This window comes from Lemur catta, chromosome X, assembly GCF_020740605.2.
Source record: "Lemur catta isolate mLemCat1 chromosome X, mLemCat1.pri, whole genome shotgun sequence".
Lineage (NCBI taxonomy): Eukaryota > Metazoa > Chordata > Mammalia > Primates > Lemuridae > Lemur > Lemur catta.
The window spans coordinates 60,054,301-60,328,072 of record NC_059155.1 but is presented as its reverse complement, the minus strand read 5'-3'; the positions used below and the strand labels follow the sequence as shown (position 1 = coordinate 60,328,072).

At 41.0% G+C, this 273,772-nt stretch overlaps 3 protein-coding genes, 1 long non-coding RNA gene and 1 pseudogene across 6 annotated transcripts; 2 read left to right on the top strand and 3 right to left on the bottom strand.

The window, feature by feature from the left end:
• Nucleotides 1-28,981: 28,981 nt before the first annotated feature.
• Nucleotides 28,982-43,182, bottom strand: LOC123628660. Of its 3 annotated transcripts, none has more exons than XR_006731718.1 (5): nt 43,140-43,182; nt 42,787-42,866; nt 41,314-41,358; nt 35,725-35,787; nt 28,982-29,076 (listed from the first exon to the last, which is right to left on the bottom strand). It is a non-coding gene; the product is annotated as an uncharacterized LOC123628660 (long non-coding RNA). The 3 variants fall into 3 exon arrangements; XR_006731716.1 differs by having other exon boundaries at nt 42,787-43,037; nt 43,140-43,163; XR_006731717.1 differs by having other exon boundaries at nt 42,787-42,898; nt 43,140-43,163.
• LOC123628659 (ferritin heavy chain-like) lies at nt 29,072-30,367 on the bottom strand. Its single transcript, XM_045538537.1, has one exon. It carries the CDS (start codon nt 30,232-30,234, stop codon nt 29,677-29,679), a length of 558 nt encoding a protein of 185 aa, XP_045394493.1. The 5' UTR covers nt 30,235-30,367; the 3' UTR covers nt 29,072-29,676.
• Nucleotides 43,183-61,736: 18,554 nt separating the features above from the next.
• Nucleotides 61,737-85,391, top strand: CHST7 (carbohydrate sulfotransferase 7). Its single transcript, XM_045538535.1, has 2 exons — nt 61,737-63,590; nt 85,308-85,391. Exon 1 carries the CDS (start codon nt 62,094-62,096, stop codon nt 63,552-63,554), a length of 1,461 nt encoding a protein of 486 aa, XP_045394491.1. The 5' UTR covers nt 61,737-62,093; the 3' UTR covers nt 63,555-63,590; nt 85,308-85,391.
• A 1,559-nt stretch (nt 85,392-86,950) lies between these two features.
• Nucleotides 86,951-243,658, bottom strand: SLC9A7 (solute carrier family 9 member A7). Its single transcript, XM_045538534.1, has 17 exons — nt 243,203-243,658; nt 161,032-161,231; nt 157,968-158,045; nt 150,053-150,129; nt 147,438-147,550; nt 137,825-137,930; nt 137,346-137,487; nt 135,603-135,708; nt 133,752-133,840; nt 133,545-133,658; nt 131,191-131,302; nt 127,621-127,774; nt 120,144-120,203; nt 113,050-113,113; nt 103,883-103,965; nt 97,988-98,093; nt 86,951-93,259 (listed from the first exon to the last, which is right to left on the bottom strand). The coding sequence occupies exons 1-17, from the start codon at nt 243,528-243,530 to the stop codon at nt 93,005-93,007; spliced, it is 2,187 nt and encodes a 728-aa protein (XP_045394490.1). The 5' UTR covers nt 243,531-243,658; the 3' UTR covers nt 86,951-93,004.
• Nucleotides 205,770-206,476, top strand: LOC123628658 (annotated as a pseudogene).
• Nucleotides 243,659-273,772: the final 30,114 nt, after the last annotated feature.

The following is a 273,772-nucleotide window of genomic DNA, read 5'->3' as shown; positions in this document are numbered from 1 at the left end:
CTGGATCTCATTCCCTCCCTGAGCATTAAGCTGTCCTTGTCCTCTGCAAGATCTAGGCCAGGGCCTGCAATAGGAATAGTGGCATATCTTCCCTGACCGGAAAACTAGTCAATCTACTGTAAAAGAAAATAAAGTTTCTGGACCCTCCAAATTTCTTATGCCAAGGGGGAAGTTAAGCCCTGGAAACTGAGTCATGTAGCATGTATACAACTTCTGCTTCTTAGATTATAGATTGACTCTCTTCTTCGTTCTTTGTAAATGACTAGGAGAGAGCAGAGACTAGACCTGTCCCTCTTCCAATCACTAATCTTTGTTATAAATTATCTGCCTCTATTGTCCTGTACGTAACTCAGACAAGATGGTGCCCAAGACCTCATGACTATTACATCTTCAGTGTTGAATGCTAAATATACTTTTCCTGAAAGAAAAAGGCCACCTCGACTAATCAGATCATTGTAACTATGTATTAAGCCTTATGTAGAAAGATGTTAAAATTCTGTTAAGATTCCCTGAACTTTGTCTGTATAAATGATCCCAAACTTCTACACTTTGAAACATTGACTTCCATTCTTTGGAATCTGTGCTTCCTGTGCAGCTTGTCCTCAATCTTTGTGTTTGAATAAACTAACTTTAAACTAGATTCTGATCCTTTTGTTGATTTTAGGTTGGCACTACAAGTATTCATTTAGAGCCTATTGTGTGCTCCAGGCTAAGGATTCAACATAATAGGACATTGTCTCAGTTATTAAAGAGATACTCCATTTTCTTCCCCCTATACTTGAGGAATAAACACCCCTTGAAATTGAAATTGTAGTTCTGTAATTGAAGAGTTTAGTGTGTGATTGGTGGATTATCTGTCTCTTGTGCCTCTTTGACTATTTCCTGGAAGAGAAACCATTTATTGAATAGATCATTGGGGGAGGTGTTTACAGATCTTCTACCACCTTAAAACTTGTTAGAACAACCAAAATAGTGGTTAAGAGCTGAAGAATAGAAGAAACATCTTCTCCCTTTTATGAAACACCATCCTCAAACTGCAGAATTTCATGTTTTGTTGATAACAGTTCTTTCCCTTCTAACCACATCTTTCCATAAGCTGACCACATTTTGACTGAAGCAACATTTTGAGTGTAAGGAACAATCTAGATGGTGTCAAATAAGAACCAACCCAATGTGAAATAAAATCCTGGGGTTTTCTTACATTTACAATTCAGGGAACTGGCAACTTTCCCTTACCTCTCAATCATTGCCATGCTGATTATTGTAGGACCCTTAACACAGAATGCCTAGAGCACACTGAGAACCCTTATCTGCAACTTCCAATGGGTTTCTTGGCTTCCTAACTGGAAAGAGGTCCAAGTGCTTCCGCTTGAAAACGGTTCCTTACTGAACACTGAAAAATTTAGAGTCCAGGATGATTAATAGGGGTGACCAGGCTCGTGATATTTTTCTTTTACCTGGACTTATGGTTGTGGGTAAAAACATTTACATTTGAAAGTAATCTTCTAAGAAAATTTCTTGACTATGCTCTCAAAGTTATAAAGAAGTCATTTTTTCCCTCCAAGTTCTATTACCTTTCCTTTAATAAGTTCCTTCTTTGGACAGCCAATATTTATCTTTGTTCCCTCTAGTTCAGGCTTATCTTCCCTTAACCCGCTGTCTCGTCTCTTACTTGTTTTACTTCCTTTTTCTGGCTTGTTATCAGCCGTTTGTTTACTTCATATTTCTTTGTACTACCTACAAAACTGTCCCTGTGCTGTCTCCAAAATTAGAAAAATAAATCATTTGTTAAACAATAAAGAAGCCATATTCTCTTAATATACCCAATTTCTCTAATAGTCGTTTCTAGAATTTGTACAACATAATACAGTTCTACCACCCTTAATCCTCAATTTCAAAATGGAAAAAGCTTTCAAAACAAATGTATGTTTTACTTTTTGTAATTTTGTGAGAAAACCTATTTCAAATTGATAAGAGACTATTTATGCTTTTGATTTATCCCACTTGGTGTGACTATACTCACAGCCACAAATCCTGTTCGATGTTGTATACTTTATAGTACATGCACATAGTATCCTTCAAAAATCTGAAAAATTCTAAATTCCTCAACACAGCCATTCCTAAAAGTTTTATATAAGGGATAGTGGAGGACCTCTATTTACCCTAAAAATGGAAAAAGTGGGGGGAGGGATTTCAATGATTAGCAAATATCAAATGAAAACTTAAAAAAAAAAAGGTACCAGAGGTGACAAGTGAGATATATCAGGAAGAAACCAAGATGAAATAGACCAGGATCTGATAACTGAAATGAGCCTTCTTTGAACTGTGAAGAAAAGTCTTGTCCCTAGTCAGGGAGAATTGACTCGAGATCCCTTAGAGGGGATGGCTCTGTTGGCCCTGCACTATCAGGCCATACAAAGGGCCTGAACCTAGCCAGGCCCACCGTATCACCATGTCCTGGACCTCAGGGGGCCAAGGCTATCAGTTAGGGTACCTAACTCTGTCCCATGATATAGGAACTCCATGAAAATTGGATGCATGAGTTGTGTAGTCAGGGAAAGGCAGGAAGGAGTCACTCTCTGGGCCCTGAAGAGGTCAGCCCCGAGCTTGAATCAGTGAGGCCAGAAAAACGGGTCAGCAATGTGAGTGGTGAGGTCAGATGGAAGAGATGAGGAAGTCCATCGGTGAAGTGGAAGGTGTTACAGCTGGAGGTGGAGGGTGTGCAAGAGATGGGGCTGGGGGCGTGTTCCAGACTTTGAACTGGTCTCAAGAGAGTAAAGATGAGTTAAAGTCATGCTGTCAGCTCGTAGCCTGTCTGCAAGGGCACTGTGTCTGTGTTTGCTCAGCAGTTAAAGTGTGCAACCACTACGGTTCAGTCCTGTGTGACTCTCGTTAACAACCATGTATCTTGTACATTTCAAAATTGCTAGAACTGAGGACTTGAAAGGTTGTCAGTACATAGAAATGGTAAATACTTGGGGTGACATATATCTTGAATATCCTCACTGGATCATTACATATTCTATGCATGTAACAAAATATCACATGTACCCCATAAATATGTACAGATATAATACAAGAAAAAATCAAACAACCCCATCAATAAATGTGCAAAGGACATGAACAGAAACTTTTCAAAAGAAGACAGAATAATGGGCAGCAAACATATAAAAAAATGCTCAACATCTTTAATCATTAGGGAAATTCAAATCAAAAGCACAATGAGATATCACCTTACTCCAGTAAGATTGGCCTTTATCAAAAAATCCCAGAGCAACAAATGCTGGTGGGGATGCGGAGAGATAGGAACACTCTTACACTGCTGGTGGGACTGCAAATTAGTGCAACTTGCGTGGAAAAGTATTTGGAGATACCTCAAAGAGCTACAAGTAGAACTACCATTTGATCCAGCAATAGCACTATTAGGCATTACCCAAAGGAACAAGGGTCACTCTACAATAAAGGCATCTGCACTCGAATATTTATGACAGCACAATTCACTATAGCAAGGCTGTGGAAACAACCCAAGTGCCCGTCAACCCCTGAGTGGATTAGTAAAATATGGTATATGTATACAATGGAATACTACTCAATCATAAAAAACGACGGTGATCTAGCACCTGTTATATTTCTTGGAGAGAGCTTGAGCCCATCCTCCGAAGTGAGGTGTCACAAGAATGGAAGAATAGGCTCCATGTGTACTTGCCATCAAATTGGCACTAACTGATCCACACTATGGTGCTCACACAGTAGTAATATTCTCTAGTGATTAGGGGGGTGGGGGAGGGTAAACTCACAACTAATGGATGCCGTGAATGTTGTAGAGGGGAAAAGGCACACCCCAAATCCATCATGATTTGGGTGTGGCAAAGTCATAACATGTAACCAAAATGTTCATACTCCCATAATATCTTGAAATAAATAAATAAATAAATAAATAAATAAATAATAAAACACATGAGATCATGTGTTTTTTCCTATCATTCTATTAATGCAGTATACTACCTTCAGTGAGTTTTATGTGTTGAAATAACCTTGCATTTTTGGTCATGATGTATAATCATTTTGATATGCCGCTGGGTTCAGTTTACTAGTACTTGGTAGGGTTTTTTTACATCTATATTCACAGGGATATTGTTCTGTAGATTTCTTTTCTTGTGATGTTTTTCTCAGGCTTTGATATCAGGTAATACTGGCCTCAAAGAATGAGTTAGGAAGTGTTTCCACCTCTTCTAAATTTTGAAAGAAAAGAAGAAGGATCAATGTTAATTATTCTTTAAATATTTGCTGTAATTCATCAATGAAGCCATCTCATTATGGCTTTTCTTCTTGGGAGGTTTTCTATTACTGATTCCATCACTTTTCTTGTTAAAACTCTGTTTAGATTATCTGTTTGTTTTTGATTAACTGAGGTAGTTTGTGTGATGCTAGCAATTTGTCTATTTCATCTAAATTATAAACTTTGTTGGTGTACAAATGGTAATTAAATTCTTTTAAAATCCTTTATATTTCTCTAATGTCAGTAGTAATGTTCCCATGTCATGTCAGATTTTTGTTATTTGTTTATCTCTTTTTTTCTTAGTCTAGCTTGAGGTCTGCTAATTTTGTTGATCTTTCTTTTGGTTTCGTTGATTTTTCACTATTATTTCCTACTGTTTATTTTATTTTTTCCACTCTGTCTTTTTTTTATTTCTTTCCTGATGCTATGTTTGGGTTTTATGTACTTTTCTTCTACTGGTTGATTAAGGTGTAAAATAAGATTAGTGGCTTGAGATCTTTGTTGTTTCAAATCAGAGGCATTTACAGCTGTAAATTTTCATCTAAGTACTGCTTTACCTTCATTCCATACATTTAAAGTAATTCAGGATAAGAAAGGACTTACTTCTGCTATTTTGATATTTGTTTTTATATGTCCTTGATATTTTTTATTTCTCAATTTTTGCCCTCTATTATATTTTTTGTGGTTTCAAAGTCATATTTTTGTGAGGTATGATTGACAAATGTAAAAATTGTATATCTTTAAGGTGTGCAACATGGTATTTTGATATAACTACACATCATGTAATTATTCCCACAATCAAGGTAATTAACATATCTTTCACCTGACATACTTGTCAATTTTCATATTTTTTATTGTTATATAATAGCTGTACTTATTTGTGGAGTTCATGTAATATTTGATAGCTGTATATAATGTGTAATGATCAAATCAGGGTAATTGGGATATCTATCACCTCAGAACCTTACCTTTGTGTTGGGAACATGACAAATCTTCTCTTTTAGCTATTTTGAAATATACAATAAATTATTTTTAACTATGATTTCTCTACTGTGCTATTGAATAATAGAATGTATTATTTCTATCTAAGTGTCTTTTTATACCCCTTAACCAACTTCTCTTCATCTTCTCCTACCCTTTCTTTCCCAGCCTCTGGTAGCTACCATTCTACTCACAACTTCCATGAGATCCATTTTTATAGCTCCCACATATGAGTGGGAACATGCAATATTTGTCTTTCTGTGCCTCGCATATTTCACTTAATATAATGACCTCCAGTTTCATCCATGTTGCTGCAAATGTCAGGATTTTGTTCTTTTTATGCCTGAATAAAATTCCGTTGTCTACATATACCGTCTTGTCTTTATAAATTCATCTGCTGATGGATACTTAGGTTGATTTCATGCCTTGGTTATTGTGAATAGTGCTTCAATAAACATTGGCGTGCAGATAGATACCTCTTCAAATGACTGATTTCCAGCAAACCCACCAGTGGTATTGCTGGGTCATATGATATTTCTATTTTTAGTTTTTTGAGAAATGTCCATGCAGTTTTCCATAATAGCTGTACTACTTTACATTCCCACCAACATCATCTTTCTATTTCTGGCTTATTTCACTTAGCATAATGTCCTCCAAGGTCATCTATGTCATTGAAATTACCAGGATTTCTTTCTTATTTAGCGCTGAATAATAATAATAATAATTGTATATGTATACACCATAATTTATTTATCCCTTCATCAATTGACAGACACGTAAGTTGTCTCCATAGTGCAGGTATTGTATCATGTCCTTGCAGAATATTCTTTTCATTGAAAAATGATTTCTTTTTATCAATAGCCAGGAAGACAAGGTAAAAGCCTAACTCTTCTCCATATCTTGAAAGGAGTAACCAGAGGCCACATTGAGCCTGTCAGGAACAGGGTAATTTTGAAATAAACGTGGGGAAGACACTGGGAGCCACATCTTCAAATACGGTAATAACCAAGATGGGACCAGCCACCCTGTGGGTGTTCAGACACCTCAACCATGCCCTAAACTGTTAGCTGCTCTGTGCTGGGAGCTGGATTTATCACACTCTCTCTTACACTCTCTTTCTGGTGAGCTCATCCAATCATAAGACTTGAAGACCATGTATAAAATGATATATCCCATATGTGTATTTCCACACCCGACATTCATTTTTCCCAGCTACTTGACTGATGTTTCCACTTGGATGTCTAACGAAAATCCCAGATTTTACATGACATGCATTCCCCAATACTCTACGCCAGGTGTCCCCCCTGAAAATATCCCCAGGTTAGTACAAGCACCACCATGAAACCAGGTGCTAAGTCCAAACCCCAGAACCCAGATCATTTTCCCCATCTCACATTACTCACCTCCTGACCATGAACGAATCTTGCTGACTTGTCCAAAAGCCATCTGGAACTTGTCTACCTCTCCTCATTTCCTCAGGTACCATCCAAATTCAAACCACACTAGTCTCTCACATGGCCCAGCTACACTGGCTCTAGCTGGTCTCCACTTTTGAATCTCCCCCACCCCCCCACATTCTTCAAAGCAGTCACAGTGACTGGCTTCACATTCAGGAGGATTTATTCTATTTTATATTCAATATCACAAATTTGACCTTCAGCCTTTACCTTCTATATTTCAGCACTACTATTGACTTTATTTAGGTTTTGTTGGCACCCTGTCACTTTAATGGAAGATATGGTACAATTGAAGGAAAAAAAACACATAAGTAGAGGTACTGTGAGGGTACTACCTATGCCTGGCACCGGTGACCACTGGAAGTCACATCCATGTCTGCAAGGAAGCCAGCGTAAGGCTCAATTCCTGTTATCACTGTGGCCCACTGTGAGCTTGTCAAAGAGGGATTCTGCCATGCCATCTTCCAGGGCCCCCCTGCTACTTAGAATCAACGAACAATAACATTTGCAAATTTTAAAACAAATATTTGATGTAAAGTTGAAGTCCCCATTATTTTAATCCCTACCCAATACGATTCCTGTCATTTGTTCTGCAGAGGCAGTCACTATAAGCAATTCTAGACCATGTCTGATACTGTACCATGCACACACACCCACATATATGGGCCCCAGACCACTCACCCCCACCTCACCCCACCACTCCTCACTTTACCCCAACCCACATGACCACAAGTTTGTACAGGGGAGACTAATTTCTTGTTTTCCAGGGGCCAATGCAGTACCTTCCCCCTCCATCCGTGGAGATCCTGAACTGCACGTGCATGGGTTATGTATGGGTGGGTGGAGAGCCCCCCTGGATACCCGTTTTAAACCCGCATGCAGGGATTTGCCCTTATTCCTCAAATGTGAGAGGTCTGCACACACAAATCAACTGGACAACTTTATTGCTTGAAGAACCAGATAACTTTATTGGAAACAACAGTAAAAGTGAAAGGAAAAAACTTAAGTGAACGTTCTGAACGGGGAATGTGCATGCCTGGCTGGTGGCCTGACCTGGAAAGGCACCCATAGCTGTGGGGAGAGTCCGAGATCAGTTCTCCTTGTGGTCGCCGCCGACGCCCAGGGTCAGCTCGTCAAAGAGGTACTCTGCCAGGCCGGCGTCCGGGGCCCCCATCTTGCGCAGGTTGGTGAGGTAGCCACCCAGCTCCTCGATGGTCTTGACGGGCTCCGGCAGGCAGTGGCTCTCCAGGAAGCGGCAGAGCTGCACGTCGCCCCTGTCGGTGGCCAGCTCGTGCAGCTCCAGGAGGCTCTGGCTGATGATCTTCTCCAGGTGGAAGGCGCACGTCATGGCCTGCAGGGCGTCCTCCCAGTCATCCTCGTGGGGCTTCCTGATGTCGCCAAGGCAGATGCGGCCACCGCGCCGGTTCTGCAGGCCCATCAGCTCCTCCGCGTGCTCCCTCTCCTGGTGCGACCGGCGCAGGAAGTAGCGGGAGAAGTGCTTCACGGCCACGTCGTCGCGGTCGAAGTAGAAGGCCACGGAGAGGTGCGCGTAGGAGGCGCGGAGCTCCAGGCTGATGTGGCTGTTGACGGCGGCCTCACAGTCGGGGTGGTAGTTGTGGCGCACCTGCGAGATGGCGGCCATGATGGGTAGCGCAGGCGCGGCGAGCAGGAAAAACGCGAAGACGCCTGGGGAGCGCAGGCTGCGGAGCGGGCAGTGGCGGCGTCGGCGGCCGCGGGGCCCTCGGGGTAAACCCAGGGTGGGTGAGGGCGGTGGCCGGCGGAGGGCAGACTCCTGGCCGGGTGGTGGATAAATGGCGGCGGGTGTGCCCGGGACCGGAAGTGGGCCTGGGGGCCGTTATGGTCCGGCCCAGGAAGGGTGGGTGTGAGCGCAGAGTTCCGTGGGCAATTCCGGGTGACTCTGGACTGACCTTTTGACCCATATAATATTTTTTCAAGTTATTTTCCATTCCTGAGATACTTCCCTTAGGATAATGGACTCCAATTCAATCCACATTGCTGAAAAAGACGTTACCTTATTCCTCTTTGTGGCTGAGTAGTACTCTATGATATATATATATATATCATATATATATATGTATACATATATAAACATTCCATGTTTTCGTCACCCACTGATGATTTCTTGGGCACTTAGGTTGATTTCAGTAATGGAAAAACAAACACTATGTGTACTCTCTAATAATTCGGAGCTAACTGATGGGCACACAGGGACTCAAAGAAATGTAAAGGTCATTGGAAATCAAGAAGGGGGAAGGGGGGAGGGGTAAAACTTTACCTATTGTGAGCACTGTTTGGGTGATTGGCACACTAAAAGCCCTGACTTAAGCATTATAAAAAGTATCCATATAACAAAAACATTTGTATCCCCTTAATAGTTTGAAATAAATAAATTTATTAATATAAATGCAACCATTTTGAGATAATCACCTGGATGATTTCTTATAGCAACCTGTTTGCATATTGTCCAAATGCGATTGTTACCTAATATGTTTTTGTGATGTCTTTAGTTATATTTAGTATCACAAAGCTTTATTTGTATGGCAGCACTCCTCAGTGACTTCAGCAGCTGTACCAGTGCCACTTTGGATAACCTTTTCAATTAGTTCCTAAACGTTATTAAATCATCAACCTCCACTTTTCTCCTTGTACGCATAATAAAGTCCCTTCTTCTCCAACAGCTGAGTACCACCTCCAAAATCTCAGTGGATCTTTCCACTTTTTCATCCTTCTCACACTTTTTAACGTATTCTTCACTCTTTTTATTCTCTCTACTGTCTCAATCTTGCCCCACACTCCTAGAAACACAGCTTGTTGAGAACTGAATATTTTTCCTTGCAAGCAGTGGTCCAAAGCCTGGAAGAAGTGGTAGTCAGTTGGTGCATGGTCTGGTCAATACAGTGGATGACAGAGTTTCCAAGTCCAGCTTCTGTAGTTTGAGCAGCGTTGTTTTTTTGTGACATGGGGTCCCGCAAGGCGATTGGCCTGTCTCTATTAACCAATCTCAGCCGCTTCATCACAAGCATCCTCATCATTTTACACAATTGGTTGCAGTAGACATCCACTGTCATCGACTGACCAGGTTTCATGAAGATATAGTGGATAACACCAGGCCTGGACCACCAAACAGACACCATTAACTTTTTTTGATGAATATTCAGTGCTGTACTGTGTTTCCACCCTTCATGTTTATCCAGCCATTGTGCCGAACACTCGCGATTGTCAAATGACTCCATTTCTCATCACATACAACAATACGGTGTAGAAATGCCTCACCTTTATGGCGTGACAGCAAAGAAAGGCAAGCTTTGAGATGATTTCTTTTCTGATGCTCATTTAATTCATACGGTACCCATCTATCCAGCTTCTTCACCTTGCCCATTTGTTTCAAATGGTCCAGTACTGTTGCAACAGTAACATCAATCCTTCCTGTTAATTCACACATAGGTCGAGATGAATTCACTTCCCCTACAGCTTTCAGCTTATCATTATCTACCTGGTCTCATGCCATCTTCAGGTTTCTTTTATGCTACAGACTATTTTTCTATCTAGAAGAAATATTGCCTACATTTCTCTACACAGGCAGGGCAAAATATAAGCATAAAAATATTATAAACCCCTTTGCAAAAAGGGAAACAATCATCAAATTCCCCTATTATTCCCTGGCTACAATGAGGATAAGACCAAAAAGACTACACAAGAGTTCTCAAAATAGAAAATATGAGTCACTGTTTCTTTTCCCCTCAAACTGAAATTAGCATGTTTTATATAATAAACTATATATTTCCAGAGGCCAATACATATTGCTTAAAAAAGTACAAATACATTCTGAAAGTTTTCTTTATCCATATTTTGATGTGGAAAAATTTAAGCCTTTTAGTCTGTATCACATGACACATTTATCCAGAAACTGAGGAAAAACTAAACCAGACTACCAATAGTTCTCAGCACAGTGATGACTGTTCTTATAAGAAGTAGGTATCACTGGTTTAATGTCTTCCTAGTGCATCTGTGGATGCCATTCATATTACTGTACATAAATGTGTACTCATTTGATTATTTCTTTGTAAGTGCTCTTAGGTTACGTGTGTGTTTGTGTGTGTGTGTGTGTGTGTGTGTGTGTGTTGTATTTCCCTGACTAAATCCCAAGTTTCTTCTCTCCCATCCCTATGAGGCTTCTTGTATTGTTTTGTTTTTTAGAAATTAAAACATAATTTACGTACAACAAAATTCACATTTTTTGATGGCTAGTTCCAAGAGTTTTGACAAGAACATACAGCTGTGTAACTACCACCACAATTAAAACATTGAAAGGCTGGTCTTGGTGGCTCATACCTGTAATCCCAGAACTTTGGGAGGCTAGAGTGAGGGGATCGCTTGAGCCCAGCCTGGGCAACATAGTGAGACCCTGTCTCTACAAAACATGAAAAAACTAGCCAGGCATGGTGGCATGCAACTGTAGTTCCAGCTGAGGTGGAAGGATAGCTTGAACCCAGGAGTTTGAGGCTGCAGTGAACTATGATTGAGCCACTGCACACAAGCCTGAGTGACAGAGTGAGACCTTGTCTCCCAAAGAAAAAAAAATTAAAAAGAAATTAAAAAAAATATATATTTTCTGCATTATTCATAGTTTAAAAAGAAAAAAAAACTAACACCAATGTAAATAGACATGGAACACTTCCATTCCTCCCAGAAATCCCTCATCTTGTGTCCTGTTGTAGTGAACCCCTCCTTCACCTGCTGTGGTTTTTACTGTTATGATTTCTTTTCAATTTGGTCTTGAGGTCTCTCTTCAGAGTGGTGATAGTCTAGGAGCACCCTAGCCAGGAGGGAAGTGAGGTTCAGGTGTGTCAGTCAGGTGAGAAACAGATGAGTCAGCACAACCAAATACAGAACATAATAGAAGCGTTTTACTACGCACAGATCTATGAGAGAAGAGGGGTGGCCACAGGGCTGACAGGTAGTCTGGAGACAGTAGGGAGCTCAACCAGTGGGTGGGGAGCAAGAGAGGATCTGTGGGAATATGCTTTTCTTAAGGTCCATGGGCATACTCCCTTAGGCTTTCTCTTGCAGACTGGCTGAAGAAAACATGCAGGAAGGGGAAAACTTATTTACATGACTGTTGTTAAAAATTAGTTTTTTAACCGTGGTTAGCACTGTAGGGTGTGTTGAGTTTTGGGTCAGTAAGATGAGGAACAAGCAGGCTGTATCACAAACAACCACACACAGAAGGAAAGTTATGTTTATTTTTACATTTTATGGTTATTTTTACATGTTATTTTTACATGGTTATTTTTACATGTCAACTTGACTAGGCTAAGGGATGCCCAGAGAGCAGGTAAAACAGTATTTCTGGATGTGTCTGTAAGGATGCTTCCGGCAGAGGTCAGCATTTGAATCAGCAGACTGAGTAAAGAAGGTCTACCCACATTGACATCCTCCAGTCGGTTGAGGGCCTAAATAGAACAAAAAGGTGGAGGAAGGGTGAATTACCTCTTTCACTCCTTGAGCTGTAATATCCACCTTCTCCTGCCCTTGGCCATTGTAGCTCCTCCTAAGCCAGGCCTTAGGACTCAGACTGAATTACACCACCTGCTTTCCTGGGTCTCCAGTTTGCAGACAGCTCATGGTGAGACTTCTAGTTTTCATACTTGCATGAGACAATTCTCATAATAAATCTACTTTTATGTATCTCTATATATCCTATTGGTTCTGTTCCTCTGGAAAACCCTGACTAGCACAGGATGGAATGCATATATTTTTCATACACGATTTGGGGGGGCTAGTGGCAGAATGCTATCAACTAAATGTTTATGTGCCCCCAAAGTTGACATGTTGAAGCCCTATCCTCCAGTGTGATGCTATATGAAGAGGGGCCCTTTGGGATGTAATTAGGTTTAGGTGAGGTCATGAGGGTGGGGACTTGGTCTGATGGTCCTTACAAGAAGAGACACCAGAAAGCTTGCTCACTCGCTCTCTCTCTCAGTCTCCACCCCATCTGCCATGTGAGCCCACAGAGAGAAAGTGGCCATCTGCGAGTCAAGAAGACAGCCCTCACCAGAAAACGACCGTGCTGTCACCCTGGTCTCAGACTTCCAATCTCCAGAACTGTGAGAAATAAATTTCTGTTGTTTAAGCCACTCAGTATGGTATTTTGTTAAGGCAGCTCAGGCAGACTAAGACACCTGGGGAACTGGAAAATAATACTGATCCCTCTATTTAAACTCACTAAATCATATCCTCATATAAGTATGGAATAAAACACGATAAAAATTACTGTAATTTCAACGTGATTGAATTAGCAAATATCCAAAGGGACTTGGAAACCCCTCATTTCCACTGATGTTGTGCACAGATACACACACACAATTTTGTCCATGTTGTTTTAGCACAAACTGGTCTGTCTTATACCATAGATTATCACCTATGGCCTACAAGCCAAATTTAGACAACCATATTTTTCTAATAAAGTTTTATTGGAACAGAACCATGCCCATTTATCTACATATTGCTTGTTGCTGGGTTTGCACTGCAAAGTGATGAGACGGAGACCATATGACCCTCAAAGCCTAAAATATTTACTATGTAATTTCTTACAGAAATGTTTGCTGACACCTATTCATATTAACAGATCCTAAATTTACCTAAAAATAGTCACCAAATATTTTTAACATTTCAGCTGTCTTTCTGCATCCAACATGCTCATTGCAGCTTTATCATGGATTTCCTATTACCACCACCCTTTGGCACAAAGCAATTGCCTGAGTTAATTTAATCTAAGATGCTAATGATTTAATCAATTATCTCCACAAAGATGTGATGGCAGACACTGTCGATCATTGATCTAAAAGCCATTCTACTCCTTCTTCCCTACTAAGAGAACACTAAACTTTTAGGAGTGACAATGTGGAAAGCTCCTTGGGATAAATCATAATTAGTCAAATCAATCATGAAAAATTTTTTTCCATTTCTAGATGCCTGCTTTCTAAGTATCTCCTGCTGCTAGGGTTTGCCACATGACAGTTCTGACCTAAGATGTCAATGGAAATAACCTGTATTTCTGATAAAATTTTACTTGCCTGATAAAAGTGATAGAAATTTGTGAAAAGAAATCATTTGACCCCATAGTTGTCATCCTGATTGGATGCTGGTGTGAGGACGTGATGCCAGGTGCAGGGGCAGCCATTTTGTAACCATGAAGATAAGGCCAAGTGAATTGCAGAACCTAGCGTAGTGCCCTGTCATAATTGAGCCAGAGGTATATTCTGGCATTTCCTACCCCCCAGACTTCCTGATTAATGAACACAATTAACCTTACTGCTTATGCTACTTTGTGGGTATTCTAATAGTTATGATTCATCTAACACATACAAGAAGATTATAAGGAAAAGGCATCTTTTTCTGGTCAAAATGTACAGACTTGCAGTTATAAGAGATATAAATTCTGAGGACCTAATATACAGCATAGCAACTGTAGTTAATAATAAGGTACTGTATACTTGAGGTAATGGATGTGTTAATTAGATTGATGGTGGTAATCATTTAACAGTGTATATGTAAATCAAAGCATCACACTGTGCCCCTTGACTATATACAAGTTTTGTCATTTGTATCTCAATAAAGCTGAAGAAAAGAAAAAAATTAAACCCATCTTCCCCTTGCTTTTAAATAGCAAGTATTTGTCTCGTGCATGCTATTTATGAGGTACAATTTTAGGTACTTTCCAGACATTTCCCATGTTGTCACACAACAAGCCTGTGAGATATGGATCCTCCCTATTTCAAATGGGAGAACATGGCATCAGAGTAGTATCGCTATCTGAAGCCTCACAGCTAGTCAGTGATGGAGTCAGAATCACCAGGCTTTGGAAGGAGGTAATGTCCTTGCATCATTTCTCCTCTTCTGTTATCTCATTTTTGAGAAGCTATGTGATCCACATTACATAGGTGACTTTATTTAAGCACCAGGCATATGGAATGAGTCTCTTCATTTCTTTTTTATATACATGATTGGCAGTTAGGTTTGTGGGTGGTGTGTGAATGTCCCTTGTAGTGTTCAGACCCAGAGTCCATGCTCTCCCTGTGGAATCCAGCCTGTAATGACCTATTTCACCCTTAATGACCCATGTCCACTGAACACACAGGTCTCTAAACCTTGCCTGCATCTCATACTGGCTGCTATTTCAACCTGTAATACATAGCCAGGATTCTAGAAAGGGTTACCTGTACCTGTTGACTTCTCTGAAAGAATGAGTTTCTTTGTTTGAAGTTTTGGAAAAAAGTAACGTATCCATAATGTTCAGGAATAAAATATATCAATTGATTTATGATGAAGCCTTCCTCTTGTCTCTGTCCCCAGTCTCTCAAATGTCTTCCTTTCCAGCCCCAACCAAAAGGTAAACTTTCTTGGAGTTTACTATATATCCTTCTGGTTTAACTGTTTTCTGTTACTGTAACAGAATTCCTGAGACTAAGTAATTTATAAAGAAAATAGGTTCATTTATCTCACAGTTCCGCAGGCTGGGAAATTCAAGGGGCTTGGTGCTGAGGGCTTTTGTTCTGTATCATAACATGGCACAGAAGATCAAAGTGGAAGCAAACACATGTGAAAAGAGACCAAACATGAGGAGGAACCTCCCTTTATAACAACGCGTTCCCTTGGGAACTAATCCATTCCTATGAGAACTAATCCAGTCTCTGAAGAGCAAGAACTCACTCATTACAGCAGGAAGGGCACCAAGCCATTCATGAAGGGTCTGCTCTGACAACCCAAATACCTCCCAGCAGGCCCTACCTCTCAACACTGCTGCACTGACAATTAAAGTTCAACATGAATTTTAGCAAGAACAAACCACATGCAAACCATGGCACTTACATACCTTTGTTTAATGCAGGTGGCAGACCTGGATATATACCCTTCCCCCCGTACCCAAGTAGTAACATAATTCACAATATCTTGCACCTTGCTTTTGTTCCTCCTTAACGATATGAACGAATGAAATTTTTTCACACAGAGTCTCATTCTGTCACCCAGCTGGAGTACAGTGATGTCATCATAGCTCACTGCAACCTCCAATTCCTGGGCTCAATGGATCCTCCTGCCTCAGCCTCTCGAGTAGCTGGAACTACAGGTGCTCGTCACCACACCCAGCTAATTTTTCTATTTTTGTGGAGGTGGGGTCTTGTTCTCAGTCAGGCTGGTCTTGAACTCCTCACAGCAAGCAACCCTCCTACCTAGGCCTCCCAGAGTGCTAGGATTACAGGCGTGAACCACTGCACCCGGCCTGAAAGAATGAATTTTTAACAGTCAATTTTACATACTAGTCAGTGGTGACATTTGGGGACTTGAGATTCCTCCTTATGCTTCTCGCACCAGGACCAGCTACCAATTCCCCCACTTCACTGGTTCCATTCAGGCATCCTGAATCCAAACCTTAGCAGTTTCCAAACAATTTCATATAAATTATGAGGGTTTACTTTATGTAAACTATGTGCCACCTTGCAAAAACTAGTCCCCATAATTCCTTTAAACAAGATGCCACCAACCTTGGCTCTTCATCCCCCGGCTATATCATCTTCGACTAGAAGTAAAAGAAATTCAATCGGTGCTTATCATGCCCAGCAGAAATACTGTTTCCCAGGGCCAGCAACTTTTCTGCCCTCTAGTGGCAGTTTTCAAGATAATGCCTTACTTTTTGTTTCAGTTTACAAAGGATCTCTCTTTCTGTGTTCTCAGAAGCTGGATACGCCTTTTACTTCCTTGTAGACAAATAACACCAAAATAAGTGCCTGTGTGTAAGTCTAGCCATTTTCCCTAGAGTATCTCTCTTGATAAGGAATCTTAAAAATCTTGGACAACCTCTTTGCTTGAATTTCCCAACTTGGGAGTATTCCTACCTTCTGCTCTCAACAAGGCGGTTTTGGGAGTTAGGATTGGTTTTCAGTCCCTGGTCTCCCACCGTCTTTCCTTCCCTGTCCTGTCATTCTCCTTCAAGGAAAGGGAGAAGCCAGGTGAGTGCTGTATATCAAGTGCTGCTGGGCCCTCCTCAGCAAGAAACTAACCGGGAAAATCACCCATTTCCCAACGTTCTGAGGTAGCTTCTGAGCTGAGTGATCAAAGATCGTAAAACGTGCCCAGCTCTGTTCTCTCCAATTATGAGTAGTGACCTTCAGGCCTTGAGTCACTCAGATTCTATGCATAAATGGAAGTGTGAAAATTTGAACCAGAAAAGCACACATTTTATAAAAGGGAAACAAACATTCTTTGAAAGTGTCTTGCACCTACTGAATTTTGTTCTCAAAGTCCCCTGACATGATGAAACATCTACCTCTTGGGGCTCCTTTCTCTGAAGTGCTTGTCAGACCACACTGGCAGCTCCAGAATGTGCTTGTCATTTGTATAATATAACTTTAGCCCGATCTAAAACTATGGATACCCTCTAAGGTTTCTTCTCTTCATTAAACGAATCTTTTACATTGTGCTTCAGATTGCTGTAAAAGCATGATTTAATTATTGTAGAAGTTCTTATTTAGGCACACAGAAATTTGTGCCACTGTAGGCATAGTTGCCAACTGCTAATGTTCATTCCCTCTAAAGCACCTCTCTACCAAGTCTTGAAATCATTTGCTCTCTCTCAATATCTTTTGGCTGTTTTCATAAGAAAAAGAATTACATAAGTAGTTTACAGAAATCTAAACCCAGTTATTTGTTTGACTGACAATTATTAGGTATGATTTCAAGTGAACTGTCATCTTATACTCTGGCCTCAAGGACAGAATAAAGTCCATTTCCCAATAAATAAATGTCATTGCCTTTTCATTCAGATCATTGTTACCTTAATTGAAAATATTTAGTCTGTAAAATTAACCAGCTCACTTTTGACTGCACAATCAAAATGATGGGAGATGGAATTTTCTAGGGAAGTAGCCAAACTGGTTCAAAATTACTTATACGTCAAGGCAGATTGCTTGTTGGTTTGCTCTGATGCCAGGACTCTTTGGTTGAAATCCCAGCTCCAATGTTTACGTGTTCAATGACCTTGAGTCTATTATTATATAACCTCTTTGAGACTACATATGTTCATCAAAGAGTGGGGGTGATAATTGTGGGGAGTAATACCAACATTTTGGGGCATGGATTGAGTTAATTGAGATTAATTGCACTACTATAGGTAAGATAAAAATCGGGTTTTAGGATTTCACTTTTTGCCTAAGCTCTGTTTTTAATCCCTCAAAATAAAAATCTTATTGTTTTTGGTTTGCAAAAAAAAGAGTATTATTTGATAGACTTCTGATTTCCTAGCATGCCATAGAATAGAAAGAAAAGAAATTGAATTGTATAAGCCGAGCATGCAAAAAAAGTAAACATTTTCATGTGTGTTATTGATGTTTTGGAATTCCAAAGTGATGTGGTACTATATGAAATCTCCTTATTATGTGTTTATCCATGGTTAACATTCATTCTATATCTCTTTTGAAATAATATCTATTGGATATCATAGATGAGTTAGAAAATGGGGAAAGGGGTCATAATCTGAGAGAATGGGAAGAGAGAGGGAGAAGTGTTATTCAAAGATTTTTAAAAATTGACTATGGATGAGATACTGGGTAGGTCATCCATTAAATATGTGACTAAAAATTTCATTCTGAGCTTCATACAGGTTACATGCAAATATGTAACATGTCTGTGTGTGTAAGGATGCAACTGGTAGATGGTATAAGCATGGGAGAAAGAATAGAGGTCAAACATTTAAAAGATGATGTGAACCAAAATGTTAGTAGTGATTATACCTTTTTAGTGGAATTGCAAGTGATTTGTTTTCTTTTTGTATGCTTTGGCATTAGAATTTTACATAATTAATATGTATTACTTTATAATTAGAAGAAATTAGAGTTGATAATCCTAAAAGTGACAATTCTGCAAAATGTCCATCATACACATTTAGAAGAACATTTATTGTTTTACTTGTTGTTGTTGTTGTTGTTGTGGAGACAAAGTCTCACTTTGTTGCCCGGGCTGGAGTGAGTGCCATGGCGTCAGCCTAGCTCACAGCAACCTCAAACTCTTGGGCTTAAGCAATCCTACTGCCTCAGCCTCCCGAGTAGCTGGGACTTCAGGCATGCACCACCATGCCCGGCTAATCTTTTCTATATATATTTTTAGTTGGCCAGATAATTTCTTTCTATTTTGATTTTTTTTTTAGTAGAGACGGGGTCTCGCTCTTTCTCAGGCTGGTCTCGAACTCCTGACCTCGAGCGATCAACCTGCCTCGGCCTCCGAGAGGGCTGGGATTACAGGCGTGAGCCATCGCGCCCAGCCCTGTTTTTTTAAAAAGCTTCATACATCTGTATTTCCTGAGTTTTCACCTGTGATTAAATTTTTAATAATGGAAAAGGAAATGTGTCATTTGAGAGGTTTCTGTTTTTTGGGATTGTCCTGAAATCAGTGCTGTATCTGGGACATACTTTTTCTACTTTTGACTTATTCAATATTAAAATATATTGAACTTTGCATATATTCATTTTTAGTGCAATTCACTGCAAATATGTAAATAGTCTTTAGTAAATCATATAATATTCCTTATAACATGTCCAAATTAATCTTAGAATCACAGAATATTGGAATAATAATGTACCTTAGAGAAGATCTATTCCAGGGATAGAACACTGATGATTTTCGGCCATTTTTAGGTACACAGAGCACACATAGAGTACTTTAAAATACTATGTGACTAAAGTAAATAAAATATTTTATTTTAAAACAAGCAGCATTAATTCTCAAAGTCTTATGTTCAGCCAGATTTATAGATTTATGTAAATTCCAAGACTTCTTGGGGCAACTGAGTTTGCAACTCCCATTTATGGAGTTACCTAACTCCACTTTTCCTAATTTGGATTCCAAGCACAGGCATTTCAAATATCATCAGTGACCTGTGGTGCTTGCAAATAAATATGATTGTGAGACTTATTGACTAAATTTAAGCATTAAAAATAGAGTCAGGCTGGGAGCAGTGGTTCACACCTGTATTCCCAGTACTTTGGGAGGCCGAGGCAGAAGGATTGTGTGAGTCCACGAGTTTGAGACCAGCCTGGGCAACATAGTGAGATCCTGTCTCTAAAAAAAATTTGAAAAATTATCTGGGTGTGGTGGTGCACAGCCAGCTGCTCTGTGTAGTCCCAGCTACTCAGGAGGCTGAGGCAAGGGGATCACTTAAGCCCAGGAATTTGAGGCTGCAGTGAACTATGATTGTGCCACTGCACTCCAGCCTGGGCAACAGAGCAAAATTCTGTCTCTAAAAAAAGTAAATAAAAGAGGCCATAGCATTGGTATTTAGGGTGGTCTTTGTACTATGGGATAGATTAATCTGTCACTTTGAGCAGAGAATTGAGTATCATATATAAAAATTAGTAATAATCACTGCTACTTATTTACTATTTCTATGCCAGGAACTAAACTAGACATTTTATACACATCATCTTCTTGAACGCTCGGACGGCCTATAAGGTAGGTTTCTATTATCCCGTTTTACGGGTGAAGAAACTGAGGCTTAAAGGAATAACTTGTTCAGGTCACATAGCTACTAATTGGGTAGGTTTCCTTTTTATCTTTTAAACATTTTCCACCCCTCATACAAATATTAAAGGCTTGAGCTACTAGACCACATGTCTTTTGGGATTATATTCTAGCTTTGGAAATAACCCAACATAGTTTCTTCACTAGCCTGAGGTCCCTATTAGCAGCAATATGTAATTATGACATTCAGCTGCTATCTGTGTTCTAAACTTTGGAGATGGAGAGGAAGTAGAGAGGAATGTCTGGTGGAAGGGGGCCCCAAACAGATCCATTAAAAATCAAGGTGTTCATCTTATAAAGCGAGTACTGAACGACTACAACATCTTCTTGGAGCTGTTATTGTAGCTGCTTAATAGCACATACTATTGATGATGGGGATCATGTGATGAGAATCTCATAGTTGAACAGGCACAGTGATGATATTGAACTTATATTTCTAAGGGGAAATTATTTGGTGCAATCAGAGGTAAGGAAAACCCTCATTCCATTTTTTCCCTGTAAAATGTCAGAGCTGGAAATGTAAATAACTATAAATTTTGAAAAATATTAATGGGTTCTGACTGACCATATTAGAGAGAATCCAGAGTGAGCACCAAGATTTATTTATAATTTCTTGTCATGGAAAATATAGGCTGCAAGTTATTTAAACTAACAAATCTGATTTGCAGTCTTGTTTATTATGTTCATTGAACCCAGACATTTGTTTATCTGATATTTCCCATATTTTGATCATACTTTTCAATTTATCTGGTCTTGTATCTTCAGAAGTTTTGGAGCACCTACCCAAAAGCAAATCAGAGAGAGGGTAATTAGCAGAGGAAGATTGCAAAGTCTGTCTTGTGCCAGGTGCATACTAAATCTAGTTATAGCTCCACATAAATCTCATTACCATGGTATTTCATTTTCGTATTCTCTTCAGATTTTTGTACCTGCAGGGTTTTGCTGTTCTCTTGGAGTGGAAGAAACAGGTTGTGATGGAACTAGCTGTATAAGTTGGTTCCGAAAAAGAAACATCTTGTTTCATATGAGGTTGTGGACAGTACAGAGCAGAAAGGAAAGCAGAGTAAGGAGAGTTTTGCCCATCCCACTTCCCCCGTCTTCTTCCTCTGCCCAGCCCTCTCCTGTCTCTGCACGGGGTCCGGCAGGCTGCGATTTTCACAGCCAGGGCCTGAGCACCCAGCAGTCACCTGAGAACCAGGCCCGGCTGCACCCTGGGGAAGCATGCCTGCGCGCCTGGTGCTAGGGAAGGAGACAGAGGCAGCTGTTTGGTAAGGGCTCCCCTGTGCCATGCACAGTGTGAGGCAGCAGTGTGCAGGCACAAGGGACTTAATCTTTGGGGAAGCCAAACATAGAGGGACTCTTATTATCCCCGTTTTTCACTTGAGGAAACCTGCTCAGAGGGAGCAAATGAAGGTCCGAGATCACATGGCCAAAAAGAGGTGAACTGAGATCTGGAACCAGACCCCTGGATTCCATCACTGTCGTCGGCTGGGCAGCCTCTGACCCGCCCCCTCTGAAAGGGCAGCGGACTGCACAGTGTGGCCCTCGAGAATCCTATGAATGGTGAAAACCTCAAATGTGGGCACTCACAGGCAGGGGCACAGATTGCTGCAACACTTGATGTGACACCTGTTGTAAAATAATACAGATCATGAAGAGCATTGGAGTATCATATGTGCTTTTTAGTCCATCACTCAGGGCAGAATTACACAGGTTATTTGTATCCCTCTCAAAGCATATATTAATATTTGGCTACTGATAATTGTTTGTTGCTCTATCAGATGTGTAATCATTCAAATGAATAGGTGTTTAATCTGAAAATAGGCTTGATAATTGTGTTTTGAATAAAATACACTTATAAGTAATCCCGCTCATTAATAATTAAAAACCATTAAAAGTTCCTTGATTTGCCTCTGTTAGGCCAGATCACAGGTTTTACATATTATTATGATTTAATTTACCAATGTCCACAACATAGGACAGAAAGATGTATTCACAGCACTGGCTACTACTCCTTATCTCTAGTCTTCTTTTGGAATCAGTGAGAGTATAAATAAATAAAAAACGATTAATATATCAACCTGACCATCACTCCTTTTTTTGTATTTTTTGTTATGGTTTCCCATGACTCCTAAATCCCCATGTAAGAGCCCCTGCCCCATTAAGCTCATGCCAGCCAGTGTGTCCCCTCTGCCCCATCCCTGTTGCCATCACTGTCCTCTGACCTTAGACCTTCCCTGCCGTGAATAAAGCCACCGGCACCTCAGTCAGGGTCTTCAGCCCCAGCATAGTTCCTGGCTTCCTGCTGGGAATTCAACAGGCCTAGGAGGCCCCAGCCAACTCCCTGGCCTCCCAGGGCCTTCCCCGCTCAGAGTCAATGAGGACGTCTCTCCCCGTCTCCCTCAGCCAGCTGCTCCCACCAGGGCCACTGCCCACACCCCTCACCATTGGAAACTGCTCCTCTGAAATCACTGATTCAAACGCCCCCCACTGACCATGCCTTCCACCCCCCAACTCTCTATGGGATAGCTCCCCTTGGATGTCTCACAGACGCCTCCTACCCAAGGCGACAGAAACTGAGAGGAGTCAGGAGCACTGTCACAGATTTAAACACTTTAATATAATGGGCTGATGGTGGCAGCCTGGGCTCCCTCTCTATGGCAGTTTTGGGGGCTGGATGGGGCTGTTGATGAGGTCCTGCCCGGCTCTGAGACCCAGGAACCTCTACTTCTTCCTGGGTTGGGGCGTCTCATCAACCTGAGAGTGGGTGTCGTCCCCAGAGAGGCGGCTGAGCTGCTGGTTCTGGCTCACTGGAGTCTCCACGTGTTCAGGGCTGACGCGCACCCTGCGGTTGTTGTCGGCTTCCTTGACCACCAGCTCCAGGATGTTCGAGATCAGGTACTCCAGGATGCCCGTGAGGAAACCGGGAGTGACCGAGCTCAGGCTCTGGGCATAGCGACCCTCTCGCAGGAGGCGGCCCGCGCGGCTAACCGGGCACTGCAGCTCTGCCCTCGCGGAGCGGGAGACGGCCTGCCTCCTACGCCTACGGGAGTCTGGACTGTGTTCGTTCCCAGACATCATGTCTGCTGGGCTTTTCCCCAATTAGCACAGCTTGACTTCCTGCTGGCCTGGGCCTCTCAGGATACCAGTGCTTATCCCTGCCCCTTGTATCCCTGTGCTCCAGCCCCGCATTGCTCAGGGAGCTGCCTTTGTGACAACCTAGACTTTGTGATGCCATTGGTGTCCACTGGGCTCTGGTCAGGCCTCAGCCTAGAAATGCCCATGAGAGGAACCTTGTCACCCCAATGACTTGACTGGTTTTTTTGTTTGTTTGTTTGCTTTTTGTTTTTTAAGAAACTCTAACTTTCTACTTGACTTTAACATTTTAGCAAAACAAAACAAAACAAAACAAAACAAAAAAAACCATGTCAATGGAACCATTGCTCTGTCTTTAGGATACCCTTTCAGTTTCTCTGATTCTAGCCTTGTGTTGCTTGTGAGCTCATTTACAACCCTCTGTAAGTTATATATCACTGATAGACATGCTGAATGCCTTGCCCTGTAGAAGTCCATCTGTTTCTCCTCTTAGGTTATAATAAAACCCATTTGCCTCCATTTATTTAAATATACATGATCAATATTTCTGTCTGTTCTTTAGATCTGCTTTTTAACTACTTATATTTATCTGCCAATTTCCTCATGAGTTAAATTCTTTCAACACATTTCCATTTCGTAGATGTATGAATGTCATTTTACTCTCACAATATATTTTAACTATTTTGGAGTTCACATCGATATGCCCAGTGCATTCACCTATCAGAGCCAGATAAACTGTGACAGAGATGTGCACCTTATGCTCAGACTCTAAGAATATCTTTTCTTGTTTCTTCTAGGTGAATCCAAAGCAAAATAGGACTTTGTTGATTCTCTGTTTTTCTCATTTTAATTTCAATATTTAATTTCTATTTTGATTTTTCTCTCTACTAATTTTATCTTTGTTTTGTTTTTGTTCATTTACATTAGATAAGTTATCCTTATTGTTGATAAAATGGTTGGGAATTTGGTTTTAGGATATGACCATCTGGAGATCTCTGAAAATGGGTTAATGTTTTATAGAAACCTGGTCTCTATTGTGTGAGAAACAACAGAAAATCTTGTTTGTCAGTCTTTTTATTTGTTTGTATACTTGTCTATTTTTAACTCATCTCAATTAAGAAATTTTTATCCCCTTGGAGGAAAACAGTTTTTTGACATCTGAATCAGGGAAGTTTACTATTTCTGCTTATACTTGACCCATGGGTGAAATTGTAGAATGGAAGCTATATTCTCTGTGTCTATATTTCTGTGTGTCTGTAATTCTGAAATACCTTCACCTCTGATTGTGTGAGTATGTAAAGCTTTCCTGTCTTTGGATGGTACTGATAGATTATAAAGTCTCTTTGGGTTATATAAATTAAATATTCCTAAAATTCCTTGAGAATGAGGAAATTGAAGTATAATATTTTAAATACGCTAGATTTAAACAATATATATTCTCCCAGAAACCAACTCACAACCATTTTAAGAATTCAGATTTACATAACTTATGTAAATCTTTGGTGAACAAGACTAGTTTAATAGTTCAGGGTTCATGAAAATAACTATGTTTTCCATTATTTATCAGTATTAGCTACAACGCAAGTATACATTTTTATGCTACTTAGGTTTGTTATTTTAAAACTTACAAATTTTTATTGATCACATGAACTAGCATTACATCTATTTAATGTTTAAGATTATGAAAAATATAAACTTATATTTAAGCAACTGAATCGTTGTTCTCAAAACTTGTATTTCTTCAATCATAATGTTTTGTATTATGTCAGCTTGAAGATAATTTCCAAGATTTTTAGATATGCAAGACATTGGACAGATATTATATTGAGTTATTTAATGGACATTCAATGGATGCCTAGATATTTTATAGGATAGAATATTAAAATATTCACAATGAAGCATAATTTCACTTTATATAATTTTGCTTCTTATTTGTACATGCTATAAAAGGGGTATAATTTTGGGTCTGTCAAGGAACATGTTCATGTCTGCCACATTGAGAAGTTGTATAAGTGGAAGTGTGCGGCTTGATAAAGCTGGGTTAGGTATATTCCTGAGATCTGCTAGGCTGCTAAAATAAAAAAAAAAATTCACAGTTATTCACCGCAGCTTTGCATATGGAATAAAAGTGATTGTGTTTAAAAGTCATAATTAATATACATGAATGAAAGTCTACTAGGAGTCTCAAGAAAATGACACATTAATTATTGTGTGTTTATTTTGATTAAGAGCCAAAACAAGAATATTTCTGTCTTGGAGTAAAATAACTTGTTGTTCCAGAATGTAAGAGAGGATGTTGAAAGACAAAATCTGAATGAATATAGAAAGCTACAGAAGATTCATAAAAAAGAAAATCTGAATGTGAACATAAACTTGTTTAATTTTTTTTCCATATCTGGTTCAAAAAAAATCTGGTTTACATTTGCTGGGTTTGTTCATAAGATTTTCAAAAAGAGCTGGTGGGTCCTTTAGAATCGAATGCTATATTGAAGCAAACCCAGAATTTAGTTTGTTCTTTGTGAAAAGGACTAAATTTTGTTGGCATATTGGTCTGCTCTTAAAATTAGATTGTAAACGATTATTATTCTTCTGTATTAGTTTCCTATGGTGGCTGTAATAAATTACCATGAAATTGGTGGCTTAAACCAACGAACATTTATTTTCTTACAAGTCAGAAATCTGCAATCAATTTCACTGAGCTAAAATCAGGGTGTCAACAGGGCTGCATTAATTTTGGAAGCTCCAGGGTAAAATCTGTTTCCTTGCCTTTTGTAGTTTATAGAGCTATGTATTTGTGGCTCGTAACTCCTTCCTGAATCTTCAAAGCCAACAGTGTAGAATTTTGCTTCAGTTGTCACATTGCCTTTTGCTTTTGTAGTCAAATTTCCCTCTTCATCCCTATTATAAGGGCACTTTGAATATATTTTGGGCCAACCCAGATTATTCATAGTAATCTCCTCATCTCAATATCCTTAGCTTAACCACACTTGTAAAGTCCCACTTGCAAACTATAAAGTAACATTCATAGATTTCTAGGGATTAGGACCTGAATATCTTAGGAGGCCACGTGCAGTCTACCACATCACCTTATACGTATTCTGCCCAAATAGCAGAGATTCTCTCTCACCTGAATATCCCTTTGTCTTAACGTCATCATGCCATTTATTATTCTCTTAAAGAACAAACAAGTTCTGCATTTCTAAAGTCTTAAAGACTTTACTATATTTACTTAAACATTGTCCTCCCACTGAATTAATAGATAGCTAAGCTACAACCAATAATGTTCCTGGGCTCAGGATTCTATGTTAAGTGATCACACATCCAGGCAACTTTTAATTTTAGCATTCCCAAAATTGAATCCTAAATAAAAATGGAAATAAAATAATGACTCGTCGTAGCTTTTGCAATTAAAACTACCTTTCAGATTTCTCACAAGGCCCTTGGCAAGCCATAAACATTTATTCTTTCATTTTAGTAAAAAAAGAGGCACTAGAAATCATTTAATTTTTCTGACATGTTACATATATTGCCTGTACCCCACCCGAGTCAGAGCTTTAAGCATGTACCAGGAAATTCTTTCTACACACAGCAATGAAGATAAGGTCAAAGGTTAACTCCCCACATCCTGAAAGGTAGAGCCAAAGTCCACATTGAAATCAGAAATAGGCTGATTTTGTCATGCACTCGGAGCAGATACTGAAGGCCACAGTCTGGAACAAGATAATGGTCAAAATGGGACCAGCACCCTTCTGGGTGTTAAAATACCTCAACCATCCTCTATCCATTAGCTGGCTGGCTGTGCCATAGTCTCTCCTCCCCCCTTCAGGTGAGCTTACACAGTCAAATGACTTCAATATCAACTATAGGATGATGTCTTCCATATGTATCTTCAAAACCTGACATCATCCCATTAGCTCCTGTTGGGGGAGGCATTCATTTCTCCAGCTATCTGCATGCCATTTGGGCATGCATCTCTAATAGGAATCCCAGATTTCATAAGACCTGCATTCCCCACCCCTCCACCCCAGGGGCCCTACCTCAGACATCCCCAGGTTGATAATAGTACCACCATCAACCCAGGTGCTCACATCCAAACCCCAGAACCTGAATTATTTTTTCAATCTCCCATTCCTCACCTCTTGTCCATGACCAAATCTCGTTGACTTGTCCAAAAAGATTTGGTACTTGTCTTCCTCTCCTAGTTTCCTCAGCCACCAAGGCACTTCAAGCCACACTAGTTTTTCCACCTAGACCAGCCACAATGGATGGAAGGGTCTCCACCTTCAACTCTCCCCCTACATTCTTCAAAGCAGCCACAGTCACTGGCTTAACATTCAGAGGGATCTAGTCTACTTTATATTCAGTATCACAAATTTCACCTTCAGCCTTGACCTTGTATTTTTCGGCATTCTTATTCAGGATTTTTTTTTTTTTTTTTTTTTGAGACAGAGTCTCACTTTGTTGCCCGGGCTAGAGTGAGTGCCGTGGCATCAGCCTAGCTCACAGCAACCTCAAACTCCTGGGCTTAAGCGATCCTCCTGCCTCAGCCTCCCGAGTAGCTGGGACTACAGGCATGTGCCACCATGCTCGGCTAATTTTTTCTATATATATTTTTAGTTGTCCAGATAATTTGTGTTTCTATTTTTAGTAGAGACGGGGTCTCGCTCAGGCTGGTGTCTAACTCCTGACCTCGAGTGATCCACCTGCCTTGGCCTCCCAGAGTGCTAGGATTACAGGCGTCAGTGACCACGCCCGGCCCAGGTATTTTTTTTTTACTGTGTTACTTTATTGGAATAAATGATACAACTGAAGGAAAAAAAAAACATGAGTGGAGGTTTCATAAGGACAGTATGTAGAAAATCACCCCCTCCCCCTGTTCTGTAGGGAAGCCAGCCTAAGGCTCAGTCCCAATATCACTGTCGCGCAGGGTGAACATGTCAAAGAAGGACTCTGCCATCCCATCACACAGAGACCCCATCTTGCTGCCTAGAATCAATAAAAGTTAACATTTCCATATCTAAAAATCAAAAGTGTTCATGTAAACTTGAACACCCCTTTATTTTAAGCCCTCCCTAATCAATCCCATTCCCTTCACTTCTTCCCCAGAGGTAACCACTATGATGAATTCCAGACCATGTTTTGTACTGTCCCATGCACTTGGATGCACAGACATCAGGGCCCCAGACAGCCCACCCCACATCACTCCACCCCACTCCACCGGACATGCTTGCAGAGTTTTTAAGGGGAAGACTATGTGTTTTCCAGGGGCCTGTGGAGTACCTATTGCCCTCCATCCATGGAGTTGCTGAGCTGCATGGGGATGGGGTATGTTTGGGTGGGTGGAGAGACCCCTGGGTACCCACTTTAATCCTGTGCAGGGATTTGCCCTAATTCCTCAACGGTGAGAGTTTTGCACATAAAAATCAACTGGACGACTTTACTGCTTTAAGAACCAGATAACTTTATTGGAAGGAATGGTAAAACTGAAAGGAACAAACTTCAGTGAACGTTCTGAAAGGGCAATGTGCACACCTGGCTGGTGGCCTGACGTGGGAAGGTACACATAGCTGGGGGGGACAGTCCCAGATCAGTTCTTCCTGTCGCAGCCACCCAGGGTGAGCTTGTCAAAGAGGGATTCTGCCATGCCATCTTCCAGGGCCCCCCTCTTGCTACCTAGAATCAATGAACAATAATATTTGCAAATTTTAAAACACAAGTTTGATGTAAAGTTGAAGACCCCTTTATTTTAATCCCTACCCAATACGAGTCCTGTCATTTGTTCTGCAGAGGCAGTCACTATAAGCAATTCTAGACCATGTTTGACACTGTACCATGCACACACACCCACATATACGGGCCCCAGACCGCTCACCCCACCACTCCTCACTTTACCCCAACCCACATGTCCACAAGTTTGTACAGGGGAGACTAATTTCTTGTTTACCAGGGGCCAATGCAGTACCTTCCCCCTCCATCCGTGGAGATCTTGAGCTGCAGTGCATGGGTTATGTATGCGTGGGTGGAGAGCCCCCCTGGATACCCGTTTTAAACCCGCACGCAGGGATTTGCCCTTATTCCTCAAACGTGAGAGGTCTGCACACACAAATCAACTAGACAACTTTATTGCTCGAAGAACCAGATAACTTTATTGGACACAACGGTAAAACTGAAAGGAAAAAACTTAAGTCAACTTCTGAAGGGGAAATATGCTCGCCCGACTACTTTGTGGCCTGAGTCGGGGAAGGGACCCGTGGCTGTGGGGACTGTCCCAGCTCAGTTCTCCTTGCCATCGCCGCTGCCGCCACCGCCCAGGGTGAGCTTGTCAAAGAGGCGCTCCGCCAGGCCGGCGTCTGGGGCCCCCATGTTGCGCAGGTTGGTGAGGTAGCCACCCAGCTCCTCCATGGTCTTGACGGGCTCCGGCAGGCAGTGGCTCTCCAGGAAGCGGCAGAGCTGCACGTCGCCCCTGTGGCTGGCCAGCTCGTGCAGCTCCAGGAGGCTCTGGTTGATGATCTTCTCCAGGTGGAAGGCGCACGTCATGGCCTGCAGGGCGCCCTCCCAGTCATCCTCGTGGGGCTTCCTGATGTCGCCAAGGCAGATGCGGCCACCGCGCCGGTTCTGCAGGCCCATCAGCTTCTCGGCGTGCTCCCTCTTCTTGTGCGACAGGTGCAGGAAGTAGCGGGAGAAGTGCTTCACGGCCACGTCGTCGCGGTCGAAGTAGAAGGCCACGGAGAGGTGGGCGTAGGAGGCGCGGAGCTCCAGGTTGATGTGGCTGTTGACGGCGGCCTCACAGTCGGGGTGGTAGTTGTGGCGCACCTGAGAGATGGCGGCCATGATGGGTAGCGCAGGCGCGGCGAGCAGGAAAAACGCGAAGACGCCTCGGGAGCGCAGGCTGCGGAGCGGGCAGTGGCGGCGTTGGCGGCCGCGGGGCCCTCGGGGTAAACCCAGCGTGGGTGAGGGCGGTGGCCGGCGGAGGGCAGACTCCTGGCCGGGTGGTGGAAAAATGGCGGCGGGTGTGCCCGGGACCGGAAGTGGGCCTGGGGGCCGTTATGGTCCGGCCCAGGAAGGGTGGGTGTGAGCGCAGAGTTCCGTGGGCAATTCCGGGTGACTCTGGACTGACCTTTTGACCCATATAATATTTTTTCAAGTTATTTTCCATTCCTGAGATACTTCCCTTAGGATAACGGTCTCCAATTCCATCCACGTTGCTGCAAAAGACATTATCTTATTCCTCTTTATGGCTGAGTAGTACTCTATGAGATATATATGCCCTGTTTTCTTAATGCACTCATGATTTGTTGAGCACTTAGGTTGATTTCAGGAATGGAAAAACAAACACTATGTGTACTCTCTAATAATTTGGAGCTAACTGATGGGCACACAGGGTCTCAAAGAGATGTAAAAGTCATAGGAAATCAAGAAGGGGGAAGAGGGGAGGGGTAAAACCTTACCTATTGTGAGCACTGTTTGTGTGATTGGCACACTTAAAGCCCTGACTTAAGCATTATAAAAAATATCCATATAACAAAAACATTTGTAGCCCCTTCATAGTTTGAAATAAATAAATTTATTAATATAAATGCAACCATTTTGAGATAATCACCTGGATGATTTCTTATAGCAACCTATTTGAATATTGTCCCAATGTGATTGTTACCTAAATATCTTTCTGTGATGTCTTTAGTTATATTTAGTATCACAAACCTTTATTTGAATGGCAGCACTCCTCAGTGACTTCAGCATCCGTACCAGTGCCACTTTGAATAACCTTTTCACTTAGTTCCTAGATGTTATTAACTCATCAACCTCCACTTTTCTCCTTGTACTCATAATAAAGTTCCCACTTCTCCAACAGCTGAGCACCACCACCATCCTCCAAAAGTGGATCTTTCCACTTTTTCATCCTCACACTTTTTCAACATATTCTTCACCCTTTTTATTGTCTCTAGTTTCTCAGTCTTGCCCCACAATCCTAGAAACACAGCTTGTTGAAAATTGAATATTTTTCCTTGCAAGAAGTGGTCCAAAGCCAGGAAGAAGTGGTAGTCAGTTGGTACAAGGTCTGGCCAATACAGTGGATGACAGAGAGTTTCCAAGTCCAGCTTCTGTAGCGTGAGCAGCATTGGTTTTTTGTGACATGGGGTCTTGCAAGGCGATTGGCCTGTCTCTATTAACCAATCTCAGCCGCTTCATCACAAGCATCCTCATCATTTTACACAGTTGGTTGCAGTAGACATCCACTGTCATCGACTGACCAGGTTTCATGAAGATATAGTGGATAACACCAGGCCTGGACCACCAAACAGACACCATTAACTTTTTTTTGATGAATATTCAGTTCTGTACTGTGTTTCCACCCTTCATGTTTATCCAGCCATTTTGCCGAACACTTGCGATTGTCAAAAAGACTCCATTTCTCATCACATGTAACAATACAGTGTAGAAATGCCTCACCTTTATGGCGTGACAGCAAAGAAAGGCAAGCTTTGAGATGATTTCTTTTCTGATGCTCATTTAACATACGGTACCCATCTATCCAGCTTCTTCGCCTTGCCCATTTGTTTCAAATGGTCTAATACTGTTGCAATAGTAACATCAAACCTTGCTGCAAATTCACACATAGGTCAAGATGAATTCACTTCCGCTACAGCTTTCAGCTTATCATTATCTACCTTGGTCTCATGCCATCTTCAGGTTTTCTTTTATGCTACAGACTATTTTTCTATCTAGAAGAAATATTGCCTAGTTTTCTCTACACAGTGAGGGCAAAATATAAGTGTAAAAATATTATAAACTCCTTTGCCAAAAGGGAAACAATCATCAAATTCCCCTATCATTCCCTGGCTACAATGAGGATAAAGCCAAAAAGACTACACAAGAGTTATCAAAATAGAAAATATTAGTCACTATTTCCTTTTTCCCCTCAAACTGAAATTAGCATGTTTTATATAATAAACTACACATTTCACGAGGCCAATACATATTGCTTAAAAAAGTACACATACATTCTGAAAGTTTTCTTTATAGATATTTTGATGTGCAAAAACTGAAGCCTTTCAGTCTGTATCACATGACACATTTATGCAGAAACTGGGGAAAAACTAAACCAGACTACCAATAGTTCTCAGCACAGTTATGACTTTTGTTATAAGAAGTAGGTATCACTGGTTTGATGTCTTCCTAGGACATCTGTGGATGCTATTCATACTACTGTACATAAATGTGTATTCATTTGAGTATTTCTCTATAAGTGTCCTTAGGTTATGTTTGTGTGTGTGTGTGTGTCTGTGTGTGTTGTATTTCCCTGACTAAATCCCAAGTTTCTTCTCTTCCATCCCTATGAGGCTTCTTGTTTTGTTTTGTTTTTTAGAAATTAATGCATAATTTACATACAACAAAATTCACATTTTTTGACGTTCAGTTCCAAGAGTTTTGCCACGAACATACAGCTGTGTAACTACCACCACAGTTAAAACACTGAAAGGCTGGACTTGGTCGCTAACACCCATAATCTCAGAATTTTGGAGGCTGGGGTGAGAGGATCGCTTGAGCACAGGAGTTTGAGACCAGCCTGGGCAACATAGTGAGACTCTGTCTCTACAAAAAATGAAAAAACTACCCAGACATGGTGGCATGCAAGTATAGTTCCAGCTGAGGTGGAAGGATAGCTTGAACCCAGGAGTTTGAGGCTGCAGTCAGCTATGATTACACCACTGCACACAAGACTGAGTGACAGAGTGAGACCCTGTCTCCCAAAGAAAAAAAAATTTAAAAAAACTGAAAAAAATATATATTTTCTGCATTATTCATAGTTCAAAAAGAAAAAAAAAACCAACACCAATAAAAAAACACATGAAAAAGTTCCATTACTCCCAGAAATCCCCCATCTTGTGTCATGTTGTAGTGAACCCCTCCTTCACCTGCTATGGTTTTTACTGTTATGATTTCTTTTCAATTTGGTCTTGAGGTCTCTCTTCAGAGTGGTGATAGTCTAGGAGCACCCTAGCCAGGAGGGAAGTGAGGTTCGGGAGTGTCAGTCAGGTGAGAAACAGATGAGTCAGCACAACCAAATACATAACATAATAGAAGCGTTTTACTACTCACAGATCCATGAGAGAAGAGGGGTGGCCACAGGGCTGACAGGTAGTCTGGAGACAGTAGGGAGCTCAACCAGTGGGTGGGGAGCAAGAGAGGATCTGTGGGAATATGCTTTTCTTAAGGTCCATGGGAGTAATCCCTTAGGCTTTCTCTTGTGGACTGGCTAAAGAAAACATGCAGGAAGGGGGAAACTTATTTACATGACTGTTGTTAAAAATTAGTTTTTTAACTGTGGTTAGCACTGTAGGGTGTGTTGAGTTTTGGGTCAGTAAGATGAGGAACAAGCAGGCTATATCATAAACAACCACACAAAGAGGGAAAGTTTTACCTAGGCCAAAGGTGCTGACGTACAACTGGGTTTCACACAGCTTATGTCAAGCCTAAAATGGATGCTGAGGCAGCAGCTGTGTTAAGCAAATTTATGGCACTATCTCCAGGAAACTGATCTGTGTCCTCTATCTATAACTTTGCCTTTTCCAGAGTGTTATGTAAATGAAAGAATGTAACATGTAGGCTTTTGCATCTGCCTAATTTCAATTACCAAAATGCAGTAGAGATTCATGTACAGTGTTGTATGGATCACTAATTCATTGATTTTTACCACTGTGCAGAATTGTGTTGTGTAGATTTGTCACAATTTGTTTATCCATTTATCAATTGAAGCATATTTGTTTTTTACAAGTTTTAGCAATTGCAAAAAAACCTGGTATAACCCCCCACAGAGAGGTTTTAGTGTGAACATACATTTTCTTTTTTTTTTTTTTTCTTTATTTTTGAGACAGAGTCTCACTCTGTTGCCCGGGCTAGAGTGCTGTGGCCTCAGCCTCGCTCACAGCAACCTCGAACTCCTGGGCTCAAGCAATCCTTCTGCCTAAGCCTCCCGAGTACCTGGGAATACAGGCATGTGCCAACATGCCCAGCTAATTTTTTCTATATATTTTTAGTTGTCCAGCTAATTTCTTTCTATTTTGTTTTGGTAGAGACAGAGTCTCACTCTTGCTCATACATTTTTATTTCACTTGAATAAATAGCTAGCAATAAGACTGCTAAACTGACAATCTACATTCCAATGTGGCTATCTCATGTTTCCCTCTTACCCATAGTATATGAGAGTTCCGTGTGCTCTGTAACAGCCAATAACAAAGCTGTACAAGGAAATACCATTTTGGGTGTAGAGATATGCAGAGAGGTCTTGGTGTTCCACTTGAGATGATGGCCATTAGATTCCCTAGAGACTTAAGGGAGGTAAGTCCAATGGTATGCTGGTAAATATTTAACAATCAGCTCTCTGGGGGAAAAAGTGCCTTAATTTGTAGCATTTGCCACTTTCCTTCTCGTAAATACTCCCAGCAATGGCCAGTTCAAGGTACCAGTGCAGCATCAGTGAATGCAGAGTTGAGAAGAGACGGCCCATAGCATGCCATCATAAGGGATTTACACCATATAGATAAAAAAGATATAAATAACTTTAAAAACATCGATAATAGTAAATGTAGTAAAACAATCAATAAATTATAAGTATTCATTACTTTTGCCTAATTGTAAGTTTATATAATTCAATATTGAATGATGCCTGTGTTTAACAACTTCCTTGCAAACTTCCTAAAAACTCAACTATCAGCTCTCATGAGCAGGTGTGAGCCAGTGGCATAGCACTATAGGTAACCCTATCCCTGGGCTACCTGGGGACTCAGAAGCAGCCTAAATAGGCAGAGGTATACCCAGCTGAGATAAGGATTGCTGGTCCACCGTAGCGGTCGTATGATCAAGAGGATCCAGGCCTGCCAGGTGATTTCATAGTTCCCAGGGGAGAAACTATACTTGGTAGCTCCAAATACTAGAAAGCTCCATAACAGAATGCCTCTGATTCCTTATAGAGGCCTTCCTTATTGCTGAAAATTTTCTTCATAATTGGGATTGAGTTAGTGAGCAAAACAATTTGTTCTCTTAAGAGCATCCACTGAATATCCTTAGACTGAGATGGTGTTTATAGAGCTATGTTGAGAGCCATGCACTCTGAAATTTGTGCAGTCAACACTTTGGCCTTCGTTCTAAAGTGTCCTGTTTACAAAATCCTCCTCTTTGCTCAAATAGAGGAAATGGACACTGGTTCAGATGTTATGCATGCAAGAAAAAGGTGGTGCCAATTATAGTCTGCCAGAAAAGTCTCACTTTTGCAGTGAGACTTTGTCTTTGTGATGTGTTGGGCATATTAGTGGTTCTTACTTCAATATTATATTTTTGGTCTTCCTTAATCTTGGGTTCCACCTTCACAGGACATTGTCAGTACTGAAAAGAACAAACAGAAAATACAGCTCAACACCTGGTATTGTAATTATAAAAGCACCTATTACATGCTTAGACCAATGTTATACATCGTCTTATTTAATTCTCAGAAAAACCTTGACAAGTGAAAGCTATTATTTCCCCATCTTACAAATGAGGAAATTGCAAATCAGGAAGGCTAAGAACTTTGCCCGAGGTCACATGGCTCATGAGAGCAGAGCCGGGATTTGAAGCCAGGTGCGCCTGATGCCCAAGTCTTACAGGCTTCTGCACTACACCGTGCTGCCTGAAGAGCCGTCTCTGCATTTGGGGAGTTAGTCTGGAAGAGTGGGTGGTCTGTGCACGGTGACAAAGGATGAGTAGAAAGACATGTGTCTTTCAGGAGAGTCACATGGGAATTCTGAACTCAGGTCCATAAAGTTTAAAAGCACAACTCAGTGCTCCGGCTCCTTATATCAAACATATAGCCAATCTTAAGAGAACTTTCAAAAATTATTTCTTTAGGCCGGGCGCAGTGGCTCACGCCCATAATCCCAGCACTCTGGGAGGCCGGGGCGGGTGGATTGCTCGAGGTCAGGAGTTCGAGACCAGCCTGAGCAAGAGTGAGACCCCGTGTCTACTAAAAAATAGAAAGAAATGATCTGGCCAACTAAAAATATATAGAGAGAAAATTAGCTAGGCATGGTGGCGCATGCCTGTAGTCCCAGCTACTCGGGAGGCTGAGGCAGAAGGATCGCTTGAGCCCAGGAGTTTGAGGTTGCCGTGAGCTTGGCTGACGCCACAGCACTCTAATCCAGGCAACAGAGTGGACTCTGTCTCAAAAAAAAAAAAAGAAAAAAAAAAGACCACAACCCAATATATAACTGAAAGAATGTGAAATAAGTGTATAATAGTATACCACATATGACCCTTCATAGTCTCTTTTTTTTAATGTGCACTCATCATTTTATTTATTTTTTTGGGGGGGAGACAGGATTTTGCTTTTTTGCCCGGGCATGAATGTAGTGCCATCGTCATAGCTTACTGCAACCTCAAATTCCTGGGCTCAAATGATCCTACTGCCTCAGCCTCTGGAGTAGCTGGGACCACAGGCACGTGCCACCACACCTGGCTAATTTTTTTGTAGAGATGGGGTCTCGGTCTTACTCAAGCTGGTCTTGAACTCCTGACCTCAAGCAATCCTCCCGCCCTGGCCTCCCAGAGTGCTAGGATTACAGGCGTGAGCCTGTATCGCTCACGCTCAGCATGAAATATTGATATGTACACAAGGATGTCCAAGGCAGTATTATTTGTATTAGCAAAAAGTAGAAGAAAGCCTTAGATGTTCCGTGTTCCTGGGAACGCATAATGGTAGAACAACAGCTGCACTATCAGGTGACATTGCTTACGATAAAAATGATCCCTGAAAAAAAAAAAAAGAAAAACTGCGTCTCGACTGGGAGAACTAGGGTAGTTAAATAAATTGCTAATTCTATACTCTAGAACTGCCATGAAAACAACAGACTGACATGTAAGGATGTTTGGGATACTTTTGTCTAAATGAAAAAAGCATATTTCAGAATATGCATAGTAGGAACATATTTTCATTAAAAACCCAGGCAAAATTTTGTAGGTTTTCTACATATATACAAAAAACAAAAAATTGCCTGGAAGGCAAACAATTAGCACAAGGGCTGAGACTAGTTTCATTTGTTAGAACACAACAGAAAAGGAGGAATGAAAACGAGCCGTGATTTCCTGGCTTGAAAACTGAGGAAGGTAAACATCTTTCATACAGCATTACACCTTTTTTCTTATAAATTGTCCTATCTTTTTGACTATTTCTCTACCACTTTTTTGTCTCTTGTAATCATCATTTTGCATTTTCCATGTATAAATCCTCTGTGTATCATATGTACTGCACGTATTTTTCTCTCAGTCTCAAATATGTCTTTTGACTGTATAGGTTTTAACATTTTAATGCAGTCTAATCTGACAATCTTTCTCTTTATGGTTTCTGGGTTTCCTATCTTCATCAAAATGCAAGGTTATACAAATATCCTCCTGAATTTTTATCTAATTTTTCAAATATATATTTAGTTCTCTAATCAATCTGGAATTTACCTTTACAGGATATAGAAGAGTCTAACTTTGTTTCCATCCAGATGGAGACTCAATTGTGCCACCATCATTCATTAACCACGTTTCCCACACAACTGAAATGCCGTTTTTATAATATTGGCTCACACAAGCCTATTTAAGAATATAAGAAATCTAGAAGCCACAAAAGATTGTGAAATTAGACATTAAAAAAATTTAAGCGTCTACTGCCTGAGATGTATGATAAGCCAAGTCAAAACAAATGACAAACTATGAAAAAATATTTATAACATATATGACAGAGACCTTATTTACTTAAGTTAACATAAAGAGCTGGCATCCAGCACTCAAACTAATTCCATAGCAAAGAGAAAAAGGGACAAATGACTATAGTAAATATTTTAAAGAAAAAAGTACAAATGGCATTTAAAAATATGAAAAGACATTCAATTCAAGAAATATAAACTAGGCCGGGTGCGGTGGCTCACGCCTGTAATCCCAGCACTCTGGGAGGCCGGGGCGGGTGGATCGCTCGAGGTCAGGAGTTCGAGACCAGCCTGAGCAAGAGCGAGACCCCCGTCTCTACTAAAAATGGAAAGAAATTATCTGGCCAACTAAAATATATATAGAAAAAATTAGCCGGGCAAGCTACTCGGGAGGCTGAGGCAGTAGGATCGCTTAAGCCCAGGAGTTTGAGGTTGCTGTGAGCTAGGCTGACGCCACAGCACTCACTCTAGCCAGGGCAACAAAGCGACACTCTGTCTCAAAAAAAAAAAAAAAAAGAAATATAAACTAAAATGCACCCCTCTTTTCTCCCTCACAATGGCAAAAATCAAAGCATTGGATACTACACCATAGTATTTATGCAAAAAGGCATTATACTCTTGCTAGGAGTGCAAATCAGTACATCCTATTTGGAGGGAAATTTGACAGTTCTGAATCAAACTTCAAAGATGCACATAACTTTGAACTAGAAATCTCACTTCTAGAAAGTTATCCTATGGATGCATTCACATGCATACAATGGGAAAGTACTGTACACTGCTATCTTGTCCATGGTAGCAAAAGACTGGAAATATCCTAAATGTCTATCACTAGGGAAAACGTAAATAAATAATGGTATTTCCATCCAATGGACTGTCAAGCAGCCATTTTTGTAAACGGGGTAGACCACTTGTTTTAAACATTGGATAATTTTGTCCCCCAGGGGATATTTGGCAATGTTTGGAGACATTTTGGTTGTGAAACTGGAGGAGGAGGTTCTACTGGCATGTATTAGATAGAGGCCAGCGATGCTGCTACACATATGATGCACAGGAAAGCGGTCTCCAACAAATAATGATCTGAACCCAAATGTCCATAGTGCTGCACTGAGAAACCCCGGGGTAGACTAAACAAAAGCAAAATGGAATGATCATTAAGAAAAGGGCCAGGTCGGACGAGGTGGCTCACGCCTGTAATCCTAGGACTCTGGGAGGCCGAGGCAGGAGGATCACTCAAGGTCAGGAGTTCGAGACCAGCCTGAGCAAGCACGAGACCCCGTCTCTACTAAAACTAGAAAGAAATTATCTGGACAGCTAAAAATATATATGGAAAAAAATTAGCTGGGCATGGTGGCGCATGCCTGTAATCCCATCTCCTCGGGAGGCTGAGGCAGGAGGATCACTTAAGCCCAGGAGTTTGAGGTTGCTGTGAGCTAGGATGAAGCCATGGCACTCTAGCCCAGGCAACAGAGCAAGACTGTGTCTCAAAAAACAAAAAAAGAAAAGAAAAGAAAAGGGCCAGAAGGACCAGAATGTACCCTAATTTGTTAAAGGGAGGGGGACGGAAGACGAGAAAGAAATTCATATATCAAGACAGATATGCATACATGATCTCTGGAAGAATGTACAAAAAAATAAAGAAGTCTTAGGGATGGGAAAATTATTTTTCACCTTTTGTTTGAAATTTTATCATGTGCATGCACTACTTTTAGAAATGTTCAATTCATTAACGTTCTATTAAGAATATTTTTAGAATTTTGGCAGCCATATTCTTAAGTGAAGCTGCTCTATAATTTTCTTTTTTGTAGCATCTTCATTAAATTTAAAGTTAATTGGCTTCAAAGATGAATTGGTACCTTTTTCATCTTTAATAGCCTGGGAAATTGGAACACTGAAATTATCTGATCTTCAAATTTGGTGAAAGGAGTAATTAAGGAGGATTTGGGAGTGCAAGTTTAAAGTTTGAATACCTTTTAGTCAAAGACTCCAACTTCCAACAATAACCTTCATAAATACTTGTACTACTGAGCAGATACATAGAAAGTTGTTCACGAGGCACTGTTTACAATAGCAAAAAGGAAAAATTAAAAACCTAATGATATGGTTCGGATGTTTGGCCCCTCCAAATCTCATGTTGAAATTTGATCCCCAGTGTTGAATGTGGGGCCTGGTGTGAGGTGTTTGGGTCATGGGGGCAGATCCTTCATGAAGAGCTTGGTGCCCTCCCCATAATAATGTGAGTTCTCACTTTATTAGTTCTCAGAGAACTGGTCCTTTAAAAGAGCCTGGCACCGTCTCCTCCCTCTCTTGTTCCTGCTCTCGCCATGTGACACGTCTGCTCCCCCTTCACCTTCTGCCTTGATTGAAAGCTCCCTGAAGCCCTCATCTGAAGCAGATATTGGCACCATGCTCCTTGTACAGTCTGTAGGACCATGAGTCAAATAAACCTCTTTCCTTTATAAATTACCAAGCCTCAGGTATTTCTTTTATAAGAACGCAAAAGGGATTAACACACCAAAATATCCATGAATAGAGAAAGAGTTAAATGATACATCCACACTATGAAATAGGAATTGAAATAATCTTTATATATTGACAAGAAACACCACCCAGAATATAACCAGGTGGAAAAAGCAAGGTGGGTATGGAAGTATGATGCCATTTGTGTAAAAACATATAAAACAATACATCTGTATATATTTTTAGTTCATTAAATTGACATAAATGCATCTACACTACAGCTTCACCAAATTGTTAACAGTGGGCATCTCTGAGGAGAAACATGGTACTGGGGGAAGAAGAAAGAGAAGCTTTTTGACTACTAATTTTTGTATGCAAATTAAAACATTATGCATGAATTTATTATCTTACACCTAATAAAGGACAAGAAGTGAAAAGGGGAGAAAAAATCAAGATCAGTTGGTGTATTTAAAAAATCTTCTCTAAAAAGGAAAAGAAGAAAAGATGAGATGCAGTTGCCAGAGGAACAAGTAGAGAAGTATCTCTGTTGTTGTTTTTATTCTCTCCTGGTGAGGGAATGGATGAGAGAAACCAGATGTGGGTAACAGGTTGAATAGAAAACAGCTAGAGAAGAGGTGATAATTGGGTTTTTTGATTTTACTATACAGATTCCTAAAAGTTGCTTCAATTTCACTGGAAACAGAGTAGGGGTAAATTAGAAACTCACCTGGGACATGGCCATCTTGTTCTGGTCTGGACGAAAAATACAGATCTACAAAGGCAGAATTAGGAGAGTACGTGAGGTAGATATAGTCATTACATCATCATCAACACCTTATAATAATCACCCTTGCACACTAGGGGGAATGATCTAGAAACATGGCCTGGTAGCTCCTGCTTGTTCCCATGGGACTCTACTGAGCTGATGTGAGTTTTGCACATCAAATTTTCTTTCCCTTACGGGACAGCTATATGTATGACTTGCGTTTAAAGGCACCTCCTTCAAAAATCATTAAAAACTTGACAGCTCCTCTATCTCCAGCATTCTACTCCTGGAAATTTAACACAATGAAACAATCATAAATGTACACAAAGCTGCACAGACATTAACAGTAGTCATTCTCATCATTCAAAAATTTGGAACCAACTAAATGTCCAGGAACGGGAACTCAAAAAAATATGATACATGCAAAAACAGGCATAATACACAGTCTTAAAAACTGCTGTGGAACTCTGTTTTCAGTTCTTAATATTTTTAAAAGCAGGTTACAAAAAGTGCAGTGTGATCTCTTTAAAGTAACATGTCCATGTATAAAGTCTCAAAGAACACTTATTGAAATGCTAACACTGGTTACCTTTGAGTGGTGCTTTTATTTTTCTTCTTTTGTTTATCTGCATTTTCTCATAAAGAAGATTAAGCACTAGTGAAATGAAAGTTAAAAATTATTAAAAACTACCTATTATGAAACCGAGCTCTAGTGGTGAAAACACCCTCAGTGAAGTGTCTATTAGAATAATCTCTTGATGTAGTTTGGTGGAAGGAGACCTTAGAGAGCTGCAGAGAAGGAGGAATGAGGATGGGTGGGTAACAGCCCAGCACTGTGAGTTCTATGCAGAGCTTAAAATCACTGTGCCTGCGCCAGCCCCCCCCATGTCCTTTACTCTTACTGGCCACTTACCCTGCCCCCCCACTCATCACTTCCTCCTTTCTCACAATTCACATTTTGAATGCCATGCTATCCCTTGTTTGGCAGTTCTTCAAAAGAGAGTTTCAGCAAGGTGCTTCTGGGCAGAGTAACCATCACATGCTGCAGCAATCACTGCGACAGCATCAGGACAAGAGTTCAGATCTGTGTAGCTTAACAAGTCATGTTCTCAGGCCCAGCTTCATTAAGCATCAAAATGAGGCAGCAAAACTGGATGAGAGCATACCTGTAGACTACTCTGAAATTCTATAAACTAAAAATATATTTTCTGCACCTTGGTCAGGAGGGAGATTCAGCATTTCCCCTTGAGCAGGTGCAAGGTTGATGCCATGGCACTGACTCAAATCCAACAATAGCCAGTGACAAGAGAAGGAGCACTAAGTTGCATAAGTGGGTGTGTTAGGAGAGGATGAAGACCTCTGTGGCTGGTCATGATCCTTCCCAGCCTCATCCTGCCTACAGCAGGGGACCAGCCCTAACGGGGAAATCCATACCTTGATCCACCTGTGACTTTCATCTCCCTCTCCTCCAACAGGGATCCAACTGCCCACTGTCACATGGTCCTTGATGACACCTGGAAGTTGAGCCAGCATTGCCCTCTCTCAGCTGACCATGAAAGACAAAGGCCACTGCAGGTCCAGCTCTCCTAGGACCACTGTCCTGTGAGCCTCTTCCCTCTGCCCTGAGGATGTGGGTCTGGGCTCTGTGCTGAGGGTTCTCCTCCAACTTGCCTCAGAGCACCTCTCTTGTTCCCAAGGAGACAGGACCAAGAAATTCAGACACAAACACACGTCAGCTGGGACCTCACTGCAGCACCAGTTGTCTGCCTGTGACCCGGGGAACTCACCTCTTCCTGGGGCCTTAGAATGGGTCTTCTTAGACTAAGTGAGGAAGCCTGGGCGCAGATAAGCTGGAGTCTGCAGTTGGCGAGCAGTGGTCTCGGTTACACACTCTGACCCTGGACACACAATGACCACAGGAGAGTCCATTAGCAACCCCTTTGCTACCTTCCATGGAGTGAAGTTCGGCAAAATCCAAAGGTTTTCAGTCAACAGAAGGAGGTACAATGCCTCATTCTACTTTTAAGAGTTAACATTCATACAGAGTTCCACAATCCCTGCCTCACAACTGATAGCCTGCTGTGCCACTTTTATTCATTTAAGAAATGAGTGCTCTCTTTGTGCCTGTTCTCCGTGTTGGAGAAACATCAGTTAACAAAATCTCAGAGTTCCCCTCTCCTGTGCAGCTTGTATTCTAGCAGGGAAGGCAGGAAACAATAAACATGATAAATATAGGAAAAGACAAAGGATCCCTCGGGTTCGCTACCTATGTGATTTTGGACAGGCTGCCAAGCCACTAAGCCACGCTGTGCTGTTTTCTCTATCAAATGAATATAATCACAGTACCACCACACAGGGCTCCTGAAAGACGAATGTGAAACACTTGCAACGGTGCTTGGCATTTATTGAGCACTCAGGACACGGTCCCTGAATAACTCAATCAATGCATCACTGGCTGGCCCCGAACCGCGCCCCCAACGCTCACGCCCACGGCCCGTGTCACTCAACCTGCACAAGGGCGCTCACCCACAACCCTGCCAACAACCCCAGCCCATCAAACCCATCACCATCTCCGCCTCCCCCTTACTTCACCGCCAAGAGCCCGAAATTTCAGGGGTGGATGACAACCGCCAGCATGAGCTACAAGCCGCGCAGGTCAGCCGCGCACTTGCTTCCGCTTCCCGTCACCCCCGGGGAACGCGAGGTCGCGGCACTGCGCACGCGCATGGGAGGACGGGGGTCGGGGGGCACCGTCGCCGATGGCCAACATGGCGCCTTTCAGGGAGTGTGGTTGTGACGGTGCTCGCTCAGAGGCAAGAGGGACGGACAAGAGCGTGCGACCATTTCCCCTGGGGGCTCATACGAAAGCCCCGCGGAGGCGTCCCTGGGTGGCGAGAGGCCAGCGGGCAATGCCCTGATGATGTTCTATTCTTTGGACTTTGTGAGTGCCCGTAGGGAAGGGAAGGCCGGTTGGAAGCGCTCATCTCCTGGCTGCATGATGGCACTGCTCTCTTTGTGGCTGCCCCTGTGGATTTCCACAGGCAGGAGAGCATGAGTTGAGTAGGCCTCATGTTGTCAGAAATGAAGTCCATTTGCTCATTCTGTGCCGTTCTCCTCAGTCCTTTTTGCCCTGGTAGTAGTCTTCTATTGAAGTCACTGTCTCATGTGATTTTAACAGTTGTTTTTACCAGATATCTTTTCACAAGGTAACTTTTGGCATAATACTGGTTAATGTAAAGAAATATTGCCCGTATCCAAATATATATAAGATATATATGTATATATCTTAGAGACAGGGTCTTACTGTGTTGCCCAGGCTGGAGTGCAGTGACTCTTCACAGTTGCGATTATAGCACACTGTGGCCTCAAACTCGTGGGCTCAAGCGATCCTCCTGCCTCAGCCTTCCAAGTAGCTGGGACTACAGATATGTGCCACCACACCCAGCTTAGCCAAATATGTCTTTACACTTCTTCCTGCTTGAATTATCTCTATATGAATTTCCTGTTCATTAATAATGTGTGAACCATAAAACAAAATTCTTTTTTTTTTTTTTTGAGACAGAGTGTCACCTTGTTGCCCTGCCTAGAGTGAGTGCCGTGGCATCAGCCTAGCTCACAGCAACCTCAAACTCCTGGGCTTAAGCAATCCTACTGCCTCAGCCTCCCGAGTAGCTGGGACTACAGGCATGCGCCACCATGGCCGGCTAATTTTTTCTATATATATTTTTAGTTGGCCAGATAATTTCTTTCTATTTTTAGTAGAGACGGGGTCTCACTCTTGCTCAGGCTGGTCTCGAACTCCTGACCTCGAGCGATCCACCCGCCTCGGCCCCCCAGAGGGCTAGGATTACAGGCGTGAGCCACCGAGCCCCGCCAACAAAATTCTTAATGTTTGTCTCCAATGTGAATTATCACATGCTAAGCTAGGGATGATGTATGAATTACAATTATTTAAACTTTATTGTCTATAATTTATCTGAAGGTGAGTGTAGTTCAAAGAACATACATTGGATTCAAATTATTTCTCTTTGATAAGAATTCACTGATGTTGAGTAAGAAACGAACACATTCCTCTCTATTCATATCCACTACATTCAGAGGGTTTTTCTCCAGTATGAAGTATCTCTTACTTGACAATAGTGCACCCATGTCTAAAGGATTTCCCAAATTTAAGACATTTTTCAGATTCTCTCCAGCATGAATTATACTGGCAAGGTGGATTCATGTCTAAAGGCCTTTCCTTATTCATTTTATGTATAGGGTTTCACTTCAATGTGAATACTATGATGTTGAATAAGATATGAGAATTAGCTAATTCAACATGTGTTCCTTACTTTAATAAGATTTACATTCAATATGAATTTTCTAATGCTGAATAAGTTCTGATCCAGAACTAAATATATTGGCAAACTGGTTTAAATTGTAGGTGTTCTCTGCACTGTGTATTCTCTGATGTTGAGTAAAGTCTGACCATTAACTAAAACTTTTTGCCTTTTCTTAAATTTGCAGGATTTTCCTCAAAATAAAATCTCTGTTTTTGAGCACAATAGTAAAATTCTTTGCATATTCATTATATTTCAAGGGTTTTTATTGTTCATAAGCAACTTTGTTTTATTATGACTAAATTTATTTGGGAATTTTTATCATATATATAATTCCTTCTGTGAAAATGCTCTTGTTTAAAAACCACTATGTTCAAATGGACTCATTCAACCAGGTTAGTTATATTTACTTCCTCTCTTTCCAGTGTTTTTCTTTTTTTACATATGTGTCTTTATTTTTTATATGTAAAACAATGGATTTTTAAGCTTTCATATATGTATAAATTGTGAAATGATTATGACAAATTAAGTAACACATCCATCACCACTAATGCTGCACCTTAGATCTCTAGAACTTGTTCATCTCAGAACCTTTGTGCCTGTTGACCACCATCTCCCCATTTCCCCCACCCCCAGTCCCTGGTAACCACTGTTCTACTCTCTGCTTCTATGAGTTCAAATTTTTAGAGTCCACATATAAGCAGGATTTGTCTTACCGTGTCTGGCTTATTTCACTTAGCATGATGTCCTCTGGTTCCCTTTTTCCTTCTATATCTCGAGTCAACGTTTGCATTTTCACTTTTTTTCTGAAATGGAAATGGTATTGTGGTTAGTACGCATGCATATACTAGCTAGATAGCAACTATGGACTTTATAGGATCTGGCTTGGCTGTAATGTACATGTCAATGATAACTGGTAAAATATATATAGTAGGAAAAATGGTGTACTTCAAAAAGCAGGAATACAACTATAAATAAACCCAAGAAGGTGGCACATTATCTATACAAAGGAAAATAAATACACTGTATCCCTTAATGCAGACTCAATACTATAAAACTCAATATTTCCCTAAACCCAATCCATGAATTTAAGGCAATTTTGTTATTTTATTTTATTATTATTTTTTTAATTTTATTATTTTATTTTAATTTTATTTTTAGAGACAAGGTCTCACTCTGTTGCCCAGCCCGAAGTGCAAGGGTGTGATCATAGCTCACTGCAACTTCTAACTCCTAGGCTCAAGCAATCCTCCTGCCTCAGCCTTGAGTAGCTGAGACTACAGGCACGTACCACCACACCCAGATAATTTTTTTATTAATATGTTTTGTAGAGATGACATCTCACCATTTTGCCCAGGCTGGTCTCGAACTCCTGGCCTCAAGCAATCCTCCCACCTCGGCCTCCCAAAGTGCTGAGATTACAGGCATGGGCCAGCACGCAAGGCCAATTTAAGTCAATTTTAATCAATATATTAAATGGGATCAGGGGCCTATAGTACAATTATTCTTCTTTTTAATTGGCAGAACAACCAATAGTATTTGGAGAATAGAGGTAACATGGGAAGACTGTTCTTACAAGATAATACAGTGCATTATAAACTACTGCAAATAAAACAGTGTGGCATAAAGAGATCTTGAAACAATAAGAAATCCAGAATTAGAATCAAGTACGTGGAAGACTAAATGAAGTTTAGATAAGAAAAGTATGAGAAAATAAGAAATTTAAAGGGGAACTGGCCTTACTATATATAAAATTATTATAAATCTACTTAATGCTAGGTTATGATGGTTAACAAAAATGTCAGTAGAAAGCAAAGTTCCGATGTATTTCTATGTGTATATGGAAAATATTACAATACATGACAAAGGTGTTGTTTGAAGTTTGTGGAAACTGATAGGGCTGATATGATGTAAATCTATGTGTAAGGAAAAAAAAACCTGGATGCCTACATCATATCATATACAATGACAAACTCTAGATGGATTAAAATTAAGTATGAAAAATAAAATATAAGAGAATATTGCCCGGGCATGGTGGTTCACGCCTGTAATCCTAGCACTCTGGGAGGCCGAGGCGGGTGGATCGCTCGAGGTCAGGAGTTCGAGACCAGCCTGAGCAAGAGTGAGACCCCGTCTCTACCAAAAATAGAAAGAAATGATTTGGACAGCTAAAAATCTATATAGAAAAAATTAGCTGGGCATGGTGGCACATGCCTGTAGTCCCAGCTACTCGGAAGGCTGAGGCAGTAGGATCACTTAAGCCCAGGAGTTTGAGGTTGCTGTGAGCTAGGGTGACGCCACGGCAGTCACTCTAGCCCAGGCAACAGAGCGAGACTCTGTCTGGGAAAAAAAAAAGAGAATATTATATAGCATTATGGTGGAGTATAAACAGGAAGGAAACCCTGAAGACATAAAGTAAATCCTAGACCTTATTAAATTTTTTTCAATCCACAAGATAATATATGCCGTAAAAAATCAAAAGACAAGGTATAGAATGGGAAAAATATTTGCAACATTTAAGACAGAGAGTTAATATCCCTAATAAAAAATATCCCTACAAACTACTATGTAACAGTGAACGTACAAATAGAAAAATGGACAAGGAATGTAAAGGCAAATTACAAAACAAGCAAAAAGGTGTAAATATTTTTAAACTAGTTTTGTTTTTTGTGTGAATGGTACACCATGAGGATATAGTTTCCAAACAGTAAAAACAAATCCATTTTTAAGAGGGAGAAGTATGATGAATCCATATCTCCAACTTTCACTTCTTTATAAGCTCTAATCTGACATTCCTAATTGCCTGCTGCACTTTAATGCTTGGAAATCTAATTCACACTTCAAATCTTTGTTTAAGAATCAGACAAATTCATCATATTTTTAATCACATAGTAACACAATCATTGCATTAAAATTAGTGACAAGATCCTGGAACCCTTCTACTTTGCTGATGGGCATATAAAATTGTACAGCTGTTTAGGGAAACAGTTTGGAAGTTCCTCAAAGAATTCAATATAGAGTTACCATATGGCCCAGAAATTCCACTCCTAGGTAAATAACTATGATATTGTGAAATATATATTTGTTCTTCTTCATCCCTCCCCACCTTTTATCCTGGCCAAAAAAAAAAAAAAAAAAAAACCCCAAAACAAAAAACCTCCTAACACCCTTGGAATCTCCTCTGTCACAAGGAGTGTCTTTTGCACGCTAATGAGATGACTGGTGGCTGGGATCTCCTCGGTAGCTTCAGGAGGAGGCTGATCACTGCAAAGACCAAGGCTTGATCAGAGGGTTGGGACTTTGAGCCCCACTCACCAACCTACAGGGAAGGTAAAGGGGATAAAGGTTGAGTCGAATACCAGTGGCCAATAGTTTAATCAATCATGCCTACGTAATGAACTCCATAAAGACCCCAAGGACAGAGTTCAGTGTGCTTCTGGGTAGCTAAACACTTGGAGGCACCCACAGAAGTCATGGAAGCTCCATGCCCCTTCTCCCATACCTTGCCTGTATTCAACTCCTCTGTCTGGCTGTTCATCTGTCTTCTTTGTAATAGCCATTACAATAAGTGGGTAAACTTAAGTAAAGTGCTTCCCTGAGTTCTATGAGCTGCTCTGGCAAATTAATTGAACCTGAGGAGGTGAGGAGGGGGTTGTGGGAACACCTGACTTATAGCTGGTAGGTCAGAAGCACAGGTCACAACCTGTGCTTGCAACTGGTGTCTGAAGTGGGGGGTAGTCTTGAGGACTGAGGCTTCAACCTGTGGGCTCTGATGCTGTCTCCAAGTAGGTAGTGTCAGAATGGAATTGAATTAGAGGACACCCGGCTGGTGACTGCTGTGGTATCTGCTAAATAATTGATCGCTTTATATGTGGGGAGAAACCCCCACACATCTGGTGTCAGAAATATTGTATGGAATGATTGTGTAAAAGAGAGAAGAAAAAAACACCTTGGTTTTTCCTTTCTCAGAATAACCAAGAAAATTGAAAAGATATGTTCACACAAAAACTTATGCATAATTGTTCATAGTAGCATTATTCCTAATAGCCAAAAAGTAGAAAAAAAACCAAATATGCACCAACTGATGAATGAATAAACAAAATGTGGAATATCCATACAATGAATATTATTGAACCATAAAAAGAAATAAAATGATGCACGCTACAACATGGATGAAACTTGAAAACATGAGAAGTGAAAGAAGTATTATGTGTGGATTAATGTATCTCATCAAATTTGGGATGTTTTTGGCCATTATTTCTGAAATGTTTTTTCTGCGCCTTTCTCTCTTTCCTCTCCTTCTGGTCAATTTCCAGAGTCCTGACTGTGGTTGTTTTTTGCAATCTTGTCAGCTTTATCACTGCTTTTTGAGGAAGGGATTTGTTGAGCTTCTCCCTAAGCCATTCTGTTCTTCCCACTAAGCCAGTCCCACCTCTGCAGCAGCCAGTTTTAATACCTAATACTTCCACATTAAGTGCTAATTGCAAAGAGCTGAAAACAGAGGATGAACAGTCCTGAGAAACAGCTGCTTGTTGAAACATGTTAAAGGATACTTGATGTGAATTGCTCGTTGGAGAAAGCATATCCTCAAACAAAGCAGAGTGTTGAGTAATATTTGCCTATGTGATCTGGTAATTTTTTCACTAGCTGAACTAGTGTAATCATCCTGCTAAAATAAAACGTCTGTAATTCTAAGTAATCATACTGATTTCAAATAGCTCTTCACACAACCAAGTTGAATTGTACATTTTTTTCTTTCCCCAGTAGATGGTGACATTTTATAAAATATGGATAAATTGTCCAAATGGACATGTGAAACTAAGTATGAAAATAGAATTGTCTCTATTTCATTTCTCTTTTATCTACATCTTGAATTCATTTACAAAAAGGCATTTATCAAGAAGTAACATTTATAAAAGGAGACTAAGAACAATAAAAATTCATAGCTAATATAGAAAGTAAAATTTTTCAACATCTTCAGTACCTAGTTTGTACATTGTTTTCCCCAGATACTTTCTCACTGGGTCACATCAGCCTATGTATTTACAAAAATAGAACAGCAAGGATGAAATGCTAAAGTGGGCAAATTTGTCTGTAAATGATGTTCACTTCTGGTTCCTCTTCACTCCTTTCTTCCACGCAGGCCCCCTCGCTCCTCTTTGTTTCTCGAATTAGTTCTTTAAAATTACTTCTTCCCTCCTTTAGGCTCCACACATTAATCTCTGCTTTCCTACTTTCTAACCTAGAGTACAGCATATAATTAAAATTCATTCTGAGATACATGTAATTAGTATTCCCAGCTTAATGTGCCAACCACACCAGGGGTATTAAATTTACTAGTTCAAACCAAACATCAATTGAACATCTATTATATTTCAGATTTTCTTGCCAAGCTCACAGTCCATCCAATAAGGGAAACAAACTCATAACAGTATGTAAGAGGTGTTTTAATGCAGGTGTGCACAAGTTTCCATGGATACCCAGAAAAGGAATCATTCATTCTGTTGAAGGAACTTTATATGTGAGCTTGAAATCTGAGTGGGATATCACAAACTCAAGTGTGAACAAAAGGTATTTCAGGCAGAGGAAACAACCTGAGCTCAGATTTAGAAGCATCAAACTGTTCAGCACTTTCGTGGAACCCAGAACAGCCTGGCTAGAACACACAGTATTAAACATACAGTGTGCCAACAGAGCTAGAATAAAGGATGGAGGAGGAAGAGGAAGGAAGTGGCGAGAAGTGACACTGTAGAGATAAATTGGGGCCAGACTGTGAAAACCCTTAGAAGGCATGCCAAGGATAGGACAGCACTGTAAAACCCCTTATGAGGTGTGCTGAGGAGCATGGACCTGATCCTGTTGGCCTCAGAGAGCCATCTTATAAAGGTGTGGGGGCAGCAGAGAATGAAAGCAGAAAGACCAATTAAGAGATGAGGGATCTCACAAAGCTAGAGTGGAAAAGCAGAGTGTGCATTGATGAATGGTGGCATCTTGTTGCAGGGCAGAATTAATGATGGGGGCATATTTAAGAGACTTTCACATGGTAGATTTTATGAGCTAGGGCCAATGATTGGATGTGGTGCCTAACAAAGGGGAAGGCACACACAAAGATGACTGTGAGGTTTTTTGGTGTGTAATGACAGGATTACTCAAAACAGAAAATCCATGAGGAACAGCATATTTGTAGAGGATTGTAGAGGATTTGGTTTAGGACAAGGTGAATTTGAGGTGTGGGGGTTGGGGGGGAGTCCAGGTGGAGGTGCTGAGACAGATTTGGAAATATGAGACTAACTGGAGTTCAGGAGGTAAATCTGGAGATGATATTTAAGAATGAACCATGTAAACTTGTTGGGAGAAGCCATGGGAATTGAAAGTCTCGGGTGGTTGAGTACAACAGGAAGAGGGGCCCCAGGATGGAACCTTGGATTACCGATATTTTAGGTTAGGTGAAAGCTATGAAGGAGATTAAGAAGGAGCAGTTTGAGAGGTAGGCAGGGAACCACGGGGCATGAAGTCATGTTTAAGGAGGAAAGATGGTGAGTAACTCCTCCTCTCACAGTGCAACCTCTATATTCATGGGAGATGGAGTGGTCTACAGTGATATCCTAACAGTCTTTCTAGAATAATCCTTGCCCCACTTTGGCCACAGTTTAGAATTCTGTCCAGTCCTCACCATGCTAGAAGGCAACATCTTAAGAATGTGAAAAAGTGCAAGTATTATGAAAGATGCCCAACCCACAACATGTAATTAATTTTTCTTTTCTGTTAGGAAAGTTGAAATTAACAAACTTAACTAAATTCCATTGCAATTTATGTTTGCTTGCTCATAAGATACATATACACGTTACAAGGAAGAAAAATGTGTAAAACTGGAAAAAATTCCTGTGAGAAATCACTCTTTGCCCGGAAAATATGTTTACCGATTTATGTTTTTATTAGAAATTTTAAAGGGACCTGTAAGTGTGTTGCCATTCGATCTCAACAGGAAATCACCATTTCTGACCTCTGCAAGGTAGTAAAGAAGGTTGGAATACCTCCTCCTTTGAAGAGGTCAGGAAGTGTGGTGGATGCTGTCCATATCCTCCTTCGGGAATAAAGGAAATGTTCCCTGGCTGCTGGGAGTGGTGGCTGCAGAAAACCCTTAGCTGTCAGCAACTTCAGGGATGGCCTTGGCTGAGAGAGCTGCCTCGCCCAAAGTCACATCCTTGTAGGATTCAGCCTCCAATAGCTGAATGACATGGGGCCTGGCCCTCTCCACTCAACATGAAACAACTCTGAATAGCCATTCCGTCTTCAAAGATCACCATGTGGTAGACCAAGAGAATTGCTGGCCTTGTCTTGCAACCCAACTTCTCCCTCTGCCAAATCCTACATCTTTCCTTTCCCTTCAACAGGCATTGATCCCAAGGGCCCTCTCTAATAAATTTCCTGCATGCTAATCTTCATCTCGGATTCTGCTTCCCAAAGAACTCAACCTATAATGGGAGTGAACTCATAGAGCTTGGATATGGGTTGCAGGCAAATCCTATATCCACTTTTTTATTCACTTGAGCTCAGAAGCTGAAGACAGCTTGTTCATTGGAAGAAAGTAGAGCCAGGAATATCCGGGTTTTTTAAATTTTATTTTTTAATTTGCCTATAGTAAAATTCACTCTTTTTGGTATACAGTTCTATGAGTTTTGACAAATGCACAGAGTCATGTAACTGCTACCAGTCAAGATAAACAGAATAATTCTAGTTATCCCCCCCCAAAAAAATACCCTCATATTGTCCCTTTATAGTAGTTAATTACTCTGTTCTTAATCCCTGGCAACCACTAATTTGTTCTCTGTTAATATACTTATCCATATTCCAGAATGTCATATATATGGAATCATACACAAGGTAGACTTTTGAGCTGGCTTCTTGCACACAGAATAATGCTTTTGAGGTTCATTCGTGTGGTTGCGTGAATGAGTAGTTTACTCCTTTTATTGCTGAGTAGTGTTCCATTGTATTGGTCGCCAGAGTTTTTCTTTCCGTTCACCAGTTGAATTACATTAAAATTGCTTCCAATTTTTAGCAATTATGACTAAAGCAGCTATAAACATTCACATATAGGATTCTGTGTAAACATAATTTTTTATTTCTTTTGGGGAAATATGTAGGCATGGAATTGATGGGACATGTGGTAAGTGTATTTTTAACTTTATAAAAAAACTGCCAAACTGTTTTTCCAAAGTGGCTGAACCATTTTTGCATTCCCACCAGCAATGTATGAATGTTCCAGTTGCTCTACAACCTTGCCTGCAGTTGGTGCTGTCAGGTTTTTGAAGCCATTGTAAAAGGTGTATCAGTGGTATTTCATTGCGGCTTTAATTTGCTATTGATGTTGAGCATGAGTTCTTGTCCTTACAGGCATCTGAATATCTTTTTTGGTGCAGTGTCTGTTCAAATCTTTTGCTCATTTTTATATTGAGTTGTTTGTTTCCTCATTGTCTCAGAGATCTTTGTATATTCTGGAAGCAAGTCCCTTTGTCAGATACGTTACTGATAAATATTTTCTCCTAGTACAGCTTATATTTTCATCCTCTCAACAACATCTTTTGCAGAGCCAGCAAAGGTTTTTAATTTTCATGAAGTCCAACTTATAGTGCTTTTGGTGTCATATCTAAGAATTATTTGCCTAACCCCAGGGCACAAAGATTTTCTTCTATGTTTTCTTCTAAAGTTATACATCTTACATTTAGGTCTAGGATTGATTTTGAGTGAATTTTTATAAACAGTGTGGGTCATTTTCTGGACTCTCTATTCTATCACATTGACCTATGTGTCTGTCCTCTCACCAGTACCACAGTCTTGATTACTGTAGCTTTATAGTAAATCTCAAAATCAAATGACTCTTACAATTCTGTTTTTATTTTTAAAACTTGGTTTGAAATTATCATTGCTTTGCCTTTCCATGTAAATTTTAGAATCACCTTGCTGATATCTACAAAGAGTCCTGCTGGGATTTGGATTCAGATTGTGCTGAATCTATAGATAAATTTGCAGAGTATTGACATCTTAACAATATTGAATCTTCCAATCCATGAACACACTATATCTTGCCATACATTTAGCTCTCTTTGATTTCTTTCATCATTGTTTTATAGTTTTCAATGCACAGATCTAGGACATATTTGTTAAATTTACTCCTAAGTATTGCATTTTTTGGTGTTATTATAAATAGTACTTGTGGTAGGCAGAATAATGGCCCCTAAAGATATCCATGTCCTACCTAATTAAAAAAAAAGATATCCATGTCCTGACCTCTGCAACTTGTGGCTATGTTACCTTACATGATGTAGTGGGCTGAATGGTGGCCCTCATAGATGGGACAAGTCAACATCATAAAGATGCCAATTCTTCCTCCCTGTTATTTTATAAATTTGCCTCACTCTCAATTTAAAATACCAATAAGCTTTTATTCTGGACCTAAACAAGTTGATACTAAAGTTCATATGGAAAAATGAATATGCAAGAATAGCTAAACAGTCTCTCTAACTTTCTTTTTTTACTTTTGTTTTTATTTATTTATTTTTTTTGAGACAGAGTCTCGCTCTGTTGCCTGGGCTAGAGTGCCGTGGCGTCAGCCCAGCTCACAGCAACCTCAAACTCCTGGGCTCAGGCAATCCTTCTGCCTCAGCCTCCCGAGTAGCTGGGACTACAGGCATGTGCCACCATGCCCGGCTAATTTTTTTTCTATATATATTTTTAGCTGTCCAAATCATTTCTTTCTATTTTTTAGTAGAGATGGGGTCTCGCTCTTGCTCAGGCTGGTCTCAAACTCCTGACCTCGAGCCATCCTCCCGCCTCAGCCTCCCAGAGTGCTAGGATTACAGGTGTGAGCCACCGTGCCTGGCCTCTCTAACTTTCTTAAACTGGTCATATTCCCTCTTGCCACCCCATTCCCACCTCGCTTAATCAAATCCTTCCTCCACCTTCGGATCTCTCCTCAAGCATCCCTTCTGGGAAGACTTTACTACACACACACACACAGACACACACACACACACACAGTAAGAGAGAGAGAGAGAGAGAGAGAGAGAGAGAATATCAGTGCATATCAGTCTAGGGAAGACCTTTTTGTTGTACACGCTCACAGAACCATGTTCCTCTCCTTCACAGCACTCAGCTCAATTTGGAGCTTGGAGGTTTATTTGGTTAAACCGGTTTCCTCCTTTAGGCTGAAAAGGAAAACAGGGACAGGGACTGTTTTATGCACTGAGTAACTCCTCTGTCCAGCACAACCCCAGGTACATGACTGGCACTTGATAATTATTTTTGAATAAATAAATGTCAAGATATGAAAAAAATACAAATCAAATGGCCAGCTGTTTTTAAGGAAATTTGGTCTCTAGGTCCAGTGAGGTTTTGGGGGTTTTTTATTCTTTTTAGTTCCATAGATTTGGGGGGTACAAATGGCTTTTTGATACATAGATGAATTGTACAGTGGTAGAATCAGGGCTTTTAGTGTACCCAAATAGCATACATTGTACCTGACAGGCAATAGGTCTAGTGTTTTGAAAGTAGTAAAGATGTGATCTTAGCATCCCTGTTTATAATGTTGGAAACCTTACCAAAAAAGAGAAAATGTAGCAGAATAAATGAATCCAAAGGAATAATTTTTCTTTTTCCTAGCCCCAAATCCTGGTCTTATTTTTTTGTCAGGCAATTCTGCAGATTCTGCCTTCCCAACCTCTATCTATCCCTTCCTTTCCAACTGCCATCTACTTCAGATTCTCTACTCTTTCTGTCCCTACCTCAATCCCAATCCACTGGACCCCAGCAAGACTATTTCTGGAAAGTCATTTCTGCTAATATTACTTAGTCTCTCAATGAAAATTGTCAGTGGTTTGCTTTCAAAGATCAAATGTAAAAGTGCTGCCTGCCAGCAGTCAATCAGACAGCAAACGCTTATTGAACACCTCCTGTGTGCTTGATACCATGATAAGCTCTGGCATTCAATACCCTAAACAACATAATTTACAAGTCTTAATGATTTGTGTCTTTATCCAAAGACGAATTGGAAGCCAGGACAAATTCTGAGCAGAGGAATGACGTAATTGAAGTATATCACTGATTCAAAATCAGAGGAGGGCAAAATGGAAACAGAGACTGGCTAGGCAGTTTTTATAGAGCTCCTGGGGACAGTTCGTGGTCACGTGAGAGAGGGTAGTAGCAGTGGCAATGAAGAGAAGTGAATGGATTGAAAGGATAGGGAGAAGGTAAAACCAACCTTAGTGATAGATTGGATTGCGGAAGGCGGCTGAGGAAGAAGGAGATGTCAAGAATGATTACTAAGTTTCTGACTGTATAATAGAATAGATGGTTTTGCAATTCACGTATTAGAATTGAGATGACCTTGAGGCAACCAAGAGGAAATGTCAAGTGGGCAACTGGATTTCAGGGTATGGAGCCCCAAGGAGAGGCCTGGGCTGGAAATATCGATTTGGGGACACTGAAGAGACCATACAGTGAAAAAAGATGTCCTGGGGCTGAGCCTTGAGGAATTCTAACATTCTAACACTGAACGAGCATCCCACAACAGCAACGACAATGGTAGTAACTCATAATACTTGAAGCTTACTCCATGGTATGCACTATTCTGAGATTTCATATATATAATCACCTAGATATACACTTGTGCACGTTTGTGTGTGTCGTTCATTGCTGGGGATATGTTCTGAGAAATGTATTGTTAGGTGATTTCAGCATTGTGTGTGAACATCCTGGAGCGTACCTACACAAACCTAGATGGTATAGCCTACTGCACACCTAGGCTATATGGTGTAGCCTATTACTCCTAGGCTACAAACCTGTACAGTGTGTTACTGTACTGAATACTATAGGTAATTGTAATACAATAATAAGTATTTGTTTATCTATACATATTTAAACACAGAAAAGATACAGTAAAAATATGGTATTATACTCTTATGGGACTATTGTTGTATATGTGGCTCTTTGTTGACCAAAATGTCATGCAGCACATGACTGTATATACATGAAATTTAATTCTTACAGCAGCCCCACAGGCCAGCTACTATTAGAATCACTATTTTACAGATGAGGCACAAAGAGGTTAAGCAACTTGCCCAAGGCCACAGAGCTGTAAGTGGTGGAGCTGGCCTGTGAATTTGTGTCGTCTCACTCCAAAGCCCAATCTTCCAGATGCTGTGCTCTGAAGGTGCAGCTATGAAAGCGGACGAGATCCAGGCAAGTGTGATGTCACAGAAAAAGAAAGAAGAGAAGGTTTGAAGGTGGGAGCTGTCAACGGTGTTAAATGTTATTGATACATATGTACAATTATAATGTGTCAATTACAAATGTTAAAGGTCAAATAAGGTGAGACATGAAAATGTCCTCTGGATTCAATAACATGAAAGATTAAACAAAGCTGATTAGGTAGCACTATGGGGGCAGAACACAGATTGGAGCGTGGTGAAGAATAAATAGGAGATCATAGCATGGAGAGAGCAAGTACAGGTAAGTTGACCAAGAAGTTGGGCTGTGAGGAGTGAGCAAAGAAACCAGTGGCAGCAGGACAACGGTAGGACAAGAGTGGGACAAGGGTGCCAGGCAGAAAGATGCAAGAGCAGACTGTAATCCAGCCAGGTTCTGCTTTCAAGCTGTAAGCCTTGGCCTGGTGCAGTGGCCTGAAGGAAGGGGTACCTACGTCAATGTGGTCAGCCCCCTATTAGAATCCATCTATGTGGAAGGGGCACCTTCTGATTCCCACAAAGGTGCTGTATGTGTTAGCAGTAGCTATGCTAAATGAGGATGCAAATCAATGGAACTTGAGAGAGAGAGAGACTTAACTGTGTTTAATTTTCACATCAGTGGGAATAATCTGGCTGAGAGGGTGTAGTTGAGTAAACAAGAGGGAGACATGGTGATTGTGGTGACTGATAGGAGAGGCTGCGGCCTACTCTATTGTACTACTTTATTTTAAAAAAGGAATAGCAGGTCCACTGACTTAGGTGTGATAGAAATCACTTTATAGAAAACAACTTTATTTCTGATTGAGTTCCTTCTGCCAGGATTAAGACAATTTATCTAGGGTTAATTACCTCTTGTTAATTCCTAGGGTTTTCTCTACTCCCAGGGTTGTACTATTGATCTGGGGTCTTAGGATCATTGTGTTTTTGTCCATGTAGTTGACCCAAGATGTCACCATCACTGTCCCTGTGACCCTTCTGCTGCTCCCATGCTGTGTCTGGGAAGTGCCCTGGATCATCTGTCAAGATGAACCATGCACCCATTCCTCCTTGACTCCTGCTCTGCCCTGACTCACTGCCAGGAAGAAGAACTCAGGCACTCTCTGCTGGGGTATCCATAGACTTCTCTTTCTCCCTTCACCCACTCCAAGCCTAGGGGAAATCTCTTAGTGGAGGGGCCACTGGAGTGCTGTTCTTTCCTCTGCTTCCCCAGGACATTTCATCTACGCCCTCACACCTTCTGTATATCAGCTAGTTTTTGCTGCATAGCAAACCTCCAAAACTCACAACACACATCTATTATTTCTCACAATTGGGTGAGTCATCTCATTTGGGGCTGGAGGGTGTAGCATTTTTCTACTCAAAGTGTGGTCCTCAGACCAGGAGCATCAGCAACACCTGGGAGTTTATTAGAAATGTAGACTCTCTGGCTCTACCCCAGGCATAATGAATCAGTTTCTGCATTTTTTTTTTTGAGACAGGGTCTTGCTCTGTTGCCCAGAGCTTACTGCAGCCTTGAACTCCTGGGCTCAAGTGATCTTCCCACCTCAGCCTCCCAGAGTAGCTGGGACTACAGATGCATGCCTCCATGCCCGGCTAATTTTTTTATTTTTATTTTTTGTAGAGATGGGGTCTCACTTTGTGGTTCAGGCTGGTCTCGAACTCCTGGCTTCAAGCAATCCTCCTGCCTCAGCCTCCCAAAGTGCTGGGATCATAGGCATGAGCTGCTGCGCCTGGCTTAGTTTCTGTATTTTGACAAGATCCCTCAAACATTAAAGTTTGAGAAGCACTGGTCTAGGATATCCTCTCTTACCTGTCTGGCAGTTGGCAAGCTGATTGGCCTGGGGTGGAGAGGGGTCTGCTGGGAAGGCTTATTCTCTGATCCATGGGGCTAGCCCAGGCTTCTTCATGTGGTGATCTCAGGGTTCCAAAGAGCAGCAAGAGTGCAATCCCCACAGCAGGAGCATTTTTCAAACCTCTGCTGTGTCATGTTTGCTACTGTCCCACTGGCCAATGCAAGTCACAAGGTCACCCCAGAGTCAGTGTGGGAAGGCATTGCCAAAGGGCATGGAGAAAGGAAAGGAATACCTTGCAGTTATTTTTAAAAAGCCTACCACACTCTCCACTATTGGAGTTGAGGCTTTTGGAAAGAAGCACCAGCACCCATTTGCATTCTGCCCAGCCACATCCCTCCCCTCGGGTGAGCACAAAGCCACCTACTTGCTTAACAGAGGAGAGGAGGGAAAAGTGAAAACATAAGGAAAGAGAAAGTTATAGATCAATATTGGAAAATCATATCCTTGGTACAAAGCAGCAGATGTGTACAGAGGTAAGTGGATATATGGGTCTGGTGGTGGAAAAGTGAGAGATTGTCCACCATGGTTTCTTTTCTGTATGAAGTAGGAAGTAAGGTCATCTGTTGAGAAGAGGTAGGGCAGGGAAAGAGGGGTATCAGAGGTCTGAGGAAAGCAGAGAAGGTTTGAAATAGTCATATGGAACTTAAGACTGGGAATTGACATGGGGAGAGTAGGATTTCAGTGAACATTTGAGGTTGATGATCATGAAGTTATCTTTATGCCAATCTGTCCTGTGGGGAAACTTTTTTGCAATAGTATTTGCAGGCACAGAGAAAGCTAAAAGCAGCATTTGAGGGATTTTGCTAGATGAGTAATGAAAAGACAGAGGGCAAAGGAGTTTAGCTCACTGGTGGGAGTGTTATTAAAATAACGGTATGGCATCTCTTAGCTGAATATGAAAAACTGAGAAGAAAGTGGGGGTAGTGGCCAATGAGGTTGGAAAGTACAGAGGATCTGAACATGTGGCTGGAAGGAGAGGGAATTGTGGACAGAAACCAAAATGCTTGAGCCAGTAGTTGCAGAGGTGGAGTAGCTGTGATGAAAAAGACCAGAGGAAATCTCTGGAGATGTTCTCACTCTTCCTAGCTGAACACCTTCCCCTGGTGGAAATGAGTAGATTTGCTTTCTATATTTTGTTAACCTTACAACACCTTCCCCAGGGGGTGAGAAGCTCTCCTTTCCTTGTTCATTACCCTGCTGAAACAGAGCAAAAATTATCCTTTTTTATTCTCTTTTGAGTTTTCGTAACTCTAAGCTTCATCTGCCTCTTGGACTTCCTGTCACTTTTTCATCTATCCTTGGGTACATGTCCCTCCTTATGGGTCCTTTTAAACACCAAGCTTCTGAGAAAGTTCACCATCCTACCATTCTGCTTCTGCAAATGTCTTTTGCTCACATGTGTCAGAATAGACTGGGTTATACTGTGGTAACTGATAACTCCAATTTCACAACCCCAGGAGGTATGTGGGCACTAAAAATTATTCACATTTTACAAATGAGTAAACTGAGCCTCGGGGTGTCTGTAAAATGTGCAGGGCCCTCAGCTGGCAAAACCCTAAGGACCACAACAGTTAGAATCTCACAATGGCTAGCTCTTAATAAAGCGCACTGCACGAATGCAGTAGTACCTTCAAAACCCCTGACCTCCATGCAACGTGCAATTGTGTATCTTTATCTTAGTTGAGAAGTTCTCCGTCCAGAACTCAGTAACCCCGACTCCAGGGCTGATGGGGGCGCTGGATGTAGGCAGCGGCGAGTGGTTATCTGCCTAGGACAGAGGCAGCGGCGAGTGGTTATCTGCCTAGGACAGAGATGGCCAGGCAGGGGACATAAAACAGAAGAGGCAGTGGCAGTCTCTGGGTGGAGCCCGTGGCCTGTTACTGGGTACATTCTGTACACACAAGTCCCTCCCTTGCCTGAAGTCATTGATGAAGACTTGACTTCATTACGGAGGGACTGGGGAAAGGTGGGGCCTGGCTCGGTGAGCCGGCGTCCCCACCCTGGCAGCACCGCCCAGATCTGGCAGAGCGGAGGCCGAACCCGGGCGGGTGGAAAGGCGGGGAGAAGCTGCGGGGCTGAAGGCGGGGCGGGCGGATGCCAAGACGGCCAATAGGCGGCTCTCCAGCGGCTGAACCGAGAGGGCAGGGGCGCCGCCACTAGCACCACCGCCTTGCAAGTTTCCCTTGTGGATGCACGGCCCCGCGGCACCGCTCCTCCCGGCGCAGAGGGGCCGGGACAGGCCGGAGGAGCGGACTCGGGACGGGATTTCTGAGGAAGGGGAGAGGACGGACGCCCAACCTGCTCTGGTGGGCCAGTGAACGATGAAGGGCCGGCGGCGGCGGCGCCGAGAGTACTGCAAGTTCGCACTGCTGTTGGTGCTGTACACACTGGTGCTGCTGCTCGTCCCCTCCGTCCTGGACGGCGGCCGCGATAGGAACAAGGGCGCCGGGCATTGCCCTGGCCTGCAGCGCAGCCTGGGTGTGTGGAGCCTGGAGGCGGCGGCGGCCGGTGAACGCGAGCAGGGCGCGGAGGCGCGGCTCGCCACTGAAGGGGGAGCGGGCCAGTCCCCCAGTTCCCCGGGCAACCTCAGCGGCTCCATCCCGGAGGCGGTGTCTCGAGAGAAGCAGCACATCTATGTACATGCCACCTGGCGCACCGGCTCATCCTTCCTGGGAGAGCTCTTTAATCAGCACCCGGACGTTTTCTACTTGTACGAGCCCATGTGGCATCTATGGCAGGCGCTGTATCCGGGCGACGCCGAGAGCCTGCAGGGCGCGCTGCGAGACATGCTGCGCTCGCTCTTCCGTTGTGACTTCTCGGTGTTGCGGCTGTACGCGCCGCCGGGGGACCCTGCAGCGCGCGCCCTGGACTCAGCCAATCTCACCACGGCCGCCCTCTTCCGCTGGCGGACCAACAAGGTCATCTGCTCGCCGCCGTTGTGCCCTGGCGCGCCTCGAGCCCGCACCGAGGTGGGCCTGGTTGAGGACACCGCCTGCGAGCGCAGCTGCCCACCCGTAGCGCTACGTGCCCTGGAGGCCGAGTGCCGCAAGTACCCGGTGGTGGTCATCAAGGACGTGCGTCTGCTTGACCTGGGCGTGCTGGTGCCGCTGCTCCGTGACCCGGGCCTCAACCTGAAGGTGGTGCAGCTTTTCCGCGACCCGCGGGCTGTGCATAACTCGCGCCTCAAGTCTAGGCAGGGGCTGCTGCGCGAGAGCATTCAGGTGCTGCGCACCCGCCAGAGGGGCGACCGCTTCCACCGCGTGCTGCTAGCGCATGGCGTGGGCGCTCGCCCCGGGGGCCAGTCCCGCGCGCTTCCCGCTGCGCCGCGCGCCGATTTCTTCCTGACGGGCGCGCTGGAGGTGATCTGCGAGGCCTGGCTGCGCGACCTGCTTTTCGCGCGCGGTGCGCCTGCGTGGCTGCGGCGCCGCTACCTGAGGCTGCGTTACGAGGACCTGGTGCGGCAGCCGCGCACGCAGCTGCGCCGCCTGCTGCGCTTCTCTGGGCTGCGCGCGCTCACCGCGCTCGACGCTTTTGCGCTCAACATGACCCGCGGCGCAGCCTATGGCGCTGACCGGCCTTTTCACCTGTCAGCGCGCGATGCCCGGGAGGCCGTGCACGCCTGGCGCGAGCGCCTGAGCCGAGAACAGGTGCGCCAGGTGGAGGCCGCCTGCGCTCCAGCCATGCGCCTGCTCGCCTACCCTCGCAGCGGAGAGGAGGGCGACGCGGAGCCGCCCAGGGATGGGGAGACGCCGCTGGAGACGGAGGCCGACGGCGACACGTAGCCCTCCACTCCTGCCCCCAGGGCGGATCCGAGTAAGGTGGCCCAGGGCAGGGCAGGGGCAGGAAAGGGTCTTGGGGAGCCCTCAATGGCGGGAGGGGTAGCAGTGGGAGAGGAGAGGGGCCCATTCTGTATCCCATCCCATCGTAAGGGGTCCAAGAGGATGGTAAAGTCCTGCTCATAGAATTTGGGAGATTCATTGGGATCTCCAGCTTAGCCACCTGCCTCCTCAGACGGGGACCCTGAGACAAGAGAGGATGTTTAAGTGCGACTGAGGCTGAACTCAGGTCTCTGCACTCCCAGTCCCCTCTATGAAGTAGGAGATATCAGAGGTCCGAGGAGAGTTGAGAAGGTTTGAAATAGTCATAATGGACCTTGGGACTAGGAATTGACATGAGGACTATAGGATTTCGGGAACCACTTAAGCCTGATGGTTATGGAGTTATCTTGATGCCGATTTGTCATGCGAGGAAACTTTGCAATGGTGTTTGCAGGCACAGAGAAAGCCAAAAGCAGGGTTTGGTGAAAAGGTAGTGACTCAAACCCTGCCTATCCCTAATCTTTCTGTTTTCATATTTCTTCATTGTCTCTCCTGTGCGGAGCCCCCAAGCTTTCCTCCTGAGCTCCCAAGGGTACAGGCACGGTCAGGCGGCTCTTGCAACAGTTTTTGCACATTTGTCTGTCTCTGGTGCTGGTATAATGGAGTGGAATGGACTTTGCTTTCCCCTGGCTCATGTATGTGCCTCTCCCTCTCCTTCTCGGGCTCTTCCTTCCCCTCCCCCGCTCTCCCTCTCCCTGTGGCTGGCGTTTGCAGGATATTTGACCATATCCCTTCACATCAGGTCACAAAAGCTGCCTGGTCAGCTTCCTCTAGTGCAGACAAGACTTCAGGGCTGGGCTTCCCCCTCTCCACCCCATCCGTTTGCGAAATAGAGCCTTAGATTGGCAGTAGCAGTTTGACTGTGACTGCAGAAGGAGCTTTGTGAAAAGAAACACCCTTTTTTGTTATTTCTCTACAAAGTGTATATATGAAGATGCTAAAGTGAGGCTTAAATGATCTCAAAATGTGTTCAGTGTCTGGGTCAGTGTATGGCCTGTAACACTGTGCTGAGGGAAGAGTTTGTTCTGCATGATGCTGACCATGGGAGTCTAGTTAGTGGCATGAGAAGGCCTTTCCCCACACTTTGTTCAAGTTGGAAGGGTGCCACCTTCTGCACTGTGCAGTCAGTCCAGAGGAGGAGGAGAAGCAGTGAGTGCTGGGGGGGCGGAAGTGACTTAAGTTTCCATTCATTATTTTATAGTGTAATTCAGCATTCCCCTGGGATGAAGCTCTGAGGACAAAGGTTGAAGATATTAATGAAGACGGATTTTGTTGTTAACAGAGCCAGGGATTCAGAGTGATTTCGGAAGCTGGCTAACTGATTTTTCTCCCAGTCATCAAGTGGTTTTCTTGGTCACTTTCTGTAATTGCTAGGAAGTCTGTGTTCTTTCCTGATTTTCAGAGTAAGGCTTCGTAAGGTACAGGGCAACTTGTCAAGTCTCAACAAAAACATCCTTTCATCTGCTAATCCTGTATTTACAGATGTAACATAATGGTCCCTAACTCTCCTTCACAGGCCTGAGGGAACTCCTCCCCTGGGCGAATACTGTAGCATTTTATGGCTTTAAGACATGACAATCCCCCAGAAACGTTTGCTTTTTCTTGTTTTCATTTTTACTAACATTTATTGAGTGCTGGCTGGGGTGAGGTCATAAAGAGAATAGAGAAGAGTACAGAGGATGATCTTTGCCCTCTAGGAAGTTAGAATCTCTGCGGGTGACAGTGACTGTGGGGGAAGACACTGGTCCTGCTGTTTGGAAGGCTGATGAGGCTTCCTTTGCAGGGTTGCAGGGACATCTGGGCACAAGCTTTAGGCTCTTCCAGACTTTGGTGTCTGAGCCCTTTCTGTCCCATTGGGCACTCACAACAAACTAGTGGACTTATCAAAATGCTTGTATTCCTGGTTCCTAGGAAGATAACGTTACTGACCCACTGGTGGGTTTTCCAAAAGTTTGTCACACTCTGGAGAAGGAAAGGGAAGAGAAGGGGATGGATCCTTATTGAAGGGCTCTGTGCCATGTGTTGAGTTAGGCATTGTATGTATATCATTATTTATACCAGTTTTTCAGATGCGGAATCTGAGACTCAGAGAAGTAACTTGTTCATGGCCACACCTGGGCTGGCGAGGGTGGAACAGTGCTTGGTGTTAGACTCCAGAGCTCAAAATCTCTCCATTATAACACACCTTACCTGGCCCCCCTTAGCATCCTCTGGTAGCACCCCTGACACTCCAGCCAGGCTAGTCTGGGGTGGGAAATACACTTGGCTTTATTACTATTAACAATATGTTCCAACCAACAAACATATAAAATATCCCTGAGCTGGCTGGGCATGGTGGCACTCGCCTGTAATCCCAGCACTTTGGGAGGCTGAGGCAGGAGGATCACTTGAGGCCAGGAGTTCAAGACCAGCCTGGGCAACATAGCAAGTCCCCATCTCTACAAAAAAAAATTGAAATGTAAGTAGGGTGTAGTGGTGCACACCTGTAGTCCCAGCTACTCAGGAGGCTGCGGGAAGAGGATCGCTTGAGCCTGGGAGTTTGAGGTTACAGTGAGCTATTATGACACCACTGCAATCTAGTCTGGGTGACAGAGTGAAACCCTGTCTAGAAAAAAAAAACCCTGAAAGCTGATGACTCTACAGCCATCCTCCCCACAGGACATCTGAGCATGCCCTCAGCCCAGCAATGGAGAGAGGCTACGTGTGACTTAACCTGAGTAACTTCTGGATGGTCCATACCTGATAACCAGGATTTGGCAGAGAGAGAGTCAATCAATGAGCTTTTCTCAGGGTTGGGTGAGGATTGCAGTACCCTGAGCCAAGTCACTGAGGACTTAGGTTCTTTCTATCTTTTTACCTCTTCTTAGCTTTCATTCACCAGCTTATCTTCCCAGTATCACAAGATGGTAGCCACAGCTCTAAGCATCACATCTTCACACAACTACACAGGTTTGTTAAAATGCAGAAAGGAAGGAAGCTGGTTAGCCGGTCAGAGGTGCAATGGTTTTCGCTCATGCCATGCTCTTGCCTTTAATGCAGTTATAAAACCTTTCCCAGAACCCCCTACCACATCGGACTTCTCTTTCTGTCCCATTGGCTAGAACTGGGCTACATGGCCTGCCCTAGCCCAATAATTGCTGAAAGGGAATGGGAATGTCATGATTGGCTTAGCCCAGCGCTTCTCGGCTGTGGCTGAATGTTATGGTCACCTGAGGAACTTTTAAATAAAAATGCCAGTGCCTGAGCTCCACCCCTAAGATTCTGATTTAATTAGTCCTGAGTGGAGTCTCCAGACCCAGCCACTGAGATGTCTGAAAAGCTCTCCAGGTGATTGTACTGGCAGCCAAGGGGAAGAACCGCTGGCTTGGAGCAGTCATGATTCATCCCCTGGGCCAGGCGGCTGCCACCAGAGCAAGATGAGGTTGGAGAATAAAGGAGTGTTGATGGGCCGTGAACTGCATGACACAGTGATTTATGGGAAAGAACTTGGCGCTCTGAAGTGCCAAGCAGATGTAGGGTATTAATATGGAAAGGGGAAAATGTCTTAAATTATACATGGGTTCACTTATTAATATCGCCCTCTCGCACGCCTTCAGATGCTGTGTTGACTGTAGCTCCTTCTCTACTAATCCATCATTGTACACTACCCACTACCATTTTAAGCAGCCTGAGGTGCTGTCCTGTCCTTTTCAGTATATCTTCCTTTAACCTTTGCCCTTGGTAGGTCCCAAGATTTCATCCCTGTAGACATTTAAGGCACCTTTGGTCTTTGTTCTTCACAAGATATATACATCCTTTGAAAGAAATTGGGAAAGGAGACCAATGCCCTGTGATTTAAGCCTTAACAACCAGGAAGCTACCTTTTTAAGGAAATCATCCAAACAGAAAAAGAAATGACCAGCCACCACCAAGTCATTTTCAAAGTCATTCCATTTTAATCAGGAGACTGAGCCCCCGATTTTTTATATAGGTTTATATATAAATGTCACTGAAAACAGAACCTGTTGCTTAAACACAGACTGCTAAAAATGGGCATTTTAAGACACATCTGTGTCCAAATCATTATTGCCCCTTGTGAGGTTAATGCTACCTGTGATCAAAACATTCTTAGAGAGCTCTCGCTTGGGCCTGCCTTCCCTGGCAGGACCCCTCAGTTGATGGTGGATTTGGTGTTTAGGAAAAGTCAGGACTCATCAACTCTGGTGAGTGAGGTAGAAGAGGGAGGCTGGTTCTGCAAAGTGAGGTGTGGGCATAAAGTAGTAACAGTCGTTCCTTGGTTCTTATGAAGTCAGTTTTTATATTAGGACATAGGAACCTAGGCTTCAGGGCCATGCTCTCCTTGTTACTACTTGAGTGACCTTGGGCAAGTTCCTAAACCTTTTTGGCTTTAGCGTTCTTACCAATAAGAGGAGGTGGTTGAATTAAGAGGATTTCCAGGTTTCTTGGTGCTAAGGGAAGGTGACATTTACCGAGTGCCTGTTTTGTGCAGTTACTTGCTTATTGCATATTGCGTCAGTCCTCAGCTCTGTGAGGTAGGTAGTATCCCCATTTTATGGATGGTGAAACAAGGCTAGAGAGGTTAGGTAATTGTCTTGGATAACACAGCCAGATGATTCAAATCAGGTTCTTTTTGTTTTTAAACTAGCATCTTTAAAATTTATAGAAATAATATAACCACATGGTGAAAATAGAGTTTAGCAGTATAGAAGGGTATGAAATACCTGCCAGTCTCACTTTCTAAAACAACCACAACATTTCTTGCGGTATATGTCTAGAAACGTTTTATGCAAATTCAACAGAAAAAACATAGCCTTTCTATACACAAAGGGGATTGAACTATATTTATTATCGTTCTGCACTTTTTCACTTAATGTTGTGAAAATCTTCCCATATCATCTTCTTTTTAATGGCTATATTGTATTTCATTGTAGGAATGTATTATAACATATTTAATGAGTTCCTTGTTCCATACTGTAGGACATCTAGGTTGTTCTATTTTATTACTATATTTCATTGTCTTTTAGTAGCATATTTCTATTATCTTTGCATACATGGGAGAATATCTGTCAGAAAATTCCTATAGTAGAGTGACCTTATGTAGCAAAAGGTTTATGCTTTTTACATTTTGAGAAGTACAGTTCTTCAGAGTCATATCAACTTTCACTCCCACCAGCGGTTTCTTGGAGAATCTGTTTCCCAGATTTTCAATAACACGGATTTTACTTAATTTTTTCATTCTGTCCAGTCTGATGGGTGGAAAACCCTTTCTCCTAGCACCTGGGTTCTCTCTGACCCTACAGTTCATCTCTGACAATGAATGTTGCCTCACACCTCAGGTTGTGGTAACTAGAATGCCGAGATGAAATCACCTTCTTAGGCCTTCTGCAGTCTACATGTATTTGGAAAGTGTCACCTTTTGTGATTATTTTGAAGGACTGGATAAATTTCGACTTAAAAATTGTTATCCCTTTATAAAACCACACTTCCACTGGACATCAGGTTTTGACAAAGTTCTTGTTCAGGTGGCCTTCTTCTGGTACTGTTGCAGTGGATTGTACTTGTTGACTTGAACATCAGTGATTTGGGGACACTATCACTGTGGAGATTAGGTTGATTTTAAATAAGGTTTAACCCTTCGTACATTTTCTTTTTTTTTCTTTTAAAACATGGAAACTCTATTGTAGATTTAGTTCTATGCACAGCTAGTTGTTCCTAAAAGTAGTGAACTGTTAGGGATAGTGTCCCATATGTAAGGAGTCCCCTTCATACATTTTCTCTATGCTCCTGAGAGCCCTCTTTGTGGTCTCAGGTGGGGAAGGGCAAAAGTGCTTATTTGCAGTTTTTAAGGCAGGATTCAGGGGGTTTTCTAAGAGGTTTTTTTCTTTAGATTTGGCAGAGATTTTCTTCCCATTAATACAAATGTAATATAAACGGCTGGGAATGATGCTTTTAAAAAATCATTTACCAACAGCTGATTTAAAATTTTTCACTATGTCTCATCTCAGCCTGCTTCTCAGCATAAGCAGCCCAGACAGGAATGAAACTAATAAAGCTAAACTAGCCTTGATTTTTTTGTGTCTGACATTCCAGTTGAACAAGGTGACTAATAAACAACCCTCTCTCTTGTGTGGTCTCCTGGCTGCCTCCTCTTACATTTTAGTGGAACTAAAAGGAACTTGCTCCATTGAAAGAAACATTTCTGCTGAGGTGCAGTATAGAATAAGAACAGTAGGGACTAAGAAACGGTTCTGGCCCAAGTTCAAGAACACAGGGGAAGTGGAAAACTGTTTGGGAGCTGAACAGGAAGCAGTTTCAATTGGAGAAAAGTTGCAGAGCTCAGTGATGCCTTCATGAGATTTGGAATCCTTCAGCTTCGCTCCCCACCCGCCCTCAGTACCCAGGCACCAAGCCAGAGTCTGACATTTTCTGCAGCTGACCTTGCTCATGTTTAAGACCATCCTGCTGGATGCTGAGAATAAATTAGAGCATCAGCTGATGGGGTAAATATTTTTAAATTAGGAGGTAAAGAGGCTGTGAAAGAGGACCGCCATGCTTGACTTCAGTGATGACTATATTCTTTTTTCTTTTTTTTTTGAGACAAAGTCTTGCTTTGTTGCCTGGGCTAAAGTGCCGTGGCATCAGCCTAGCTCACAGCAACCTCAAACTCCTGGGCTTAAGCGATCCTACTGCCTCAGCCTCCCGAGTAGCTGGGACTACAGGCATGCACCACCATGCCCGGCTAATTTTTTCTACATATATTTTTACTTGGCCAGATAATTTCTTTCTATTTTTAGTAGAGACGGGGTCTCACTCTTGCTCAGGCTGGTCTCGAACTCCTGACCTCGAGTGATCCACCCGCCTTGGCCTCCCAGAGTGCTAGGATTACAGGCGTGAGCCACCACGCCCGGCCACGATGACTATATTCTAAGCCAGCAGTCTCCCCTCCCCTGAAATGGACAGAAGCAGCAAGGACTTTGCTGTAGGGTCACATTCCGAAGATGGCCATTGAAGTAGGCATGTTTTTGCTTATGGAAGTGAATCCCTTTCTGTGAAGCATTACCTTAAGGCAGGAGTGTTAAACGGTGCCCCAAGAGGCAGGGTAGTCTCTGGGGCTGCCAGTAAGAAGCCTGAAGTGTCTAGTCTGAAATCCAAATGCTTGGAGGGAGCTACGTGCTGTTTAATATCGTTGGGTCATGGTATCCAGCAGGCTGGAAGCAGAGAAACCAGCTTTAACTGCAGGTGCGGAGTGCATGATTCTGCTCTGTAATAGAACAGCACAGAAACGTTTGTAAAGTATGGGGAGTGGATCCAGGTTCAAGACTGTGAGTTCTTTAGTAAAGATGACGAAGTGGGGAAAGTTATGAGCAGCTCCAGGAGGGAACTGAGAGGCTCATAGAAGGAGTCATTCCATACAGACAGATAAGGTAGACATGAAGAAACAATGTGCCAGAGCTTTGAGGTCACTTTTCCCATGTCTGAGACCAGACTTTATCAAAAAGAGCTCTTTACTGCTTCAGAGAGATTATGGGAACAGTAGGCCAAAAATACTAAAATCAACATAATATTTTAAAAATAAGACTTCCTTGTGACCAGCCAAGAGTTGGCATATGTTAAGTATACAATTTTAGAAGCAACAAAAGTAGATGCTGTCTCTTGCTCTAATAAAGGATATCACCAACATGGATGTAATAAAGGGAAACAATGCATTTTTCAGGTTCTGCAAACAATAAGAATGTTACACTTTGTTGTCTTTCTGCAACCTCAGCCTTCCCAGATGCTAGGAATTGCAAAGAGGACAATTTTTCAAAAAAGGAGATGGTTGGCTGAAAATAAACACACATGCAACCCCCCCAAAGAATAACAAAATTCCTAGCATTATTGAATGTCTTTAAAATTTATTTTTCTTTATTTTTATTTCTCAACTGTCAAAGGGGAAGAGAAATTGTTTTGAGCTCTTGAGAAATCCTTGTCTTGATCCCAGGTGTGGCAATCTCCAGCAATTCTACAGGCCAGGGGGAGGACTGACTGACACGATCCAATGTCCTGTGCCAACGAGAACCTGCTCCAGGCCATGGAGCCATTTTACTCCCGCCAGACTGTGGACAGGAAAGGCAAGGAAAGCAGGGAACAGACAAATTGCCTCACTCTGCAGGGAAATACCTGAAGTCATTGGCAAGACTTTGGCTGGTCCACAGACTCTGTACACTGACTAGGCATCTTAACTGGAATCCTAGAGTTGATCGAGGGCAGCAGAAGAGCCCTCGTGGGCAGTCCCAGTGTGGGGGTGAGGTGGGGCACACCTTCAGCCACTCATTTGACCCTTAATCCCTGTGCCTGAATTGCGGGTCTAAGCTCCAGGTCACTTCCCACCTCCGTGCCCTTTTGAACCCTTCTCACCTGCACTTGGTGGATAGCAAACATCTGCAGGTGGCCCGTCTAAATATATATTCTAGAATACTGAGTCAGTTCCTTTACTGGAGTTGGGAGCAACTTTACTCACAAAAGCAATTATGTACGCCAACTGAAATCATATCTCAGAGCAACTCAATGAAAGGAAAAACAAAAGTCAACTAGGCAAACTCAGCTGTTTCCAAGTCTTATTAATACTGGTTTGGTGCATGTCCATTTGTTCTCAAGTGAGCTCAAAAGCTTGGGAAATTTTTAGTTGGGGTGGGTATCATAAAAATGGAGACATGCTATTATCTTATGCTATTGGGGAAATATAATGGCCATTTAATTTTCGCACTGGCTCACTCTGGGCTTGAATGACTCACGTAGATTGAGGTTTTACTCTCAATTCCTCCCATGGTGGGTGGGGACGGCAGGAGTATGGGGCTTCTCAGCTCTCCACTGGGGCTGCTCGGGTCCAGGCAAGTGCCTTCTCCTTCAATTCCTCCTCCCACAACTCCAGCCCAAAGTTTTGTCTGTTTTTGTTTTGTTTTGATTCAGCCCATTTTTACCTGAGTCAAGAGTTGTTTCAAGTTGAACACGACTGAGACTTATTGACTAGTGCAAGTATAACTGGCACCCCCTGCCACCGCCACCTCAGTTTTCAGATTGAAAGTATGAAAATTGTTTACAACATTTATGCTGTTTAAAGTACATTTCTAGACTACTTGGGGGGTGCGGTTATATTAGCAAACTAAATGTTTCCTATTACATTTTGCTTTGGCGACACAGTGAGGGAATGCTTGTACTTCGAAGTTTCTGGTATTTCAAGTATTATTTTAACATTACCCCTAGGCAGCTCCCTTTAAAAAAATGTAATGGCTCTATTGTCATACACATTTTCAGTCATTTCCGTTTTCCTTGGCACTGTATTTCACTGATTTGAGGTGAAAACAGGAAGGTTAAGAAAGCTTAACCTGAGTTAACAGATAAGCTTAGATGGTAACATCATCCTCAGAGTGTGATTCCAGTTTAGGATGCTGGGAGAAGACCCCAAAAGAACACATCACCATTGAAAAGGAGGCCAGAGCCCCTCCTCAGCCCATTTGCTCTGGAGTTGATCCAGGAGGAAGGCTGTTACAATAGGCTGGAAAGTAATACAGCCGGTGATAACGGAACATGCTGAATACCCGGAAATCTCAGCTCTCTCGGCCAAAGTGCTAAGTGCCAGCACTAACTTTTAGCATTTGTGAAGTAGCTTTTGGTGGTCAACCCAGGGCGCCTTACCTGGCACAAGTGTGGGGGCAGGGACAGGATACCTTGGAGTTGAGTCACAGGCACATACCTTCTGGAGGCAAGACCAAGAAAAACTTGAAGGTAAAAATTTACAAGTGCAATTCAGGGAGTAGAAGTGAGGTGTAAATTCCCAGATCCACTTGGAAGGCCCAGGGCTCCTTACCTGACCTGAAATGGGGGACAGGAAGGCCACTGATAGAGGCAGAGCTGCACTGTTCAGTTCATTTGGTTGAATCTTCTGTTCTCTAAAGCAGGAAGTTCATTCTTCCCCCTCCCCCATCCCCGCTTCAAAGGTTGAAAAAAGTATGATTAAAATGCTAAGAGTGTGTCTTCCTGAGTTATACCGCTGTAGCCAGGGGAGCCTCAGCTGAGCCAACTGCATGCAATCCAGGCTGCATAGACCCAGAATGAACTGGAAATGAAGTTTTCCTTTGATGGCAATGGGGCTGTTAGGTCAACCAGCTGCATTTAGGGCCTGGCTTGTAATTTAAACACTTGGGAATTGTAGCAAAGGAGATAAAATACCCAACCCATTGGAGTATGATTCTGAATCTTTAAATAAACAATATGTTTTTTTTTTAAAGCGAAAGCCAATTTGTGAATTATTTGAAGTTTGAGAAATGACCTCACAGTTCAGTGCCACATATTTTTTTAAAAAACCTTTTATACGTGCTTTTCAAAACAATGACATACAGAAATCTCTATAATTCTTGAAATTAATTACACTAAGAGTTTTTATTATCAGTTTTCTATTATACAGGATAGGTCTTTAAATAGTTCTGACTTATGAATAGACAGAAGGGTCTATGTTTGTTTCAGGCAATAGCACACATTTCATTCTCCCCAAACTCTGAGTAAGTGGAAATAGTTTTAACCAAGAAGTGTAGCAGTTTAAAATTTAATTCTTCGTTGTCAAACATTTTAGCAGCTGGATAAAAGGACAAAGCTAGCTACTTGGTAACTGTAGCTAGCTGATAAACTGAGGATTTAAGTTTTAAATGTACACTAAAAGTTGAAGATTTTATTGTTCCATATGAACAAGGGCCCATTAAAAGAAGAGTTGGGATCTGGAGTGAATTAAATTCTTAACCTTCTATCTAATATACTGGGGACTTAAGAGTTTTAGGGAATATCACACTAAGAATCCATGGACATGTTTATGTTTTAAACACAACCAAAAATATTGAGAAATGGTAGGAAATTAGCTGATAGTTCATTTAGGGTCTGCTTGGTGACTACAGGCCTCATGAAGGCATACGTCAGAACTGGAAGATTATAAGTATCCCTGACCTGGTGCAGTGACATTCAGGAACTAGAGGCCGACAGAGGAGGATGTGAACCCATTCGAAGTGTGCAGAGAGAAAGGGCCTTGTGAGGTTGCTGCCTCCAGCATGGATTAGCAGAACTTCATTTAAATTCTTCAAATACCCCAGAGGTGGTAATAGCTCTTTCAGAGCTCCTCTACTCCCACCTTGTACTACCAATGATTTGATAGAGAATTTGAACTTGAATGAAAAGCAGCTTTTCAGGTAGATAAACAATTTTTAAAGAAGACTCTTTTTTTTTCTTTCAGAATATTACAGGGGTACAAAAGTTTTGGTTACATAAATTGCTTTTGTACTATTTAAGTCAAAGTTATAAGTGTGCCCATGCCCCAGATAGTGTGCATTGTACCCGTTAGGTATGAATTTACCCATCCCCTCCTACCCACTCCCACCTGCTTGATTTCTGATGAATGTAATTTCCATATGTGCACATAAGTGTTGATCGATTAGTTCCAATTTGATGGTGAGTACATTTGGTGTTTGTTTTTCCATTCTTGTGATACTTCACTTAGTAGAATGGGTTCCAGCTCTATCCAGGATAATGCAAAAGGTGCTAGATCACCATTGTTTTTTGTGGCTGAGTAGAACTCCATAGTATGCATATACCACATTTTATTAATCCACTCATGTATTGATGGGCCCTTGGATTGTTTCCACATCTTTGCAATTGTGAATTGTGCTGCGATAAAAATTCAAGTGCAGTTGTCTTTTCAATAGAATGGCTTTTTTTCCTTTGGGTAAATACCCAGTAATGGAATTGCTGGATCAAATGGTAGTTCTACTTTAGTTCTTTGAGGAATCTCCATATTACTTTCCATGGAGGTTGTACTAGTTTGCAGTCTCACCAGCAGTGTATGAGTGTTCCTATCTCTCCACCTCCATGCCAGCATTTGTTGTTTTGGCACTTTTTGATAAAAGCCATTCTTACTGGAATTAAGTGACATCTCATTGTGGTTTTGATTTGCATTTCCCTGATGATTAGATATGTTGAACATTTTCTCACATGTTTGCTGTCCATTAGTCTATCTTCTTTTGAAAAGTTTCTGTTCATGTCTTTTGCCTACTTTTTAATGGGGTTGTTTTTTGTTTTGTTTTGTTTTTTTGCTGATTTGCTCAAGTTCTTTATAGATTCTAGTTACCAATCCTTTATCAGATGTGTAGCATGCAAATATTTTCTCCCATTCTGTAGGCTGTCTGTTCGCTCTAATGATTGTTTCCTTGGCTGTGCAGAGCTTTTTAATTTGATCAGGTCCCATGTATTTATTTTTGTTGTTGCTGTGATTGTTTTGGGGGTCTTCTTCATAAATTCTTCACCTAGGCCAATATCTATAAGAATTTTTCCAACATTTTCTTCTAGAATTCTTATGTTTCATGCCTTAGGTTTAAGTCTGTTATCCATTGTGAGTTGATTTTTGTTGAGTGGTGAGAGGTGCAAATCTTGTTTCAGTCTTCTACATGTGGCTATCCAATTTTCCCAGTACCATTTATTGAATAAAGATTCTTTTCCTCAGTGTATGTTTTTGTCTACTTTGTCAAAGATTAGATGTCAATATGAGGATGGTTTTATATCTGGGTTCTCTGTTCTGATCCATTGGTTTACATCTCTGTTCTTGTGCCAGTACCATGCTGTTTTGGTCACTCTAGCCTTGTAGTATAGCTTGAAGTCTGGTAAATTGATGCCTCCAATTTGTTCTTTTTGATTAAGGTTGCTTTGGCTTACAGGGTCTTCTCTGGTTCCATATGAAATGTAGAATTATTGTTTCTAGATCTGCAAAAAATGATGTTGATATTTTAATAGGGATTGCTTTAAATCTATAGATCACTTTGGGTAATATAGACATTTTAACAATGTTGATACTGCCAATCCATGATCCTGGTATATTTTTCCACCTGTTTACATCCTCTGCTATTTCCTTCCTCAATGTTTCATGGTTCTCACTATAGAGGTCTTTCACCTCCTTAGTTAAATGTATTCCTAGATATTTTATTTTCTTTGTTGTTACTGTGAAAGGTATTGAGTCTTTGATTAGGTTCTCAGCTTGACTCTTGTTGGCATATATGAATGCTACTTATTTGTGTAACCTGAGACTTTTCTGAATTTATTTATCAATTTCAGTAGTCTCTTGGAAGAATCTTTAGGGCTTTCTAGATATAAGATCATACAGAAGACTCTTAATAAAAGAATACAAAATAGTGCCTATGGGTCCAAAGTTTGGGCTGGTAGTACTCTCCATAAACAATTGTTGGGAAATGGGATCTGACCCGGCAACATTTAGCACTTTGTTAATCATTGACAAAACCACCCTGAGTTACTGATAAGTTTGTTTCTGGGGCTTTAAATCAACCCAAGTGAAGAGCTGAATACATTGCACAAAGAAACAATGACAGAATATATTTTTTTTACTTTTTATTTTAAAATAATTATATACTCACAGGAAGTTGCAAAAAACAGTACAGAGAGGTTCAGTGTACATTTCACCTAGCTTCCCCCAGAGGAACATCTTATGTGTAGATCAAGATCAACACCACAAAATTGACATTAGTAAAATCTAATAATAGACCTTATTCAGTTTTCAGCAGTTTTTACATGCACTCATTTTGTATATATGTGTGTGTGTGCATAGATCTGTCCAACTTTATCACATATAGATTTGTGTAAATACCACTACAGTGAAGATACGGAACTATTCCATCAGCACAAAGAAATTCTCTAGTGCTACCCCGTTACAGTTACACACCCTATCCCATCCCACCCGTTTCGCTGGCAAAAGCTCCATCTCTATAATAATTATTTCAAGAAGGTTGTATCATACAATATGTAACCTTTTGAGATTTGCTTTTTTCTCTCAGTGTAATTCTCCTGAGAGTCATCCAGATTGTCTTGTTTAATAACAATGATTTTTCATTGCCGAGTAGTATTTCATGGTATGGATATACCCAAGTTTGTTTAACCATTCACTCATTGAAGGACATTTGGATTGTTTTCAGTTTTTGGCTATTACAAATAAAGCTGCTATAATTCATGTACAGGTTTTTGTATAGACATAAATTTCCATTTCTCTGGGATGAATACTCAGGAATGCAATTACTGGATCATGTGGTAAGTGTTTATTTAGTTAAGAAACTACCAAACTGTTTTCAAGAATGGCTGTACCCTTTATTTACATCCCCACCAGCAATGTATGAGAGATCAAATTTCCATACATCCTCACCAACATTTGGTATTGTCACTATATTTTATTTTAGCTGTTCTAATAGGTATATAGTGATATCTCATTGCAGTTTTAATTTGCATTTTCCAAATGGCTGGTGATCTTTTCATGTGCTTATTTGCCATCCATATCTCCTGCTTGGTGAAATGTTGGTTCAGACGGTTTGCCCATTTTCCAACTGGGTTTTTTTTTTTTTTTTTTTTTTACTTTTTACATTGAAGAGTTATTTATATATTCTAGACACAAGTCCTTTGTCAGATGTGTGGTTGCAAATATTTTCTCTCCTTCTGTATCTTGTGTTTTCAGTCTCTTAACAAGGTCTTTTGAAAAATAAAAGTTTTTAAATTTTGATGAAGTCCAATTTATCAGTTTTTTCCCTTTTGTGGATTGTGCATTTGATGTCATATCTAAGAACTCCTTGCTTAACCCTAGGGTCCCATAGATTTTTTTCCTATGTTTTCTTGTAAGAGTTTCATATTTTTTATTTTGCTTTTTCTTACAAATTTTAGGATAAGCTTATCCATGTCCATGTTTAATTCTATGATTTATTTTGAGTTAATTTTTGTATAAAGTGTGAAGTTTAGGTAAAGGATTATTTTTTGCCTCTGGATTTCTAACTGCTCTAGCACCATTAATTGGAAAGACTATCCTTCCTCCAGTGAATTGCTTTTGCACCTCTGTCAAAAATCCATTGGCCATACATATGTAGGTCAGTTTCTGTGTTCACTTTCTGCTCCATTGATCAAGGAGTCTGTCTCTCCACCAATACCACACTGTTTTGATTAATGTAGTTAAACAGTATCTTAACACTGGGCAGAGTGATACTTCCTACTTTATTCTTTTCCAAAAAAGGTTTTAGCCATTCTGGTTTCTTTGTATTTCCATATAAATTTTAAAATAAGCTTGTCTACATCTATTAAAAGCATTGATGGAATTTGATAGGAATTTTGTTAAACCTATAGATCAGTTTGGGAGAAACTGACATCTTTATTATATTGAGTCTTCCAGTCCATGAACACAATATGTCTCTCTTAATTTAGATTCTGTTTGACTTCTTTCATTGTTTTTTAGTTTTCAGCATACAAGTCCTTTACCTTTTTTGTTATATTTATACCTAATTATTTCATTCATTTCGAGTAATTGTAAGTAGTATGAATTTTAAAATTTGGTTTCAATGTGTTTGTTTCTAGTGTTAATATGTATACAAAAACCTGCTTTTTTATATTGATCTTATATCCTGAAAACTTGCTGATTTTACTTATTATTGATAGTTATAGGAGTTTTTGGTACATTCTCTGGATTTTCTACATACACAGTCTTGCATAACTTAACAATGGGTAAATTTTCTGAGAAATGCTTTCAGGCAATTTCATCATTGTGTGAACTTTATAAATTATATGTAGATAAACCCAGATGGTACAGCTTACTACACACATAAGATTATGGTACTCCCCATTGTATATGTGGTCTGTCATTGACTGAAATGTTATGTTGTTCATGGCTATATAATCATATCACTGGCAAATGGGGACCCTTTTATTTCTTCCTTTCCCATCAGTATGGTTTTTATTTCCTTTTCTAGCCTTATCACATTGGCTAGGACTTCCAGTACTGTGTTGAATGAGAGTGGTGAGTACAGACATATTTGCCTTGCCAGACATCCTGATCTTAGGGGGAAAGCATTCATTCTTTCACCATAAAGAATGAGGCTAGATGTAGGTTTATGTAGATGTTCTTTATCAAGTTGAGGAACTTCTCCCTTTATTTCTAGTATGTTGAGAATTTTTATCAAGAATGGGTGTTAAATTTTGTCAAATGCCTTTTCTGCATCAACTGATATGACCATGTGATTTTTTTTTTCTTAGCCTGTTAATATGGTGGGTTACATGGATTGATTATCCAATATTGAACCAACCTTGCATCCTGGAATAAACCCTATTTGGCCATGATATATAAATCTTTTTTATATATTGTTGAACTTGATTTTCTAATATTTTGTTAAGGATTTTTACATGTAAGTACATGAGAGATACTAGAGAGATGCTGGTCAGTAGTTTTCTTTTTTTTTTTTTTTTTGAATTTGTCTGGCTTTGATATCAGGGTAAGACTGGTCTCCTAATTTTATAGAAGAGATGTGTAGAATTGACATTAATTCTACATTATTTGGTAGAATTATCCATCGAAACTAGGCCTAGAGATATTCTTTTAACTATTAAGTTCACTTTTTAGTATTTATAGGGCTTTCAAATTATCTATTTCATATAGGAGGTGAGTTATAGTAGTTTGTGCTTTTTGAGGAATTAGTCCATTTCATCTAAGTTGTCAAATTAATGGATGTAGAGTTGTTCTTAGTATTTTTTAATCCTTTTAACATCTGTGGGTCTGTAGTTAGATCCCCTATTTCATTGCCAATATTGGTAATGTGTCTTCTTTTTTATTGTCAGTCTTGATAGAGGTTTATTAGTTTTTTGATCTTTTCAAAGTACCCTCTTTTTGTTTCATTGTATTTTCTCTATTGTTTTTATTTTCTTTTTTTTTTTTTTTTTTTTTTTTTTTTTTTTTTTGAGACAGAGTCTCACTTTGTTACCCGGGCTAGAGTGAGTGCCGTGGCATCAGCCTAGCTCACAGCAACCTCAAACTCCTGGGCTTAAGCGATCCTACTGCCTCAGCCTCCCGAGTAGCTGGGACTACAGGCATGAGCCACCATGCCCGGCTAATTTTTTTGTATATATATTTTTAGTTGGCCAGATAATTTCTTTCTATTTTTAGTAGAGACGAGGTCTCACTCTTGCTCAGGCTGGTCTCGAACTCCTGACCTAGAGCGATCCACCCGCCTCGGCCTCCCAGAGCTAGGATTACAGGCGTGAGCCACCGCGCCCGGCCTTATTGTTTTTATTTTCAATTGTACTGATTTCTGCTCTTATTTCCTTACTTATGCTTGCTTCAGGTTTTTTATCTTCTAGTTTCTTGAGGTAGGTTCTTAGATTATTGGTTTGAGACCTTTCCTTTTTTCTAATGTAAGCATCTGGTGCTATAAATTTCCCTCTCAGCCTTACAAATTTTGGTATGTTGCATTTTCATTCAATATATTGTTTAATTTTCCATGGATTATTTGTGAGTTCTTTAATTTCTAAGTGCCTGGAGCATTTCCTGCTATCTGTTATTGATTTCTAGTTTGAATCCATTATGGTTAGAGAACACGCTCTATTATTATTTCAGTTCTTTTAAACTTGATCAGTTTTGTTTTGTGAACCAGGATATGGTCTACATTGTGACTATTCCACGTATGCTTAAGAAGAATGTGTATTCTACTATTATTTGGTAGAGTGTTCTATAAATGTCAATTCATTTCTATTGGTTGATGTATTGTTCAGTTCTTCTATATCCTTGTTGATTTTCTGTCTAGTGATTCTATCATTTGTTGAAGAAGTTTCCAACTATAAATGTGGACTGACTTGTCTATTTCTCCTTTCTGTTCTTTCAGTTTTTGCTTCAGGAAATTTGAAGCTCTTTTTTTTTTTGCTGTGTACATATTTAGGATTGCTATGCCTTGTTGGTGGATTGACCCTTTTACCCTAATATAATGTCCTTGTTTATCCCTGGTAATTTTCTTCACTCCAAAGTCTATTTTATTGATGGATTGATTGATTATTATTTATTTATTTATTACAGTGTCTTGGCTCTGTTGCCCAGGCTAGAGTGCAGTGGTGTCACCGTAACTCACTGCAACCTCAAACTCCTGGGCTCAAGCAATCCTCCTGCCTCAGCCTCCTAAGTAGCTGAGACTACAGGCATGTGCCACTGTGCCTGGCTCATTTTTCTATTTTTTGTAGAAATGGGGTCTTGCTCTTGCCTAGGCTGGTCTTAACCTTCTGGCCTCAAGTGATCCTCCTGCCTTGGCCTCCCAAAGTATTAGGATTACAGGCATGAGCCACCACGACTCGCCAGTCCATTTTATGTAATATTGCTATAACCACTCTTTCTTTATTTTGATTAATGTTTGCATTGGTGTATCTTTTTCAGCCTTTTACTTTCAACCTACCTATATCATTATATTTGAAATGAATTTTTTTAAATGAATTTCTTATAGAGAGCATATACTTAGGTTATGTTTTAAAATCCATTCTGCTAATCTCTTAATTTGTATATTTAAACCACATATATTTAACATACTTATTGATATTTTAGGACTTAAGTATGCCATTTTTAAAAATAAACTTGTTTTCTGTTTGTTCTTTCTGTTTTTTTGTCCTTGTTTCCTTCTTCCTACCTTCCTGTGAGTTTCCTGGACATTTTTTAGAATTTATCTGCAATGTTTTTGAGTGTACGTCTTCGTATGCTTATTTTGGTGGTTTCTTTGGATTATACGTATGGAACTTATCACAGCCTCCTGGTATCAACATTTTACTACCTCCAGGGAAATGTAGAGAACTAATCTTCATTTAGGTTCCTTTATCCTGCCCTCTTAAATATTTTCTCTACATATATTGAGAACCACATCATATAATCTTATACCTTTTGCTTCAATCAGCAAAATTAATTTTAAAAACTCAAGAGAATAATCTATTAAATTTACTAATATTTTACCCTTTCTGTTTTTCTTTCTCCATTTCTGATATTTCAAGCCTCCTTCTTTTATTATTTCCTTTCTGTTGCAAGAACTTTCTTTAGCAAGTTCTTTTAAGGCAGTTCTATTGGCAATAAATTCTGTTTTCTTTCATCTGAGAATGTCTTTATTTCACCTTCATTCCTGAAGGATGTTATCATGGGATATAGAAGTATGCATCAACAGTTATTTTCTTTCAGCACTTGATGAATGTTGTGCCACTTTTCTTCTGCCTTCTGCGCTTTCAGATATGAAATCCATTGATATTCAAATCATTGTTCCTATAAGTAATGTGTCATTTCTCTCTAATTCCTTTCAAGATTTTTTCTTTGTCTTTACTTTTCTGAAGTTTGATTATACTGTATTTTGGTGCAAATTTCTTTGGGTTTTTCTTGTTTGGGGTTCCCTCAGCTTCTTGAATCTGTAGGCTTATGTCTTTTGCCAAATTTGGGGAATTTTCAGCCATATTTCTTCAAGTACTTTTCAGCCCCACTCTTTTTCTGGAACCCTGATGACATGTACGGTAGGTCATTTATTATGGTACCACAGGTCCCTGAGGCTCTGTTCATTTTTTTTAATTGTATTTCCTATTGTTAAGATGAGTAATTTCTATTGTTCCCTTTTCAGATTCACTAATTTTTTACTCTGTCATCTCATTTATGCTGTTGAGCCCATTCAGTGAGTTTTTCAAATTTTGGTTATTATATTTTACAGTTCTAAAATTTCCACTTGGTTCTTTGTAGAGTTATAGTTCTTTGCTGAGAATTTGTTTTTTCATTTGTTTCATATGTGTTTGTAATGGCTAACTCAAACATTTCTATGATAGCTGCTTAAAATCTGTCTCAGCTAATTTAAATATCTGTGTCATCTCAGTGTTAGTATCTGTCAGTTGTCTTCTCATTCAAGGTCAAATCCTCCTGGTTCTTGGTTTGACAAGTGCTCCTTTCATTGTCTTGGACACTTGGGGTATCATGTTATGAATCTCTGAATCTTATTTAAATCTTCTATTTTACTGGTAGACACTTAGGTTGATTAAATAAAAAAGAAATAAATCTTGTATTTTAGCAGGCCTCCACTGACACCATACCAGTGGAGGAAGGGGTGCACCACCTGGTTACTGCCAGGCCAGGGTGGCAGTGCAGAAGTCCTGGCTTTCCACTAGGCCTCTGCTAACAGGAAGGGGGATTTTTTTTTTCTGTGGTGCTTGAGTTCTGTCTTTGTAGGCTGAACCTTTCCCTGTCCCTTGGCTGGAGATAACAGGCTTCTCTCAGGGTTGGTTTTTTTTTTTTTTTGTTTTGTTTTGTTTTGTTTTTCTTGTGACCATTGGCATTTCTGAAGCCTGCTGACTTCTTCAGCATCCAATTCCAGGATGTAGAGGAGGCAAAAAGAAAACCCAGGGCCACAGTGTTCCTCAGTTGCCAAGGTTCCTAGTCAGTCTACCTTCTTCTTTCCAGCATTCAGAGTCTTCTTACCATTGTTTTATATATCATATTTGGGGTTTTTAGTTCCACTTTGTAGGAGAAATAAGGAGAAATGCATCTACTCCATCTTGTCAACCAGAAGTCAGCCCGTCTGAAAATTGGTTTTTATTAAACTAAATCAAACTAAAATTTGACAGGGGGGCTCACGCTTTAGGTAAATAAACTATACTAGCAGAATACTACAGATTTATAGATAGGTCTCAAAGCATTTATGAAATTAGCTTTTCCTTAATGCTTAGTGTGAATCTTTTTTTTTTTTTTTTTTGAGACAGAGTCTCACTGTCTCTCGTTTGGGCTAGAGTGCCGTGGCGTCAGCCTGGCTCACAGCAACCTCAAACTCCTGGGCTCAAGCAATCCTCCTGCCTCAGCCTCCAGAGTAGCTGGGACTACAGGCATGCGCCACCATGCCCGGCTAATTTTTTTTTCTATATATATTTTTAGCTGTCCAAATCATTTCTTTCTATTTTTTAGTAGAGACAGGGTCTCGCTCTTGCTCAGGCTGGTCTCAAACTCCTGACCTCGAGCGATCCACCTGCCTCGGCCTCCCAGAGTGCTAGGATTACAGGCGTGAGCCACCGCGCCTGGCCTTTAGTGTGAATCTTTATTACACATTTTTAATCATTTCAAAGTGCTTCTTTCCCAGACTCTGCATAAGTAGTTCTGTTAGGCTGATGGACATTTCTCATTAGAAAATGCCAAATTTGGTACACATCCAGGATGAGGGGAAGGATCACAAGAAAGAAACTAGTGATAAAACTAGCACAGACATACTCAGAGTCAGCCCACCCTCCACTGCTCACATACAGTGACACAAATAATGTGTTTAAATGAAAGAGAAAACTTCAGGTGCCACAAAGGCAGAAAGCTGAACTCATTGCCTATATACAGCCTCAGTTTTACAGAACAGCCAATTTTTGTTGGCTTGATTTTACGACCTGGTACACAAGTGAATGAAAGGTTACATGGTTGATGCCTAAATGTACAACTCCAACCCCAGCTACTCCCCCGACTGTATCCAGCAGGTCCCCAAAAGCTCTGTTCTCCTCAATAGGCACTCCACAGCAGCAGCTGAGAAAGCACAGCCACACTGACAGAGGTGCCCCCATAGTTTTCCTGTCTTTACCCTCACCAAACCCCTCTGGGGTCATTTTCTCCTGATCTGTTTTCACAAACCGGAAGTGATGGAAACCAATTCAGTATGGGTTTTCAGAATTAGATAATACAGCTTGGATAAGGAAGATTATAGATTTCATATTTAAGAGGCTTTACATCGTCAGGCTTCAACAGACTTTCTGTCTGTGGATTTCCGTGTTCTGAAGTTCAAATGTCCTTTGTTCCTTCCCTTCCAGGTCAGTCACCATGAACCAGGGCACTCAGCATGCTGCCCCAGCACTAGAGAAGCAGCACCGTGGAGGCAATCTGTCACACTGTCAGAGACTGGGACTTGACTTGGTACCAACTGCTGTGCAATTCTGCTGAGCAGGAATATCATGAGCTGTTCAATAATGACGGACACATTGGTTGAGATGAAGTTTCCAGTAAGGAAGTGACAGTGCAATGTGGATATTTATGGCCATAAAAGAGAAAGAGCTGAGTTCCCAGGCTGAACCTGCCTCTGCTGGAGCCATTTCAACAAGGCGTCCTCCCAACAAAGAAGAGATGTGATTTGGGACCATTTCACATCAGCAGGTGTCTGGACAAAAACATCAATGTGAATAAGGGCCAAGTGCTGTCCTGTCTATCTTGATTAAATTACTTAATATTAAATAGTAGGTCTGGGTGATATTGTTTTTAACCTGACTCATCTGGCTCACCTTCAAACAGCTCCCCCTCCACCCAGAACTGATTTTTAAAAAGTAATTTTGCCCCCTGGGATGGGAGAAACCTAATGAACTGAAGCAAGTTTTTACTTTTAAATTGTTCTAGCTGGTGTTTTTGTAATTATACTATTAAATGACTCGAGTCATGCTCATGACAGGATTTATTTTGTTTTGTTTTGCTAGGAAACAGATTTTATGATGTAGTTCAATCGCATGGCTCAGGTAAAAGCTAGTCTATGTATGAAGGAATGCAACAACTATGAAGGAAACTATATTGGGTTCAAGAATTTTAGCAATTATCCATTAAGAACCTAAACATTAAGCTGCAATGTCAAATCCACTTGCCTCAATCTTACTACTTGATATTGCCAGCACTTGGCGATAACCTTTTTCAGCATTCTACACTCAAAAAAACTCCTGTTGCAGGCCAGGAGTCATCACAGGCAGAGATCAGGTTTAAAGTATTTCTTTTAACCCTTAGGCATATTGTTTAAAAAAATCTCAAAAATCTGTTGCCATGATTTGTACACCCTATTTTAAAACTGAATTTCTTCAAGCATCCAAATCAAGGGCCGGCAAAAACTTTTTCTGTAAAGGGCAAGATTGTATATAGTTAAGGCTTTACGGGACATATAATCTCTGTCACAGCTCCTCAGCTCTGCCATTGTAGCACAAAAGTAGCCACAGGCAATATGCAAATTAATGAGCATAGTGTATGCAAATAAAACTTTATTTACAAAAACAGGCAGTGGGCTGGATTTGGTTCAGGGGCAGGCTGGAGTTTGCCAACCCCTGGTCTAAAGGAAGCTGGAGAAGAAGAGCTTCCACCCAGAAAAGAACCTCTCAGTGACGGAAAGAAACAGAATAGGAATATATCATACTTCAGCCTTCTACTAACAGAAGATAATTTAAAATATGAAACAAGATTAGCTCAGCCAATTGTTTTATTTTGAGTTTTGTAAAAAAAAAAAAAAAAGAGCTTTCAGAAAATGTGTTAAATATCAGTAAAGGGCAGGAAAACACGTGGCTAGCTTTACAATAGCAATCTAAACATATACACAAAGGCAAACATTGAGTAAAATGCTAGGGGGCCTACTGCAGTTTCCTTATTGCACATAAAGGTTGCAGATAACTCCAAGTCTTTAATTTTTCACAGTTATAACATACTTGAATGTTATTTTATATAACATGTTTATTTATATAACATACTACAATGTTAATTTTATAAAACCACCAGTTTACTACTATGAAGACAAAATTCTCCCCAATTACAGTATGTAAGCTCTCTATAAAAAGTTCCCCAGAAGGTTACATCATTCTATGTTAAAGTCATCCTATTCTATTTAAAAAACTGGTTTTCAGCTATTAAATGAATCTTGGTGGCATTCCCATCTAAACATTTTAATGGACACAGTAAAACTTCCCAAGTAAGAAGTACCAGATGTATTTTATGTAAAAAATAAAGACAACCTAGGAGGAGCTGGCCCTACTATGAAGTCACACTTTGAATGAGTGATTTTCAGTGGTAAATTCTAGATCCACAGACTTAACATCCACATAACTGAAAATCATTCCCCTGCTTTTCCAAAGCCCACAACTGGAATAATCACAACAAAAGTCAGCCCCTAAATGTCCATGCAATTAGTCATCCAGTAACACCTGATTGTAACTTTAAGTGCTTTGGATAGCAGATGTCAAGTTCTTCATGCTGTTTACAAGTCCTTTTCTATTTATCTGAGTTTCTCTAACATATATACATAGGCCCAGACAATTTTCCACTGGCCAAGAGTCAAGAGTTGACCATGACATTTGGCAATTCTGTTAAGCCTTTTAAAAGGCCCTCAGAATGAGAAGGTGACCTCTCCCTTTGCTCTCATTTCTGCTTTAGGCCTTTTCAAAAGATGGCACAGCAGGCAGACCTTCCTTCTCATCTTCTCCAAGGCTCAGATAGCAGAAAACTGGCTGCCCATGTGTTCCATATGGGCCGTGGTTATAGTATACCCTGCTTACGAAAATAAAAGTAACATCAAAAACTTTGGTTTTGCTCTTTACAATTTTTACTAGCACTGGGTGACACGATGTTTGTTAATTTTAAGAAAAGTCTATGAAAATTGAAACCAGAAAAAATGGTTTATTTCTAAGTCTTGTTTTGAAAGGATTGTCAACGAGTCTACTTGTTTTTCCTGGTTAGATACTAGCACTGGTTTCTACAGTATTTCTCTACATGTTATCAGGTTTTGGTAAGGGAGAAGGTCTTTCCAGGTTATCAAAGTAGTGCAAGCAGCATTCAGATGGGTTGTTTCTAAACTACAACTCTTGGACAGTAGAGTCCTTCAATTTACTGTATCAGAATGTCGCCACTGACAGTGGCAAGCCAGATTCTCACTTAAAGAACAAAAGAAGGATCAGAACTCAATGATACTAATCTAATGTACATGACAAACTTGTTCCCACACTAAGTAATCAACATAATCAACATCAAAAGGCAGGCATGAAGCTTGCCAAGTTCCTCACTTCTGAAGTGGAATAAGTCATGTACTTACGAGATCAGCAGGCTGACTTGCCAGCACCCTCATTCCAGACTACCTTCTGTAGCAGATGGTAAACTCAGGCTTTCTCATACATCTCTTAGAACTCACAATATGTACAAGGTAGGTTTCCAAGTGGATGACTTTCACCTCTGATGAGTTGCTCAGTTTCCCTGCTGCCAATGTTCCCTAAGTGCATTGGTGGCTTTTCTACATTTGGAAATCACTTGTTCACATTAAATATCTGACACGATCAATTTCCACTGTAGACAAAGACAGGGAGATATGAGTTGGGGACAGGGGTAACGTGAAACAGACCTTCATTTTTAGAAGGAACTGTTAATTCTTTGCCCTACACTGAAATGTTCACGGACAGCTGAGATACTGTTTTGCATGTTTTCTAAAAAGATTTCATTTGTCAATCAAACCATAGAGAACATTTTCGGGTCTAGAGAACACAACCTAAAGAGCTCCTAGCTGTTTGCTTGATGAAACATGTGATGTCACACTGTGATTTTTAGCTCCAAGGCATCAATGCTTATTTGTCTGGTCACTCCAGTAACTACCCGGGATGGTCAGAGTCCATATGCCCTTCCTGTGCTTGTTTCCTAGGAAGAAATGCAGCCTTATTTAAATTTCAAATTTCCTTCTCTAAGAGAGAAAGTTTAGGTTTCCTGGTAGTTTCCAAAAAGAGTACTAAAAGGAATGGCAGGAGTGTTAAATCTTTACTCTGTCAGGGCTATATAAAAGTGTGCATCTCTTTAATTACCTGCTACTGACACTACCACCACCATATGGTAGCAAAATGACCACAACCTTCCACTCTGCTCTGGCAATAAATGGGCCCACCCTTACTCTGAGGAATCCAACGTGGATTCATGCATGGGGACAGGAGAAGAGAAAAAGTTTGACTGCAGAGGGGACTGTTAATTTAATTCCAGGTTAAATTTAAAAGACAGCTTCTCAGAAACCTTCGTGTTTGATCAGTCAGCAGCTCAGTTAAGACAAAAACCCCCTTCCCCCCCCCACAAATGGGAACAAAGATGACAGGTTTTAAATTCCCCCCATACATACCCTTAAGTCACCCTTCTCTCTCCTTGAGGGCTCTAAGGTTTTCAAACATGATCTTTAAAATTGCACTTTCTGGAGCACATCCTTGAGTTGTGCAAAGAATAGCATGAAACTCTCACAGCTGCCGAGTCTGTATTTATTGATTAATAACTCAGTTTGTGCCACGTGACTAACAATTTAAAAAGAAAAAAAAAACCACACCTTAACTTGCTAGGCCATTCTTTTAAATAAGTTTCCAAATAGGGTCCACTATAAGCTCTAGACTAAAAGCTATCAACCCTGGCTGCATATTAGGAATTCCTGAGGTTCCAAAACAAAACATGGACACCAAGGCCCCACCTGAAGCTACTGAATCTGAATCTCTGAGGGGAGAGCTCTTGCACCAATTTTTTAAAGTAAACCTGGCCACGTGATCCTAACATGCCACAGGGTTAAGAAGCTCTGCTCTAGAACATCTGACTCTGCTAAACTCATCCCCTTGACCTGAAACAAGTATGTGTTTAAGATGACTTGGGTTTGCTCTCTCAGAAGATCTTTGAATTGGATGTACCATTACTTAGCAGTTTTAATCTGGTTTTATGCCAGCTTGGAAGCAGACAGATGGCCTTGTGTTGAATGGTGTCTGGGCTTTGTGGCACCCTGCTTTTTTCCACGCAGCGTAGGCATTATGTTTCCAGATGTGAAACCATTTTGACGAATGGATTCACCTTCCCAGGACCCCTGGTAAGGTGAGGGTTATTCTCCACATCTTGCAAATAAAAATTAGGACCACCGGTCAAAGTGACTTACTTTGATCCATGGAATATTTGTAATCAAATAAGGACTTAGAACACCAGAAAGCACTTCTGATTTGAAATGTCTGACAGCTTGGGGTTAGTGACAAAAAGAAGAAATAAAGAATAGCCTGGATTTCCAGCTTCCTAACCCACAAAGAAAGGCTGCAGTAGGTCACTGGGCAAATGCTGCAAATAGGTTTCGGGTACTCTCTTCTCTGGGTAGGCCTTCTAGGTGGGACTCTTTCTTGCCCTACACAAACCATCCCAAACCCATCTTGTTTACATTTGAACTACCCTTCGTCCTAGTCAGCAATTGAGGGGAAGAGGCCACACCATAATTGGATTTCCTCCCTGTTTCCCCTCTCACGTCCCCACAGGAAAACCCTGATGGGAAGCCCTCTCCTCTAGTTTTGGTCTTGACAAATCTCCATTTATTTATATTTAAGTAGGTCAGAATAAAATGTTTGCAACAAAGACTACAAGACCCCTTGGGGGAAAACACAATAATCTATGGATTGACCTAAGACTAGGAAGGGAAATTCAGTGGTTATTTTTCCTCCCTAAGAGAGTAATTTCATATAATCTGCTGAAAGCTTCCTAGAAAACCAAAGCCTTGAGGTTAATGGAGACAGGGTGTATCCCACCTGGTTGGCTCTTTTTAAGAGCCATTATCAGGGTGTTTTCTCTTAGCTTTTCCACTCTAAAATTAGGTAAGCAACATGAGAGATAAGCAAGGCTTTATAAAGCCCCAACAAACAGCCAACCAGCCTATCCCTCCATCTCTGCAAAACACAAACACATCTCACCTTTTAAGTGTATATGGCATGACTGGTCATTACTGAGATAACTCTACTAAATAAAAACTCCTGTGCTAGTTCTGGGTCTGAGCTCACACACATCTCCAGGCTTCTGCCAAGCCTGGCCGCTGCTGTCTACAACCTGACCCCATGACATAAGAACCTCCCTTCCAGGGGCTAAGGAAGCTCTTTCTCTGGCTGTGGGGTGTAGGTCTTCTTAAGTCCTTTACTAGCCTAGGTAACCCTGGGCCTCACGGTTAGTTACATCCTTTAGCTATTTGAAAACTTATTATGGCCATGGATGACCATAAAATCAAAATGGACTTTATTGTACACAGAAAGGAAAGAGGCAAATAAAAATTATTCAATTATATTAAAACCACATGAAATTGCCATTCCCGTTTTGAAAAAATGGTTCAATAGCAGCAATTTCACCTGGCTCAACCTAATTAAATGATTTTTTTTCCAGGTTTGTACAAATGATCAACTCAAACACAAAGCTGTGAAGCAATATCTTATTTAAAATGAACCATTAAAAATCTGAGTTAAGAAGATTAAGTGGCTGATTTCACCACAGGTGCACTAGACAGGGACACTATTTTGTCTGCCATGATAAGAAAAACGCATACGTTATGAAAGCATTTCTTAGAAACTGGGTTGCCAAAAAAAAAATGCTAGCACTGAAGCTTAGAGACATGGGGTGAAACTCAAACTTTTTCCAAGAGTTCTTTCAGTATTTCAGTACTATAGGCATGAGCAGATAAAAGAGCTCATCCAGAAAGAACCCAAACTAAAAACCTAAATTTCAAACCACACCCACACATTAAGCTGGTGCAACAGCCTTCCCAGACACTAAGAAAATGACCCTTCTCTGCATGGCACTCGGCAATGTAAAGACACCTGGAATTTGCAACTTACAACAGAAGACAGAACCTTCCACTAGGTTGAATAATGCTTACTATTCCACTGACTTGCCTCTGATTCCTCATGTGGCCACTGAAATCTCATGCGTTCATCAGCCCAAAGTTTGGAATTCTACCCAGTCTCAAGACTACTATCTTATGTTTTCTTCACAGTTAAATTTTTTGCACCGGGGATTGTTTCCCTCTGAATTCTAGCCTACTGCCTCTTAGGCTTCTTGCTGCCTTCTCTTTCCCAAATAAAAGCATCCTACAAATTCTGGTGTTATTTCTAAGCCTACTACTTAGTAGATGCTTCAGTTCTAGTAATCATTTCCCAGGCAGTCAGTTCATACGGTAGCCCTCAGAAGTTGAGTACTTTTTGCAGTAATATCATCATCAGTTGCTAAATACTTCCTTTCCTCAGATTAATTTAAAAACAACAGTATAACACTATTTGCCTTTGGTTTTAAACATTTCAGTAACTTCTTTATGGAGATTTCCAGAGAAGGAACTGTAATTCTTTCCTCCATGTTGAAAGGTTCATGGATATATTGTCAAAGCTTCAGTCTAGAAGAAACACAGGTAGCATCAAAGTCAGGAATCCTGATATGAGGTTGCAGTCATGCTGCCTTTGTTGCCAGAGCCTCCACTCAAATTGCTTTTTCGTGTTTTCTGTCCCACTTAACACCATTTCCCATAATCCTTGGAGGTCTGATTTTGATTCCTTCATGATCATTTTTCTAGCCTGTTCTCCCCTGACTTGATGATATTCCTACAGCCAGCTAGACTTGCACTGCTGTGTACTGAGATGCGGCCTCTGTGGGAGGAATCCCCGGCACCCGCTTCACCTTGTTCAGATACTGCAGGTGAATGAATTAAGAGACCATTAAAGCATGCTTTTTTTTTTTTGTTTAACTCTGAAACACTATGTGAAAAATTGGAAATAGGTCTGCATTTGTCTTAATTTATAGATACTTTGCCTCGCCATCTGCATCTTGGGTTAAATTTTAAGCGTTACAATAACTTCAGACCCCAATAAAATAGAAGCGTTAATTTCAATCCAGTCAATGCCCCACCTCAAACACTGGGGCTTGCAGCCATCCTCACCCCACGGGGAGCCTACCCCATCGCTTCGGGGTCTTGGGGGGAAAGTCAGGAGTTATTATCCTCCAGAGGAAACACGAGGCGGGTGCCCCAGCTAGAGACCTTCTGGTCTCCCATTCCCAGGTCTCGCTCCAGCACTTCCTCGGAGCTGCTCTTTGTTCTCCGCCCGCCCTCGAGACTTGTAGAAGCCGTATGGGAGCCTGAGGAGCCATTCGCAGTCACTGTGCTGTCTCCGTAGGTCAAGGTGAGGTCGCCCTCGGTCAGGATGAAATCAGAGTCTTCCTCTCGCAGTGGCTCTTGGTTCTGAAAAGCACAACCAACAACAACAACAAAAATGGGAGACTGATATCCTCCAGGGCTGGAGCCAACCCAACCCCAATTCGTCGTCTGAAAACTGAGGATTATACAACTTGCCTGCCTTGAGCCTCTAGCATAGCAACTGGATATAAACTGTAGAGCGCTATTCCATCCAAGGCACCGTTGCTGGGACCAGGATTTAGAACACTGGAATCCCCACCTGAATGATAAACCACCAAAGGGCAGTGACCTCCTTCTCCATGTCTTCTCTTTTCTGAGTAGGCCTTCTGGGTGGGCCTCTTGCCCTACACAAACCATCCCAAACCCACCTTGTTTACATTTGAACTACTCTTTGTCCTAGTCAGAGACTGAGGGGAAGAGGCAAACCATAATTAGGATTTCCTCCCTGTTTCCTCTCTGCTGTCCCCACAGGAAAACCCTGAGGACAAGCCCTCCCCTCTACATCCTCAGGTGGCTGAAATGAATAACAGAGAGGGAGAGTACATTTTATTGAGCATGTATTACGTGCCTGCCAGGGACTTCACATAAGCTCTCATTTGATCCTCACCCCTCCCCTGTGAAGGCATGAACGCTCTTATCAAAGAGCAGAAAACCTGAGCTAAGAGAGCCTATGAGACATGCCTGAAGTTGTCCAGCTGATAGGAAGCAGAGTTAGAATTTATGCCGCCTCCACACTGGTTTTACCCACATAAAGCATGTGAAAAATTGCCCTGTCAGGAAAAGGACTGGAATGGCACGTCATGCTAAGCAGTAGTTGTACTACACAAGGCAGGCCTTGGCAAAATTGCAGCCACTGGAACTACCAGATGGTGGGGAGAGTGCCGGGAGACAGCACGAGGTCAGACAGAACCTTTCACTCTCCGATAGGTTTAACAAGCAAAACAAGGGGAGGGCCATGAGCCAGCTTCCTCGCTGCACTGAGGCCTGTCAAACACCGTGGATGGCCTTGAACAGCCGACACACAGTGTCAAACGCTCTGGGCAAACTGCTCTTTTCTCTCCTGTTTCCCGTTGCCCTTCAAAGCTCATCTAAAGTCCTGCATCCTCTACACCACAGGGCCTCTAGGACACCAGACCAGCCTCCCTGATCCCCACACCCTGCTCAGTCACGCTGCCCAAGGCTGTGGGCAGATCCCCCCAGGTCAGTGCCTGGACCCCCCAGCTAGATGATAAAGCAGCAAAGGGCAGTGACCTCCTTCTCCGCCTCCTGGCACGTTCCTCAATGGTTCTTACCTCACAGTAGGTGCTAAATGAATGTCTGGTAAACGCTTCAAACTAGGAAACATTCATGGGTTGAGTATCCCTCGCTTCTCCTCTCCCAGCCTGTTTCTGTGCACTTGCTGGCGACAAGCACATGTTCGTTTTCTGCATTGTTTCTCAGTGATGTCGACTTCACACACAGTCCACAGCGTGACTTCGCTTAACCAATGTTCTGGCATTTTTAACAGGCAAGCATGCAACTCCTCTCGCTTGCTGCCTCAAACCCCCGCTGGGACGAAGCAGGGTGCAAAAGCACAATCAAATAAAATTCCTGTACCCAGGCAGACATTTAGAGCGCTGTTCCAAATCTCCCTCCGAAGTCTCAAATTTCCTCCTCTTCATTGGTGTTTAAAAGGTCCTGAAGCTCAATGTGCTCTACGATTGTTTTCTTAACAACAAGTGATACCATGTGCCCCATCTGAGGGTCCAACTTCCAGGGAGTCCTCCTTCCCTGTCTTAACATGTTCCGGTTCTCCTGTTCATACATGTGCTAAATCATGTTTTTGTTCAATCTCTGTCAAAAGATCTCTGCCAGGGCTCTTAGCTGCCAATTTTCAGGGAGATGGTTTTGGTCTGTATTTTGCCATTTGAAGGTTTGGAGCCACAGAGGGACAGAGACAAACATGGGACAACTGCATGTGAGGGTAATTCTGCAAATGGAGGAAATCCCCCTACAGCACCATAGAGGAGACCCCAGCATGAACGCCGGGGTGGTCTGCTCTGACTCCTCACAGAGGAGTGTCTGCAGCTGGCTGAGACCCCGGGCAGCACCCCAGCCCAGAGCAGCAGCAGCAGCAGCAGCAGTATTGAGGGTGATTCTTGCTGGAAGCCCAAGTCACCCCATCTGAGGTTGGCTGTGGGGCATCCACAGGCCAAACGTGATCCCTGAAAGAAAACCTTGAGCAGTCTCTTGAATTGGTGAGGGAAATACTTTGAACTTACCTGACTGTGAGTTTATTGAGTTTATGCTGAGTTCAAACTAGTCTAGATATTCCTAATCTATGAGTAAGGGGAATAATTAGTAAGCTTCAGGTTAGGTGAAGTTTTAATAAGGTTTTAATAGTGGGTTAGTTGTTTTACTATTATATAGACATGAAAAGTGACCCCTGTTAGAATCTAATTGAGATGGAAGGGTTTACAAATTGTTCAGAAGAGACCAGAGCTAGGAGACAACGTATAAACCCAGCAAAACTTAAAATCAGAAGGTATCATCATACTTGGAGCTTCGTTAGTGGGAGAAGCCGAACTGCCGTGTGGGCACTCTTTGTCTCTGATGACGAAACCCACCCAAATGGCCCCTACGGCCACTGCAGACAGAGGGCCGCAGTAAGCGAACCGTGCAGCAGTTAGCACTAGCCGGCTTTTCTGAAGTAAGCTAGTAGCAGGTTTGAGAAATTATAGAACTAACTTTATGATCTATTGGTTTGTATGCTTCTGACCTAAAAGGTAACTAGCATTCTTCTGTAGGCTGACGGTACATTAAAAACTTACCATAGCATTAAAAATCACTTTACAAATTGGGAACCATTCTAGGGAAATGGTGTCCTCACCATCCTACCCATTTCTTTTTGTAATTTAAAACCAGTTTGTCGGCTGGGCGCGGTGGCTCACGCCTGTAATCCTAGTACTCTGGGAGGCCGAGGTGGGTGGATTGCTTGAGGTCAGGAGTTCGAGACCAGCCTGAGCAAGAGCGAGACCCCGTCTCTACTAAAAATAGAAAGAAATTATCTGGCCAACTAAAATATATATATAGAAAAAAATTAGCCGGGCATGGTGGCACATGCCTGTAGTCCCAGCTACTCGGGAGGCTGAGGCAGGAGGATTGCTTGAGCCCAGGAGTTTGAGGTTGCTGTGAGCTAGGCTGACGCCATGGCACTCACTCTAGCCCGGGCAACACAGTGAGACTCTGTCTCAAAAAAAAAAAAAAAAAACAGTTTGTCACAGGTGGCACAGGAATTTCATTTTGATCTGGGGAGGAACTGGGGACAATGCAAGGCTCAACTATCTTTAAGACAAGGAGGAGACATGAACGCTGCTGTCTATTACAAGTGGTGAAGATTCAAACAAAAGGCTGTGGCAGAACTGCATTTTTACCAGGCAGAACCTGCTCTCCCAAAGGGGTAAATCCAGTAGCCCGGCTGGGTTTGCAGGTGTAAAGTTCTGTCGCTGCCCACCAGGCCTATTCAATAGTCGCCTTCCTCTAAAGGAGCTGGGAGGGGCCCGAGGGCCTTGGGATGACAGACACATGGCGCCTACTCTCTGCGAGGCTCTCCCACTGCACAGCAGTTAGCAGGTGTAGGACTCATGGCGACTTGGCAGCTGTCATGCCTGTTCTTGAAGGCAGAGCACACTGTGTCCTCCGATCCCGGGCGCTCTGATGTGGCTGCCCTTCCCCCCGCCCCAGCGCCCCCACCTAGCTATGGTGTCCACATCTCTTTCCCCTCTGTGCCACCTGAGTGCGTGCCACCCCTGTTAGAACTTACTTGTTTAGGGCCCTTCTCTCTCAGATCTAGGCTTTGCACTCTGTTTTGTCATCACTGATCAAGTAAACTGCAGGTCATTTGCTAAGTATTTGAAGACCTGCATTAGGCTCCCAGCTCTGCCAATTACTGACTGTGGACAACTCACATCATCACTGAGCTACACTTTCCTCACCTGTAACATCGTAGGACCTGCTTATTCACGGTATGGCCAAGAGAACAAAATTAGTCTTTGTGAGCTATAAAGCTGTACGCAAATTTAAGCAGTTCTTTTCTCCTTGGGTATAATGATTGTGTTAATGACAAGCTGATGAGGATGGCTGAGGAGAGATGGGGAAGAAGGCAGGCCTTTGACCTCCCCTCCACTCCCTCCGTGTGGTAGCTGCTTGCTCTCCCCACCTCTCCACCCTGCCACCCACATGAGAAGCTCAAGGGCCAGCCCTGAATCTAAGCCACCCACCAGTGGGAGTGTTCTTTTCATACTGTGCTGAGTCTATTTCTAGAACCTGCAAATGGAAAGAAAGGTCTAACCACATCAATGTAAATAAACCATTTACAAAAGGAATCCTTACATTTGTGAAAGGCTTTGTAGTTTACAGTGCATCTTTACGGACCTAATCTTTTAACTCTCACAGCCAGCCTGTACTACTAGACCCATTTTACAGATTAGAAAACTGAGGTGCAGAGCACTTCTATGGCCTGTCAGGGCTTGGATTCCAATTTAGTTGTTCTGACTCCAAATCTAGTGCTCTTTCTACTCCAGCACAGCTGCCAATGTTGGGGAATCCCATAATCCTGGTAAAAGGTTTCTCTGGTACTGTGCAAAACATATAAATATATGTAAGCTGGCCATTTCTAGTCATCTTATTAAAGAAACAAAATCTGTGGATTTGCAGGCAGGCGTGTGATGGTTTCTTTTCCCTAGGTAAGGGAACATGGTGAGCAGGACTACTGCCCTGGCCTGCTGTACTTACGTCGTACACCTGAGGACTAGTCAGACACCGAGCCAGCAAGCCACACCAGGTAGGAAGAGTGGTGGTTAGTGGGGGGCCACTGTGTGTGAGGATGGGCTTCAAGTAACTGTAAAATGGGAATTAAGGAAAAATGGCTGCGAAAGAAAACACACACACACACACACACACACACACCCCAAAATGTGTTTAAAAATCCCACAGTAAATCATCCAACATTCTTCCCACAAAAAGCTTCTTTTTCCCCTTTTGCCAGTGTGATATAGGAAATACTTGTACCCTACAACAGTTTGAATCAAAGAGTAAGCTAGCTCTGTTAGCCTTAAGTGGTAACTGTTAACTCTCAGGTTGGTGATTCCTAATTTTCAGTTAAAAAGCATATTTGGCTAATTAGAACCCCCTTCTCCCTTCTTCATCACATCAAATGAGAGTTTTGCTTTCAATCAGCATTCGGCTTCTGAGACGCAAACAGCCCAGGCCTCAGAAATAGGAAATAGTGTACCTGGAATGGAGGGTTGTGGCCCCTGAGTCCCCTCTGCTTTTGTTCTCTGCAAGTATTCTTATAAACCACTCTACCCAGAGGGCACGTAGTGGAAATGCTGGAGCTGGACAGGACCATAGAAGTGGGCTGGGGCTACTACAAAGGCAGAAACTGAGACTTGGCAAGGTGAAATGATTTCAGTAAGGTTACTCGTACCGCAATTTCCCAACTTCCCATACAGCACTATTCTTCACTCTACCCACGGCTTCTCTCCCAGATTCTAGCACAAGGCTTCTCAACTTCAACGCTATTGACATTTAAGGCCTGACCATTCTTTGCTGTGGGGAGTTGCTCTGTGCTTGGTAGGACGCTGAGCAACATCCCTGGAGTCTACCTACTACAGACGCTCTTCAACTTACGATGGGGCTGCATCCTAATAAACCCATTGAAAGTTGAAAATATCACAGGTTGAAAATGCACTTAATACACCTAACCTATCGAACATCATAACTTAGCCTAGCCTACCTTAACTGTGCTCAGAACACTTACATTAGCCTACAGCTGGGCAAAATCACCTAACACAAAGCCTGTTTTATAATAAAGTACTCCATAGCTGATATAATTTATCAGATGCTGTACTGAAAGTGAAAACCAGAATGGCTGTATGGTACTTGAAGTATGGTTTCTACTGAACACGTATCATTTTCACACCATCATAAAATTGAAAAGCCATAAGTTGAACCATCATAAATTGGGGACTGCCTGTTGATGTCAGTAGCACCCCGACCCCCCTCCTAAAGTTGTGACAACCAAAAATGTCTCCCCAAAATTGCCAAATGTTTCCTGGGAAGCAAATTTGCCCTCGGTTGAGACCACTGCTCTAGATGAAGTAGAGAGTGGAAAGCTCAGGGTTTCTCTCTCAGTGAATATCGGAGCTGCTGAACCCACAGCCCCTTGTGGGAAGCACCAGTCACATTATGATAGAGCCTGGACCATTTCTGAGACCCACAGCCTAAGCAACGTGGACAAGGTGGAGTCTCAGATGGCCACCTTGACTACAGGGATGGCCAAGACACTTTAAAGGAAGGTGAGGAGATGCCACAGCTGTGTGTACCTACAAGGACAACTGTTAGGAGCACCATGACTTCTCGTGTTCATTCAGAGAAGCACCAGAGAAACGGAGCTCTCTCTAGAGGAGATGGGACGGAGATACTGGGGAATGCTTCTAGTTTGGAATTACTCAACCAAGGAGGATGTGAGGGCTCAGCTGGAGCTCTTTACACACAGAACCAGCTCCCCTTTTACTGCTCTCCTTGAATCACATTGCTGGGGAGAGGTGCAGGCCAGGCGCTCTTCCAATTTGGGAATAGCACCTATAGGCCTGTCAGTTTTCTTGTGTCTTTGTTTCAGAAGGTAACAGAGGCTCAGATCTGTGGAATGACAAATAAGCAAAGGTCAAGGGGAACCCAGAGGCTGCCTTTCAGTTCCTGCCTCAGGCCTCCCAAAGACAAGCTCTCTCTCTTCTACTAATCCAGAAGGCCCTCTAACAACTTCTTCAAAAAAAGAAAAAAAAATTTATAGACACACACACACACACACACACACACACACACACACACACACAAGCTTCTAAATATTCAAATTGTTGGAAGGGCACAAAATGAAACATCAAGTCTCTCTTTCCTACCCTAGTTGTTCTGGTAATTATCATTATAACTTTATATAATACATTTTTTCCTCCTATTTCCTGACTTCTAAACTTTAGTTAAAGGCTTTAAACTCCTTCCTATGAAGGATGGTTACGTTTAATTCATTTTCACTCGTCTCTACTTTCCAATTTTTTTCTTTTCCAATTTTATTATAATTTTATAATATGGATATATAACATTTTTTTCTACTTTATAACTAATAAGTAAGCTTTATCTACAGATTGAGTCTAAGTGTTAAAAACCAATCAACAGCATTTGTAATAATGTCATTGTATGAATATTCACTGTAGAACCAAACAGAGTGGTTAGAGCAATATAAAAAGAAATATAATACACTGTTATTTAAACTTTGTCAGTCAGAAGAAAACCCTTAAGTGTCTTGCTAAATAAAGGATCTTCTTTTAATTTATAAAAAAATTGTTTACTTCTGGGTTATAACAATCATTGTTTCTTTGATGTTGTTGGCTTTGTTGGACTTTTGTTTTATTTGATCCTAATGCTAGTTTTCTTCCTTTTTATAGGGTCTGCTTGTCACTAAACTTTATGAACTCTTCTTGCGTGTCTGAAAGCTACCCTCCTTTATTCTCTCATTTTTGATTGGCAGTTTAGGTGTAGAACTCTAGGTTCAGACTTTTTATTTCATCCCTAGAACTTTGAAGATACTGCTCAACTGTATTCTAACATCCAATTTTATCCATGAGAAGTCTGATTTTTGTCCTTTGAAGGCTGCCTATTTTTCTTTTTGGAAGCCTCAAAGATTCACTCTTTTTCTCTGGTAGTTATGGAATGTCCCCAGAATGTGTCCATTCATCCTACTCACATTTGGTGGGCCCTTGCACTCTGGAAACAAGTGTCTTTCTTAGCTAAGGGAATTTTTCTTCCATTATTTCTTTGGTACTTCTTTTTCTCCATAGGCTCCATACTCTCCTTTCAGATCCTGTTAAATGATTTGGACCATCTAGGTCTCACCTCCACATCTTCAAACTCTCCTCCTATTACATGTCTCTGACTTTTTGCTCTAATTCTTGGATTTTTTCCTCAAGTTTATCTTCCAGATGAACAATTTGGTATTCATCATGTTCAAATTGTTAAACTATTCATTATATTTTTTATTAGTTTCAGAAACTTCATATTTTTAACTTCTAAGAATTTCTTCTTATTTACTTCTTTTTCTAATAATCTATTCTTGCAACTGGAAAAACCTCTCAATGCTGTATGGATTTTATTAGAAAAATAAAAAATTAAATATTTGGAATTGTTTAGTTACGTTGGCACCCCTATCCTCATGTCTTTATTTAGTTTCTCTGTTCATCAGGCAGGCTGGGGACTCCTACCATGGCCAAAGTCGCAGGGTGGGGTTACTCTGAGAAGAAAAATCTTTGGTGCCCTCAAGATCTGTTTCTCTACAAGCCTTCCCCAGGCCGTGTCTCTACTTTCTTTAAAGATGTATGGCCTGAAGAGAAAATTAACAGTTACCAGTTGATCTGCTGACACAGGAAGTACCTGTTGCAGGTACTCCTGACAATATTCTTTCACAAATTGCCTGGAAAAACTGGCTTATGACTCACTTTTGTCTTGGGCTACAGTTTTCTCTGCTACAATTCCCTCTACCATTGGTCTTCTAAGTAGATGAAAACATAACTTTTTGCAATTTCAATGAAGCCTGGGGAGAAAAGGGAGGTATATGTGTGTGCTGAGTCTCTCATCTTACACTAGAACCCCATCTATCCCTTGTTAAGGCTTGTTCAGGGAAGGAGGTCCCACACTCCCTCTTGCCAGCCTGTGGGAGTCATTCATGTCCAGCTGAACTCTCTTCTGATGCAGCCAAAGCCCACATTTTCTTGTTAGATCATCTGTGGAGCTATAGAATGAATCATGGTGACCTTCCTCATTTAATTCTTCAGACTTTTTATGCCTGTTTATGTTCTTTCTTAGTTTCTCTTCTCCAAACTAAAAAGTGGAAGTCCCAAAGTCACTAAAATTTAGATTCAGATGGGACTTTAGTGATAACTTCTGTTTGTCTTCAAAGAATCAATTTCTTAACACTTTAGCATGTTGTCACTCTCCTGTGGATACTTTTCAGTTTGCTCTATATACTTTCTGAGCCAAGTGAGCAACATGCATTCTGGATTACAACATAGACAAAGTTCATGTGGCTTAAAAAAATCCCTGGGGGTTCTATTTCAGTTAATAGCAAACATGGTAATTTGAACCAAACTTTTCCACTGAGAACTAGAAATCTGGTCAAAATAAAACATGACAAAACCATCTGTTTGATGGCTTCAGAAAGCTACCAAGGCAGTGATGAGGGCCAGAATCTGGGAGAAGGACAGCCAAGAGGTGAGCCTCATACTTGGTGAGCCAGTTTCCCTAATGACACCTGAGAAGCTGAGCAGAACATCTGGCAGATTCACAAAGACAGAGTCTGACAAAAATCGGAGTCTGGGGCCCACAAAGGAAGAAAATGTAAATATCCCAGGCTTTAGGTGGGGACCCAGAAAAAAAGGCAAAGAAAAAACAGACTAATCCCCACAGGAACTGATGCCTGGCTTCACATCACCTTTATTCCTGGTTGGATTAAGGTGATCTGGAATTGCTAATATCCCTAGCCTAGCCACTGACCAGATGTGAGCTTAAACCATTCTCTGAAGGATGATAACCTCATCCAGAGCATTGAAAATTATCTCTAGATTTTTTCATTGCCCATGTCTGTCACTCAGTAGAAAAAAATGCACAGAAGATACGTAATAAAGCTTCTAGAAGGTAACACAGGAATTGAGCACTTATGATTTGTGTAATTTCTGGCCAGGCACGGTAGCTCACACCTGCAATCCCAGCACTTCAGAAGCCCAAGACAGGAGTATCATTTAAGGTCAGGAGTTTTAGACCAGCCTGAGGAATATGGTGAGACCCTCTCTCTACAAAAAAAAAACAAATAAATAGCTGTGCATGGTGGTGTACACCTGTAGTCTTAGCTATTTGGGAGGCTGAGGCAGGAGGATTGCTTTGCTTGAGCCCAGGAGTTCAAGGCAGCAGTGAGCTATGATCACACTATTGTACTCTAGCCTGGGTGACAGAGCAAGACCCTGTCTCTTAAAAAAAAAAAATTCTTAAACATTTTCCAAGTCCCCAAAGACCATATGTAATAAGCCACCTGCCTGTTTGATCACTATGTCAATTTAAGAAACCATGAAGGTTTCACTTGTTGGTTTTTAATTTTTATCTGGGACCAAGTGAATCTACTAACACAGGGTCTGCCCTGCGTGTGGCCCAGTTATACCACTATGAAATCACACAAGATCAGACTTGGCTGAGTTCAGCCAATAGGAATTATCCTCCTCATGTGGGTTAACAGCTAAAGCTCCCTTTCCCTTCCTGATCACAGCATGATTCACTGTGTAATTTTAACCTAATTTACCTACAAAGGCATAGTTCCCCTGGACATAAAGCTCTCGAGAGCCACATGAGCATACCAGGCTATGGATTGGCTACTCTAAGGACATACAAACATTTCTCTTGGCCAGAGAGATGCTCACCGGGGCTACCTGTGGTTGAATGATCAGAGCACGTGTCCCATGAGAGGACTGACTACAGCTGTCCCAAGTACACATCTTTCCTTACTCATCAGAAGTCATTCACCAAAAATTCAACAAGAGGATTTCATCATCAATGTTTCACCAACACAGGGGATGCCACTTAAAAGGATACTTGTGGTCAAAGCTGTACCACAGCCTGAATATCCACGCGCTCTCCTGCTTTGTCCGGTTTCCTGTGGCAGAATCTGGGCCATCCTAGGAACAAACAAGAGGATATATGCTTAGTTGCACAAAAAGGATCTCAAAGAAGGGAGGGAAAGCTTCTTTTTTCACTATAATTTTTATAGATCTAGACCTCATAGTCAAACATCCTATATCACCAAAATTTCAAAGATATATTGGGAGGTAATACTTGGGCAGAAATTGAATAAACCCAAAGAGGCAGAAAGAGCAATCCTCAAAGTAAAAAGACTTGTTTACATCTGTGGGTGCATCAACTCAATGTAGTACAAAATGTCTTTTGGCATTTTTATTGTAATTTTCCTCAAAGTGCCTTTCAGCAGATTAATTACCCTAAAATAGTCTAGATCCTAATGGGTCAAAATTGATTTATAGAGAATATTTTTAAAAGCATCTGCGAAACCAACTTTTCAGACCACCTCCGCCCTCCCCACCATCCCAAGCAGGCCTGGGGAAACCACACTTCCTTGAGTTTCTTGACAAACTAGCCAAGGCTTCTCTGTGGTCCTCATCCTGGCACCTAACACTGTGCTCCAGGTGTCGAGGTAACTTGTTTCCTTACCAGCTTTAGGAAGGCAGGGTCAGTGGGCAGGGGAAACAGAGCCCCAACTAGCAATTCTGTTATTTTATCTACCCTTAAGTAGCAAGTCCCTTGCTGCTCTTCAATGCCCTTCCAACTCAAATATCTTTGTCACTGAATTTTCAAAATAACCTGCAAAATCAAATATTCACTTAAGGTCTAGGAAATCTAGACATTATAAATATCATAAACAGAACAATTAATATAAAAATCAGATTGACTGCAGCAATTTGAGGGCACTAGTGGGGCTCTGAAAGTAGAGATGGCTTGTGGAGCACAGCCATTTTTCTCATCATCCTCTTTAATATCACAGGGAGAGGCAACTCTGCAAGTGAGGGACAATCAACAGTCACCGAATAAAACTTGAACCAAAATTACCAGCAGTTCTAAATCACAGTGAGTGTCAATTCTACCTGTAATAGCAACACCAAGGATTGATCAGAGATCTTTGAGAAGCCAAGCATATAGACAAGTAGAAGGAAGGAAATTACCAAGTACTATTTACATTCCTAAAGTTCCCAACAGCAAAGACTATTTTTAAAAATTGAGTCCCCATGGTATTTCAGGAATGTTGAGTGACGGATATGGAAATGGCTTAGTTTAACAGGCACTTCTGTGGATGAGGAAATATAAATAAGGAGAGACCCCAGAGACCAATTTTATTTTACATTTTTATAAATCATGTGGAAGAAAGAGGGCACAGAAATGTCTCGACTTGCAGATAACAATTGTTCCTTTGGGTAACCAATCGTCAACCCAATGAAAACTCTAAGAAGATTTCAAAATGCCACATGACTAAGTAGAAAAGTGGTAGATGACCCGTCTGATAGGCAAATATTTTTATGGAAAAATCAAATGGTTCTTTACAAAGTGACAGGCTCTAGACTTTCAGTTCTAAGTAGTACCTGTAAAATTTTACTAAAGAATAAACTAGCAAGATGATAAACATTATCCGGAAGGATATTATAAACCATCAGGCACAAAACAAATCCCCCAAAGTCAGTTTCTTCCACTCCTTCCCTTAAATCAACAAGGAAAACAACAAACCCTACCCTGTCATTTCTTAACCTCTGCAAAACCACAAGCATTTATTATCACCTGGAATACTTAAGTTCTTGCCATCTCAACTCAAGGAAGCTACAAGAGACTTATATAAGCCCCAAAAGGGACAATTAAAATGAGTTAAGCAAGGGAGGGGCTTCTATTTAACCAAACTAACAAAAGGTCTTCTCAGGCTACAGAAAGATATGCCTTTAATCCACAAAGAAGATAAAGTGACCTCAGACTGCACAGCAAATCCCAACTAAAAGACAACCCTTAAAGGCTGAGGGATAAGTTCAGGACAAATGAAAGGTGTAACCTTGCAAAAAGGGCATTAAACAACTTCTTATTCTAAGAGATGGTGCCAGAAGCATGATTAGGTATGGGAAGAACTTAGTTAAATCCACATAGGGTGGCTTTGGGGAAATCAGGGTGGTTCTGTGGAATAGAACTAATTTTTTAAGCTGACCCAGAAGATAACCAACAATTGCTTTACCACATGATCTGAGCTGCTATCACAGAGAAGCCAGAAGAGCCCTTTCTATGGGCTCCAAACAGCACAAGGCTGAGCAGGCGTCACTGTGGGGGAAGGCCGGGCCTCTTTCCTGGCTGCAATTGGAGACTCTTGGATTTCCATTCCTGTGCTGCCCAAATAAAAAGCGGAGACTCTCTTACCACACCCATCCTCAAAACCTGCATTCCCACCAGCAGAGTTCATACCTCATGTCTTTAGCTCAGGCTACTTCTAGAGCCTGGGATACCCTTTCTTCCTCTCATCTCCTCCCTACCACAGCTACCTGGCTGACCTCTATTCATCTTTCAAGGCCATGCACAAGCTTGGCTCCTCTGCAAAATGTTTCAAAAGCAACAGAGCACTCCAGGAGGTGGAGGTGTGGACATCACAGGCTCTCTCAACAGACTAGCTGGGTCCTGACTGCCATTGCCTGGCTGTGTGACTGTGAGCAAGTTACCTAACCTCTCTGTGCTTCAGTGTCCTCACTGTAAAAAATGGAGATATAAACAATTTCCTACCTCATGGGGGCATTATGAGGCTGTGATATTATGATACGACAAGAAATATATCATACATTGGTCTTCACCCCAGTTCCTGGCATAAAACCCATGGAATTTCCTGAGTGGTTAAGATGAGAGGAGCATCTTTTTTATTCATAATAAGCTCCTTTCAATCATACCTGAGTTAATGCTAATGAGGTGACTTCTGGAGGATGGGGGCTGGTTGCCACACGAACCAACCATGTGATTAGAGGGTTGGAACTTTCAGCCTCACCCCCGATCTCCAGGAGGGGACAGGGACTAGGGATTGAGTAAATTATCAGTGAGATGGCCAATGATTTAATCAATCATTCCTACGTAACAGGACCTCCATAAAACCCTAAAGGATGGGGTTCAGAGAGCTTCCAAGATGGCCCCACACACTCCGATCCCCATCCCCTGCCCTATGCATCTCTTCCATTTGGCTGTTCCTAAGTTGTATTCTTTATAATAAACTGGTAATAGTAAGGTAAAGTGCTTTCCTGGGTTCTGTGAGTCATTCTAGCAAATTACTGCACCTGAGGAGGGGGTCATGGGAACCCCTGATATGTAGCCAGTCAGTCAGAAGTACAGGACACAACCTGGGACTTGCGACTAGTGTCTGAAGGGAGGGCAGTCTTGTGGGACTGAGCCTTAACCTGTGTGGTCTGAGCTAACTCCGGGCAGTTAGTGTCACAATTGAGTTAAACTACAGGATACCCAGTTGGTAACCAGAGGATTGAGAATTGATTGGTGTGAGAAAAAAAAAAAACCCTTCTAACATATTTGGTGTTAGAAGTGTTGTACATGTAGAGAATAAAAGAGGTTTTTATTTTAGAGGCATAAATGATTTTTACACTTAAAGAACTTAGAATGGTAACGACTCTCACTATTATATTATTAGCCATGTGACTTTTTGTGCCAATTGAATATTTGTGAAATATTTAACACAGTATCTAGCATATAGTTAGAGCTCATATAATTAATTCAGTTCATTTGCAAAGACTGGATATGTAATTTCAAACATATATTTGTTGGGGGAAAAACTAGTTATTAACATCGTTTGGCTATCTTGTGTGGCTCTTTACACAGCGGATTTTTAATCTTTTTACTGACATTATTAGTAGAGAAGCTCCTTCAAGAAAATAAAACACCAGCAACCCTGCTTGTCACCATTTTTGAGCATGTAAGAACCAGTGTCTGTTTCTTTGGCACTCTGCATTCATTAAGCAACTACTATGTGCCAGGGACTGTGCTGGGTGCTAGAAACACAAAGATGAGCAAGACTCAGCACTTGCCCCTTGAGGAGCACCCTTTCCAGAGGGGAAGAATGGCAAATGGTCCGATTTTTAGAATAATTCTTGGATGGATAACAGTATCTGTGCAGAATTATATTTCATTCCATTCTTATATAATGTTAAAAGATTTTTTCCAAAGTTAAGTTCATTATAATAATGAGAAGAGTTTACTTTTCTTTTCAGGGATGGAGCATGTGGCAGGCAGAATATTGGCCCCTCAAAGATTTCTACATCCTAATCCCCAGAGCTTGTGAGCATGTTACATGACCTGGCAAAAGGGGCTTTGTAGATGGACTTAAGGTTATCCATGTAGGCCCAGTATAATCATATGGGCTCTTAAAAGTGGACAAGGAGGGCAAAAGAGTCAGAAGGTTACAATAGAAAAAGACACAGGAGAGATTCGAAGCTTGACAAGGACTTGCCCCACTGTTGCTGGCTTTGAAGATGAAAGGGGGCTTCTAGGAGCTGACATGACCCCTGGCCAACAGCCAGCAAGGACATGGACCCTAAGTCCTACAACCACATGGAACTAACTGAATTCTACCAACAACCTGAATGAGCCTAGAAGTAGCTTCTCCCCAAGAGCCCAGCCCTGCCAACACCTTGCTTTTGGCCTTGAGAGCCTTAAAGCAGAGAAACCAGCTGAGCCACCAGACTTGTGATCTACTGAACTATAAGATAATAAAATTGTGTTGTTTCGAGCCACTAAGTTGTTGGTAATTTTTTATACCAGCCACAGAAAATTAATACAGAGAAGAGTAAATAAATGATATAACTTGATTTGGGCCTTTATCATGTCATTGGGATGATGGGCCCAAGATTTCTTAGCAGGAGGTAATCACAGGGTTTAAAAGCAGGGAATGAAGTCTCTGACAGTGATACATGGATGGTTTTATTCCTTGGTTAAAACTCTCCCCAGAGCTCCACATTGCCTGGCCCAGGGCTTCTCAAATTGTAAAGTGCACACAAATCCCCTGGGGATACTGTCAAAATGCAGATTCCGCTTCAGTGGGGCTGGGTGAGGAGTCTGCATTTCCAACAAGCTTTCTGGTGACGCCCACGGTGCACTTGGAGCAGCAAGGACAGGCCTCTGCTCCCTGGGGGAAGAGCAGACAATCTCACTTCTGCCACTCTCCACTCTCACCCTTCATCACAGTGTCATCAAACCCTTTGGGACAGGAATTCATCTGTCTTGCAGATGTATTCCCAGGGCTTGAAGGAATGTCTGCAATAAAACAGGTGCTCAATAAATATTTGTCAAATGAATGAATACATTCACATTGACTCTGAGCTTCTAGAAAATAAAAAAAAAAGAATAGCAGAAAGGGAAATCAAGGGGCCAAGGGAGGCAACTGGAAGAACAAAAAACTTAGGGACTTAGGGGGTGGGGAGACATCAGAGAGCAACAGTTTGAGGGAAGGCATCTCAGCAACTGTTTAAAGTTAAAGATTTAGGTGACTGGGTATCAGATTTCAGCCTGGAGGAAAACTGGAGAACTCAGGAATCCAACTTGCTCAGAAAGTTGTAAGTCAATGCAACCATGAATAGCTGATTTTCTACAGTTTTCACTACACACACACACACACACACACACACACACACACACACACACCCCACAGGCATAATGTAGTTTCCTTTCTTCCACATTTCATTAATATCCTGCTTATGACCTTGTCCTGATGATATGATAAAGCTGGGATAAATTCATATTCATGCTCTTAGCTGCTCCCATCAATGAGTTCCCTTCTGTAAACTTGGGGAAGGAAGTAAATGATGTGTCTGCATGTCCGGCCAACAGAAATCTCAGCTGTCTAGTCTGGCATGAAAAGTTCCCCCTTTAATGGGGTGGGAGGCCACCCCTGGGATTGGGCAGCTTGTATCCAGCTGGGGTTGTTTTGTTTTTGTTTCAAAGTCACCAAGACCTCCAGAGAAACAAAGCAACTGAGTTTTTTTTGTCTTGTTTTGTTCTAATGAGTCAAACTTGCCAGGGACACAGAGCTGAAGTCTGCCCACAATATTCTTATGCTTCTCTCACATAAGGCCAAACTTCTAGTCAACAGTTCCTTTCCTTCTCTCACAAGAGCTAATATTCTGTAGCTCCCAAACCATGACTCTGTTTATAACCTGTTTCTGGAACCAGCGAGGAAAATCATGCTCATTATAAGAAATGCTTTCCCATCAAATATCAGTTTTTTGTTTGTTTGTAGTTTTTAGGAAGATTATTTAGAAAATGAGATAAAGAGAACTGCCCTTTTTTTTCTAGTGGGGAATAAACATCTGGACTTTCCCTACTTCTGACTTCAGTTTCATGACAACACTGAGCATGTGATCTGGATCTATTTCAGGGGAAACCGAAAGAACCCAGGGTTTCACCCAAAAACGAGAAGGCCATTTATTTCCTTGTTTTCCTGTTTTTTTTTTTTGTACCACTGAATGCTCCCAGCCCTGCTGTTAGTGGTTTACTGGAATGAGAAGGTCAGGTCAGGAGGATTTAGAGAAATAAGGGTCTTTCTGCACAAGGGCATGAGTCATTTCTAAGAGGGTGTCCTGGGGAACCAAGCTTGAAGTTTGCCTACAGTCTGACAGCAATCTTGAAAGCTTTTCAAAAGGTCAGTGGAACTGACTTTGAGGGTCCCTCTGCACGTCTGTGTGTGAGGCTTGGAAGGGAGGAGGTGAGGGGAAGCTGTGACACAGCTCCTGGCTAGGGCTGGCAAATGGGGTGCTATCAGGGGTGCTGCATGAGTTGCTGCCAGCCCGTTCACCACACCACATGCGCAGTGCTCCTGGCCCAGAGAGCCCTCTGGGAGCAGACAGGAACGCAACACTGGGTTTACCCATATAGGAGGGTTCCACATGGAGAGGGAGCTATTTTAGCTGTCACTACATGGACTAAATGCCAGAATCCTTAGCACTCAGGACCCACTGCTTTCTCAAACATTTCCACATAAAAGTGACAGCAGGTTTGCTACTGAGTCTAAGTACAAGCCATGTCTCCAGTGTGCACGTCTGATGAGATGCACAGTAAGTTCTGCTACATGATCAACCAAACCATTTCATTTATTTCCTTTTACAGATGTGTGGATACAGAGGTGGGAGCCAAGGGGAAACAGGAAAGGGGTAGGAAATATTTTGCTTGGTCTGGAACTGTCAAGATGAAATCTCTCCAAATCCTGGCTATCCAGCTGCTATTAGCATGTTTTCTTACAAAATTAATCTAGACTGGCCATAGTTCTGTGGAGGATGCTTTGGAATAGGGCGGCCATATCCTACCAGAGACATTATTTTCCTTTCAGTGAAATACAAACATCTGTCATGTTTTTCCCCCAGGTTTTCTCAGGATGAGTTTCAAGACTGCCCAAACTGTTATACTCTAAATTAGCTTCAAGGTGTACAGTTCCTGAAACCCTATTTTCTAAAGTCCTTAATCAAGGCTAGCATCAATTAGCAAATTTCCAAAATGTTCCCAATTGGCACAGTGGTCAATTCTAATATAATCTCAGAGGTCTTCTGGAGCTCCATTAAAGTGGGCACCAGATCTCCAAGGAAGCTCCTTAAAAACTCTTCCCCAAATGTCCCAAAATTTCAGAGGTCCTGGCTTTGTGTCTCTTAAGCTGGAACCTAGAATGGACATCAATGCCATAAATGCCTTATCAGGCTGTGGCCACCCTCAAAGAGAAAGAAACCTGAAAAGGGTATAGTAGCACCTCCTGGGCCCTACACAGCACCACATGTTGTGAGACTTGTTAAATCTGATGTAGTAGATGGAATCATTTAGAAGATCCTATGGAATCTCAAGTCTGCAGACTGGATTTAGTATTAAGTGCAATGATGCGTGTGATTCAAAGCTGACTGGAAGAAAAAGAACAGGGTTTCGTGAACAACGCACGCACGTGGTCAATGAAACGACCTGCTGTGTGCTGCCTCTCTCACTCCCCGCTTACCCATCAAATGCCTACGGAGCTCCCCCCATGTGTCAGCACTGTGCTCAGCACTGGATATTCAATGCCGAACAAAACAGTCCTTGACCCCCAAGGCCAAATAATAATATTATGATATTATGATATTATGATAACACATTTCTGTCCCTGATATAACTCTCCTTTCTCTACCTTGCCTGCCCAGGACATGCCTGTCTTGGGAAGGAGCAAAACCTGGAGCCAAAATCATCCCAACAGTTACACAACAGGGATGATATGGTAGCTTAAAACATATCTGCAAATTTGTTGACACTCTTCTCATCTAGAGGTTATGGTTTCTATCTATCAGCCCATTGAATCTGGGCTGGTCCTAGGAATGTATTCCTAACCAATAGAAAGCCACAGGAGTGATGCTGGAAAACTTACAATATTAGGTCAGAAAAGGTAATGCAGCTTCCACCTTGCTTGCTGGGACACTCGCTTTTAAAACCCTGAGCCATCATGTAAGAAATCTGACTGGCCTGTGGCCACCATGCTGGCAGGTGGGGCTTGAGCCCCATGGAGAAGCCATGTGTAGGGATTTCAATCTCAGGTCCTCATTCTTGAGTCCCCCCAGCCCAGATGCCAGACATGTTAGTAAATGAGCCTTTGGATGATTCCAGCTCCAAGCTTTGAGTTAACCCCAGCCTCCCAGTTTTCCCACCTGAGGCCCTGGACTTTGCGGAGCAAAGGCAAGCCGTCCCTACTGTGCCCTTCCCAAATTTCTGACCTAGAGGATCCCAGGCCCTGGAGGAACGGGAGTGCCTGCAGTCACCAGCTTCTCTCCTCTCTTCCTCAGATTCCCTGGGCTGGAGAGTCAAATCATATCCCTCTCTTTCTCCTTCCCAGGCCCTACTGATAGACTCAGAACCAATATATCCATTCTTGGATGGGGGGAAGTCACTCTTTCTGGCCAGCCCATCCCCTACATAAGGTCGTTTAAGAACATAGACTCTGGAATCAAATCCTGCCTGCATCACTTCCTAATTCTCTAACCTCAAGTGATTCACTGAAACTCCCAAACTTCAGCTTCTAATCTGTAAAATGGGGAGAACAGTACACACCTCATAAAGTTGTTTTCAAGATCACAATGAGGGAATCAGGTAAAGTGGCTGGCCTGTGGCAAATGCTCGATACATTTTAGCTTTTTAAATCATGTCTTCCCCGAAAAGAAGCATCTCTTGTGACTTACCCCTTGTAAGACTTGAAAGCTGTCGTTGTTGGGTGGTGGGTCTTGATCTGGGTCAACACCAACTCTAAAAGTCACCGGGGAGAAAGACAAGGAGAAAAACAGAAAGTATTAGCTTGGCCCATGGCAGCCACGATGGCTGAAAGCAGCCCGAGGCTAACCATCTTCCCAAAGCAGGAGTGGTTGGTTAGCTAAAAGGAAAGGAAAGTGGTCATGCAGAAGTCATGAGAAAGAGGTCGTATACCACTTCCAGTCCCAGAGGGCTGGAAGGGCGACGAACCTGGTGCACTTATGCCCTAAGCAAGGCCTCTGGAACATGGCACATGCTGGCAACTGTCCATCTGCCCTCCTGCATCAGGTGGTCCAGTTATCAAAACATGGGTCCCACTGCATGGGACCCTTCCTCACTGCTGTTTCCCTCACTTCCACCCTAACCTACTTTCATCTCCCTAACATTTTGTAATAAAATTTTTTTTTTCATATACTCAAGGAAGTGTTCAATTTATAGTGAATCTCTATACACACCATCACTAGATTCTATCCATTAACATTTTACTGTATTTTCTTTATCACCTGTCTATCCATTTCTCCATCACCCATCTTATCTTTTAGATGCATTCAAATAAAGTTGCAGACATCAGTACACTTCCTCTAAATACTTCAGCTTGCATACTGACGAAGAGTCCTCTCCTTGACCAAACTTGAGTCGTGCTCCTCTGAATCCTCTTCCCAACTAGGCCCTAGCTTTTGGGCTTTCATGTCCATCTTTGCATTGCCCAATTTTAGCAAGAATCTTGCTAAGCTGGTTTGGCCATAACTGCCCCACCCCCAAATATCTGATCTCCCTCAATATCTGATCAGGTTCCTCATCCCCTATCATCCCCCACATGATGTCTGATCCCTCTTGGCCTGTTTTCAGCAAGAATCCTGTTAGGTCAGTTTAGCCAGAATCCCTCTTACCCCTGATGCTTCTTCTCAGTCATTTTCTATCCACTGACCCCTATCTGTCTCCCCTACTGCAAGACCCCATCACAGTGGTCCCTATACCAACCATGATGGTCCTGAATGATGTCTGCCTTATCGTTTTTAATAAGCATCAGAATAATGTTTTCTTTCACAATATCACTAACTAGAGTCCTAACCAGCTTTTAATCCTGGTGCCCTCACACTCTCTTGCATCAAAGATGACCTGAGAACTCACACATTTGAGGGTAACAAGTGAAGACAGAAAAAAAGCAAAATGGCAAAATTTACTTATAATAAATTCCATAAAAGCACTAGGGCAGTTGTCTTGGCTCAGTAACATACCAACTGGTGCTCTATGTATCTGTTCATTTTTCATCCCTGCACTTTCCTCATTCTGATGCAGAGAACTGTGACATGAATGATGTGGACAGCATGGGGCAATGCGGGTGAGAACAAAGATGCCAGGAAAATTCTACATCTCTCCTCTCATTCCCTCCAGTGTCACAAAGAATGGACAGGTCATAAAAGGTAAACTGAGAATAGACCTGTCAGCGGATCAGGTTTGATTTGAGCTTGAAGAGAGGTGCCGAGTGGGCTCTAACACAGGTGTTCTTTGCAGTCCAGTACCAGGGCATTGGCTCCAAAGAGCACACAGCCGATGGACACACAAAGCCCTGTGCACACGCACTTACTTTTCCTCTGCTCCCTCACTCCTTTTTCCCTATCTGTGATGCTCAAGCTCTTTCCTGACAAAAGAGACTAATGGAAAAGAGGGATAAAAGACAACACAGATGCGCCCACCGTCTAAAAGTCAACCTCCACCTATCTAATTCCAGGCTTGCTGCGCACTACCCCAAGGTGCGTGCCCCTGGAAAGGGGAGACAGAGTAGGAAAGGAACAGCTACCCCATATTGTGTTGAAGGCAAAGTTTAAACCACAAGATGAATTCATGCATTCTGCAAATATTTACTGAGTGCCTACTATGCTGGGCACTGTTCTGAGCACTTAGTTAAAACCTTTTGTGTGCCTGGCTCCAGATCTCCTCCCTGTGGGCCTGGGGTTTGATGGGATCTTTGTATTACATTAGATGGACTTTGCTATGTGTCTAGAGGCACTTCCAGGAAGGGATTTCTGTGGGCTGGAGGCTTATCCTCACAGCTGGACATTATCTGGAGACCTCTGAGCAACAAATCTCACAGAGATCCTAGGATATGAAAACCATCAACTTCAGGAACTCAAGAGATGCCCACAGAAGTCACCCCAGAGCCTCAGCGCATGTCATGTGTTTAATGAATAAAGTGGTAGAGAAGAGGTTGCATATGGAATTCCTAGCTGTTGATCTTCAGCCCTCATCTATTTTCAGAGTCTCTTAATGTATATTACATAGAGATAAATCCTCTATCTTGTGGTTTTGTCAGCATTTATAAGGTCACAGCAAAGAATCCAATATCAGGCCTTGTTCAATGGATTCTATAGCAGCACAAAGCTACTTCATGCCAGACTAATTCCCTTAAGATGAGTTCCTGGGTGCAGTCTCATGAGGGCAGAGTGCTGGTGACTGCAGCATCTCTCAGACAGGCTACCAGAATGCCAGGTGCCACGGCTGCCCTCTGCCTAACTCCAGAGAGGCTGTGGAGGGGCATGGATGCAGCATGGCCAAGAATGTGGCAGTTCCAATCTGTCACTAATGATCTCTCCTTTCTGCACTGTGAATTTGGAAAGCAGTATATTGGCTTTTGTGAGTGGCTTCCATGTCAGTAAAGATAAAACAAATTGACTTTATCAGCCCACATAAAATATGAAGCCTATGAATGGTTTAGATGTGCCCTGTACTATAATGAAGAAAATTAAGTCAAATACAGTAAAAGCTGCCAAATGAAATTTAGCCCCCTCTATTCTTTTAACTAATCTCTATTAGGAGAAAAAGATCTTCTTAACAAGAATTAAAATGGATTCTGTTTAACAAGAACTGCTTATAAAAACTAGGCTTTGACTATCTTCATTGAAGTCCTAGAAACATCAGTGGAACTCATCCATTCAATCCTGGTCCCATGTGGCCAGGCCAGAATTCAAAACAACAAAACCCAAAATGTTGGAATAACTTGACAAACTCATGAGATGAGGGCAATCCTAATCTCATCCCAAATGTGTGAAGTTTGCTACTTTGTTCTGGGGGAATTAAGAGCAATTCTAGATCTGTACAATGGAACTTTCTGCAATGATGGAAATGTTCTGTATCTGTGCTGTCCAATATGGTAACCACTAGCCACCCACATGTGGCTACCGAGCACTTGAAATGGGGCCAGTATGACTGAGGAACTGCATTTTACATTTTAGTTTTAATTAATTTAAAATTTAATTTTAATAGCACATATGGCTAGTGGCTAGCACACAGTGCAGATTCTAGAAAGCACTAATTCCAGTCATGTCTCTCTAGCATCACTTTTTTTCTCTACTAATAAAGTGACAACTGTTTGTTAACTTTTTTTCCTTCTCAATGGTAACACCCAAGATTCCTGCTGGGATCCTGCAGAGACACAACTCCAAGTCCCATAAATATTAAGTAAAACTGTGTTTGAACTGATTATTTAGACAAGGGAGATTCCTCAGTTCAGTATATAAAACAAATTTTAAAACCCTCTTAAAGCTCTTCTTTATAGATGAGTCATCTTATAAATGTGAAAGGAATGACAAAATTAGAAAATCTCCATTTTCCACCCCCAGTATAATAATTGTTTCAAGTTGGGATCATCAGTGGATGATTTTACCACTGGGTGAGAAGGATGTTGGGAATATGGCCATTCACATGATGTCAAAGGATCATCCTACAGGTAACTTTTTGATTACGAAAACAAGATCCTTTATAGTGGAGAAACCTGGGGTCACTTCCTTAACCAAGTGATCAAATGTAACATCACTAATAAAGGAGAAGCCTGACAACATATACCACCTGATGTGATGCCACAAGAAATGTCTAACATCACTTTTACAGCATTTTTGGCAAAAATGATTATCTGTTTCTAGTCATGAGGAAAAATCAGAAAAATCCAGATTGTGGGACGTTCTGCAAGACAACTATCTTGAATATTTAAAAAAACCTTAATGTCATAAGAGACCAAATAAGGGGGGAGGAAAAGACACTAAAAAGATATAACAACCAAAGTAAACTTTGATTGGATCCTGGATGCAGAGTGTGTCTGTGTGTGTGTGTGTGTGTGTGTGTGTGTGTGTGTGTGTGTGTGTGTAAAATTCATGCTATTTTTTTCAGGTATTGTGATCATGTAGGAGACTAGATTCCTAGGAGATGCATGCTGCAGTATTTAGGGGTGGAAAGTCATGATGTCTGCAATGCACTTTGAACTATTTTCAAATGGTTAAAATAGAGGGCAAAAATGATCCCCAAAATTGATAGAATGTTAACAATTGGTGAATCCAGATTAGTACTTGGGTATTCATTGTTCTATTCTTTCATTTTTTTGCATATTTAAAAATTTTCACAATTAAAAGAGAAGAATACTTAATTATACCCTTGGTAAAAATGTTTCAAAAACACAACAGTTTATTTTCCTATCTCTCTAATTTAGTCTAATCTACTAATATCGATAATTCAGGATCTCATATTATTTCAGGATCTGAAAACCACAAGTTGTAAAGATTCATGGACATAGGGTGTTATAAGAGGTAAATATAGGTAACAGGTAAATAGGTAGATACAGATTCTAGTAATTATGTGGTTTTATTCCAGATAAATCCTGGAATGCTTTGTTGAGATTCTCCTTCTCTTCCCAAAAGTGAAGGGCAAGGAGAAAAATGCTAGTTAACTGAGATATATATATATATATATAAAATATCAAACTCCAGTCAATGCAGCCATCTTCAGATCTGGCTGTATACATGCCCTGGAAATCTAGTTCTGAGGACAGTCCTAACCAATGCCCCTTTTCCTGGCTTTTTATCACCATTCTGCCATGGAAGTTCCAACCTTCACTGCAGCCACTTGCTATCAACCACCTATCTGAGATGCAGTTCAAACTCTCGACAGCACAGAGCCTAAAAGGACCTTCTGGGCTCTCCCACAGACAGAGGAAGGTGGGAAGGCCCCTTTGGGTCTCTTGGAGGGCCTTGCTACTGGTGTAAGTGCTGAATAAGAAATTTCCAAGAAAGGAAGCAAAGACCTAAGCTTGCTACTGCTTTTTAAATGCCAAACACCAAACAAACAAAACAGACCAGGGGCTGTGAGACACAAATGATGTTCTTCTGCAATTTCTTTCCCCATTCAAGGTTATTTACTTTAGAGCAATTTAATAATTACTTTTCTGGCAAGGTTGAGGGTGCCTTGGACCAATCCCCAAGGATGACAATGGACCCTGTGGCTCCCGACAAAGAGTCCCACCCTTGGGGCAGAGCCCAGAACCAAACTGGTCTCTGGGAACAAGAGGTAAAGCAATGGGCCAGGGTATTTTTTTGTGGGGCTGGGCAGCAAGAAAGACCAGGCACAGGATTTTAATTGCAAACTTAAAGCCTCAGAAGACTTGAGGGTCCCCCAAGTTTATGAAATTTCTGGTTTCAGGCAACTATTTACAATATATTTTTCTCTCCTGAACTGCTATAATGCTTTTGATCCAGAACACTAGAACTTTTTGTGCTGTTTTATTACATCATATTTTAACATTCCCCTGATATGTCAGAGTTGAGTTCATTAGAGCACATATGACAGTCTTTTCTTCCAGAATAAACTGAATTATCCTTATTTTCATTAGGAATGAGACAAATGTAGTAATCCCACACCAAATGAGAAAATAAAACAATCAAACTGATGTGCTCATTCTGAAATGAATAAACAATGGAAATTAATAATTTCCTTGCTCGTATAATAATTTGCCCATTCTGATCAACAGATAAATGCCATGAAATCTCAGAAATTTTAAGTGTTCTACTTTAATTGATAATTTTTTAAAAATCTGAATGTTTCAGGTTCTGAATAATTTGAGGAATGTGAGACATACACTTTCATATAAAACCCTCAACACCAGATCATAATCTGAATTCTCTCATGTCCCAAGTATAATAATTTATATTTGGCCTGAAGGACATTCCTTCTTAAAGGTGGGATGCTTCAAAGGAAAGAGTTTCGTCAGTGTACAACTTAACTAGTACCTAAAATCAGTCTCCAAAAATGAAAGTGTGTGTGTGTGTGTGTGTTTTAAACAGTAGAAAAAAGTGTGATCCTAGTGAGCTTAAACACTTAAATTAATTTCATACGTGTACATCTGAGGCCTAGTGATACCCCCAGACCCATGTCCCATGGGTACCCCTGACAGGTACCACTGCTTTCACCACTGCCCACAGGGAGTGAAATATCTTCACAGTGTAAGAACAGAGTTGAAGCCTGTTTTGCATTTGATTTATCTACCAGCACCAAGAATCAGATCAGGAGGAAAGCATGCCAATTAGAGATACAAAAAGGAAAAGAAAGAAGAAACTTTAAAGTTTTTACTCTGTTTGAATTGACATCACCACCCTTAGGCATAATTATATCATGAACTCGGATGAACACCAAGAAACAAATTGCATTAGATGAATCTTTACCCTTTGGGGTTAAAAAAAAATGTTCTTCATATCTTCTGATTCACCATGATAAGGTACACAAATACACAGTTTAAAAAAAAACTACAAAAGCACTGGCATTTAATTAAGATGGTGTAAGTCATACCCCAGTCATGGCTGAAATATGAAAATCAAGTTTTCTTTATGAGTTAAAGCTTTATTTACTAGATCATAAGCAGGGTGTTATGGAAAAAGTATTTGTGGCTCTGAAAAAGAGATGCTCTTAACATTAAGCTCAGTTGTACAAAATGGAGACACTTGCCACCTCAGGCTTTGGTGTTGGCAACACATTGTCCAAAATGTGGGGAAAGCAGACAGACTCCCAGGAACATCAATCAACCCAGAGAAAGGGTAGAAAGAATGATTAGAATCGACTTAACCTCTTGCCCCTTTACTAAAAGGGTGGAGGTTGGCGCACATAGGAAGGAAGAAAGAGAAAAACAGCATAAAGAGAAATGTCTCAGGTTAGAAAGAGAGAAAAGCCAGGCCCAGTTAATTTTTTTCTGAAGATGCCGTTGTGTCACCTGAAGTACTGCCAGCGGCGTTCATTCTGATCCTCTTCAGAGGGCTCCTCGACACCAACTCTGGGCAGCAGAAGAAGGGAATGTGAGTGTGACGGGGACAACGAGGGAACCAGGAGCTCTGGGCATATGACCTGGACCACATCCATGAAAGAACAGGCCGTCTCATTTTCAATATAAATCCCTACCCTTTCTTAAACTGGCCCCATCCTCTAAAACCCTGAGAGGCAGAGGCTGCTAAATTTAAATTTAAAGCAATAATGTTAGCAGACAGGTCAATGAGGAGCGATTAGGAATGAAGCTAAGCCTCTCAAAATACAGTGTAATGAAATCAGAGGAATAAATGCACCTCATGGAAAATGAATTTATACAATTTTTCAGGAGTTCATCTGTATCAGAAAGCAAGATACATCCATATAAAAAATGGAAAACAAAGTTAATTGTTACTAAACACATATTTGAAGTGTTTACACATAGTTTTACACATATTTGACAGAAAGAGCAAAAAGCCCTGTATTATTGAAAAACAGCAACAATACTTAAGATAAAGATGGCCTTTTCTTCAAGAGAAGCAAACCACATTGTCCACAGGATCGACCTGAAGGTTAGAAACACAACCTCTGCTATTCTCTTTACCTTGTGGCCTTTGAGTTGACATGGTCCCCTTTCACCTTCCTTAATAATTTCTGGGTTATTCAGAGCGCATTTGAACTTTATCATCATGTTAGAGCAGGGTTTCGTAAACTTGGCACTACTGACATTTTGAACCAGATAATTCTCTGTTGTGAGAGGCCATCCTGCGCACTGTGGCATGTTCAGCAGCAACTCTGGCTTCCACCCACAAGACACCAGTAGCAATACCCCCACCAGGGCGATGGCCACTAAAAATGTCTCCAGATACTGCCAAATGTTCCCAGGGGGGCACAATTTCCCTCAGTTGAGAACCATTCCACTAAATTATATATTCTCAATGCAGGTGATATTGCCCCCATGGGTATGGAAATTGGTTCTTGTAGAACATGAAAAAATCTGACCTATTACAATGGTTTGTAGCCCTCCAATGATCATAGTACATGAATAGATATACAGGAGATTGGTGGTAGTAAAATTCCACTGGGAGGAGGTAATTGGGAAAAAATTTTTTTAAAGTCTCCTTAGGGGAGCAATAATGAAAAAAAGGTTGAGAAACACTGTGCTAGACAATGCCCAAATTCTCATGCTACTAAGAGCCCCTGAAGTATGCAAGTAAGAACATGACGCTTCTTAAGGTGGTATTTTTAACTAGTTACATGTTCAGAATGTGACTTAAACCATTCTCTCTATATTATTACAGCACTGAAAAATTATAACAAATACCAGAAAAACAAGCTGGATTCTTTTAATGTAAGATTCATTGTCTCTTCAATAATAGTAATAATAATAGTAACAGTCGTAATGCTATGGTTAGTAATAATAAAACAGCTAGAACATACTAAGTGATTACCATGTGCCAGATGGTACATTTAATAAGAGACTTCTTCATCACATTTTTTTATTATCACATTTTATCCTCACACTATGATCATCTCCATTTAATCAGTCAGGAAACCAAGGGTTAGAGGAGAAATAAGTTGCTCAAGGTCACAAAGGTAGAAATAGTGGAGCCAAGATTCCAACTCAGGCTGTTAGAGCCTAGAGCCCCAGCTCCTCACCTTACAGGATACTGCCTTTGATTACAAGGTGGCATCTTTAAACTCTTTTAAAATAGCCAGTTACAAATGCTATTACATAAAGAGCTCAGGGCTTTTCCCTGACTTTACTCCTTACATTATCTTGCAAAGAGCTTTATTGTAAATTCTCAGTCTAACAGGATTATACTAAGTAGAGCATTCTTACGTGTCCTTGAATGATTACGTTACTACACTCTGAAGGGTCAAGGTTACTGGTTTGTTAGGCCACCTGGGTATGTGCCATTCCACTGTGCCCCACCCCGCCATCACCACCTCTTCATGTGTGTGTCACTTGAAGCTGGGGGCTCCAAGAGGACAGCCACCATGCTGCCATAATGTGCTCAGGACACATAAGAGGCTCACCGTCAAAATAATCCCATGATCATTTTTTAAGTTGCCAAAATTATGTCATTTGTGAATAACAACACTTACTTAAGAGACTAAGAAAAATCTTATGTAGTTTGTGCACTAACAGAAAGCAATTTGCACGTTTTGCCATTATGTTTTAAAATACCAGTCACAAAACACCAATTTAAAAAGGTAAATTGGACCTATGGAGAACAGTGACCTGGCTTTGGATTTGTAGTTATATTTATTTTTATTTTATACACAGACTTGACATTAGCCATTGTTAAGAATCATAGCTAACTCTTAATTATTTGTAGTGAACTCTAAGACCCACCCAGGGCTTCTGACTTCTGAGCAGCTACTTAATAGCTTATTAGGGCCTCTATCAGCAACCTGGAAAAGTAAGGAACAAGTAGGTACTAATCCTACTGAGATCACAGGGGCCAAAACACCACACTGAACTTCAGGGGGTTTCTGAATCAATTTAGAATAAGAACTTGGGTTACAGAAATGATTCATGGCCATTAAGTAACACCACAAGCCACAAGCTAGAAAAACCAATCAGTCTCATTACCTTATTTTAGAGGGAATTTCTTTTGATGTAATCTCTGTAAATGTCAGTTTGTATACTTAAATAATCATTATTTATATACATCTGGAAATACGAACTGACACCATATGTATTTTTCAACAATGGCATACTTTGCTTCATTATGCTGTCTGGGTAGAGTTGGACAGAAGGAAGGAAACAATAAAGATAGGAACAAAAATCAATTAAAGTGAAATTAGAAAATCAATGAAATAAGCAGCTGATTATTTGAAAAGGTCAATAAAATTGACAAAAGTATAGCAAGACTGATCACAAAAACAGAAGATATATATTATCAGGAATAAAATATCAAAAAATATCAGGAATAAAATAGGGGATATCAATATAGACCCCTTGAACATTAAAGGATAATAAGGGAATGCTATGAATAACATAAACTTGACAACTTAGATGAAACTGACCAATTTCACAAACTGCCACAACTTAATATGAAATAGACAATCTGAATAGCCCTATAACTGTTAAAACAATTGGCTGCATAAATTGAGAACTCCTGAAAAAGAAGTCTCTAGGCCCAGAAGGTTTCACTGGAGGATTCTACCAAACGCTTAAAGAAAAGAATTAACACCAATTCTATACTATCTCATCAAGAAAACAGAAGAGTAGGGAACACATCCCAACTCATTTTGTAAGGCCAGATTACCCTGATACCAAAAACAAAGGCAGTACCGAAAAAGAACTACAGATCAATATTCCTCATGAACATGGACATAAAAATCCTTAACAAAATATTTCCTCATAGAATTCAGCAATATTTAAAAGAATAATACACCACAACCAAGTGGGGTTTATTTCAAAGAAGTCTGGTTTGATATTTGAAAATTAATCAACGTAATCTACCATATTAATAGGCTAACCAAGAAAAATCATACGATCACATCAATTGATGCAGAAAAAGTATTTGATAAAATTCAAGACTTGTTCACGACAAAACCCCAGAAAATTAGCAATAGATAGAAATTTCTTCAACTTGATGATGAACATCTACAAAACATCTACAGCTAATATTACACTTAATAGTGAAAGACTGAATGCTTTCCTCTTAAAATCGAGAACAAGGCAAGGATGTTGATACACACCACTCTTATTCAATATAGTACTGAAAGTCCTAGCCAGAGCAATAAGGCAAGAAAAGGAAACAAAATGCATACTGGTTGGAAAGGAAGAAATAAAACCGTCTCTATTTGCAAATGACATGATGATCTATGTAGAATATCCCAAAGAAGCTACCAAAAAAAAAAAAAAAAAAGAACCACCAAAAACCCCTCCTACAACCAATAAGTGAGTTAAGCAAGATGACAGGACACAAGATCTAAAAAAACATGTATAGGCCTTGTATGCTGAAAACTACAAAACACTGATGAAAGAAATCAAGGAGGGTCTAAATAAATGGAGATACATGCCATGTTCATGGATTGGAAGACTCAACATAATAACGATGTCAGTCTTCCCAAAAATTGGTATATAGGTTTAATGCAATTCCTATGAAAGTGTCAGCATGATTTTTTATATAGATAACCTTATTCTAAAATGTATATTGAAAAGAACTAAAATAGCTACAACAATTTAAAAAAGAAGACTAAAATGGAAGGAATCATTCTACTTGATGTCAAGATTTACTGTATAAGTGTAGTTATCAAGACACTATGGTATTAGTGGAGGGATAGTCACATAAATCAATGGAGCAGTACAGAAACAGACACCCATGCATACAGACAACTGGATTTTTGACAAAAGAGAAAAAGTATTTGAATTGAGTAAGGATAGTCTTTTTAACATATCGAGCTGGAACAACTAGATAACCATAGGTAAATAAAATAAAATCTTAACCTAAATCTCACACTTACATGAAAATTAACTTAAAATGGATCATAAATTTAAATGTAAAGTGTAAAACTAAAAAACTTTTAGAAGATAACACAGAAGAAAATCTTCAGGACCCAGGGCTTGGTGAAGAGTCCTTAGATATGACACCAAATGCATGATCCATAAAAGGAAAAAACAAAAACAAATTGTACTTCATCAAAATTAAAACTCCTCTGTGAAAGACTCTATTAAAAGGATTAAAAGATAAGCTACAGAGTGGGAGAAAATATTTTCAAACCATCTATCTGACAAAAGACTAGTATCTAAAGAACTCTCAAAACTCAATTTAAAAAAACAAATAATCCAATTAGAAAATGGACAAAAGACTTCAACATATATTTCATCAAAGATATATGAATGGCAAATAAATGCATGAAGTGATGTTCATCATCATTAGCCATGAGAGAAATGCAAATCAAGACCACAATGAGATATCACACCTATTAGAACAGCTGAAATTTAAAAATGTGACAATACCAAATGCTGGTGAGAACGCAAAGAAACTAGATTTCTCATACACTGCTGGTGGAAATGTAAAATGGTACAGATACTCTAAAAAACTGTGTCAGTTTCTTATAAAACTAAACATATACTTACTGTCCAACCCAGAAGATACACTCCTAGGCATTTACCTCAGACACATGAAAACTTATATCCATAAAAAGACCTATACATGAATATTTATGGAAGCTTTATTTACAATAGCCCCAAACTGGAAACTACCCAAATGTTCTTCAAGGGGTGAATGGTTAAACAAACTCTGGTACATCCCTACTGCAGACTACTACTACGCAGCAATAAAATGGAACAAACTAATGATCCATGCAATATTCTAAATGTGTCTCCAGGGCATTACGCTGAGTGGGAGAAAAAAGCCAATCTTAAAAGATTATAAACTGTAGGATTCCATTTATATAATATTCTTGAAATGACATTGTCATTTCATTCATCTTTGCATTTGGTGACTCATGCTCTCAGCTCTGGGTAGGATTGTTTTAATGACTCACTTTTTGAAATGGGTTACAAGTACAAAAGTCAACTCTCTACTCAATGGAAAACCATTTGGTCCTGTACATGTTGGGTGGGGCACAAAAGGACTTATAAAATACCATGAAAAACAAACATGATTTAATCAGGCTCTGAGCATCCAGGACACATACTGGGTGACCAGACAAACAGGAGCAGGAAATGATCTCAGAAGTCACTGAATGCAAGGATTCTCAACTGTGTGCAGGGTAAACCTCCTTTCTTACCCTCATTCTGCTACAACGACGAAAGATGGTACCATCTTACCTCTTAAGTTTAAAGCCAAGAGACCATAAATCTTCTTTTTCAGGTTTATATTTCCAAGGATGGATTAGTTTCCTTAATTCAATCCTTGAGATTCATGCCAGGCAGTTGAAATTCTAACCATTCTAATATATAGGCTTTACTACAGCATAAAGGCTTTACTACAGCAACCCTTTTTATAGGCAGTACAGCACAGTGGTTAAGAGTGTGAACTCTGTGGCATGACTGTCTTGGTTCAAATCCTAGCTCATCCACTTAAAGCTTTGTGACCTTGGATAAGTTATTGCCCCATGTCTTAGTTTCCCCAGCTCTAAAATAGAGATAATAGTAGTATCTCCCTTATAGGAATGTTATGAGAATTATCTTAATATATACATGGCATCTTGAACAATACCTGAAACGCAAGTATTAATTATTACTATGACTGTCACTGATAAGCCCCACGTAGGTTCTGCAGACTCACTTGGATCTCAGACTGAGACATGCTAGCCCAGAAATAGCACAGCTGGCAGTGGTCAGCCCAGGAATTCCTGCCTACCCTCAATACAAAATCCCCAGATGGAAGAGACAATTCTCTCAAATTCTAGCCGCCCCCCCCAACTCCAAGGATGACTGGAAGATCCTTGCTCATTTTCTCTCCTCCAAGTTGTGTACACTCTGCAGCTATCTCGTGCATTCTACATTCTAGAGACGGGAATACAAAGTAAAAGCCAGTAGAGAAAGAAAAACACATTGCCACCTTGTGGCTTTTCGGAGAATTATTCTTCACATCTTTGCACCATCCAAGTGTCTTGTTCCGGAATAGGGTCACCCTCTGCAGACCCAAAACTGTGGCAGGGGGCCAAAGCACCTCCACTGATGCACAGCACAACATTTAGAGCTGAACGGCCCTTGAGATAATCTGGTAGAACATCTTCATTTAACGCTGGGGAAAACTGAAGCCCAAAGACATGAGGGGCTTGTCTTAAATCCAAGCCAGAGTTTGGCTGTGGGTCTCTTGAACCCTGATCCAAAGACCTCTTTACCATAAGGTGCTGGAGCTCACAAAGAGTTTGGAATTCAAATACTCTTAAAAAAATCAAACTCAGATCAGTGCCCCTCTGTCCTGACACAGCTGCAAAACCACAGGCAGGGGATGTCCATGAGACTGCAACAGATGAGGGTTACACAGGAAATGTCACCTCTTTTGTGCATCCAAGCAAAAAGAGACACAGCATGCAGCTGCATGCTAAAACAAAACTCTAATTGCCTCTTTTTATCTCTGGCTGATGTGCTTATTCTTCAGGCTCTGGCTTTCATCTCAAAGGAATATGAAATACTGGATGCTGCCAGAGACTAAAGGTCTATTCTCTCTCCTGCAGCTTTAAGACTTTCTGAATTCTTGCCCTACTGTCACTGCTGTAACAGATCCAGACGTGTCTAATTCCTTGTATATTTGTACCCACAAAAATTTTAATGTCATTTTTTTGTCCTAGAAAATCCAATACTCCAAACTTTTACTTATTGGTTTTTTTTTTTTTTTAAAAATTAACCCCACCCCCTCAAAATCTGTCATGAACTAAGCTGCAGCACATCCTGCATGGGCATATTGAACATTCTCAGTAACAGTTACAACTGACATATCTAGATACAACACTGGCCTTGGCTCTAAACCGACCTTATATTAAGCCATGACAACATGGGCGTCGTGCCTCCTCCAATGACCCAGACAGTGAAGAAGACGATGAGGAGCGTGGTGGTGAACATCATCTGGCGAGCATAGGTTGCCGTGTCGCGGATGGCCAAAGCAAACGCCATTGCTCCTCTGAGGCCTGCAGGGACCAAAGAGGAAGATCTCTTGGTTATAAGGATAAATGACAATGTCTCCTCAAAAATCCACTGCTGCCACTTGGGGCTAATAAACACTTATCAATTCATGCTTCAGGAACCAAGTTATTTTACTCAGAAAGAAGAACCTTAAAAGTATATGATTTTCTTCTATTTGAGACGGTCTTTTGCAAAATTCCCAAATACAATGAGAAGAACGTTGCACTGCTTTGTAAAATACATTTTATAATAACTCTCTTTTATTACTTAAATGATTCTCTTGTTAGTATTAATAACATGAAGTAAAAAGAAATATAAATAGGTAATAATATAAGCTAAGTCTGTGATCCAAACACTACCCAAGGATCATACTGTCAACACAAACTTAAAAAACAGGCTAGGTATGAATATGTCAAATTTGTGGGAAATAGCTCAGCACTTCCATAGCAAAGGGGGAAGCCACACAGAAAAGTGAAGACACAATGTGAACCACATTTGGGGTTGGCAACTCTTTCTGTAAAGGGCTAGATATTAAATATTTTAGGATTCGTGGGCCAAGAGGAAAAAATCAAGGCTATTGCATGGATACTTATATAAAAAAGAGAATAAATTTGTATAAATTTTCATTGATAAAAATCAAGAATATAACAATAATAATAACAGTATACTTGGTTGTCCTACAGGTCTACCAATGAAAAGAGGGGAATTATTTTTGGAGGGGATACCTTGCTTAATTGGGTTTCAAAGTTAGTGTTCCCTATCACTGAATAGATTGCAAATATTCATCTGTAAAAGGCATTCTTAGCTCACTGGGTATATAAAGACAGGTAGTGGTCGGATTTGGCCCAGGGGCTGTAGTTTGCTGATCCCTGATCTACATTAATGGGTTTTGAGGTTAACACCAACACTTTAATGTTTTATAGTCTATCTTTCTAAGCTCTTTTTTTCCTTCCCCGTACCATGCTCATAACTGGTTTTACAGTAAAGACTGAATCTACAGTCTTTAGTATTATACATATCTAGTATAAATTTTTATTGACCATGTGCAAGACTGTGTCCATATTATGTGAGAAAATGAGAAGTCAGACCTATATCTATTTGTACATTCTCCCACCTTTCCCAATTATTTCACAATTATTAATATATGTAATCTGAGAGCTTCACTACAATTCATGAAAGAATAATGATTCAAAAAAGTTACATAAAAAAGAGCACAGTTAATGTTTTCTGTTAATCTGCCCTAGTGAAATATTTATTATACATACCTAGGGCACCCTACAGCCAACTAGCTATGTCATCAGTCAATATTTAAGCCTCTAAAGGGATGTTGTCTCAAAGAAGAAAATTGGGGATCCGAGAGATATAATGTATGACACATTTTTCTTTATTTTATTAGGTAAACATGGTAAGCAATATAAAAGTGAAACTGCAGGTATTAATATTTCATAGCCTTGAAGAATGAGTTCCCTTTGATAGCCAGATTTCTCTGAACATAAAATAGTTGTTACTGGAGATATTATTAGACAGCACTGGGTACTCAGCCTTTTAGTATGGAAACTGATTTTAAGTTGGCCTAGATGACAGTTAGCTCCAACTTCATCTTTCTCTTGCCCACCAGTATTTTCCTAATATGGATGTAGGAGCTTATCATTGCCTTCCTCGTCAAGCTCTAAATGTGTCCTTGCTACTCTTGAGTAAAGCCCAAATTCTTTGGCACAGCACTGGAGCCTCTCTGTGGTCTCCATTCTACAGTGGTGGTTCTCAAAGTGTGGTCCTCAAACCACCACCAGCAGCAGCAGCAGCAGCAGCAGCAACAGCAGCAGCAGCAGCAGCAACTGAGAATGTATTAGAAATGCAAATTCCTGGGGCCTACCCCATATCCCCAGAATCAGATTAGTGGGGCCCAGCAATCTGTGGTTTAACAAGCCCAGCAGGCAATTCTGGTACAACCTAAAGGGTGAAAATCATGACTTTAGATGTCATTTTCCCTTCCAGCCTCACCTTCTTTCTGTATTACTCCACATGCCTGACATTTAAATCAGACAGTTGCCCTTCCAGGAACAAGCCACGCATGGCAATGCTTTTCTGCCTTTCCAACCTGCTGCCTCCTGAAATTCCATGTCTTTCAAGCCCAGTTCGAAAGACTATCCCCTTTGTGAAGATGGTCCCGAGCCAGCCTCTTCTTGTCCACATTTCCTTCATACCTCTTTTTTGCAATTGGCCATCCCTTCCTGGGAGAAAATGAGCTCTTTGTGCACCTACCTCCTCCCAGCGGACTGTGAACTCCGTGAAGGAGGCTGGTCTTCGTACCCTCCACAACCTAGAACTGTGGCTTATAAAAAGAGGATGCTGAATACATGCTTGCCAGAGTGAGAGGAAATCATTTTGGCAGGCTGCACCCTTATGTGAGTTCAGATGCAAGCTGGCATGAGACAAAGTGACTGCCTTACCGAGCAGTGCCTGTTGGTTTGATTTCAATATGACTCTATGAGGCTTCCAAGAACTACTGAGTGGCAGTAAAAGTGGCTGGTACTCCTTCTGCTCTTTTCTCCAGCCCTTCCCTCTCCCCCACTCAAGACAGAAGTGTCTTTAAGGATCACAGTGCTGCCGCAAACATCTCCTCCCTCAGATCTGCAGAGATGCTCTAACTTGGGTCTCCTTTGTATAAAGGCTGATGCTTATCACACTCACTACATCATCCACTCATGCCAAGTGCTCTCTCCTTTCTTTACCTCCACATCTTTTGTTATTGTCCTTTGTCCCTTCAGTGGCTTCTCCAGACTTTTCAGCTTTCCAGTGAGAAGTGAGTCGCAGACCGTGTAAATCAAGTGGGACTAACACAGCTGTTAAATCCCAGCTTTGGGTTCCTCTTGCTTAGGTGAGTGTATTTTATTTCTTTTTCTGCACAGAAAGTCAGAGCTGGGGGACCTCAACTAATTAGTTCAATTTCATCATTTTACAAGAGAGGATATTGCAGTTGGGAGGTACCGAGTAACCTGTCCCATGTTCTTTCTCATCAAGAGCTATTTTCCTTCTAATTTTAGGTCTGGATCCCTTCTGGAAGCTTAAGGTTATGAACATCAATCTACTAGAAAACGCACTGCTGGAAGTTCTTGATTTAATTCAACTAGTATTGACCAATTTATCTAAAATCTATCTAAAAATGAGTCCCAGGTCTCCTGGGTTGTAGAAATGAATTAGAGATGTATTTTATGAGACATTGTTCACATTTGGTAGTATGGTTTGCAAAATCAATACTAACTCAATTGAACATGTACATCTGTCTACTTGGCACCATAGGGGATACAGATGAACCAGAAACTCAAATGCCTGTCTTTTCATGGACCTTATCAATTATATTTTAATCATACTATTGTTGCCTGCTGAATAGAACTCATTTTCTTTACACTTATATTTTTACCTGAAAACATCATCATGTGTTGAAAATTCCAGCCAATCTTATGCCTTCTCCCCAAGTTGAGAAAGAAGGAGAGTGGGTAGATATGCGCAGCTCTGCCCAGGAAGATGGCAACCTGGCCACCAGGTGGAGGTTAAGGGCCCAACAGGTTTCCAGAATAGCATGTCCACACAACCTCTGGCTGGGCAGGGAATTTTAGGAATGCTGTGACACCTCGCTATGGTCCAGAGAGCTGCCCAAAGAAGCCCGGATGTCTAGTTTTCCTCTAGACATGTCTCTCAGCAACAAAATGGGGGTCATTCGGCCTCCACCCCACCCTGGTTCATAGAGATCATTTCTAGCCTGTTAAAAACACTGTTGGAAGTTCTTGATTTAATTCAACTGGTATTGACCAATTCTCCAATCTATCTAAAAACGAGCCCAGAAATAAGCAAAAGTAGCACGTTAGGAGTGGGGCATTGAGAGTACTAGACTGGGTTGGGCTCTACTGGCAGAAAAATCTTAAGAAGAAAAAAATGACGAACCCTGGAGTTGAACTTTAAAGAGAAAGTTTGCTGGTTAAGTGCTCACAAGCTTCACTTGCAAGTAAACATCAGGGATTCTAATAACCTGGAAGAGACTGCGCATAAGACTAGGGAAACTTAAAGTATTCATAACATGAAGAGAAATTCAGATCACTCACAATAATCAACCTGGGGAAATTTCTCTACCTACGTGGCTAAAACATCTTTTGGAGACATAAGAAATGGAAAAGATGGGTGGAAAAGGAACTCTACTGTGGAAACCAAAGAATTCAGGGAAACTAGTCCTTTGTCACTTGCTGAGTTTAGAACTGTGCCCAACAGAGAGAGCTGCACATTCCCCTGGTCACAGAAGGAAACCCCCATGGGAGGCCAAAGGAACAGGGAGCTTCCGTTTTGGCAGAGCACCAGCTGCAGTAACAGCAGCTGTTTCAGACAGAAGCCAGGGCGGAACTATCTTCTCTGCCTCCCACAGGGTAAAGCATTGCCTGTTTTTCTTATTTCCTTTTTTCTTTCTTTCTTTCTTTTTTTTTTTTTTGTTTTAAACAGAAAGAACTAAGTAGTGCTTATAAAGGACACTCTATCCCAGAGACAAAGCAAAAGTCCTTAAGTGGTAAGCAGCTTTTAGGATTCTCAGAGGGCCGGCTCACCCTCTGCCAGGCCCTCATCTGTAAAGCAGGGCTGTGCTCTCACTATCTCTCATGGGTGCCATGCTAGGAATACAAATCAAAACAACACGCAACGTCTTTCTTAAAGAAGAACAAAAACATTGACCCTGCAGATGTTTAGCTATTAGTCTGGTGAGCATATAAATCCAAGAAATGAGCCACCAGTTTAAGCATATGACACTCTAACCAGAAGGACTCCAGTATCGTATTAGGCCGGTATCACTGTCCAGCAGCTTAGTGAATGTCAGTCATTCCTGCACAATAAATGAAAAGCCCAGAAGAGGAAAATATTCCTTTTTTGCCAACATTCTAAGACCTAAGGATACTCATGTAGCTTTAGAAAAGGCAAAAGTGAGTGTCTAGCAATAGGGAACTTCTACTCAGTATCTTGAAATCAAGCCCCAGAAAAGTACACCTTAATGAAAACAATAGTATCTGAGGCCAAGTGAGGGAAAGCCTCAGCTGGGAATCCATCCCTAGGCACTCACAGCCCTCCTAGCTTGAGAGAAGCCAACCCTCCGAACTGCGTCTTTTTTCCAGATACTGCACTCACAATGGGTCTAAATCAAGGGACCAAGTATTTTAAAATTTTATCTTTCTTCTTTTTCTTGGGGGGGGGGCAGTGGGTAGGCAGAATCTTTTCCACCGTGATCTGTAGCCAGCAGCAGGGCGGCTTGGATGAAAGCATGGTCACTGCCTGCAGGTTTCCCTGGGTGGCGTGAGGAAGGGCTGCCTACTCTCGGGGCACAGTTGAGAACAAGACAAACAGAACCTTCAAGTCATCCAAATCAGGGAATCTCCAGGATTGGAAGTCATGTGGCGATGAAACATCAAAAATAATTCTGGGGACTGACATAGTTGCTGACTTTTAGATTTACCAAGAAGGGTACTTTACAAAATAAACTATCACCTGCCAAGCACCAGTTTAACAGAAAAGCCATCTTACACAGAAAATGCAGAAAAGATGATCTTCGAATAAATGCAGTCCTTTAAGTCAAATGCATTTAGCTTTATGAAATGCCACTTAAGCCTTCTTTTTCTCATTGTAAAAACACTGCGAACTAGCACTGACCCAGTTACCCACTCAAAACAGAAATTATTATTAGTATAGCTTCCCCAGCAGTGGTTGCCTCTCCACACAGAAAATGGTGGAACAAGAAAAGGATACGAAAGCGCCAATGATGAAAATGGGACTGAAAACGTGCTTCTGGAAAGTAAACAGCGCCAGGCCCATGTAGGAGAAGATGAAGTTCTCTGCCAGGAAGTGTAACACCTCAAAGAGCTGTACAGAGAAGGGAAAAGGAAGCTGTAAACCCTGCAGTTTCCCCCTTCCCTGTATTAACCCGGCAACTCACGAGCACCAAGGCTCTCTCACCTGCTTGGTTCGACTTCTTGATTCTACTGACAAATTGTTGTAGGTGTAATGAGCTTGTGTGATTCCACAGAAAAGGACGGCTACAACACCTGCCAGGAGATAAAAAACAAATTAATAGGAAAAAAAGAGGCAGGAAAAAAAATTCTGCTGAAACAAAAAGTTAAGGTAGACAAGCCCAGCCTATCCAACTTCTTGAATATTTTTGAAAGTTCCCTATCACTGAATGCTCCCCAGCCCCTCACCTCCCATATCAACAACCGTTCCATCTCCCACCCCTGCTTTCTGTCAAAGCCAAGTCCCCCAATTCTCCCCTTGCTCCGGTCTCAAGAGCATTCTCTCCCCTCCTCTAAATGCCTACTTAATTCACCATCTGTAGTTGGCATACAGCATACATTCCCCGTGAGGACCCTTCATATACCTTTGGCATATTCCTCTCTGTTTTTAGAATGAATGAACTTAATTTTAAGCCAATGCTTTATATTCTTGCATAGTCTGGGGCTTCAGACAAAATAGATCTAGAGCACTATTCCATTTTTCCAAGCCCTGATGATCTAGATTTCGAGTTAATGGTGACCATTTTGTTGTACAAGACAACTGACACATCTGGGACTCTGCCTACACAATTACAGATAACTGCCAAGTTTTAAGGAAGTTAGGCATTTTATAATGCTGCATATAAAGATATATTGTCATATTTTGAAAAAGTGATAAAATTACATCCTAAGTACCTGGATTATGTATAGTAATTGTACTTAAGTTTTCTAATGGAAAGATTCAGTGATTTTTTTTTTTAATGAGAGAATGTGAGGAACTAAAAACCACATTATTAACCACACTAATATTATATGAGCTGGCACCATAATAACATGGTATTGAAAAACAATGATTAGGAGCCCAGAGACAAAACAATGAAAAACTGTGTTCACACTCAATCTGAGCAGACACAAAATTGCCTTTTAAGGACATATATTTTGCTTGTTATTGCTACTGTATATAAAATAACATAGCAACCACACAGAGGATACAAATAAGATTTTAATATATTCAGTAACCTTTGCAGCTGAACATTGATATACAGTTAGAACCCAAAAGAAAAAAAGAAATTTTATAAAAAAAGACACTTGCACTTGAATGTTTATGGCAGCACAATTCACAATTGCAAAGATGTGGAAACAACCCAAGTGCCCATCGATACATGAGTGGATTAATAAAATGTGGTGGTATATGTATACCATGGAGCACTACTCAGCCATAAAAAATGGTAATCTAGTATCTTCTGTAGAAATCTGGATGGAACTGGAGACCATTCTTCTTACCGAAGTATCATAAGAATGGAAAAACAAACACCACATGTACTCAATACTAAATTGAAACTAATCAATCAACATTTATGTGTACATATGGAAGTAAAACTCAAGGGAAATCAAGTAGGTGGCAGGGGGAGGAAGGGATGGGTAAATTCACACCTAACTAGTATAATGCACACTAACTGGGTAAAGGGCACACCTGTAACTTTGACTCAAACTGTACAAAAATAAATTGTGTAAGCAAAATGTGTGTACCCCCTAAAACTCTGCAATAAAAAAATAAAGATTAAAAAAAGAATGAGTGTTTAGTATAAAACTGAGTTTGGAATGATGAACTTTATTCCTGAAAAATCTGCTAACTTTTGGAATCTAAATGATCCATCAAGACAGAACACCAACCTTGCTCAGCAATCCTCTATACAGACACTCATTCAACAGCTAATCAACTCCATGAAGCTGCTAAGAAGTCTTCCCTCCCTGCAAAAGCTCCTACAGCCCCCCTTATAGTGAAGGGAAGTGTGGCCCAAGAGGAGAGAAAACTGACCTGTAAATCCACAGGCTTCTGCCAAGAGGAACGTGCTCCAGGACATGAGGAAGAAGAGCGCTGTCTCCAGCAGGGGGAAGCAGTGCAGCTTGGTAAACTTGGTCACGTTGGCACCTTGTCAAGGACCACATCTCCAGGCACCAAGAACCACACTGTTACCCCAGGACCCCTTCCTAAGAGCGAGCCTTTCCCTTCAAATCTGCTATTGAGGCTCTAAAGCTGCTACAGATTTTTTCCGTAACAAAAATTAAGCTTTCCAGCAGAACAGACGTTCCCTGGGGCTGGAGAGAGGGGGGAATGGGGAGAGATTGTTTAATGGGTACAGAGTTTCTGTTTGGGATGATGAAAAAGTTCTAGAAATAGGGCAGATGGTTACACAACATTGTGAGTGTGCTTAATGCCCCTGAATTGTGCATTTAAGAATGGTTAAATGGCAAATTTTGTTAGATATATTTTACCATAATTAAAAAAAATAACAAATGTAATATACCAAAAATCACCACATTGCACAGTTTAAATGGGTGACTTGTATGGTATGTGAATTATATCTCAATAAAACTATTTTTTTCAGCTTTCTAAAGAAACTGGCAACTGGTTTTCTGTGCTCCTTGCAATGCCCACAGTTCTGAGAGGCACAGTCATGGCTTCAGGCTTGCCTGGAAGGTTAGTTCTGGCATGGCTGCGAGGACGAGGCTCGTGAGACTCTGATCCCTGTGTGCCACTGAGGCCTGAGCCCATAGTAGGTGCCTAATAAAGGCACACAAAAGAAAGGAAGACATGTACAACTTCCAGGGAAGCTGCCATGTGCTGGTGTCACCTTTTTGAACCAGAGATCCCTCTACTAACACTGCCATTTGACAAAGGGCCAGCATAGAACCTTCTCATGAGTAGTTTCACTGAGCAATGTAAGTCCCCAGAGCATCAAAAGGGCCTCCGTGAAGAATGCAATCTAAATCTGTGCTCATACGGCAGCCACTAGCCACATGTGGCTACTGAACACTTAAAATGTGGCTAGTCTGAACTGACATGTGCCGTAAAAGCAAAACACACACCATATTTCAAAGACTTGGCACAAAAACCGAATGTACAAAATCTCATCAATAATTTTTATAATAATTTTTGTTCATTTTTTACATTGATTACATGATGAAAGGATGTGGCTCAAATTAACATTTGTAATGCCCACCAAAGTAGACATGAGGAAGGATTCAGCACAGCTGTGCAGAGGCTGCCTGCTCTTTCCACACTTTGCTTTTCTGTTTGTTTGTTTAAACACTGTGCCATCCCTCATTTACAGAAGGCCACTGTGCAGTAATTCCCACTGTTGGCCCCCAGCTAGCTACGGCCACGTAACACTGTATGGCCTGGTGCAGCAGACAGCAGCAGCTAGCTGGGGCTAACGTACTCCAGTGGTCCCTGATTTCTCAGCCTCCTCCTAGTTCCTCAACTCTTTTCAGCCCCCTAAAACTAATGCTCCAACTGGTTCAGAAGAAAGGGATAGACAAAGCAAAGGTGAAGACAGAGTGAAGTCTCGGGTGGCACTCCCAAACACTTTCTCAGACTCTTAGCCAGGGACCTAACCCTCGAGCTTCCCCAGAGGGACACATTTAGGGAGTTAACACACCTCAGTGGAACAATCAGTTTAAGATTCTGATCTGAAAGGAATAAGTAACAAGTTTCTTTTTGAAAGTGTAATGCCACGCACGCATACCCACGCAGAGGCAGAAACTACAAAAAGGATATTAGAGCGGTCACAACACCAGTCACAGCTCCCATGGTAAAAGAGCCACTAAATATACCTAGAAAAATTCCAACTGACTTAAAAAAGGCAGCAGCATCAAAGGCGTGAGTGTTCAGTCCCGCTGGCTGGTAGGCAACAATAGACCTAGAGTTTAAAAAGAAAAGAGAGTTTAAAAAGCCTGTGCTGGTTTTATACCATGGTACCTGAAAATATCGACAAACATAGGCATCTGTATTCTGCCAAGCACTGCCCAGGGTAAATTCATTTAATTTAATCTGTAGCCACCATGTTATGCTGGCATCAGCATTCTGATTGCTGCTGAGCGGACAGAACAACACAACTTTGTCAACAAAGCTGACAGATCTCATTTAGAAAACTGCCCAATTCAATATTTAACACTTTTAAGGTGGGCCTGTGAATTCAGCCTAAAGCATGCAGGAAACGAGGGTCTCTCTTCCTCAGCAGAAACACTGCTACTTACGAGGACAGTACGATGGCAACAGCATCATTTAGGACACTCTCTCCGAATAGAAGTGCGTAAAGATCCACATCTGCATGCAACTCATTAAATATCGCCAGCACGGTCACTAAAAAGTGGGCCAAAGGCACAGAAATTAGTTTTGGTTTCTGATCTTAAACCACTGATTACAGATTAATAGAGGCAATTTCTATCTTAGGCGGACCCAGGAGGTTTGGGAGATAACAAGAGGGTCAATGATGGACTATCTACGGCTGAAATGAAAACAGCAATCTTCCTAATCTGAATGACGTTTGATATGATGCTTTAGTCTAATGACACTGTGCCAAAACACTGTGCTTTCCACTGTGACCCCACCACACTTTGAAAACATGTGGTACAGAACTTAAAAAAGCAATCACAATCGATGTGCTTTGGCTTCACCGGAGGGTTTGAAATCTCCTTGAAGGCAGAAACGCTGTTTTATTGACCGCTGTGCTCCCAGACCCCAGCATCGTCAGGGCACAGAGAAGACTTTCATAAAGGTCTGTGAAATTACGAAAGTCTTCATTTATGACAGGCTACACAAAATAACACTTCTAGTTTTCACATTTCTTAGGTATTTAAAAATCAGCTATTCTCCACATCAGCGGTTCTCAAACTTTTGGCCTCAGCACCCCTTCACATTCTTAAAAATTACTGAGGCCCCCAAAGAGCCTTAAGTTTTGTGGGTTATAGATACTTATATTTACTATATTGAATAAAACAGAAAAAATAAATATTTATTCATTTAAAATTAATAACCCATCATATGTTAACATGACATATTTTAATGGGAAAAATCATATTTTCCAAACAAATGAGTGAAAAGAGAGCCATTGTTTTACATTTCTGCAAATCTTCTTTAAATGTCTGGATTAATGGAAGACAGATGGTTCCCATATCTGTTTCTATATTTCAGCAACAGATAGTCAATACACACGTTATGCAGCCTCTAGAAAACTCTACTGTACACTTGTGAGAAGGTAAGTACAAAAAGACAAATAATGTATTACTGTTATTATTAAATCAGTTTTGACCTGATGGACCCCTTGAAAAGGTTTTGGGGACCTCCAAGGGCCCCCAGACCACACTTTGATAACCACTGCTCTAGAGCAGGGTTTTTCAGCCTTGGCTCTATTGCCATTTCAGATCGGATAATCTCTTTGTTGTACAGGGCTGTCCTGTGCATCGTAGGATGTTTAGCAGCACCCCTGGCCTCTACCCACCAGATGCCAGTAGCACCACCTCCCTCAACCGTGACAACCAAAAATGTCTCTAGACATTGCCAAATGTTCCCTGGGGGGCAAAATCACCCCTGGTTAACAACCACTGCTTGACACATACACATGCAGCAGTGTTCTCTCTCGACACTGACACCCAACTACCTTCTCCCTTGATGGTTTCTACCATAAGAACTGCAAAAGCTAATAACTTACTTTCCTGCTTCCTCAGCAGAGAGCACCACCTCTTCCTGTTTGGAAGAGGGCAGAGAGGCCAAACACTCACACGGTCATCTTGTTTCCATGGGGCAACTGACGTGTGACTGAAACCCAAGGGCAATGCAGTAGAAAGACCAAGTGCCTGGATGCCTGATTGTAGTAGGACCTGTGGCACCAGCCTGGGACTAGTACCCAAGAGAAACATCTATTTGTTTAGCTGGAATTAACCAAATTTTTCTGTTCTTTGCAGCCAAACGGATTACTGACTGATGCAATTTGAAAACCAAGCCAAACAAATGTTTAGTGAGTTATTTATAAGCCAACCAGTCTTGTAACCACCACCCAGATCAAGAAATGGAACTTTGCCAGTTTCCCCAATGTGACCCATCCCAATCTCAAACACCTTCCTTCACTCAAAATGAAATATTAACCTGAATTAAGTAATCATTTTCTTACCTTTCTTTATATAACATTTTGATCATCCAAATGCATACTCTCTGACACTATTGTTTGGTTTTGCCCTTTTTTTTTATTTTTGGAGACAGGGTCTCACTCTGTCACATAGCACCCAGACTGGGGTGCAGTGGTGTGATCACATCTCACTGCAGCCTTGAACTCCTGGGTTCAAGCAATACTTCTGCCTCAGCCTCCTGAGTAGCTGGGACTACAGGTACGCACCACCGACTGCGCCCAGATAATTTTTCTACTTTTTGTAGACAGGGTTTTGCCATGTTGCCCAGGCTTGGGTTGAATTCCTGCCCTCAAGTGATCCTCCCACCTCAGCCTCCCAAAGTGTTGGGATTACAGGAGTGAGCCACCAGTCCCAGCCTTGCCCATCTTTTTAAAATATACTTTTTTATATCTCTTTTATTCTATCAGGTCCCCCTCCATTCCTTTCTGTCGGCTCTCTTCTCATAATGCCCTATTGTTTAGTTCTCTCATTTCTGAATTTTCCAATCCTAATGCATGTACTTAATAACATCTATCATTTTCTTAATTTCATTTGGCTGCTTCTGGAATACTAATAAAGTTTCACTTTTTAGGGGCCCTATTTTTCTGGTATGACTTCATTAACTGTAGCTTTGCTATTCAGAGGCGTTATCCTCATTTTTTTTTTCTCACAATATGTTTGCACGAAGTTCAACCTCAATTCATTTCTGTCATTCATATTTAAGTGAAGTGGGTAGGGGCAGAAGTGCGCCCACAAAAGCTGTTCTCATTTCATGGCTCCAGGGCTCCCTCTTCTGGTTTTACATTGAACTATTAAAAATACAGCCTCTGGGTGTAGGCACCTCCCCAACACTTTCTGAGATCCACTGCCTCTAGCCCTCTCCTCCTTTAGTAGCTGAGCTTTCTTCCTTCTATACCTGTCAATCAGGGTTTGTGGTCCTAGAAGTTCATCTTTAGGGAGTGACTCTGTCCTTCTAAAGAGCTCCGCGCTGGGTATTCTGAGAGCCCTGAGGACTCAGGTCATTCCCACAGCCTCTAACCTCCTCCAGTGTCCTTGCACTCATCTACAAATTGGAGTCTGTAAAGCCGTCTCTCAGTTTGGAATGCTATCAGATATGCCCACAAAGTTCTTTACTGCCAGTGGGGAGCCCTCCTTTTGAATATAAATAGTTGTGCAAAATTTCTAGGTTCCCCTATGGTCAAAATGGTCAGCAGTCCCCTTTCCCCTGCATAGCTGCTATTGCTGTACCCAAGTCTCCCGGCTGCTGCTGGGTGATGGGATGCTCTGTCAGTTAGTTTTCTTTCTTTTGATTTTTAGAGACCAGGTCTCACTATGTTGCCTAGGCTGGCCTTGAACTCCTGGCCTCAAGCGATTCTTCCACCTCAGCCTCCTGAGTAGCTGGGATTACAGGTGCTCGACACAGTGCCCAGCAGGTCAGCTAGTTTTGTCTCTCTTTTTCTTGCGCTATCCTCCTTTCTCTAATTTTGTTAAAGACTAAGGGAGTTTTCAGAATGACACTGCCTCCATCATGCCTTCCATTTCAAAAGTTTAATTCATTCATTGAAAGTAAGCAAAAAATAATTTGGATTTGAAAACTGTCTCCTATATGATGAGGCTGCTCCAGGGTATTAGAAACCAAGGGGCTAAAATCATTACTTCATGCATTCAGACACTAACCAGACATCAATAGGGTACAGGCCCATCAGCTGTAGTTCTTAAAGGACATGTCACCTTTACAATACAGATGTTAACACAAGATGCAAAGTTAACCTCTTTCCTTCACCCTTAAATACAGCTTAGCAGGTTACACAACAGGAAAGATCTTTAGGATTAAAATTAGGTTGTTTTTTTTTTTTTGAGACAGAGTCTCGCTCTGTTGCCCGGGCTAGAGTGAGTGCCGTGGCGTCAGCCTAGCTCACAGCAACCTCACACTCCTGGGCTCAAGCGATCCTCCTGCCTCAGCCTCCCGAGTAGCTGGGACTACAGGCATGTGCCACCATGCCCGGCTAATTTTTTCTATATATATTTTTAGTTGGCCAGATAATTTCTTTCTATTTTTAGTAGAGACGGGGTCTCGCTCTTGCTCAGGCTGGTCTCGAACTCCTGACCTCAAGCGATCCACCCACCTCGGCCTCCCAGAGTGCTAGGATTACAGGTGTGAGCCACCGTGCCCGGCCTTAATTTTTAATTTTATTAAAATTAGAATTAGGCTTAAAAAGGTTATTTTCTGGATTATTTACTACACAAACAGTACTTGTGGCTCCTTACATAAAACTTTTACTCTAGAAGTTTACCATGATATGACAGAAATTGTCTTGTTTTTAACTCAATGTTGAAGAAAAATTAACAATAATAATAACAACAATTATTGAGGTCTTACCTTGAAGCAGGCACTACGCTAAGCATTTCACAATCTCATTTAGTTCTCATAAACCTCTATGAGGTGGGTGGTATTATCATTTTCCCCAATTGAGAGGTGAGAAAACAGACTACGCTTGTGTGACAGGCTGCTTTATGCTACAGTATTGAAATTCCCCAAATCCCAGTAGTTGGGCACAAGAGAAGTTTTATTCCTCACTCATATAATGTGTCTGCCATGGGTTAGCACAGAAAGCCTCTGTTCACATCACAGTACCTCAGGGACTCGGGGACTCAAGACTGATAGAGCCTGATCCTGATGAACAGAGCCCAGGCTTGGCAGTCCAGGAGCCCTGGGTCTAGGACCTTATTAGTAGGGGTCCTGGCAGGAAACACACAGCACCCTCAAATTGAGCAATTTGAGGAAGAGTTTAACGGAGAGGTTATTTATAAAAGTGTGGGCAGAGGACAGGGAAACCACAAGGGAGAAGGCAGTACTTGACGCTGGAATCGGGGTGCTTGTGTACCATCGCCAGCCCTGAAGACTCCAGGGGAAGGAGTGACTACCAGAACCTGGAGCTGCATGGAAGGGTGCCTGATAGGAGCCGTGGCCTCTTCTCAAGGGACACAGCCAGCCTGCTGGGCCCCAGCAGCTCTGTCCTCCCCCGTCTCCCACCGGTGCTCTCCTGTGGACAAATCCAATAGGAAACCAGAAGGCAAAGGAACCTCTAGCATATTCCTTACAAGTCAGCCTCCTGGGGCTGAGAGCAGGGTGGAGCAGAGTGGTGAGTCAGTCTGCAGGGCAAGCAGAAGACATCCAACACAGCCACCAGCTGGCTAGGGGAGCTCAGCACACAGCAAAGTCTAAGGATTTAGTAAAATGAAGGTCTGGGCTACGTGACTTCCCAAAGCCCTTCTGACTTTTAAACAGGGTCTTCCTGAAAGTGTTTACCAATGGCAAAAGTGATACATAGTTAACTCATTCATTCATGACAATAAAAGTGTAAATAACACTAATAATAACAAACACTTACATAGCTCTGGTCTGAATTTCAACTTCTCATTCTCTCTGCCAGGCCCCTCCTGAGCAAGTCTGTACCTGACCACGAGGAGGGATGACAGGCTGGGACTGGGTACGTGGCTTCTAAAGGGAGAGATTAAACAGACTGCACCCCTGACATACACACAGCAGGACCCTTGAAATCAGAGAGAACAGGGTCACAACAGCTGTTTCCAACTGGATGCAGACTGAGAAATCACAATTAACTGACTGAAGGCCATGGTGCACACAGTGGGAAAAATCAAAGGATAACAATAATAGGAGGAAGGAAAAATCAAGAACCTGAACTTGTTCCTTCAACTAACTTTTATTGAACACGTCATCTGTGTATTAAAGAGCACTTGGCACTTGTCAGCGCTTAGTACAAAGCAGCATGTATTGTTTTTCTTTTTTTATTTCAGAATATTACAGGGTACACGTTTTGGTTACATAATTTACTTTTGTACAGTCTGAGTCAGAGTTATAGGTGTGCCCTTCACCCAGAATGTGTGCACTGTACCTGTCAGGTGTGAATTTACCCATCCCCTCCTCTCCCTGTCCCACCTGCTTGATTTCCATTGACTTTTACTTCCATGTGACAGCAGAACATATTGTTATGTATACAACAGACTTAAAGAGCTGAGGGAGCAGATAATGAAAGAGTCTAGGAAGAATGAACGGGGAGGTGGCATATTTGAACCAAGTCTCAAAGGATGAGCAAAAGATTGACCAGTCCACGATTGGGTGCAGTGGCTCATGCCTATAATCCCAGCTGTTTGGGAGGCTGAGGTGGGAGGATGGCTTGAGCTCAGGAGTTCAAGACCAGCCTGGGCAACACAGCAAGACCCCAAGTTTATAAAAAAAAATTGCTTTTTAATTAGCCAGACGTGGTGACATGAACCTGCAGTCCCAGCTACTTGGGAGGCTGAGGCGGGAGGTCTGCTAGAGCCCAGATGTTCCAGGCTACAGTGAGCTATGATGGTGCCACTGTTCTCCAGCCTGGACTCTACAGAGTGAGATCCTGTCTCAAAAAAACAAAAAACAAAAAATACTGACCAACCTGGGTGATTCAACTAGAGGATTAGTCTTAGACAATACAGATCCCAGATTTTTGAAACCTGACTGATTCGAGAGGTATAAAAGTAAAAGAATTAAAATTGGGGTAAATCACTTCATAATGGCTCACAGGAAGGAATAGCACTTATGTTCTTGGGTCGCTGCTTAGGAAAGCAATATGGGGTGGATACTTAAGTTTTCTTTCCTTAATTGTGGATCCATCTAAACCAACAGCCCACAAAGATGGTACATGGAACCCATGACACACCACAGAATGGAGAGGGATCCCTGTGACAGAGCAGCCCACATCACCCCACACATACTGTGTCACCTTCAACCAGAAAACCAAAGATTGGTATCTTGAGCCGAGTACAGCTATCAGAAATATGGACATACCATTCCGTATCCCAATACCAGCATTTTTGTTTGATGCACCAGGCACTAGAAGTCAATCTGGTCTTGTGATCCCTTCTAACTCTGCACTTAAGTTTCTCTTTTAGGACCCAAGTTTTCAAACAACAGATTTTTAGGAGGCTGGTAAAGCACTTCTAATTTACAAAAACATTCTCCATTTCAGGAAGATTTCCATTAAAAAAGCAGTTAAAGTTAATGTCCTGATGTTTAACAAGTTTAAACTGTGAATTTTCTAGAACTTTCATTTATATAAAACCCTTACTGTGCCAATCTTCACAGGGCAAATAAAAATGGTGCAGTGTGGTAATGTCTTCCATTATTTTCTACCATAGCATAGACACATTAAAAGCAAGTAAACAATTACAAAGGTAATCTGGAAAAGTAAGCCTTTGTATCCAATTAAATGAAGCAACACTAATAGCTCAGAAAACAATATCAGTAATCGTTTTTTTATATTATTTTTTAGAGACAGGGTCTCACTCTGTCACCAGGGCTGAAGTGCAGTGACATAATCATAATTCACTGCAGCCTCAAACTCCCAGGTTCAAGCAATCCTCCTGCCTCAGCCTCCCGAGTAGCTGGGACTACAGGTGTGCACCACCACGCCTGGCTAATTTAAAAAAAATTTTTTTATAGAGATAGGTTCTTGCTATGTTGCCCACGCTGGTCTTGGACTCTTGGCCTCAAGCGATCCTCACACCTCGGCCTCCTCTTGGCCTCAAGCGACCCTCACACCTCGGCCTCCTATAGTACTGGGATTATAGGTGACCCACCGTATCTGGCCAATATCAGCAATCTTTATGTTATACTAACCTCCCTTTACTTGGTGGTGGTACTAGAAAGAAAATAGTAAGAAAGTTATAGATGAGTATAGTTAGTAATATATTTCATACAAACTAAACTTTCTCAGACTTACGAAGAATCTATGTCTCAGTAGACACAATCTAGAGACAGTCACAGACAGCATAGTACTAAAATAATAAAGCTGCTTTTCAGAGTGCTCTTTGGAAACATTCTTGGGTTAAGTGATGATCTGTTACTTTATTTTTTAAAAAACATGAATAAAATTGAGAAATCTCTGCCTGAGCTGAGACCAACATAATTTTCAGGTGCTATGCTCTATGCTTTACATATGTTATTTCATTTAGTCTTCACAATAGCCCTAGGAAATCGGTACCATTATTCCTACTTTATTGATTAGGAAACTGATGGGAGAGGATAAAGTGTGTCCAAGCCACTTGATCAGTGACTGGCAAGGCTAGAACTCAACCCCGGGCCTGTGACTCCACATCCCACCTTCTTTTCACAAACCAGGGTACCTCAACCAGCCAAGTCTTTGATACTAATTTACTTAGGGTGTTTGTAATAAAATATGGGGGTAAGAGAGTTCAACGTTTTTTGAACTTTGAGATTCTTCAGAATCACACAACTGTCTAGAACTATGCTGTCCAATGTGGTAGCCACTAGCCACATGTGGGTATTTAAATTTAAATTATTTAACATTAAATAAAATTTAAAATTCAGTTCCTCTGTTGCACTACACTACATTTCAACTGCTCAACAGCCACATGTGGCTACTGGCTACCACAATGGACTGGGCAGATTATAGAACATTTCTATCTTCGCAGAATGATCCATGGGATGGCATTGATTGAGAGGACCCCGAGGGGCATGGTTAAGTCGGGAATCTTACTATCTTTAAGGTTATTACTGTTCAGAACGTTAGAAGACCTTTCCATGAGGACCAGCTCATCCTCCATAACTTCTTTCCATAAGATGTACTCTCGATAATTGACATTAGAGAAAGGAATAGCTGTAACTACTTTATGCAAACAGATTTAATTATAGGTTCTAATTTAGAGAGGAGAGCTTTGTTTGTTTGTTTTTGAGCTGTGAGGGTGGAGTGGTATGTAATAATTCACTTGTAAGAATTGGTTCGACTAACACTTGAAAAGTACAAGGCAAGAGATTTATGAATAGAAAACCACGTCACAGTATGCTTTCAAGTAGGAACATTGCACAAAAGGAGTTTATAAATTAAATTACATTCCCTACAGGTACCTATAAGTATTTCCACTAAGAAAAGGTATTATTTAAACCAAATGACATGTTTCATAAAAGAAGGCAAAAGCACACTGAGAAAGAAAACAATCTAAGTATAAAAATTGTGACCATATGAGACATTCTAAAATGAAAGGCAAATGGGAAATACAAGTGGAAGCAATCCAAGTGCCCACTGACAGATGAATGAATAAACAAAATGTGGTATACACATACAATGGAGTATTATTCAGCCTTAAAAGGAAGGAAATTATAACAAATGCTACAAGTTGGATGCATCTTTTGGACATTAAGCTAAATGAAATACAACAGTCACAAAAGGACAAATACTATACGATTCCACTTATATGGGGGATCCACAGTAGTTATGATCATAGAGACAGAAAGTAGACTGGTGGCTGCCAGGGTCGAGGGGGAGGTGGGACTGCGGAGTTGCTGTTTAATGGGTACAGAGTTTCAGTTTTGCAAGATAAAAATGTTCTGAGGATTGGTCGCACAGCAATGTGAATATACTTAACAGTACTGAACACCTAGAAATGGTTGAGATAATAAATTTTATCCCATGAATTTTTACCACAATAAAATAATAAAAAAAGGAAATGCATCTAAGCATGTTAGAAAAGCCATCTAAGCATGTTCGACCCACCTACTGGTCACTTCTTCTACCATTCCATGTTAATACTGTCTCCCTATTGCAACAAAAATCAGCAATTGCTCTGAACTTTTTAAGATTTAAATAATGGAATATCATAATGATAAAGACAAGTATGCAAATACCTGGGTCAGTGGCAGAGATGATTGCTCCAAAAAAGAGACAATCTGTGTAGTAAAATTTATCTGAGAGCTGTCCCACAATCTTCATGAGCTTCACCACACCATACATGAGATTTCTGTAAGAAGGTAAGGTAAACTACATCAGGAGGAAAAAAAGTGAGTAACCTAGCAAACATGCAAGCAGAGTAGTACTATAATACTGTACTTACAGGGAAATTTATGGAAATAACAGGCAGCTGCTATGGTTGGACACTTAGCCAGGAACATGGGCAAATACACTTTGGCACTAAGTAATGGTTTCTAGTTAATGTCATCTTGCTGAAGCATCTGAACATTTCATTTTTAAAAGTTGTGCTAACAACTGTAGCAACTATGAAGCATGGTATTCACCTAGCAAAAAAGTTAAGGCATCTTAAGCAACTGGGTAATAGAGGGGAAAGGAAGCGATAGAACCTGGCACAATGTGTAATAAATTGCTACAAAAGTCACAGGATTCTAAGATAAAGCATTTAAAGTTACAGAAATGAGTAGAATGGATGAAGCTTGGAGAGAAAAAAAAAGGTTGGTCACAAAGATCCAAGGTATCAACTTATTACTTCCTTCTCTGCCAAGGATTATTTCAAAGAAGGGAAAAGAGACAAACTTCTGTACATGTCCTATTAGAACATCAGCATCTCCATCGACCTGTCTGGCCTCTCACTCTTTGCATGGGCTAGGCTGGCCGGCAGCAGCCCTCCTTACGCCATGTAGAGCATGACATGGTCCAAGAGGGACCACTAAGTTAAATTTTTCAACTTGGCTGGAGCACATTTCCTATAGGAGAGCTTACAGATTGGGAGGAGTAAGGCATGTTAAAAGGCCTAGTATGTGTTTCATTGGTGGGGGTGTATATGTGTGCACATGTGTGTGTGCTGGCAGCAGTGATAGCAGCACCTTCTGGGGTTACAATAAAAATAACCACAGACTTGATTCATTGTACCTACAGCCAACCCTCTAATAATGAGATTCTTGATGGCAATCAAGGACCATGTCATTGCCCATTTTTGTGTCTTGAATGCCTAGAAGAGTGGGTTGGCTAAGCTAGGAGCAAAAGAACTATTTGTAGAATGGAATCCTTTTGAGAAGAAATAGCTATGACTTAATACTTACTTATTGTGTGCCAGACACCGTTCTGGACACTTAACAAGTTTAATTTCAGTTCACAGCAACTGTATGGTACACATTTGATTTGCCCTTTGCTGTTGATCTACCTTCTAAACATTTCCTGGAACTAGACCTTCCTCTCCATTTCCTTCCACCACAGCCTTAGACCTGGGCAATAGACTTCTCTCTCTGGCAGCCTTTTCCCCATTTTGCCACCCATCATCACCAATGCCAGTTATGTAACCTGTCACTCTTCTATGATCTCCTCAAGGACCAAGTCCAAGCCCCCTCCTTGTTTGATGCATAAAAGTCCCCTGCTTTTATTTCTAGGTTTCCAGCTAATGTTTAAAACAATAATGAAAATCCTTACTTTATTCAGATTTTCTTAGTTTTTACTTAATAATTTTTCTGCTTCAGGGTTCCATGCAGGATTCCACATGACATTTAGTCCTCAAATCTCTTTAGTCTCTTCTTGGCTGTGACAGTTTCTTAGACATTGCTCATTTTTAATGACCTTGGCATATTTGAGGAGTACTGGTCAGATACTTTGTAGAATGTGCCTCAGCTTGGACTTGTCTGATTTTTTCTCATAGTTAGACTGAGGTAACATGTTTTTGGGTAGAAGACCAGAGAGATAAAGTGCCCTTCTCATCACAAATATCAAGGGTGCATACTATCAACATGACTTACCACTGTTGGTGTTGACCTTGATCACCTGGCTGAGGTAGTGTTTGCCAGGTTTCTTCACTGTAAAGCTACTCTTTTTTTCTTCCTTTCTGTGCTGTACTCTTTGGAAGGAAGTCACGATGCACAGCCCACACTCAGAGTGGGGGTGAGGGTGGGAGGAGGGACTAAGCTCCACCTACTTAAGGGAGATGCATGTACATAAAGTATTTGGACTTCTTAAGCACAGGAAATCTGTCTTTTCTCCCCCATTTATTTATTTCTCCAATCATTTATTTATATTTGTATAGACTCCAGGATGTTTTATACTTTGGGTGATAATCTAATACCATACTATTTATTTTGCTGTTCTTCAGCAATTAGGGGGGTTTTGGCCATTACAGGGGCTTTCAGGTTGGCTCTTGCGTCCCTGTGACATACCCCATATTCTTTTGTCTGTCTGTCTTTTGAGCACTCCCTTACTTTCTGGCATTGCAAGATGCTCCATTTTCATCTTGTATATTCCCTGTCTCAGCCCTAGAATTAACCATTTCTGAAAGGAGTTCTAGCTCTTTTTATCAAAGAATGATAATAGAAACCACGATCTTGGTATTGGGTGTAATTTTATTTCATTTTAATTAATCTTAATTTAAATAGCCACATGTGGCTAATAGCTACCGTATTGGACAGTATAGCTCCCGATTCTAACTGCCATCATCGCAAACATCAAAATACTGGACTCTGTGGACCTGTATGGATCTAATCCCTTTGGGAAGTGTGTAAATTTTGTTACATGACAAAGATTCACTTACCCAATAATGAAGCAGGAAACAGCAGTCCCCAAGAAGGCATAGGCCAGAATAGATCCAAGATTTCTGAAAAAGTGTCTCTAATTAAAACAAACAAACAAACCAGGAATTATATTGTGATTTTTGACAGTGATCATAAGAAATACATCTGAAGTCTCTAAAAAGTGGAACTCTACTTACCACTTCCATTGCATCAAGTAATAACTAAAGTTACTCCTGAATAATGCTACGTAGTCTTAAACGTCATGGTTTGAAAATATCTTCTGTACTGCCAATCACTGAGCAATTAAGCAAGGGCTTAGTAAATTTTCAGACAAAACTACCCTGGCTAATTGTATTAAATTACATTAAGTTTGTGTGTGCATTTGGCATTGTACGTGCATAAGTAAACCAATCATTTTTATAGATTTAATCCAAACCATTTTACTTGGTGATCCAGCATGTCACTTCTAGTTCTAGTGGTACCTTAGAAGATCATCACAGATACAAGTTTCAAACAAAATGTGAAAGTGCCATCTAAGGAGCTTTCTGCTAAGTTGATATCAGAAAACAGAGTCCTAAATATCTGCTCATGGGATCTGAAGCGTCTTCTTACATTCATCTGGATTAATCTTTGAAGGCTTGGGAAAAGGGACAACAGAGATGGATGTGAAGAAAGGAAAAACAGGTAGTTCCATGATGGACAAACTTATATGGGTATAAATTCATAGCAATATAAGATCTAGCAATTATTCAGAAAGAGGTGACAAAACTGCAATCCTTTCAATGCTTCTGCACATTTATTGATTACCTTAAAAAATATAAACACACACACACACATTTACTTCTTACAAGTCATTAGTCCTGTGGGATATTCTGATGGGGGAAAATTCTGTCTATTCTTGGGATCCTGAGCTATGGTTCTTCCTCCTCAAGGCATAAGCTATTCTCATTCAACAACCAGAATTATTGAACAAACAACTCCCCCCTCCAAACACCCTGATCAAACAATTTATCTAGAATTTTTTTTAAAAAGCAGGAGAGCCCTAGCATGCCAGCTGAGCAACATCAGGGAAAGACAGGGCACAGGAAAAAGACCCCAGCCCAGATCACGCAGCTACCATGAAGCATGACCAAAGGACTTCAGGCATCCTCTGGCCTGTGTCCCAGACAGAGGGGCTTCAGCCTTCTCCAGTGCTTGCCCTTATCTGAGGCTGTGAAGGTGTCCAGGAATGCCTAGTGTCCCTAAGCTACATGCTCAGAAGACAATCCTTCAAGGACTTGCCATGCCGACAGTCACCAAATGAGGGTGCTGCTTGTACATATGATGAACATATTATGTTTCCTCTTAAATCGTTGTCGCCAGTCTTTTTGTTTTTAAGCTAATTCATTTATCCACCAATGTTTTCAGAAAAATTAATTATATTTCAAAAAAAATCAACAACTGTGAACCCACTTCCCTTTGAAAGCAAGGGCTTAAACTTTACAGGGAGTGCTAGGAGTGCATCAAGATTGAGGCATGAACTGTCTAGGGGAAGGACACGTTTGAAGCTCTGACTCGGGGCGGGGGACAAGGGCAATATACATAACCTAAACTTTTGTACCCCCCCCCAATATGCTGAAATAAGAATAAAAAAAATAAAAAATAAAAAAAAAGAATGAGGCATGAGACCAATAACACTCACGCGAAGTGTCCAGGAACACATTTCTTTGTTTTTTTGGAGAAAGAGTCTTGCTCTTTTGCCCTGGCTAGAGTGCCATGGCGTCAGCCTAGCTCACAGCAACCTCAAACTCCTGGGCTTAAGCGATCCTACTGCCTCAGCCTCCCAAGTAGCTGGGACTATAGGCATGCGCCACCATGCCCGGCTTTTTTTCTATATATTTTTAGTTGTCTGACTAATTTCTTTATATTTTTTTAAATAGAGACAGGGTCTCACTCTTGCTCAGGCTGGTCTCAAACTCCTGACCTCGAGCGATCCTCCCGCCTCAGGCTCCCAGAGTGCTAGGATTACAGGCATGAGCCACCGCACCTGGCCCAGGAATACATTTCAATTCCAGATGTGCTTTCCCTTGCTACTCAGCTTTCTTTTGGGTAGACATCCTCCTGATAAGTTTGAATATATATTAAATTCACATTCATGATATTAGCCAAGGCAAAAAATAGGAATGTAAATCTGCCACCAAAAACACATTCATAATATATTCTAAAATCACACACACACACACACACACACACACACACACACACACACAGTTACTCATTTCTCATTCTATCTTTGAAGCCTGGGAAAAAGCGACAATAGAGATGGATGTGAAGAAAGGAAAAACAGGTAGTTCCATGATCGACGAATTTATATGGGTATAAATTCATACTAAAATAAGATCTAGCAATTATTCAGAAAGAGGTGACAAAACTGTACCTCTTTTACAGTAAAACTGAAGTTTTACTGTACCTCGAAGAGATATACTACTTATTTGTGTATTATGTCTAGTACTTAAATGTATACTTCGTAGTTCAAAAATTACCTTCACATATATTAGCCTATCCAATTCTCACAACTCCATCTGGAAGGTGCTGTTTGGCCCATCTTATATGAGAGAAATCTAAGGCTCACAGGCATGGCATGAGTTGCCTGAAGCTATACATCCACCAAACCTCAGCCCCAGAACAAGAAAGAGTCTCCTGGCCCCAGAGCATTGTGCTCTCACTGTGCAAGCTGCCCTGCCACCTAGCTCCTCAATTCCCACCACTTCCCTTTGGGCACAAAAGGACAGGAGGTGTTCAGTGAAATCCTAGACTGTTCATCCTATTCTTATTTGGCTATAATACAGCCATGACTGGTTCAGAGTCCCCCCTACTTTTCCCTCTCAGTTATAGAACTACAAGAAGAGAAAAAAAGATATGATGGCATGCCTCAGGAAAGCCTTCAAGAATCTGAGCCGAAGACAGGCCAGGATGCAAAGGTTTTCTTTTGGTGAAAATCCACCTGATGTCCCAATTCCTATCTGTACCATGCTAAGCCTTACACTCCTACTCCTTGGAAAACCCTATCCCGTGCCGTTCCCCACTGACAAGTTTTAACATGTTCATGTGTGTGTATGTTTGGTGGGGAAGTTCACCAAAAAATGAAGGCTTCTGTAGGCAAACTCTTTCTCTACCAAAGCCCTCTAAGCAAACCATGACTGGTGGCACAAAAGCAAAGCTAATTCCAATAACTTTTTCAAGTCAGAAAAAAAGGGCCCATGTCTGCATGATGAGTATATGTGCATAGGTTAGGGTCTGAATGCTGTTTACATACCATCAGTTAAATGGTGAAATGTTTATTACACATTGCATTGACAGTAGGTTTGATCAGAGATTGCAACCATATTAAAAACCAACTATTTAATGCCTTTATAAGGACTATTTAAAAAGGAAAGAGACTAAACTAATAGTTGATAACCTGAAAGACTAGCTGTGATATTATGAAATATATATACTGGTTTTCATCCATGGTCCATGGGTCATAACTCCTACATCCTTTGTTACAGTCTTTTGTTATAATGTTGGGGTATTTTAGGCCTTAGAAGCAAGTTTCAGAAAGTACAATCTCTCTCTCTCTGACCTTTTCTTGCCCTCCTTTCACCTGCTCCTTTTTCTCCCCAAGGCAGGACTCTAATCTTCCCCCACTTTTCCATAAAGAAATTCTCTGACCTATCTTGTCTGATTGTAGACCATAAGACCCCCATTTCAGAAGGGATCTTGCCCCATACCCAGGAGGAGAGAATGCTACATAGAGAGGCCAAGAAGAATCTAAACAGATAGGACTGGCTGGGTTTCCCTACTCACTTAGTATTAGATCATACCCTTTTTGTCCAATCACATTTCCACATGGTTGGCAATCATCCTTACCCAATGAAGTCTCCATAAAAGGCCCAAAAAACAGGGTTTGGGGAGATTCTGAATAGCTGAACATGTGGAGGTTCCTAGAGGTGGCACCCCAGGGAGGGCATGGAAGCTGTGTCCCTTCTCCCATACCTTGCCCTATGTATCTCTTCATCTCTATCCTTTGTTACATCCTTTATAATAAACTGGTAAATGTGTTTCCTTGAGTTCTGTGAACTGCTCTAGTAAATTAATCAAACCCAAAGAGGGGATTGTGGGAACCTCAATTTAAAGCCAGTTGGTCAGAAGTCCCAGAGGCCCGGACTTGTGACTGGTGTCTGAAGTGGGGCAGGGGAAGTCTTGGAGACTGAGCCCTCAAGCTGTGAGATCTGACACTATCTCCAGGTAGATAAGGTCAGAATTAAATTGGCGGACACTCAGCTGGTGTCTGCTGCAGAATTGACTGCTTGCTTGTTGGTGGGGTGAAATCTCCACACATTTGGTTACAGAAGTCTTCTGTGTTGATTGCTATGGTGTGAGAGCAAAGGGAAAACACTGTGCTTTTTCCCACTCAGACTAGCATTTCAAAAACAACTTAAATTGATTGGGAACTGGAAATGCCTGTTCTTTTTCTTTTGAGAAAATGGGGCTCATAAAGGGAAGGCTCTGCAAAAACTAAGGTGTTTTTCAACCATCACAGTGGCTTTCACAATCCATAATTTGGTTTCATTTTAAAGCAACTATGATTTTGATTATTCACTAAGATTAGTTATTTAAAATACCAAATTACTCATCACCCATTTGATCTGAATAATAGTTCCCAAATTCTCCATTTAGGCAAAGAATAACATTATTTATACCCAAAATAACCATTTCCTGTCTCTTATGTGTCAGTACAGATCCAGATGACTGGCAATCCTATAGACTAGTCAGGAAAAGGATTTTTTGGGTAGAGAGAACCTAAATCCAGAGGCAGCGAAGCACAAAGGAATGATCCTGGGCTTTGGAGTCAGACAGAGAGGGCTTAACCTTGACTCAGTCCCACACTATCTATATAACCTCATACACATCATTAATCATTCTGAGTTCAGTTTCACTGTCAGTGAAATGCAAGACACTCTCCACAAAAATGTGTGTTGGGCTGGTGTGCGAAAACACACAGGCTCCTGCTCCTCAACCATCCATCGTGGAGTGGGAACTTATGTTCCATCCCTCTCCCCGCTCCCCTTTTGCCCTGAAGGTGATATATTAAGAAGGGGTCACTTGATCTCTGAAAGGGGAAACCAGCTTGACCCTGACTTGTAGTCTTGACCCTCTTGTGCAAGGTGGGGAACTGTTCCTGCTCCTCTGGCCTCCATGCTGCGAGCAAATGAGGCAGCCTTTGCAAACGCAGCAATTTCTAGGATCTCTCCATTTCAGCCTCCTTACCTGTGATTGTGACCAATGTGGTAGTTAAAGGACATGCATCTGTCTTCAATTCACGAGGTAGATTGTAAGGAGCCCCATTACTAAGGGCTAAGATACACACTACAACATGTGTTTACTAGGGTCTTTGGATCATAAGCCAATCATTTAATCACAAATTAACTCCTTGTGTCTGTTTATCAATGAGTTAGAAACCTGGGGGAGAAGTGATGTGAGCTAATCTCCAATCGCCAACAATTTCTAACAGAGTTTCTGTGAAGATGAGAAAGAATGTATGTAAAAACAGAAATAAAGAATATATGTAAAGTTCCTAATACATAGCAGATGCTCCATAAACTATAACTATGTTTATGCTAGTTGGAAATCATTTAAAAACCTCTGACAACTGCAGAGTGGCTTTGACAGAAGAACCAGCCTGACGGGCAGGTATTCTCTCATAAAATGAGTTGGGAAGTATTTCTTCCTATATTTTCTGAAAGACATTGTGTAAGATTGGTACTATTGCTTGATATAATTCACCAGTGAAGCAACCTGGATTTGTGGGAAAGTTTTTAATTATGAGCTCAATTTCTTTAATTAATATAGGTCTGTTCAAGTTTTCTACCTCTTCTCAGGTCAGTTTCGATAATTTGTGTCTTTCAAGGAATTTGTCTATTTCACTTGGGTTGTCAAATTTATTGGCACAAAATTGTTCACAGTATTCCTTTATTATCCTTTTAAAAGAGTCTATAGTGATGTCTCTTCTTTCCTTCCTGATATAGTTAATTTATTTCTTTCCTCTTATTTTCTCAATTGATCTAGCTTGGGTTTATCAATTTGGGAGGATTCTCTAGTTCCTAAGGATATTGTTGAGTTTTATTTAGTCAGGCAAGATCTCTCTTCTGTAGACTCACTGAACAGGTTTCTTTTGGTCCTCATCCAGAAAGACAGCTTAAACAGGCTCCATGGCTATTATCTGAGGGAGGCCTTTTGGGAGGCTAATTTTGATACAAATGAAAGCCAGCCCAGCACCACAGCATTTGTAAAGGTATTTGGTATTTTTTTAATTAATTTTTTTTTAGACAGGGTCTTGCTCTGTCACCCAGGCTGGCATACAGTGGCATGATCATCACTCACTGCAAACTCAAACTCCTGGACCCAAGCGATCCTCCTGCCTCAGCCTCCTGAGTAGCTGGGACTATAGCACATGGAACCATGCCCGGCTTTTTTTTTTTTTTAAGAGACAGGGTTTTGCTATGTTGCCCAGGCTGGTCTTGAACTCTTGGCCTCAAGCGATCTTCCCACATCAGCCTCCCAAAGTGCTGAGACTACAGGTGTGAGCCACTGTGCCCAGCCCAGTATTTGGTACTTTAAAGAACTAGAGGCTTAGGCCCAATCTTGCTGTCTGGCACAAAGACCCTCAATAATAAGGATAGTTAGGTTCTTTAAAACTTTTTATTTGAGGATAATTATAGAGTCACAGAAGTTGCAAAGATACTACAGAGAGATCCCGTGTACCCAGTTTCTCCCACTGGCTGTAGCTTACATAAATATGGTACAATATCAACACCAGGAAACCAACATTGGTACAATGTGTGTGCATAGTTTCATGTCATTTTATCACATGTGTAGATTTGCATAACCACTTCCACAACCAAGACACAGAACTGTACTATCACCACGAAGATGTCCCTCATGCTGCCACTTTATAGTCACCCCCACCCCACACTCCCAAACCCTGGCAACCACTAATTTGTTCTCTATTCCTATAATTTTGTCATTTCTAGAACATTATGTAAATGAAATTGTAGAGTATGCAACTTTTAGAGATTGGGTTTTTTTCTCTCAGAATAATGCCTTTGAGATTCATCCAGGTTATTGTTTGTACTATTTTATTTTTTATTCCTTTTTCTTTTTTGAGACAGAGTCTCACTGTCACCCCAGATAGAGTGCAGTGGCATCATAGCTCACTGCAACCTCAAACTCCTAAGCTCCAGTGATCCTCCTGCCTCAGCCGCCCTAGTAGCTGGGACTACAGGCATGTGCCACCACGCCCAGCTAATTTTTTCTATTTTTAGTAGAGACGGAGTCTCACTCTTGCTCAGGCTGTTCTCGAACTCCTGGCCTGAAGCAATCCTCCCACCTCAGCCTCCCAGAGTGCTAGGATTAGAAGCATGAGCCACTGTCCCTGCCCTGTCCTGTTTTATTACTGTGTAGTATTCTATGATACAGCTACACAGTTTGTTTAACCATTCATCTATTATAGGACATTTTGGTTTTTTCCAGTTTTTGTCTATTACAAATAAAGTTGTTATGAACATTCAGGCATAGGTTTTTGTGCAAATATAAGTTTTCATTTCTCTGGTATAAATCCTCAGGAGTAAAATTGCTGAGTTGTATGACAATTTCAACTTTAGTTTTATAAGACACTGCCAACTTGTTTCTCAGAGTGGCTGTACCCTTTTATATTCCCACTGGCAATGTATGAGAGAGAGTTCCAGATTCTAAAACAGAAATGAATCATCACTGATGGTGAGTCAACTATAGACTGTGAGTGGGTGCTGAATACAGTAATAAGCAATCTGGGAAAAGGAAAAAACTAGAAAATTATGCAGGTAAATTAACACAGAGATTCACATGTTTTAAGAAATACTGGCAAAAACCTCTTACCTTCTTTAAACTGTATCCAGCATGGAAAATAATTGGAGGCAGCAGAATGTTGAAAAACACCTCTGGATCAAATGTTACCTAAAAGTTTAAAAAGAAAAAAGTCAGATTTTAGTTTAGCACCAAATGGTGCTATAATATTTGCTTACTATTTGAAGCCACTGACTAAAGTTTGAATATTTACAGCAAATTACATAAATGTGAAAAATCATGGACTCAGCCCAGAAGAGAAATCACAACTCTCCCTGTGGACTGGCACATTCTTCTCCCCGCAGCACTTGTGACTTATGATCTTGGTGTGTTGTTTTAAGGCATATTAAGGTATAACAGTTCAATGCAATTTTGAGAACCCACAAAAAGCTTCTGGCCAATGTTTTACTTTCAACAAGAAATAAAAATATCTTGATTTTTATCATGCTTTTAAAAAGGCTCAACTGCAATAAAAGATGCTGCCAAGATTATTAACTCCCTGGATCCTCTCACAGAATCCTTTATGGACATAATTCTAATGAATTTAAGTCTCTCTTGAGTGACCAGACTATGACACTTGACATGGCCTAGGTCAAAGTCACAAGTGATGTTACTGGTTTCCCGAACATCAACATAAATTCAGCAACTCTAAAGGGACTGAAATTACCTGTAGGTCTGATGCAGAGAAATCACTTTGAAACTTTTAGATAGCAAAGTCTTATCAGATCCTGAAAAGAATTAAGCATTCTATAAACATGCTAACATTTTAAAGAATTTGTTCATGTTGGTAGATTAACTGGCTTTTATTTCAACTATTTTAAATCTTCATTCTAGTTATTAAAAGTTAGCTTTTTTTCTTTAGAAATTGGAGATGTTAATCACTCTAATTAAAAGTAGAATGGTTCTTTCAAATTATGATTTATTCTATCTCCTTGCTTAATATAAAAATAGCCTGCAAAGCAGAGAATGTCAGAATGAGAAGGAGCCTTGGACAATATCTACCTGATATGAGGACACTGGGCCCAAAGACAGTGAGACTTGCTGGAAGTCACCAAACCCAGTTATACGTGAACTAGTACACGGTTTTCTGACACACAGTCCAATGCTCTTTGCTTCAACATGCCTCTTTTTTCCCTCAACTAGCAACAATAATCTCAGCCTTGTTTTTTCTCCCACTTTTGCTTTGTAAAGTAAAGATTTAAACAAAGAGAATTTAAATAAACATTTTTCTAAAGATAAGATAGAAAAACTAAGCTTTATCTTCTAACATGATCTAAAAGATGAAAATGGGTTGGTATCATTTCCCTTTTCCCCCATCTTATCCAACATGAAGGACTCAAGCTGCCATTCCCAAATAGCCATTAGCATGGTGTTTACATTGGGTATCTTCTGCAGTTGCATTTAATTTCACAATATTTATAGAAATCCCATGCTTTCTCATGAAGCATTGAGAGAAAACACACACTAGTACTGCCATTAGGGACATAGAGAAGATGGTCATGTTTAATGCTCCAGGTCAAGAATAATTTTTCTTAAGGCATAGGGTAGATTCTAAGAACATTAATAATTTAATTTCTGGAACACACTCTACACTCTGCCTTGAACTGTAAGCCTTCACATATTAGCCTTGTTCTATATTAAAAGGGGCCCCCTACAACTCAGATATCCCAGCTCACTATACAGAAGCTTTCCTGTTGATAAGTGAATAAGGTAATGAAGATAAGGTAAGATATATCTATAAGGTAATAAAATGTACGTCAATTAATACATATTTCTTGCTTATCCTGGAAATCATCCCACATGAGGAGATACATAATCCTTTTTCCTGTGGAGTATTTTTGCTATCCCAACCTCAAATGAAAAACAATGCTTAGACTCAAATTATGAAAAAATGAGACCTTCTTCTTCCCCTGAAGATTCATTAAACCTTTGGCATCAATCACCCTTGACAGTAAGCACTCAAATATTTGCAGAACATGGCACAAGCACCATGAAGAATTAAGAATTGGCCAGGCGTGGTGGCTCACGCCTGTAATCCTAGCACTCTGGGAGGCCGAGGCGGGCAGATTGTTTGAACTCAGGAGTTCAAGACCAGCCTGAGCAAGAGCGAGACCTGTCTTTACTAAAAATAGAAAGAAATTATATGGACTGCTAAATATATATATATATATATATATATATATATATATAAATTAGCTGGGCATGGTGGCGCATGCCTGTAGTCCCAGCTACTCGGGAGGCTAAGGCAGGAGGATTGCTTGAGCCCAGGAGTTTGAGGTTGCTGTGAGCTAGGCTGATGCCACGGCACTCTAGCCAGGGCAACAGAGTGAGACTCCGTCTCAAAAAAAAAAAAAAAAGAATTAAGAATTGTACTTCTGAATACTGAATAAATAAGCTAAAAGTGAAATCAATCTTATTTTAAGAGCCAGGGACATGGCTTATGCCTGTAATCCCAGCGCTTTGGGAAGCTGAGGCAGGAGAATTGCTTGAGGCCAGGAGTTTGAGACCAGCCTGGGCAACATAGTAAGACCCCATCTCTACAAACAACTTTTTATAAAATTAGTTGGGTGTGGTGGCTTGCACCTATAGTCTGAGCTACTCGAGAGACTGAGGCAGGAGGATCACTTCAGCCCAGGAGTTTGAGGTTGCAGTGAGCTAAGACAAAGCCACTGCACTCTAGCTTGGGCGACAGAGTGAGACCCTGTCTCTAAAAAGTAAGAAATAAAAAATCTTATTTTAAGAAAGAATCAGTCTCATCCCTAAGTCACAGCAGGGATAAGAGACATAGTAAAGAAGAGATGGTGGCTGGAGATATGAGCTGAGTGGGGATGTACATACAAACGCACTGCACAATCAGCAGCCCACATCAGCTACAGATCCTAACAAGCCAGCGGAGGTTACAAAGTTGAAAGGCTTGAGTTAAGATCTGGTTCCTTCTTCTCCTCTTCATGGCCCAAAAGCTTGCTAACAAAATGGAGAACCAGGAATGTTACTGATATTCCAGAAGTTTGGAAAGATTTCTCTCCACAAGGTCAAGATGAGTCAGGAGTCAACAACCACCATCAGGACAACGACAGCTGAACATCTTCCAGCTCACCTTGCGCAGCATGTCATTCTGCTCTACATTGTTGATCTTGCCAGGGCTGATTTCTCCTTTCAGGGTGTATTCGAAGAACTTCCCACTGACATTCACTAATAAAGTGCTGAAGGCCCTGTCTTCCTGAGTGCAGCTGAGTGACTTATCACGGCCACTGGTGGCAGGGGTACCATATCTTAGGATCACACCGACAATGAGCCCTGAAACAGAGTGGAAAAAAACCCATCAGGCCTGAGTATGGAAATAATGGCACAGTTGATTTTTAGCAACTCATTAATGCAGAAGTAATCTTTGAAACCAGGTATAGGGTGTGTATTTTAGGAGCAACTGCATGGACCTTCAGATTTGAAAGGGTTAAGCATCCATCCATTCTGGTCTGATTTAAGTCCCTCAGTCACCAGGAGAACAAGGTGGGACAGAACCTTTGGTGGTTATTATGGTACTCCGAGCACTTTTTAATACCTGATCATGTTTCAGGCTTCTGGTGGAGGAAGGTGGGATAATAAGCAGTGAAGTTCTTTCTGCCCAGGACAGCACAAAGCAGAACTGCTGAGCTCTTTGATTTTCCCCAGCAGCATCCTTCAAGCCAGTCCTGCTGCCATCTGCCAGCAAGGACCAGGCCACTGGAATTGCTAGTTACTATAAATGCAACATGCTTCACCACACACCAGAGGAAGGAGGGAGAAAATGAAATTTTTTGCTTAGGTCATTTCAAGCACTGGATATCATGGAGAAGGTAATTACACCCCATGGGAAACTAAACACTGCAGTAGAAATTTGAGCAGTCATGATTCAGGGGCTAGAGAGTTGGCTTCTTGGGGCTATGGCTATGATACAGCTAAGATAATCAGATGCAAGTCTTTAAGTCTCATTTCCCTCTCAGTAGGGCTTTATCATTAGTGAAAAATAAAAACAGCAAAATCCTGTCTAAGCATTCAATCCCATGAATCAGGAAGGCGTGTTGCTCCCTTGGTCCTGGACATGAGTCAGACGTGCCCAAGTAAAAGTGAGTGAAATGTGAAAAAAAATAAATAAATAAATAAACAAACCACAAATGACTACCAGACACTTTCTACAATTTTCTTAGAAGGAAAATGTCAGGCTTCTAAATTTAGTTCTTTGCCATCAATATTAAAAGATAGAATAGGCCACGTGCTGTGGGCTCATGCTTGTAATCCCAGCACTGTGGGAGGCCAAGGTGGGAGGATCACTTGGAGCCAGGAGTTAGAGACCAGCCCCATCTCTACCAAAAATAGAAAAAATTAGCCAGGCATTGTGGTGTGCACCTATAGTCCCAGCTACTAGGGAGGCTGAGGCAGGAAGATCACTTGAGCCCAGGAGTTTGAGGTTGCAGTGAGCTGTGATGATGCCACTGCACTCTACCAGGGCAAACAGAGTGAGACCCTGTCTCAAAAAAAAAAAAATAGTAAAATGCTCCTTCATCTCATTTTGCCATCAATGAAGAAAGTTAGAAGAGAAGAAAGAACAATGTTTACTATATTCTACATATAATGTTCTATAATGTCCCTTATCATCAAGATATATAAGAACTCATATGACATTGTTGAATAGCAAATAATATATGACATAAAGAAAAATACAATTCTTTAACCCAAAATATGTGTCCGTATTACATTATTATTATCCTTATTACAGACCTGTATTACTGGATACTTGCAGTTTGTTGCCTTTTGTAAAAAAAAAAAAAAGAGTCAAATTGTAAATTTTTAGTACAAATTAAAAATGAGGTTCTTAATAATCTCAACCTTACCAGATAAAACAATTTAAAAATCTTTAAAGGTTTATGAGAACAACCAGACCTTTTAAAAAACGCTTGTCATTGCCAAAAAGAGATGTCTTTAGGGAAAAGTAATAAAAACTCCATAATGCAGATCGTTCTAGTTGTCTGGTAAATGGGCAAAAAGCAAGCACTTAAGGTCTTCAGGGCCAATCTTTCGTCCAGGTCTTACTGCTGGAATCTGTATTCATTTCTTGCCGTCAGATGACAAACCAGATGATGGTAGAAATGGTCAGCTGGTGTTTAGTCAGCTCTGCCCTGCTCAGCTTGGGAGTGAACCTCCCAACTGGTGGCTCTTTGCCATCTGGTGGTTCAGAGTTTTCTGGGTGTCTGTGCTGGTGACAGAAGTTGTGGGGTACAATCCTTCCTTCTTTTTCCCATTCTCATCGTTTTGGTAATTCTGGTGGGGACTGTGCTGAAGACCCCCATGGCGCAGATAACGTCTATAATGGTGACAGTCTGCTGTATATCTACTGCCTGGCACTAGAATTCCACCAGGGCCTACAATCTTTGCTACCTGTGCACCCTTTTTTTTCCAACAACATCAAACTCCATAGATTCTCTATCCGCTATACTGCCAAGGTGCTTCCTGGGGCTTACGTTTCTTTGTGATGATCTAGTGTACAAATACATCTAGCTTGGTGTCATTCCTGTGGATGAAACCACATCTGTTTCTTATATTGAGCCATTTCACTGTTCTCAAACTTTCACTGAGATGACCTTCTTGTTCTGTCAGTGGGCTGCCACTGCCTCTGCCTCTGCCTGTGGTGTCATGCTGAGTGTCTCAGCCTCACTGCTCATGGCTGCGGTCACAGTGATGGTGACTGGGGCCAGCTGTGGCAGTGGCACCTCCTCTCCCAGCGTGATGGTAACAAGGCCACTGGGGCTGCTTGGGGCTCTTGGGGGCTCACTCTTTACCTCATGGAACTCTATCACGCTTTTTATTCTTATTCCATTTCCTGGTTAGGTAGTTGTTTTCTAATGAAGTTCTACAAGAGGACTCCGTGGCTCTTCAACACTCATCATAACATAGGATGGCCTACAGCTTCTGAAGAAGGCTACCTGTCACATGATTTAACTCACATGTCTTCATCAGGAAACCAAAATAAGTCATTTATAGAGACAAGCTTTCTCCTAAATCAAAACCTGCTTCATGTAACTCACTGTTTCTCGACTTTCCTAACTAACCTCATTATCAGCAGAGCTAACAGAAAGACTGAACTATATAGCACAGGGTCCTCACAATGAATACTACTTTAACAAAAGAGGAGATTTATATTTGCAGACAAATTCCCCAATAACAGGAAATGCTCTCAAAATATCCTCCAGTAATCATCACCATAATAACTAGAATCATTATGAAATGATGAATAGTGTTTTTTAAAGTTATAAACCTTTCTCTATAAAACTTTGGGCCCAATGCACCCATATTAAAGATGGAAGGGGAGACTGTGAAGGTGATGCTGCTGCCCCCTTGTGATTAAAAGATGGCAACATAAAACACCACAGCAAAGATACAAGGTTAACACCACCCTGATAGTTCTGACTAAAAATATACCAAGCCACAGGGTACACCATTAACTCAAGGCAGAGTTTAAATAACTCCCTAAACATTTTAGATTCATATTTATTACAAACATATTTCATGGTATGACATTAAATTCACATTTAGCATTTTCCACTTGAAGAAAGAATAGGCTATTAGGACTGCAGAGGGGTATTTTGGTGAGAAAATGATAAAGACTTGGAGAAAATATGAATAGCATATTTTCATCTGCTGGATCTGGAAGGCATCCTCTGACAGGGAACTGTGAACAGGTTATAGCTACAAGGAATTAGAACATGCATTAGATTTTTTTAAAAACTCAGAAAATTTAGTATTCACACACACACAAACAAAAAAAAAAAAACAATGGAGAGCAACAGAGGCACTGATTTGACTGGATCAACAGCATAGTGTTCCAGATTACAAAGAGAAATAATCTACTAGGTATGTGGGCCACAAAACATAGAACATAAAATGTCAGCTGATGAAGAGAGAATCACTGATTTCATAGGTATATGACTAATATCAGCAAAGAATTTAGTTTTAAACTTTTACAGAAAGCAAATGTGGATGAAATTCCTTTGACATCTGATGTGGCTTAAAACAAGATGGTGAACTCCACAGATGCAAAAATTCAAGATTGTTTCAACTTGTGCGTACGAAAAATACTGCACAACTATATTAGCATACTGTACTGATGGTATACAATCACCAACTTTTCTAATTTTTAGAAGATATAAACAAAAAGAAAAAACCTATATATAAAACAGTTTATGTATAAGCCCATCCAAAACTTGGTAGTATGAGGAAGAAATATAATGACGTGTTTTAAAAATGCCATGGGGTCACTAAAGAAACCAGCCCCCATTAGTCTGGTTCCAGTTTCCCTTTTGTGACTGAGGTTGTTAGGAGGGCAGCTGAACAAGTGGACATAGTGAAGTGTAATTCTAGACAGCCATCCATCAGCTTCAATATTTAAATGTTTATGTCAATAAGCCTTTGTTAAGGAGGAGAGGAACAGGTGCATGGATGTGCTATTTTCCTCCAGTGAGACCTCATCTTCTCTTATATAAGCTATTGAGATTAGATGATCACCAGATCAGTTTGGCCACCGTGGAGCTGTTCCAAGTTGTAAAGCTTCATTTGAAATTCTGAGAAAAAAAAAGGAATCCCATTTCAAATCCAGTTACACAGTGTTTGAAGACAGTGGTAAGTCTTTCTAATTCAATGAACAAAGAAAACCCAACGGATTCCAGCAGTGACAATTACTTTTCAGGTGTGGGGGTCACTTATATGACTTAGGTTTTGAGAATGAATGTTACAGCCCTTTCAATACCTTTTTCTACATGTTCTGCTACTCATTACACAGCTGTGCTATTCACTGATATATTATTAATAGTTTCAAAGAAAATTAATTCAAAATATTTTTGTTCCTTGTTTTGAATATGTAGTGAAACACTTTTTAAAAACAATTTTATCAGGGTACAATTTACATACATAAAATTAACCCATTTTAAGTATACAATTCAGTGATTTTTAGTATATTCAGAGTTGTACAATCATCTTCAAAATCTGATTTTGAAACATTTCCTTTTGCATTCATTCCCTATTTACTACTCCCATGCCCAGGCAACTACTGATCTACTTTCTATCTCTATAGATTTGCCTTGTCTAGACATTTCACATAAACAGTACCATACAATATAAGGCCTTCTGTGTCTGGCTTCTTTCACTTAGCATAATGTTTTCAAGGTTCGTCCATGGTGGAGGCATGTATCAGTACTTGATTCCTTTTTATTGACAAATAGTATTCCATTATATGTATATACCATATGTGGTTTGTTCATTCACTAGTTGATGAACATTTGGGTTGTTTCTTTTTTGTTATTGAGAATAATAATGCTGCTATGAACATTCACATAGAAGTCTGTGTGAGCATATGTTTTTATTTCTCTAGCATAGATACCTAGGAGTGAAACTACTGTGTCACAGGGTAAATCTATGTTTAATATTTTAGAAACTGCCAAACTGTTTTCCATTTGGGAAACTATGTACCATTTTATATTCCCACCAGCAACATGGGAGAGTTATAGTTTGTGTACATACACAACAGTACTTGCTATTATCTTTTGATTGATTAATCTAAATCTAAGTGGTATTTCACAGTGATTTTAATTTGTTCTTCCTTAATGCCTAAAGATGTTGAGCTTCTTTTTATGTGCTTATGGGACATTGTATACCCTCTTTGGTGAAATGTCTATTCATTCAAATCATTTGCCATGTTTAAATCGGGTTATCTTATTGAATTGTAAGAGATCCGTACGTATTCTGAATATAAGACCCTTACGGAAAATATGATTGGGGATGGGAGCCAGTGGGTGTGCACTGGCAGGAGCACATGAGCTGGTGGTGGGCAGCGGGGCAGGCAGGAGGGCTGGGAGGAGGGAATAAAACTTTAAAAGAAAGAAAGAAAATACGATTTGGAAATATTTCCCCCAAATCTGTGAGTTTTTTTAAACTTCTTTGATGCTGTCTTTTTAAATTTTTTAAACTTTTATTGTCATATAATAAAATTGGTTTTTTTCTTTTAGTGTACAGTTCCATGAATTTTAACATATGTATAGATTCATGTAAGCATCAGTATGAGGATACCAAACAGTTCAATCACTACCCAAACGCTCCCTTGTACCATCCCTTAACTTACACCTTCACGCTATCTATAACCCCAGCAACCACTGATTTGTTTTCTAGTGCTAGTGTTTTGTCTTTTCAAGAAGGTTAAATAAATGGAACCATACAGTATGTAACCTTTTGAGACTGGCTTCTCTTACTCAGCATAACACCTCTGAGGTTCATCCAAGTAGTGTGTGAATTAACATTTCATTCCTTTTTACTGCTGAGTTGTACTCCATTGTATAAATGTACCAGAGTTTGTTTGTCCACTCACCTATTGAGGGACATCTGGCTTGTTTCCAGCTTTTGGCTATCACAAATAAATCTGCTATGGACATCCACGAACAGGTTTTTATGTGAATGTGTTTTCAACTTTTCTAAGATAAATACCCAGATTGGGCCTGCTCAGTCATGTGGTAAGCATCTGTTTAACTTTATAAGAAACTGCAAGCCATTTCCCAGAGTACTATAGCATTTTAAAACACTCCCCCAACACACATAAACACAAAGAAATGTATGAGAGTTCTAGTTGCTCTGCATCCTCTTTAACATTTGGTATTGCCAGCATCTCTTATTTTAGCCATTCTAATAGGTGTGTGGTGTTATTTTGTCATGCTTTTAATTTGCATTTCCCCAACAGCTAATGATGTCAACATCTTGTCATGTGCTTATTGGCCATACTAATACCCTATGTGGAAAAGTGTTTCTTTAAGTCCTTTGCCAGATTTTTAAATTGGTTTGTTTTCCTATGATTACATTTTGTGAGTTCCTTATATATTCTAGATACAAGTCCTTTGTCAGATACGTGATTTGCAAATATTTTCTCCTAGACTGCGGCTAGTCCTTTCAGTCTCTTAACATTGCAAAATTTTCAAATTCTGATGAAATCTAATTTATCAATTTTCTTTTATTATTAATACTTACAGTTTTGGTTTCATATCTAAGAAATACTTGTCTAACCCAAGATTATGAATATTCTTTCTTACGCTTTTAGGGGTTTTTATTGTCTTGGTGCTTAATTTAGGTCTCTGATACAATCTGCCTTAATTTTTTGTGCATAATGTCAGGTTAAAGTCCAAATTCATCCTTTTGTGTGTGGTGCTGGTATCCTAGCAACATTTGTTGAAAAAGCCTTTTTCTTATGCACTGAATTTATTTGGTACCTTTGTTAAAAATCAAATGACCATAAACATAATGGTTTATTTCTGGAGCTGGCAGGAGAAATGAGAGCTGGTGGTCATCATAGCCTACTCTACCTGCCCATAATAAGTCTTTGGTGACATGGATCCAGTGGGGATGGGAGCAGTCTTAAATGCCACAGACACCCAGTATTCTTACCAAGACTCAGATTGTTTTTTTCAGATGGGGTCTCACTCTGTTGCCTGGGCTAGAGTACAGAGGTGTCATCATACCTCACCGCAATCTCAAACTCCTGGCCTCAAGCAATCCTCCTGCCTCAGCCTCCTGAGTAGCTGGGACTACAGGTGTGCACCACTATGCCCAGAAAATTTTTCTATTTTTTTTTATTTCACCATATTACAGGGGTACAAATGTTTAGGTTACATATATTGCCTTTGCCCCACCCGAGTCAGAGCTTCAAGCCTGTCCATCCCCAGATGGTGTGCACCACCTCCTCCCCACTCCGACCTATCCGACACCTGATGAATCTTACTACTATATGGATACATGAGTGTTCATCAGTTAATACCAATTGGATGGTGAGTACATATGGTGCTTGTTTAGTTTTTCCATTTTTGTGGTATTTCACTTAATAGAATGGGCTCCAGCTCTATCCAGGATAATACAAGAAGTGCTAGATCATTATTGTGTTTTGTGGCTGAGTAGAACTCCATGGTGTATATATACCACATTTTATTAATCCACTCATGTATTGATGGGCACTTAGGTTGTTTCCACATCTTCGCAGTTGTGAATTGTGCTGCTATAAACATTTGAGTGCAGATTATCTTTTTTATAGAATGTCTTGCTTTCCTTTGGGTAGATGCCCGTAATAGAATTGCTGGATCAAATGGTAGTTCTACTTTTAGCTCTCTGAGGTATCTCCAAATTACTTTCCATAGAGGTTGTACAGTATGCAGTCCCACCAGCAGTGTATGAGTGTTCCTATCTCTCCACATCCACGCCAACATTTATTATTTTGGGACTTTTTGATAAAAGCCATTCTCACTGGAGTTAAGTGATATCTCACTGTGGTTTTGATTTGCATTTCCCTGATGATTAGAGATGTTGAGCATTTTCTCATACACGTGTTGGCCATTAGTCTGTCTTCTTTTGAAAAGTTTCTGTTCATGTCCTTTGCACACTTTTTAATAGGGTTGTTTGATTTTTTCTTGCTGATATTTCTGAGTTCTATATAGATTCTAGTTATCAGACTTTTATAAGATGTGTAGCATGCAAATATTTTCTCCCATTCTGTAGGTTGTCTGTTTGCTCTCAAGATAGCTTCCTTGGCTATGGAGAAGCTTTTTAATTTGATCAGGTCCCATTTATTTATTTTTGTTGTTGCTGTGATTGCCTTTGGAGTCTTCTTCATAAATTTTTCCCTAGGCCAATGTCTATATGAGTTTTTCCAATATTTTCTTCTGGAATTCTTATAGTTTCATGCCTTAGGTTTAAGTTATCCACCGTGAGTTGATTTTTGTGAGAGATGAGAGGTGCAGATCCTGTTTCAGTCTTCTACACATGGCTATCCAATTTTCCCAGCACCATTTATTGAACCAGGATTCTTTTCCCCAGTGTATGTTTTTCTCTGCTTTGTCAAAGATTAGATGGCTATATGAGGATGGTTTTATATCTGGGTTTTCAGTTCTGTTCCATTGGCCTGTCTCTGTTCTTGTGCCAGTACCATGATGTTTTAGTTAGTATAGCCTTGTAGTATAGCTTGAAGTCTGGTAAATTGATGCCTCCCAATTTGTTCTTTTTGGTTAAGATTGCTTTTGCTATACAGGGTCTTCTCTAGTTCCATATGAAACGTAGAATTATTTTTTCGAGATCTGTGAAAAATGATATTAGTATTTTAATAGGGATTGCATTGAATCTGTAGATCACTTTGGGTAGTACAGACATTTTAATAATGTTGATTCTGCCAACCCATGAGCATGGTATGGTTTTCCACCTGTTTACGTCCTCTGCTATTTCCCTCCTCAGTGTTCCACAGTTGTCCCTGTAGAGGTCTTTCACCTCCTTAGTTAAATATATTCCTGGGTATTTTGTTTTCTTTGTTGCTACTGTGAAGGGTATTGAGTCTTTGATGTGGTTCTCAGTTTGAATGTTGGTGTATAGGAATGCTACTGATTTCTGTACATTGACTTTGTAACTTCAGACTCTGCTGAATTTGTTTATCAATTCCAGTAGTCTCATGGCAGAATCTTTGGGGTTTTCTAGATATAAGATTATTTCTTCAGCAAAGAGCAATAGTTTGACCTCTTTTGTCCCCATTTGGATGCCTTTGATTTCCTTCTCTTGCCTGATTGCTCTGGCTAGCACTTCCAGCACTTTGTTGAATAGAATTGGTGATAGAGGGCAACCTTGTCTGGTTCCAGTTCTAAGTGGGAATGCTTTCAATTTTTCCCCATTCAGTGTGATGTTGGCTGTGGGTTTGTCATATATGGCTTTTATCACTTTTAGGTAGGTCCTGTCTATGCCTATTTTGTTAAGCATTCTTATAAAATAGTGCTGAATTTTGTCAAATGCTTTTTTTGCATCTATTGAGAGGATCATATGGTCTTCATTTTTACTTCTACTTATGTGTTGATTACATTTATACATTTGCGTATGGTAAACCATCCCTGTGTGTCTGGGATGAAGCCCACTTGGTCGTGATGGATTATTTTTTTGATAAGCACCTGAATTCGGTTTGCTAGGATTTTGTTGAGAATTTTCACATCTATATTCATAAGGGATATTGGTCTGCAGTTTTCTTCTTTTGTTGCATCCTTTCCTGGTTTTGGTATCAGGATGATGTTGGCTTCATAAAAAATGTGTTCGGGAGGATTCTTTCCTTCTCAATGTTGTGGAAAAATTTCTACAGGATAGGCATCAGTTCTTCTTTGTAGATCTGGTAAAATTCGGGTGTGAACAATCTGGTCTGGAACTTTTCTTTTTAGAAAGGTTTTTTATTGCTGCTTCAGTTTCAGGACTTCATACTGGTCTGTTCAGGAATTCTATTTCTTCCGAGCCTAGGGAGGCTGTGTGTTTCAAAGAATTTGACCATTTCCTCCATGTTTTCAAGTTTATGAGCACAGAGGTTTTTATATTATTCATAGATGATATTTTGTGTTTCTATGCTATCAGTTGTAATTTCCCCTTTTTCATTCCTGATGGAGCTTATTAGAGTCCTTTCTTTTCTGATTCTCATTAATCTAGCAAGAGGAGTGTCAATTTTATTTTTTCAAAGAACCAACTTTTTGTTTTATTAATCTTCCTATAGTTTTTTATTATAGATTTTATTTAGTTCTCCTCTGATCTTTGTTATTTCTTTTCTTCTGCTGGGTTTGGGCTCAGTTTGCTCATCCTTTTCCAGTTCTTTGAGACTATTGATTAGATTGTTGATTTGTGATCTTTCTGTCTTTTGTATGTAGGCATTTACAGATATAAATTTTCCTCTCAGGACTGCATTAGCTGTGTCCCACAAATTTTGATAACTTGTGTCTCCTTTATCATTTAGTTCAAAGAATCTTTTGATTTCCATCTTAATTTCATCCTTAACCCAATAATTGTTCAGCAGAAGGTTGTTTAGTTTCCATGATGTCATGTAGAGATGAGAGCTTCTGTTGGAGTTGATTTCTAATTTTGTTCCACTGTAGTCTGAGAAGATGCATGGTATAATTTCTATTTCTTTAAATTTATTGAGATATGCTTTGTGGCCTAGGATTTGGTCAATCTTAGAAAATGTCCCATGAGCTGATGAGAAAAACGTATATTCAGTGGTTTTGGGGTGGAATGTTCTCTAAATGTCAGTCAGGCCCATCTGCTCTAGAGTTCTATTTAAGTCCATTGTTTCTTTGTTTATTTTCCGTTTGGAGATTCTGTCCTATTCTGTCAGAGGTGTGTTGAAGTCCCCGGCTATTACGGTGTTGCTGCTTATCATTTTGTTTAGATCAAGTAGGATTTGCTTCATGAATCTGGGGGCTCCTGAGTTAGGTTCATAAACATTTAGAATTGTTATGTCTTCTTGTTGAATTGTACCCTTCACCATTATATAGTGAACATCTTTGTCTTTCATTATTTTTGTTGATTTGAAGACTAAGTTATCTGAAATCAGAACTTCTATGCCAGCTTTCTTTTGGCTTCCATTTGCATAGAATATTGTTTCTATCCCTTAACCTTTAGTGTGAATGCATCCTTGTGGGTTAGATGTGTTTCCTGAAGACAGAAGATACTTGGCTTGTGTGTATTTATCCATTCTGCCAGCCTATCTCTTTTTAGTGGGCAGTTCAAGCCATTGACATTTATTGAAAGAATTGATAAGCGGGGCAGATTTCTGTTCATCCTGTTGAGTTGAACTTTGTTGCTTTATTTTCTCTCTTAAGCCATTGTGGTATCTGGCCTTTGACCTTTAGCTTTTCGATGATTTTACACTGGTGACTGTTTATTGTGCTGATCCATGTGTAGCACTGTTCTGAGTATTTCCTGGAAGGCAGGTCTCGTCTTGATGCATTCCCTCAGTCTTTGCTTGTCTGAGAAGGTCTTTATTTCTCCTTTGTATACGAAACTTAGTTTTGCAGGATACAAGATTCTAGGCTGGGCATTATTATGTTTAAGAAGAGTGAGAATTGGGCCCCCTGTAAAGTCTCAGTTGAGAAGTCTGCTGTTATTCTGAGGGTCTTCTTTTGTAGGTTACCTGCTTCTTTTGCCTTACAACTTGTAGGAGGGCCTGTTTCATGTTTATTTTGGCCAGTCTGATGGCTATGTGTCGTGGTGTCTTCCTGTTTGCAACGAATCTCCCAGGAGTCCTTTAAGCTGCTTCTACCTGGATATCTAAATTTCTAGCAAGGCCAGGGAAATTTTCTTCCATTATATCCTCAAATAGTTTATCCAACGCTTGTGTATTTTCTTCATTACCCTGAGGGATGCCTATAATTCTCATGTTAGACCTCTTCAAACAATCCCACATTTCTTCTAGGCTTTGATTTTTTCTCTTATTTCTCTGCTCTATCTCTGCAACTGATTTGTTTAATTGAAAGGTGTTATCTTCAATCCTTGAGATTCCTTCTTCTGTTTGATCTATCCTATTCTTGAGTCTTTCCACTATGTTTTGTAATTCCTTGAATATATTTTTCATTTCCAGAAGTTCTGTTTGATTTTCCTTTAATATTTCAATTTCTTCAGTGAATTTTTCTTCCAAGTCCTGGATTTTGTGTGTGTGTGTGTGTGTGTGTGTGTGTGTGTGTGTGGTTTCTTTGTGTTGATCATCCATTTTCTCTTGCATATCATTGAGTTTTCTTACAATCCATGTTCGAAATTCTTCTGTCATTTTAGTGTTCTGAATTTGGTTGGTATCCACTGCTAGAGAGCTGGTATTCCCCTTTGGGGGCATGCTTTCTGTTTGATTCTTCATACTTCTAGAGTTCTTTCGCTGATTCTTTCCCATCTGGAGCAGCTGCTGCTTCTTACCTTTAAATTTTCATTTAGATAATGACATGCCCAGTTTGTCTCTGAGCCAGTAGGTGGTCTTTGCGGGTGAGATTCGACCACACCCTGTATGGTGAGTCAGTTAATGAAGTAAAAGGGTGTGCAAAATGACTTCCCTGTCAGTTGGTGGCGCTTGCCAGGAGGAACAATCTGTAATATTGTTTCTGGGTCCTATAACCAGCTCTGGTTCCTCTGGAGAGGCACTCTAGTGCCTCAGGTGTTGGGTGGGTCCTGGGACTTCCAGGTGTGTCCTTATTCTCCACCTCAGCAGGGGCAAGTGGGGGAGTGAGGCTGGGCAGGGCTGGGTTGGGTGAGCCTGCCCTCAAGCTCCACAAATGCTGTTGGCAGTGGTCAAAGGTCTGTTCTCTTGTTCTGGGCAAAGCTGCCAGGGAGGGGCTTAAATGGTCTCACTCAGCCAACAAGTCTATGTGTGGAGGTGGGCCTTTCTGAGATCCACAGTCTGGCAGTCTGTAACAGGCTTCTCTCCTTTCCACCCTCCTTTCTGATGTTTCTCCCCGGCCTCTGCCAATAGGCAGGACCTCAAGCCAGTGGAGCTCCCCTGACTATAATGTGAGCCAGGTGGTTCCCTGCCCAGGATCACAGCCTGAGCTGTGAGCGCAGCCCTCCCATGGGGGGAGAGTTGCCCCTCGAGCACGCTGCAGCTAGGACGCACTCTGATCTGCCCCTGAAGGCACACACACACTGCAGTAGACTAGTTCACAAATATCCCTCTGTGTCCCCAGGCAATGTGATTGATACCTGGGTGTACAGGATCTGGCCTGTTCCCCAGGGGCACCAGAAATAAATCCCCAAACCTGCCAGGGAGAACCAATGCTGGTCTCAAGTCATTCACGGGGTACCCAAAGCTGGATCAGTGTCTCTCCACTTTGGGATTTGCCCTGCTCTGCTGGAGTCACCAGGCAAGCAGCACCTGGGAGGGCTGGCAGGTAGGGAGCTAACAATCTGAGTACCCCTCAGTACACTGCAGGGCCCCAAAAGGAAAGGTCTCATTCCCTGTGGAGGCCTCCAGGTGATGGCTAAATTGTCTCTCTAGACAGCCACGGGTAAAGGAGGGGAAAGGGAGAATGAAGCAATATGGCGCCTGCCTATCGGCTCAGGTCTGCAGGGCGGGAGGTGCCCCAAGGGAGCTGGGAGCCCAGTGCCCCATCCACAAGAGGCTCACCACTCACTGGCAGCAGCCATCTCTGGGCTGGTGTTGGCAGGTCTCTCCAACAGCTCAGGATCCCACCAGGAGTCCAAGATGCATGGGAGGGGAAATTTAACTGCTCCACCTACCCTTGTCACTGGGCTCCAAGGCTCTCAGGGTTTAGACCCTGTGGATGCCTTTCTCCTTCCAGTTCTGCTCCACAACCTCTTCCCGTGGAGTCTCCTGTAGTTTCAGGCACCCTTCCTTCCGACCCTCATCCGATCTATGTTTGTCTGCCTGTTTGTTTTTTTCACTTTAATCTAAAATCTTTCCTTCTTGCAGAGACACTCTGGCTGGAAGTGTTTCTCATCTGCCATCTTGCCTCTCCCCCCCATTTTTCTATTTTTTTCTTTTTTTTTTTTTTAGAGACAAGGTCTCACTACGGCACTCAGGCTGGTCTGAAACTCCTGGCCTCAAGAGATCCTCCTGCCTTATCCTCCCAAAATGCTAGGATTACAGATGTAAGCCACTGTGCCTGACCAGATTTTCTTTAATAAATGCTCCCAAATTTGTCATTTGATCTTTGGTCAATTCATACAGATGCTAAATTGTTATTTTTGACAATTATGTCCAGTTTTATTGCTGTGTTTTGGAAAGAAGATTCATCGAGCTTTCTCCTAGCCATTCCATAAGTCATGCAGTGAAGCATCCACCCTTACTATGCACATGAACATGAATAAAAGAATTCCTCCATGCTTATTATTTTGCTATGTTTTATACCAAACTTTTTTACTGAAAATGTTTGCTTTTGTATATTGTATCAAATTAATTCTAATGCATTGTTGCTTTATGCCAAATTTGCTAATGTATTTATTTTGTCTGGCAGCATAATGGAGAAGAATTTGGTGGACTGAGTCACAGAAGGCCTGGCTAGGTAAATTCTCTTTCCACTTAGCTACAATCCATAGCAAGGTACCTCTCCACTGCTCATTTCTAAAATTGGGCTGTTGTAAGGATACAGTGAGAACATGCATATGTCAAACCCTTTATGAATTGTCAAATGCTACACAAATGATGCTTTTTACAAGCCCTTTAAAAGTAGTTATTTTTTTGATCATTATCTCTTGCTGTAAAAATAGTATATATTGGGGGATTGGGGATTAGGGAGACAAGTGATGTGTGTGTGGGCTGGAGCAAAACAGAAAAAAAATCTCTAGAAAAGTAGCTACAGAACTCCGTGTTGTTGAAGTTATCCTGTCTGGTAGAAGGACAGGACACCATTAACTTCCTTATTTGCCCTTCTAGCAGCTTCCAAGGTGCCAGTAAAATGAGCATCTGTGTAGCAATTTATAATTATTAAAGAGTTTTGATTAGAGGAAAATTTTGAAAATAGGCACCATTCTCTATGTATTATATAAATGCTAATTTTATTTTAGAAGTTTCTCCCAGGAATTTACCAAAACTACATAGTAACAGTCAGTAATAAGACAATACAGTCATATAATGCATCATCTTGTGGTATTGTAAATTGGTAAACAGGCCAAAAAGTAAGCAATCTTACTGTATCAGTTTTCCCAAAATAAGTGAAAGATTTTTGTCTAATAAGAGAAGACAGGTTTCATGAAGCCAGAAACCTCACTATTAAAAATTCGCATTAAAATGGGAAATAAGTATCTGCCAATAATGGGCTTAACCTGAAGTGAGAAACCCAAGCCACTGATTTTATTGCTCAATTTCTTTAATGCATTCAGGTCACTTAAATTCAGGTGACCTGCCCTATATTGTTAAGAACAATTTTTCAGAATTGCCTGAGATTCAACATTGGCACGCTCACTGAGAATGAGATCTGAAGCCCACCACAAAGAGAGCCACAGGTCCTACCTGCTTGTCCAAGGAAAAGCCCTTCCCCTGTGTTTCCTATACACCTAAGTTGTGTCTGTGGGTGCACCACACTCATTTTATCCAGATCTCATGCCACTATTAAATGTCACAGTTGGAAGGGACACTACAAGTCCAATTATCCATTACATTTATAAAACACTCTGTCCAACAGCAGGTTTCAAACTATGGTATTCAGTCATCTGGGCGAACAGTTAAAGTACAGGTGCCTAGAGTCTCTCCTGTAGCTTCTGATCCTGTAGGTCTGGGGTTTACATGAGGTATTTGTATGTGAAGAAGTTCCTCATCTGATTCTAATGCACACTCAGAAATGAGTACTGGTCTCCAAGCTTCTCACCATGGGATTATTCAACCCTTGCTTAAACACAGCCTATGAATGGGACTCACCATCTTCTAGATCTATCCATTTTGCAGCAGGATGACACTGGCTCTCTAAACAGAATCAAATTTTGTCTCCCTGTAGCTTCTGCCCACTGGTCTTGGACCATTTATTATGACTACTGAAGAACTCATACTATTCCAAGTCCTGGATTCCCACCTCACCAGAATTTTCTAAATGATAATTGTATGAACAAATGCAAGTTGTACAAATAAACACTCATTATGTGAAAAATGAATGACTGAAATGCAAGATTTATACACTGAAAATTATAAAATACTGCTGAGGAAAGTGAAATGATCCAAAAAACGATGAGACATTCCATGTTTATAAATTGGAACACTCAATATAGTTAAAATGACAATTCTCCTCAAATTGTCCTATAGAATCAATGCAATTCCTATAAAAAATTCTAGATTTCTCTGCAGAAATTGACAAGCTGAACCTAAAGTGTATATGGAAATGCAAAAGTCCTATAAGATCACAAACTGCCTCGAAAAAGAATAATAAAGCTGGATGAATTTTACTTCCTGATTTCAAAACTCACCACAAAGATAGTGTGGTAGTGGTATAAGGATGGATATACAGATCGAGGGAACAGAACTGAACGTCCAAAAATAAACATTATGTTTACAGTTAACTGGTTTCAATAAAGATAACAGTGCAAATCAACAAATGGTGCTGGGACAAATGGATATTCACATGCATACAGATGAACTTATACCCTGACCATACACAAAAATTCACTCAAAATGGATCAGAGACCTAAATATAAGAGCTAAAGCTATGTAACTTTTAGAAAATAACACAGGAAAAAAATCTTCCAGACCTTAATTAAGTTAGGCAAATATTTCTCAGATATGATATCAAAAGCACAAGCAATAAAAGAAAAAAATTGATAATTTAGATTTCATCAAAATTCAAAAATTTTGTGCTTCAAAAGACTGTTAAGAAAATGATGGAGAAAATATTTACAGACCATATATTTGATAAAGGATTTGTATCCAGGATATAGAAATATATAACTCTATAATAAGAAATTAAATTTTAAAATGGGCAAAAGATTAGAATAGAAATTTCACCAAAAAATTTATGAATGACTAATAAGCACACGAAAAGATGCTCAGCATTAGAGATTAGAAAAATGCAAATTAAAACCATGATAAAATATCATTTCACACCCACTAGAATGACAATAATTAAAAATACAGGCCAGGCGCGGTGGCTCACGCCTGTAATCCTAGCACTCTGGGAGGCTGAGGCGGGAGGATCGTTTGAGCTCAGGAGTTCGAGACCAGCCTGAGCAAGAGCGAGACCCCGTCTCTACTAAAATAGAAAGAAATCATATGGACAACTAAAATATATAGAGAAAAAATTAGTCGGGCATTGTGGTGCATGCCTGTAGTCCCAGCTACTCGGGAGGCTGAGGCAGGAGGATTGCTTGAGCCCAGGAGTTTGAGGTTGCTGTGAGCTAGGCTTACGCCATGGCACTCTAGCCTGGGCAACAGAGTGAGACTCTGTCTCAAAAAAAAAAAAAAGAAAACAAAATACAGATACCAACAAATGTTGGTGAGGATATAGCAAAACTATAATCCTCACACATCATTGGTGGAAATGTATAATTATGCAGCCACTTTGGAAAACAGTTTGCAGTTTATTAAAAAGGTAAAAATAAACTTAACATACAACTCAGCAATCGCACTCCTTGATATCTACCCTAGAGAAATGAAAACAGATGTCCACACAAAGACTTGCACACAAATGTTCATAGCAGCCTTATTCATTATAGCCAAAACACGGAAACAACCCAAATGTCCATCAACTGATAAATGGATAAACAAAATGTAGTATATCCATACAGTGGAAAAAGGAACTACTGATACATAATACAACATGGATGGCCTTAAAAGATATTATGCTAAGTACATATACTCAGTGAAAGAAGCCAGTCACAAAATACCACATAACGTAGAATTCTATTTCTATGAAGTATGTAGGACAGGCATATCTATAGAAATGGAAAGTAGATTAGTGGTGGCCAGGGGCTAGGGCATGAGGAACATTACTGGGATGAAGACAATGGTCTAAAACTGGATTATGGTCATGGTTGCATAACTCAGTAATTTTACTAAAAATCATTGAATTGTACACATAAAATGACTACATTTTATGATAAGTAAATTATACATCAATGAAGTTATTTTTAAAAAACCAAACAATTGAAGCCAGGCGCAGTAGCTCACACCTGTAGTCCCAGCACTTTGGGAGGCAGAGGCAGGAGCATTACTTGAGGCCAGGAGTACAAGACTAGCCTAGGTAATATAACAAGACCCCATCTCTACAAAAAAAAAAAAAAAAATTAGCCAGGTACAGTGGCGCATGCCTGTAGTCCTAGCCACTCGAGGCTGAGGAAAAAGGATCGCTTGAGCCCAGGAGTTCAAGGCTGCAGTGGGCTACAATCGGGCCACTGCACTCTACCCTGGGCGTCAGAGAGAGAACCCATCTCTTTAAAACAATAACAACAAAACAAATGAAAGAATGAACCTAGAAAACACATCTATAATCCCTTCCAGTGCTAGTATTCCATTAAGGGTCTCTCTAAGTGACAACTGAACCAATGTACGACTGACAGTGTATATTTTGCACTGCAAGGGCTATACACATGAGTATCTGTGAGCAGGTCAAATATGTAACACAAACCTAAATCCTTCAGGACCCTGGAAGAAACACAAAGGAACATACACATGACTCTCAGGAAGTGACAGCAGGTTAATTATTAGGTAGTATATGTAAATGTAACTTTACTATTATTTTTTCCAATGGGAAACACAGTCCGTTTAAGTGCTACTTCCTCCAAGAGGCCCTCCCTGACTCCCTAGGGTAGGCTAGGTTCCAAGGCTTTGTACACCCATTGCACTGTGTGCTTCCTCTTTCGTGCCACACTTTGTTATAAACATTTGTACAGTTTATCTGCTGGCCCAATGTCAGCTTCGTGAGAGGCAGGGGGGTGGATATGTTGATGAATTACTATTTCTTTATTCATTCATTCAGGCATACATTCAAAAAATATTTAAGTACCTACCAAGTGCCAGGCACTGTAGTAGAAACTGGACATACTGTAGTGAAACATGTATTCTGCTCTCATGGAGTTTATAATCCAAAGGGCAGATAAGCAAAAAAAAAAATAGTGATTGCTAACACCATGTGCTGGGCACTGTTCTAAGCACTTCATGCAAATTAGCTGAGTTAATACTTACAATAATCTTTTGAGAAAGGTACTACCATTATACCCATTATATAGCTTAAGAAACCAAGGCAGAAAGAGAAACTGAGTATTTTGCCCAAGATCAACACATAGGTCACATGCAAATGGAGGACCTGATATTCAATTCCAGGTAGTCTGACTCCAGAGTCCCAGAACTATTCATGGCCAACGTGCCAGTCCACCCTATCCTCATCTCTTGCCTGGACTTCTACTAGTAACCTCTTAACTGGTCGTGTTGATGAAGTAATCGTGGGAGATAATAAACAGAGAGGAATTAATGATGATGCTCAGACTCCTAATTTAAGCAATTTGGGATACAAAGGTAACTTTTACCAAGATTAAGACATAAAAACTGCTATATCATAAGAACTGAATAAAATTTTGAAAGTAATCAAAGGATACAAAGTTTCAGCTAGATACAAGGAATAAGTTCAGGAGAGCTATTGTGTACTACATGGGGACTACAGTTAATAACAATGTATTGTATTCTTTTTTCATTCTTTAAAAGTTTATTTTTAATATTTTTCTTTTTTTGTTTTTTTATTTGAAAATATTAATTAGGGGGGTACAAGTATATTCTTGAAAATTGCTAACAGAGTAAATTTTAAGTATTCTCACCACAAAAAAAAATGAAAAGTATGTGAGATGAAGCATAGCTTAATTAGCTCAATTTAGCCATTCCACAATGTATACATATTTCAAAACACATTGTACATAATAAATATATGCAATTTTTTGTCAATTAACAACATTAATTTTGGCCGGGTATGGGGGCTCACGCCTGTAATCCTAGCACTCTGGGAGGCCGAGGCGGGTGGATCGCTCGAGGTCAGGAGTTCGAGACCAGCCTGAGCAACAGCGAGACCCCGTCTCTACTAAAAAAATAGAAAGAAATCTGGCCAACTAAAAATATATATAGAAAAAATTAGCTGGGCATGGTGGCGCATGCCTGTAGTCCCAGCTACTCGGGAGGCTGAGGCAGGAAGATCACTTAAGCCCAGGAGTTTGAGGTTGCTGTGAGCTAGGCTGACGCCACGGCACTCACTCTAGCCTGGGCAACAAAGTAAGACTTTGTCTCAAAAAAAAAATTTTATTATGAAATATATCAGATACATTAAAGACTAGCTATAGTATCTATAAAGGGCAAAGTATATTATAATTGTGAAGGAATGAATACATGGCAGATTCAAAGGTACTGGTAATTTTCTGTTTCTTTAGCTGGACAGTAAATACAGAGATGCCTTATTTCATTTTATCCTGAACATGAGTTACATATACTATTTTGTATATTTATTTTACAAGAATTTATCAGGATAAGAATGGTCTACCAGACCTCTATGTGTCCATCACTCCACTTAGTCAACAGCACATCACCAAGACAGCTAAGCACCCTTTGTATCCCACCCCAACCAAGTCCCTCACTTCCCCTACTCCATCCCCCAGACACTACTAGTCTGAATTTGGTATAATGCCCTTAGAGTATTATTGCAGAAATATATTGTTTAATTTTTCACGTCTTTGAATTATATATGGTATGAATTATTCTGTAATTTGCTTTTTTTCACTCCACAATATGTCTGTAACAGTTATCCAGATTGACACACGGCTGTGGCTCATGCGGTCTCACTGCTGTGTGGTATTCCAGCATGTGGGTATATTTTCCTACTGCCTCTCTGGGACAGTTTCTGGATAATATTTTCAGATGCATCATCCATTTACCAGTTCTCTCTTTAGCTCTCTATTCTATTCACTGAATCTGTAACTTTAATGCCTGTTTTTCATTTTTTGAAATTCTATTTGTTTTTTTCCTGATATGCCCAACTTTTTGTTTATTAACAGAATCTGAACTAAGAGTTGAATATATTTGCAACCCTCACCTCTGCACTCTGTGGTTGCTGCTTACTTACTCCAGTCTACATCATAGGATAGGTAACAACACATTTATTCTAAGAGACCTAAACATCTCCTCCAAAGGATACTAGCTAAATAAATTATAACAGAGTCCACAGCCATTATATTAAAAAGAATGGAGCAACCTTACACCCTATGCATTAAGTGGAAAAAAGCAAGATGCAAAACAAGTTTCACAGCATGCTACCTTTTGCATGGGAGATAAAAAAGAAAATCTGTTTCATGTTTGAAAATGCATTAAAACTATGAAAGAGTAGTCACAACAAAATTTAACAGTGGCTGCCTCTGGGGAGAGGACTTGTGTGGTTGGGGGTCAGAGGAAAGATATGGCTTAATTTTCACTTAGAGCCATTTGCATTTTATACTATGTACAATATATATTCCCTATTAAAAATGAAAATTATAGCTAAATACTAAAGTAAGCCATGCTATTTCCTACCTCTCCACTTTTGGCACATGCTGTCCACTCTGTCAAATATGGCTTCTAGTCCCCACCCTCTCTCCCTTGTATACCTGATCAGTTCCTATTCACCCCACAAGACTCAGGTGAGACAGCATCACCTCTGTCACAAAGTCAACCACTCCTTCCCCTGTGCTGTCAGTGCCCACACACCTATTACTGGGTGTCCTTCCCATGAGACTCTGAGCTCCACTGAACCCAGCACAACATCTGGAACATGGTCACCACTCAACAAATGTTTGCAGAAAGAAATAATGAAAATCAAAAACTGTAATTTGACCACAAATAATATTAACAGATTATACGCATGGAAACCATCAGTTCCCTAAATTATGAACGAACATAATGCTTTCTTCCCCCCTGCAATTTATGTTCAGGTTTAGGCAGGCAGCAAAACAGTATCAGGAACGATTAGGGTTTTGTGTTTTTGTTGCAATTTCCTGAGTCATGAAATTGGTGTCTGGGAAGTAGCCAAAGTCCATGACCAGAGTCATCATTAATGACACAACAAGAAATGTTTCACATCATCCACCCGGCAAAACCCTTTATGAGTTTACAAGGGCAGAATAAAATGTAATTACACACTGGTTTTAATTCAGCCCACCTCAAAACTATGTCATATTTAATAGGCTACTTGATAAAATTATTTTAAAACACAGAATAGAGTAGCTAAAATAGAAAAATCTGTTGTTCACTCTCCTCATAGTTGTACCCAGCAGGTAGAGCCTGCATTCCAGGAGGGGAGGGCTCTGGGCTGGGTGCTGAGGAGATGTGGAGCTGGCCAGGACACAGTACCTGCCCTCCTGAGCCCTCACCACACACACACACACACACACACACACACACACACACACTCTCTCTCTCTCTCTCTCTCTCTCTCTCTCTCTCTCTCTCTCTCTCTCTCCCTTCCCTCTCTCTCTCTCACACACACACACATACTCTCTCTCTCACACACACACACATTCTCTCTCTCTCTCTCTTTCTCTCTCTCTCTCACACACACACACACCTGTCCCACCTGCAAAAACATAACTGACGATAAAGCCAGTCAGGCTGTGATAAGCATCACAAAACACAAGCAAAGAAAGATTACACAGAGGGGAACAGAATGAATATGTCTTTCAGGTGAAAAACTAGTTGAGGAAAGCTTCACAGTTGGGCCTTTCAAGATGAGTCAGACTTGTAAGGATAAAAGAAGAGGAGGCATGAATTATATTTCAGAGACAACCCTTGGCACGAGGTAGGAAAGTGAACATTAACTACAGCGGCATGGCTGGAGCTAGCCCGTGCCAGGGAGAAAGGGGAAGGGTGGAGACCAAGTGTCAAGAAGTTAAGATTGTGAGTACATGTGGTGCTTATTTTTTGTACTCACCATCAAATGGGTTTCACTGATCATCACCTAAGAGCACATTTAGGAATAACACTGATCGGGTGTCAGGCAGATATGGGTGAGGGAGGGGATGAGCGTATACATACATAATGAGTGAGATGCGCACTGTCTAGGGGATGGACACGTTTGAAGCTCTGACTCGGGGGTGGGGGTGGGGGGGCAAGGGCAATATACGTAACCTAAACTTTTGTACCCCCACAATATGCTGAAATAAGAATAAAAAAAAATGAAAAAAAAAAAGAAGTTAAGATTGGCACAAAGAAGACGGCAAACCATCCCTTATTTACAACCCCAGCTCTGCACTCAAACATGAGGCTTTGTCACACAGGAAACAGAGGCCACAAAGACTTCTGTGCTAAGAAAGGGCATAATGAGGCCTTGACTTTTAGAACAGAGAATTAACTGCAAGAGAGAGAGGCAATAAGAATAAGAGCTTTATCGAGCTTTCCTAAAATCATCATACCTTCCAGGGGAAAAAAATTAAACTCACTCCTCCAATTAAGAAGATCCCTACATTGTTTTACATTCCTCTACCTCTTTCTTTTGTTAAAGTGCTGATTATAGTTCAGGTTCACATAAATAGATCCCAGAGTGCTCTAAAGAGTTAAAAACGTACCTATTGATTAAGAGAGATTTATGAGACATAGAGACATATCAACCAAATGCTGTTGGAGGGACCTTATTTAGATATTAAATCAAAATTTTAACAGTTTGGGAAATGTGAACTCACTGGATATCTCACAAATACTATGAAGTTGCTGTGATTTTTAAGGAGTGATAATGTATTGTGGCTATATATTTTTAAAAGATTCCTTATCTTTTGGAGATAAATACTGAAATATTTACACATAAAAGGACTTTGATATCTAGGATTTGTGTCAACATCATCTTGATATGGGGAGAGGTAGCTGCAGGGCATAGATAAAACCAGATGGACCATGAGCTGGTAATTAACAAAGTGGGGTATTGGGTACATGGGGTTTGGTTTATTATACTACTATCTCTACTTTTATATGTTTGAAACTTTCCATAATAAAAAGTTAATATTTTTTTTACTTTTTCATCTCAAAATATTAAGGGGATACAGATGTTTTTGATACATGGCTTGAGTCAGGGTTATAAATGTGCCCATCACCCAAATAATGTTCATTATACCCCTTAGGTAGGTTTTTGTCCCTCCCCTACTCCTTCCTCCCCACTACTTGATTTCCAATGACTTTTACTTCCTTCTATGCTCTTGTGTGCCCATTGGTTAGTTCCAATTTATTACAGAGTACATGTGGTGTTTGTTTTTTCCATTCTTGAGATACTTTGCATAGGATAATGGTATCCAGTTCCTTCCAAATTGCTGCAAAAAGCATTAACTCATCCTTCCTCATGTCTGAGTAGTACTCATAGTATAGCACATTTTGTTAATCCACTCATGAGTTGATGGGCACTTGGGCTGATTCCACATCTTGACAATTGTGAATTGTGCTGCAATAAGTGGGCAAAAGACATGAACAGAAGTTTTTCAAAAGAAGATAGGCAAATGGCCAAACAAACATATGAAAAACTGCTCAACATTATTAATCATCAGGGAAATACAAATTAAAACTACAGTATCACCTTACTCTCGTTAGAATGGCTTCTATTAAAAAGTCCAAAAACAACAGATGCTTGCACAGATGCAGAGAGAAAGGAATGTTTATACACTGTCGATAGGACTGCAAATTATTACAACCCCTATGGAAAACAGTATGGAGATTCCTCAAAGAATTATTAATAAAAGTAGACCTATCATTCGATCAAGGAATTTCACTACTGAGTATCTACCCAAAGGAAATGAAGTCATTTTATCAACGAAAAGTTAAATTTTAAAAGTCACATACCCAGCATGAAGCTTTAAAGGAGTAGCTCTAGCAATTGTAGGTCAAACACAGACTTCTCCCCTCATGCTCCAGAACCTACATCCAAACCTCTGCTTACCATCATCTCCCTGACATCTCTAACTCAACAGGTCTAAGATGTAAGTCTCACTCCTCCCCATTCCCCATCCCTGTGGGAGCCAGTCACCTAGGAGTCATCCTTATCTCATTCACCCACAGAGGAGTCAGGTTCTTTACAGTGGCAGCCATTCTTCTCACATGGACTTTTTTAAACAGCCTCTTTGCCTCCTTGTATACATCTCATGCTCCTCAGCAACGTACCTCAAAGCCACTGCAAGGACAGTAATTCTAAAAGAAACATCTCTGCTGGCTTAAAGGCTTCCTTGCCAGCTATAGGACAAAAGCCTACCTCTTCAGCAAAGCAAAATCTATTGATGTCTTTGTGTTTACAAGGCACTGATGTTTTCCTGATACCATCTTGGTGAATTCAGTTCTCACAAAGGACATGAAATCCATTTTAGAGCTAATTAAGAATCTAACTAGTGAGTGGCACAGCCAGCAGGCATTGACAGCCACAGTAACAGCAGGGGATCTCTTAAGGTGAGGTAGCCAGGCAGCCCTTACCCGAAAGCCAGCGTCACCAGCCAGTTCTGTATGTGCATGCTAACGCCTACCTGACTGCCTCTCAGGAGATGGAGCCCAAGGCTCACATATTCACGGCACCCGTCTGCCTGGATGGGTGAAACGAGGCCACAAACAGAATTTTTCTCTGTGAGACTAGATGACCTAGTTAAGGCTCAAACTCAAACCCAGTCTACTGGCCTCCTCCTTAATATCAGAGTGACAGCATCTAAACAAAAGAATCAAAACAGATACTAACCATAAAAAGAAAAATTAAGCCATGAAAAAGAACATACTCTGTGGTGAGAATGACAAATAGGGACACGGATCACCTTTATTAAAGGTACTCAAAACAGGTTAGTAAAATACAAGTGGGAAGTGTTTGGAGAATAGGCCAGGCACTGAGAACAGAGCTCAATGTGTTTTTTTCTAGCATTGTCAGTTATGTTACTTCTTCTTTCCACATGCCACTTAATCACTCAGCCCCAAACTATAGCTTTTGTTTGCAGAGAGATGAAGAATGTCACCCTGGTCTGGAAGCATTGATACCAAGTAATACTGAACAGAACAAAGAGAAATCCAGGATTGATGATAGTCACCAAAATTCAATGACAACACAAACAATAGGTACCTCACCAGGTTATATGCTCAGCCAATGTTTATTGAGTAGTTTACCACATGTCAGGCTCTAGGTACACAGCAGTCAACAAGAGGGCTTCCCTTTGTGGGCTTACATTCTAGTAGGGGAAAGGATGTTTAAAAATACAATAAATAAGGTAAATGGTATGTTGTATGTCATAAGGAGGAAAATAAAGGAGGGAAGGAGCATGAAAAGTGTCATGGGAGGTGCTGGGGAAGGACAGTGAGGAAGGAAAGAGGATTCACTAAAAAGAAAAGGTGCTAAACCGTCATAACACAACAGGTCAGCCGCTCATCTTCTTGCCATATTCTCTGCCAGCAGGTACTTTTTTCCATGTTTTTAAAAACAAAATGCACACATCTATTACTTAAACTAATAAAAACCAGTGCTCATCTCATCACTGGACAAATATATATTGAGAACCCACTCTATATATGAGACTATATAAATTACTAAAGGGAATATGCCAGAAATAGCATACAATTAATGATTCCTGCCTTCTGAGAGTCCATAGCCAACTGAAGGTGAATTGTACAAAAGCCAAAGGTGCAGAGGTGGGCTGAGTGTCCTGTGTTTTTACACGTATAAAACAGCGAGTGAGGGAATGTGCACTGGCTCAGGTATTCCTCTCTTAGGCACAGGATCACTATTCAGACTTGAGTTGGTCCCTTCACTCCTCTGGGGCTCAGTCTACCCTCCAGGTATAAGGGTAGGAATGATCGCTCCCAGAGGGAAGAGGATGAACAAGAGGTACCCAAGAAAGAGGGTGCTCATGAGTACACTCTCCTTGGGGTCCTCTGACCCATCAGGATTCAAATGCAGGTCTGCCTGACTCTACACCTGTGGTTATAAGCCCAGGGCTTTGCTGACTCTCCAGAAGGAGGAGTGAGGCAGAGCTCCTGATGCCCTTGGCAAAGGGTTCATGTTCCCTGGCTGAGGCTCTGTCCCTGAGAGAACAGGGAACAGAGGCTAGCCTGGGAGGGTCTGTACCAGAGGAGCTGGTACATCAGGGCTTCAGCCCTCTCTGAAAGATGACAGATAGCATGGGGCAGAAACAGGCTGTGGGGGTGGGCCATGGGGGTGGAGCACTCTCAACAAAGGGAACAGTTTGTGCAGAGGCAGCTGAACCATGAGTGGAGGGGCCAAGGGAGAAGTTAGTGTGAGAGAGCTCAGCCATTCCCTTGCTGTGTGTCCTTGGGCAAGGTCCTCAGCTCCTCTGAGTCTCTGCTTCTATATCTACCCACTCAGCAGTCCATGCAAGATTCTGGGCTGTGTAATAGCCTCTCCCCTCCCTCACTTCCATGCCCAGTCACCACACTGTATCAAAGAAGCGGGTTGGGCCGGGCACAGTGGCTCACACCTGTAATGCTAGCACTCTGGGAGGCCAAAGCAAGAGGATTGCCTGAGGCCAGGAGTTTGAGACCAGTCTGTTCAAGAGCAAGGCCCCATCTCTACCAAAAATATTAATATTAATATTAATAGGCATGGTGGCGCATGCCTGTAGTCCCAGCTACTCAGGAGGCTGAGGCAGGAGGATCACTTAAGCCAAGGAGATAGAGGTTGCAGTGAGCTATGATGACACCACTGCACTCTACCCAAGGGTAACAAAGCAAGACTCTGTCTCAAAAAAAAAAAAAAAAAAGGAAGGGAGTTGCTAAACCTAAACATCCTCTTCTTTTTAGCATGAGACTTCTGGAGGGGTCCAAGAGGTTGTTGGGTGACACAGTGCAGGTCACTCCAACTGTGTATTCTGTGTACATGGCAACAGCTATCTATCTCCCAGGGCAGTGAGGATAATAAGAACAAATGGAGAGAAAAGAGAAGTAAAGGAAAACTTGCAGAGAGCCACGCCCAAGAAGAGGCCTCCTAATTTCCACTCCCATGGCCTCTGCCCACAGCCTGTTACCACAAGGGAAGTAGATCCGGAAGCAGCCTCCAATGAGAGGTAATGGTGTATGCGCAGAAGGCAGTTCCTTGGTACATCCCTTAGACACATAGGTGCCTGGACACAAGCAAACACACAGGCATTTCAAATCAGTCACAACTGGTTTTGACTGGTTTAGTCTGGTTCAACTGGTTTCAACCAGTCACAACCAGTTTGGATAGGTTTCAGCCAGACACAACTGTTTCAGCTGGCCACAACCAGTTTCATCTTATCAAAACCAGTTTGGACTATTTTCAGCTGGTCATGACCAGTTTTTGCTATTTTCAACCGGTTTAGTTGGGTTTCAGCCAGCCACAACTAGCTTGGACCAGTTTCAGCCAGTTCTGGCTGATTTCAACTGATCACAATCTGTTTGGACTAGTTTCAGCTGGACACAACTGGTTTTGACCAATTTTAGCCAGTTCCAACTGGTTTCATCTAGTCACAACCAGTTTTTACCCATTTCAACTGGTTTATTCCAGTTTCAACTGGTTTCAATCAATTTCAGCTGGTCACATCTGCTTTGGAACAGTTCTGGCCAGTTCCAACTGCTCTTGACTGGTTGTAACTGGTTTGGGCTTGTTTAATCCAGTCTTGTCCAGCTCCAACTGGTCACAACTGGTTTGGGCTGGTTCTGGCCAGTTCCAATCAGTTTCAATGATCACAGCCAATTTCAGCTGGTCACAACTGGTTTCAGCCTGTTTCAACTGGTTTAGACAGTTCACAACCAGTTTTGACGTGATCACACTGGTTTGGGCTGGTCACTACTGGTTTCAACTGGTTACAACCATTTTTCAGCTGGTTTCAACCAGTTTAGATAGACTTCAGCTGTTCACCACCAGTTGTGACTGGTTTAAGTAGCCTGGCTTCAACTGGTTTGGACTTGCTTTGGTCCATTTTAACAGGGTTAGATTGGTTTGGCTGGCCTCAACCAGTTTCAAACTTGGATCCCACAGAGGAGGGTCTCTGGGGCACCTTCCACCTGGACCTTCTCAGCCTTCCTAGCTGCTGGGTTGTCAGATAATTGAGAAAGGAAGGTCATGAAGGAAAAGGCTCCAGCAGTGCCAGGAATGGGTGAGCAGCCTATAGGGTTTCAAAGTAAAATGCAGGATGCCTGTGTAAATATCATATGAGCAATAAAGACTTTTTTTAGTTTAAATAAGACCCAAATATGACATGGTAAACACACTGGAAAACAATTTATTTATCTGAAATTCACATTTAATTGGGTGTCCTGTTTTGCTTTGTTTTTTTAAATCTGTCTGGCAAACCACAGCAGGGGTTGTCCACTGGGTTAGGCTCTACACAGCACGCCCTTTGCTCCCAACACTGCTGTGCCCATACCATCTCCACAGACTGCGAGGATTGGTAAGCCTTGGCCAGCACAGAAGACAAAATTACACCTTCTCCCCCACAATTTGCTTCTTCATCTTCAGCTACATCCAGGACAGGCCCAACCCTGCCTACCACATCCCAGTCCAGCTTCTGCCTGATATTTTTGGCCCATTTCACTCTGAGAAGCAACTCAGCCCCCAGGGCCCTTGGATGCCACCTTATCCCATACCTGGACCTTGAAGAAGGCAGCCCTAAGATGCCTAGGTCCCTCCCTAGTTCTAAAAGTTTCTGGTGCTATAACTCTGAGCCTTGTTTTGTGCATTTGTAACTTGCAAAGAGACAATGACCCTGCAGGTTGTGGGGTGGGCGCATGCGGCTGATCAAAGCCAGTCTAAACTGGTGGAAAGCGATGTTAACTGGCCAAAACCAGTCTAGTCTAAACCAGTTGCAGCCATTTGAAACCAGTTGTGGCTTTGTGGAAACCAGTTGTGGCAAGCTGAAGCCAGTACAAACTGGTTGAAACCAGCTGTTACCAGCTGAAACAAGTCTAACTGGTTGTAGCCAAAGTTCATCCCGTTGCAGCCAGTTGAAACCAGTCATGGCTGGCCAAAACTGATCTAAACTGGTTGCAGCCAGCTGAAGTGAGCCACTGCCAGTTCAAGCCAGACATTGCCAGTCAATTCCTGTCAAAGCCTGTGAAGGCTGATCGTGGCCAGTCCTGATTGTTGCAAACAAAATAGAAGAATTCATGTCTACACAGAATCTATATCCTCCTACAAGCCTCAGCAGTTTCCTTTTGAGAGACTTCTTACCAAATGGGGGACATTGGTATGAAAACACAAACAAGAAACAGAACTCTTTGAGGAAAAGGTCAATATTATAGATTTTCCCTTTCCCACTGTATAGCTTTGAGCAGATGTGTCATTTTACCTGACTTGCTAAACACTAAAAGGCACTGTAGGATGAGAAAGAGGATTCCTTTCATTAAGCCTTTCTCACTTGGAGAGGATGGCAAATTGAGATGTTCCTTGTGATCACCATTCTATGCTATGGCAATAAACTAGATGTTTTCCAGAGGATTTGGAAGGTGAAAGAAGTAGACCTGCCCTCTGTTCCAAACAGTCATTGTCCAATGTGTGAGGCCCAGGGCCCAGGGGGTCTGGCTCCACAGGTTGGAGAGTTGCCACCACCATTATGATATCTGTTTTCTGGGGACTAGGCCTAGCTGGTGGCCTGTTTACACCCACCCTCTCTCGTCTAGGTCCTGATCCAGTTACCTGGCACTTCTGATACCCAGCCCAGTTTGCCCTTGGGCCTGCTGGCCTCAGCTCCCCATGGATCACCCAGCCACTCCTCCTCCACCTGGCCAGCTCCAGAACTCTTTACACTATGAACAGCTGCACTATTGGTTACCAGCACTTGCTGATCCCTCTCACACTTTGGGCTCTGAGCTCTGCTGGAATCATCCCATTTAATCCTATTACCCGCTACTGGGGCACTTACCACCATGTGTCATTATTTAAGTAGTTTTGTGATGTGTTTATTGACCTTCTTCTCCAGAATTAACCTCCCTGTGGTTAAGGACCCAGACACCCTGGTTCACCCAGATGTCTCTGGTGTCCAGCCTAAGGTGTTGCACATGGATGGTCAGGACATATTTGTAGACTGAGATGACAAAAGTCAACCCTAAGGGATCAGTGCAAATATGTGTCCATTTTAAAGATATGGACTAGAAGGAATTGGGAGACCCCAGAGGTGGAGCTGTCTGGAGCAGGAGCAGGATCAGAGTGGAATATGTGGAGTCTGAGCGGCTTGTCGGGGAGCCAGGGGAGGAGGGTGCCATCAGCAGTACAGAGAGGGGACTAGGGCAGCTGGGCCTGTGACAGAGAGAACTGCAGGTCCCAGGGTATGGAGGCATGGCAGGAAGCTCTGTGTGTTCAGCTCCCTGTCTTTGGAAGGGCCTCTTCAGCCAAAGCAGCCATGTTTGTGCCAGGATCTCCACTCCTGTCTCAGCTGACTCAAACAGATCAGTTGATTCTCTCCATTCAGAATTTGCCCTGACTATCTGGACACAAGGCACAATGCCCTATGTTGAGGCCTGGGGCTGGAGGAAGCTGGAACACAATGTCAATCACACTGGGCAGGCTGGGGGAATCCAGAGGGACAGAGGGAGAGGCCAGTCATCAAAGTGAATGGACCAGGGTTGTGCAGCCAGCAGTAAAAGGCAAGGTCGTATATGGGCCTGCCTCCCTTCCACTCTCACAGTTGCACCAGAGCCTGGGCATCCCTGCCTCCTTTGGGACCCTGGTTTTCTGCATGGTAGAGGTAATAATGGTACATGTGGTGTTGTTTCTTTTACATTTCTATCCTTGAACCCACCTCCCTGAGCAGCTATTCTATGTTGGGCTCTGATCTAGGGCTACAGGTATGAGGAAACTGAAGCTCAGAGAGGGGAAAATGACTTGCTCATGGTCCCCCAGTAAGTGAGTAGCATTGTGGTCCTCACCAGACCCCAAGATTCTCCAATGTCCTCTGGGCCAAGATCCTCTGAAAGAAGCAGAAAGCAAGGGAAAGGAGACATGGTTGATAGTCTGACAAAAGGTCATAGCCATGGTCTGTGCTCTGCTCACAGGGCTTGGGACAGCAGCTGCTGTTCTCTCAGCCTGTCCCTTGTACAGTGTCTACTTGCCCTACCTGTTGACTTCAGAGAGGACCTCTTTTCCCTTCCCCCTTGCCCAGCTCTCCCTTCCCTGCCCAAGGGCCTTCTATAGCTCCCCACTGCCGGTAGAGCAAAGCTTCTATCCTCCGCTTTCCAGGCCCTCTGTGATTCAGTCTGGCCTCCATGACTGACTCCACTTGGGAGGGAGACGCAGCATCAGATTTGCACTTCTTAGAGGGGAGCTGGTGGTTGCAGGAGTTGCAGTGGGCCTGCTCTGGTAGGTCTTTGTGGGGCATTCTCCAAGCCCAGGGTTAGCCTACTCAGGCCAATCCTCCAAATACATGTGAGAGGAAAACTGCCCAGAGAGGGGCTACAACTTGCCCTCCAGCCCCAGCCAGTGTGGGCTGCTTCCGGCAGAAGCAGTCTCAGGGAAGCACGTAGCAGTAGGTTCATCTCTGGAGCCTCAGATACCAATGAGAGCAGCTGGGCAGGTGGGGAATTTCCCGGGGGCTGGGCAGGGAGCTAAAAGCTCTGTGTTCATTGGTGCCTTCCACTTAATTTTTGCAACAATCTCGGAAGATTGTTGAATCTCCTCTCTTCCTGCTCAGTCACTGCCCTCCTCATTCCCAATTACCTCCTGCAGTGGATGGTTATCACAGAAGCCAGCCAGATCATTGCCCACACATCCCATCCCACCCTGACCATGACAGTGCCTGGCTCCAAACAACTCCAGGGTGTCACTACTGCAAATGGATTAATTATAAACCCCTTCATCTGGCATTCACAAACCTCCAAAAAGGTGACCCTAACTTGCCTACCATTTCTGCATCATCATTCACTCTTTGCTCCAGATTAACTCACAGGAAACATGGCCTATGCTTAAGACCTTTGAAATAAAGGTCCAGGGATCAGTTTATAGTTGGGATAGGATCAATGTGTGATTTGGATCAAGGCTCAGAGTATAACCAGGGCCAAGGATCGTCAGGTTACCATGGTCAGAGCTCAGAGTGTGACAAGTGTCAGGGCTCAGTATATAACCAGGATCAGGGCTTAGGATGTTACCAGGGCTAAGAGAGAGACCAGTGTCAGGGCATAGTATGTGATGAGGATCAGCACTCAGATTGTGACCAGAGTGAGTGTATGAACAATAGGGTTAAGGCTCAGTGCACAACCAGGATCAGGGCTTGGTGTGTGAGTAGAGTCATGGCTCAGCATGTGCTTGGGGTCACTAGTTGGTGTATGACTACATTTGGGGCTTATTGTGTAACCAGGGTCAGGACTCAGCCAGCAACTGTGGTCAAAGCCCAGTGTGGACCAGGGTTAGGCCTCAACATGTTATGAAGGCAAGCAGTCATTGTACGGCAAGCATCTGGGCTCAGTATGTGACCAGGATCAGGATCCAGGGTACAACCAGGGTCAGGGCTCAGTGTTACTAAGGTAAGTGCTCAGGGTCTGACAAGTGTCTGGAATCAATATGTGACTAGAATCAGGGCTCAGTGTTCAATCAAGATCAGAACTTACATGTGCCTGGAGTCAGAGGCTGAGGATGTGATCAGGGTCTTGGCCCAGTGTTCAACCAGGGTTGGACCAGGGTACAGTTTAAGAGTGTGCTCAGTGTTAAACATATGTCTGTGACATGTGTCATCGGGGGATTGCGGGAGGACAGAGCATGAAACTAGGACAGGGGTCTGTGTGAGACCCAGTTCAGACTCAGAATGTGTCCAGGGTTAGGACTCAGCATGACTTGCATCAGGTCAGTATGTGACCAATGTTAGAGCTTAACAAAAAAGCACTGGATGGAGATTCCAGCAACCATCCTAATAGTTTATACTACAGCAATGGGGCACTCAAGGTTCTCTGGGGAACCATCAGGCCGTGAGGGAAGGGAAAGCACCTTGCCACCTAGGTGGGTGCTGACAGCAGTCTAGTGCAAAAGAAAGGACAGGTCTGCTGCAAAATACCCAACCAAAAGTAAATCAATGGAATATGGTGATTAAGAAGATATGAATGAGGCAAACAGACAAAGACAAGTAAAAGACAACACCAAGGCTTTGGTGAATGGTAAGATGTGGATCCCACTTACACAAGTGAGAAAGTCCAGTGGGAAAGCTGGTTTTAAAAGTGGAAGATGCTAACTATGTTATCACATATGCTGATTTTAAATAGAGCATGGCACATTCAGGTGGAAATGGGCACAATGGATGGGAGTATTTGTCTCCAGGGAATAGAACAGAATAAATTTCTCTTCAGGGAGAAGGAGAGGCTGATTTTTCAGTTTGCCTTCTCTTGTAATTTTTGAATTTTATACTATAATATGTATTATCTTGTCAAATAATTAGTTCTAAAAAGTAGTGACTTTCAGGACTATAATTGTAGGAATACATTCAGGACTGACTCTAAAGACCTGGAAAGCAGCTATGCAAGAATGATACCTAAAGCCACAGATCAGAGAGCCAAAGTTATCAGAGCAAGGAATGTCCCTTAGACACTTCCACATTTAGGCAGAGTGAAAACAGGGACAGCTGAGCAGACAGAAGGACCACTATGTGACAGAAAGAACCTCATTCAGAAATACAACTAAATGTATCATGGAATGTACCTGGAATAGGGGAGCAGACAGTGAGAGACCCCCATAGATTTAAAGAGAAGAGAATAAAGGTTTTTCTCAGTGTTACCCAGCAAAATTGCTATACATTACATGTGATTGGCAAACTGTGGGAGCGAACCAGGAGATCAGCTGTTTGTGTGCCCTTAAGAGCCTGGGAATCCCCAAACTGCAAGGTGACTCACCTGGAATGCACCTGAGATTCATTTAGGGAAAAAACAGTCCACTGTGTGGTATCCGGTTTGGAAAAATACTGTGAAAAAAAAAGAGGAAGAAAGGAAAACCTCCAAAAGTCAGATGGTGAGACCATTCGTGTAACCACTGATAAGAAAAAGGATACAGTGCCTGGCTTGGGCCAGCGGTGGGAAGAAGAGGGGACAAGGTTATTCCAACAAGCATGCAAGGAGATGGACCCATCAGCTCTTTCCAGTCCATTAATATATATGAGCATACCATAACCAATAGCCTCTGTTCTTGCTCTGTCCTCTCTAAGCAACCTTCTGATGACAACCTGGGGTGCGGTCCCCTGCTGCTTGCCTACTCAGAGAAAATGGTCTGCTCAGCCTGAACATACATTCTGTTCTGCAACAGTCAAATCTCTTATCATAAATGCATCAACTGGCACTCTGATTTAGGTTCAGGCTCCCTGAGCCTGATTAACATGAGCCTGCCCCTGTGAGACAGAGTCACCTAGGCTGCTGACAATTTCAGCTTTTGAACTGACAGTGTCATTGTCTAGAGGCTGGGCCAAGGTGTATGCTCCCTGTGTGGCCTCCTGCAGCCTGCCATTAACACCTGTGCCACAGGCCTTAACATCAAATTGCAACAGTGTCTGTTTTCCCAGTCCTATTTCACAGCTCACTCCTGTAATGACAACTATGGCTCTGTCTTCCACATTGGTTTAAGGGCGATCCACTATTTTCTCTTAATTCAATCACTTCATATTGGGTAAAAGTCACTGTTAAGAGCCATCAGAAAACACCTGGCATAAACAAATCACAAAAATCTCAAACATACAGATTCTTCATCATTCATCATTGAATTAAGGGTCCTACTTTGACATGGTTGACTGAGCACTGCACACAGAAAGTAGGCTGTATCCTCTCCTTCCCTAGTCCCATTCTCTCCCTTCTACCTCACAGGCAACCATCATTCATTCTAGTCTGTATCCAGCCTAGGAGTTACTAAATATACACATCCATAAATATATAATATTCTTTTGCTTGTCTTAACTTGCATAAATAGTATTACATAGAATTAGAAATCAGGTGTGCCTTCTGGAACAAAGATCAAAATAACAGTGGCTTCAGTAAGACAGAAGTTGATTTTTCCCTTGCAGAAAAGTCAGACCATAAGTATTCCTGGGATGAAATGGTGGCTCCCCCCGACCCACAATCTGCCTACTCTACCACCCATAGGGTGTCCTCGTCACCAGGCCCACGTGTCAGGCAGAAGGAAATGAGAAAAGGACAAGGAAAGGCACTCCCTTCCCCTTTAAGGACATAGCCTCTAAATTACACACTACTTCCTCTCACATCCTACTGGCCAAGTACTTGGTCATATCGTCACATCTAGCTGCAAGAGAGGCAAGAAAATAAAGTTATTTTATTTATAAATGGGGGGCCATTTATCCTAAGATTTTATTACTATGGAGGAAATGGAAAGCTGTTACTGAGGGACAAGTGGCATTTTATGCCATATTAACTAAGTGGATTTTAATTTTTTCACTCCATATTACGGTTTTTGAGAGCTACTCATGTTGAAGCATACAAATTCATGCGTATTCATTGCTGTTCAGCTGTATATTGTACACTGCCTTGTATAAGGGCTCAGTGACAGATTTGCTTTAGAATTTAAGGTCAAAATTCTAAATGTGGTACATAAATATACCACAATTTATTAAACCATGCCCCCGCTGCCAGGCACCTGGGTCTTTTAAACACACTGTTTACAAAATGTTTGAATCACATCAGGGGAAATGTTAAATCAGTAAAATCCCAAATTATAGGGATCAGTCTCAGGTACACTCAGGGTTGTTTTGTAAAGCCTTTAATGTGCCCCAGCAAGCCAACGAAAATAGAAACTGACAATACTAAACTATAATATAGAAAGAGGAAGTAAATTCATGGTTCTCCTAGACTTTCTGCTACTGTAATCAAGTATTACATGGTATTCTCAGTTTCTTGACAATTGAAACAAAAAGGAAACATTGTGTGCCATTTAAGTCTCATCACCTGAAAAAAGGAAATAAACCAGTTAAGAGAAATAAACGGGCCGGGCGTGGTGGCTCACGTCTGTAATCCTAGCACTCTGGAAGGCCAAGGCGGGTGGATCGCTCGAGGTCAGGAGTTCGAGACCAGCTTGAGCAAGAGTGAGACCCCCGCCTCTACTAAAAATAGAAAGAAATTATCTGGCCAACTAAAAATATATATAGAAATAATTAGCCGGGCATGGTGGCGCATGCCTGTAGTCCCAGCTACTTGGGAGGCTGAGGCAGAAGGATTGCTTAAGCCCAGGAATTTGAGGTTGCTGTGAGCTAGGCTGACACCACGGCACTCACTCTAGCCTGGGCAACAGAGTGAGACTTTGTCTCAAAAAAAAAAAAAAAAAAAAAAGAGAGAAATAAATGTTTGCTTAATCCTAAATTCTAAAACAAAGCTGTCAGATGAGCTCTTATCTGAGGGTTAATTCTCAAGAAAGGATAACATCTTTAACAACCAGTTATATAGAAAATGCACAAGGCTTCTCTAGAATGATTCTTGGTTGACCTTTAACAAGCAGAGAACTTAATATTAAAAGTTTTCCTGCAGAGGGTCAGGTTAGTGCCCCAGGTTCATGTCAACATGCGGGTCCTGCCCAGAAGGAGATATCCATGAAAACCTGACCACTCCAGAAATGCCAACTCTCCTCCAGTTCAATATTTTCGGAGACCATACTATTATATTAGTGATTCTGGTATTATTAGGGGGTTTTCTTCTCTCCTGTAATTAACATCAAGATTTTAACCCATTTTGGAGAAGTGAAAAGATACTGGTTATTTCTGTGGGGGATTTTTTCGTAACTGTAAAACATCCAAATATAGTATCTTCCTTTTCATTTTTACTCGTATTAGGTAGTTATTTTTACTCTACCCCAGTTTACTACATTCAATGTTTTTTGCTTCTTCCCATTACTCTAATTAACGTACCCAAAACAGAAAAAAGTACATTTTAGTATGTTAAAAGACAACCAGCACAGTGTAAGAAATACTTATTCAGCACCCACTTTGTACTAAGGATTTACTTAAAATATTAGCTCTTAATTTTCACCGACAACTTTATGAGGGAGGGGTTATTAACACCACTTTACAGTTAAGAAAACTGGATCTTCAAGAGTAAATAACTTGCCTAAGATCACATAGCTGGTAAACTGTAGAACCTCATCACCCTGACATGTGGTCCTTTCCCAGTCCTGCCAACTCTACTTCTCAAGCATTCTTCCTGGTCCCTTCTTCTCCTTACTATCATTACTCTGGTTCTAGCTTCCTGCTTGGACTTTCTGTAATAATGTCTTTCTTTTTTTTTTTTTTTTTTAGACAGAGTCTTGCTCTGTTGCCCAGGCTAGAGTGCCGTGGCATCAGCCTAGCTCACAGCAACCTCAAACTCCTGGGCTCGAGCAATCCTCCTGCCTCAGCCTCCCGAGTAGCTGGGACTACAGGCATACGCCACCAGGCCTGGCTAATTTTTTCTATATATATTTTTTAGTTGGCCAGAAAATTTCTTTCTATTTATAGTAGAGATGGGGTCTCACTCTTGCTGAGGCTGGTCTCAAACTCCTGACCTCGAGCGATCCACCTGCCTTGGCCTCCCAGAGTGCTAGGATTACAGGCGTGAGCCACCGCACCCATCCTGCAATAATTTCTTAACTATCTTCCCTACATTCCACCTGGTTCCCCAATCATCCATTCTCCAACAGCCACCAGACTAATTTCTTTGAATCACAAAGGAGGCTTGTCATTCTATGGCTCTGCTTAAAATTCTTAAGCAACTTCATCATCCATGGGGAAAAAAAAATCCAAGGCCCACAAAGACCTGGAATCTGCTACCTCTCCAATTTCACTCCCTAACACCATCTGCCCCCACATATAAATGCTTATCACATTCAACTCCTTAGACTTCCCCCCATACACCTTGCTGCCCTCTCCTTTACCTGGCAATATTGTCCTTCAAGATCTCCCTCGCTGCGTTAGCAGAGAAGAGAAAAGAAGGGGGCCCCAGCTGAAGGAGCCTATTATCCAAATAAACCCTGGGAATCTCTGAGATGATATATCAAAGCAAAACAACCTACATTTTTAGACTGCCAAGACTATATCCTGAATTCCTGGAGCAAAACCTCTCAAAAAAAGTGATAAAGTATATTATGAGAGGGTGTTAAAGGTAAGTCTCCTGGTATAAGAAAATCCAAACTTAAGAACAAATGACTTCAAATCAGCATTCCCACAAAATGATCACTGCTGGTCCACATACATATAGTGATATTAATAATGATTTTAAAATATTTTTTATGACTGTGACTATCTTTATGATCCTATCTGAAGGTATAATTTGATTTGAATTGATCTTATAAAATTCCAGGAAATAATTCTTATTATTAATAAAGTTTAATATACCAGTCTGTTGAGATTCAAGTGCTCCAATAGATAAGGTTCTTTACATTTCTAAAATTAAATCACTTAATGAGAATTGCCAGAAAGAGACTTTTTAAATAATTCTACAGTATGGTAGAGAATACTTAAGATTTGTTTCTACTGTTCTACTCCTATCAGCCAGAAGAAGAGTGGAATTTTCAAAGATGCAAATAGTTCCCCTCGGTCATATTATCCTTAATGGAAATTAGAGCTGCCAGAGAATAGGAGACAGAGGGAAAAGGGCACGCCCCTCAGCCTCTGGTTTCTCTGGCTTCCAAAACTAGAAGCAAATGATGCCTTTGCTTTTCCAATCCACCCATTAAGCTTCCAAGAATAAATAAGTTTCTTTCAAAATTCAATTTCCCATGGGGTCATCCTCAGATGCTGCATGGTTTTAAGTTATTATAATTAACCACAACACAGCACAGCTTCCAAAGTGAAGGCTCAGGGTTGAGAAAAGACCCTCCCAGCCATGCATCACCACTAACCCACCAAAGGCTACAGGGACTCCCATGCAACCAACATCTGAGCAATCATAAAGAAGGAAATCAAGTGCTTTGCCTCTATCATCCTCACCGTCTAGAGTGAAGAGTAGCCCATAAATAAATAAACGAAGAGAAAAGATAATTATATATTTTGGTAAGTGCAGTTAATGAAAGCAGCAGCGTTCAGTAGCAAGATACTTTTTTTTTTCATTTTGCTTCCTACATCCTCAATAAACATATAATTTCATGGTCTGAACTATTAAATACACAAACACTAGAATAAACATGGATTTCCTATTTTAATGGCAAAGGTTGATAAATCAAAAAGCTATTTTTATGATCCTAGGCTCTAAAAAAATTCTGCCTCTGGTTTCCTGTGGAAGGAGGAGGTACTGGATACTAGGGCCAACAACAGCCTTAATACACTTTGTCCCAAAATGCAAAGATGTTCCACAAGTAGCCTATGAATATGGGTTTCAAAACAAACAGAAAGCCTTACCTTAGAGTTTCAGTATGTTTTAGAATCGTCACTGCCTTAATGTTTAAATACCTATTCAAGTCCTCCTAATAACGGAGAAATGCCTGCTTGATTATGGCTTTTTGTAGATATAAATACAGTGATCTATAGCTTTAAAAAAATCTTGTTTCTGTGATGATGTTTGTTAATCTAGCTAATAGAGTGATGTGCAGAAAAACGGAGAAAAGAGAGTGACAGAGACAACTTCGTGTACAAGTAAGCACTGGTTCCCCCCAAACCTTAGTTACCTGAATTATTCTAAGGTTATTTGTAAAAACTAAAATTCCATGAGGCAAGGAAAGACTTTTAATAACTCCATTTATGAGGTTTAATTTCAGTATTGCACATAAACAACTGGAGTATTAAAGAAAGTAACCAAACTAGAGATGGATGCTTAAAAATAACATTAAATAGGTGATTTGAGAACTCTAAAATTTTTTATGACAAACTTATTTCTTCTTTGTGCCTGCAGGTCATTGTATTAATAACACTGAGATGGCAATTTATTAGATGTGGTACACAAGTTCTATTGTGGGCTCAAAGCAGAGGTCCAGGGAAAACCTCCAGAAGATTCTTCCTTAGTAAGCAAGTAACATTTTGTCATTTTAGGCCACCACACGAAACCAATTGTCACTCACAGCTTCTGTCTCAGAGTGGGATGTGTCATGCTTCACTCGGTGCAAAATATGACAATAAAAAAAACCAACAACTTGATCAATCTATTTCAGCAGTGTCTGCTCAGCCAGCAGTGTGAGGAGCTGGCGTGCTGTGATGAAGCATTAGACTGCTTACAATGCCGACCTAGAAACCAAATCACCATTTTGTAGCAAGGAATGAAAATCATGATGAAAAAGCTACAGCTGATCTCCCTACCTAGCAAAGGAAAGATGGATAAAATACAATCATCATCACATATAACTGGTAGACTTAATGTAAGGGGTAATATAATAATTTATGTATTATAGGCTCATCTTGGAAAAGGAATAATTTGCTTCATTTGCTATGACTAACATGCCTAGGCGGGGCAGCCCATGTACTGACAATGAGATTTCCTCCAAAAAAAGGAAAGACACCACGACAAAGCAATGTTTCAACCCCGATTGCTCAGATCTCACCTTGGTTTCCTCCCAAAGCAAACTCACTCACTCCCTTATGAAGAAGCAAAGTAGGACACTGCAGGAGTATCAAAGCCGTGAACCCTGCCAAGGATACCAACAGGAGGGGAAAATACACCTCTGGCTCCAAGAATTTGGGAGAAGGGGCTGTCTCAGTAGCAGAGGGGGTCAACAGATGTGATATGAGGCTCTAAAATCATAGCACAGGCCCTCCATGGTAGTAGGACAGGGGTACAAGTCAAAGGGTAGGTACTATCTTCACCTTTGCACAGCATAAGGAATCCATGCTCCCTGGAAACTGCCCAGTGATGTCACCCTGTGCAGCTGTAATCTGTGTGAGTGTTCTAAGTCACAACAATGACATCTTAAGAACTATTAATTCCACTCATTCCCTATGAGGAAGAATAGGGACGAGAAGCCTCAGGAATCAGAAGTGTTCAGAGCAGGGAGTCTAGAGCCAGACTGCCTGGGTTCAAAGCTCAGCTTCACCATTTGCTAAGCTAGATGACTTGGGCAAGTCACTTGACTTCTTTGTGCCTCAGTTTTCTCGTCACTAAACTGTAAATGGTATTGAGTTGTTATGAGGAATTAAATGAGTTAATATTCATAAAATGCCTGGAATAGTGCCTGGCACATGTTAAGCATTGTTTGTTAAATTTTTTAAAATTAAAATAAAAACTTAAAAAATGTTTACACAACTAGGAAGAGCCCCTGGCTCCACTCAGACCGCTCACCAGAGCTGTAGTTGGAGTTCTGTTCTCCCTTCTGCCCCAGCCCATGTGCCGGGGCTGCCAAAAGGAGTCTCGGTGCCTGTCACGGGGACAGATGCTCTTCACTCTTCTCACCTTCTCATTGCTCTGACCCCGATTCAGATCCCCCCGTCCTATACCCAAGCCCAGTTCATAATGCTAACCTTTCACTCCAAGGCATCAGTGCAGCGGCAGAGCTGTGGTGATGAGGTCAAGTTGGCAACCAGACTTCCAAGATACAAACAGGTTTTCATTTAATACAACATTTACTTAGTTTTATAGAAGGATATAGGATGGGGAATACCCCAGGGACGGCAGCTTCATCTCAACAGGAGGCCCAGCAGCTACCCAAGTATACAGTTTCTTCTGCCCCCTCATCCACACAGGTCATATATGACTGCCACGGATGACAGGCAAGATGTTTGTGGGTCTTATTGATGAAAAGAAGCCACATCCCCTTTTCCTGCCAATCTTTTATGCCACTCTCAGGCATGCTAAAGTCCCCATGCTAATTTACAGCACCCCAACCCAGCGGCAACTCCATACAACAACCAAGGCAGGCATAACATCCCCCAATTATCTTAACTCTACTGTTTTCAAAGACACAGAGTACGGGAAACTGAAATCAACCCAAGCCTTTGCTCATGAATGCCAACCCTCTTTTTAACAGAATGGAGGCTTAGGCCCCAAAAGGGCAACTGAGGCCCCCTATAATCTGTTCCATGAATACATTTCCTGTCTCATCTCCTACAACTGACCCCCATATGCCCTAAACTCAGCCACACAGCCTGCCTTGGCCTTAGGTTCACCGTACGTAGTTGTGCTCCACTCAGAGTGTCAACTCAAGGGCAGAAACTTTTCTTTTATTTCCTCTTCCTATCACCTGGCACCACAGCATACCCTCTTAAATACTAAAAACTCAGGAAAACATTAACTTCATTTAAGCAACGAATGAAGCTGGATCACAATCATTTTTCTATGGTGAAGGAAAGTTACAAAGTTTTAAAAGTCCCAATGTCTGAATGTCAGTGATCCTTACAAACATGAAATGTTAAAGGCCACAAGTCTCATCCAAATGACTCTCTCAATTCCTATAGGAGGAGGGAGACACCTCAGAGGGGTCATGAAGCTAATTTCTCAATAATCTCCTCTGAGTAGTGCTCCAACAGCCATCCTTGTGAGTAGAGCCTATGTCCCTGTACAATGAATAGTCAACAAATGCTTGGGTATTCAACATATGACTTAATCTTGTGAAAATCATGATTGAGCTTACTTGGGTCTCTTCATAGAAAGATTGAAATCTGTACTTAATAGGCAATACCAAAGTAAACACAAGGAAACAACCAATATAAATTAGGGATGGCCTGAAGTTTGACTTAGGCAAAAATCACCTATGGTCTTCAGAAGTAACTGACCATCACCTGCGATGTAATTTTTGGTATCCCTTAGCCGTTAGTAAAAATGACCATGTGATGGCATAGGTTGTCATCAAATGCAGCAAACATAACAAACTGAGTAATATAAACAAGGTATGTCATTTGTATTTATTAAGTCTATTTGTAAATTGGAGTAAATTGCCTTATGTGTTTTACGTGTAGAAATCCTACCAATCTCATGAGGGATATGTTAATCTTTATTATTATAAGAATAAAATGCTGATTAATGACTGTGAGAGCTGTTAATTTGATATACAAAATAGTTTGCTTATTAAGAATGCATTAAGATGGACATAAAAAGCACAAACTATGAAGAAAAAAATCTGATAAGTTTGATTTAAAATTTAAAATTTCTGCTCTTCAAAAGACATTGTTAAGGAAATGAAAAGACAAGCCACAGACAGATTGAAAATACTATAAACCACTTATCTGATAAAGGACTGGTACCCCCAAAATACAAACAACTCAACAGAAAGACAAAAATCATTAAAAATGGAAAAAAAATATAAACAGACTTCACTGAAGAAGCCATGGACGGATGGCAAATAAGCATAAGAAAAGCCATCCAGGCCAGGCCCGGTGGCTCACGCCTGTAATCCTAGCACTCTGGGAGGCCGAGGCAGGCGGATTGTTTGAGCTCAGGAGTTCCAGACCAGCCTGAGCAAGAGCGAGACCCCATCTCTACAAAAATAGAAAGAAATTATATGGACAGCTAAAAATATATATAGAAAAATAAGCCAGGCATGGTGGTGCATGCCTGTAGTCCCAGCTACTCGGGTAGCTGAGGCAGGAGGATTGCTTGAGCCCAGGAGTTTGAGGTTGCTGTGAGCTAGGCTGATGCCATGGCACTCTAGCCCAGGCAAAAAAAGAGTGAGACTCTGTCTCAAAAAAAAAAAAAAAGAAAAGAAAAGAAAAGAAAAAGAAAAGCCATCCAGCTCTTTTCCTTCAGCACAGTAAGTACGGCTGCGAGCTGCCACCTAAGATCCTGGTATCACCATGGGCCATCGCCCTAGCTGGTGTTACTGGTATTGTAAGAACAAGCTGTACCCAAAGTCTTGTTTCTGCTGAGGCATCCCTGATGCCAAGATTTGCATCTTTGATCTGGGGCAGAAGAAGGCAAAAGTGGATGAGTTTCCGCTCTGTGGCCACATGGTGTCAGATGAATATGAGTAGCTCTCCTCTGAAGCCCTGGAGGCTGGCCATATTCGTGCCAACAAGTACCTGGTAAAACAGTTGTGGAAAAGATGGCTTTCATACCCGGGTGCGGCTTCACCCCTTCCATGTTATCCGCATCAACAAGATGTTGTCCCATGCTGGGGCTGACAGGCTCCAGACAGGTATGCGTGGTGCCTTTGGAAAGCCCCAGGGCACTGTGGCCAAGGGTTCACATTGGCCATGTCATCATGTCCATCCACATCAAACTGTAGAACAAGGAGCATGTGATTGAGGCCCGACGCAGAGCCAAGTTTAAGTTCCCTGGCCGCCAGAAGATCTACATCTTAAAGAAGTGGGGCTTTGTCAAGTATAATGCGGATGAATTTGAAGACATGGTGGCTGAGAAGCAGCTCACCCCAGATGGCTGTGGGGTCAGATACATCCCCAATTGTGGCCCCTTGGCCAAATGGTGGGCCCTGCACTCATGAAGGCTTCCACTGTGCTGTCCCCTCATGTATGCCCACCACTGAATCCTACTTCCTGTCCACTTAAAAAAAGAAAAAAGAAAAGAAGTTCAACATCATTAGTTATTAGGTAGATGCAAATTAGAAAAGCAATGAGATACCATTTCACACTAGAATGGCTAAAATTAAAAATTCCTAAATAACAAAAATTGGTAAGGATTTGAAACAACTGGAAATCTTATATACTGCTGCTAGAAATGCAAAATGTTCAGATCCTTTGAAAAAGGTTGCCAGGTTTTTATAAAGTTAAACATACACTTACCATGCAACCCAGAAATCTCACTGTTGGATATTTATCCAACAGAAATGAAAACACATGCCCACACAAAGACGTGTAAGCAAATGTTCATAGCAGCTTTATTTATAATACCTCAGAACTGAAAACAACCCAAATGTTCAATAAATGGTGAATGTGTAAGTAAACTGTGATTCATCCATTCATCTATATTATGGACTACTATTCAGCAATAAAATAAAGAATAAACTACTGAAACACACAACAACATGGATGAATCTCAAAAGCATTATGCTAAGTAAAAGAAGCTAGACACAAAAGGTTATCAATATCTGATTTCATTTATACAAAGTTGTAAAAATAACAAAACTATTTATAAACAGATCAGTAGATGCCAAGAGCTGAGGGTAGGAGAGGGCATGTTCTGCAAAAGTTAATGAAGTCTTTTTGGGGGGATAGAAATCAAAACCAAATCTATATCTTGATTTTGGTGATGGTTACACAAGTGTACACAGTGTCAAAACTCATCGAACTGTATATTTAAAGGAATGAATTGTATATAAACTATAGCTCAATAAACCTGGCTTTTAAAAATGAATATATAGGGCTGGGCGTGGTGGCTCACGCCTGTACTCCTAGCACTCTGGGGAGCCGAAGCAGAAGGATCGCTCGAGGTCAGGAGTTCGAGACCACCCTGAGCAAGAGCGAGACCCTGTCTCTACCAAAAATAGAAAGAAATGATCTGGACAGCTAAAATTATATATATAGAAAAAAATTAGCCGGGCATGGTGGCGCATGCCTATAGTCCCAGCTACTCAGGAGGCTGAGGCAGAAGGATTGCTTAAGCCCAGGAGTTTGAGGTTGCTGTGAGCTTGACGCCACGGCACTCTAGCCCGGGCAACAGAGCGAGACTCTGTCTCAAAAAAAAAAAAAAAAGAATATATAAAAAAATAAATAGATAAATAGACAGTGAATATTTGTTGAGTGAATTAATGAATGAAGGTGCAACAGTTAAATAACTTAAGGAAAAACATTATCTGGTTAAGCCAACAAATATCTAAAAATTTAAGTACAAGATATAATAATAGATATTAGATTATAACATAATTCTAATCTTTGTGGAATTGTTTGGAGTATTAGCATTTATAACATCAATAAAACAAACTTTTAGATTGCATTTAATTTTTAGTTACCTCTTTGGTATCACACACATACAATCTAACAAACTCACATGCAATCTAGCAGCTGATGGTACTGAGAAATTATCTCTTGGCTTGTAATGTCAAACTTTAAAAATATTACTCCTGATGCTTTTAATAAAATTATAGTAATTAGGCTGGGTGCCGTGGCTCATGCCTGTAATCCCAGCGTTTGGGAGGCTGAGGTAGGAGGATCACTTGAGGCCGGGAGTTTGAGCCCAGCCTGGGCAACACAGTGAGACCTAGTCTCTACAAAAATTTAAAAATCAGCTGGACACAGTGGCACATACCTGTAGTCTCAAGCTACTCAGGAAGCTGAGGCAGGAGGATCACTTGAGCCCAGGAGTTTGAGGCTTCAGTGAGCTATGATGATGACACTGCACTCCAGCCTGGGTGATAGAGTGAGACTGTGACCCACAAAAACAATGTAGTAATTATATACTTCTGCACCAAATTTCAGATTTATTTAACTCAGAGGTTCATTCTAAGTAGTGGTATTTTGGTTTGGTCCTGGCTAAATATTGATTTTTAACACTCACCATTCAACATTTAGCCAAAATAGTTATTCAGTGGCTAATCTGTTAACTTTCAGGGTTTCAAGTTCTGATTTGTGCTCAACCAGCCTCCACTAAACCAATGTCTGCGGTTCAATCATCACTGCCTTCGAGGACCTATGATAAATCCACCATTACCAGAATTTACACTAGAAATCCTAATCCATTTTCAGTATTTCAATTTCTCACATTAATTTTCAAAATACTTCATTACAAAGCAGAGATATAGTAAAAACCACTTGACAATTTTGAGGAAATATCCTGGGCTATTAAAATGAGAGTAAAGGAAATGAAAAATAAGGTGGCTAAGCAAAATCTTTTTTAAAAAGAAAATAAAGGAAATCCAGAGCAACAATACAGTTTAAAGATATAATGGACAAGAAGACCTTATTTACAATAGAAACAAAAATATAAAATATCTGGGAATAAACTAAAGAAACATACAAAATTTAAAGGAAAACTCGAAATCACTCCAGAAGAACACAAAAGGCTTTAACCAATGGAAAGACACAGGAGGTCCCTGAATAGGAAGAATTGGCATCATAAAAATGATTCTCCCATATTGACTCATAAATTCAATGCTATCCCAATAAAATTCCCATAAGCATTTGGACAGGAACTAGACAAGATGATTCTAGAGTCATATGCAAAACTAAACAAACAAGAAGAACCAGGAAAATTCAGGGGGAAAAAAGAGCAATGAGAAGGCACTAGCCCTACCAGATTTTAAAATATACTCTTAAGGGTCATAATGCTTGGTACTATGGTATTCATTTGTGACAAGTGACATACCAATGGACTAGAACAAAAAGTCCAGAAATACATATAGGTATTTAGTATATGATAGAGAAGGCATCTCAAATCAGTGGGGTCAATACGGACTTTTTAGTCTTTGGTGTAGGGACAACTAGGTAGCCATATGAGGAGCACATTTCTAATGAAGCCCAGATATCTTAAAAAACAATTGAAAAATTTTAACTACTTAACAGCAACAATGACAAACTTCTAAGAGGGGGAAAATAAATAAGCAAAGTAAAAAAAGAAAAAAGAAAAACTGAAAAAATATTTGCAACTCATCACTGATAAAAGGCTAATCTCCCTAATGTACAGAAAGCTCCTAGATTCAAGAAAAAGATGAGCCCATAGGAAAAAAAACAGACAAAGAATAATAAGTAGGCAATTCACAGGAAAAAAATGAACAGTCCTTAAACTTTTAAAAAGATATTCATCATTACTTATAAGAGAAATGCAAATTAAAATGGCACTGAGACACCATTCCCCCACACTGACAATAATCCAAAAGTTTGATAACACACTGTTGGCAAGACTATGGGGAAAGAGGCACTTTCATACATAGTTGGTGAGTGTAAAAAAAATGATATGACCTCTTATGAAAAGAATCTGGAAATATCATCCAAAATTGTAAATGCATTTACCCTTTAATCCAACAATCCCACTCCTAGAAATCTATCCCAAAGATATGCCCATACATGTATAAGATGTTCAAGGTTAACCACTGCAGTACTGTTTGATTACCATAAGATGGGAAACAACCCTAGTGCCCACCAACAAAGGGTTATATTATGGCACATCTGCACAATGGAATACCTATAAAATAAAAGAATGAAGAGCAACCCTTTGTACTAACATGGAAACATCTCTAGGACAACTTAAATGAAAAACACGAGGTGCAGTACAGAACCCATGGTATACCATCATTTGTGATAGAAAAGGTGGAAATTGGCACATATATTTGCATTGTCTTGTATTTATGTAAACAAACACTGGAACAGAAACCAACAAAAGTGGTTACTACAATGTCAAGGAGAAATGGAGAAAATGGGTAGGGTATACCTTTTCAGTGTGTCCCTTTTAAATCTGCTTTTATATGTAGACCCTGTAAATGTATTACCTGTTCAAAACATAAGTATTTGCAAAAAATGACTCAAGAAGGGCAAAAATAGACAACACTAAATAATACATTATTAAAGTCGATATACACATTATATAAACCTAAAAGATAATTTGTTTCTATCTGTAGCAAAGAATTTGCTGCTAGCAGACCTATTTCACAAGAAATACTAAGGGAAGTCTTTCAGGCCTAAAAGAAACGACACTGGACAATAACTCAAATCCACACAAAGAAATTATGAGCACTAGAAAATGTAAAAATATAAGTAACTATAAAAAACTGCATAAATACATACATTTTCTCTTTTCTTCTCTAAACATTTAAAAAGACATAAAATTAAACAATAATTATAATGGTATATTGTTGGGGTTGTACATATATAGATGACATATATTTTGTGATACTAGCATGAAGGAAAGATGTGATAATGGAGCTAGAATCAAAGAAACTTTTATCATTTTACTATAATTAAATTAGCATCACACTAAAGCAGATTGAGACTAAGTTAAAATGACTATTGTAATCCCTGGAGCAACCACTATGAAAATAACTCAAACATATGGTAAAAAAAACAACAAAAGGAATTAAAGTTGTATACTAGAAATATATATCTTTCTCTCACATGAGGAAGCAGTGAAAAAATAACAAAGAACCAAAACTTCTATGAAACATACAGAAAATAACAAAAAGGGCAGACATAAATCCAACTATATAACAATTACATTAAATATGACTGGACTAAACACTGCAATCAAAAGGCAGCAATTGTCACACTGGTAAAAAACCTGAGATTCAACTATCTGCTGTCTAAAAGAGATACACTTTAGATTACGGTTTCTCAACCTTGGTACCACTGAAATTTGGGGCTGGATAATTCCCTGTTCTGGGCATGTTCCTGTGCATTGTAGGCTATTCAGTAGCATCCGTGGCCTTTACTGATTAGATGTCAGTAGCCACCATGCAGGCGTGACAACCAAAAATTTCTCCAGTTGTCGTCAAATGTCACAAGGGGGGCTAAACTGCTCCCAATTGAGAACCACTGCTATAGACTAAAACACACATGCACGCAAGAATACACACATGTGCACACACACACATAGGCTGAAAATAAAATGATGGGAAAATATATGCCAGGTAACATTAATCATAAAAGCACAGGAATAACTATATTAATCTCTGATAAAATAAACTTTAAGACAAGACATATTATAAAGAAAGACCCTTCATAATGCCATCAAGAAGTTACAAACATTATGAATGTACATACATCTAGAAACAGAGTCCCAAAACACACGAAACAAAAACGGACAGACTTTAAAATTTCAGTTTTTGTTTATCTGGAAATATCATTATTTCACACATACTTTCTTATGTAAATCTTTATTACTTTTGTTGCTTAATTGCTGACAGGTCCATGATGTTCCCTGTGATGGCAGGAACATGAGGAGTTATTAATGACCCAGAAGCCTTCAGGTCAAGACTATTCTATAAAGAATGGCCAAAATGGTCAGTCATTTGTTTCATATCACTATGCTCATTTTTTCAAAAACATAACTTTATTGAGTTATAATTTACATCCCATAAATTCATTGTCAATTTAAGTATACTAATGATTTTTAGTAAATTTACCAAGTTATGCAATCATCACCACTATCAACCTAATAAGATCCCTGGTACCCATTTACAGTTAATACCTGTTTCCATCCCCAACCCCAGCCAACCATTAATCTACTTTCTGTTTCTATACATTTGCCTTTTATAAAAATTTGTTAAATTGGAATCACACAGTAGCTGGTCTTCTGTGCATGACTTCTTTCATTTAGCATGACCTATCTATGTCTTTATATTTAAAGTGGGTTTCTTAGACAATCCACAGAATGGGAGAAAATATTTGCAAACTACTCATCTAACAAGGGATTAATAACTAGAATATATATGGAGCTCTAATAACCCAACAGGAAAAGATCAAATCTGATTACAAAATGGGCAAAGGATCTGAATAGACACTTCTCAAAAGAGACATACAAAAGGCCAACACATATATGAAAAAATGCTCAACATCATTAGTCATCAGAGAAATGCAAATCAAAACTATAATGAGATATCATCTCACCCCCATTAAAATGGCTTTTGCCAAAAAGACTGGCAATAACAAATGTTGGTGAGGATGTAGAGAAAGGGGAACCCTCGTACACTGTTGGTGGGAAAGTAAATTAGTGCAACCACTATGTAAAACAGTATGGAGGTTCCTCAAAAAACTAAAAATAGAACTACCATATAACCCAGCAATCCTACTGTTAGGTATATATGCAAAAGAAGGGAATTCAGTATATTAAAATATCTGCACTCCCATGTTTATTGTAGCACCATTCACAACAGCCAAGATTTGGAATCAACCTGTGTCCATCAATGGATGAATGGATAAAGAAATTGTGGTACATGTACTCAATGGAATATTATACAGCCACAAAAAAGATTGAAATCCTGCCATTTGCAACAACATGAATGGAACTGGAGAACATTATGTTAAATGAAATAAGCCAAGCACAGAAAGACAAATTTCGCCTGTTCTCATTTATATGAGGGAACTGAATATTAAAAACAACTGATCTCATGGAGACAGAAAGTAGAACGAAGGTTACCAGAGGCTGGAAAGGGTAATGGGGAAGGAGAGAATAAAGTGGGTATGGTTAATGTATGCAAAAATATATTATAGTTAGAATGAAAAATATTTGATAGCACAACAAAGTGACTATAATCAACAATAAGTTAGGGTATACCTTAAAATAACTAGAAGAATGGAATTGGAATGTTCCTAACAGAAAGAAATGATAAATGTCTGAAGTGATGGATATCCCAATTACCCTGACTTGATTAATTCATATTGCATGCCTGTATCAAAACATCACCTGTACCCCATAAATACATACAACTATTATATATTTATAATAATTAAAAATTTAAAAAGTAAAATAAAATAAAATGGGTTCCTTGTAAATAGCATACAGTTGTATCTTTTTTTTAATCCAATCTGACCATCTGTCTTTTAGACTACTCACATTTTCACATTTAAAGCAACTACTAGCCAGGTACAGTGGCTCATGCCTATAATCCCAACTCTTTGGGAGGCCAAGATGGGAAAATCGCTTGAGGCCAGGAGTTCAAGACTAGCCTGGGCAACATAGCAAGACCCCGTCTCTAAAAAAAAAAAAAAAAAACTTTTTTTTTAATTAACCAGGCATGATAACATGTAACTGTAGTCCTAGCTACTTGGGAGGCTGAGGTAGGAGGATCACATGAGCCCAGGAGTTTGAGGCTGCAATGAGCTGTGATCATGTCACTGCACTCCATCCAGCCTGGGCAGCAGAACAAGACTCTGTCTCAAAATAAATAATTAATTAATAAAAGCAACAACTTGATATGGTGGGATTAAAATCTACTTAAAATCTACTATCTTGTTAGTTGTTTTCTTATTTGTTCTATTTGCTCTTTTTTTCCCTCTTTTTCTGTTTTCTCTAGGTTTTGTTGAACATTTTTTATTATTCCATTTTGTCACCTTTATTGACACTATTTATACCTCTTTTTGTTAACTTTTTAAATGCTTGCCCTAGGGTTTACAATATATATTTTTAAATAATCTGAATCTTCCTTCAAATTATATTAGACCACGTCACAAGGAGCATAGGACTTTATAACAGTATTTTACCAATTCCTCCCTCCCATCCTTGTGTCATTGTTGTCATATATTTCACTTTTATATATGCTATAAACACGTAACACATTGTTATGAACTTTACTTTAAATAATCACTTATTTTTAGAGCAATAAAAAAATTTTAAGATTTTATCTTCATTTATTCCATTTCTGATATTCTTTGTATATATCCAGTTTTCCAACCTATATCATTTTCTTTATGCCTGAAGAATTTCCTTTACCATTCTTGTAAGCTGGGTCTCCTGGCAATAAATTCCCTCCATTTTTGTTTGTTTCAGAAAGTCTTTATTTCTTCTTCATTTGTGAAGGATATTTTCACTGAATGTAGAATTCTGGGTTGACAATTTCTTCTTTCAACACTTTAAAGATGTCACTCCACTGTCTTTTTGCTTGTATGGTCTTTTACTGAAAAGTCTGCTACAATTCTTATCCTTTTTTCTCTGTAGGTAGTGCTTTTTTTTCCATTTCTGAATGCCTTGTCTTTGGTTTTAGTCAGTTTGAATATGATATGTCTAGGAGTATGTTTGTTGTTCTGGTATATATCTGGCTTGGCATTCTCTGAAGTTCTTGGATCTGTAGTTTGGTGTCTGTTGGTAATTTTGGAAAACTTGGCCATTATATCTTCTAATATTTCTGCCCATTTTTTTTTTCTCTCTCTCTCTCTCTCTCTCTCTCCTGAGAATCAAATTATGTGAACATTAGACCATTTGATATTATTACTCTGCTCTTGCATATTCTATTAATATTCTGATTATTTCACTCTTTGCCTATCAGTTTGGGTAATTTCCATTGATATATCTTTAAGTTCACTGATTCTTTTAGTCCACTGAAGGTATTCTTCATTTCTGTTACTTTATTTATTTCTAGCATTTGCATTTGATTTTTTCTTTTATTTTCCATCTCTGTGCTAAAATTACTTATCTGATCTTACATGTTGACTGCTTTTTCCTTTAGAGCTTTTAAAATATTAATCATAGTTTTTTTTAAATCTCTGAGAATTCCAACATTTGTGTCTGTCATACACGAGTCTGGTTCTGGTGTGACTGCTTTGTCTCTTCAGACTATCTTTTCTTGCCTTTTTGGTCTTGTAACTTATTTCTGATAGTCAGACATTATTTATTAAACCATAGGTACTGAGGTAAATATTTTTTATTCTTGAAGATGAGCATACCCTTTTTCTGCTAGGCCTTCAGTGTTAAAGTTTGTGTTAATATAATGAGGAGTTGAGCTGGATTTGAAGGTTTTTGTTTCCATGATTACACTCAGGGCCACAGAAGCCTTCAAATTCCTGTAGTAATACCTTGTCTTTGCCACGAGGTTTTCTCAGTGTCTTCCCCTCACTTGGTTTTGGGTTTCATACTTGGCTTTGAGATTTCTTCATTGCTCCCCAGAAAGAATCTATCTCTTGCAGCTCTCCAGGCTTTTTTTCCATTGTTATTTTTACTTCATGCTTGTTAGCTTGGTAGTAGGGATGTGGGAGATGGGGGCATTCTCTGATGTTCTGATTAATTCACAATATTAAGCAGACACTGTGACCATGGGTCTTGGGGTTGTGGAATTCACAAGCATTCCTGATCCTCCTCCAAATGTAATGCTGGGCCTAGCAGGCATTTATTTCTTCCCCAAGAGTAGAATTTGTTTTTCCTGTTCTCCTTCCCCAGCTGCAATGGGTTTCCACTGGTACCCTCAGTTTTTGTTAACCTTTTACCTGTAGAATTTTGTTCCTTAGGGAGACGAGATACGTCTGGGCAGTGGCTGTTTTTGCCCTATCCCAGTCAGCACATGGGGGAAACTTTCTCAGGATTCTTCCTGATCTTCTCTGTGAGCACTTGGTGAGAATCCTGGAGAAAAAGCCTGCAAGAGGGTGAAAATGCCCTATACATGTGGTCCCAACTTTTAGAAATTCATTAGAAATTTCTAGTTTAATATTCTTACTGGCTTATATGCCATTCCATAGTGTCTATCCCAGGTAAGCAAATGTTCAGGTCCTATTTCTTCCTGCAATGGTGCCTGTCTCTCTCCTGATCTGGGGTTAGTTGTTTGCCCTGAAATCTCAGTTTTCTCCTGGGTTCAAGAAAAGTCATTAACTTGCAATTTTTCCAGCTTTTCTGTTGTTGTTGTAAGGATGATAGCTCTACATGCCACATCTCTGGGCTGAAACTAGAAGTCTGTTTATTAGTTTTTCAAGTGTACTTATATCTTATATACAGCCTTTTCCTATAAGGACTAGATATTTGAAATACTGAAAGATTGTGTCAAGCAAATTATATTAAGTAACAATTTGCTGGAAATTTTGTTAATCAGATATATACAGAAAGTCTGGAAATCCCTACAGTATTAATATCCAATCAAGGATTCTGATCAGTTTGAAATAACTTGATATTCTCACCTGAGTTGCTATAATTCAAAGACAGAACTTGTTTTCATTACCTTATATGTTCTTGTGATACATAAATGCTCAATGCCCATTTGGCCTTTTGAAGTAGAAAAAACTGCTCAATGCTGCATCATCCCTTGACCTTGTGTAACTGGCCAGCCAGGCCTGCCTTACCAGCAGGGGCTTAATTGCCCTACTCCTCTGGGAATGTCCTCTTTTACAGAAACCCAACTCTAATTAGGAATTTTTCAAGCACTGCTTGAATTGTAGAAATTGTAAAAATTGAAGAAACAACACTTTAAAACCAAATAATATTAATTCATATAGATTAGTATCCACCCCAGGCACAGTTTCCCTGAATTAACACATCAAAAAGGGGCCTGGAGATGCCAGGGTATCACTCTTAATGTGGTTCTGTGAAAAAAAAGACATTGTTACGGTAATACCTGCTATTTGCCTACAAAGATTAATATGTATATTAAATTACAATGTTAGTTACACTATAAAAAGTGTCCTTTCTTCTGTCTTCATATCTACCACCACTTCTTCTCCCTAAATAATATATAATAATTCAATAAAACTTTGACAGATAAGCTTACAAAACAGCTGATGTGAGGGTTTTTAATGCATATGCTTAATATTTCAAACGTGAACAACCATTCTTCATAAGTACTTCAGGCATATATTACCACAGCAGCTCCAGCTTTGTGCCTCAATACCTAACGTCCTTTCCCCCAAGAGTTTGCTCATAGGAATATTGGTTTTTCTTGACCCTGACTACACAGCTTTTTTTCTCCCTTCGGGATCATGTCTAGGTATCGGATATACTACACACCAGAACAGGCATTAAATTTGAGAAAGGATCTTCATGCTCGTCTTCAGCTTAAGTGCCCTCAGATCCATTTTCTGCCCTTTCTTGCTCTGCCACATGTTGGCAGGGGAGGGAAGGGATGACTCCTGTAAACTACATTTTCAGGCCCCCTTCCAAGTGGCTTCCAGTTAGATTTATTGAATGAAAGGTACAGGTGAGATACTAGAAGGTAGCAGGAAGAGAGAAGCCAAGGTAGGTATCTCTACCCCTCTCAGCTGCCTTCTCTCGGGTAGTGGCTACGTGTTCTCCATGGCTGAAGCTCCCACTGGAAAGCCCTCCCTCTGGGTCCCATGTCTCACTGGGTAGTCTCCATAATGATTCTAGTTGCTGCCAGATGACCTCATTCCTGGGCTCTGGTGATACTATCTTCTCCCTATGTCAGTTCTAGGGGTGACAGCGGCTTCCTGCTATTGCTCATCTCTAGGTTGTTCCAATACATTCTGGCTTCTCAGTGCTTCTAATGCCTTGGTTAACAGTTGCCTCCTACTGAACTACCTGCCTTTTTTCCTTTATTGGATTGGGAAGACTTCATCTGCCAAATCAGACCTCCATCCTTTACCATATTTCCCCATGATGGATAAAAATCTCTACATATTAACTTCGTGTCTGTGTCTCTCTTCAGTGTCATCATAAACACTCTGCACAAAACTGCCATTGAAAACAGACAATTCTCTTATTCATACCACTGAAGAGAATCATTTTGGGTTATTCATAACCTACTCTATTAATGAATGCAATCTTTTTATTGTCCAGTTCTCTCAGCAGCAAACATGTACAGCAGTCAACAGAGTTCTAGACTAAAACAGACAGTCCATGGCAGGCTTGTTTTAAGTATATATTTGTGTGTATATAAATATGCTTAACTGCATAAACACACAGACACACACACAAAGTCAACAGTTCGAGGAAAACAAATACCAAAAAAACAGAGTGTATGTGTATGTGGGTTATAATAAAAAAAAAGATCAAACGTTCTTTATAGAATTAAGGCTTCCATAAAGAACATATATGAGAAACCCACAACTAACATCATACTGAATGGGGAAAAGCTGAAAACCTTGCCTCTAAAAACTGGAACAAGACAAGGATGACCACTATGACCACTTTCACCACTCCCATTCAACACAGTACTAGAAATCCTAGCCAGAGCAATCAGGCAAGAAAAATAAATAAAAGGCATACAAACTGGAAAAGAAGTCAAATTATCTATCCCTCTTTGCAGATTACATGATATTATATTTGGAAAAACCTAAAAAGTCCACCAAAAAACTCTTAGATCTGATAAACAAATTCAAATCAACATACAAAAAGGTCAGTAGCATTTCTATATAGCAATAATGAAATAGCTGAAAAAGAAATCAAGAAAGCATTCCATTTATAATAGCTACAAAAATACTTAGGAATAAATTTAACTAAGGTGGTAAAAGACCTCTATAAGAAAAACCACAAAACACCGATGAAACAAATTGAAGAGGACAAAACAAATGGAAAGATATCTCATGCTTATGGATTAGAAGAATACTATTAAAATGACCATACTACCCAAAGAAATCTACAGAGTCAATATAATCTTTATCAAAATAGCAATATCATTTTTCATAGAAATAAAAAAAAATCCTAAAAATGGAACCAAAAAAGAGCCTGAATATTCAAAGCAATCCTGAGCAAAAAGAACAAAAAGATGTTGGAGGCATCACATTACCTGACTTCAGAAAATACCACAATATTGGTATAAAAATAGGTACATAGACCAGTGGAACAGAATAGAGAACCCAGAAATAAATCCATGTATTTACAGCCAATTGATTTCAACAAAGGTGCCAAGAACACATACTAGGGAAAGGACACCTTTTTCAATAAATAGTGCTGGGAAAACTGGATATCCATATGCAAAGGAATGAAACTAGACCCCTATCTCTCACCATATACAAAATATAAAAATCAACTCAAAATAAATTAAAGACCTAAATGTAAGACCTAAAATTATAAAACTACAAAACTACTAGAAGAAAACAGGGGATGTCTACAGCCATCCCACCCTGAATGTGCCCAATCTCATCTGATCTCAGCAGCTAAGCAGGGTCAGGCCTGGTTAGTACTTGGATGGGAGAAAACAGGGGAAACACTACAGGACATTTTTCTAGGCAAAGATTTTATGGCTAAGACCTCAAAAGGATAGGCAACAAAAACAAAAATATACAAATGGACTACATCAAACTAAAAAGCTTCTGTACAACAAAGGAAATAATCAACAGAGTAAAGAGACAACCTGTAAATGGGAGACAGCATTTGCCAACTATTCATCAGACAAAGGGCTAATATCTAGAATATACAGGGAGCTCAATAGCAAAAAAAAAAAAAAAAGAAAAAAAAAACCCACAAATAATGCCATTAAGAAGTGGACAAAGGACATGAATAGCCATTTCACAAAAGAAGACATATAAATGGCCAATAGGTATATGAAAAAATGCTCAACATCACTAATCATCAGGAAAATGCAAATCAAAACCACAATGAGATGTCATCTTACCCAAGTTAGAATGGCTACTATTAAAAAGACAAAAAAATAACAGATGCTGGCAAGGATATAAAGAAAAGGGAACTCTTACACACTGCTAGTGGGGATGTAAAATTAGTACAGCCATGGAAAACAGTATGGAGAGTTCTCAGAAAACTAAAAATAGAACTACCATATGGTCCAGCAATCCTACTACTGGGTATTTATCCAAAGAAAAGGAAATCAGTATATCAAAGGGATTCCTGTACCCCATATTTACTGCAGCACTATTCACAATAGCAAAGATATGGAATCAACCTAAGTGCCCATCAACACATGAATGGATAAAGAAAATCTGATATATACATAATGGAATACTACTCAGCCATAAAAAAGAATGAAATCCTATCATTTGCAACAACATGAACGGAATGAGAGGTCATTATGTTAAGTGAAATAAGCCAAGCACAGAAAGACACATATCATTATGTTCTCACTCATATGTAGGAGCTAAAAAAGTTTACCTCATGGAGGTAGAGAGTAGAATGATAGATACCAGAGGATAGGAAGGGCAGCGGGGTAAAGAAGAGAAGTTGATTAATGAGTACAAACATACAGTTAGACAGAAGGAGTAAGTTCTAATGTTCAATAGCAGAGTAGGGTGACTATAGTTAACAATAGTGTATTGTATATTTCACAATAGCTAGAAGAGAGGACTTGAAATGTTCCCAACTAGAAATGATAAATACTCAAGGTGATGCATACCCTAAATACCCTGACTTAATCATTACTCATTCTATGCATGTAATAAAATATCACATGTACCACATAAAAATGCATAATTATGTATCAATAAAAAATTTTAAATGGACAACAAAAAATAATAAACATTTCTATTTATAAAAAAAAGAATTAAGGCTTCCACTTTCAGACAAAATAAAAAGAGGGACTGGATTTATCCTCATCCTTAAAACAACAACAAAAATACATGAAATAATGGTTTTCAAGACAGTGGACATCAGGCAATAAAGGACAGCGACCCCTGAGAGATGGGAAAACATGAGGCAAGCCCTACAATTATACTGGCTTACTGCCTTGAGGGACTTCCCAGGCCACAGAACAGTGAGGGGAAAGTGAGGCAAAATCTGGAAGACTCTCTTGAATTATGAAAGCTGAGAGTCTAGATGCAAAGGCAGCTAAATTTCATAAGACAGAGTACCATAAAGGAGATTTGCACACAGAGAGAATCCTAGCAATCTGCAGAGGATCTCTCCCTCAGGTATTCAGAAGAGATCGGCATATGCTTATGAGGGGAAAGAATGGAAAGAACAAACTGAAAGGATTGGAGAGAACAATACCTGGCACTCACAAAGGGCCAGGAGTAGTACCATTCCCTACCAGCCAGACTGGAAAAATTCACAACTCACAGGGCATTGGGTAGAATAGTCAAGATGATCTTGTCTCAGCAGTAGAAATAATTAGCCCTTGAGTGAGCACTGCTCCAGACCCCCTTAACAAATCATACAAGCAAGACCCCAAAGGATCAAACTATTTCTAAGTAAATTAACTGAATTCAGAAATAAAGCTCACGATGATTTATGGAATACAAAAATGTCCAGCATTCACAGTGTCTGTCATCCAATTAAAGATTAGCAGTCACGCAAAAAGGCACGAAAATATAACGTATAATAAGGAGAATAATCAATCAACCAAGTATAAATGACCCAAAAATTAGAACTAGCAAAGCGTGCCAAAACAGGTATTATAACATATTTCATATGTTCAAAAAGTTAAACAGAGATATGGAAGATATAAAAATGACCCAAATAAAACTTCTGAGAAGTCTGAGATGAAAAATACACTGCATATATAAATGGCAGATTAGACATTGCTGAAGGAAGGATGAGTTAACTTGAGGGTACAGCAATAAGAACCATAAAAAATCAAACACAGGGAGAGAAAAAAGAATCTAAACATACGAAAAGAGTAAAGGCACCAATGAGCTGTGGAATAACTTGAAGTGCTCTAATACACAAGTAACTGGAGTCCCTGAAGAGGTGGAGGAAAGAACAGAAGAAAATATTTGAAGACATAATGGCCAATTTTTTCTATTAATATACTTAGTGAAAACTATAAAACCACAGAATCAAGAAGCCAAATACCAAGAACAAAAAACATGAAGAAAACTACACTGAGGTAAATTAAAATCAAATTGCTCACAACCAGTGATAAACAAAAAATCTTAAAAGCTTCCAAATAATAATGTGTGCACATGGAAGCAGAGTGTGGAAAGATGGACAATGGAGAATCATAGGGATAGAGAGTGGCAGGGGAGTGGATTATGGGAGGTTGCTTGGTGGGTACAATGTGTGTTGATACACTGATGGATGAACTGAAGGCCCTGATTTCTCCACAATGCAATATATCAATGTAGTAAACTTGCACTTGTACCCTATGAATATATAAGAATAAATAGAAAATAAAAATAAAACTGCAGATGAAAAAGACGTGCCACACACAAAGGAACAAAGACAAGGATGACATCAGACTTCTCATCAGAAATAATGGAAGCAAGAAGATGATAGAATAGGAAACGGAGAAAGAAATTTAAAAATCAAGCTAGAACTCTATAGCCAGCAAAAACATCTTTCAAAATGGTGAAATAAAAATATATTCACACATACAAAACATCATCAGCAACCCACACTACAAGAAATGTTGAAGTGTATCCTCTTAGCAGAAGGAAAATGATGCCAGATAGCAATAAGCACTAGAATTGAAGAGCACTGAAATGGTATCTACATATAGAAATATAAGATTTTCCCTTATTATTTAAATGTTTTTAAAAGATAACTGTTTAAGAAAAAGTAATAACAATGAATTCTGGGGTTTATAACATGTGAAAGTAAAATGCATAAGAAAAATAACATATACCATTTTGACCTAGCAATCCCACTACTGGATATCTACCCAATGGAAAAGAAGTCATTTTATCAAAAAGACACCTGCATTTGAATGCTTATTGCAGCACAATTCACAATCACAAAGATGTGTAATCAATATAAGTGCCCATCAATTCATGAGTGGATTAAGAAATGTGGCATATATACACCATGGAATACTACTCAGCCATAAATAGGAATGAAATAATATCTTTTGCACCAACTTGGATGGAACTGGAGACCATTATCCTAAGTGAAGTATCTCGGGAAAGGAAAAACAAATACCACGTATAATCTCTAATAACTGAGAGCTAATCGATGAGTGCACATGGGCACAAAGAGATGTAAAGGTCATTGGAAATCAAGAAGGGGGAGGTGGAGGAGGGGAGAGATAAAAACCTATGTATTGGGTACAATGAACACTATTCAGGTGATGGGCATACTAAAAGCCCCAACTTAAGCAATATAAACAGTATCCAAAAACATTTGTACCCCCTTAATATTTTGAAATTTAAAAAAATAAAAATAACATAAAGGCTTGAAGGGAATAAATGGAAGTATACTTCTGTAAACTCCGCATAATAAATGTGAAGTAGTGTAAAATCACTTTAAGGTAGACTGCAATAAGTTAAAGATGATACTATAACTCCTAAAGTGACAACTAAAATAACAAAACAATGATTTATGGCTAATAGGCTACTAAAGGAAATAAAATGGACTAAAAAATACTTGAGTAATCAAAAAGAAGTCAGAAAATTAGGAAAAGGGAACAAAAACCAAATGGGACAAACTGAAAATACCAAGATCACAGACTCATATGTAATATCAATAATCAGATAAAATGCAAATGGTCAAAACACTCCAATAAAAGGCAGAGATTGTCAGATTAGATTTTTGAAAAAGCAAGACCCAATTACATGCTGCCTACAACAAAGGCAATTTAAATATAAAGACATAAATGGGTTAAAAGTAGAAAGGATGCTCAGCAATTCTACTCATAGGTATATACCCAAGAGAAATGAAAACATACATCCAAAAATAGAACAAGACGTATGTCCATACAAAAACTTGTACACAAATGTTTAAGAGCATTATTCATAATAGATAAAAAGTCCATCAATTGATAAAGTATACATAAAATATGATATAGTCATACATTGGAATATTATTCAGCTATTAAATAATGAAGTACTTATACATACAACAACATGAACCTTAAAACATATCAAGTGAAAGAAGCTAGTCACAGAGGACCACATATTGTATGATTCTATTCATATGAGATATAAATAGGCAAATCCATAGAGAAAGAAAGTAGGTTGGTGGCTGCCTAGGGATGGAGGGGTTGGAGAAAAATTCAAGTGTCACTGATAATGGGTATAAGGTTTCTTTCCAGGGTGATGAAAATGTTCTAAAAATCACTGTGGAGATGATCACACAACACTGTGGATACACTAAAAGCCACTGAACTGTACACTCTGAGTGAATCGTATACTATTGAAATATATCTTGATAAAGCTATTTAAAAAGGAAAGAATAAAAAAAGTGAAAGGGTAGAAATACATCATACTAACATTAGTCCAAAAAAAATGGAGTAGTGCTATTAGCAAAAGACAAGTAGATTTCAATTTTTAAAATTACTAGGTTTAAAAAAGGTCATTTCCTAATGATGAAGGGGTCAATTAATCAAGAGGACGTAACAATCTTAAATCATTGTGGACTATTAGGTCTGTTATTAAACAGAGCTTCAAAATACATGAAGCAAAACTAAAATAACTGCAAAGAAGAACAGGTAATTTTGGTAGGAAATTTCAATACCCTTCTTTAATTGATAGCACCACATCAAATATCATTAAGAATACAGAAATTCAAACATTATCAGCTCAACTTGAACTGACATTTATATAACACTCAAACCAAAAATAGCAAAATACACATTCATTTCAAGTACACCTAGAAAATTTACCAAGATAAACCATATTCCAGACCATAAAATAAGTCTCAATAAATTCAAAAGTATTTAAGTCATACAAAGTATGTTCTCTGAAGACAATGAAATTAAATTAGAAATCAATTACAGAAAGATCCTTGGAAAAACTCCCAAGTGTTTACAAACTAAATAACATGCTTCTAAATAATCCATGGATCAAAGAAGGGGAAAAAAATGAAAGTTTGAAAGTTTTCTTTTTAATGAAAATGAAAATATAACATCTCCAAATAAGAGGTATCTTCACATACATATTCTACAGATAGTAAAAGGATAATAAAGTAATATTATAAACATTATGCCAATAAATCTGACAACTTAGATAAAATGGACAAATCCTTGAAATACACAAATTACAAAATCTCAATGAAAAAGAAATAACATAAATATCCCTATATCTCTTAAAGAAATTGAAATTATAGTTTAAAACCTTCCCATAAAGAAACTCCAAAAGCCCAGGTGGCTTTACTGGTGAATACCCCCAAACATTTAAAGAAGAAAGAAACCAAACTGAGTCTACACAAACTCTTTCAAAACCTGAAGAGGAAAGAATACTTCTCAACACATTCTATTACACGTCTAGCATTACTGTGACACCAAACCAAAGATATTACAAGAAAACTACAGACCAATATCATTCACAAACATAGATGCAACAATTCAGAACAAAATTTTAGTGAATCACTCCAAAAATGTATTAAAAGAATCATGATTTAATCCAGGAATCCAGGGTTGGTTTGACACTCAAAAAATCAATATAATTCATCATATTAACAAACTAAAAAAGAAAAACCACAGAATTGTCACAACAGAACCAGAAGAAGCACTTGAGAGACTCCAAAATCCATTCCTGATAAACACTCTCAGCAGAGTAGAAATAGAAAGGAACCCTACAGTTAACATTAATGGCAAAAGACTAAATGCTTTTCCCCAAAATCTAGGAGAAAGATAGGAATAAGATGTCCACTATCACCACATGACTTCTAATTCAACACTGTACCAGAGGTTCTAGCCAATGCAATTAGGCAAGAAAGAAGAAAAAAGTCATCCAGATTGGAAAGAAAAAAATAAAATTGTCTTTATTCACAGATGATGTGATTGTCTATGTATAAAATCTGATGAAATAAGCAAAAAACAACTAGTACCAAAACTAACAAGTGAGTTTAGTGAGGTCACAGGACACAAGATCTATACATAAAAATCAATTTTATTTCTATATATTAACAATGAACTGAAAATTGAAATTATAAAGACAATACAAATTGTAATACCATCACAAATATGAAATACTTAAGGATAAACTCATCAAATATGCATAAGACCTGTACATTCAAAACTATAAAACAATGTTGAGATAAATTTAAGAAGCCCTAAGTAGATGGAGAGATATACCATATTCATGAGCCAGAAGATCCAACATAGTAATGATGTCCATTCTCCCCCAAATTGACTAATAGGTTCAACACAATCCCAATGAAAATACCAGAAAGATATTTTGCAGGTAGAGACAAGATGACTCTAAAATTTATATGGAAAAGCAAAGGAACTAGAACAGTCAAAACAATTTTCAGAAATAAGAATAAAGTTGAAGGATCCATATTACCCAATTTTAGGACCCTCTATAAAGCTGCAAGAAGAAACATGGTGTGGTACTGGCAAAGAGCCAGATACATAGATCAGTGGAATATAATAGAAAGTCCAGAAATAGTTCCACATAAACATGGCAATTGGTTTTTGACAATGTTGCAAAAGTAATTCAGTGAAGAAAAGATTGTCTTTTCAACAAAAATATTGGAATAATTGAATATCCATACATAAAAAATGAATCTCAAACCTCACACCTTACATAAACATTAACTCAAAATAAATCATAGATCTAAATAAAAGATGAATCTCAAATTAAACCTCACACCTTACATAAACATTAACTCAAAATAAATCATAGATCTAAATATAAAATGCAAATCCATAAAACATATAGGAGAAAATCTTCTCAATCTGGGGTTATATAGTTTTTAGACATGAGACTAAAAGTATGATCGATAGAAGTTGATAAATGGACTGCATTAAAATTTTAAAGTTTTGCTCTACAAAAGACACTGTTATGATAATGAAAACAAAGTAAGCTAGGAGACACTATTTGTAAATTACACATCTAATAAAGGACTGATATACAGAGTATCTAAAGAACACTCAAAAGAAAACCAACAATGCAATTAGAAAATGGGCAAAATATTTGAACAGTCACTTCACTAAGGAGGATATGTGAATGACAACACATGAGAATAGTCAATATTAGGGAGATGTAAATTAAAATCACAATGAGATACCACTATACATCCATTAGAATCACTAAAATTAAAAATACTAAGAGTACCAAGTGCTACAAAGAAAATGGAGCAACTGGAACTCTTACATCTTGCTAGTTCGAATGTACAGTTGCTTTAGCAAATAGTTTGGCAATTTTCTTATAAAGTTAAACATATACTTACCCTATGACCCAGCAATCCCAGTTCTGGGTATTTACCATAGAAAAATGAAAACTTACATTCATATAAAAACCTGTACAATAATGTTTATAGCAGCCCTATTCATAATCACCCCAAACTGGAAACAATTCTAATGTCCTTCACCTGGCAAAAGGATAAACAAATTGCGGTACATCCATAAAATGAAATCCCACTCATCAATAAGAATGACCTAATTATAGATGCATGTAACTACAAGGGTGAATCTCAAAGGCATTACTCTGAGTGAAAAAGCTAATCCCAAAATGTTATGTACTGTATGATTCCATTTATGACACACTCAAAAAGACGAAACTATGGTAATAGAGAGTAAATCAGTAGTTTTCTGAGTGGGGTGGTAACATGAGAGTTTTTTTGAGTGACAGAACTAGTCTTCATCTTGGTTGTGATGATGGTTACACATATCTATACACATTAAAATCATAAAGCTGTATATTAAAAGAGAAAAGTCAATTTTACTTGTGATAATTTAAAAAACAAAATTAGTAAACCAAAAAAATAATGAGGTTATTTTTTAAGTGTGGGTAAAACTAAGGAATCCCTAAGAACACAGAAAACTAATAGCAAATTCACACTATAAGTTATTCTGCAGGAAAAAGTTTACATAGCAGGCTTGATATTGCTATCTTTAGGAGGGCCTGCTTACATGACTGATCCTTGCAATAGCTCCTGGGAATTTGGCCTGTGAGATTCCCTCTGCTACTAATTGATAAGGTTGTTTTGTTTGTCTGGAACACTGAATTCTGCTGTACCAGCCTGGCTAGATTGTTTTTACAAATGTCACTTATGGTGAACACCTGCTTTCCTTCTGGGAGTCAGAAATTTCAGTAAGAGTAACTTATCAGCCTTCAATTAAAAAGTCTGAGTTTTAAGCAAGCTTCCTTAAACAGAAACATTGTATATGTTAGTTCCTGCATTTAATTGCTGGAGGAAGCTTGTTCTGTGCAACCCCACCCCAACCTCCTAATGGAGAACTTTAGAAGCCCACATCTAGACTCTTTCAGAGTCTACCCATTATGCCTTTTTCCCCTACTAATTATGCTGTGTATCCTCTCACTGTAATAAATCATAGCTGTGAGTACAACTGTTTCTGAATCCCACAAATCTTTCTAGCAAGTCACTGAATGTGTGGGTGGTTGTCAGATGCCCAAAACAGTTACCAAATGTAAATGGCACTTTAAATTGGAATCTTTTCCTAAAATCCTTTCTCTGGACCTGTACTGCCCACCCTTGGCCTCCCTCAGAATCCCAAGCAGTGCCACATCCATTGTTGGTATGAACATCTGCATCATGTCCTCAAAACAGCCTTGTGTGTCACACCCACATTCCCAGTGGAACTCAGAGCCTGGTGTAAAAGTTATATTTAGGTTCAGCAGCAAATCACAAAGACCCATTTTTCTCTCATTTACAAGGAATACAGAAGTATACAGTCCAAGTCTCGCATGGCAGCTCTATGCTGTCAGAGACTTCACCTACATCTATCTTACTGCACTGCTAAAAGTGTTCTCCATTCCCAAGGTTACCTCTTGACCCATTATGGCTGCTGGAGGTCTAGCAATTACATCCTCATTCCAGGAAGCAGACAGAAGGCATGGTAGAAGAAAGGCATGCTCCTTTCCTTTAAGGATACTTTGCATAAATCCCACACAACACTTCTCCTTCTACTTTTGGACAAAATTTGGTCCCATAGCTATACCCAGTTGCAAGAGAGGCCAGGAAATGTAGTCTTCTCATTGCACATCAATACACTGAGCTAACTAGAATGGGGTTCTATTAGAACAATGAAAGGGAGAATGGATATTAGGAGGTAACTGGAGTCTGTGCTACACCTAGTTAGTTCTACACTCAACAGAAAGTACCTTGAGAATCAATCCTTTTAATAACGCAAGACAATTAGAGGTAAATGTTTCTTCACCTAAAATACATTTTTACGGGCAGATATGGAGAAGAGGTAAGAAGAGAGAATTTTTTTAGTATAAACCTAAACTTAAGCCCTAGTTAGAAGAAATTTCTCACTTTCCAGCTTCTCAGGGAAAACATGTGCTAAGAACCTACAATAAAATTTAAAAGACTACCCCCAGGAAATTTACTCTCTTAGTAACATGTTAAACCGATTTAACAAAACACAAGGTTTAACACTGTTCTTCCCCAAACACTGTAGTGTCTCTGAAAACATACAGTCTTAATTTTTAAAAAAAAATACCATGTGGTAAGAAGTATTAGCAAAATGTCAAAGTAGGCAACTCTAAATTCCCATCTCTCCACAGAAACATTGAAAAACAAGCAGAAGCTCTCAGAATCAATTTTGTCAGAATTCTAGAACATAGTCAAAGGTTTATAGCAACCAAGTGAACGACGAATCAAGAACAAGGCAACCTTAAAATGGTAGAAAAGCTGTGTGGTATTTTACTTGCCCTTGTCCCATCCCCTCACCAGTTCAGTGGTAGTCTTGAAAATAGCAGCCCATATCCTCGGTGTGGGATCCTAGAACAGACCTCATTTGCAATTTTTTGTGTTTGTTCTAACCTGTCTGGGGACCACCCAAAGGAATAACTTAAAGTGCTTATCTTCTTTTCACCTAATGTGGAGCCCACTCATGGCAGAAAAGCAATATGCATTGCTTGAAAACATTGTAAGGTAGACAAAAACTTGCAGCTACCTGGGATGTAAAGTATGCTCCATTCAAAGGAAAAACAAATGACAGAAACCACCCCTAAGGAGGCGAGAAACTGGATGAAAACTTTTTTAAAAACTGTCTTAAATATGCTTAAATAACTTAAAGGAAGCCATGGACAAAGAAATAAAGGAAACCAGGAAAATAATGTATGAACAAAATGAGAATATTGATAAAGAGACAGAAATTTTTAAAAGGAAGCATTAGAATTCTGAAGCCAAAAAATATAGTAACTTAAATTAAAAATTGACTAAAGGGGCCCAATAGCATATATGAGCAGGCAGAAGAAAGAATTAGCAAATTTGAAGATAGGACAATTGAAATTATCCAGTCTGAGTAGTGGAAATGAAAAAGAATGTAGAAAAGCAAACAGAGACAGAGCCTAAGGGACGTGAGAGACAACATCAAGCAGTCCAACATACACATTATGAAAGTTCCAGACAGACAGAGAGAGAAAGAGGTTAGAAAGAATACTTGAAGAAATAATGGCTGGAAACTTACCGAATTTGATTAAATACATGAATCTACACATCCAAGAAGTTCAAGAATCTCCAAGCAAGATAAACTCAAAGAAATCCACATTGAAACATATTATAATCATACTGATGAAAGACAAAGAGAATCTTGAAAGCAGCAAAGAGAAGTGACTTATCTCACACAAAGGATCTTCCATAAGATTAAAGTTGATATCTCAGCAGAAACCTTAGTGGTCAAAAGGAAAGTAGGAGCACATATTTAAAATGCAAAAAGAAAAAAAAAACTGTCAACCAAGAATTCTAAATCTGGCAAAACTATCCTTCGAGAATGAAGGAAAAATAAAGAAATTCCAAGATAAATAAAAGCTAAGGGAGTTCATTACTAGTAGACCTGCCCTACAAGAAATGTTTAGGGACTTCTTCAGGCTCAAATGAAAGTAACCCAAAGCTATATGAAGAAACAAAGGATTTCTGGTTCCAAAATGGCGACATAGAGGCAAGCTGGGTTCAATCTCACAGAAAGCCAAAAACAAATATACAACACTGACATTATCATTAGCTATATCCCAGAATTCAAATATGAGGATGAGACAGTTCCTGGGACCACAGAGAAGTGAAAAAAATCCCAAGGATATGGTAAGAGAATTGGACTTCCACATCTGCAATGCTCCTACTGCCGCCATTCTGCCCAGCAACATGGAAAATTTCCCCAAACTCAGTTTCTATACTGGAAAAAGTGAGATCAAGGTAGACAATCAGTTTCTCCACCATACTGAATTCTCTGAGAGGAGACCTGTCCCTGCCTTAACCTATGGAAAGCATCACAGGTGCTAGAAGGGAGAAACATCCCAGAGCATAAGCAGAGAAAAAGGTGGGAGGTGGAACTATCATCCCCAGTCCTAGAAACTCTGTGCTGTAACCTGGCCAAAGGAGACACCAAATTGGGGTAGCTGTTCAGCAGCACCATGCTCTAGGAGGTTCACTCCATAGGTTCCCCTGGCCATAAACCCCTAGCCAGCCTTCCCACAGTACTGGGATATCCCCTTTGGGACCTCTCCTATTCAGGATGGGCAGCACATTGAGCATTTACCAGAGTCAAGGCAAACCTGAGTTTAAGGCACCACCTATAGCCAAAAAGGAGGCAGAGACCTAGAGATAAAGAATCTCCAAGCAAATATATCCAAAAAAACCAAAACAAGACAGAGAAATCTGAAATAAATAATTCATCCTTCAATGCAAAGACATAGATGTACATCCACAAGAAACAACCAGCAAACAGAGAACCACGACCTCTCCAAATGGACAAGGCAAGAAACCAATAACTGACCCTAATGAGATGGAGATATATGAGCTCTCTGACCAAGAATTCAAACTATCAGTTTTAAAGGAAATGCAGTGATCTCCAAGATAATACAGAAAATAAATTCAGAAATTTATCAGAGAAATTTAACAAGAGATTTAAATAATTTAAAATATCAAACAGAAATCTTGGAACTAGAACGTAACTTTGCTGAACTGAAAAATTCATTAGAGGCTCTCAGCAGAATGGACCAAACAGAGGAAAGATTCAGTGAGCTTGAAGACAGGCTATTTGCAAATTGACAGGCAGAAGAGAAAAAAGAAAAAGAATGAAAAGGAATGAAGACTGCCTACAAGATATAGAAAATTACTTCAAAATACTGAATCTAAGAATTGTTGGTGTTGAAGAAGAAGCTGAGCAAGAACAAGGGGTAGAAAGCATATTCAAAGAAATAATAAACACAAATATTTCCAAAACTTGAGAAAGATATAAATATCCAGGTATAGGAAGGTCAGAGAACACCAAAGAGCTTTGACCCAAATAAGACTATCTCAAGACATATAATAATTAAACTCTCAAAAGCCAAGAACAAAGAGAGGATCCTAAAAGCAACAAGAGAAAAGAATCAAATAACATATAAAGGAGCTCCAAATTTTGGGGCAAATTTCAGTGGAAACCATACAGGCAAGGAGGGAGTGGAAATTTTCAAACTGCTAAAAGGAAAAAAAAAAAAATCTGTCATCCAAGAATACTGTATCCAGCAAAGTTATCCTTCAAGTATGAAGGAGAGATAAAGTCTTTCCCAGACAAACAAAAGCTGAGAGAATTCACCACCACCAGGCCCATCTTACAAGAAATGCTAAAAGGAGTTCTTCATTCTGAAAGAAAGAAAAATCACTAATGTGCAAAAAAGAAAACATCTGAATGTATAAATCCCATGGGTAAAATTAAGTAAATGGACAAATGTAGAATACCCTGATATTGTAATTGTGGTGTACAGTCCACTAATAACTCTAGTATGAAGCCCAAAAGACAAATCTATGAAAAACAATAATATTAATAGCTATAGCAGCCTGATAAGAGACAGGTAACATAAAAATATATAAATTGAGAAAACTAAAAGTCAAAATGTGGCAGGATCCAGTAAAACTGTAGCTTTTTATCCTTTTTTTCTTTGTTTCTATTATTTTCTTTGTGATCTAAGATAAGTTGTCATTTCTTTAAAATAACTTGTTATATCTATAAGACGTTTTTGTAAGCCTCATGGTAACCACAATGCAAAAACCTATAACAGATGCACTAAAAATGAAGAGCAACAAATTAAAACATACTACCAGAGAAAATAATTTAGCTACAAAGGAAGAGAGGACTTACAAAACAGCCAGAAAATAGGCAACCAAGTGGCAATAATAAGTCCTTATTTATCAATAATAACACAATGTAAATGGACCTGATACTCCAATTAAAAGGCATGGAGTGGCTGAATGGATAAAAGAAATAGGACCAAACTATATTCTGCCTGTAAGAAAGCCACTTCACTCATAAAGACAGAAATACACTGAATGGGGTGGAAAAAGATACTCCATTCAACTGGAAACCAAGGACAGCAGGAGTAGCTATACTTAGATAAAAATATTAATAGAAGACAAATCAAAGACTGCAAAAAGAGACAAAGGAAGTCACTATATATAATGATAACGGGGTCAATTCAGCAAGAGTATATAACAAGTATAAATATCTATGTACCCCAATCCTGGAGTTCCCAAGTACATAAAGCAAATATTAATAGATCTAAAGGGAGAGACAGACTACAATGCACCAATAGTAGGGGCCTTTAACACCCTACTCTCAGTAATAGATCATCCAGACAGAAAATTAACAAAGAAATGTCAGACTTAAACTACACACTAGACTTAATAGGCCTAACTGATATTTACAGAACATTTCACTCAACTGCTGCAGAATACACATTCTTCTTTTTTTTTTTTTTTTTTTTTTTTTGAGACAGAGTCTTGCTCTGTTGCCTGGGCTAGAGTGCCGTGGAGTCAGCCTAGCTCACAGCAACCTCAAACTCCTGGGCTCAAGCAATCCTCCTGCCTCAGCCTCCCGAGTAGCTGGGACTATAGGCATGCGCCACCATGCCTGGCTAATTTTTCTATATATATTTTTAGCTGTCCATATAATTTCTTTCTATTTTTAGTAGAGACAGGGTCTCACTCTTGCTCAGGCTGGTCTTGAACTCCTGAGCTCAAGCGATCCTCCTGCCTCGGCCTCCCAGAGTGTTAGGATTACAGGCATGAGCCACCGCACCCAGCCCAGAATACACATTCTTTTCATCAGCACATAGAACATTCTCCAAAATAGACCATATTTTAGGCCACAGAACAAGTCTGAACAAATTCAATAAAGTAGAAATCCTACCAAGTATCTTTTCTGACCACAATGGAATAAAACTAGAAATCAATAACAAGAAGAAACTTGGAAACTACACTAATACATGGAAATTAAAGCAGTACCAAGAAGGAAGTTTATAAACACCTACATCAAAACGGTAGAAAGACTTCAAATAAACAACCTAACAATGCACCTCAAGGAACAAGAAAAGCAAAACAAACCCAAAATTAGTAGAAAGAAAGAAATAATAAATATCAGAGCATAAATAAATTAAATTGAGACTAAAAAAACAATACAGAAGATTAACAACACGAAAAGTTGGTTTTTTGGAAAGATAAACAAAATCAATAAACCTTTGGCTAGTTGAAGAAAAAAAAAAGAGAAGAACCAAATAAAATCAGAAACAAAAAAGGAGACATAACAACTGAGACCACAGAAAGACAAAGAATTATTATAGACTATTAGGAACAATTATACACCAACAAATTGGAAAATCTAGAAGAAATGGATACATTTCTGGACACATACAATCTACCAAGATTGAATCATGAAGAAAATCTCAACAAACCAATAATGAGTAATAAGATCAAAGCTGTAATAAAAAGTCTTCCAACAAAGAAAAATCCAGAACCTGGTGGTTTCACTGTTGAATTGTACCAAACACTTAAAGAAGAACTAATACCAATTCTACCCAAACTCTTCAAAAAGATTGAAGAGGAGGGACTACTTCCAAATTCCTTCTATGAGGCTAGCATTATACTGATACCCAAACCAGACAAGGACACAACAAAAAAAGAAAACTACAGGCCAATATCACCGATGAACACAGATGTAAAAATCTTCAACAAGATAGGGGCTGGGAGAGTGAAGAAGGGGGAGTTACTGCTTAATGGGTACAGAGTTTCTGTTTGGGGCAATGAAAAAATTTTGGAAATAGTGGAGATGATCATACAATTTTGTGAATATTATAAATGCTACTGAATGATACAGTTAAAAATTGTTAAAATGGCAAATTTTATGTTATATATATTTTATCAAAAGGAAAAAAATAAACACTGCACTCTAGCCCAGGTGACAGAGCATGACCCAGTCTCAATGAATCATTCAATCAATCAATAACCACTATGTGCCTTATCAGCCAAACACACAATTTTCTGCAAACATTCATATTTATATACTCACCCATTCCTTCATTCACTTTCCTTAAACAGTCTGCTGCAATTCAGGCAAATGTTCTCACACAAAGGTTTCCTTCTCAGAAACTCCACTGTCAGTGTGAATCTGAGGCACAAGAACTTGAAGGAAGGACCTTTAATGCTAAGTAGTGTTACAGCATCTTATTTTTTGATAGACAAAATAAAAGGCATTAAACAAATATTTTTGGAGCATCTACTATTTTTCAGGCACTGTTATAGGATCTGGGGAGGCAGCAGCAAACAAAAGATATCCCTTCCTGCCCGGGGCTTACATTCTAATGCATTTTCCCCTAACACACCAGTAGCCTTCTGTCATATTAATGGAGTAACACCTAGGGTGTGACCTTTGGGATGAAAATAAGCAGACATCTTGCTCCCACTTGGATTCAAGGCCCCCAAGCTGATCTAGCATAGGAAAATTGAGTCTTCCTCATTGGCTACCTCACTCCTCACAGTTCTACACTGGAGTCTGAGCCCAAAGCTCCAGGTAACATAAAAGGGTTGCTTTGTTTTGTTTTATACTCTGGACATAGATTTCCCTCAGAGACTCCCCGGAAACAGGTAATAGGGCAGGATTCAGGTTCTTCTCTAGCCTGGCCAAATACAACCTAAGCAATATTGATCTCATCCTTTAACAGATCCCAATTTCCCAATTTCAAGCACATGACCTTGAACAAAGAAGGTACTTGACCTAAGTTTCAATTTCTTCACCTGGCAAAATGGGACCAATATTACGGTCTTCATACATTTGATGTGAAGGTTAAATGGCTTCAAGTATGCAAAGTATTTAGGAAAGTGCCTGGCTATTCTAGTAGGTGCTCAATAAACAGTTGCTATTTTTCTACTATTATTTTATTACAAACAACATAGTGAACGTATTTCAAGGGTGAAAACTTAAATATTCTTATTGATAATTGCCAAAACTTGTAACCAACAAAGATGTCCTTCAGTAAGTGAGTGTAAACTGTGGTACATCCAGACACTGGGATACAACTCGGCACTAAAAAGAAATGAGTCATCATCAAGCCAATAAAAGACATGGAGAAAGCTTAAACGGATATTACTAAATGAAAGAAGCCAAACTGAAAAGGCTACATATTGTATGAAAGACCACACATTGTATGATTCGAACTGTATGACATCGTGGAAAACGTAAAACTATGGGTACAGTAAAAAGATCAGTGGTTGCCAAGGGTTAGAGCGGAGGAAGGGATGAATAGACAGATCACAGAGGGCTTTCAGAGCATGCTACTCTGTATGATACTACAATGGTGGAAACATGTCATCATACATTTGTCCAAACCTACAGAATGTACAACACCAAGAATAAACTGAAATGCAAACTATGGATTTTGCCTGATGTGTAAATGTAGGTTCATCAACTGTAACAAATGTACCACTCTGGGGTGGAATGTTGACAATGAGGCAGGGGGCTATGCATGTGTGGGGGCAGGGAATATACAGGAAATCTCTGTAGCATCTTCTTGATTTTGCTATAAACCTAAAACTGCTCCAAAAGAGCAGTTTTTAAATAAATTTAAATCTTCTATATCAGTAATAAGCTTCAGCATGCAAACAAACAATGTTAAAACAGATTTCTCGGCCCTACTCCCAGACATTCTAAGTCAGTCTGGGGCAAGACCTGCCATTTCCAACAAACTCTCAGGTGATGCCAATGCTGCTAGTCTTGGGGCCACACTTCGAGTAGCACTGGTAAATAGGTCCATGAAAACAACTTCATAAACTCAAGATGAACACTCTCTTCCAACTAGATTACTTAAAATACAGAATTTAGTTTATCAACAACCAACACACACCAAACACACATACACACACTATTAATACTACTTCTCTTTTCTGGATTATGTATAACAAAGTACTCATCAAATACTGCAACAGAGATTGGCTAGCTAGCTGCTTTCCAAACTTGTTCCTCTTCCTCCAACTAGACTACATTTCCCTGGTTCCCTTCCAGTTAGAAGTGGCCTTGTGACCAAGTTCTGTTCAACAGAAGTGGGTAAAGTGATGTGTAACATTTCCAAGCTTAGCACATAAGTCTTCCCCATATGATCCTCTTTTCCTTTCCTCATTCATCAGCTGGAGGGGGAGGATTCCAAGGCCATAAGGAATGGGGAAGCCACAGGATAGAAAGCATCTGGTCCCTGAATCACAACATGGAGAGCCACCTGCCAGTCCCTTGAACTGGCCCGTTACATGAGTGAAATATTAACTTCTCTTATCTTAAGTCACTAAAATTTGGGCTAATTTGTTTTAAATCTAGCATTACCCTAATATAAATATCCACATTGATTAAAAGCCAAGTAGCAAGCATTAAATAAAAGAGAACATTCTCCTAACATAAATTCTCTTGTAAATGAAACAGAGGCAATTTTTTAAAAAGATACATGTACTTAAAAATCAAACAAAAAATGAAATTAAAAAGAAGTTACTGGTTCTCAAGTCACATAAGTCTAACATCATCTCAAGTAAACTAATGTCCAAGTGTTCATCAGTGCCAGAAAGAGTTTAATGAGAGTAACAGACAAGATGTGTACAGCCTCACCTGCACAACCTTCCAGGCAGTGAGGTTAACAGGTTACCAGCTAACAACTTAACAGGGGGGTTAACTTCTTTTCCAATCTTCAATCTTCTATTTTAATGACAATTTCAAAACACACAGAATAGTTGAAAGAAGGGTATAAAGCTGTGGTCCCCAACCCCTGGGGCCATGGACCAGTATAGTTCCATGGCCTGTTAGGGACCAGGTGGCAGAGCTCCGCTGCCCCGCCGCCCCACCCCCATCTGTAGAAAAATCATCTTCCATGAAACCTAGGAAGTTGGGGGGGGGCACACAGCAGGAGGTGAGCAGCAGGCAAGTGAGGGAAGCTTTATCTGTACTTACAGCCACTCCTCATCCCCCATCTCCCCATCATTGGCATCACTGCCTGAGCTCCACCTCCCTCCACCAACACCCATGGAAAATTGTCTTCCATGAAACCAGTCCTTGGTGCTAAAAAGGTTGGGGACCACTGGTATAAAGCATATCCTTTTACCACTCCCCAGATTTAACAATTGCAAGAATGATTCCACATTTGTTTTCCCTATATATGTGGTATGTGTAATTTTTTACTACACTTTTTGAAAGTAAGTTGCATACATTAGGAATCATATACTTCACCCCTAAATACTTTAGCCTGCATCTCCAATGAATGAATACATTCTCACATATAACCTCAATTATCACACCTAAGAAAAATATCATTAATTCCCTAATATCATCTAATACCCAGTCTAATCAAATATACATAAATTGTTCCCAAAACATCTTCTATAGTTCATTTCCATGAATCAGGAGCCAATCAAGTTTCCTGTGCTACATTTAGTCATGTCTCTTTGGTCTCTCTTAATCTAGAACACTCACGGTTTTTGTTTCTCCTGACACTAACTTTTTGAAGAGATCAAGGCAATTGTCTTAAAGATTGTCCCATACGCTGGATGTGCCTGATTGTTTTCTCATGGTGTTTTATAACTTGTTTCTCTATCCCTTGTATGTCCTGTAAACTGGAAGATGTGTCTAAATCCTTGATTAGATTCAGATTAAACACATAGGGGGAGAATACTACATAAGTAAAGGTATATGCTTCCTATTCTATCACATCAGGGGGTGTATGATACCAGATAGTCCCAGAATGAGCAAGGATAAATTTGATGACTTAGTTTTAAGATAGTGACTGCCAGACCTCTTCACTGTAAAAGCAGCTTTGCTTCTTTGCAACAGGAGAGTAATCTACAGGATGATACTATGCACCATGCAAGTACCATGTTCCCCAGTAGCCTTTCATCTATGATTCTGGAATTCATTGAAAATCTTTATATGAATCAATCATCATTAGGGGCTGAAAAATGGTGATTTTCTAATTACATAATTCCAAAAAGGTTAACTTCTAAAAGTTCTAAGAAACGCTTTCAGAAGCCATCCCAAACTGGGGCCAAAGTGAGGAGCTCTTAAAAAAAGGGGGAGGACTCCTGATTAACCAGGAAGGAGGTGGTTCCAAAATATTTGCTCACAGGTTCAAATGTTAGTTCCATTTGAGACATATTTTCCCTTTTCAGACTTTGCCTACAAGCCCGCTCTCAGGCTATGCTTAGCTGGATAGCTCCAACAAATCAACAAGGAGCCCATAATCCACAGAACCTAAGGGGTTGGCCAACATGTCCTTGAAAACTGATAGGCGAGGAGGAAGCGAGAAGCAGGTGGTGGGCTAGCATGGCAAAGTCAGATATTTTGGACCCGTATCAGTTGTCACAAAAACATTATAGGGGAAGCGGAACTACTGTACTCTGAGAGAGACCACAATTAACTGGCACGATCTGTTTACACCACCTTTCCCTGCCCGAAACGCTTTCTATTTCTGCTGCACAGAAGACATGCAGGGCCCAGTAACTTCAGGATGTCACTTACTCACATAACAGAGCCAGACAGCTGGGAACTCCCTGGTCTAACAAAACAGGTTAGACTGGTGGCAGGCAAGTGCCTTGCCCCACCATCCTGCAGCTCCTATGGCAGGGTCTGGGGGCTGCTTTCAACCTCCCTAAAGAGTAAGGTCTCTGGCCACCTTTCCTTGTAGCTGCCGTGGCCTTCTGTCAGAGAGAAGTGCTTATAACTGTTCCTTGGTGGGTGGCGGAGTTCCTTTTTCTTTAAACGTTAAGCATTCTCAGCAGCTCTCTTGTTGTCCTTAGGTCCTTTGCACCTAAGCAAGCACTTATTATGGGATCTATTTGTGCATAGTCTTCCTAAAGTAACATCAACTTCTCTCTGGGGATAATAGCATAAAAAGGAGGAAGGAGAGAGGGAGAGGCAGGAAAACCTCTTCTCCTTTCCCTGTGTTGTCTGCATCCCAGGCACAGGGCTCCAGAAGTTCAGTACAGTCAATAATCGAAAGGTACAAAAAAACTGATAACATAATGTGATTTAAATAGGGAGAAGTGGGTGTCAAATTGAGTGATGTGAGGAGCACCTTAAAATGCCATCACAAGAGACACAGAACGGAGGCATGGGCAAACTCTCAGGTGACTCCACTTCGATAGTTCAAAAATCAAAAAGCATAAAGGATATACAGTGATTGCTCCCTCCCACTCCTATTTCACAGCTATCTTCTTTTCCCCAAGGAAATCAACGTTACTAACCTACTGCATGTCCTTCCAGAGATATTTTATGATTATAGCAGCAAATATATATATTTTTTTAAATATTAAAAATGTTCCTCTCAAAGTGTCACTTAAACATAAAATGGTGGCAAGACATTAGATTTTTAAAATTTTTTTTTCAAAATAAGGTGTTTTAAAATTCACAATTGAACTCTTTCATTCATAAAAATTTATCAACATTTTAAAGTTAAATTGTTTGCCTCCAGAAATTCAGTTGGCCATCCAGCAGATACTTAACAAATGTTTCCTTAGGTCTTTTTGTCCTTTATTACTCAGAGCCAAGAGGACAATTACTCACTTCCTCTATTGATTATCAAGAAATAAAATCTGATTCCTTACTATTTAATATTGAAAAAGAGAAGTCCTGAAAAATCTGTACTGCAGTCACTTAAGTGTTCAAAGATTTGCTTGACGGTAGTAATCATTTCACTATGTTTATCAAAATTTCACGGACAATTTTTAAAAGATTTTCAAACTAATTTTTTTTATCAGAATCCCCATCGCAATAGCATTCAGTATATAATGAATAATCAGCCAACCAAATGACATTAGAATTCAGACTTGGGGAGCCTTGAAACAGAAGATCAAATGTCCCTGAGAGAAAGAGAAAATGTTTTCTCAAGATTACAGACAATCTACATCGAAATATTAATATTTGGCATAACCTAAGATATCACATATTGACAAACAAAATTTCTTTATACATTTTAAAAGTAACAATAAAACACAAAGGTATAGAGCAAAATTACACAGGAATGCTATGAGATGATGTTGCCTTTTCTGAACAATCGTTAATTAAACCAGATTTGTAGCATGATTGTTCACAAAATACAACAGTACCCTGTAGCACAGCCCAAACAACTGAAAGATGGAGGTGAGTTTTAAAAATACATATCATTAAAGGAAAATTCCAATGTTGTTTTTAATCCTTAAGATAAGGGTGATTGAGCTCCTAAGAACATGGAGTACTCTGCAGAAAATATATTTTTTAATCCCATTTTCCATCCCTTGAGCATGTATTTATGAGTCTGTCAAATCTAGCTCCTATTTCACATTGTCCTTTAAGGAATTGGATCTGGGGCTTATTAAATAAAAATATTTTCATCCTATCTATACACATTTAAAGGTAATCTTCATTTGCATCATGGTTCAGAGTCAATCACCTGAAATGACCACCTACTTCAATTCCCCACTCACTATCTGCTCAGGAAACCTCCCAGCTTACCTGCAGGCCTGGCATCAGTAATTTGTCACCAACTGACACAAACCAGAGGTCAAGAACAGTCAGGTATGGAGGCCAAGTCTGTGTTGAGACCTATGATTTGCAATAACCAAACCCAGTTCTAGACCTGGTCCTGTTTCAATTCAAGATCTGTTTAGGCCACTACTTCTTCAAAACTGGAGGGCTCTTTTCAGCACTTGCCCCTTACACAGTTTGTCTGAGAGGGCATGGTGGCCATGAGCCCTGGCTGTCAACAACTAATCAAGAACCGTGTGAAGCAAGGCCTAGGACCAAGGGTAATTTTCACATTAAAGATTAACGTTTCTGCTTTCCATTCTCTATCAGGGAACTCTGGATGAAAATTGAGTGGAGAGATCCCTCCCGTGTAAGCGCTAATGCAAAATGTTCCCTGTTGGGAAGTCATGAAGTGGGCTTATCTATTTCACATGAGGATGCCAACATGAGCTTTAAGGCCACTGAATTAAATTCAAAAAGAAACAGAATACTTGGCTCCAGTTTGGGGGGGAGGGGGAAGGCAGGGGCCATAGAATAGGAAGAGGGATAATTCAGATAGTGGCTGACATCCACGTAATAACAGGAGATTTGTACTGACCACTGTGCATATGTAATACACTGTGTACCATTAAATCCAAAGAAGGAGGGTGGCATCAGCCCACCCTTAACAAAAGATGGCTGACTACAGAATTAAGACCACTACTTTTCCTCTTCCTATACTCAAAAATGTGTCTCAAAGTCACTCCATGTTAAACATCTTAGGAATACAAAAGCTCCTCTTCGCTTAAGAAAGCAAATAATTGTGTATAACTTCCCACTTGGGACATAAGAGCAGGAGGCGTGCCTGTCTTCCCATCTAGGCCTGACACCGTGATGCCACCACTCTGGGTCCTGGACCACTGTTCACCTTTCATAGCACTTCATGCTCTAACTTTATCAACAAGAGACCTGGGAACATAGACCTCAGAAGTGGACGCCCACCCAGGCTGACCCTGGATATGGCATTCAAGAGGCCCCAGCAGCCCATACCTAAGCTGAGACAATTTCAGCCCTTGTCCTCATACCCTGCTGTGGCCTGTCCCGTGGGGTGATGCGGCCCTTTGGGAAGTCACCCACCTCCAGCCCCCGCACACACACCCTGTCGAGCTGAACTGGGGCGGAGGGTGTGTATGGGGGAGCGAGACGGAACGGGGCGGACAGAACGGGGCCACCCGTGTGCCTTTCATTTTCCTGGCTTCCTGGTGAAGAAACGTCTGAGGTGGAATTCTTTTTAACGATAGTAGAAAGCCAGAAAATGCAGACAGTTGACCTTGGGAAGCAACACCATCGCAGCGGGAAACGTAAAAGGAACATGCTAGCAAGTGAAGCGGGAGCAGGGCGCCAGGAGGAGCGCGACGGCCGGCCGCCCAAGGGGTGTGGGGGGCAGTGGGTGCGGACAGGGGTGCTCACCATAGATCATGGCCAGCCCGGTCTCATGCAGGAAGCGCACCCGGCGGTGCTTGAAGAGCCAGATGGTGAGGATGGTGAGTGTGAGCAGCAGGATGAAGGTGAGCAGGCTCACGCTGTCTTGCCGGTGGCTCTCCTCCGCCTCCTTCTCAGTGGCGAGCTCCTCCATGGCGCTGCTGTCCTCGGCCGCCGCCCCAGAGGAGGAGGCCGCGGCGGTGGCTCGCAGCCCCCGACCCAGCAGCAGCGGCAGCAGCGGTAGCAGCAGCAGCCGCGGCGGCAGCGCCGGGACAGCCCGCCCCGGGCCGGGGCGCGCCGTGTCACCAGGCTCCATGGCCCCAGGGCCGCCTGCGCCTCGTCCGCGCGGGGACCAGCAGTCCGCGCCGTCGGCGGGTTCTGGTGGTAACCGCCGACCTGCCCGAGTGGCCGCGGTGGCTGCAGCTCCTCCTCCTGCCGGCGCCGGGCCGGCCTGCGCAGGGAGCCGCGTGCGGGGGAGGGGCGCGCGCAGTGCGCAGGATCCCCAAGCACCGCCCCCCGCCCGCGCACCTGTTCGTCCCCCCGCCGAGCCGAGCGGCGCGCCGACTGGGCCACCGAGGTGGGGCCACCGAGGTGGGGCCAGCTGTCGCCCTCGGACCCGCAGGCCAGCCCTTGATCCCTGGCCTCTCTGCACTCCTCACCTCTTCCTTGCGCACCTGGCCAGGCAGTCTGGGATCGCGGAGCCAGTTCATGGGCAGCCGACGCCGCGCTTCCTAAATGGGACACCAGAGGTCGCCCGCGCCTGTCAGGAGCATCAGCTTGGCTTCGCTCGCTGTGCGGTCTCGAGTCGTGTCTCTGGCGCCACCGCCAAGTGTTTAATCTCAGGCCAGTGTGTAGCCGCCCCGTGGCCAGTAAAGTGGGGACTCTGAGGGAACCAAGGAGCCGCGAAGCCACGTTAGCCCCTACACCTCTCTTTCCTCATCTCTCCGGTGGCCTGCCAGCTCTCGGGACCCCCCAGAATCTACCAGGCTTAATGGAAACCTCTGCTCTAGTCTGACTCAACGTGAGGCCCAATAAGGGGTTGGAATCGGGGAAGGCACTAAAATATCTATTTCAGCACTTGGGAAATAGACTAACTTCTTATTCTGGATTATGATAGTAACTCCCTTGGGGAAGAGGGTTGAACCAGAAGGAACTGAACGCTTGCGGTTCCTGGTAGATGAGCAGCAGCCGGTCCTAAGGTTGTCGGGGAGATTGCCCTGATGACCCTTTTATGTTGCCCTTCTGGTAGCCTCAGGGGTCTTTGGATGAATCTTAGGGTCAAGCCCAGGTCTGAACAAAATTATGAAGTGGAAACCTCTTGGAACAATCCTCAGGAACTAGAATTTTCAATCCACCTTGTTCCTCTGGTCAAGGAAGAAAAGAGATAAAACGAATCACTGAATTCCCACTGTTTAGCACTGTACTCATGTGTTTATGGAACCTCTCTGAAATCCCTACCAACTTTGCATGTTTTCTCTCCCAGAGGAATTTGCATTTTTAAGACGATTCATTGAAAAAGGCAATACTTAACCAAAAGGAATAATAGGGTAGAGATAGAATTAGATAGGAAGGCTCTTTGGAGCACTGCAGTCTTCCTAGTTTCCCCTGTGGGTGAACATTCTGCCCGGCCTGCTTAGTGCCTTCATTTACAGCAGGGAAATCTCTTCGTCTAGATTATAGCTAGCATCTTTCCCTACTCCTCTAGGCCCTGCAAACATCCATATACCTTGAAGTTCCATGCAGGTTCCCAGTGAAATTGCAAATACTAAAAAGTTGGATGGTCACAGAGAAGGTTATACAACAGCAAAACTTGATCTCATTTCTGGAGACTCACTAAAATCCATTTTTTGCTGAAAACTAACCGTATTGGTCATAATAGTATGCCGTCTTGGGTTCCCAGTAGCCAAGGGCAGAACTTTTCGCTATAGTTCACACGGAAGGCAACTCAGGAGCTACCTTAAAAGTACAGACTTCTTAGTACTTGTGACAGATTGTATTTTCCAAAAATGGCCACAACCATATTTCCAATCCCAGAGCCATCAAAAGAGGGCATCTATGTTTCCTCCCCTTGAACTTTGGTGGACCTTTGTGATTCCCTCAAAGAGCAGAATATGTGATTTGTGAGTGTAAGTCATAAAAAACAATCTAGCATGCCCCTCCTCTCTCTCTCCCCACTCACTTTGGAGCCCTGAGTGTATTTAAGAAATCTAGCTATCTTGAAGTGCCATGCTGAAGAAACCATGTAGAGAGAACATGTAGTAATAGAGGCAGATGCCACAGGAGCCCCAACTTTTGAGTGTTCCCAGCCCAAATGCCACACATGCAAATGAATAAGCCTTCAAATTATTTCATTCCCAGCCACCATCTTACTGTAAACATATGAGAGGGCCCAAACAAGAACCACCTAGCTGAGCCTAATCAATGCCTGTGGGGAGCGCGGACGCCATTGCAAGATGGTGCCGATTTCCGGTGGCCTGGCTGAGGTAAACAAGTGTGGCGCATGCGTAGTACGTCTGTAGATCTGTTATATAAGTATGCATATGAGGTTTTCTGGCTTGGCCTATTGGTGACCGCTTGTGATTGATTGTGGCCTATCACTGTTACTTCCTGTTTCCCTGAGAGTATATTACTGTGTGAGAGCTTGTGCTCAGGGTCTTCCGCATCTTGAAGCTTAGAGGGATCCCCAATAAAGCACTGTAGAAGAACTCCTGTTGCCGCGTCTTCCTTGCTGGCGAGGCGGGCGCGACAAGTGGTGCCGAAACCCGGGAACTGTACCACCAGGGCACCAGCGGAGACGACCTCTTGTGAGGTGAGTTCAGAACTACAGTGTGGGACGGCCAATTTCCCCGCCCCCAAGAGAGACGTGGGCAACATACCACTACGCAGGTTTCTGTGGCCTCTGAAAACTCTGCTTGCTGAAAATAAAATCCATGTTGATGATCATGACCTAAAGAGATTGTTGAGGGAGGTGGACCGGGTATCCCCTTGGTTCCTAGCTTCCGGCTCGCTCACCATACCATCTTGGAGGAAGGTGGGTCATGATCTAAGCGAGGCGTCAGATTTAAGGCCTGGCGTCTTGATACTTCATAGGTTAGTTATGGATTGCCTAAAGTGCGATCCGCAGGGTTCGCGGAGCGCGGCAGAACAGCTTGCAGAAGTGCAGTCTCAGCTCTCAGAAGGAGGGAGAGGGGAAGGAGTTGCAACGGTTAAGGACGATCAGTCATGTCAGGTAGAGAACCGGCGAACGGGTGACGACCCGCTGTTGCCAGAATTTGCAGATTTGCATTTGTCCGAGGCGGAAGGTGAATCGTCCGCCTCGGAGGGGGAAGAAGCTACCCCCTCTTTTCAGCAGTTGAGAAAGGAAATACGGGGACTTAAAAAACAGGATGTGGTCCAGCCGAGAAGGCAGGCCCCGCCCAGGCTCGATATAGAGACCTGGCCTCCCCCGTATTCCCTGCCCCCACCTACAGCGCCCCTCGTTGGGCCCGCACCGGGAGGTGGAGCATCTCTCCTCCCCCCAGAAGCGCGGAGAGAGCTAGGATTTGCTTTCCCTGTGTATGTGGACAATAATAATCAGAGATATTGGCAACCTGTGGACCATAAGCAATTAAAGGAATTTGCAGAGGCGGTCCGCAACTGGGGGCATAGCGCAGCCTACACTTTAGTACTGCTGGAGAGGCTTGCCGCTAGTGCCCTAACGCCCACGGATTGGCAGCAGGTGGTGCGCGCGGCGCTAACCGTGGGCCAATATCTAGACTGGAAGTCCATGTATCATGACGGGTGTGCCGCGCAGGCCCGTGCGAATGCAGCCCAGGGAGGCGGCAGAGCAGCGTGGACTTTTGACATGCTCACCGGACAGGGACAGTGGGCCAATAATCAAACGGCCTACCCGGAGGAGGTGTATGTCCAGGTAAATCAGATAGCCATTAAGGCTTGGAAGTGTTTGCCCAAACGGGGGGAGGTGCGTGGCAATCTGACAAAAATTGTCCAGGCTCCGGCAGAGCCGTTTTCGGATTTTGTGGCCCGCATGATGGATGCCGCAGGAAAGATTTTTGAGGACGTAGACACGGCCTTGCCGTTGGTTGAGCAACTGGTTTTTGAGCAGGCCACTTCGGAATGTCGGAATGCTATTACGCCATGGAAAAGTAAAGGATTAAATGCATGGCTGAAGGCTTGCAGGGAGATTGGGGGTCCTCTGACTAATCAAGGCCTGGCGGCCGCGGTCATAGCAGCACAAGCCCAGCAACAACGCTGTTGCTACAACTGCGGCAAGCCCGGTCACTTGAGAAGACAGTGCCGAGCGCCAAGTAAGGTGAAGCAATCATCTTCACAGCCGGGGGTTTGCCCCGTGTGCCAGAAAGGTCGGCACTGGGCCGCAGAGTGCCGATCCGTTAAAGACAAGGAAGGCCGGCCCATCTCCCGAGGGCCTAGCGGCAGCATGGTTGCACTGCCAAAAAACGGGAGGCGGGGCCCACGACCCCAGGGCCCGCAAACATATGGGGCGATGCTGGCGCAGGACAGCCCCCAGGGGCCCCCGGGCCCGTCTCTGCTGACCCCGGGGACTCGTCCCTCCTTGAATCCGGCGCTACCGGGGGGGAACCTAGGAGGGCCACCCCCGGTTCCGCAGGATTGGACCTCCGTGCCACCACCCTCACAGTTTTGACACCTGGGTTAGGATGTCAACCTATCCCTTCAGACTTTAAAGGACCTCTGCCCAATCATACTGTGGGATTAGTGCTTGGGAGGTCATTGGCTACCTTAAAAGGGCTGATTGTCCACCCGGGGGTTATAGACTCAGACTTCCAGGGGCCAATAAAGGTCATGTGCTCATCACCTCGGGGAATTATCTCCATCCACCCCGGAGACCGATTTGCTCAGCTTCTGCTCCTCCCTAGCCTTCACGCTTGGTTCCCCAGCAAGCAGGAGCCACGTGGTAGTAAGGCGTTCGGGTCGTCCGGAGGCACTTGTACCTTTCTGTCTTTGGATTTAAACACCCGTCCAACCCTTGTATTGACTGTTCAGGGAATAAAATTTGAGGGTTTGCTGGATACGGGAGCAGACACTAGTATCATATCTGAGCGATGGTGGCCTAAAGGCTGGCCGCTCACCCGCTCAGAGGCAACTTTACAGGGCCTGGGTTACGCTTCGGCCCCAGCCGTGAGTGCCCGAACTCTGTCTTGGAGTGATCTTGAAGGCGGTAGGGGTAGTTTTAAGCCTTTTGTTCTCCCCTTGCCAGTGAATCTCTGGGGCAGAGACGTCCTGAGACAGTTAAACCTTAAGTTAACAAATGAGTATTCTGCTCAGAGCCAAGACATGATGAGTACCATGGGATGGGTCCCGGGTAAGGGCTTAGGAAAGAATTTGCAAGGCAGGTCAACACCACTTATGCCTACTCCCAATCCCGGTAGACAGGGGCTGGGTTTTTCCTAGGGGCCGCTGACACTGCCTTGCCCATTCCCTGGGTTTCGGAGGACCCGGTGTGGGTGTCTCAGTGGCCATTACCCTCCGACAAACTGCTTGCAGCCCGTGAGTTGGTACAGGAACAGCTCACTCTTGGGCACCTTGAACCCTCTCACTCGCCTTGGAACACCCCTATTTTTGTGATTAAGAAAAGGTCAGGAAAGTGGCGCTTACTGCAGGACCTAAGGGCAGTCAACGCCCAGATGCGCCTAATGGGGCCTGTCCAGCGAGGGTTGCCCCTTCTTTCTGCCTTGCCCAAGCATTGGAACCTGATCATTTTGGATATCAAAGACTGTTTCTTTTCTATTCCCCTTCATTCGTCTGACAAAGTTAGATTTGCATTTACACTCCCTTCCACGAACCACGAGCAGCCTGATGAAAGGTATCACTGGCGAGTTCTACCTCAGGGCATGGCTAACAGCCCCACTCTATGTCAACTTTACGTGGGCGCGGCTGTTCAGCCTGTTCGACAGAGGTACCCTAAGGTAAGAATCATCCATTACATGGATGACATTCTACTATGCCATCGGGATGCCCAGTTGTTGCTTCAGGTCTTTGCCTTCCTTCACGCTCAGTTAAAGGAAAGGGGGCTGTCCATAGCTCCCGATAAAGTGCAGGAAGGGGAAGTGGGCTCATTTCTTGGCAGTAGCATCCTTCCCGATAAAATTGTACCTCAAAGGCTGTCCATTCGAAGAGATGCTTTGAGAACTTTAAATGATTTCCAGCGATTATTAGGAGACATCAATTGGCTTCGGCCTTTTCTGGGTCTTACCACCGCTGAACTAAAGCCTTTATTTCAGATTCTTGAGGGAGACCCTCATATCACATCCCCTAGAACCTTGACTCTGGAAGCCCTAGAGGTCTTGCATAGGGTTGAGGAAGCCATTAAGAGTGCGCATCTGGTACGCATTCGTCACCAGGACCCTTTTCTTCTCTGCCTGCTCCCCTCTCCTACACTTCCTACAGCAGTGCTTTGGCAGGATGGTCCCCTTCTCTGGGTACATCCTCAAGCCTCTCCGGGAAAGGTGATTGGTCACTACCCGACCTGTGTAGCTGACCTCGCATTAAAGGGCCTTCACATGGCTCTCTCCCACTTCGGGCGCTACCCCGAGAGGCTCATCTGTCCATACACTGCCAACCAGATAGACACCTTATGTACCACTCTTGATGCATGGGCAGTGCTGCGGTGCGCTTTCCCAGGAGGCATTGACAATCATTACCCCAAACATCCCCTATTACAATTTGCTATGAGAAATGACCTCATTTTCCCGAAGGTGACTTCGGCACACCCACTGCCTAATGCCCTGGATGTCTATACTGATGGCTCTAAAACAGGCATTGGGAGTTATGTTATCCAGGACCAGGTGTTTACTAAGCAATTTCCTTACACTTCCCCTCAGCTGGTGGAGTGTGCTATAGTTGGTCTGGTCCTTAGCACCATCACCGGTCCCATTAATATCATCTCAGACTCTCATTATGTGGTTAACGCGGTGAAGGTTTTGGAAACTTCCCCTTGTATCCTCCCTAGAAGTACAGTTTTCTCCTTATTCACGGACCTCAGGAACATCATCCTGAGTAGGACCAGCCCATTCTCTATTCACCACATCAGAGCACACTCTCTCTTGCCTGGACCCATGGCGGCGGGAAATGCAATGGCAGACCGGGCCACCCGCGCTCTTTGGGTGGCCGATAATCTTGCTGCCGCCAGAGATTTTCATACACTCTACCATGTCCCAGCTGAGACCTTGCGTCTCCGATTTCACATCTCGCGCGCCGAGGCGCGTGAGGTTGTGTTGCAGTGCCACACTTGTGCTCCGTTTCGCAATGTCGCGCATATGGGAGTAAATCCCAGGGGTCTGCGACCATTACAATTGTGGCAAATGGACGTCACTCATATTCCCTCTCTGGCAAAAACTCAGTTTGTTCATGTCTCCATAGATACCTGTTCTGGTGTCCTCCACGCCACGCCACTAACGGGGGAAAAAGCCAGTCATGTCATCATCCATTGCTTGGAGGCTTGGGCTGCCTGGGGCAAGCCAAGTACTATTAAAACAGACAATGGCCCCGCTTATACCTCCAGAGTTTTCCAACAATTTTGTGCTCGCCTCGGAGTCAAACACCTCACTGGCCTCCCCTACAATCCTCAGGCACAAGGCATTGTGGAGCGTGCCCATGGCACGCTCAAGGCTTATCTACAAAAACAGAAAGGGGGAGATGCCCTGGAGGCCATACAGAGTTCCCCTAAAGGTACCATTTCCCTTGCCCTTTTTACCTTAAATTTTTTGACTTTGGATGTGTCCGGCCGCTCTGCGGCAGAGAGACACACGTCCCCCCTGGTGGCTCACCGCGAGGCAGTAAAATGGAAGGACGTCTTAATAAACCAGTGGAGAGGCCCGGATCCGGTTATAGCCAGGTCCAGGGGAGCTGTTTGTGTTTTCCCGCAGGATCGCGAGGACCCTATTTGGGTTCCGGCACGATTGACCCGCTCGGTGCACCCCACGACTGAGGAGGATGAGTGTCCTGCGGGCCGGGATGGCGCCACTGCAGATGCTGATGCTGGCGGGAGCCCTAGCGATGGCGACGGTCGCACCGGGAGCGCGCTGGGCCCTGATGGATGTCTTCCCTCTGCCGATGCCCGTCCGGCATGACGCCACAGTGTTTCCCCGCTTCTTTACCACCAACGAGACCCTAGACCTACCTTTCCTCCCGTTTGACATCCCTGTGAAGGCGCCCTCGGCCACGATGCTGTATCGGCAGCGACGCAACTTTGGCGTCACCGCAGCCATAGTTGCCGCCATAGCGGCCGCGGTGGCTGCCGCGGCGACGGCTGCAGTTGCGCTCACCACTTCGGTGCATACGGCCACCACCTTGAACAACTTATCGTCGGGGGTGGCGACCGCCCTGGCGACCCAATCCAACGTCAACGCTCAGCTGAAAGGGGGCATCATGATTCTCAACCAAAGAGTGGACTTGGTTCAAGAACAAGTGGACTTGTTGATGCAGGTCATGCAGCTCGGATGCGAGTGGCGCCTGCCTGGCATGTGTGTCACCTCTATCCCTTTTCAGAACGCTTCCCGGGCAGCTAACCTATCACGAACCCTGTCACAGCAGTTGTTGGGTGCATGGTCCAATGAGTTTGAGACTCTGATGGAACAGCTGCAGGCTAGTATAGTTCACGTCAACTCTACGCGAGTCGACGTGGACTTTGCCCAAGGACTGTCGGATTGGGTGTGGCAAGTGGCCAACCATGTGAAAGAGTGGGCAGGAATGGGCTGTTTGTTAGCCTTGCTCGCGACTATGGCCCTGATAGGATTTGTAGCCCTTACCCGTATGGCGCGCCGCAATCGGCGCAACCAAATGTTGCTGCAACAAGCCTTTGCTGCACTGCAACTCGGCCAGGACCCCCACGTGTGGATGGCCAGGTTGTAGGCGCTCCGCGACTTGCCTGCTCTCCCCCTCTCTCGGCTGTAAGGTACCTCCATGACGGGAATGCGTGGGTCCCGCGCCTGGAGGCACACCAGTTGGTGCCAGGCCGGGAGGCAGCCCGCGTAGCCTAAGACAGAGGCCTTACCCACGGCCGCCTTTATGACCAGCCTCTGCACGTCTCCGAGTTCGCTCATTGCACGAGGCGAGGTGGTTTCAAGTCTGGCAGGCCTTCTTAATTAATAAAGCAGGGGGAGATGTGGGGAGCGCGGACGCCATTGCAAGATGGTGCCGATTTCCGGTGGCCTGGCTGAGGTAAACAAGTGTGGCGCATGCGTAGTACGTCTGTAGATCTGTTATATAAGTATGCATATGAGGTTTTCTGGCTTGGCCTATTGGTGACCGCTTGTGATTGATTGTGGCCTATCACTGTTACTTCCTGTTTCCCTGAGAGTATATTACTGTGTGAGAGCTTGTGCTCAGGGTCTTCCGCATCTTGAAGCTTAGAGGGATCCCCAATAAAGCACTGTAGAAGAACTCCTGTTGCCGCGTCTTCCTTGCTGGCGAGGCGGGCGCGACAAATGCCTACAATGATGACATAATAAAATGACTGATGTTATTTTAAGCTACTGAGTTTGAAGGTGATTTCTTCCACAGCCGTAGATAACCAGAAGAGTATGAAAAGACTAAACCCAACTCTTATTCACAAATATACACCAAAGAAAACACTGCATTATCTATACACATTTATATATATATAAACTAACCTATGTAGCAGAAGCAAGCTCTAGGGGAAATAAACCAAAATAAAAATAAAGTTAAACTAACCTATACAATATAAGAGTTCTGATTCCAGTTAACATAGAATAATCACACTCAACCCATTATCTCCCACTGAACACAGCTATAAAACCTGAACAGAATGCATGGAGCAGATATTTGTGGACTCCAAAAAGTAAATTGTACCAGGTAAATTGAGGGGAAACACCAGAATTTAAAGTAAAACTGAACTAGCAGTGAATTTACCGTTTTTTCCTCCAGTCTCCACTAGACTAAACTCAAGATAGCCCAAAACCCAGAAGGGGGTGTCAACATCGACAGAGAGAGCTCCAGGAAAAGCAGGAAATGGGTATCCTGATGTTCAGAGAAAGTAGGAGAAATGTGCCATTTTTCTTTTTTTTTTTTTCTTTATTCTCTCATATTGTAGCCAGTGAGCAATCCCACTGCGGTAGTTGAGTCAATAGTGACAATGGAGGAAGTGGTATCCTCAACCACCCAAAAATGCTGAGGAAAGGGAGAACCTTCCTCTCTGTTTGGGGTAGCTGTGGTCCCAAGACACTGAGGGCAAACCCCCAGGGATATATATATATATATATTCTCTCTCTCTCTCTCTTTCTCTGTCTTCCTGCTTCTTGGCCCCAGACATGTGCGAAGTTGCAAGAAGGGTATGGCAGAGAGGAGTAAATAAAGACCCAGATTTATAGCCAGTGGATCAAAAGGGGAACTCCAAGGAACTTCAAAGTACCAGGGAGATGGTGGAGAGGGAGGAGTTTAGAAAAGCAACCCATAAAGTTGTTTATGAACTCCTCGGTTCACCCCAATCTGCATGTGGATTTGATCTTCAACAGCATACCAAAGACAGTAATAATTGAACTAACAGGCAGATTACCACCCTGGTCCTAGACTAGCCACTGGATAAAACACACATGAGACAGATATGAATAGCACTGCAAAAGTTTTGAAAACTGAATTGGCTTTGGAGCCATGATCCACAAAAGGCAGGTTGGAACTTGTGACCTAAACCCAATCATATTGATTACAAGCTAAGATAAAAATATTAATATTCCCCCATGGGATTAAAACAAAATACAAGGTCCCATAACATAATAGTCAAAATGTCCAGGATACAACCCAAAATTATTCAGCACCTGAAGAACCATGAAAATCTTAACTTGAGTGGGAAAAGGCAATTCGTGGACACCAATGCTGAGATGACACTGATATTGGAATTATCTGAAATAGACTTTAAAGCAGCTATTATAAAAATTTTCCAACAAGTAGAGACAAATAATCTTGAAATGAATGTAAAGATAAAAGTCTTAGCAAAGAAGTAAAAGAGGAACCAAATTGAAATTTCGTAACTGAAAAATACAATAGTTGGATTTTTTTTTTTAAGGGAGTCCCGGGTCTGTTCCATCCAAACACTGTTGAAGCAAGAGACAGAGGCACAGGACCACCCAACGCGCTGCCAAGAGTTGGAAGTTTAAAAGTGACTGGATGGGCCAGGCGCGGTGGCTCACGCCTGTAATCCTAGCACTCTGGGAGGCCGAGGCGGGTGGATCGCTCAAGGTCAGGAGTTCGAGAACAGCCTGAGCAAGAGTGAGACCCCGTCTCTACTAAAAATAGAAAGAAAATTACCTGGCCAACTAAAATATATATAGAAAAAAATTAGCCGTGCATGGTGGCGCAGGCCTGTAGTCCCAGCTACACAGGAGGCTGAGGCAGTAGGATCGCTTAAGCCCAGGAGTTTGAGGTTGCTGTGAGCTAGGCTGACGCCACGGCACTCACTCTTGCCCGGGCGACAAAGCAAGACTCTGTCCCAAAAAAAAAAAGTGACTGGACACAAAAGCAGAATGTAGATGTAAGAGTCAGTAAATTTGAAAATACATCAATAGAAATTATCCAACCTAAACACCAGAGAGGAAAAATTGAGAAATAATGAACAAAGCCACAAGGACCTGTAGCATAATAACAAAAGATCTAACATTTGTGTCTTCAGAGTTACAGAAGGAGAGGAGAAAGAGTGTATTGCAGAAAAAATGTGAAGATATAATAACTGAAAACATTCCAGATTTAGCAAAAGACATGAACCTGAAAATTCAAGAACCTCAGCAAACCCTAGACAGGATAAACCCACAGGAATCAATGCCCAGACATATTATATTCAAACTGCTGAAAATAAAAACAAAGAAAATATATTTGAAGCAGAAAAATAAAAATGACATATTACATATAGGGTAAAAACAATTCAAATAACTATGCATTTCTCATCAGAAACCAAGGAGGGCATAAAGAAGTACACAACATTTTTATTAATAACATGCTGAAAGAAATGTCAACCCAAAATAATATATCTAGCAAAAAATAGTTTTCAGGGTGAAGAAATAATACCAATACTATACAATCTCTTCTAGAAAGTATAAGAGAACACTTCCCATCTTATATTACAAGGTCAACATTACCCTTATAGCAAAATCAGATGGACAGTTGAAGAAAAGAAAGCTATAGACCAATATCTCTCATGAACTTAGACATAAAAATCCTCAACAAAATATTATCAAATTGAAACTAACAATGTATTTTAAAAAGTATACACCATGATCAAGTGGTGTTTATCCTAGGACTGCAAGGCTGGTTCAACATGAGAAAATCAATCAATGCAATCCACCATATTTACTGTCTAAAAGAAGAAAAACCACATGAGCATATTCATTGATGCAGAAAAAGCATTTGACAAAATTCAACATCCATTCATGATAATAACTTTCAGCAAAATAGGAATAAAGAGGAACTTCTTAGATCTGATAAAGAGCATGAATCAAAAAATGAAACTATATCTAGCACCACTCTTAAGGTGAAAGACTGAATTCTTTCCACCTAAGATGAAGAAAAAGGCAAGGAAGTCCATTATCAACGCTCTTAGTCAATATTGTATTGGAACTCCTAGTCAGTGCAACAGGGCAGAGAAAAGAAACAAAAGGCATACAGATATAGCAAAAATCACAATATATAAATTTTAATCAAATACAGGGGAAATAGAGGAACAAAAACCAGAAGGAGCAAAAAGAAAAGGGAGGAAAAAAAGAGAAAGTCTCAAAGGATATTAGAAAATTTCTCCTATTCACAGATGACATGACTGTCTACTTAGAAAATCCCAAGGAATCTCTAAAAGCCTAGAACTAAATAAGTGAGTTTAGCAAGGTCTCAGGATACAAGGTCAGCACACAAAAAGGAATCATATTTCTGTGTACAAGCACTGTGCAATTAGAGATGAAAATTTTAAAAATATTCACGGTAGAAGAAAAGAAAATACTTAGATATAAATTTAACAAAACATGTTCAGAATCTATATGTTAAACACTACAAGACATTGATGAAAGAAATCAAAGAAGACCTAAATAAATAGTCATGCTGTGTTCATGGACTGGAAGACTTAGCAAAGATGTCAATTCTCTCCAAATTGATGTACAAATTTAATGTAATTTCAGTAAAAATCCCAGCAGAACTTTTGTTAAATATAGACAAGGGAAATCTAAAATTAGTAGGAAATTCAAGGTAACTGGAATAGCCAAAACAATTTTGAAAAAGAAGAATAAAATTAGAGGCCTCAAATTACCTGATTTAAAACTTAATATAAAGCTACTATATAAAGTAAAAAGGTATAATCAAGGCAGGGTGGTATTAGTGAAAGAATAGATTTATAGATTGATGGAACAGAGTCCAGAAATAGGTATACACATAAAATTGATTTTTGACAAAAGTGCAAAAGGAATTCAATGGAGAAAGTACATTCTTTGCAATGAATGGTTTGGAATTATAGGGCATCCATATGCAAAAAGAATGAACCTTGAGCTAAACCTTATACCTTGTACAAAAATTAATTTAAGTAGATCATAGATCTAAATGTAACATGTAAAACTGTTAGAAGGAAACAGGAGAAAACCTTTCTTACCTGGGGCTAAGCAAAGAGTACTAAGACATAAAACCAAAAGCACAATCTTTACATGAAAAAAAATTGATAATTGGACTACACCAAAATTAAAAGTTTTTGTTCTGTGAAAGACACATTTAAGGTAATGAAAAGACATGTTATAGACTGGGAGAGAATATTTGCAAAACTTATCCAACAAAGGACTTGTATCCATAACATAAGAAACTCTCCAAACTTAACAGTAAGAAAATAACCCAATTGAAAAATGGGCAGAAGGCTTGAACTTGACAAAAGAGGATATGTGGATGACAGCTAATTACATGAAAAGATGTTTAGGCCAGATGCGGTGGCTCACCCTTGTAATCCTAGCACTCTGGGAGGCCGAGGCAGGCGGATCATTTGAGCTCAGGAGTTCGAGACCAGCCTGAGCAAGAGCGAGACCCTGTCTCTACTAAAAATAGAAAGAAATTATATGGACAGCTAAAAATACATATAGAAAAAAAATTAGCTGGGCATGGTGGTGCATGCCTGTAGTCCCAGCTACTTGGGAGGCTGAGGCAGAAGGATCCCTTGAGCCCAGGAGTTTGAGGTTGCTGTGAGCTAGGCTGACGCCACGGCACTCTAGCCCTGGCGACAGAGTGAGACTCTGTCTCAAAAAAAAAAAAAAAAAAAAAAGATGTTTAACATCATTAGCCATTAGGGAAATAAAAATTAATACCATGATTACCACCTATTAGAATGGCTTAAAATATTAGAATTAGAATGATTAAATAAAAAAGTACTGACAACACCAACTGGAGGTGAGAATGAAGAGCCCCTCGAACTCTCATACATTGCCCGTGGGAATGCAAAATAGTAAGCCACTCTGGAAAACAGCTTGGCAATTTCTTATAAGGTTAACATGCATGTACCCATAAGAGTAAGCCATCACACTCCTAGGTATATATCCAAGAGAAATGAAATCTTATGTTCATACAAAAACCTGTATACAGATGTCAATAGCAGCTTTATTTATAATAACCAAAAACTAGAAACAACCCAAATGTTCTTCAGTGGGTGAATGGATAAATTGTGGTACATCCATGCAATGGAATACCACTCAACAATAAAAAGAAATGAACAATTGATATTCCTAATAACTTGGATCACTCTCAAAGGCATTATGCTGAGTGGAAGTGAGTCTCAAAAGGTTGCATTGCATACTATATGATTCCATTTTATGACATTCTTGAAAAGACAAACTATAGTTACAGAGAATTGATCAGTAGTTTCCAGGGCTTAGTGGAAGGGAGAGGGTGTAACTATAAAGTGATAGCACAAGGGAGGTTTATGGGGTGATGGAACTGTTCTATATCCTGATTGTAGTGGTAGTTATATGAATCTGCACACATGTTAAATTCATATAACTGTATATTAAAAATAAATTTTATTGTATGTTAATTTAAATAGTTTCTCTCGGTCATGTGTTAACAAACCCTGTGATTACCCTTGGGTATGCTCCAATTTTATATTAGTTTAAGGAGGTGGTTAAGGCCTCAAGTCCCTGAAAGCTACGTCCTGGGTTCAGTTACCCTGAAATGTGGCAGGATGTGGCAGGATGTGAAACCTTAAGCTCAGGCACACCCACAGGGTACTATGAAATAAATGGGCATAAATATTAGCATCATGGCTAGAGGCATGTTTTTCTAGAATTGGAAATCAAGTTTCCAAAAAAGCTGTGTGATGGGTTTTCACAAATAAACTGGAGTTGCTAGTTTACTCAGGATTGATTGATTGATTGATTTAGCCACTCCAGCTTTCTTTTCATAGTCAGGATTTAATAACAAAAACAAAACCACTTGAAGTATTTACAAGAGAGGAAATTTAATGCAGGTAAATTGTCTCTATGGGTGATGGAAGAACTGAGACTCCAACTAGGAAACACGATGTGGCTCTAGAGAGTAGCACATGGAAGCCCTTAGGCTGGAGTGACAAAGAGAAGAGGAAGTGTGATCGTTCTGATTCCCTCCTCCTTCCAAACCAGGAGTCATGGACACAGGACAGAAGCTGGCGGCACAGCAGGCTGTCGTGTTAGATGTTGCCAACGGGAGGCACTCGTGGGAGAGTGGGAGGCAGCCTGAGGGGAGAGGCTTCCTTCCTGGTCCTGGCTGTTCTGTTTGCTTTGCTCCAACAGCAATAGTGTGCTCCAGCCTGCAGCTTCCTTCAGAGCTTCCAGAACCAGCCTGAGCAGCAGCACCAGGCCTCCTAAAAGGCCCAAATATCAATTCAGCAGGGCCTCTGCTCTGTATCCCCAAGTTCTGGTAACCCTACCTCTTCCCTATTGTTCTCTCAAGTTTAAGGGCAGTAGCTGCTTCTTGTAGCTATGAGTTCTACTCATAGGTATGAGAACTATGAGCTATGAGAACTAACTATGAGTTCTCCTACAGTTGTCTTTTTGCTCTCTCAGTTCTCCAATACCTATGTAACAGATTACCCATGTTAAACTAGATGTGGGAACATCTAGTGGTACTGTTTTCCTGACCAGACCCTGACTAGTACTGTAGTCTCTGGAGACTTGAAGTATAAAGCCAGAGGACAACCAGTGATAAGGCTGACCCTGAGTTTCTTGCGTTTGTTTTGCCTCTGCTTGCACTTGTTCCTGCATTTGAGGATAAAATCACAATTCCTAAGCATGGTACATGAGGCCTACGGTGACTTTACTGGTAGTTCTAATATTTCTGATTATCTTCTCCTTGCAAACGGGAAGGATTGCATCTCTCACCTCTTTGAAGTCTCTGGCGACTTTATGACTTGCTTTGGCCAATGAAATGAGAGCAGAAGTGGTGAATGTTACTTCTGGGGAATAGTATTTAAGAGCAGATGCATGATTCTCTGTGCTTTCCCCACCTGCAGCAGTGAGTCTTGGAGCCTCAGGCTGAGATGGTAGCATTCTAAGGCAGAAAAGCCTGTGTATGACACACACACTGGGAGAGAATTTTTTTTTTTTTTACTCCAAGGTTGTTACCACAGTATACCCTAGCCTATCCTGCCTAATGCATTTGTGATTCACATCCTGCCTACCTTTCTAGATTCATCTCTAGCCACTGCCCCTCCTCTCTCTCTCTTCCGCAAGTGCGTCAAGATATTAACCCTTTGGGCACCTGCTGCTAGTTATTCAAAGCCCAGTTGAGATGCTACCTATTCCAGAAAGCCTCCTTAATCTCGGTTTGGGATGTTTCCTATATTTTCCCCAAATTAGCCTGTGTTTACTTTTTTTTTTCATTTTAATTTAATTTAATTTTTTTTAGAGACAGGGTCTTGCTCTATCACCCAGGCTGGAGTGCAGTGGTGCAATCAGAGCTCACTGCAACCTCCAACTCCTGGGCTCAAGTGGTCCTCCTGCCTCAGTCTCCTGGCTGGCTGGGACTACAGACATGTGCCACCACGCCCAGCTAATTAATTTTTGTTGTTGTTGTTGAGGCAGGGTATCACTATGTTGCTCAGGCTGGTCTTGAACTCCTGGCGTCAAGTGATCTTCCTGCCTTGGCTTCCCAAAGTGCCAGGATTTCAGGCATGAGCCACTGCACTGTGCCCAGTCCCCATGTTTACTTCTAACATGACACTTTCCATGTTGTATCATATTATCTGATTATTGGTTGATGTACTCTACATTAAGCTATTTAGAGGCAGGGATTGAATTTTTTCTATTATATTTTTTGTTGTTTTGTTTAGTTCTAGCTAAAACATGCACTGAGCACAACGCCTGATATATGGTAGATATTCAAAAAATATTTGTTGGAAGAATGATTAAACACGTAAATAAAGCAGCAGATGTGGTTTTTGAATATTTAGCTATATACATATAATGCAATTTAATTGGAAGTCATTTTATCCTACATTTTTCAAGGTACCTCACGTGGATTCTTGATCATCTATTTTGAGTTCATATTTTCTTAGTCATTATTTGCGTTTTTTCCCAATGTATTTTCTGCCCCATTCTTACTTTTGTTGTTCTGGCTCTATGGGATATCAGCTGGCAACATTCATGTAGTTGATCTGTATTGGTAAATATGTATAGTTAAAATTCAGCACAGTCCTGAGAAATTGAAAAGGTTCAAATATCTTTTATATATTTAATGCTATAATACCTTTGTAACATGTTCCAAATTAAATAAAAGGTACTTTTAAATATAAAAGTGTTGTTTTTGACAGCTGATTTATCATCGCCAAACCAGAGCTGTTCATTTTTTATTCTATTTCCAAAGACCAAAAATCCCTCCTGACTCAATTTCAAAATACAGTCTCGGTTCAGATTCTCTAGAACAAAATCACAATCATTTCTGGGCACTCGTAGTTTTATTTTATGTTTTTCATTATACACGTTGAGATTCCTCTAAATGTGAGTCATTTAAGCAAAGCCTTGGGAATCCAGATTCCTTTTTAATTATCTTAAAGTCATCTGAAAATATTTCAGCAAATACTGGAGAGAATGCCCTTATTAGCAAGATGTTTTAAAATCAAGAAGAGCCTATTATGAATTCAAGATACTCCCTAAAGGTTTTATTAATAGTTCATGTTTGTCCTTTCTAGCTGCCTGTTCCTGTCTCACTACAGTAAGCAAAATGTAGGTATTGCATTTTTTAGTTCCTTTTATCGTCCTCCAGATTTGGGCTTCCATCCAGAGCTCCCACTGCAGTGCACCACTGCGATTTGATGACAAGCAAGGTCGAATAGCCCCTGGGGAACCTTCGTAGATGTGTTGACTACCATAGGCATGCATAGATGATCCTTCTCTTAAAGCAAGAAGAACAGAGAGACACGAGGGAGACATAGGCATTGTTGCCTTCATTCCTGTACAAACCCACACAGATTGTATGTTTATGATTCAGTAGCCATGTTTGAAAAGTGCTACCTCGGACCCTATTCAGGGTTAGCTACCATATACCTTAGGAGTCCCTTCTGTAAACATCATCCTTCTTTCCTCTGGGAGCTGTAAAATTTTGCCTCTGACATGTATGGGAAAACTGATCACTTAAAAGGAACTCTTTAGGTTTATTAAAAATACTTGTGTTGTAAATAGCAGAAAACTTGCTCCTCATGACTGAAGCAAATAGGAGTTTATCTTGTTCACACAACAGGCATTCTCTCCATAGGAAGCTGCTAGTGCAGGCTCAGGGACTCAAGGATGTAAGAACCACATCTCCAAACATCTGAACTGTTATGATTGAGAGACCAGTACTGCAGCTCCAACAACCATTAGGTCTAGATGCAGAGCAAGAAGCGGCAGGAAGGGACCCAGCAGCCTCTCTCCTTTTATCAAGAAGGCAAAAGCCTTCCAAGTTCTATCTCTCTGAGGCCCAGCTGACTTTTGCTTGGGTCTCCATTGCCCAGAGCTTGATTAAGTGGCCACCTCTGGCTGCAAGGGAGGCTGGAAAAACAAGGAACAGATTTGCCACAATTGGCTTAGTGCAGTTGTAAGCCATTGCCTGGCAGGGCACAGTGCTGCTTCAAAGAAAATCCCTTGATCCATTAGTTATAAAGAAGGGGTTGGGTCAGCAAGTACCAAGGTCTGCCTCCATAAGACTGTTCAAGAGCATTACACCCAATTATAAGGTAACCAGTTTTTGCTGGGGCCTTTATTTAGAATGTGGCATGGACGGATGGTACTGCACCTGCTAAGAGGAGTCTCCTCCCATATTCAGCTATAAAAAGGAATGCTACAACATGGATGAACCTCAGAAACATTATACTAAGTGAAAGAAGCCAGACATAAAGGCCATATATTGTATAATTCCATTTATATAAAATATACAGACTAGGTAAATCCATAGACAGAGAACACAGATTTGGTGGTTACCAGTCTCCGGAAGGAAGGGGAATGGGGAACAATTGCTTAACAGGTTTGGGGTTTCCTTTTGGGGTGATGAAAATGGTTTGGATCTAGATAGAGGTGATTGTTGTACAACATTGTGAATATACTAAATGCCACTAAACTGTATACTTTAAAGTGGTTAATTTTATGTTATTTGAATTTTATGTTATGTGAATACTCCATAAAAAATATTCTCTTCCCTTCTGCAGAAAAAATTAAGACAAGCTTTATGTAAATCACCTTTGTACAGCATTTATATTAATATTTCAGCTCCTACAAACCCATGTTGGTAGCAGTAGTTTCAATAACCATATATTATATGATCCTATTTATATAAAATATCCAGAATAGAAAAAACTATAGAGACAGAAAGTATTATAGATTAGTGATTGCCTAGGGCCTGACATGATGGCAGGACTGGGGGGTGATGGCTAATGGGAGTTAGGTTTCTTTTGGGGGTAATAAAATAATATTCTAAAATTGATTGTGGTGATAGATGTACAACTCTGTGAATATCCTGAAAGTCATTGCATTGTACCCTTTAATGGGTGAATTGTATGGCATGTGAATTATATCTCAATAAAGCTGTTAAAAAAGGGAAAAAAATAAAGTGTAGATGAAACTAAAAACAAAAAGAGCCATTTATCTGCAACTTAGGCAGAGATAACCAGTCACCTTCCAATATTCCCTTCTTCTATCCCTTTCTTCCTTAGTAACTGAAACCTAATTAATGTACCTAGCTGAAAAGCAAAAACAAAAACCTGCATTTCCCAGCCTCCATTGCAGCAAGGTATGGCCATGGGACTAAACTCTGTTCAGTGAAATAGGAGTAAAAAGCAGTGGGTGGGTCTTCCAGCTGGGATCCTTAACAATGCATGACCTTTTGTCATTTCTCCTTTTCTTTTTTCTTGCAGCCTGCAAAACATACTTAATGGCTGACGCACCACTAGCCAACCTGGATCATGATGTGACCTTAAAGATGGATGCTATGTGCTGAGTATGGTAAAACAGAAAGACAAGAGCCTGAGTGTTCAGTGACAACCCAAAGATACCATATCATTTGTGGACAGCCTACCTCCAGACTCCTTTACCTGAGAGAAATGGGAAAGAAAGTGCTATCTTGTTATTTGTTGGGAGGAGGGTGTTGTTCTTTGAAGTCAAACTTATTCATAAATGATACAGCAGTATAATCTCCTCAGACAATTCTTCATTCTGTAACTTATTTAAGATAGTGCAGCCAATAGCGTGAGTAACATATTCTACTCCAAGGTAAGAATGGGCCTACCTACAGGGCTATAATCTGTTCCATAAAAGTGCTACTGTCACTTATCTGGTCTTTCTGACAGATGCATCAAATGCAGATTTCTATCAACACACCTGAGAGATCACACATTGGCCAAATCCATTCCATAAGCATATTTCACTTGGCCAGGACACTTGTTTATTATTAACACTGTTGTCATTTTTTATTACTATTGCTACTTGAATACGGTTAGGGGTCATGCATTCTCCAGTTTCCCAGGATCCCTCCACTCTGTATTTTCTCACACTAAATATTACACAGAACTTACTGGACTCCTGAAGGCATTAGTGAGAACTACTCCTTGAAATGATTTCAACTTGGGACTTCATAGGTAAAGAAAGTGGAGAGAAGTAGTCAAGAATGTCTGAGCTTACACTGTGAAATGATTCACTAACAACCTAAATATGAATATATTGATAACAGACAAATAATATATACCATGGCTCAGATATTAATTTCTAATTTTTCTCCATTAAGGGAAACCCTTAGGATGTAATTAGAGAAGTGTTTCTGTCTTAGTCTTGTTGGACTTCAGTTCCAGCAGTGTCAGAGTCAGTGTCTTGTGCCTGGACTTCAAGGATTTTCAGTCTGTCTTTATCAAATGTAGACAGTTCACATATCAACTATATCCAAATTTCTAACTTCTGCTATTTCCCAGTCACTGCTGAATAGATTATACATTCCTGGAATATAAGTTGGTCCCAACTTAGTTGAATGCAAGCTCTTTGAGTTCAGAAATATGTCTGCTTTTCTCACTGCAGTCTTGCCAGCACCTAGCACAGAGCCTGGTGCATAGCAGTCACCTAGGGCTACCATGTGTTGTTGTGCAGGTTGTTCTCAAGAGTGCACACCAAGGGGATAACAGCTTAGCCACGACTAAAATCCAGCCCTTCCTGTTCACCAAGTCTGCATCCTGGTGGGGGTGGCTTCCATTTGATTAAGAGAGGCTTTTTCTAATTTGCACGAAGGTCCTCTGGGCTTCCAGAGCTGAGTGAGAAGAGCTACACCTACTCAGAGGGTGAACACTTTTGTAATTCACACACAGGTTCCTTATGGAGTAGCAGCAGCCCTGGAGGCCCTCAAAAATAATTGTGAAATAAATGTCCTCCTTCTATGAGCATTCTGTAATTCTGGCCACAGCCCCAGGCTGCTCCAGGAAGGACAGCATTGTGATCTATCTGAGAATTGTGTTTCTACTCATTCCTATGTATTCTGCTTAGCACTAAGAAAACTTACAGACTATTGTGACAATTTATGTGTCAACTTACTGGGTTAAGGGATACCCAAATAGCTTGTCAAACATTATTTATGTGTCCATTACTTGTGTGTCCATGAGGCTGTTTCCAGAATAGATTAGCATTGGAATCAGTAGACTGAGTAAAGAAGAAATGCCCTCACCAACGTGGGTGGGTATTATCCAATCTGGTGAGAGCCGGGATAGAACAAAAAGGTGGAGAAAGAGTGTATGCTCTGGATATGGTTGGTTTGTCTCCACCAAAACTCATGCTGAAATTTGATCCCCAATGTGGTAGTGCTGGGCCTAGTGGGAGGTGTTTGGGTCATGGAGGTGGATCCCTCATGAATGGCTTGGTGATGTTTTCGTGGTATCGAGTGAGCTCTTGAGAGAATGAATTAGTTTTCAAGAGAGTGGGTTATTGTAAAGTGTTCTTCCTTCTGTTTGGTTCCTCTTCGCATGGTGTCACCTCCCCTTTGACCTTCTACGCTATGTTTTGACCTAGCACATGGCCCTTACCAGAAGCCAAGCAGATGCTGGTGCCATACTTCTCATACTTCCCAGCTTGCGTAACTGTGAGCTAACTGAACCTCTTTTCTTTATAAATTACCTCGCCTCAGGTATTCTGTTATAGCAGCACAAAATACATTAAGACAAAGGGTGAATTCACTCTCTTTTCTGGAATGGGATATCCATCTTATCTTGCCCTCAGACATCAGAGCTCCAGGTTCTTGGGCCTTCAGACTCTGGGACACTTATACCAGCAGCCCCCTACTTTCTCAGGCCTCCAGCCTCAGACTGAGAGTTACACCACTGGCATCCCTGCTTCGTGGCCCTTCAGACTCAGACTGAATTACACCAACAGCTTTCCTAGTTCTCCAAGAAAATTTGAAAGAATTTTATACTGAATATTCACATACTCTCCAACTAGATTCTATAATTAATATTCTATTTACTACACTTGGTTTAACACAATATCCATTTCTCCATCTCTGTATCCATTCATCAATCCATCTTATTTTTGATACATTTCAACATAATTTGCACACATCAGTACATTTCTCCTTAAATACTTAAGCATGACTAAAATTAACTAAAGTTTAATATTTGTTTATGGTAAATTTTTTCCTTTAAGGTAAAATTTAAATATAATAAAGTTTTTCATAATAAAATGTTGGGGAGAAAAAAAGCATTGTAGCAGTCCCTACTTTTTGTTTACTCCTCATATTAAAATTATACTTCCATACCCGTTACTATGTGACTTTGCAGGGACTCCCAATAAAATAGGTAGAGTAGATTTCCTTGCCACATGAGCTTTGGCCTTGGTCATGTGACTGTCTTTGGTCAATGAGATGATAGTGGAAATAACATGGACAGAGGCTCTAAATGTGCTTGTTTGATTTAGCTTGATATCTTGTGATGCTGCCATCGCCATGAAAAGAACTTGAGCTGTGTAACTGCTGATATCAGAATTAAAATCATATCTTAACTTGACCTGCAACCTGAGGCAGAACTTCCCAAATGATCCCTCAGACCTGTGAGTGAGAAATGAATGTTTATATAAGCCACTAAACATTTGTATTGTTTATTACATAGCATTATCACAGCAGAAACCTAATTACCCATCATATTAACTTTGTTACAGGGGTTAAATGGAGGGTTTTGATTGGAGACATGGTTGTCCTTACCAAAATTCAGTGTCCTAATTCATTGTCTGAGAGAGCTATGACTATGCTATCGTGGTGAGGGGCTTTGGTGGGGGGAGTTAAGGCTGATTTTGAAGGTTTCTGGCCAGGAAGAAGCTAGGGCAGGTACTTCTAACTGAGCCAATAGGCACACCTGGAAGGAGGGCAAACAAGACCAAATTCCCCCAGAATATACTATATTTTCTCTTTAGTTATGTTTTGGGGACAAACTTACATTTTCAGTGAAATAAGTGTAACCACCCTTTGAAACTGTGGATCATGGACAGTTTTGAGCTAGAAGAGATCTTAGGGAAGATCTGTATTTACCTAATTTTACAGATTAAAAAATACCTGAGCAGCCGGGCGCAGTGGCTCATGCCTATATTCCTAGCACTCTGGGAGGCTGAGGCAGGCGGATCATTTGGGCTCAGGGGTCTGAGACCAGCCTGAGCAAGAGTGAGACCCATCTCTACTAAAAAAAAATAAAAATAAATTAACTGGACAACTAAAAATATATACGAAAAATTAGCCAGGCATGGTGGCACATGCCTGTAGTCCCAGCTACTTGGGAGGCTGAAGCAGGAGGATTGCTTGAGCCCAGGAGTTTGAGGTTGCTGTGAGCTAGGCTGATGCCACCGCACTCTAGCCCAGGCAACAGAGGAAGACTCAATCTAAAAAAAAAAAAAAAACACCTGAGGGATAAAAATAATTTACCTACACTTGCACAGGTAGCTGGTTGCAGACCCAGAATTCAAACCCAGGTCTCACTGCATGATAGGGGTCTCAGGCTGTCCAGGAGAAGCATCCAGCTAAATGATAAAAAAAAAAAAAAACTGCTTAAGAAAACCATAGGTCCTTGCTGAAAATGCAATTGCTTCTTTGTTCACCACTTGAGCCTGATTTGATATTTTGATCATTTGGGGGATGAGGGAAGAGCTTCCCTTGTAAATACCCTTATTACTTATTACACACACATTCCCAAAGGCAGCAAGAACTGGATTCTGAGATGCTGTTTGGACTGGGTCACTCAGAAAGACACAGGTGACCAGTTTGAGGTTTGAATACTTTTACCCCATTGCTACTCAAAATGAGCTTCAAGGACCAGCAGCATCGACACCCCCTACAGAATCTCAGGTTATACCCTAGACCTTCTAAATCAGAATGTGCATTTCAGTAGGAACCCCAGGGAATTTAAACGCATGTTAAAGTTTGAAGACCACTGAGAATGATGTCAGCAAAATAGCAAAATAGAATATTTCTACCGTCATCCCCTGTAGAAGCATCAATTTGAGCAACTACCCATGGATGAAAGTACCTTTGCAAGAGTCTGGGAGTCCAGCAGAGAAGTTCCACCCAGCACTAAATGATAAAATCTGAGAATAGATGCATCGAAGAGGGTAAGAACAATTTTACTTCATCTGCATCACGCCTCCCTCAATGCAGCACAGTTTAGTGCCTAGAGAGCCCCCTCTCAGCCTGTGACTTCTCCCGCAGAGGAAAGTGAGAGCAAAGTGAGTGAGCACCCAGCTCCCCCAGCTGTGAGAGACAGTGCTCAAGAGGCCCACTGCTTTCTATGATTGGCACAGCTTTGTAGCTGGGAAAAGCTGGGAGCAGGGGAGAGAGGCGACAGAACCTACTAACTGCTTCATGAACTCTGCCAAGAAGCCCACCCATCCCACTTAGCCACCGTGGAGGACTCAGCAGCCTCTTTCTTGAGCCGCCTCGCTTCCTGGCTCTACGACCCCCCCAAACCCCGCCCACCTTCTCCCGCCACCGCCACCCTCCGCAGACCGTTTCCACCCAGGAAAAGGAATCATATGGTATGTCTGCTCTCCAGAACCTCCACTCTTTCGACCCCTTTGGTAATGCAAGTAAGAGTGCTGACCTGTTTCCTGCTGGCATGGAGGATTATATCCACAAGAATTCAACAGAGAAACGGCAGGAAGAACCTTATTACTGTCCAAGGGATCACTGATGAGTACGATACAAAGAAATTAGTGAAGGCGTTTAAGAAGAAATTTGCTTGCAATTGTGCTCAACTGTAATTGAGCACAGCTGTATGAATCTGCTCAGATGCCACAACAGAATACCACAGACTGGGTGGTTTCAACAACCAAAATTTATTTTCTCACAGTTCTGGAGGCTGGAAATCCAAGCTTGAGGTTTTGAAAGGTTTGGTTTCTTCTGAGGCCTCTGTCCTTGGCTTGCAGATGGCCACTTTCCCACTGTGTCCTCACATGGTCTTTCCCTCTGTGTGTGTCTGTGTCCTTTGGGTTAGGGCCCACCCTAACAGCCTCATTTTAACTTAATCACCTCTTTAAAGACCCTATCTCCAAATGCAATCACATTCCAAGGTACTGGGGGTTAGGGTTTCTAGATATGAATTCTGGGGAAACATAGTTCATTCAGCCCATAACAAGCATTCACAAAGGCATGGAGGTGAAAGGATACAATGTATGCCTAGAGAATTTCAGGAAATTGGTATAGCCTATGGCTGAGCAGTAAAAGATGAGACATAAATGAGAAATTTGAGTTTTACACAAAAGTGATGGGAAAATGTTGGACTATTGTGATTGAGTGGTGTTATAGAAAGACCACTGTAGCGGCAATGAGGAGGCTGGATTGTGGTGGGACCAAAACCAGAAGCCAGGAAACCAATTTTATCAGTTAGTTTTTACTGTGGAAGGAACTACCCCTAAAACTTACTGGTTTACAAAACACACACAGACATACACACACGTACACACACAGGTTTATTTATCTCCCACAATTTTGTGGTTTGGCAATTTGAGCTGGGCTCAGCTGACAAGTTCTACTGATCTGGATCAAGCTCTGCTGAATATGGCTGGGCTTGCTCATGCATTTGCTGTCAGTGGCTGGGTTAGCTGGGAGCAGGCTAGTCTAGGATGGCTCAGATGAGATGTCTCATCTCTATTCTACATGGTCTCTCGTCATCTGGAAAGCTAGTCTGGGTTTGCCCACATGGCAGTGGTGGTAGGAGTTCCCAGAACAAGGTTGGAAGAACACAAGGCCTCTTGAGCCTCATGCTTAGAACTCACATGATGTTGCTTCCACTGAAAAGCAAGTCTCAAGGCCATCCCAGCTTCAAGGACTAGAGAAAGAGATTCCGCCTCTTGATGGAAGGAGCTGCAATTATTTGTGGCCATCTCTGCAATCCACCACACAGCTAGGAGTAATGGTTTGTAATTCGGAAGGAAATAAGTGATAGGAACAGAACCAAATTAATGATGATGGGAGTAGATGGGAGACTGGGTTGGGAAAAGTCAGTGATCACTGGGTCCTCTGGTTCTGACTTGGGCAATGAAGAGATTGGTGGTGACATCACTTAGAAGATGAGTGTGAGAGGCAGTACTGATAGTCTGACCAGATCATATCATTAAGTGTGTTCAGATTAACCTCTGTTATAGTGCTAAGCTGTTGCTCTTGCATGTACAGCCTTTATAGTTAGCTATAATTATGAAATGTTATCTGCTCATGAATGAAATAAAATAACAGAAGGAATGGAAGGGACACCCCTGAGCAGCAGTTTTCTGTTGCTCCAGCAAGAGAAAACTTTTACTGTGTTTTTAAGTACCCAAGAAATATAGTAGAGGCAATGTTTGTTTGGTTTCTGTCTAGAGGCTTAGATCTTGGACTTTGTACATGCTGTTTCCTTTGCTCAAAATGCCTTACCACCCCATCTCTTTGCCTGCCCCTTGTCTGGCTCCTTCTCAGCCTCCAAGTTTCAGTTGACATGTCACCCTCACAAAGAGGTGACACGTAAACTTTTCTGACGACCCTATTCAAATGCACCTCTACCCCTGCCAGTTACTTTCTATTACAGTGCTCTGTTTAATTCTTTCTCAGTAATTTTCACAATCTATTGCTATCTTGGTTTGGTTTATTTGTGTGTTTGTGTCTCTCCCATTACATTAAAATCAAACTTTGATATCAGGAATATTATCTGTTTTGTTCACCCCATACAAAGCCTGGCAGATTCTAGTTGTTCAATATGTATTTGTTGAATGAGAACAGATTATTATCTCCATACCTGGAGATAAAATACAGATTATGCTCTTCGTTAGGCGCTCTTGTTTTTTAATCTGCTTTAATATGAGTTTAGAAACAGATATTGAGAAGTATCAGGAATGTTTTGGTAATAAAGATGTGCTTAAACACTGAAATGATTTACTAATATAGTAACTATATACTGAGTGTTTACTATGTCCTTTGCATGTTAACTCATTTTCATCTTCCTTAGGTGGTGAGGTAGGTGCTATTATTACCCATTTTGTAGATGAAGATAGTGAGGCACAAGGAAAATAAATAATTTGCCTAGGGTCACACAGATAGTTTATGGTAGAGCCCAGACTTGAACCCAGGCAGTCTAGCTTTACAGCCTATACCCTTACCCATTATGCCATAGTGTCTTTAATTAGTTTCTGTAAAAGCCTGCTGTCTATTTGTCTAGTATGTCTGCTAAGAGAGTAGCTAAATAAATATTCTATTGAGTTCCTCCCAGCCCTATGAATTAGTAAACGTAAGGCCATCTGAAATGTTTCATAACCTTAAAATGAATTTTACCATTGGTTCCTGTTTCTTTACATGGACAGCCTATGAGCCCATTTGAACTGAGCAGTGGAAGTCAAAGCTCCAAGAATTTGACTACACTACCAAACCAAATGTTTGAACACATTAAAGCGGTGTTCTTGAAATATGCTAAACTATCAGCAAAATGAGCTGATTTTATTAATCTCCTGTAGGTCGAACCCCTTCAATGGATAAATGAAAATGTTTGTTCCTTTTGAGAAACAAATCTTCTTGGCAGTTCTGAGAGAACTGCCTCTATCAAATCACAGTGGGACTTTAGCTATCAAAACAATCACTGCCAGCCTGGGCAATAGTGAGAGCCTGTCTCTACAAAAGATAAAAATTAGCCAGGCATGGTGGCACATGCCTGTAACCCCAGCTACTCTGGAGGCTGAGGTAGGAGGATCGCTTGAGCCCAGGAGTTTGAGGCTGCAGTGAACTATGATCATGCCACTACACTCCAGCCTGGGCAACAGGCAACCTTGTCTCAAAAAAAAAAGAAAGAAAAAAAGAAAAGAAAAAATAATCACTGTATTAGTTTGAACCTTTTGAGCTGCAAGTGGCAGGAAACTCAGCTTAAACTAGTTCAGCATAATATAATAATAATGCTTACATAACTATACTAGACACAGATCTCCCTTAAAGGACTTGCTACACAGCTCTGGAGACTACAGTCACCAGATAGACTCCTGTTGTCAGCTCCTTCTGGGGCTGCCTTAAGTGTGGAGAGCCATATCCCTTCCCATGCAGCCCACATCCAATGACAGAGCAAGGCAGAGCTACAAAAACCCACCTTGAGACAACTAACAGGAAATACTTCTTCCAGAGCTTCCTGCTGGATTAGCTGAGGCTTTCTCAGACCTGCTTTGCTGTCGCTCTGCCCAATCCTGTGTCCTCCCCCTTTTACAAATGTTGATCCCTTCCTTATAAACATCTTGCACCCCAAACTCCATCTCAGTGTCAGCTTCTGGAGTACCCAACCTGCAACAGTAACTTAACCGACCAGTGGTAGGTTTGGCTTCAGGCACGGCTACACATGGGAATACAGAGGCTCAAAAATATATTATCTCTCAATGCAGCTCTGCTCTCATCTCTATGTTGACCCATTCATAGGAGGCCACCTCATGGCTGGAAGGTGATTGCCAGGAGCTCCTGGGGTGATATCCTTCCGTTTCGCATCCAGCAAGAAGGAGCAAGCATCTTTATCCCAGTATTCCCAGAATTCCTAAAGTTCACACTAACTGGGCTAGCTTGAGTCAAGTGCCCAACTCTGAACCAATCACTGTGGCTGGGAGAAGGTGATGCTGACTGGTTCAGGCCTAGGTCACATGCTTCACACTGAGAGGGTTAGGGTGGGAGAAGAATAATTTGCCAAATGAAAGCCAGGCAGTGTGACCAGTGATTGGTGAAGATCCTTTTGCTCAGAACTGTCCCCCATAATCACTCCTTGAGTCACTCTTAACCTTAATTAGGTTAAAAATCTGTGAAATCTAAACTTTGGTAAAGGTAAAGAATATAGGTCAAAATGGATTAGAGAATGAGATTGGGAATATCTCACTGAATGTTATTCACCAAAATCATTTCTGGAGTGCTTGCTGTGTATAGAGCATAATACAAGTTATTGTTAGGACATAGACAGTCCCTACTTTCAAGGTATTTAAAAATCTAGTGGAATATGTATTCATTCAATGACAAGAGGCACTTGCAGAATGGTATCCACATGTTTAAAGTGAGAGTAGACTTTCTGGAAATTTCACGCCCATGGGATGGAGCAGGAAAACAAAAAAAAAAATCTGCTGATTGGCCAGCACAGCCATCTCAAAGCCCACATATCTGACTCTGGTGATGTGAGCTGCAGGCTTTCCTGTAGAGCCTGTCCATTGTCACCTTTACCTACAATCAGAATGATCATGGTAAACTTGTTCCTGTAGCTCACAATTTAGAAGTCACAGATTATGGAAGGGAAGAGGTAGTGGGCAGTGTGACCCCAGAGGCAATGAGAAGGGATGATCAATTGGCTAAAACAGAGGAGACAGAACCATTTGGGGAAGATGTAAGAGATTGCAACTAAGTTGAATAAATAAGCTTTTTTTATTTACATAAAAAAACAGGCTCAAAGAAATTTTTAAAAAACTGGAAGAAAATACACCAAAATGTTTCTAGGCCCAAAAGAGTAACTAAGTGTCTGAATAGTCTTATTAATGATCTAAAAATGGTGGTTGAGGTAATGGTCATAAAGCTTGTCGATTGCATTAAAATATTTGCACTGTTAACACCTTAGAAGAAGAAAGGGGACTAGGA

Excerpts from the sequence above, each read along its gene's own strand:
- LOC123628659 (XM_045538537.1), bottom strand. The coding sequence starts at position 30,234 with ATGGCCGCCATCTCTCAGGTGCGCCACAACTACCACCCCGACTGTGAG.
- CHST7 (XM_045538535.1), top strand. The coding sequence starts at position 62,094 with ATGAAGGGCCGGCGGCGGCGGCGCCGAGAGTACTGCAAGTTCGCACTG.
- SLC9A7 (XM_045538534.1), bottom strand. The coding sequence starts at position 243,530 with ATGGAGCCTGGTGACACGGCGCGCCCCGGCCCGGGGCGGGCTGTCCCG. Across the intron at positions 147,551-150,052 it reads GTTTCCTGCTTCATTATTGG|AAATCTCATGTATGGTGTGG; the intron begins GTAAGTGAATCT and ends ACCTTCTTACAG. Across the intron at positions 127,775-131,190 it reads ACACATGATGATGTTTTCAG|GCCTCAGAGGAGCAATGGCG; the intron begins GTAAAAATATAA and ends TGGTCCCTGCAG.